General features: G+C 57.4%; 39 protein-coding genes across 39 annotated transcripts in view; 19 read left to right on the forward strand and 20 right to left on the reverse strand.

The window, feature by feature from the left end:
• Positions 1-12,242: 12,242 nt before the first annotated feature.
• Positions 12,243-14,265, reverse strand: VOLCADRAFT_80381 (uncharacterized protein; the record flags this gene model as incomplete). Its single annotated transcript, XM_002948821.1, has 2 exons — positions 12,243-12,824; positions 13,690-14,265. 2 exons carry the CDS (start codon positions 14,263-14,265, stop codon positions 12,675-12,677), a joined length of 726 nt encoding a protein of 241 aa, XP_002948867.1. The 3' UTR covers positions 12,243-12,674.
• A 5,468-nt stretch (positions 14,266-19,733) lies between these two features.
• Positions 19,734-29,510, forward strand: VOLCADRAFT_58732 (uncharacterized protein; the record flags this gene model as incomplete). The annotated part of the gene is made up of 16 exons (XM_002948687.1): positions 19,734-19,859; positions 22,051-22,209; positions 22,630-22,734; positions 23,185-23,451; positions 23,767-23,881; positions 24,290-24,351; positions 24,891-24,998; positions 25,416-25,573; positions 25,999-26,227; positions 26,583-26,651; positions 27,050-27,214; positions 27,397-27,489; positions 28,219-28,374; positions 28,750-28,855; positions 29,083-29,216; positions 29,445-29,510. Coding segments are annotated over 16 exons (2,118 nt in total), but the record flags the coding sequence as incomplete, so codon positions are not given.
• Positions 29,511-30,820: 1,310 nt separating this feature from the next.
• prpL12 (plastid/chloroplast ribosomal protein L7/L12) lies at positions 30,821-32,009 on the reverse strand. Its single transcript, XM_002948822.1, has one exon. It carries the CDS (start codon positions 31,946-31,948, stop codon positions 31,460-31,462), a length of 489 nt encoding a protein of 162 aa, XP_002948868.1. The 5' UTR covers positions 31,949-32,009; the 3' UTR covers positions 30,821-31,459.
• A 1,090-nt stretch (positions 32,010-33,099) lies between these two features.
• On the reverse strand, positions 33,100-36,754 carry asa4 (mitochondrial F1F0 ATP synthase associated protein). Its single transcript, XM_002948823.1, has 8 exons — positions 36,638-36,754; positions 36,199-36,543; positions 36,039-36,125; positions 35,064-35,288; positions 34,684-34,860; positions 34,362-34,430; positions 33,947-33,997; positions 33,100-33,703 (listed from the first exon to the last, which is right to left on the reverse strand). The coding sequence occupies exons 1-8, from the start codon at positions 36,662-36,664 to the stop codon at positions 33,461-33,463; spliced, it is 1,224 nt and encodes a 407-aa protein (XP_002948869.1). The 5' UTR covers positions 36,665-36,754; the 3' UTR covers positions 33,100-33,460.
• A 910-nt stretch (positions 36,755-37,664) lies between these two features.
• VOLCADRAFT_58584 (uncharacterized protein) lies at positions 37,665-40,669 on the reverse strand (the record flags this gene model as incomplete). The annotated part of the gene is made up of 7 exons (XM_002948824.1): positions 37,665-37,820; positions 38,505-38,588; positions 38,880-38,948; positions 39,449-39,648; positions 39,884-39,974; positions 40,326-40,398; positions 40,566-40,669. The coding sequence occupies 7 exons, from the start codon at positions 40,667-40,669 to the stop codon at positions 37,665-37,667; spliced, it is 777 nt and encodes a 258-aa protein (XP_002948870.1).
• A 565-nt stretch (positions 40,670-41,234) lies between these two features.
• On the forward strand, positions 41,235-50,739 carry VOLCADRAFT_89175 (uncharacterized protein; the record flags this gene model as incomplete). The annotated part of the gene is made up of 3 exons (XM_002948688.1): positions 41,235-41,245; positions 41,418-48,972; positions 49,213-50,739. The coding sequence occupies 3 exons, from the start codon at positions 41,235-41,237 to the stop codon at positions 50,737-50,739; spliced, it is 9,093 nt and encodes a 3,030-aa protein (XP_002948734.1).
• Positions 50,740-51,211: 472 nt separating this feature from the next.
• Positions 51,212-55,392, forward strand: rpn7 (26S proteasome regulatory complex). Its single transcript, XM_002948689.1, has 9 exons — positions 51,212-51,361; positions 51,426-51,510; positions 51,614-51,905; positions 52,159-52,264; positions 52,811-52,956; positions 53,211-53,340; positions 53,774-53,872; positions 54,194-54,348; positions 54,600-55,392. Exons 1-9 carry the CDS (start codon positions 51,317-51,319, stop codon positions 54,697-54,699), a joined length of 1,158 nt encoding a protein of 385 aa, XP_002948735.1. The 5' UTR covers positions 51,212-51,316; the 3' UTR covers positions 54,700-55,392.
• Positions 55,393-57,456: 2,064 nt separating this feature from the next.
• On the reverse strand, positions 57,457-63,896 carry VOLCADRAFT_89178 (uncharacterized protein; the record flags this gene model as incomplete). The annotated part of the gene is made up of 3 exons (XM_002948825.1): positions 57,457-62,540; positions 63,013-63,051; positions 63,383-63,896. 3 exons carry the CDS (start codon positions 63,894-63,896, stop codon positions 57,457-57,459), a joined length of 5,637 nt encoding a protein of 1,878 aa, XP_002948871.1.
• A 961-nt stretch (positions 63,897-64,857) lies between these two features.
• On the forward strand, positions 64,858-68,565 carry VOLCADRAFT_89179 (uncharacterized protein; the record flags this gene model as incomplete). Its single annotated transcript, XM_002948690.1, has 5 exons — positions 64,858-64,860; positions 65,335-66,355; positions 66,715-67,660; positions 67,883-68,124; positions 68,333-68,565. The coding sequence occupies 5 exons, from the start codon at positions 64,858-64,860 to the stop codon at positions 68,563-68,565; spliced, it is 2,445 nt and encodes an 814-aa protein (XP_002948736.1).
• Positions 68,566-69,733: 1,168 nt separating this feature from the next.
• On the reverse strand, positions 69,734-71,629 carry VOLCADRAFT_116960 (uncharacterized protein; the record flags this gene model as incomplete). Its single annotated transcript, XM_002948826.1, has 5 exons — positions 69,734-69,972; positions 70,349-70,511; positions 70,861-71,045; positions 71,286-71,343; positions 71,606-71,629. 5 exons carry the CDS (start codon positions 71,627-71,629, stop codon positions 69,734-69,736), a joined length of 669 nt encoding a protein of 222 aa, XP_002948872.1.
• Positions 71,630-72,087: 458 nt separating this feature from the next.
• VOLCADRAFT_116963 (uncharacterized protein) lies at positions 72,088-75,066 on the forward strand (the record flags this gene model as incomplete). Its single annotated transcript, XM_002948691.1, has 7 exons — positions 72,088-72,288; positions 72,570-72,698; positions 72,986-73,104; positions 73,365-73,518; positions 73,603-73,735; positions 74,104-74,309; positions 75,064-75,066. The coding sequence occupies 7 exons, from the start codon at positions 72,088-72,090 to the stop codon at positions 75,064-75,066; spliced, it is 945 nt and encodes a 314-aa protein (XP_002948737.1).
• Positions 75,067-77,022: 1,956 nt separating this feature from the next.
• On the reverse strand, positions 77,023-77,268 carry VOLCADRAFT_58539 (uncharacterized protein; the record flags this gene model as incomplete). The annotated part of the gene is made up of 1 exon (XM_002948827.1): positions 77,023-77,268. A coding segment is annotated over one exon (246 nt), but the record flags the coding sequence as incomplete, so codon positions are not given.
• Positions 77,269-81,123: 3,855 nt separating this feature from the next.
• Positions 81,124-85,615, reverse strand: VOLCADRAFT_58608 (uncharacterized protein; the record flags this gene model as incomplete). The annotated part of the gene is made up of 8 exons (XM_002948828.1): positions 81,124-81,330; positions 81,587-81,661; positions 82,627-82,853; positions 83,490-83,781; positions 84,181-84,225; positions 84,639-84,705; positions 85,017-85,159; positions 85,574-85,615. Coding segments are annotated over 8 exons (1,098 nt in total), but the record flags the coding sequence as incomplete, so codon positions are not given.
• Positions 85,616-86,408: 793 nt separating this feature from the next.
• On the forward strand, positions 86,409-90,598 carry VOLCADRAFT_104067 (uncharacterized protein; the record flags this gene model as incomplete). Its single annotated transcript, XM_002948692.1, has 8 exons — positions 86,409-86,445; positions 86,777-86,946; positions 87,196-87,660; positions 87,897-87,977; positions 88,493-88,557; positions 89,051-89,237; positions 89,452-89,523; positions 90,144-90,598. The coding sequence occupies 8 exons, from the start codon at positions 86,409-86,411 to the stop codon at positions 90,240-90,242; spliced, it is 1,176 nt and encodes a 391-aa protein (XP_002948738.1). The 3' UTR covers positions 90,243-90,598.
• Positions 90,599-90,718: 120 nt separating this feature from the next.
• Positions 90,719-94,524, forward strand: VOLCADRAFT_89185 (uncharacterized protein; the record flags this gene model as incomplete). Its single annotated transcript, XM_002948693.1, has 4 exons — positions 90,719-90,758; positions 91,365-91,574; positions 91,946-92,085; positions 92,518-94,524. 4 exons carry the CDS (start codon positions 90,719-90,721, stop codon positions 94,522-94,524), a joined length of 2,397 nt encoding a protein of 798 aa, XP_002948739.1.
• An 816-nt stretch (positions 94,525-95,340) lies between these two features.
• VOLCADRAFT_104068 (uncharacterized protein) lies at positions 95,341-97,958 on the reverse strand. The gene is made up of 6 exons (XM_002948829.1): positions 97,720-97,958; positions 97,574-97,640; positions 97,406-97,458; positions 96,825-96,919; positions 96,455-96,638; positions 95,341-96,187 (listed from the first exon to the last, which is right to left on the reverse strand). Exons 1-6 carry the CDS (start codon positions 97,885-97,887, stop codon positions 95,942-95,944), a joined length of 813 nt encoding a protein of 270 aa, XP_002948875.1. The 5' UTR covers positions 97,888-97,958; the 3' UTR covers positions 95,341-95,941.
• A 504-nt stretch (positions 97,959-98,462) lies between these two features.
• VOLCADRAFT_104069 (uncharacterized protein) lies at positions 98,463-102,025 on the reverse strand. Its single transcript, XM_002948830.1, has 6 exons — positions 101,918-102,025; positions 101,258-101,797; positions 100,543-100,734; positions 100,078-100,152; positions 99,452-99,748; positions 98,463-99,101 (listed from the first exon to the last, which is right to left on the reverse strand). Exons 2-6 carry the CDS (start codon positions 101,747-101,749, stop codon positions 98,874-98,876), a joined length of 1,284 nt encoding a protein of 427 aa, XP_002948876.1. The 5' UTR covers positions 101,750-101,797; positions 101,918-102,025; the 3' UTR covers positions 98,463-98,873.
• On the forward strand, positions 101,965-108,682 carry VOLCADRAFT_104070 (uncharacterized protein; the record flags this gene model as incomplete). Its single annotated transcript, XM_002948694.1, has 8 exons — positions 101,965-102,006; positions 103,283-104,285; positions 104,716-104,893; positions 105,324-105,484; positions 106,120-106,262; positions 106,584-106,724; positions 107,086-107,352; positions 108,115-108,682. The coding sequence occupies 8 exons, from the start codon at positions 101,965-101,967 to the stop codon at positions 108,229-108,231; spliced, it is 2,052 nt and encodes a 683-aa protein (XP_002948740.1). The 3' UTR covers positions 108,232-108,682.
• A 931-nt stretch (positions 108,683-109,613) lies between these two features.
• VOLCADRAFT_104071 (uncharacterized protein) lies at positions 109,614-114,632 on the reverse strand (the record flags this gene model as incomplete). Its single annotated transcript, XM_002948831.1, has 11 exons — positions 114,493-114,632; positions 114,358-114,409; positions 113,977-114,281; positions 113,207-113,297; positions 112,857-112,952; positions 112,354-112,448; positions 111,805-111,997; positions 111,156-111,571; positions 110,393-110,443; positions 110,075-110,226; positions 109,614-109,867 (listed from the first exon to the last, which is right to left on the reverse strand). The coding sequence occupies exons 1-11, from the start codon at positions 114,576-114,578 to the stop codon at positions 109,614-109,616; spliced, it is 1,791 nt and encodes a 596-aa protein (XP_002948877.1). The 5' UTR covers positions 114,579-114,632.
• Positions 114,633-114,778: 146 nt separating this feature from the next.
• VOLCADRAFT_80390 (uncharacterized protein) lies at positions 114,779-116,591 on the forward strand (the record flags this gene model as incomplete). The annotated part of the gene is made up of 4 exons (XM_002948695.1): positions 114,779-115,212; positions 115,494-115,580; positions 115,714-115,884; positions 116,187-116,591. Exons 1-4 carry the CDS (start codon positions 114,958-114,960, stop codon positions 116,589-116,591), a joined length of 918 nt encoding a protein of 305 aa, XP_002948741.1. The 5' UTR covers positions 114,779-114,957.
• A 947-nt stretch (positions 116,592-117,538) lies between these two features.
• On the forward strand, positions 117,539-123,038 carry VOLCADRAFT_89191 (uncharacterized protein; the record flags this gene model as incomplete). The annotated part of the gene is made up of 7 exons (XM_002948696.1): positions 117,539-117,697; positions 117,778-120,276; positions 120,556-120,703; positions 120,927-121,128; positions 121,317-121,723; positions 121,993-122,476; positions 122,759-123,038. 7 exons carry the CDS (start codon positions 117,539-117,541, stop codon positions 123,036-123,038), a joined length of 4,179 nt encoding a protein of 1,392 aa, XP_002948742.1.
• Positions 123,039-126,627: 3,589 nt separating this feature from the next.
• VOLCADRAFT_89192 (uncharacterized protein) lies at positions 126,628-130,208 on the forward strand (the record flags this gene model as incomplete). Its single annotated transcript, XM_002948697.1, has 8 exons — positions 126,628-126,639; positions 126,922-127,434; positions 127,630-127,822; positions 127,979-128,169; positions 128,547-128,613; positions 128,716-128,763; positions 129,047-129,647; positions 129,929-130,208. The coding sequence occupies 8 exons, from the start codon at positions 126,628-126,630 to the stop codon at positions 130,206-130,208; spliced, it is 1,905 nt and encodes a 634-aa protein (XP_002948743.1).
• A 2,490-nt stretch (positions 130,209-132,698) lies between these two features.
• On the reverse strand, positions 132,699-136,410 carry VOLCADRAFT_58628 (uncharacterized protein; the record flags this gene model as incomplete). The annotated part of the gene is made up of 8 exons (XM_002948832.1): positions 132,699-132,932; positions 133,077-133,276; positions 133,593-133,728; positions 134,002-134,150; positions 134,734-134,972; positions 135,269-135,469; positions 135,812-135,956; positions 136,236-136,410. 8 exons carry the CDS (start codon positions 136,408-136,410, stop codon positions 132,699-132,701), a joined length of 1,479 nt encoding a protein of 492 aa, XP_002948878.1.
• A 2,184-nt stretch (positions 136,411-138,594) lies between these two features.
• VOLCADRAFT_73960 (uncharacterized protein) lies at positions 138,595-143,693 on the forward strand. Its single transcript, XM_002948698.1, has 14 exons — positions 138,595-138,781; positions 138,877-138,969; positions 139,086-139,241; positions 139,694-139,773; positions 140,040-140,079; positions 140,314-140,455; positions 140,680-140,795; positions 141,072-141,152; positions 141,498-141,595; positions 141,701-141,817; positions 142,510-142,630; positions 142,701-143,334; positions 143,437-143,544; positions 143,624-143,693. The coding sequence occupies exons 1-12, from the start codon at positions 138,743-138,745 to the stop codon at positions 142,788-142,790; spliced, it is 1,173 nt and encodes a 390-aa protein (XP_002948744.1). The 5' UTR covers positions 138,595-138,742; the 3' UTR covers positions 142,791-143,334; positions 143,437-143,544; positions 143,624-143,693.
• Positions 143,694-144,686: 993 nt separating this feature from the next.
• Positions 144,687-147,890, reverse strand: VOLCADRAFT_73964 (uncharacterized protein). Its single transcript, XM_002948833.1, has 8 exons — positions 147,666-147,890; positions 147,456-147,549; positions 146,976-147,100; positions 146,443-146,544; positions 145,956-146,075; positions 145,583-145,707; positions 144,973-145,075; positions 144,687-144,903 (listed from the first exon to the last, which is right to left on the reverse strand). Exons 1-8 carry the CDS (start codon positions 147,753-147,755, stop codon positions 144,745-144,747), a joined length of 918 nt encoding a protein of 305 aa, XP_002948879.1. The 5' UTR covers positions 147,756-147,890; the 3' UTR covers positions 144,687-144,744.
• Positions 147,891-148,923: 1,033 nt separating this feature from the next.
• VOLCADRAFT_58517 (uncharacterized protein) lies at positions 148,924-154,299 on the forward strand (the record flags this gene model as incomplete). The annotated part of the gene is made up of 13 exons (XM_002948699.1): positions 148,924-149,100; positions 149,435-149,510; positions 150,076-150,161; positions 150,372-150,393; positions 150,896-150,999; positions 151,231-151,308; positions 151,598-151,759; positions 151,971-152,132; positions 152,467-152,657; positions 152,954-153,038; positions 153,764-153,832; positions 153,964-154,071; positions 154,135-154,299. 13 exons carry the CDS (start codon positions 148,924-148,926, stop codon positions 154,297-154,299), a joined length of 1,485 nt encoding a protein of 494 aa, XP_002948745.1.
• Positions 154,300-154,360: 61 nt separating this feature from the next.
• VOLCADRAFT_104076 (uncharacterized protein) lies at positions 154,361-155,875 on the reverse strand. The gene is made up of 5 exons (XM_002948834.1): positions 155,771-155,875; positions 155,522-155,576; positions 155,311-155,436; positions 155,059-155,164; positions 154,361-154,901 (listed from the first exon to the last, which is right to left on the reverse strand). The coding sequence occupies exons 2-5, from the start codon at positions 155,572-155,574 to the stop codon at positions 154,701-154,703; spliced, it is 486 nt and encodes a 161-aa protein (XP_002948880.1). The 5' UTR covers positions 155,575-155,576; positions 155,771-155,875; the 3' UTR covers positions 154,361-154,700.
• Positions 155,876-157,762: 1,887 nt separating this feature from the next.
• VOLCADRAFT_58521 (uncharacterized protein) lies at positions 157,763-166,706 on the forward strand (the record flags this gene model as incomplete). Its single annotated transcript, XM_002948700.1, has 14 exons — positions 157,763-157,878; positions 157,962-158,154; positions 158,340-158,449; positions 158,575-158,806; positions 159,647-159,774; positions 160,360-160,438; positions 160,975-161,184; positions 162,169-162,300; positions 163,075-163,151; positions 163,751-163,871; positions 164,380-164,507; positions 164,755-164,899; positions 165,658-165,804; positions 166,155-166,706. Coding segments are annotated over 14 exons (2,370 nt in total), but the record flags the coding sequence as incomplete, so codon positions are not given.
• Positions 166,707-167,669: 963 nt separating this feature from the next.
• Positions 167,670-171,975, reverse strand: VOLCADRAFT_89200 (uncharacterized protein; the record flags this gene model as incomplete). Its single annotated transcript, XM_002948835.1, has 9 exons — positions 167,670-168,049; positions 168,381-168,461; positions 169,035-169,113; positions 169,490-169,660; positions 170,028-170,086; positions 170,451-170,500; positions 170,735-170,814; positions 171,496-171,547; positions 171,923-171,975. 9 exons carry the CDS (start codon positions 171,973-171,975, stop codon positions 167,670-167,672), a joined length of 1,005 nt encoding a protein of 334 aa, XP_002948881.1.
• A 277-nt stretch (positions 171,976-172,252) lies between these two features.
• On the forward strand, positions 172,253-175,361 carry VOLCADRAFT_80399 (uncharacterized protein; the record flags this gene model as incomplete). Its single annotated transcript, XM_002948701.1, has 7 exons — positions 172,253-172,406; positions 172,489-172,562; positions 172,676-172,759; positions 172,862-173,053; positions 173,519-173,653; positions 174,006-174,236; positions 174,690-175,361. 7 exons carry the CDS (start codon positions 172,253-172,255, stop codon positions 174,996-174,998), a joined length of 1,179 nt encoding a protein of 392 aa, XP_002948747.1. The 3' UTR covers positions 174,999-175,361.
• Positions 175,362-175,882: 521 nt separating this feature from the next.
• VOLCADRAFT_104078 (uncharacterized protein) lies at positions 175,883-179,973 on the forward strand (the record flags this gene model as incomplete). Its single annotated transcript, XM_002948702.1, has 5 exons — positions 175,883-176,422; positions 176,523-176,599; positions 177,008-177,471; positions 177,892-179,061; positions 179,482-179,973. The coding sequence occupies exons 1-5, from the start codon at positions 176,244-176,246 to the stop codon at positions 179,971-179,973; spliced, it is 2,382 nt and encodes a 793-aa protein (XP_002948748.1). The 5' UTR covers positions 175,883-176,243.
• A 5,479-nt stretch (positions 179,974-185,452) lies between these two features.
• VOLCADRAFT_89203 (uncharacterized protein) lies at positions 185,453-196,972 on the reverse strand (the record flags this gene model as incomplete). The annotated part of the gene is made up of 19 exons (XM_002948836.1): positions 185,453-185,605; positions 185,950-186,137; positions 186,758-186,890; positions 187,468-187,576; positions 188,032-188,173; positions 188,544-188,704; positions 188,997-189,336; positions 189,707-189,904; positions 189,989-190,157; positions 190,693-190,794; positions 191,014-191,396; positions 191,757-192,015; positions 192,716-193,945; positions 194,148-194,921; positions 195,239-195,426; positions 195,808-195,877; positions 196,230-196,361; positions 196,725-196,824; positions 196,896-196,972. The coding sequence occupies 19 exons, from the start codon at positions 196,970-196,972 to the stop codon at positions 185,453-185,455; spliced, it is 4,908 nt and encodes a 1,635-aa protein (XP_002948882.1).
• A 1,050-nt stretch (positions 196,973-198,022) lies between these two features.
• On the reverse strand, positions 198,023-200,956 carry VOLCADRAFT_116969 (uncharacterized protein; the record flags this gene model as incomplete). Its single annotated transcript, XM_002948837.1, has 4 exons — positions 198,023-199,624; positions 199,817-199,919; positions 200,491-200,635; positions 200,893-200,956. 4 exons carry the CDS (start codon positions 200,954-200,956, stop codon positions 198,023-198,025), a joined length of 1,914 nt encoding a protein of 637 aa, XP_002948883.1.
• A 628-nt stretch (positions 200,957-201,584) lies between these two features.
• On the forward strand, positions 201,585-203,782 carry VOLCADRAFT_89205 (uncharacterized protein; the record flags this gene model as incomplete). Its single annotated transcript, XM_002948703.1, has 3 exons — positions 201,585-201,757; positions 202,211-202,869; positions 203,055-203,782. 3 exons carry the CDS (start codon positions 201,585-201,587, stop codon positions 203,780-203,782), a joined length of 1,560 nt encoding a protein of 519 aa, XP_002948749.1.
• Positions 203,783-206,408: 2,626 nt separating this feature from the next.
• VOLCADRAFT_89206 (uncharacterized protein) lies at positions 206,409-212,697 on the reverse strand (the record flags this gene model as incomplete). The annotated part of the gene is made up of 13 exons (XM_002948838.1): positions 206,409-206,585; positions 206,810-206,974; positions 207,305-207,421; positions 207,832-208,010; positions 208,187-208,388; positions 208,834-209,014; positions 209,309-209,458; positions 209,897-209,997; positions 210,481-210,606; positions 211,054-211,162; positions 211,494-211,612; positions 212,211-212,349; positions 212,534-212,697. The coding sequence occupies 13 exons, from the start codon at positions 212,695-212,697 to the stop codon at positions 206,409-206,411; spliced, it is 1,929 nt and encodes a 642-aa protein (XP_002948884.1).
• A 576-nt stretch (positions 212,698-213,273) lies between these two features.
• VOLCADRAFT_104079 (uncharacterized protein) lies at positions 213,274-215,921 on the forward strand (the record flags this gene model as incomplete). The annotated part of the gene is made up of 2 exons (XM_002948704.1): positions 213,274-213,439; positions 213,727-215,921. The coding sequence occupies 2 exons, from the start codon at positions 213,274-213,276 to the stop codon at positions 215,625-215,627; spliced, it is 2,067 nt and encodes a 688-aa protein (XP_002948750.1). The 3' UTR covers positions 215,628-215,921.
• A 114-nt stretch (positions 215,922-216,035) lies between these two features.
• On the reverse strand, positions 216,036-218,217 carry VOLCADRAFT_58621 (uncharacterized protein; the record flags this gene model as incomplete). The annotated part of the gene is made up of 6 exons (XM_002948839.1): positions 216,036-216,138; positions 216,361-216,449; positions 216,666-216,860; positions 217,405-217,670; positions 217,888-218,012; positions 218,099-218,217. 6 exons carry the CDS (start codon positions 218,215-218,217, stop codon positions 216,036-216,038), a joined length of 897 nt encoding a protein of 298 aa, XP_002948885.1.
• Positions 218,218-222,636: 4,419 nt separating this feature from the next.
• VOLCADRAFT_58694 (uncharacterized protein) lies at positions 222,637-225,570 on the reverse strand (the record flags this gene model as incomplete). The annotated part of the gene is made up of 5 exons (XM_002948840.1): positions 222,637-222,858; positions 223,142-223,355; positions 223,727-223,980; positions 224,748-224,853; positions 225,467-225,570. Coding segments are annotated over 5 exons (900 nt in total), but the record flags the coding sequence as incomplete, so codon positions are not given.
• Positions 225,571-227,297: 1,727 nt separating this feature from the next.
• VOLCADRAFT_89210 (uncharacterized protein) overlaps positions 227,298-230,599 on the forward strand; it is a gene marked incomplete at both ends in the record, with an annotated part of 12,437 nt that continues 9,135 nt past the window's right edge. The window contains 5 exons of the mRNA XM_002948705.1: positions 227,298-227,339; positions 228,431-228,675; positions 229,025-229,122; positions 229,297-229,659; positions 230,142-230,410. Of these exons, the coding sequence (XP_002948751.1) occupies positions 227,298-227,339; positions 228,431-228,675; positions 229,025-229,122; positions 229,297-229,659; positions 230,142-230,410 (1,017 nt within the window). The remainder of the gene's footprint in view (positions 227,340-228,430; positions 228,676-229,024; positions 229,123-229,296; positions 229,660-230,141; positions 230,411-230,599) is intronic.

A 230,599-nucleotide genomic window follows, 5' to 3' on the forward strand; every position in this document is an offset into this window, starting at 1 on the left:
CTCCTGTATGCTTCTGGGTGGTGCTCCAGTTACCCCTGAAACACAGTATGGCACTCCAGAAGGCATCTCACGCAGCACTGGCTGAGAAGTGCAGCCAGCAACACTCAGCGGCCCGGGGGCCTGCATGCTGAGTGCTGCAGTTTGAACGGTAGGCTGCGATAGGGCTGGAACCTGGGCAGCTGCTAGATGCTGCTGCTGAGGGGCTGGAGATGGCTGAGGCACCCCAGACAAGCCCTCCTTGGAGTGAGACGTATTCTCACAGGTCGCTTCATCGACCTCACTAATTGCCGTGATAACCCTTTTTAACACAGGCCCGTCTATGTTCAAACGGAGCACCAACTCACTGGGTTGGTGTGCTGCTGTTGCTGTTGACCCTTGAAGTGTTGCAGCAGCAGGGCGCGGCTTTGAAGACACCTTGGGTGGTGGGTAGACATTGTTGCTGATCTCCATGGGTTGGAAGGACACCGGAGTAGCTTGATGCGTGAGAGTGGCGTGCACGGATGCCGCCACCTCATTGATTGTCTCAGAGGCTATGCCCAGAGGCTGAGTGCTGCGGTTGAAGGACGCGTTGGCATTGCGCCGGTGCGGCACGTACACCTCCTCATCATCCTCGGTGTCCTCCTCATCATGGTGCACAGCACCGACAGCCACTGCTCGGTGCTGGCGTGGTGCAGCGCCATGCTCGCGATTCTGCTGTGCCTGCTCTTTGTTAGCTTGGAACAGCACCTGGAGTGCCTTAAGAGGCGGCTCCCAGCCGGGTGGCGCCAATTGTGGGTGGAGTACTCGGCAGTTTGGCTCATCATGGCCATACCGCCCACAATACTCGCAGGGCGGACCGTCATACATGCGGGGACGCCTATTGGAGGCACCTCCATTGTTGATATTGCCTCCGCCACCTCGGTTCTGCCGCCGTTGCTGATCGGCAGCATACTTCGTGGCTGGGGCCTGCTGCTCGGATGTAGAAACCATAGCAGCACGACTCGCGCCTAATGCAGACTGTACTGCTGCAGTGATCATCGCCGCCAACTCATCAGGCTGACGGGAACCCGTAGCTGCGGCGCTCTTGCCACCCCCTGTTGTACGACCATTTAGAACCCGGCAATTCTTGCTGTCGTGGGAGCTGTTGGCACCGTGGTGCTTACAATAGAACTTAGACTGGCCGGAGCCGCTATCTTTGCTTTTGCTTGGCTGCTTGCGCAGCTGTTTCTCCCTCTCACTCGTAATAGATTGCTTGGACCCGGAGGCATGGTCGCTGCTGGAATGTCGTTCCCGCTCGGCCTGGGCTTGCTGCAGGTTGATCCAGATTGTTTCAGCGTCCGTTGCAATGCTGTTGAGTTGAGCATACCATCCCTCACGTGGGGTGAGCTCGTACTTGGTTCTGATGCGCTCCCTTACTGCTGGATCCAGGCCTTCCACGTAGCGCTCCGCGATAACTGCACTGGAGTATGAGTCTCGAATGTACGGCTCGAGCTCCCGTATTTGCTGCAGGTACAGCTGTGGCGAGCCATTGTCCTGCCTAGTCCGCAAATACTCCAGAACCTTGGCTGTCTTACGCTGATGAGCAAAAGATTCGTCTAATTTTTCGAGATAATACTCGAGAAGGCTTTCACCATCCAATGCTGGCTCGATAGCATTGTGTGCTGCCGCTGACATGCCCTCTCCCTCTGCGCTAGCTGCCTGGGCAGCTGCAGTGCAGCGGCGGCTGAACCATGCACGAGCATCCTTAACTAACATATGTAGTTGCTGCTTATGCCAGATGTCGTACATAGTACCTGGTGTAGGAAAGGTGTTGATCAAGTCGAGAGCTTCATCAACGGGCACCTGTCCTTTGTTGAGTCGGAAGCGTGCGCGCAGCGTTTGCATTGCACGCAGCGCCCCGCGCTTGAAGGCAGGGAACTCCTCGTGACGAAAACGGAGCATCGTGGGCCCCGCCCACGAAGAGTCTGTATTCTCCATTTCAGTATCACTGTACCAAGGGCTGATGGAAGGTGAAGACTGTACGGATCCTCCTGAGGGTTTGCTGGGAAGCGGAAACTGCTGAGGTACCGAAGTTACTGCTGAGGAGGCTCGGCTGTGTAGCCGAAAGGTTGGTCCTAGCTCTGAATTAGGCGAGTGGCTGTGTTCACACTCTGCTACTTCGGCTGCGTCTGCTTGCTCCAAATCACCGCTGCTGCCTGTGTGCTCGACGCGTGCTTCTGACGCGAGGCCGTTGCTCAACCCTGATGCAGTACCGGAGTACTCAGGGTTCTCAAGCCACAGTACCTCCTGCTCCTGCTCGTGCTGCTCACTGACGGGTTTCAGTCCTGGGTGAGGCTGCTGCTGCTGCTGAGCAGGGAGGGGCGGACCCTTCTTGACTCCCTTTTGTTGCTTTGCGTGACCTTTGCTAGGGCGCGCTGGGGCAGTTGAATGCTCGATGGACCCTGGGGGCCGAGCTGAGCGGTGGGGATTGACACGACGTAGAGAGTCCGCCAGCGCTCAAAAGATGATGAGACTCTTACAAGGCTCTAGTGAGAGCGCAGTGTTCAGTGATGTCCGGGGACACTATCTCACTGATGAGTCTGTATGGCCGGAGCCTGTGTGCACGTACGATAGTCCTGGGACACACACCAACGCCGGAGCGCTTGGTGGCTGAGTACGGCAAGGATTGATAGTTCTCGGAAGCTCGACACTGAAAGGGGTGGTTCGGCTACGAATCTTGACTCACTGCTAGCCAGATCAACCACGCCAAAAGCTCACAAGCTGGATAATAACAGCAGCTTTGCGGCAAATCAAAAGAAAATAAGAACGCGACAATTAGGCAGTAATGCCACGGATGGCTGCCGCCGGAGGGTTGACGCGCCCGCGCTCCTCACACTGGTCGGAACCAGGCGAAGAAGTAACCTGAGGTCGATTAACACTGCGTATTCGATGTGCCTCGGAAGGCTAACGAGCTGTGTTGGCTTAGTGCGCGGACGCGAAAAGCCTAGCTCAATAGATGGGTGACACCACTTGGAGAATATACAGCGACGGATCGCTTTCAATAATAGCTGCACAATAAATTCGGGGTACTGGCACCCGATTCCTTACTTCTTACGGCCGCCTACTTCAGGACGACTCGCCGACCTTCTCGGTCGTTTGGCTGTGGGGTGAATGATGAATGATACAATACGATAGGAGCTCTCCTTAAAGCTCCGGCTTGACTTGGCTGGCTCACTCCAGCTTCGTTAACTTGATTTGCGCGATCGCAGTAGGCGAGGACGGGCTGGGAACGGATCCCTGTCGAGCCTAGAGGTAGGAGCACTAAGGGCGGACCTTATGGAATGCTGTGTGTACACTCTCTGTCTATCCTGCTCTGCTGCGCGTGTCGAGGTAGGGTAGGATTGTGGTCTTATTACACCAAACAGTCCTATCAACCCTCCTATAATTATATTATCTTCAATAATATAATGGTCTATACGCTCACGAAGAGTTGCTTCGAGAGCCAAACGACAAATGTTTGGCCTCTTCGCACTCGCATTTATGGCGAAGTACCGACTGATCCACGCCGGGCCTTATCACACCCGGCCCTACCCTGGATGCGTAACGCTCATCCGACTAACGACAGATGAACGACAACCTAACATCCTCAAATCACAACGGAAAGCGCCTTATACGCTAATCAGGCAACACTCAAAGTCTCAATTAAATCAATACGCGGTTCGCCTGACTACCTTCGGTTGGCTTAGCCACCTGCGGATAGCGACTAACTCGGTCGTGGCACGTAATCTGTGCGCTCCAGATGTTTTGGCGTGACAAGCACCCACCACCAGCATCCGTGGGAATCCGTGGTTATGCCATAAGTGGCGCCTTCAAGTACACCCCTATTTAGGTCACAGATCTCTACAGTCGGGTCCATCGCCGTTCATCGGCATAGGGCATCTGCAACCCTCGAATGATCATAACCTGCTCATTGTCAGGTTCGATCCTATAGCTGGGGATACATCGTCGTGCCTCTACATATTCGCCGTGTCTGGAGCCGTACTACAGTGTCACGACATTTTAGTACGCCGTACGCACGTGTTTTGTCGATGCTACAGTCGTATGACGCGACAACAGATCTGTCATATACCACATATATGTATGTCGTTACCTGAATCCAGTTCTGCGACCGTGTGCCCTCCCACTCGTGCTTCTCCCACTACCAACTCCTGTCGGGCCTTTGTTGAGCGCAACGCAGCAGTACCGGTTATTATCGACGAGGTGGATATGCCAACGCCCGCTGCTAAGAAGAATGTACGGCGCTGCCGTACGTACCTCTTGGAAAAGGTTCTAATGCCCCACGGCATCGTCCCAACACACACGCACGCACATTCGGGGCTTAGGGCATCGTTAGGGTGCCCCTGGGTCAGTTGTACAACCTAAAATTTCAACAACGGTTCTTGGGGGCTTATGGATTCGACGGAACAGTACGGCACAGCGCGGTACGGCACGGCAGGATCAGTGTTTTTTTAAAAGTAATATATTCCTTTTAAGGAATAAAGAGGCCATTTTGGCCTCTGGAAAAAAGGAATGAATTGAGGCCGATCCGTACATTTTCATTCCTCCAGCCAAAAACGTCAATTGCTGCCAGATTGCTCCGTAGTGTGCAGAACTTAGTATTATCGATCATAGAATAGATATGAGGGGCCGTAAGAAGGTCAAGCCCGTGAGTCAACGCGGCATAGCAGAATGTATGACCGGTCCTTACATAGCCAAACACGCAAAAGGCAACGACTTGAACGCCGAACAAACACCAAAACAGCAAGATAAGCCTGAAATTTTTCCTGATAAAGGCGTTTGGGACGGCGGTGCTGTTGTCGGTAATGCATCGGCAATGGTGTTGCTGCCAGCGGCGACCGATGACACGGGCGCCATTACCCCTGCCTTCCATGGCGGTTGTGATCAGCATAAGCGCAAGCTGTCACCCAATCAGCTCGACAACAACGAATGCGGCGAGGCGCCCAACCCGAGCGCTCGCAGTGCCAAGCGGGCTCAGACACAGCGCATCCGCAAGGGCATGGGTTTGCAGTGGCGGGTGACGGCCTTTGATTTGCTATGCGGTTGCTTGCTTTGGGCCTTTGCTTGGTCGGATTTACTTTTTGTTCACAAACAGTGCCAGAACTATCTATGCATGTGCATGAAGAGTGCGCACATGAACGAAAACGCGCCAACGCAGTGCGTGCCTCTTGGTCTATGAGGGGAGTTGTAACTTATCGGGGGGGGTCTGGGGGGGGGTGTAGCCCCCCCCAGCGCCCCACACTTAAGGAATACATTACGGCGACGCTAGCAACTTTGTTACTTAGGTCGGAATAAATTGAGACCCCCCCTAAATGAAAAAAAAAACACTCGGCAGGATGCGGCACGATACAGCACATAAGAGACGTGTAAAAAGAGCAGCGCGATGACCCCCAAGCTGAGCAGTATAGATACCCCAGCGGTACACTACAATCTGTGACACCGGTCAGTTGGTATGATGCCGGTGTAAAAACAGGCGTCAATGATAACCGCCACAACTTCTCCCTACAACAACTACTAATAACTACCGCAACTGCACCTGCCGTAACTACCAGATAGATAAGCGGTAACGCATCCTTCATGCCCAGCCTCCCTACCTCCCTACCTACTTACCTACCTATGCACACACCGCTACAAACCCCAATTACATGTCCACAGGCTCAGTCGCCGTCCCCGCTCCGCCCCCAGCCCTTTCGCGTTCTGCACTCGCGGTCTCCATCAACAAGCTGAGTGTTGTCTAGCACGCGATTGATAACATAACATGTTGCAACATACACAGCACCCACGACCAATAACAGCCGACTACTACAGGCAAAGCCATTTGCCGGCCCCGTACTGCAACCTTCCACCGTCTTCGTTCGCGACTCGCTGCCGCCCATCCGCCTACCCCCCCGCCCCTTACAGCCTCACACCTCAAATCTAGCCCAGGTCCGCACATCTGGTAACCCTAGAGGGGCAACCTCGTCACAACCTCAGTTCTAACACATCTAATCAGTCCAGTTCGGGTCCCGAACATCCCCCCGATGTTTGGCCCCTTCCACCGCACCGAGAACCATTTGCACACCAACTCGCGACGGCCGCATGCCTCATCCCCCTAGTCCCTTACGTCCCTTTCACGCGTCTCATTTTTCAATTCCGGGGCCCCCTAGATTTCCCTCGCTACTCCCTACTATCGTCCATCCGTCGCGCTTACACCGTCGCCGCGGCTCTCGGTCATACCCACGCTTTCTCGCCCACTGCTCGTGCCCCCCGTGCCCGTGCAACTGCCCGTGCATGATGCTGTGTGCGTGCGCGTGTGTGTATGTGTGTGCGCGTCCAGCCATCTCACCGCCTCCTCCAGTACGTCCCTCCAGCCATCCTCCTTGGTGAGTACGTGGTACATGTGGTCCACCGCCACCAGGGTCTTGTCGGGACTGCGACTGCGCTCGAACAGCGCCCGGCTGCCATCCGCGTCGGTCCACCTTTGAACCGTCAGTGAACCCCAGCGGGTGACCCCCACAGGTTGATATGGGTGGTGTATATGGGTGGTGTATATGGGTGGTGAGTGCATCAAAAGTAAGCGGGTGGGGGGAATGAAGACAAATGACGGCGAGTGACGACGGCGACTGACGGCGAGTGACGGCACGTGATGAGGACAACGACTAACAGCGATCAACCGCGAGAGGCTGGGGCTCAGCCATCCCCCCTCCGGCTCCAAATTGCATGTCGCCCGGTGCACTTGCGGTGAAGTCCCTACCCGCCCACCCACCCATCCAGTCACTCACACCTCCGCACGACCGCGGGGCCCCCTACCTCACACACACAACACCCCCCCCTTGCACCTCCTTCCCCGTCCCGCCCCCAGCAGCCAGCCCCATCCTCACGTACCTATCCCTGGAGCTGTGAAACACCAGGAAGGGGAAGTCCGTGAGGTGCAGCTCCGCACACAGCTGCTGGCAGGCCCGCAGATACTCCAGGGCGTTACGGACCCGGGTTCCTTGCTTGAAACAGGTAGGGTCTGCGTCCCACAACTGCCACCGGGATAGCCACCACCACCCCCGGGATCGGGATCGGGACCCAGGGCAGAGTGGGGCCGGACACAGTACAGGTTACAGGTCGACACGGCGGCCCCCGGCACGCCGGGCAGGGGCGAGCACGGCGCGGGTCGAGGTGGGGGGTTTCACCAACGGGGCTTCCGCAGGCCAATAACCTCAAGAGGGGATTATTGGGGGGGAGTTCCACAGAGGGGGCACGTAGAGACACGTTCCTCCCCACCATCAGGCCTTACTGCCGGTTACCACGCTCTCATGTACAATTTGGGCCACTCTCTCATGTACGCCAATACTATACAGATATACAGATATACATACACATATATACACGCACATGCTTTGTGCGAGGTGCCGGTCGCGCACCTGCTGTATGACCGGAAACACCTTGTTGGGTTCCCCACGCACCAGCGGCAGGTGCGGGTACAGCACATTGAGCGCTGCTGCCACCAGTCGTAGCAGTCGGTTGGGGCCCCGGCTGGCCATGCCCTGGGGGGCGAGATAGCAGAATTAGCAGTGTAAGGCAGTAAAGGGCAGCCGACGAAACGATGGAGTAGCATCATTAAAAAGGCAGTAACAATAGAGCAGTAGCACTATAGCAGTAGCACTATAGCAGCAGTAGCTCTGGGAGAGCATGGTGGTAAAACATGTTGTCACCGAAAGCCGCGCAACGGCCCCAAGACGTCCCCTCGCACCAACTCATACATACATACGTACATACAGGCAGCAGGCGGGCAGCCGCCGTCTGTCGGCCAACACAGGACCGAGACAGAACCGCTGTGTGAGCCAAAGGGCCCCTGTTGGACCCACTATCCCCCCCCCGCCCGCTGCCCCACCTGCAGGGAGATCATGGGGGACAGCAGTACTGCCCCGGCGAACAGGGAGGTGCCGGTGTGGTACATCACGTGAGCCGCGATACCCCCCCCCAGACTCAGGCCCAGAATGAACCTGACCAGGAGGGCGGATAGAGAGACATACATATATAGGGACATACAGCCGCACAGTAAAGCACATGTTGTAGGCACAATGAAATACATTGAAGCACACAGCGTGTTACTAAAGGCGTTATTACTCAGCATGTACGGCATGGCGTACAATGTTGAAAGTTTAAAAACACCAAACAGATCATACGTGGAAGAGACTCGCTCGTGAAGAAACACAGACTCACCAGGGGGAATACATAAAACACCAGAAGAGAATAAGTGCGCCCTTTTTCATTTGTTTACTAAAGCAGAGACGCAGCGTGTATGTGCACCACGAGATGCGCCAGGTTTGCGTGTGTGTGTGTGTGTGTGTGTGTGTGTGTGTGTGCGTGTGTGTGTGTGTGTGCGTGTGTGTGTGAGATTTTAAGATGACTTAATAAACCGAGTCGCGATATGGACACCTCAATGTGGTGCGCGCGGGATGAGGCTTGGTGAACACCCAAGCACACACGCCGGGGAGAAACGTACCTCGGCGCGACCCGCGGGTCAGAAGGAAAGCCGGGGACCACAGCGGCAGCACTACTGCCGCCGCCACGACACTCGCCGCCCTGGCCGCCGCCAAGGGCCCTTTCCTCCAGGGCCTTCACCGCGTTCCCTTCATCCCCCCCACCTTGGTGCTGCGACTCAGTGTCTGTGGGAGCTTGTGGCGATCCTGGAGTGGGGGCTGGCGCAGGTACCTCTGGCTGGGGCTGGGGCTGGGGCTGGGGCTGGGGCTGCTGGAGTTGCCGAGGGGGGGCCAGGGGAGGCTGCTCGGCGGTCCCGTGGTGCGGCAGTTCTCGCGACTGCGGTTCATGCTGGTGTTGGTGCTGGTGTTGGTGCTGCTGCAGCAGTACGGTGAAGTCGATAACGTCCTGAACGTAGTGCTCAAACCTTTCTATGTAGCACCTGGGGGAGCATGGCGATGAGGCGGAGGGGAAGGGGGCGGTGGGATGCCGGGGTTGCTTAGCGAGAGAGTACTAGGCGGGCATGGCGATGGCGATTACGATGCCAATGGCGAACATGGGAAGATGGGGTTCTCCATACTCTCCACACAGCTATTAAATAGTTCGCCTCAGCAGGGAAAAAGCCATGGTAGCTTGCTCGTCCTTTCTCGCTCCGGTTTCGGTCATTCCGTACCACCGTACAATCTCTCGCTGTACAAAACCCGCACACGCCAGCCCACACTTCAGCTCCCGACCTCGCCTATTCCTGCCCTTCCGTTCTCCCCCCAATCACCCTTGGGCGAGGTGTACGGGTACGTGTACGTCTCGCTCACCTGCGCCCCTCCGACCTGCCCGCCCCTTGTAGATCGATACCGCACACAGCGTAGCCCTGCGGAGGGGGTGGATGAGGAGGTGGAGGTAATGGACGAAGAGGTGGAAGGGGAAGGGGACGAAGAGGTGGTGTGTGTGTGTGTGGAGGAGGACATGGAGGAGGTGGGGGAGGTAGTGGAGGTGCTGTAGGCGGCGCCAGAAAAGAAAAGAGAATCTCCCCGATCAGGACTACGTTGACTGGAGGGCAATGGACAATGACAAAGAAAATGACAACGGCGACGATGGCGATGACGATGGCGATGACGATGACGATGGCCGTAACGATGGCCGCAACTTCACAGGGCGCACCGACAGTCAGTTCGGCCACCAATGCAGCCCCGACGACAGCCATCAGAAAAAGAATAAGTAGAGATGAAGCAACACCCGTTCATAAGAAGCAGCAGCAGCAGCTGTTCCAATGAACCCAACGGCCCCACCTGCGGGTGTCGAACCGGATCTCACAGCCCCCAGCCCCCAGCCCCCACCGCGGCGGCCTTCCGCATCCTCAGACGACGTCTAAGGGCAGCTTTTATCACGCCACAGCACAGCAAACCATACCATAGCACACCACAGCACACCACACCATTTCCCCCTTCCCCACCGGCCCTCAGAATACATTAAATTATACGCCAGGGTCCATACTGCGACCTGGCCTGCACTATATACCGTACTTTGCCGTACCTGGCGGTTGAGATGCTCCACCCATGATCCGTCGTACTGCGGAAGGGAGCCCGGACACTCGGTGCGCAGAAAGTCCCAGCACAGGTAGGCGCCTGCGTGAGTCGATTGGAGGCGGGAACGGCGAAGAACGGCAGCTGATGACGTTTTGTGCCATGCGGTGGTATATCCGGTAGTGCAAAAAACAATTTTATTGTTCAGGAGAACATTGCAAGGGAAAAGCATTTAGGCTCAAAACGCCACGGGTCCACCGACCCATTGGTCCCTCAGCAGGCCGAGCCCTCCCACCGTCGCAAACCACAAGAGCGGCATCCGCCTCACCGTGCCCATGGACGAGCACCACAATGCCCTTTGGCCGCTCCAACACTCGAACGGCTCCTCCGCCATTTCCATTGCCATGAGCAGCAGTAGCAGTAGCACTCGCAATAGCAGTAGCAGTAGCAGCAGCAGCAGCGCCGTTAGGACTGCAGCCAGCGCTACTGCTGCTTAGTGGCGGCGTCTCCACGGCGGCTGCATACTCAAAAGGAGACGTGGCGTTCCGTGACGCAAGATCACCCGTGCTCATGCCCACGCTAGAGCCGGCGTATGCGCGACTGCCATCATTGCCACCGTTCCCGCCTTGGTCCCCCCTAATGCGATCAGCCTTAGCAGGACGGCCCGCAATCGAGTCGCTTTCTTGGGTACTCGGGCTACTGCTGCTGCTGCGCTCAAGTCCAGCTGGGGCATTCTCCGGTCCTCTTACGCCTGCGTCAACTGAATCGGTTGGTGTACGGTATACGGCAGCTGCGACGGCTGCGTCACAGCTGCTGCCCTGCCCGGGTGGACTTAGAGTCCGCACATCTGGCTGCTGCTGCTGCTGGTATTGCTGCTGCTGGCACTGCTGCTGCTGGCACTGCTGCTGCTGTTGCTGGTGCATTGGAGGCAGCGGCCGCGGCGGCGGCGCGGCGGCTGCGGCGCCCGGCTGTGGTTGTTCGCCAGGAGCCGGTAAGCCCAGATCCAGCTCTAGTTGCGCATCCAGATCCAAATCTGGATCCAACGACAGCTGCGATGCCACGCTGAAGGCGTGACTGAGCAGGCACGCTGCCGCCACGCTGCGACTACGGTGCGTCAGTGCCGACAGCGCTGCACGGCTGCCGGTGCGGGACAGCCCGGTGCCAGCAGTGCCAGCAGTGCCCGCTTGTCCATCCGCCGTGTCCGGGACAGTTGTGAACTGGATCTCCGGGGTCCCTCGCTCGGCGCAGGCGGGGACCCCCGGAGGCGGCGAGGCGGCGGACGCGGCGGCGACGGTGGCTGCGAAAGGAGCCGAAGAAGCTGTCGGAACTGCAACACGGACTGTGTCACTATATGGCCCAGGTGCAGTAGTGGGCCGCGTTGCCGCGTTACCCGTAGGCGGGACAATGAGAGGCACGGCAGTGATTTCGCCTGCTGCTGCCACTGCGGCTGGTACCGCACACGGGTGCTCTTCCGTGGCGGCGTTCAAGTGGTTATCAACGGCGATGTTGACGGTAGCCGGCCAGAAATAGCAAGCGAGGCGGTAGTTGCGGCAGTTGCGCATGTGACCCAACCGACCCACGGGTCCAAGCACAGCCTGCAGGTCTGCATCGTCCACGTGTACTGAATGCATGACTAGCAAGGAGTCCAGGGAAGGAAACGGCGGCAGCCGCAGTGCAGTACGGCGGCGACCGCCGGTGCTGTTGCCCTTGCCATTTGGGCTAGCTGCTGCTGTGACATGCTGCCCAGATGCGGTGGCGTCCTCGGCCGCTTTACCTTTGTTTAATTCCGCTGCGATGTTTTCATGTGCCTGGCGTTCGTCTTGGCGGTTGTCGCCTAACTGAAAATTGACGTTTTTTTTTCCTGAGCGCTGATCCCTGGTCGCGGTGTCGTTGGGTCCTTGAGGAGCCAGGGTTCGCTGTGTTTCGTGTGGGAGGGCAGGGCAGCCGCTTGAATATGGCGCTGATGATGTTAACGAGCTATCGTCAATTGCTGAGTCGGAAGCTCCGGCGGCCCGCGGGTCAGAAACATCGGCTTGAGCAAAGCAAGAGGCTGGCCAAAGGGTAGGTGTTGTTGCGCTGGGATCGTTTACCGGGTCCATTTTGGAGCTTAGGTTGTGCAGTAAAAAAAGGGAACTATGACAAAAGTTCCTTATGACGCACGGAAACTCTGGGGTTGATTCTGCGACAAGGAGGACCTGACGAAGCAATCCTTGAATGAAAACCGTATTCGTGAAGTGATACAAACCTGGTTGTCTTAGTGCTCGTTGAAGTACAAAGGGTTCCAGAGTGCATACGAAACATTGCTGTACGACAAAGGCGTCTACGTTGCGTCATAGGTTCTTTCCCTAGGCATTCGGGCCCCTATATGCCTCCCACGTGTGCAAACCATAAAAGCTTATGAGGATTATCCAGCAAAAAATCCATCGGACGAATATGCACTGGCCTTCGGCACGGACCAACGTAACAGGTCCACCGGGGGGGCCAAACGTACACAACTACCCAAAAAAGGTTTGCGTTGCCCGCACCGTCTGAAGTATAAAAATTATACAGGCGTCAAGGATTGCGCGCCATATTTAAATCAACAGACTACAACAAATAGGTAACAACCACCACCCTTCAAACAGCATACATGACAAATCTGCGTGCTTTCAACAGGCGCACAAAACAGGTGGCTGCACCGTGAACCGGTCAAACTGTCACCAGGTATTTGGACACCGCCATTTTGACCTTCTCCATGAACTCTGCAGGCGCCGTCTGCTCCGCAGCTTTAGCAGCGTCAATGTTTTGCTGCAACAGGTCCACCAGCGCCTGATCAATCTCATTGGCAGCGACCATCTCCTGCGGGACAAAGCAAAGCGTTGTTGCTTAGCTGGAAAAATACTTTCTACCTGCTATACCTGGTTTGGGTCGTCAAACTTTAACGATGCCATGTTCATTCCGCCCACGTAGCCCTCGACATGTCGGCAGCATGTCTGAGGCAAGGCACTTTTCAAGTTTTTTTTGCGACTCGTAGCCGCCGCCAAGCCTGGCTGGGACCCCTCATATGGACCTAGATTGTAGCTCTCTAACACGCTGAGAGGCTGATCTTGCGACTGCTGTGAAAGCAAGCAACCGAGAAGTTCGCGTGCGCAGCATTGGGAGCTACCATCGTCAACACCGCCGCATGCCGGCACCAACGCCATCGGGCTCAGCCTGTACCGCAGTCCTCCAAGAACAGCTTCGCATGCCGACATAGCTTTCCCTGGTGTGCTCAACGGGTCATCCGAAGATGCCGCAACAATAAGCCCAAGCTTCAACCCAAATTGCCAAAACCCAAAACCCGGATGAAGCTTTAAACGCGACATGTTTGTAACTCGTCGCACGGGACACAGACACAAGCGACGACCGATCAGGTGCGCATCGCCCTCCTGCTGAACACCATCCCTTCCGACCCAGCACCCGCCGACGACGCAGCCCCTCTCCGGAGCACACCTGTGCTCATTGAGCGCTCCACTCGAACGCGGCCGAACACAAACGGCGTCCCTACTGATCCGCACCTCTATAGAGCGTACCCGTCATAGCCCTGGGACTACCGGTATAACCACCGCCGTACCCCGGAGCCCTCTACTTCCCGAGTGCGGTGTTTCTTCCCCCCTCCAACCCCCGAGCTCCGGTCCAAGGGGAAAAGGCACCGATCCCGTGTACCCCGAGCTCCCTGACGCACCAAGATGGTCTCCTTCTTATCTTTCGCCGTCAACAGCTTCTTCAACCGCTCCGCGGCGCTGGCCGTCTTAACAACCGCCTTATCTACCGCCTCCACTGCCTCCTCAAGGTACTGCCGCAGGGTTTCCAGCTCCGCGAGGCGCTCCTGGTCGGGCTTGGCTGCGAAACGCTCGGCGCCTATCACGGAGTCAAGCTGCTTGAAGAACGCTGGCGTCAGCTTGGGACGGCATCGCGCGACCTCAAATTCCATGTCCTCCGCCTCAGTGTTGAGCATGTATTCGACCAACTCCATGGGGTCCTCGGGAGGATTGCGTGCCTCACGACGCGTAAGGACTTGGCGGCGGATATCGTCCTTTGCGCGTTGCATTTGAGATGCAAAATCTTTGTTTTGCTCCATCATTTTATGCGTCATGCGCCGTGAAATGAGGCCTGTCTCAGGTGGCCGTTTGAAGAGCTGTTCGGGGTCATAATTCACTGCGTAGACACGGACACTGTTGCGTCGAGAGGACCGTATGCAAACAGGCGAACTGAGCCTCGAAGCACATGTGTAAGAGCAGGATGCGCCTGCGCCATTCATGCTACGTGCAAGGAGGCTGCTCATTGGGGCGCAGGCCTAATTGCTCTATGCTATCCGTGTCCTGTATAACGTTTGTTTGAACCTAAGCAATGCCCAACAATTCCGTGTACATCGCTTGCATCGAGATTGTTACTGAGGGCCAGAAGTACGGCAAAAAAAGATAAGAACGTTAAAGAAAGCACCCATATCGATTTGGTTAATGCTACGTAGTGGAGATTACGCTTTTTGCCGGAAGAGGCAAAACGGAGCCAGGAAGGGGTCGTGTAGAGTGATTATTCCGGATTAGGCTTTGAGTCCACCTCCTTGACAGGAAGCACTGGACTTCCTCCTTAGGCAACTTGATCTTCAGCGGGAACGAAGTGATCACTGAATACTTTCGATAGGTGAGGAAGCTGGCCATGACGCATAGTTGCGACAAGGGCTCCGCGACAGCGTCGCCTGCGACTGGATGGATCATATTATCGCAATCTTACTCTCGAGCCCTATAGACATTATGTTATACCCTCGCCTTATCAGCTCGTGTGACTTCCTGATATGGTCGCCGCGTGGATAAGCCGGTACTGCCGGATATCGTTTCCTTAAGCGCGCTGGGCTTTTGTCTGAACCTGCTGGAAAGCGAATCTTGGGCGGCGCCTAAGCGATTAGATAGTATGAAGCTGTGTTTTTCCTGGGAGGCTTGGTTTTCCTTTCCCGCCCATCCATCGGCCTGTCTTTTTGCTGCCGGAAAGGACAGAGGCTTTGTTTATCTTCTTTTCTGGAAACGGGCTGTATATCGTGCCGTTCTGTGACAAGATCTACCCGGCTGCCTTCCCCTTGGCAGGCTGCACCAGCAAATCCGTATCCATGCAGCAACCTAGGGCGCCCTCGGTCCCGAGGCCGCCCGCTGCGAAGATCTTCAGCGGCACCTCGCTGGCCGTTTCTTTGTCGGGGCAACCTCAGATGGTAGCAACATCCCGACCGCTGAGCAACTTTTTCCCTTCCGCGGCGACTGTTGGTATGTGCCGCGCCGCATCCCTCAGGTGCGGGAGCCTCTACCGATCTCTCCCTCAGGTCGACATTCCATTTGGCTTTGACCTTCCATCTATCTGCCGACGACACATGTTGGGTCACACTTCCCTAGAGACACTGCCTCTTGCGCCATTTTTGCATGTTCCGGTCAACCACTTTCACCCCCTTACAGCCCGTGCCGAAGTATTGTTCGTGCTGTTTGTCCTTGAAGAGATGGAACCCAGATACATCGGCAGACGATTTGCACACACGCCTTTACCTGACCCAGATCGATTTTTAAAGTTATCATGCCCGTGTTGCGTGTAATTTGGTTGTTGGATGTTGCGATACGGGACTTTAACCATGCTTGTGTGTAGCCAGTAGCCAGAATTGTCTGTCTTTCGATTTTTGTTTCTTAGTTGTCCAACTTCCCGCGTGTTGCAGGACGCATGCGGCACCACCCCGTAGCGGCCCGGGCAGCAGCGGCGCAGCTGCCACCACGGGTCGCCTCGGCGCGCAACAAGCATCCACGGGTACACCCCCTCCCGCCGCTAAAGGCGCCAGCGGCAGCGGCGGCGGCAGTAGCAGCAGCGTGGCCTCTCCCTCTGCTGCCACCACTGCCGCGGCGCCTGCAACAGTATTCCCAGCCGCCGCCAGCAGCAGTAGCAGCGCTGGTGGCAGCGGCGGCAGCACCGCCGCCGCCACTACGACCGCAAGGAAGCCAGCGCAGGCAAATGAAGGCAGCGGTGCGGCCGACACCGCTGCAGCTCGTGGTGCTTCAGGGAATGGTGCTTCTGCTTCTGCTCCTTCTGCTCCTGCCGCCGGGGGGGCTGGCAGCGCAGGCAGTGCACCTAGCACGACAGCACGAGGGCCAGCCAGTCCGGTACGTGCCGTACAGCGGGTCCGTACACTACGGTCCTTAGCTCCTGTGTGTGCGCATGATGGCCTGGTCCAAGGCCACTACATTTGCCATGCATAAGGCCCATTGTCGCGGTCCCGTCTGGAAAATGGGTGTGAATGGAGGGATGTGAAATCTCCCGGAGAGACAACCCCTTCAAAGCTCCCGGCCCTGGTGTCCCCTTCACTCTGCTCCCCCACCCTGCCCTCTCTCGTGGTTCGTCTTTTCCCCACCTTGCCCCAGCCCAGAGGACGTGAGACTGCGCATGTGGGTTCTATGACGTCCCTGTTCCATGACTCGTCCTGTCCGTCCGCGCTCAGCCGCCCCTACTGGCCCCTCTCCATTTTCGCTAGTATTGTTTTCACCTCCCCTTTTTGGTCCGGGAGTTTAGGGCGCCGTTGCGCCATTGCTTCTTTCGGGATCCAGCACCATTGCGGGTGCTCCGGACGCCGGACAAACAATTCTTCCTCCCATACTGTCTTGCATCGTTCCCACCCAACCCCCATCCATCCCAATCCATCGCTTCACACAGTCTTCCAGCACCTCCCCGCCTCAAACTCTCCTTCATCCCTTTTCCTCACCCCGTTCGAACATCTCACACCCTCCCCCGCTAGGTTTCCTTTGACAAGGCCATGGCCGCCAAGATCAACGCCGCTCGGGAGCTGGCTCGCCGTCTGGCCGAGGAGAAGCAGGCGGCTAAGGCGGCCTCGGACAAGGGGCTGGACAGCGAGGGGTGGGTAGCGGGGGAGGTGGCTTGTGGGTAGGGAGGGGCTGAGGGAGGGAGGGAGCCTGGGGCATGTCTTGATCTTGACGATTTACAAGTATTTGATTTTTGCTTCGCAAAAAACTGCAAGCTTGAAGTGAATTTACCTACCGTGATTCATCCAGAATATCCGTTTATGCGTGGTATTTCCTGGATAGCGGCTTTTGACAGCAGGCAAATCCCACACCATTCCAGTGGACTTATTCAGCACACTCCCCCTGGCCCATGGTCCTTTCCCTTGTCATCAAATCCACTGGCCACTCCTTACGATTGCGAATCAGGAAGCGCGCCGCGGAGTTGGCCAGTGCGGAGGCCGCCGCCCAGGCCGCCAAGGCGGATGCTCTGGTGCGGGCGCTCCGGCGCGCGGAGTCCAACCGCGACACCCTGCTGCGGCTGCGGGCCGAGAATGAGGCGCTGCGGGAGCTGCTGTTGGAGGTGGCGGTGGATAAGGAGACGGCGAGGGCTCGTATGGAGCAGGTGGCTTGGGTGGGGGATGGGGGTTGGGTTTGGGAAAAAGGCGACCGGAGAACACTGATGCGGATTGAATGCTGGGATGTGCTGGGTAAGAGAGGGAAGGCGGGGGAGGGGGAGGGTCGGCTTTGCGCGAGGTGGTGATGGTGTTGTATGGGGGAGGTGGGAGAAGAAGAGGAATATGGGATGGCAGGATCCTTTTGCTTGCTTTGGACGTCGGCAGGTAATCCTTTGATGGATCTTGCAACATAATGGAACGGTTTCTGCACCTCCTTTCCTCCTTCCCAGGTTATCTCCACTCTCAGCGATCAGGCGCTAATGGAGCGCACCCGGACGGATGTGGCCGCGGGTAAGGTGCCACCGCCCGTTGCCGCCGGCAGCTTGCTCAGCAGGTCAGGACCCACTGCGCCGCTCACAACGCCGATGGCCGAGGACGCCGCTAAAGCTGCCGCCGCTGCAGCCAAGGCGGCCGCGGCGGCTCCGGACTCCGCTGCTGCCGCCGCCGCCGCCGCGGATGCGGCAGCTGCGGCCTTGGAGGCGCAGTTGGTAGCGGCGAGTGCTCAGGTTGCCAAGAGCATCATCCCCAGCAAGGTATGTGTATGTGAATGTGTGTATTAGCGCGGAAGAGTAAAAGAGGTTGAGAGCTTGGGAAGGTGCTGATAAAGGGAGAGACACTGCGCCTGCCTGTTTGCCTGCCTGCCTGTCTGTCTGTCTGTCTGTCGGGTCGGTCGCGTATTACGGGCCGGCGTTGAGACGCCCCAAGGGCGACCTCGACCTTGGCGAAGTAGATTGACGTCGCATTCTGGTGAAGGTGCTGATGGTGCGCTCTGTCCCATGCGTCTGTCTTCTTAGCGGCTCTCCTCCGGTCCTAGGTCCTCGGGTCCCTCCTGTATTCTTATCCTGTATTCTTATCCTGTATAGGTTCAACCCTCGTGGGCCGCGAACCCGGGGGCCTTCTCCCCCCGACGTCAGTTGGTGCGTTGGACGTTGACGGTTGTCTTCGTCATGTTGCACCATCGCCATTAGCATCACATAATTCCCACCTCATGATTCCCATCTCTATGGCTCATGACAGGACCCTTGTACAAACGCGTGCTCGTTCCTCCCCCCCTTGCCCTGGCAGCAGCTTCACTCGTTTGTGCTTCGTCTTTCCCCCATCCCTCCCGCCCCTTTGTCCGCACCCAGGCTCCCTCCGCCGAGCCCGGCCCGCCGGAGGTGCAGGACGAACAGCTGGTGGCGCAGATGCGCTCCGTACTGCAACAAAAGGTGTGTAGACATGTGCGTTATGATAATCTGATAACCTGAGGCGCGGGCAGGAAACTGCGGACAGCGATTATATGTGTGTATGTATGTACGTGTGGAAATTGAGAAGGGGGGAAGGCGGGGAAGCGGGATGGGTACTACGCCGGTAGAGGGGGATAATGTATGCTGAATTATCTGGTCATTGGGCGTGTGAGCGGTGGGGCAGGTGGACAAGCTGCAACAGTCCGCCACCTCACCTCACATTACATCATCTCATCCGGCCAGCCAGCCAGGCATCTGAACTCGACATGTCAACGGGTTGTGTGATCGCCTGGTGGGGACTGTGAGAATTATTATCCTCAGCCAGGAGTGGTGTTGCAGCGGCCGGATGCCGCCGGGGGGAGGCTTTTGTGCGTTTATAATTCCTTTCCTTCAATCCGTTCACGTGGAATCCCACGGCCCCACGGCCCCACGGCTGCCTTCTCGCATGTTTTATTTCAGGCGCCGCTGGAAACCTCCGAGGACACCATCAAGCAGGTGGTGAAAAAGGCGGAACAGAGCAGCGCGGCGGCGGCACCCGAGGCCTCCGCCGCCGCCACCGCAGTCGTAGAGGAGCTCCACCACGCGATGGAGGGAGCGGCGGCCGCGGCCGCCGCAGTGGCGGCGCCGCCGCCTCCGGCAGCGGCAGCGCCGGCGGCCGCCGCCGCTGCGGCGCCTCCGGCGACAAAGGCGCCGGCGGCGCCACCGCCGCCGCCACCTCCACCAACTCCAGCCGTTGAGGTAGCAGCGCCACCGGCGGCGGCGGCTGCACCGCCGCCGACGGAGGCTCCGCCTGCGGCGCCGACGGAGGCTCAGCTCCAGTCCCTGGCGTACAAGGCGATTATTGCCAACCAGCTGATATTCACTTGGCCGGAGGGTAAGAGGGGTCCACGTACGTCTGTTGGCCACTCATGTGTGGGAAGTTATTAGGGGGGCTGCAGCAGGTTGAAACTTCCCTATGCCCTCCATTTCACTCACCCCCTGCACCCCTTCAGACGTGCTGCTCTTTCCTCCCCTCCTTTTTTTCCCCGATCGACTGCTGCAGAGGGCGGACCCGTGGGTCGGCCGGTCCGCATCTACTACAACCGTGCTCGCGGTCCGCTGCCCCCCACCCGCCGGCTCCAGGTCAAGGCAGGGTTTAATAAGTGGGAGGAGATTGTGCAATTCGACATGGAGCCAGGACAGGGCCTGCCGGTGAGTAGGAGAGGGGAGAGGAGAGGGGAAAAAGGAAAGGGGGAAAGTTTTACTCCAACGCCAAAAAGGAAACTCATTGCCGACGTCCAAGCATTAAAGGAAGGGAGAGGGAAACCGAGGCAGGAAGCTTTGCAATGCGGTACAGAAAGGGCAATCAAGCTGGCTATCCAGCATTATGTAAGCATAGGTAAGCAACAGGTGGTAACAGGCGGCGGTTGGGTAGGCCTGGATTATTGTTACTGGGTAGACTCGGAAAGCGACGAGAGGACGGGACGCAAGGGAGGAAGGCGATTCCTGGAAGCCGTGCTTACCTGCTAACCACACGCATACACCCATACGGCTACCACTGTACAGCACCTCTACCCAAATAACCCTTATCCCTTGTTTACCTGCGTGCGCCTCCCTCCCTCCCTCCCTCCCTCCCTCCCTCAATACTTTCCCTTCGTACCCCCAAACCCCCCCTGATACACATACACATTTCCCCCCTAGCCCGGTGGGGGCAACGAGTGGTGGGTTCTTTCCCTGGAGCTACCCACCGACCTGTTCCGGTTCGACTACGTCATCATGGATGCCGTATCCGGGTCGGTTGACAACAACGGCTGGCGGGACTACTCTCTAAAGCTGGTGGATGCCCCCACGGAGGATGAGGTGATGGCGGCCAGGGCGGAGGCCTATCGCCGGTTCGACGAGGACAGGTGCGGTGTGTCGGGTCGGTGTTAAGAGGCTGGGGGGGCGGGGTGGGGACGGCGGGGCTTGGAAGGGGGGGGGGAATGGATAGCAGGACCGGCGGCGTGAATGAGATCAGGGTAACCATACCCGCGGTAGTGCGGTGATGAATTGTCCTGGTAGTGGTGGCGACGGTGCTCGTCCCGGTCAGCGCGACCGTTCCATGTCGGTCTGTCAACGTTCATGTTTTGAAGGGCTCCCTTGTAAGGGCTCCCTCTTTTGTCCGAGCTGGAGGCCCCCAAATCCCCCACCGCGCGCAAACCTGCTGTACACCGCAAACGGCGGGTGCCTGGCGCGCTTATGTACCCTAGTAACAGTACAGTACACACCGCACAGCAAATAGCACTCTTTTTACAGTCACCACCTTTTTTACCTGGTCCCCCCGCGCGCACAAACACACACACGCGTCAGGCGCAAGCTCATGGAGGATGAGGAGAAGCGGTTATGGCGGGTGGTGGAGAGTAAGGCCCTGGACGCGGCGGCAGCTGCCCGAGTGGAGTTCCGCCGCCGCCGGGATTCGGAACTGCTGGAGGCGGCACGTCAGGTGGGGTGGGTTGCGGAGTGGTGGTGGGGGGGGGGAAAGGGGAGGGGGAGGGGGAAGACCGGCCGGGAGCGGAAAAGAACGTCAACGCTCCACTCTTATTTCCATTCCATTATTTCCATCTTCTCTCTCTTTCTCTCCACTATCGCCCTGTACCCCCTTCCATCCCCTCCCTCCACGCTGCAGGTGGTGGCAGATCGGCGAAAGGCCGACATTACTGCCGTACCCGCCGCCGACAGCGTGCCAGGTGTGTATGCGTGGTGCGGCGGACCCCCCCGACCCGGCCAGCGTGCCTTCTTGGCGTACAACAAGGTGCACGGAACCGCCGGAGGGGGCCTTATGCATGCCAACGGTATTCGGGTACATCTGGGGTACGACGGCTGGTGGAACAAGATCACTCAGGTACGTGTGTGTTTGTGTGTGTGTGTGTGTACGGCTCCCCCGGAGGGGGGAAGAGGATGTAAAAAGGACGGGTGCACGTGTTTTTCTTTGTATTTTTTTCCATCTTGTGTTTATTGCTTTGCTTGGACTCGTTGGGGATTTGGAGGGTTGATTGTTGTTGTTGTGTTTCCACTTCCCCCAACATACGTGTGTTCAGGTGGCCCAGAAGCCTCCCACTCTGTAACAATTCAATACATGTGTACATTTCGTACTGCAAATTTTGTTTCCCCCTCCCCTTTCGACACGGTAATTTATTAAATCACTCGCGCGGCCCCCTCCCCCCTCTTCCTCCTCCCCCTTTCCCCTGGTTAGTATGCTTTCTTTACATCCGCCGCATCAGTCTTTCCTTGGCATTACCTTCACTCGCTCGTGGTTCGTCTCCCCCCTTCCCCCCCCCCCACCGGTGTTCAGGTCATCGATCTGGCTCCGCTGACCGCCGAGCAGCTGTCGTCGTACAAGCTGTCAAGTACCGGCGGCATGCAGTGGTACGGCGCCTGGGTGGACGTGCCGTACAGCGCGGCCGTACTAAACTATGTGTTTTCCGACCGCGATCAGCGCAACTGGGACAACAACGGCACGCGGGACTACCACACATTGGTGGCGGGTGAGGAGAAAGGGAGACATGTGTTTTTAGCTCAGGGGGTTGCAGAGTGAGTGTGTGTGTGTCCGCGTGTGTGTATGTCCGTGTGTGTGTGTGTGTCCGCGTGTGTGTATGTCCGTGTGTGTATGTATGTATGCGCTGTTTTCAGCCTACCTCGCCGTGTTCGCATTCGCGGTCCACTGTCACGCCGGGGGCCCTCGTCCATCTGCACCTTGTAGACCCCCTACCCCCTACCCCCTACCCCCTACCCCCAGCCCCCCCATTCTGTCGGCACGGACACTGCCACTTGACGCTTTGCTATTTGCCATGCGCACAACCACCCATCCCTCCTCACCATCTTACATTTTGCCCAGGAAGGCCTGAAACCCTTCCCCTCCCACCCCCGACCAATACACACACGCACGCACTCTACCAACACTACCCCCTCCCCGCGGGCCCCAGGTGCCCATAGCGGTGACGAGCTGGTGGAGATGCTGCACGCGGCCATGAAGAGGGACTCCGCGGACAGCGACAAGGAGGTGGAGGACCGGGCGGCGCTGAGGGCGGTGCGGAAGGTGGAGGCAAAGGTGGGCGCTGGGTAGGCGGCAGGGAGATAGGGGCGGGAGAAGGGGCCGGGGGCGAAGCCGGAGGAAGGGGAAGGGGATCAAGGGGAGGGGAAAGATAGAGCCTAAGCGCAGGCTTGAATTTAGTGCTATTGCTAGTGGCACCGCAGCCGCGGAGGGACAGTCTAGGGGGGGATGTCTGTGTGGGCCCTAGGAAGGGCAGCCCCTGCGTACCTCATGGCTCGGGATCGACAGGCCTCCCCACCGCAACCAGCTCAAGCAGCAAATATATATTGAAACCGGTACTGCCGAATTTCAGCGAAATGATTTACACAATTTTTACCGATATAGATATTTACGTGAGATGACCAGAACTTGTAAAATCATACACGGCTGCCGCGCCCAGCATCCGTCCCGACACCCCTCCATTCCCCTCCCCTCCCCTCCTCTCCCCTCTCGGGTCGGGTCGTACAGGGTCTCACCATGCGCAAGCGGCGGGAGGTGCTCCACGAGTTCCTATACACCGTGCCGCTGTCCCCGCGCGCGGGTCAGACCGTGGATGTGTTTTACCGGCCCGAGGCGACCATGCTGCGGGGCCGCCCGGAGATCTGGCTGCGGGCTGCCTGGAACCGGCTGGGGGCGGCCGCGTGTAACGCCGCGGGCGGGCCGCTGCGGCCCCTGACGGCCCGGTTGGATCCGTGTCTGCCCGGGGGCTTGGGCTTCTATAAGGCCACCGTGCAGGTAGGGGGAGGGGGAGGGAGAGGGAGGGGGGGGGGAGGGGGAGGGAGAGGGAGGGGGGGGGGAGGGAAGGGGATCCTATGTTCTCGTGTCATCTGGGTTTCTTAGGGTTTTGATATTTTGTTCCCTGACCCCCACCTCCACCCCCCGCATTCCTGTATCTTGCACGACCATTGGGTTTCCGTCGTCATCCCCGAGCCTGCGCTTTAAATACTGTTCGCTGCAATATTGCGATTTCTATTTCCCCCTTGCCCCGTCCTTCCTCCCCGCAACCCCTTTCCCCGCAAACCCCCGATACCCCCCCACCTCCCCCCGCAGGTCCCCGCTGAGGCCTGGGGTATGGATCTGTCCTTCAGCGACACGGACTCCACCAGCGGGGGCTTCGTGGACGATAACGGGGGACTGGATTACCACGTCCCCGTGGAGGGCGCAGGTGGGGGTGCGGGACGGAGGGGGGGGGTACGGGGGGGGGGTAGGGGGGGTAATGATGGGGTTGGGGGGGGGGGTACAGGTGTCTTTGTTTGGGGGGGGAGAGGGGGGCAGAGGAGGGGAAGGGGCCGGCGGCCGAGTGTGGGATGTGTGTTACGAAGATGGGATGTGTTGTGCGTTTCGTTAAGTCGAGTACCTGTGTGTGTGTGAGACGGGAGGGGAGGGGGAGGGGGAGGGGAAGGATGACTGTGAGCATTCGTGCAAGTTCTTTCCCCACACCACCCCCATTCGAGATTCATTCGCTCGTGGTTCGTTTTTCCTCCCCCATTCCCTCCCTCCCCCGCCACCCCAGCAAACCGCACATTGCACATACACATGCTGTACCTCTTTCCCTCTTCTTCCACGCCCGCAGTTACTCCGCGTCGTTCCCTGAGTATCGTACACGTGGCTGTGGAGATGGCGCCCATTGCCAAGGTGCGGTGCGGGAGGGGGGAAGGGTATGGGCAGGGGTGCGGGAGGGACAGGACTTTGGGTTTGAGAGGTGCATGAAGGGGTTCGTGTGAGGCATCCAGGCTATGGACGGCTCGGCAATGAGGGGACAGGCAGCAGCCCTTACACGAGGGTGGGTGGGGGGAGTCCGGGTGGGGGGAGTCGGGGAGCCCAGCTGCGGGACCCCTCCTGCTCGCCCGTCTTGTTGTAATCCCTATTTAACACAATTACCGGTTTCTTCGTTGCTAAAGCAAGGTTTTCCTTTCCATTTCCCAATTTTCCTTCCATTCCCCTTGCCTTCCACTCCATTGGAAGTTTGGCAGTTTTGATTCTTTCCGTGCCAATTCTTTCCTCGTTTCCGCGTTGCGGTTTCCCCCAATTACACCCCCCACCCCCACCCCACGCCCACACACCCACATACATACCGCGCACATATACACACGCACACACTCACACATCTTCCTGTTCTTGAGGTTCAGTTCACTTTAAGCTCTGACATACGCACGGACCTTCTGAATCCCCAGGTTGGCGGTATGGGTGACGTGGTTACGGCACTTGGACGAGCAGTTCAGGAGCAGGGCCACGACGTGTCGGTCATCGTTCCAAAGTACGACTGCATCAACTACAACTTGGTGCGTGCTGGGGCCTGGGGAGGAATCATCATTGTTATGGTAGTAATTGGGTTCGTTTGTTGTATACGTACCGTTGTCGGTGTACGGAAAAGGTGATCTTCCCCCGGTTGATGGACCTGCAGGGGGCTGGGCCCTGGTGCATCTCCATTGGTTCAACTTGCGCATCCTCCCCTCCCCTCCCCTCCCCACCCCATGCTATCTCCCCCTTGGCACTCGCCCCCCTCCCCGCCACTCTTTATTTTATTTTATTTTCGTCTAGTTTATCCAAAGTTTATTCAATTTATCTAAATATTTTTTAATTTTAACTTTTAAATTTAATTTTCAAAGTAATGAATAAATTTTCGTCCCCCCGCTCCCGCCGCTCTTGATTTATTTGGATTCCGTCCTTTGTGTTCTGACTTCAATCACACGACGTAGGTGGACAACCTGGTTCAGGAGAGCGGCTTCAGCTGGGGGGGTACCTTCGTCCGCGTGTGGAAGGGCGCCGTGGAGGGTCTGACCACCACCTTCTTGGAGCCCGAGAACGGCATGTTCTGGGTGGGATGCATATACGGACGAAACAACGACGCACAAAGGTGAGGGATGCGAATGAAGTGCGGACTGTGAAGGGGAGGAGCGGGAGCAGGGGATGGCAGCCCCACCACACACACATACACACACACACGCACACGCACAAACACACATCAAGCTTCCTTAAGAACTGTCCAGCTACCTGTCCTCCACCACCACATTCCTGGACCACTACTGGACTACTTGTCTTCAGTCAAGTCCTGCATGTAACTTTTTGAACCCCTTCTCGAGGCGAAATCGATTGATTGAAACACACATAACCTTAAGTTTCCCACACCCAGAAATGCACACACACATATATATGGGTATATATATTATATATAGATATATATAGATAGGTACACATACACACGCGCGCGCGCGCAAACTCCCTGATAGCGGCGCAGACTTTTAAAACACGCGCACATGCTCTCTCTCTCCCCACTGGCAGGTTCGGGTTCTTCTGCGGCGCCGCGCTGCAGTACCTCAAGAACACGGGCCGCCAGTACGACATCCTGCACTGCCACGACTGGCAATCTGCGCCCATCGCCTGGGGCGACCGGGGCGCCGCGAAGGCCGTATTCACCATACACAACCTGTCGTACGGAGCTGACCTCATCGGCCGAGCTATGCAGGCCTGCAATGTGGCGACCACCGTATCACCCACGTACGCGCGAGAGGTGGGACTGTGTATGGCATGGTTGGGTGTATCCTGATTAGGAAAGGCGCCAGGAGCTTGTTTATGCTTTTATCGAGAGGCGCTTTCCCGTCGTTGCATTTCCACTGGGCCACTTGGGCCTGCAATGCTCCGAGGGCATTGCTCTCGGCTGTGTTAGCAGCCATCAGTCCCCATTGTCTGTTTGTTTCTTGGAGGTTATGAGGAAAGCGATATTGCAGCTATAGATACAGCAGCAGCACCGCTTACCTGCGTTTCATTCCCTCGCAACTCGTCTGCCCTCTCCTTCACCTCACTCATCTCACCTCTTTCATGTGCCCCGCGATGTGTGTGTGTGTGTGTTGTGGGGTGTTTGGCAGATTGCGGGCCACCCGTCCGTGGCTTCGCACCTGAACAAATTGTACGGCGTCCTAAACGGCATCGACCAGGTAAGCTTTTAAGTGGCGGTGGGGACGGTGGGGGCGGCGGCGACGTTGATCCGCTGCTCCCCTCGCCCTCGCCCTCGCCCTCTCACCAACCGGTATTGGCCGACCCGTGTGGAATGGTGGTGGAGGAGAGTGTTATACTGGTTATTGAGTTGTGTGAACTGTAGACCATCGGCCTCCTGACGCACCCTTTTTAAAGCCCGGACACGCCAACTGCCATCCTCATGCGCGAACTCCTCCGCTTTGAAGATTTGTCCCTTGTATTGCCAGTCTCCTCCCGCGTTTACCCCCCCCCCCTATTTCACAACCCTTTCCGAGCCCTTCCCCCTTTTTTGTTTCACTACCGCGCTCTGCGTCCCGATCCTGATCCGGATCCGGATCCTGATCCCGATCCTGATCAGGACATCTGGGACCCCTCCGAGGACCCCTGCCTGCCCATGCACTTCTCCGCTGAGAATGTGGCGGCCGGCAAGGAGGCGGCGAGGAGGCTGCTGAGGCAGCGACTCAACCTGGCCCAGGCGGATGTGCCCGTGGTGGGCTGCGTCACCCGACTGGTGGCGCAAAAGGTAGGGAGTCCTGTGCTTGCGTGTGTGCTTGCGTATGTCGAGGGGTTGGAGGGGAGTGGGGTGAGGGATGATGCGTGTCATTGCTGTGGGTTTTTGTTTTTGAAACTTATCCACAACACTTAACACCGTACTGCGAGAACCTGACCGCGGCCTAACCCAACTCCTCCCCTCCCCTTTTTCAGGGTATTCACCTGATCAAGCACGCCGCCTGGCGTACGTTGGAGCGTGGAGGGCAGTTTGTGTTGCTGGGGTCAGCACCGGACGGCCGCGTGCAGGTGAGCGGTTGGGGCGTGTGCGGTTTGTGCGGTGATGGGAGGGAAATAATATGCCGATGGTGCGACACGAATAACGCTTCGGAAACAAGCTCCTTAGTCACCAGTGACGTGTTAAGATTTCCTTTGTGTATGAGAGTACGGACTTTGCTGGAACGGGAGCGGGGGGGGCTAAAGAGGCGGTGGTAGGTGCAAGGGAACTTAGGGAAGGGAGGCGAGGGAGGAAAAGGCGCCCGCGGGAACGCGTAAAACAACGAATCCGTAAACATTCACGTCTGCCTCCTGTGAGTGGTTTCGCACCCAGGGTGAAGGCTGGCTGTGTCCGGGTGCTTGTATTGTTGTATTGTGCGGTTGACGTCGGTTGACGTCGGTTGGGATGCGGGATTGTTTGGTACCTCCCCTCTGGCGGCTTTATGTTTACACTCTGTATGCCTACCCCCGGCGGAGGGCCCCCCTCATCAGGATACACATTCGCACATTCACGTCTTTATTATCGCTGAACGTCCCCAACGCCGCCACATGAAAATCACCCCCGCCCGCCTGTGACCGCACGCGCCGCCCCGTCGGTTCTTCCCCTCGGCCTCGGCCCACAAGTACGGCAGCGCTCTCCAGGCGCGTCCTCGCACAAGACCAAACCCAACTAAACCAAAGCAAAGCAACACGCTCAAAGCCCCAACCAATCACCAACCAACCCTTAACCAATCACCAACCTACCACTAACCAACCTGTCAGGGTGAGTTCAACCAGCTCCGAGAGCAGCTGGCCCAAGCCTACCCCGACCGAGCTGCATTGGTGTTCACGTACGACGAGCCGCTGAGTCACCTCATCTACGCGGGATCCGATCTGTTCCTGGTGCCGTCCATGTTCGAGCCGTGCGGCCTCACGCAGGTGCGCCGCGATGAGGTGGCTTTGGATCGTACATGACTTTGATCGAACCTGGGTTTGGATTTGGGTGCATATTCGGTTGGGCTTGGTGGTGAGGATGGTTTCGGTGAAGCTTTTTTTGGGTGGGGAGGGGAGTGGCCTAACTTTCGAAGAATGCGCCGCGTATTTCCTTTTCGTTGTGACTTCACTCTTCTTGCGCCTGGTGTACCGCTGTGCTGCTCTATTGAAGGCACTCCGCGTTACAGAACTCGCATGTGGTGGGCCCCTTCCTCGCGTGTGTGTGTATGTGGGTTTTAGCTCCTAAATCTTTTCGTCTCCCTCCTCCTCTGCCGTGCACCATCGCCCCCTGGCCCCCTACACGTCCCATTTGTGGCGCAGATGATTGCCATGCGGTACGGCACCATCCCCGTTGTACGGAAGACAGGTGGCCTAGTGGATACTGTGTACGACATGGACCACGACGAGGACCGTGCCCGTGCCAAAGGTATCCGCGTGTGCGTGAGTATGTGTGTTCCCCCGCAGGTCCGCGGTATCGTTTTTGTGGACTGCTCTCTCTTCCCGGGTGTTGAGCAGGCACCAGCCAGTATTACGTCGGGTCCGCGGTGCTGTGTTATATCCCCCTAGGTGTTGGTTGTCCACATCCTATCCATTCAAGCCCCTGTGCCGGCCCGCCCCTTCCCTTTTGCGGCCTTGGCGGCCTGCCCCACCCAGGCATGGAGACCAACGGCTTCAGTTTCGAAGGCACCGACTTCGCGGGTATGGACTACGCACTGAACCGCGCTTTGTCCTGCTGGTACTCGGACAAGCCGCTGTGGCACAGCCTGCGCCGGCGGGCGATGCAGCAGGTTGAGGGGGGCGGGGGTTAAGGGCCCAGCTGGAGGGGGTTGGGGGATACGGTGTAGGTGGTGTGACGGAGGGGGGCCCGGAATCAGTACGCATAGAAATGATTTTGTCTCAGCACACCCCCTCATCGCCTAGTTTCTCTTTTGTAATGTTGTCTTCACATAGGCCTCGTGTGTGGGGTGTATGCGATCTGACGCCACCCCGGCCCGGGCCCCCTCTCTCGGACACAGGACTGGAGCTGGAATAGCCCCGCACTGGACTACCTAGAGCTGTACTACAAGGCGCTTAAGTCGTAAGATGCTGTACGTCTAGAATCTCTTACGGGCTCCTGGAGGGGACTGACCGCATGCTGCCACCGCAGCGGCAAAAGGGGCGGCTGCTTCGGGGCAGGCTTCGGGGGTTCGGCGTTGAGGAGGAGACGATCTGTACAAGGTTTGACAACGGAACTGTAGCTCGTGGAGGCTACTCCTACAGGACTAAGTTGCTATTGCCGTTTCTACTGTTGCTGTGTGCGATTTTCTGGTGCTAAATGAGGGGGCTAAAGGAGCTGCAGGGTGGATTGACATCGGAGACTGCATGGCGGGAGGGTGGGCCGTGCGTGTGCGTGCAGCATCTCAGCGCATCGGGGCACGAGGAAACAAAACCGGATCGGATAAACTAAATTCCATTTTCTTCATTCCTGGGCAAAGGTCGAATAAAGGAGTCCTGCGGGTCCTGTTTCGGTGCACGCGAAGCGGAAAACGTTCTTGCAGAGGGCCGAAGAAAAGGGGGCAGTCAAAGAGGATAAGCCCCCAGGTGAACAAGGGTTTTGGCAGGTCATGCGGGCGTCGTGAGAGATGTCGAGTGCACGTGGGTGCGGAGTGCGCGGCGAGGGACGGCAGGCATGGGCTTCGGCACGCGAAAGGGCTGCGACAAATGCAAGGTAGCGTGATGTCAACCAACGACTGCCATCGGGGACAGGAGTGCAGCATGAAGAACGGCATATGGCAGCAGGTGGTAAGACACGTGGTCACACTGAACAAGTGAAATAACGTTAAGCTCCTTGAAAGAAGAAGCGTGCTAATTTCAGAAGCCTCTAAAAATGAACGCCGCTACGCGTCGCGGCTTTTCCTTTTTTGGTTGTGCCGTTTTTGGTTGTGTGTTATGCCACGGGTTACAGGTTCCAGCTACATACGATGGGAAATGTTTAATACCCCTCCGCCAGACAGCGCTATTGTAGACGGTGCTGTGCTTGGGGGCTTGCTAGCTGGCCGTGCCGGCGAAATGTGTTGTGGTCGGGCGCAGGTCGAAGATATATTGCCCATTCGAGTTGCGTGCCATACAGCTTTCAGGGTTGATGTGGTTGGTTATGGGGATTTGATGTAAGCTGGGAGTTTTTCGAAGTCCTCACTCGAGGTGTGTATGCGTCGTGCGCGGCATTATTCTTTGGCAAGCTCTCAAAGGGCCTACTGCAAAGTGGAATGGTACGTGTTAGCGTAGAGCATGTTGATTAAATGCATCAATGATGTCATTTGTTCGCGTTGCGACACGGAGATGATCACTCGTGCATGTGCATGTAAAGATTTTACGGGTGTAGGTTTTTCTCAGGGATTGCGTAGGCACAAATCACACGCTTCCGATACTAAACCCTGATCTCACCTAGTAGGTGACTGTTCGGTCGAGTTATGTACACCGTTTGTAGGCTCTGCCTGCCACGATTACACTTGTCTCCTTTCCCGCCGGGTGTATATCTCATACTTCACTTGCCGTAAGAGAGAGCCAAAATGAATGGAAGAATAAGAGGTATGACGAATTAGGGAGCAAGCATAATCAGGCAGCCTCCACTTACACAACTCTTCCACCTTTGAAACACGCGTCAAAGTCAAGTCAACTTTGTCTTCATTGCTGGGCTCCATGATGAACGACCATAGTGCAAAAAGTGCACAGCGAAGTAACAGAGGTCCCATCAGCCCGCATCACCCCAGCGCTAACACAGGCCAATCGCAAAACACCTGTCAGGCCCTTACCCATAATCTAGACAGGCAACGTCTGTCTCCATCATGTAATATAATCCTGGGGACATTGCAGGACCTTGAGCCTTATCCTAGCCTCAACACTGAACTAGTGCGCGACCAGAGCCGACTCACCATTGTCCACCATTACACGACCTTTGGCTGCAGCCGACAACCTAGGAAAATTTGCCGCTGTCACCAAGCATATTTGCAAAATAGACTCACAGACGATCAAAGATCATGGCAAGGCGAGCTTACACCACCTTAGCCTTAGCGCCAGCCTCAAGCAGTTGAGTCTTGGCGGCCTCGGCGTCCTCCTTACTCAAGCCCTCCTTCAGAACCTTAGGCAGAGTGGCCGTGAACTCCTTGACCTGGTTGACGGCAATGTTGGCAATGTTGCGGACCACCTTGTAGATGCCGACCTTCTTGTCGGCTGGGATGTCCTCCAGCACCACATCGAAGGTAGTCTTCTCCTCAACAACTGGAGCAGCAGCAGCAGCAGCTGGCATGGCGGCGACAGCTACAGGAGCGGCAGCCGAGGCATCCACTCCGAAGGTCTTCTCGATCTCAGAGACCAGCTCAGAAGCCTCCAGCAGTGTCAAAGTCTTCAGCTTGTCCACAATCTCGGAAACAGCAGGGCTGGCACGGACAACCATGCGGCTGCCACGGAAAGGAACGCTACGAACAGCGCTGGTGCGGGGCCGGACGCCCGCAATCGACCTGGTCTGCATGCACAGGGCCATTGCTATTGATCTAGATGTAGTAAGAACGTGTTTCTCAACTATTGGCTTAGTGCAGCAGAGGCGCAAGTGAGATATTGTGGCGTGCCAGAGGTCCTAATTGAGGTCCCAGCGAGGCGGCCGTACGACGAATAAGGCCCTTCGTTCCCTGAAGCTCGTGGCTCTCAAAGACTGCCTTCTATCTATTAACGCTCTTTTAAATTGCACGAAAAAAAACAGCGTTGACAAGTATGTACCAAGTCACAAGAATGTGTTTTGTTAAGAAAGGTTGATGTTTAGAAAGGTTCTCTGAAGCTCGAGGCTCTCAATAATTGCCTGCTATCTATTACATGTATTTTGAACTGCACGAATAAGGCAGTATTGAGAAGTATGTACCAAATCATAAGAACGTGCTTTGATTAACGAGGTTGATGCATGCTTTTGTCTATTCATCTGGATTGTCAGCCTTATGATAATCATGCGGCAGCAGTTTTCGTGCAAAGTTGCCCTTAAGGTGGAATTCGTTGCACGAGCCTATTTTTACCAGGCTTTTCCTTACTGCGTTTCCCCTTATTTTCAAATTGAAGTTTTGGACATAAAATTAAGGCGCAGTTGTTTGAGTGTCGTGGAAAACTGAGCTGGGCCATTGGTCTCGTGAACGCAGATGCCTGGCTGGGGTATAGCCGCGAAGAGTGCCTAACCCAGATGTGAATGAAATGCGTGCTATAACTGCGAAGAGAGGCCCTTGGCCCTTTTCACCTTGGGTTGGCGTCTCCATAACTGCCTAGCCAAAACCTAGTTTCATTGCCTAACGCTGCTATGGTGTGAAGATATGGTCTAGTTGATGGACTAAGTTTCGCATGCTGATCGGTGGCGATGGCTGATCTGTCTCTTACGGATGTCGGGTGACTGGTCTAGTTGGCAGGACCCAAACCGCCGTCGATTGTACGGTGTAATCAACTTTCAATAAATAGTCCATGGCCTCAAGGCTTTGACGGAACCCCCGCACTCGTGCGGCACTTGTAACTTGTACCATTGCCTTTCCTGATTGTAGCATGGTACTCCTGTACGACACGATGGGAGAGATGCTGTTCTTGTACCTCAGGCGGGCTGCACGCGAAAGGGTTGGCCATCCGGAGTTGCACAAGTACAAGGCGCCTTGCTGAAGCCTGGAGCCAGAACCCCCTTCATGGAGTCATTACAATTTCCTTTCCATGTCTTACCCCTGTGTGTGTAAGTATACCACAGGGCAGTGCATAGCATAGTCGTGCCTATAACCCAATCCTTATAATCTGAGCGAGCGCGCCTATAACGTTGTCATAAACTCGCACGAGTAGCTTCTTGGACAATGGCCTCACCGTATGCGTCCCCAGCACGCAGCCGTTCATGCAACAAAGGACGTGCGCCAAGCCCCCCTATCGACACCCCTTATCGACAATGATGCCGCGTCGCGCCGTTATTTGAAATCTAACTTCCTTATCTGCTCCGCAGCCTGCTCCCGCAGGCCGGCTGCGAGGTCTTCATAACTTGCACCCGTCAGGCCGCTACCTTTGGTCCAACTGCCGGGTTTTCCGCGATACAGGCGTCAAACCACTCGACCCGCTTCACATCCTCCAGGAACTGAACCGCCCAAGGCGCGCCCTTGGCTGCCTCAGCCTTCTTAACAGCCGCCGCAAGCGCGGCGGCCTGCTCCCTGCGCACCTGCTCCGCGGATTTGCCGAGGTGCTTGTCCAGGAGAGTGGTGGCATCAGCCTTAAGGGCCTCCAGCTCAGCAATAGCCTGCACGCAGTCACGAGGACATTTTGAACTCCGAAAATAATGTAGAAAATGACGCCTTGGTTGAAACACCGACCTAAGGCCTAGCCCCTGCCAGCCCTAATAAGGGCTCAAGTGAAAAACATGTCTCTAGGTTGCGCAATATTAAGCATTACGGGCAGCGATGGCGTCAGAACTCAGACGAAAAACTTATGCCAGCCAAGCAAATCACCCCCATATCCGTCATCAACGAAAACAGCTACTCACGTCCTTGACAGCAGCGTGCTGCTGGTAGCGCGCGTACTCCTTGACGACGGCCTGCACATGTCAGACAGTTTTTTTCGCATTTTTAGTTGCAACGTCTGCAATGGGTGCAGCGAACAAGTGGGCTGATACATGTGCGAAAGGAGCACAGTCAATCCTTTTTCTATGGTTGCTACGCTCGCACCTAAAAGCTACCACCCATGCTTGAATGTTGCACACCACGTGTTTGGTAGGGCGTGCCTTGAATACGACTATCAAGGAAGTTACCACATACGCACGACACGAACATGGGTAAAGGGTTGTGACTGTGCGCCTCACAAACGCTGTAGGTGCGATTCCCTTACCATTACGGGCTTACATTAGGCCTGCTGAAATCCCGGAACCTAACCCACATTAACATTTCTATTCCACAACTTACGTCGTCTGTGACGCCCTTCTTCACGTCCACGAGCAGCTTTGCGGGGATGCCGTGTGCGGCGGCGATTGCCTGGACAATGCGGCGAGGAGAAAGAGCTCAGCTCATTTGTCACGGGCATGAGACCTTGGTAGACCCATTTTAAAGGGTTCGGCGAGAATTTTGCAGCGTGGCCAAACCCCCTAAAGCGACTTCTCCCCTCCAGAAGAGGACCACACCGAAAATATCCAACTTCAAGCAACTTCATTGTCTCGTACACAGTTCGGCCAACGGCATGCCTGACTCTCTACCTGCCTTCTACACCAAAAAGGGGTCAGCACCTCACCCAATTTGTCAGTTTACCGAACTGCACACCCTGCGCACTGCGCTGTAACTGTACTTCCGCCCATGCAAACTTACAAGGACTCCGACCCTCGTACATACTTGTATCCAACTCTTTTTGCCCATGTCCCTGCCAAACCAGCTTCGTTGTCCTGATACGCAGAGATCCTCCGGCGGACGTCTAAGGAGTCCCGTGACAGCATGCAACACTAACTCATGATGGACCTTTCTCCTGGTTTCCTGGTTTGCCCTTTCTTAGGGTTATACCAAGTCTCGCGCGTCCAGATCACTAGTGATGGCCATTGCCAACCCAACGCTTTCCCGGTCTTTAAGGTTTTTCCCTGCTCGTTCATTTGCGTTTTCTGTTCAAGAGCAGTGTCTTACCTCAACCTTCTTGGCAAACTCTTTGTAACCGGGCGATCCCCCATCCAGCGTCAGCGTCGAGTTGGTCGAGTTCTCAATCTGCTGCACTGCCTCCAGCAGGGCCGCGTACAGCTCCGGGCTCATGAGCGACTGGCTCTTTGTCAGCAGCTCCTTGACGCTGTCCGCAGTTGCCGCCGTGTCAGCTAGACGCTTGGAAACCTCGGTGGCAGGGTCCTCAAAACCAGCCTGGCGCCATAGGACATATGATGGATGCTTGTAGACAAAATGCCCCCAGGGACAATAAGGCTGTTGCCATGTAGGATAAGGCTCGTTCATTAAGGCAGAAAATTGAGAGAACTCGCTCCATCCATAAAACGCCGTGCTTGTGAATGAGAGACATACACGTTGGAAAGTGACCGACACTCATACAACAGTGATAGGACCGGTGGGGCCCCGGCGCTTTGCTAATTCTAAGATGTTATAAACCCCGATAGCGCTGGGCGCTGCGCCGGTTCGATTCCCACTGGCTCTTGTCCAGGGTTTGAAAAGCCGGGATGAGGCATTAGGGGACGCCCTGCGCGAGAGCGTGTCGCTCACGCGAGGGCGTTGGAAAGTGACCGACACTCATATACCATTGAATGGTGACAGTAGAAACATGACCCGAGGGATTCCGGCGCTTTGCAGATCCTAATAGATACAGGGAAACACACTGCCACAGATCGGGCGTGCTGCGCAAGGCAGCTCAGGCAGGAATGGGACAAGCGCGTGAACCCTTACCACTGTTTGTCCCTTTTCGCCCTGGTGCGCCTCGGAAGCGCCATGATTATAGAACCAATAGAGACGTGCTGTCCTGCTATGCACCTTGTCGCCCTCCCAAAACCCTATATGCACCTATCGTAGTAATAACCTCTGCTAGGAGTCACTTCACTATGCCCGATGACAATAGGCTGCTCCAAACACCCACACGCAAAACCCCCGGGAACTCAAACTCCATACCTTCTTCCCAAGAGTTCGCAGCTCAGCAGCATAACGCTTCACAGGCGCGATGTTCGAGCTACTGTATCCCAGCGGCACGCTGATGTTCTGCATACAGATAACCAGTCGGCGTTGATGGAGCGCAGCGTTCACCCGGTGCCTGACAACAGGCCATCCGCACCTGGAGACCGTACTCGACAATAGCGGCTGCCTTATACTTCTTCTCAATTTTGCTGGTTAGCTCAAGCGAGCCGTCGGCAGTGCTGGACTCCAGCTTTGCGCCCTTGTAAAGCGAAGTAAGATAAGCCTTAACCGAAGCCTCAGCATCCGGATCAGGATTGCTCAGATTGTAGAGCACGTCCTTCTTCGAGGGCGCAGCACCTGCAACAATCAAGTGCGCCATGCGTCCACGAATAAAGCTTAAAACAAGCACTCGGAGCTTCCGGAGGATAATACCTGCACCTGTTGCAAACGCCCGGGCAGCAACCTCTTGCAGACTGCCGGCGCAAGACCGCGACAGGACACCCTACAGCATATCGAGGACGTGGCACATAATGAGACCCTTTTCCAGCAAGATTAGGGAGCCTGACAACTATACTTCATAGGGAACTAAAACGTACCAGGCTACGCAGCACTAGACCGTTCATCGTGACGGCGGGTCCCAAACGATCAGGTCCGGTCCCGATGAGCGGGTTAGCCCCGGTAAATGCAGCTTCGAGCAAAACGCTATCTACTAACTGTGCAGTATCGTAAGATGGACCAGAGACCAAAAGGTACCAACACGAACTGTACGGGGTTCCGACACTAGGTTATGAATGCGCCCTTCATGCTTCAGCGGTGTCCAATCAGTGAAACATTTTAGGGTTGATACAGCGTGCAAGTCTTAACTTGTCAAGTTGGTAAGATTAGGTATACCTGCTGTGGGCATTTACTACTTTCCTCCTTCCGGGCCTGAGTGCATGCCCTAGTGTGCATCAACATGTACTCAAAGTCGGCAGTCTTAGCGCACTTTTGCTCCTCCTAGGCATCCTCTGTTCCCTGAAGCCCCTTCAAACCCTGCGCCAAAACCGTTCGCACAGCTCGTCTGGTAGAAACATACGTTCCTCCAATGTGCGAACCTTCATCGCAAGAACACATCTCCGCCACACAGTAAATCACAGGAGGGTGTTGCGGGTATTACATCTACGACCCAACACACACATGCCCAACCGTCCGGCGTGCTTCCCTCTCGGTCTCCTCCTCGCCAGCTGTACATCGCAACGCAACACCTGGCCGCGTAGCATCCGAACCGACAGCAAATCGCACGACCAGTCCTCCCGTTGCTATTCCTGCAGACCTTTCGCCCAACAGGTTCACAGCCCTGCCAGGTCGTGACACCCGCCAAAATACCAGCCGAAGCCCCGAGTAAAAGAGAACGCCCCATGGATAATCTGCGCGCCGCAGCCGCCTTCCCCACTGCATCTGTCTAAGCTCGGATCCTCCGTCATAAACTTTTTAGATTTTAGAAACATAAAGAACTTGAGCCGTGTGCGACGCGAGTTGCATGCACGGATCTTCAGGTGTTCACAGCCCTAAGCCACCACGATTTCGCAGGGCGCAGACCTCTGCACCCGTCTGCCCATCCGCACGCTTCTTCTGCCCGGGCACTCATGGCGCTAGCAGCTGGGGGTTGCCCTCCCAGAACTCGTCCCGAATGATGTCCACATAGAGCACTGTGGGAACGGATCGTTCCCGCAGCACGGGTGTGCCGTCCTCTTTTTGCTTCACCTCCACAAGCGCCTTCTGCCGAGTAACTACCGAGCCCTGGTGCCATAGCCACGGGCCAAGGGTTGGAATGCAAGGAAATACGAAGGAGTACTTGGTTAAGACGGGGAACGAGAGTTCAGACAGAAGGGAAATCGAGAGAGTTCAGGCACGTCAGGACGCGACTGAGGGTACAGGGACCGGGGCAAAAGCAGGCTCTGGCTGCGGCTGGGCAAAACAGTTACCTTGCAAGCATCGCCCGAATGTAGCCTTCAGAGAGCAGTGTCCGTTCGCCTTTGGAATATCCATAAAACAAAAGAGTTGTGGGACAGTGGACGACACAGTGCGCCGCGGCCGAGGCTCGGCCGTCGTGACCGAGGCAGTGACGTTGCTCGGCTGCGAGCGGCCCAGGATGAGGCCCCCACGCAACTCGAGGTGGGACACACACACACACACACACACACACACACACACACACACACACACACAATCACACACATACATACACATCAGACACACATCTCACACACACGCGCGCGCGCGTACACACTCACACTCACCGCTCACACACAACCGCTCACCGCTCACACACAGTCACTACTCAACCACACTCACCACTGCCTCCTCATAGCTCAGTTCAGTAAACACCACACAAAACACACAGATAGTCTCCTACTATAAACACAGAGAACTGAACACACTATTACTTGTCCCCCAGGCGGAATGGGAAGAGGGCACCCTCACCTTCTTGAACTGCTCCGGGAGGTGCGCGTAATTGATGCCGAACTCCCGGAAGAGCAGCTCATTCTTGAAGGCCGCCTGGGTGCCCTGGGGAAGGGGGAGAGGTGGGGGGCATGAAGCAACGCCAGCAAGCCAGCATCGGTCAGGTTGTGTGGGCACGAGCGTGTCCTCCTCGGGCAATGAGCACCGGCATCCCCTTCACTACAAAGCACTGTGCTGAAAAGCTGCCAAATGCCACCGCGGCTGACGGATCAATACCTACGGTGCCTCGCTGATGCTCCCTGACGCCCATGCGCAGCCAGAAGGGGAAAAAGGGCCTGCAGCGTTGCCTCCTATATACGCAACTTAGCGGATCAGTCCTTTGCGAAAGGCGCGCACCTTGAGCGTGTCCTGCGCCTCCGCTGGCGTCTTACCGCTCTTGACCAGCGCCCAGAAGCATGTATTATACTGCAGTACGGAATTGGGAGCTACATGCGGTTGGCTGATAAAGTAGGACAGCCCGTAAAGAGGTCAAAAATAAACTAAAGGCCGTCGTGCGGGGAGTTTGGGAAACCTGACAAGTCCAGGATGCTCGGGAATCGAGCTTACGCACGTGCTTAGGCAATAAAAAAAGCAGCGGCACAACGCACGGATGCCGTGTCGTCACAACTGACGCCGCACGGGGTGTCTGTGGGGATGGGAGGCATTGATGACTGACGCTGAGCCGCCACTGCCGCTGCTCAGTCCCGCCCCTTACCCCGCTCGGGTTCCCCTTGTTTTATAGTTTCTTCGTTCCTTGTCCGTAACGTGCCCTCGTGCGGCCCTTATACCAAACCCTAAGTTCTGTAGTTCTGGCAAAGTCAACAACATACCGTGCAGAGCATTTAGTTCCTGACATTATTTAGAGAGTGTTCCTGGCCTTGTTTAGAGAGTGTAGCGATGTGCTCAGTCTTACCATAATCTCGCACCTGGTTATTGATGTGCGTGTCTGCCTGTCGCCACGCTAGGTAGTCGCGCAGGTTCGAATCCAGCGGGTAGCAAACCGCACGTCCGTCGAACATCGGTGAGGCACGCAACGGTGTGTCAGGCAGGTGTGCGGGCCAGCGGGCCACATAGTTGGCCGTAAAGCAGCTCACGATCAGGGACACCAGCTTGGCGGCGCGGCGGCCTGGAGCACGACAACACGTTTGGGAGCCACCATGTGCAGAAGTTAAACGAGGCATCTGCCGAGCTCCAGATGGGTGGGATGAGAGACGTGGAAGTCTCCGCCGCCAATCCCTTCGAATGCATTGTGGTGAACAGATGGATACGTTAGATTGCAACAAGGTAAAATCGACATGTTTTTTTTAAGAGCCGCAGGAGGAGGCAGGAGGACTCTGGGAAGAGTTCTATTATTGGCTTACCGTACATGTCCGTATTGCGGGCCAGCACAAAACTGTACTCGTCGCTTTCGCCATACGCTAGTCGGATGTCGGGGAACTCGTTCATGACTTCCTGTACCGCAGCGGGACGAACGGAAAAGTGCGCATTTTCCACCCTCCTGACCCCCATCATAATGCAACACGTGGGCATCTCCCAGCTGTAGGCCCCACTCCCGGCCCTGCCCCAGTGGACGCTGCCCAAGCCCACCACCGCCCAGGGGCCGCTAAAAGATCTGGACACTCCGGGCAAGATTCACTGGCCGGGTCGATGCCGCTGCCCATCCGCCCTCCCCTCTAATCGGCACTATATTTCCCATGAACCGGCCCAAAATGATGGTCGTGGAATGGTGGCCACCTGGCCGCTGCTGCCGCAACGACATCACGCAGCACCACGCAATCAATCTTCCATGGCCCCTTAGCGCACCCGCGCACACTCGTCCATGAGGTCCAGAGCCCGCTTGTCATTGGGCTTTTCAAAGCCGTGGAGGTCACTGAACCTGGGCAGGACCGTGGGGTGGCGGCAACAAATGACTATGAGAATAACTATAGTAGGCTATAGTCCTAGCTTCATGTCAGCGGTGCCCGGCGGCGAAAGCGTTGTAGGGGCCCCTTCAACGGTTATGCCCTCACCCAAGCACATCCCCCAACCCGTCTGCGGTCTTACTTGGTGAAACCCCTGCCGTCGAGGCGGATAACTATCCAGCAGCCCGGCAGAAGTGTGTCGTCCAGCTCGTATTGCTTCACGTATTCGTACTTTGAACTGGCCATGCTACCCCGCCGCGCGCGCCGCGCACGGCTGCTGGCGGCGCCTACGGGTGCGGCCGGGTGGGTGAAGGTGGGTGCAGTTTCGGGAATATTGGGTTCAACGGGCGTAGGTTCTACGGCATGGGATGTGATGGATGGACGTTCGGTAGAGCGGCAGCAGCAGGAGCGGCTAGCTGAGGGGCAAGGCCAGCAGGAGCCCGCTCTAACAGGTAGCTGCGGCTGCCAAACACGAAATGGATTGTTTCCAAGTCGCAGCTTATTTGCTGGTCGCGTTAAATCAAAGAACTTGCAGCCCCTAGTATAGCTGCTGAGTTGCGTGGAAGCCACAGCACGGTATGCTATGCGACAGTTAACACCACCATGAGGACATAACCACATGCTGGCATCATGGATTGTAAAGGCTATATATGTTGATCACTTGAGAACCTAATGAGAGACTTGGGAGGTCGCGTGTTTCAGGGTTGTGGTTGCGGAGCCCGAAATGTAAATTTGGTCCCGAACGAGGAGGACCAGCGCCATTCTTTGATGGATTTCGTTATCGGTGTTGAGCTGTCAGGTTTTTGATATTATGATCATTCTGTAGGTTCTACCCTGCGATGCCGGCATGAGCAGCGCGGCCGGACAGCAGATCAGCTGCACGGCGAAGCCTATGGTAGAGTCAGTTCAGCACAATTGCGATGTTACAATTCATGTGTGGATGTACATGGGGAAGCGGAACGCCGAGCCATTTCCTGCCAATATCCGCCCACAGGCCAGCGAACATTCGGGTCAGCGGGTCGCATGGTGCTGACGCAACAACTTCTCGAACCCAAATTCAGGCGTTGAATGTTGTCGCGACCGCTTATCGTGCGGGTCGTTCGTCATTCCCAGCCGCCAGCCCTTGTCCTAGCCGTGATCAGGACCACAACAGCACCTCAGGCGTCGACCTAAATGATTTATATGCCCATCCAGCGACGCCACCTGCTCGAGACCCCATGGCGGTGGCGTCAGCCGAGCGCTACCCCCATCATTCCGACAGTCATTCGCGCCTGTCTGCTCGCCTCGTGCTGCTCGCCGCGGACAACGCTGCGTGTCTAACGTCATCGCAACTCTATGACATAGTTTACGCGATCCGACGCGCAGCCGACGAGCCTGATTGCGGGTTGCAGCTGCCGCCGGTTGCCGTCGAGCGACTTATCCGGGAGTTGCGACGCCGGCGACAGCTGGCAGCCTTACTGGATCTGCCGGACAGCGTGTTCCGCTTGCCGTATAAAGGACCTCTGAGCCATAAGCCCCCGGAGGCCTCTCGGCCGGTTTGCGCAGCTGCCACTGCCGCAGCCAGCACCGTTGCCAATGACGCCGTCGCTGCCACAGCGGAAGAAGCAGGTGATTCCACGGGGTCTGAATCAGCAACTCAGTCCGAGCTCCGACAGGTTCATGACACGGATTTGGCAGCGCCCTCCGAAGGCAGCGTTCCCTTAGCTCGTTCTGCGGCTTCATCTTGCACCGGCAACACTGGTGCCGCCAGCGCCGCTGGCGACTCTGGTCGCCGCCCCCGGGCCGCTGCCAGCGCAGACCCCACCGCCGCCGCCGCAACCGACATATCCACTTCTCCAGCTTCCGCCAGTCGCACTGCCCGCCGCACCATCTTGGGAAGACCTGCAGAGCCGGAGGCGGACCTGGCGGATGTGGTGACCAGGCAGCCGGCCGGTCCCCGGACCGCGGCTTTTGCTGTCGGCTTGCATGCTGGGCAGCAGGGCCAGGCGCAGCCTCAACGGCCGCCGTCTCTAGGAGCAGTGGAAGCACCAGCATCAAAAAAACTCCGCACCAGCGCAAGACAAGCCGCGATCACACCACTGCCGTCGCCAGCAGCGGAAGAGCAGCACGTGCATACCGCTCCCGGCAGCTTGCTCCGGCCCCAAACATCGAAGCGGCGGGTCCGACAACCAGGGCAATTAAAGCTGCGACAGCTTGGAGATGCGGTGGTGGCGGCAGGGAGCCCATCCGCAGCAGTGGCACTGCCGCTGGTGCAGGCAGGGCAGCAGGATACATGCCCTCCGCGTTCTCCTGGGGATGTAGACGGGGGCGCCAGGACGCACCTGCAGCGGCGGCCGATTCAGGACGTGCAGCAGCAGCAGCAGGAAGGGGATGATGCGGACCGGGACGCGGACCTCCAACGTTTCTTCGAGGAGCTGCACAACGTGGGGGCGGGGCTACCTGCACAGGAGGCCCTGGCCGCCTTGGAGACGTGCGCTGTGGCAGGTGCGTTACCGCCGCGGGCGACCTATGAGGCGTTGCTGCGTAGCGTACGGCGTGCGGCGGCGGCAGCTGCGGCAATGGCAAAATCTGTCAGGGCGGCAACGGCGGTGTCGCTACCACCAAAAGACCCCGATCGAACCGGTGCCGCTCGGAGCGGCGAACTAGCCGGGGTTCGCTATCCTGGTCCAAGCGGTGGCACCGGAAGCATAAGCACCTGCGCTTCAGTTGGCGTATTGCATGTGACGCATTCGTTGCCGTCAGCGCCGGCGCGGACACGGCCGCCACTTCTGTCCCCAACGCGTATCGTTGCGGTCTTGCATGGCCTCACGCGCTTGGGTCAGCGCCTTAGCCAACCGCTATGGCGAGATCTTCTATCGTACCTGCTGTCGTACCCTGATCCGCTGCCGCAACGCCGAGAGAAAGGTGGCAATTCCGCCGCCGCCGCCGCAGCAGCAGCAGCGTGGCGGCCGCACGTGGCGACACTGAACTCCTACGACTTGGTCGACCTGGCGACGGCCATGGCCACTGCGGGCTGTAACCCAAGTACGCAGTTTCTAGAAGCACACGCGGCGGCGGTAATGCGCTGGGCTCGGCAGCTGACGGGCCGCCAGGCGGCGCGCCTGCTCTGGTCGTATGCTTCCCTAAATTTCCGCCCGCCAGCAGCCGTGCAGGCCGCCCTCGCGGCGACGCTCCTCGCGGAGACGGATGTGGAGCCTGGGGAGCTGGCGCAGGGAGTTTCGGCGCTGGCGCTGCTTGCAGCGGCAGCGGCGTCGTCAGGAGGAAGCCTGGGTACGGCGGCGACGGCGGTTGCTCGCCGCAGCCGGGCCGTCTGGGCGGCTGGCGCCCCGTCCATTGGCGTAAGTCGTAACCACGGCCTGATGTCCCTTGTCCTCGACGCAGCGATGGCGTGTAAACAGCGGCACGACGCCTTGTACAAGGCTGCGCTCGAGCCTGGTACGGCATGCGATGGTTCCAGAGCGGCTGCCGCTGGGCAACCTTATCCACCGGGCGGTCCCTGGTCCTTGATGTCCTTCGGGAACGACCCGCTGATCAGCAGCGGCAGTAGCGCCGACGGCAGTGACGGCTCCGGCGGCAGTAGCCGAGCACGAGTGGTAGAGGTGGTGCCCGGTGCCGTAGCGGCGAAAGGATGCTCACGCAGGGACTGGGCGGCGGTCAGAGGACAGGGAGGCGGCGGCGGCGCCCTCGACGGAGCTGGCGCTGCGGCTGTAGCTGTTGCCCAGCTACCGCTGCTTGAGGAGCAACACGGTTTTATGTCGTGGCTGATGGAGGTGTTGTGTCCGCAGGGGCAAGCTGCCGCCGCGCACGGGGGAGCGCACGGTGGCAGCACGGTCCGCGGTGTCGCGATGATGGTATCAGCGACTACCGCCGGCGACAGCAAAACCGTTGGCGGCGTCGTCCGGTTACTGCCGCCGCTGCCAGGGCCGCTGAGTGCCGCCGGCCTCGCTGTCACTTGCCGACTGGTGCTCTTGCTACTGCACTGTAACTCGGGCACTGCGATTGCGGATGAGGCGTGGGCGCAGCACCTCCTGCGTCAAACCACGTCGCTGGCGCCGTCGCTGCGTCCCGCGGATCTGGTCCCCGTCATGCAGCTCGTTTGCCACTTGTACGGCATGTTTCCGGCGCTGCTCGCGGATGGCGACGCCGCAGAGGACGCCACGGTGCCGTGGCAGCCGGGGCCCAGAGGCAGCGCAGCCTTGCAGACGCTTGTCGTCAGTGCATGCTCGTCCATGGAGTGTTTGTCGTACGGTCAGGTGGTTGCGATGTACGGCAGCGTCTCTGCCCTGGCCGCTGAACCCCAGATTCTTGGGCGACTTGGCGATGGGCGCATGGTGGTGGGTCCCTCCGCCAAGCCTTCAGCCGCAAGCCCAATGAGCCCCGATGCCGTACTGCTTGCCCGTGCCGCTGCTCGCGGCCGCTCTGTAACCGCCACTGCTGGCATCAGCACCTCAGGTAGCAGTAGCGGCCCCGTAGTCGCCGTCAGCAACCCCAGCTGCAGCAGCACCAGTCGTACAGCATGTACGGCTGTAGTGGCGTGTTGTGATGACGGCTTGGAGGATCCCGCCCGCTGGCTGCTGTCACTGCTGCGGGATCCTGAGGGAGATCATCATCGGACCGCGGGCGGCGAGCTGGATGCGGCTGTGCCTCCGCCACGCGCGGCTGTGCGTAATGCGGATGTGGGCAGCAGCACGCGGGTGGCTGGTGAGCCAACGGCCGGCAGCTGTGGCGCCGCCATTGGCAGCAGCAACGCTGCTGCTATAGCCACTGCGGCCGTCGCTGCAGCACTGCCTACCTCCAAGCCGGCATCAGACTCAAAATCTGCTGTAATCCAACCACAGGAGGTAGCGGCAGTAGCAGCAGCGAAGGACCGGGAGTCTACGACGCCCGCCGCGGAAGCAGATGCGTCAGCTGTTGAGACTGCTGCTGCTGCTGCAGCAGCCGCCGCGCCGAGAAATGCGATGCCAACTGTTAGCGATTTCACGGCCGGCGCTGAGCCAGCGGCTGCCTCCAGCGGGCGGGTGACTGCTGCAGCCAGCCCTGCATCCATCAGCAATTCGGGACCTTCCGCAGGCAGCGCCGCTCCCGCACCGCGAGCAGGAGGCCTCACTTTCCCCTGGCCGATTCCTAGCCATCGGTCCCAGCGCATGCCTGAACTCCTGGCTCCGCCACGGCGGCGGCTTCAGGGCGCCGCCGACGCTGTCGCCGTACACAAGGCTGTCGCCGCCAGTGCTGGAGCAGCACCGGCCCAGTCAGGACCGCTCGAAGCTGCGCATGCAAACTCGCAAAGCCCGGCCTCTACCGCTGCTTTTTCCGACAGGGCAGCCGTGGCAGCTGCAGCCGCCAGTGCCAATGGCGCCCTGCAGGCCCTGATCGGTGTACTACGCAGTTGTGCTGAGGCCCGTGAGCCGTTGCCGGCATGGGCGCTCCTGGCGATGCAGACCGCCTGGCGGCAGCATCTGCAGCTACAGCCGCAGGCCCAGCTGCGTCCGCCAGAGGTCGACGGCTGCGCACCGCCGCCGCCGCCAAGCACTGCTGATGCACGTGTGGTGGCGGAGCTGCTGCTTGCCGTCGCGGCGGCGGTGCCGTGGCGAGCCGCGGCCCGCAGTGCGGCCCTCCTGGAGCTGGCGGCGGTGCTCGGGGCTGGCGGCCAAGGGGCCTTGCGCAAGCTATCCCCAGTGCAGCTAACTAGCTGCGTCCATGCTGTGGCGCTGGCGGCGAGCGGACGTGACGGTGACGCCAGTAGCGCCTGTGACGACGGCGGTGCTGATGCAGCTGCCGGTGCCAGGCGCGTGGGCCGAGCGGCGGCGGCGAAGCGGGCGGCAGCACTGATAGCGGCGATGGAGCCGTTGCTGGATGAGGTCCACCGCCGAATAGCGACATATAGCGACACGACCGCAGCAGAGGCTCTGCCGCCGCCATGTGTCGCGGTCGTTTGTCGCGCACTGTCATACTTGTCGTACACATCCGTATGGCCTTCGCGGCTCCGTCGCCGCGAAGCCGCCGTCGCTGCGGCCGCCCGTGCACGGCTGGCTGCGGCGCCACCAGGAAGCCCCTCCTCTCCATCCTCCGTATGCCTCCGCCGCGCCATTGCGTCTCACATGCCGCCACTGTCGGCGCAAGCGCCGCCGCCGCCGTCGGCGATTCAGTACGGCATCTGGGTCCTGCGCCACCTCGATCTACAGGTAGGGCCCACCTGGCTGGAGCGCCTTGCCGCTGGCTCGCCACGCTACCTACGCCGAATGCACCCGCGCGCAACGGTTGACTGGCTCGCTGCATGTGCGGCCCGCAGCCACGTTCCGCCTCGGCCCGCTTTGCGCATGGCCTGGCTGCATCTGCAACACACCTGGCGGTTTCTGGGTTGGCAGGAGTTGTACGAGGTAGTCTGGAATGCCGTCCAGCTGCGCCTTAGACCGCCAAGGTACCTGCTGGCGGCCGCTTGCGAGTCCGTAGCAGACGCCGCGGCGGCGACGGCGGCGGCGGTGTCATCGTCGGCGGTGGGCGGATCCAGTGCGCTGCACGGCAGTGTTCCTGACGAAGTATCGACGAGCGCTGTCGCCGCCGACGCCGCCGCAGCGGAGACTGGCAGCAAAACGGCTGGAAACGTTGGGATACGGGGACGGGGGGCGGCGGACACCAGGTGCGGCAGCAGCAGTCGGCACGGAGGGCGATCAGCGCGGCACACTGCGTCGGTTGCAGCGCGGCTGCTGTGGGCGGTCCAGTTCGACGAACGCTACACACCCACGCGGCGCGCCACGGCGGCGCTGTGCGCCGTGCTGGTACAGGCATGGGGCAGCCTGACGGCCGGTGAGCAGTCCGCGGCGCTGTGGGCGCTCGCACGCTTGCCGCCGCTCAGCGGCTCTGAGCGGGCGGTCCATGAGTCGGGACTTGGCGGCGTGGTTGTACGGCACTTTGTCAGGTACAGCACCGGGGCTTTGGAGCGAGCAGTGACCCGCGACTGCCCAGGGAAGATGAAGGCGGAGGCGGTGCAGGCGACCGGCAATACGATTGCGGCTCTCGGCCCTGCGGACGACGTCCGCGGCTGTGGCAGTGGTGACGATGCAGCGTCGGCAGCAGACCTGGCGCGCACGGTCTATGCGCTGGCCCGGCTTCGTCAGTCGCTGCCGCAGCCCCTGGCTGCACAGCTGTGCGGGCGCCTTGTGGCAATGACGGCGATGCCAAGGACGGTAGGGCCTGCTGCGGAAGGGACGCTAGAGGCCGTGCCCGCTGCTGCCGCCTATGGCCTCGCGGACGGCCTCACGGAGGCCTCGTTCGGCGGCGGTCTGCGCCCGAAGGAGGTTGTACAGGCGTTGTACGGTGCTTCCCGGCTGCTGCTAGGTCATTCGCCTGGCGCCACCGGCGACGCGAGCACCGCCGCCGTAGTGCGGCCGCTGCTGCGCGCCGCGCTCTCTACCGACCCCTCGGTCCTAGACGCCCGCAGCCTGGCTGACGCCCTGGGCACCCTCTCCCGCTTCCGCCGTGCGCTGGCGCGCCACCGCCCTCGCCCGCGCCTCCAGACCCTGTACCAATCACCACAGCAGGATCCAACTTCAAAGTCGAATCAGGGCCTGGATCCAGACCTCGGCCCAGATTGGAACCCCAGGCCAGAAGATGCTGGCACTGCGGCTGTTAGCGGCAGCGCAGGTGCTTGGAGCAATGATCCGTGGGTCATCAGCGCGCTGGCGTGCGCCGGCGAGCTCTTCGTGCGCTCCGCTTTGCGGGGCCTGGGGGACCGGCCTGTGCCTGCTTGGTGTGTGCTGGAGATCCTGCAGGCAGCTGGCTTTCTAGGCGCGCCCGTGGGGCCGCAGCTGGCGGCTGCTGCCGCGCGGCTGCTGTCCCTGCACCTGCCGAGCATGCCGCCTGCACGGCTTGCCGACGTGCTAACGTGCTGCGCCGCGCAGCCATCGCCACTGCCTGCGGATCTAGCCTGGGAGGCGCTGCAGCAGCTGGTGCGGGTGGAGACGCGGCTAGCGACTGCAGCCGCAGACGGCAGTGGCGAAATTGAGTCAGGCAACGGCCGCGGCGGCGGCGCCGCTGCCCCATGGCCGCCGTTACAGCCTGACGAGCTAGCTCGGGCTGTACTGGCAGCGGCGCAGGCGGTAGACTCGCTTGTTGCTTGGCGCCGCGTGGGGCATCCACGACCCGAAGGAGGGCTTGTTGGGCGGCGCGTGACACATGATGACTCGCGTGGGTGCTCACCCGGTGCGGAATCAGCGCCGGGTCTGGCGGCGAGCTGGACGGAGGTGAGGGAGGTGTGGCTGCCACCGCCATTGCAGCTGAGCCGGCTGCTGGCAGCGGCCGTGGCGGAGCTGGCCTGTCGACCAGCAGACCCACGGGTCGCAGCCATGTCGCCCGACCAGCTGTCCATGCTGGTACAAGGCGTGGTAGCAGCGGGCGCGGCGCCGGGGGCCGCCTGGCTGGAGTGGGTGTGCGAGCTGATGCGAGTGCGCCTGGAAGAAGCCAGCCAGCATGGGCTGTTGCGCATGTGCGGAGCGTTGGAGGTGGCGGAGATGTGGCCTGGCCAGGCGTGGGCACAGGCGTGCCTTGAGCAGGTGAAGGATGTTTAGGTTACGAAGGTCTCCCGGTCAACTGAAGACGGGTTTTGGAAGTACGGGAGTACGGATAAGTCTTCAGGAGCATAGCGTTCCGCCCCGTGGCGTTGCGTGATGAGATGCAAATGTACTGCAAAGCGCTGAGGGCTAGCTGTAGTAAAACTTCGATAAGCCCAGTACAAAAACTATACACATGTGCCGCACGGTTGCGACAGCTAACGATGTCGTATTGCTGTTCAGGCGTCCAAGCTCGTAAAGGCGCTCCGCATGCCCAAGACTTCCGAGCGACAAATCCAGGCGAAGCTGCTGCGGCTACGCGCGCTCGGCGCCGCCGCCGCCGCCGCCTCGCATCACATCCCCGACGCCACGCCACCACCTTTCGCGGCGGCCGTTGGCGCCGCCAACGGAGGACCCGCTGCGGACGTCCCTGTGCTGGGGCCTGGGCTGTCGCGGTCGTACAGGACTGCAGGCCCCAAGACCGGCGAGCGTGCAGCACGCCCGGCGGCCGTGGTGACTCCCTCGCCGTCGCCACATTACGAAAATAGCGGCGACACATTTAGTGGGGGGGGAGCGCAGGAAGGGCAGTCCGTCTCCGCCCCGTGGCTTCCTGAGCTGATAGACACGGAGGCGCGGCGGGCGCTACAGCTTGTGTACGGCATGCATGGCGCGTTTACCGCCGCCACACGAGCCGCTCTGCGGATCGGCGGAGCGGATGAAGAGGGACATGCGGCAATTGGCGGCCTCGAAGGCGCGGCTGAGCACGCGATTTGGGTTCCGGATGAGGAGCTACGGCAGAATCAGGCACTGCAGCAGCTACGACTTGCGGATGCGCCATGGGACATGGCACCCCACGTCGATATTGTGCCGCCATCTGCAGCCGATAGGCGTCACGCCGCTCACTTTCGGGCTGTGGAAGGCAATTTGGACGCGGATGTGGGCGCGTGCGCGAGAGCGGATGGGTTGAAGTCGTTGGCTTCATCTGGCACAGAAGGTCAGCAGCAGCAGCAGCGCCAGCGTCAGGCGCCGGACGCGTTCTCACGGCTGCTGCTTGTCTACAGATTGACGGAAACCCGGGTGGACCGAGTCATGGGGCTGACGCGGAAAGTGGCGGCCTTGCAGTCCGCCAACGCACTACATGCCCTTCGGACCAACAAGCCGCTATCGCTGCCGCCGCAACAGCAACAGCAGCAGCAGCATTTGCTGCTGCAGTCCGAGCTGGGGCTTGGGTCATTGGCAGTGCCGGGGCAGGCGCGGCGTATGGATGGGATGGTCGGGACGGAGTCTGGTTGGCGTGATGACGGCGGCGACGTGGTGGATGAGAAGTTGGCTTTAGTGCGTGCTCAGGCCACGGAGAGCACGGCGTTAACGTGCTGGAACATGGGGAATGTGGGAAAAGGTGGTTTGGGGAACGGGATGTCACGGCTGCTGGTGCCGAGCCGCAGTGGCGCGCCGGTACGGGTGTCGGCCGAGATGCTTTCGCCACTCGCGGCATACCTCCAACAACAACAGCAGCAGCAGCAGTACCAGACGCAACGGGGGACAATGCCCCTAGGGCTGGGGTGCTTTTCGGAAGGGGAGCCGCGGCACGGGCGTGCACGGGTGCACGCTGGTGCACGAGGGGAGGAGCAAGGTCACCAGCGGCATAGCGGTGATGGCGGCGTGGGAGAATGGCGCCGGGGCGACGCCAGTCCAGATTGGAGTGGCTTGCTTGCCTGCTTGGTGCACGTCAAGTACTGCGGCTTGTTGCACACTTTCAACAAGATGTAGGAACAGATTTGTAATGAAGAGGTGGTTGTCGGAGGTTAAGCAGGAGGCAGGCTAGTGACTGTGGTTCTTCGGACCAACCCAGAGGTTTGTCGCGTCCGTGTCGTGCGCATCTAAAGACGTGTTTTGTGTTTTACCGACACCGTTGTACCAGTACTATGTTCATGGGCTAAATTGCCTCAGATGCCAGCGGCATTTCGTGCTAGTTAAGACGCAAGAACTTTGTATACCATGGAGATTGCGGGCGCACCCTCGGGCGTAAGTGCGCATATGCAATTGCATCTTAGTTTTTGAGGTATGCGGAGCAGTTGGAATGGCACATAATTCAGTTGTAATGGGAAGTGCGCTGCAAAGTGCACGGATTGGTTGCGTTGGATTCAGTTGCTTCATGTAAGCCCACCGGAAAAGTTGTCGTGGGTAATTGCACGTTGATATGTGTGCAGCAAACCGCAGTAAATGATATCAAACGTTTCTTACGGAATTTTAAATACCGCTATTCCTTTCGCGTCACAGGACCTGAGTCTTGCATGCCTAGTTTACATAATTAGGTCGCATAACTGGGCAAACTAGCAAAGGTCAGATGGAGGAAGTAAAGCAGGATTTTCGCCTAGAACTAGCTCACAAGGTGCGATTATACGTTGAGGTGTTTCCCTCGGGATGCTTTTCGTAAAGTGGCTCCCGTCACATAGGTTTTCCTGATCAAGACTCCCGACATTCCAGTTGACAATAGAGAGGTGCTGAAGAAGGAGGTCCTAGCAGTGATCTACGAAGGAAGTAAGTGATGAGATCTACGCGCGCCTGAGGCCAGACGGGATGGCTTGGCTAACTATGGGCCTGATATCGGCTCGTGAGTTGATACACCTTACAATGGGCGCAGACCTTGCACCGCTATATCAATACCTCTGCTCGGAGCTGGGATGGACCCTGGACAGCGAGAAACTGGGTTTGATGCAAGCGGCCAATGCCGCGAAACTGGCAGAGTTCGATGAAAAGCAAAAGGACGCGGAGGAGAACCTTGGCGAGACGGAAGTACGCGATGTTATGCTGGCCAGAGCAGAGTACTTGGGCAGCATAAGCGATCGTGAAGCCGCATCCCAAGCATTTGACGCTGTGGAAAAGAAGACGGCAAGCGGGGGAAACAAGGTAGACCTCCTTTTCAGCCAGATCAGGTACGAGGAACCTTTCAACGGTTACGGGAAATGGGTTGGGGTGGGTGGGGTGGGGTGGGTTTGGGGACCTTGGCCATGGCATGGCAGCCGCCGCATAGTCACTTGCGCTTCTAGGTCTTCGCTTTAGGATTTGTGATGCTCTGGCTGCTGCGCACGAGTTGGCCCCGCGCGTCGCTGGCTGCGAGCCGCGGGATTCTTTTTCGTAGGGCCACAACGGAACATGCTTAAGCGATGAACCCCTATGTTTTGCCAGGCTTTTCATCTTGTATGGTGACTGGCGGCGGGTGAAGACACTCATCGCGCGGGCGCAGTCGCTATGCGAAGAGGGTGGCGACTGGGAGCGTAAGAACAAGCTCAAGGTAATTGTGCATGGAGTTAAGGACGTTACCATCCGTTTGGTCTCGTTTCGCGCAGGCGACGATGAGCTGTTGGCGGCTACCCTGAAATCGGGCACTCCAGGTTCGACCCAGCGATTCAGACTTGCGGATCCGACAAATAGTATGCGAGGCACACTCTAGGCCTTTTGAGGGGCCACTACGACCTTCTAAGATGCGTAATGCTACCTTGGCAGCCTCCCCATACCGTGTTTAGTAGAGCTCTTCGCACAGGCCGTGGAGTATGGCGCTCCTTGCCTGGTCCCAGTGGTGGAGCCGCTCAGCTATGCACTTGACCTAATGCCGGCTTATTGCACTTAGCGTAATTGCCCCCACCTCTCGTAAGACCCTGGCTCATGTGCAGCACCGTGCCGCCACACGGCTTCACTAACCTGTTTGTGCTGCAGAAAGGAATAGCAGTTCCAGGTGCTGAGGGTTGCGGATAGTTCTTTCCTGGTTTATGCTGCAGGACCACGACGAGGAAACCGCACGCCTTATGGTGTTGTCCGCTAATTCCTGCGTGACCTGCAGGTGTACCAGGGCGTCTTGGCCATGTACACACGCCAATTTGCGGCGGCAGCGGACCTGCTGCTGGACTCCACCGCCACGTTTACGGCGTCCGAGCTTTTCCCATATTCGTGGCTCATCTTCTATGCGGTAGTAGTGGCGCTACCGACGTGAGTGGCGATGTGGCGGGCGGGGTTTCCGCAAAGGTGCACGGAAAAGAGGGCATCGTGTAGGGCTGTTGGCACCGCCATTCGCCTCTATGATGTGCTGTAGTTTAATTTAACTCCCTAGGTTGTGGCCCTGTTCATATGTTCTTCTTCCATCCTAGCCACGGGGTCCTGACCCGCCTTTTCGCGGCTCGCTCATCTCTTCATTTCTTCTCTATCCCCTGTTTTCAATCCCACAACAATCTATCGTGCTGTAGCCTGTCCCGATCGGAGCTGAAAAAGCGGGTGGTGGACTCGCCTGAGGTGCTGTCCGTCATCCATAGCCTGCCTGGTGTGCAGCAGCTGCTCGAGGCGCTCTACCACTGCAAGTACCGGCAATTCTTCTCGGTACGTGTGTCAGTTGATCCCCGCAGTTCCAATAGCTCCTTGTGCGGTAGTTGAGAGCTCATGTTTTATGTCAAGGCGCGAACCGTGCTCAATGTTCGCTGGGACGCGGGTGGGATAGATGCTGGTGTCACTTTGGTTAGCCGTGTAGTGCAGATGCGAATAGTTTTCGGACCGGCTTAGGTTGAGCTCCCCCGTTTGCACCTGCGCAACGTGTACGTTTCCTTGGCACAAGCCAAGCAGATGTACCACCACTGGCCTTGGTTTTCACTCGCCGTCGAACAGACGTATGCATGGGAGCCGTCCCATGCACGTTTTACATGGGACGGCACGCGCGCGTGCTTTTAGGATTCGCCCTCCGCTTCGTAGGCCCTTCAATGCGCCTTCACATGTACATTCAAATGGACGTTGCTGTATGACCCCTGACATGCTGCAGTCGTTCCTGGAGGTTATCGAGGAGATGCGGCGTGACATGTACCTGCACCACCACGTGCGGCACTACAGCCGGGAGCTGCGCGCTGTGGCGTACACACAGGTGCGGGGCTGTCTCCACTAGGACGCTGCGGCCCGAGTAGGGGTTCGAGAGGTTAGCTTAGTGCCAAAGCATCCGTGTCTTTGCCGGAGTTAAGTCAGGACGTCTGTCTTAGTTTCAGAACGTGGTGATATCTGGGACGAGAAAGTAAGTAAGGAACGGAGCGCAGGCTCTGGGAACGAGGGACGGGAGGCACTTCAAGTGTTTCCACATCACGGGGAAAACCTCAGCGCGTCCATCGAGTGAACAGGAATAGCATATGCTTGCTGATCAGAAAACATGTCTTAGGTTTTGTTCGTGCGCTTGCTTTATTTTGTTGTGCAGTTTCTGGAGAGCTACAAGAGCGTCACACTGGAGTCCATGGCGAGTGCCTTCGACGTCTCATCAAGCTTTCTGGACGCGGAGCTGGTAGACTTCATTTGCTCAGGCCGCCTGCACGCCAAGATTGACAAAGTGGCGGGCGTTATCGAGACGAACAGGTGCGGACTGGCGGTGTGCAGTCAGCGCTCTGGGGTACCAAGGTTGATCGGCACTGCCAGAAAGGGGGTTGCCTCATCCGTACACAAACTTTTTGCGTCGATTACCGTTGCGATGTATATTAGCATTGCTTGCCATGGCCCCGCGCTGGGTCCGTCCCATTCGCGTGTCACACTGCGTTTGGCTGAGCGTTGGAAACCCTCTGATGCGGACGCCCTCCGCGCGTCCTTGTGTACCCCAACTTGACGTGCAGGCCCGATGCAAAGAACGCACTGTATGCCGACACTTTGAAGAAGGGCGACCTTCTGCTGAATAGGGTGCAGAAGCTCTCGCGCGTCATAGACATGGAATGATGGACCGAATAGTCGGCAGCCCTGGTGCTTAAACGAAAGGAGCGGCTGCCGGACGTCCCTCTATATATTTTTGAGGCATGGGTGCCCTGCAGGTTCCGGCCTGCAGGCGCTGTAAACCGTTTCCTTCCAGTACGTTCTTCTGGCGAAGTCCCTGCAGTTGATGTTTATGACCGCGGAAGAAGAGGAAAAAGGGATTGTTCAAAATGGTGAACCGTATCTGTGTGTCACCTATCTGTCGTACATGCCGAAAGCTTGGGCAGCTGGTGAATGGCTTTTTCTCTTTGGATGGTGTAAACGCGTGGAGGTTCTTTAAGCTCTGCAATGCTCGTGTGCACGGCCTCTTTATACGTCCTATGCATGAGCGTGCAGAGCGGGGTTGACTGAGGTGATGGGCAATAGGAGGAAATGGACTGAACGGATGCAGTCCACGGCTTCATACCAAAATGTTTGACCTGATAGGCCCGGCAGACCTTTCGGGGGCTCAGCTGTTGACAAATCGCCAAGCCTGCAGGTCAGATTTTGCCTGGATTGCTTACCGTCTACCATTTTAGCTGGCAGGATTTGCGTTGTCCACCCTACCGTACCTTTCTTGTCGATATCCGCCGTACACGTAGACTTGCAGCCACCAGATGGTTGTATGGTCGAAAGCCACGTGACATTGTTCAAATTGCCTTGTAACGCCGGAGAAATATCAGAAATGGGGCCCATACAATCCTTGCGATGTAAGACGCAAACAGCCGACTAAAAGGCGTCTCTACCACTACGCAGGACCGGCTGTGTGATGAAAGGCTGATGACTGTCTATGGCGCGTATGCCGTACAGGAAACGAACATCAGGAGGTTCGGGGTCATGGACATATATACAAAGATGGGCCTGTACGGGCAGACTCTGCCGTGATAAGTGGGGAGATAACGATTCCAATATGAGGCATTGACGCAAAAGGATTCCGACCTGCCTGGATCGAACAGGCGACCTAAGGATATCTTTTGAAGACATTACAGTCCTTCGCTCTTCCAGCTGAGCTAAGGTCGGACATGTTAAATTGAACAAAAATTTACTATATATAGGAAATTTACAACTAGGACGTGAGCTAAACCGTTCCCGCGGTTGAACACACGCAGTTTCATCCAGTCGTTTTGTAAGCCACATATTTTTGGAAACCATGTTCCTTTGCCATTTGCCACCTATCGCGTAGGTTAGCCCGCTCGAGCTGTCGGGCCGGGTAGAGGCGGGTAAAGACTGTTGTGCCGGGTAGAGGCGATGGAGGAGGATGAAACTCATTGCTATCCTTCACCAATTATACGATAACTCAGGACCGTTTTAATGCATATTGCCGCTTTTTTATTCCGGTTTGATTGGCACATTGGGGCGATGCCGTATCGCCATAAGTATGCTAAAACGGTACGTATGATACTGTATGCTGATTGCTGTGTGCCTGAGTCTCTATGTGGTATTACACAAAGGTCGACAGGCGTGTGGACGCGTACCAACGTGCACATCAACGCGTGCGTATATGTATTTCTGCATATTTGTGTCTCTATAGGTTGTGCATCGTACATGTACATGGGCGCGCCTGCACATCTCCACTCATCTCTGCATGTGACTTCCTTTAACTCCACATGAAGAAATGGCTATAACAGTTTTGGAGTACCGTGTTCCTTGTGACGGAGACCTGCACAAAAGGCTAAAGACATTGAATTCGTATAATAACTGACACTGACAGTATTGTACTTCAATCCACGACGTGACGTGAGTTGGGGGCAAACCCTAAGAGGAATGTTCCAACGTTGCCACAGCTCATCTTCCAAAGTCCCGACGCAATGTTTTGAGACAGCTTAAGCCTCCCTCCACTTCAACATCCACCTAGAGTCAGCCACAGCCACGACACGTGAAAACCTTTCTATTTACCCGGAGATGAAAGGTAGCTTGCCAGGCACCACCTTTTCCCCCAAAGGCAGTCAGCAGGTGCCGAACTTCCCAGTTGAATGAAATTCTAAGATAATGCACGAGTTACGGAATGCATGCGGCTATGTTTTGCACTGCTGTTCGGGCCCCCAAGCTACAGTAAGGAGTCCTAAAACACCTTAAGTCTCATCCATGGCTAATAAGTGTCTCGGAATAAGAAAAATTCTATCGCACGTCGGGTACGACGACGATGAGCGCCCCCGTTCGTACGGTGATTGCTTTTACGACACAGACCATAGCCCGCAATCCACATTGAGTTACTTGCTATTCGGCGTTGGCCAGGCGTTCCATAACGTTTGGCCTATGGCCACCACCGAACTAGCCAAAGTACGAGTGTAACTAAGATGAACCCCAGGGGACTTGAGGGTACATGGGAAAGTAAGGAACATGATCCTGTCAACCTTTGCACATGCGATCACGCGTACAGGAAGCCGCAAAACCAACAACTATAATCAGTCAAGAGATGCGAGCACCGCGCAGGACGCGGGCAGGATTTTTCTAAGCCCGTTCAAATGGCTCGTGCATGGGGCAACAGTTTGCACATCTTCCTCGCCTGCCCAACTGAAGTTTGGTTTGACAAACACCCTCCGCGAGTGTAAGCTATCCAGTCTCAACTTTTCCGCTAAGCAGCATCAAAGATACGCGCATTCATGTTTTATAATTATATACTAGTAATGCAGCTTGACAAGTGCGATCAAAAACAACTTTCCAATGGGGTTGCTCATCCAAATTCACCTTGCCTGCAATGTACCCTACTTCTGAGGATGTCCAAGTTCCCCCTGGCGCGTTGGCTCACATGTAAACATCGCTCTCTTCTGACAGCTCTTCATCGGTGCTCTCGTCGTCGCTAAACCGCACCGGAAAGGAGGTCACACGTGACACTACATCAGCTGCTTCCTCAGCTTCCTCAACACCATCTCCGCCAAGCGAATGCAGCGGAAAGCATCGTACCGGGAATGGCCGGCACACTGGCCTATTCTCACCACTACCCTGCATGCGGACAACCTTTCCCCCGGCACCATTAACACCTGATCCACCCAAGCCGCATCCGGATCCCTCCGCGACACACTCGGAAGACTTGGCCGACGCGGCTGCTGCAATCGCCGCCATGGTTGTCCCAAGGGCCGTTGCGTAGAGTGACAGCTGCTGCTTCTGGAGCTGCAGGAAGCCCAGCATGCACCAAGCCTGTCCAGCCGCAACGGTGTCCGCGAGGTCTGACGTGCTAACTGCTGCATCCACCCCCCCTGCTTGCACGCCCTCATCTGCCAGCGCCCACCACGTGCCCTCCCCACTTGAGGCTGCCTGCATCGCGACCACAGCGCTGGTTGCCTCGTTGACAATGTTCCGGGTTACCAGGGTCTGAGGCTGATCGTGTACCTTATTCCCCGTTTCAGGAGCACCCGCAGACAACTGGACACTTGGGACCACCGCATCCTTGTCATCAGCTAGCCTGCGCTGACGCCAGAACGCAAACTGCTCCAGTGCCTCCTCTTCCGCAGCAATGGCCGCAGCGGCAGCAGCGGCAGTGGCGGCAGCCACACCTGCGTAGGCAGCTTTGCAGCGGAGGCGCCGGCGGTAGAGAGCTTTGAGTGCCGCCGACTCTGCAACGCACGCTCGCAGAGCAGTGGCTGCATCCATCGCTTCCACCGCAAAACAGACGCCAACAAGCACGGTGCGTGCCCTAACCAGCCTCGCCAGTGCTGCTTCTTCTTGGGTTTCCGCCAGGACCCTCACGGCGCTATCGGCGGCCGCCGCCTCAGAAACCACGTGCAGCTTCAGTGCCCGATCCCGGAGGAGCTCCTGCACAGCTGCCGCCGCTGCCGCGCTGCCTTCCGCCTCCTCCGCTGCGTGGCAGGCCGCTGCCAGTGAAACACGCGAGAGGAGCTCCTGCCTGTCGGTGGCATATGTTGTCATCGCAGCCTCTTCGTAAGTTGGACAGCAGACGGGCACGTCTGCGCCCGTCGCCTCCTCATACGCGATGCAGCCTAGCAACTGCTGCGGCTGCGACCAATGTGCAGGCATGGCGCGAGCACACGCCGAGTCAACGCGCGCCGCGAGTGTGACATTGCTGGCGATGACCTGCGCAACCTCCTGCAGCTGCTGCTCCCTTCTCGCTCCAAGCACCTTCATTGCGTCCTCCTCACCAGCCTCAGCAAGCTGTGCCGCTGCGGCGCTTGCCATCTCAATGGCCAAACGCTCGGGAGCACGGCGCGCTTCCCATAGCTCCTGGTATGCTATGTCTTCAGCGCTCGAGGCGTGCACAGATATTTCAGACTCCTCAGCCAGCGCCGTCGCGTAAATTGCAAGGGCCTCCTCGCGGTGAATCGCCAGTGCCTCTAACGCCGCCGTCTCAGCGGCGGCCGCGAGGGCCGATATAGAGGAGCAAGTCGACGCGGCGAGCGCGAACGCAGCGTGCCCAGTGCGGCAAAGCTGCGCCAGCGCCTCAAGCGCCGAGCTGCTTTCCGTCGCGAACACGCATGCCTTGTCAGCTGAAGAAGCAGTAGCAGAGCTGGAACCAGAATCAGATAGGGAGGTATCTCCAGACAAAATGCAGTGTGTATCTGCAAGCTTAGAAAGTGCGCCCTCTCCGCTGATGGACTTGCGGACGGCGACCAGGGCGACGGCGGCGGCCTCAGCGGCGGCGGCTGCGAGCCCTGCGCCACAATGGCGCACAGCCGAGGGCAATTTGACGCTCGACGCTCCGGCGTCTGCTGATGCTTTGGACATCAGCATCAGGAGCTTCTCCTGTGCCGATAAGGCTGCCTCAACGCTGGCCCTGGCAGCGCGACTGGTCGACTTCACTCCAAAGACAACGCCCAAGGGGTTAACTTCTGGGCACTGCTGCGGCACAGAGCAATCAGAAAGCGCCATTACAGAGTCTGATGACGCAGCCTCCGGATGGAGACCCAGCTGGCCATCCGCCTCAGTCACCGACGCATGATGCTCACTGATTGAGAGGCAGGAGGCCCCTGCCACAGGGCTCGGCCCCATTTCGACGGCTGCTGTTGAGCAAGGCGCCAGGGCTGGCTGTCCCGCCACACGGCATTGCGCTGCAGGGACCACCGCTGCTGCTGCACATTCAGACGCCTCGGGAATGGTAGGAGTTGCTGGCCACGGTGCAGCAGGCCGCCGCGGCCGACTAAGGCGCCGGCAGACGAGTTCCTGCACTGCTGACCAGTCTGCGGACGTTGGGTCGACGACCTCAGGTTGCCCATTTCCCGTCGCAGCCATCTGCATGCCAGCATACACGCCACATGCCTTTGCAAGGCGGCGCATTGCAGCACGGTCCGAGCCAGCCACACGCATGGCAGAAAGGGCTATCGAGCATGTGTCAACCGCTTCCGCAGCGATCCTAAGCAGGGCTCTCCTGTTCTCCTCAGTCCTTGGGCGCGCAGCCGCCAAGAGGGAGCTAGCATCCGGCGAAGGCAACCCCACTGTAACATCCGCCGGGCTGGCCACATGACTGTTCGCTACAGAGCGGCTACCACGCTTTCCGTCAGCAGCATCCTTTCCATCCCTGCTAATACGGAGTACGAGGTCGCCGCTTCTGCCGGGCGAGTCCGGACATTGCCCCATTGACTGGACCTCCAAGCTAGCAGTGGCACTGGCGGATGAGCTCAGTCGCAGGGTCTGCGGCAACGCACCCACGGCGATGCTTGCGCCCAAGCCACAGTTGCCCAGTCCGCCTACGGAAAGCTGCGCCGCAACAAGAGATCGCCTGCCCTTCCGGCGGCGTCCTCTGCGCAAGAGGGCCTTTGAAGCAAGTAGAACCGCCGCCGCTACACCGGCCACTGCAAACAGGGGCGTGCGCGCAAGGGTTTTCGCTGTCGCCGCCACCGCCATGGCACCTGCTGCGCACACCGCCGCGCCCAAAGTGTGGCCCAAGGCAGCTTTGTCCGCTATGGCAGCGACCGATGTTTGGGGGTTGCACAAGGCACGGCTGGCTCTGGGACTGTTGAAGACGGATTTGGCCGCCGCCAGCGCAGCGATAACATGGGGCAGCTCAACGATCTTTGGGGCGCTTGTGTCTTCGTTGCGCCACACATCCTTCATGGCAATGCTTCCCAGCAGGCACGCTGCCTCGCCGGTATCCTTGATTACAACGCCCGCCGCAGTCAGGCGTGGTGATGCTACGGCGTCCTGACCAGGGTGACAATGGAGTTCGAAGCTACTTTTGGATGCTGAGTCGGAGCATGAATCCTTCGTTGGGCCGGCAGGCACCTCGACTACGAGTGGCGCTACAATGTTGTCAGCCAGCTGGTATTGCGCTGTGGCAGGTGTCGGGGCGGCCAATGCGACCGCGTGACCGCCCTCATCTGATTCCCTCATTTTCAGTTCCGCCAACCCATGTTCCGTGCAAGATATGCCCAGGCTCTCAAACACGAGGGCGTCGATGTGCGTGCCACTGAAGGGTAATAAGCGCGCCCCAGGCGACGTAAGGATTCCGGCGTCCTGCTCCCAGCCGCCCGCACCGTCGTGCACCGGTAGAGGCGCTGAGGGCTCATCGCTGTCCGACGAATGGGCTGACGATGCCGCAGCACCAACTGCGTAATCACTGGCTACCGGAGTGAAAGTCATGGTACTTTTGGGGCTGTATCGGCCACGTGCTGCATGGAGGGACAGCAACACCGCGGTATGACCTTCATCTACATCCACGTCCTCGCCAGGCGAGGTGGGCCTGCACTGATAGCGTAGGCAATTGGAAGGCTCCCCGGGCACGGCGGTCGCAGCGGCAAGGCGCATGCCGGCGGCAGCTGGAAGGAGCTGCGCAGCTGGTGTAGCTGCACTTTGGCCGCGCCAGCGATGGGGCGTCCCTGACAAGCGGCGCAGCGGCACTAGGGAGGGGTCATCCTGCGCGTAGCCCTGCAGCTGGGACTGCCTCCCTGCCTCCGATGCAGGCTGCGGCAGTTGTTCGTGCTGGCCATTTGCCTCCGTGTTCTGGGACATCAGCACTGCCACGCTGCGCCACGCCCAGGCAGGCAGGCCGAACTCGTCCTCGGCGTCACTGGCGCCGCTAGCATCGCCGCCCATGCCACGCTGCGACTTAACGGCCGTCAGAGCGCGGCGTCGGGTGGGTATTTCGCCCGCATGCATCGCTCCCGCGCTCAAAAGCTGCGAAGACTCAGCCATAGGGGACAGAAAGCTCTCCTCCAACCGCAGCCGCCGCCGCCGCTCCCTGGCTCCGAGAACCGCCACCCCTGAGTCGGCCGGGGCGAGGCTGGCGCGTGAGCGGTCGATAGCCGACGGAATCGGGGATGCCATGGGCATTACGTCATCCATTCCACAGAGTGGCAGCGGTTGAGGCAGTGGCTTTAACGGGCTGAACAAGGCGCCAGGCGAGGGAAGACAGGGGCTGCGTAGAAGCGGCAGTGTGTCGGCCGGGCTGTACAGGACGGGCGGTGTTATTGGCGTCCGCGGCAATTGCTTGAAGAGAGAGCGTTGCTCAGACCGGCGGGGCGGCGATGTATCAGGCTGCTCCCTCAGGAGTTGCGAAGTGCTGATTGGGCGGGTGCTTGGAATAATATCGCTGCAAACCGAGTCAATGCTGTAGCGGCAGACAGGGCGGCGAAGCTGGCCCCGCATTTTGCCAAACGGGGCCGCAGCACCGGAAGCTGCAGCGGCGGCGCGGGCCAAGGCGGATGAGTTGACTATCTTTTTGCCCCTCGGGGAGTGCTGACTCGTGACGGCAGAGATGTTGGTCGGTTGGCACACAAACTTGCTGTTGCGGTTGCTGCTGCTGGGTCCCAGCCGGTATGGGCCAGAAGACGGCGCCATGCTGGACGCGTTGTTGGCTCGGGTTGCAGTGGTCGGCGGTTGGACATGGAGGCGCCGGCCAGATTGCGGGGTTCCCCCCGTTGTCGACGCAGGGGTACTTGCTGTGGGCGTGGTGACGGCCGGCGCAGATTGTTGCCCCGCGACGCGCGGCAACCGTGTACTAGGTCTCCTTCCCGCATGAGACGAACCTGCGGACACAAGTTCGTGTGGATAAGACAGCGACTACGTCAACGAAGGAACCAAATATCTCCAATGGTACCTGTAGTGAAAGTTAACATAAGTCTAACACATAATTAATTGTGCCGCACGCCACGACACGCTGTGCAACAATTGTAACTGACAGGGCACTGGGTTTACAGTTTCTACTTGCCTGCCGTATAGTCGGCATCGGCACGAGATGCCAAGCCAGCCCCGCCATGCGAGCCGGAAAGCACGGAGGAAACAGAAGTCACCCTGCTGGAGGACTTCCCATACAGATTGAAGGGAGGTCGGACCAGTGCCGGCGACAAAATCGCGGTAGTGGCGCTGCTGCGTTTCGCTTGTTGGCCAGTGTTTTGATACGACCCGGCTGACCGCGTGTGTGGTCGGGCTGTAGTGGAGACTGGGAAGGAGCTGTGGGAGGTGGTGCGTTTGGCGGCGCCGGTGCACGCAGGACTCTTAGCGCCGTCAGCCAATGGGGGAACACCTGGCAGCGCCCGCGCAGCCCCGTTGTCCGTTTCACTCGTGCCACAATCTGCAGCTGCGGCTGTAGAAGCTGTCGTAGTAGCTGACACACAGCCGTGCCCCTCTTTCGTAAACATAAGCGCCCTTTTCGACTCTGCCGTGCTGCTGCAGCCGCCGAGCCGCGGGTGCGTATGCGTAGCATTTGCAAGCTTGCGGGTGTTGCCGTGCAGCGCAGGGGAGTGATCCTGCGGAAGGGGCACAGTTGCTCCAACCGAGATACTTGTGCAAAAGCTGACGCTGGATCCGTCAGACAACCTTGTGGCATCGTCAAATAGCGCTACCATGGCACCGACGCGGCCTATACGCTCCAGCTCCTGCTGTGGACTTAGCCCTTCTCCCAGCGCGGAAGCACCTGGCTCAAAGTCACTGCCATCTACCGTTGGCAGAGCGACAGGGTCTTGCGTACGACCGGCAACGGTCTTCTTGCTCCAACACTCCCGTAGAGATGCGACGTGAGCAGACAGCGGTGACAGCGGAGACTGGAAACTGCCCGCTGAGCCGGCGTACGCAAGGGAAGGAGATGCTGGTGTAAGGATTGTGGAAACTGATGGCGGCGTCTTCGGGTCGGCTGGGGTAGGAGGAAGACCTGGAGTAGGGGGAAGGTCTTCCCAGTCCATGCCAGGCGCAACGTCGTCCAGCTGCTCAGCAACAGCTCCCAGACTAATTTTACGGGGAAGGCCAGCATGCTTAAGCACGGCAGTGGCACTCGGAGGGAGGCGGCGTTTGGTGCACATGCCCCCGTTCGATGTGGGCTGACCTCCGCCAGAGCAACCTTCACTGTTATAGCAGCTTCCCCCATGGGAATGGCCTCCGGTACCCCCCTGTGAGTATGCAAAACCGTGAACCGAACTGCCCCCGAAGGAGAAGCCTACGCCGCCGCTTGTGCTGCTCCCGTCGACGCTTGTCCTATTGCTGAGCAGGCCAATGCTGCAGAGGTCATCGGCGCATGACTGCGACGCCATGCCCCATGAAGTCGGACAGTCATCGCAATATGAGCTGACCTCGGAGACCCGCGGGCAACCCAAGGGAAGCACAGGGGGCGATCCGTGTACAGGCTGCACCGTCATCTGGACCAACGTTGAATTGCCTTTTGGGCTCCTGGATTCAGCTAATGACCCATCGCCAAGCCTTGGCGAGTTACGTCCGCTACTGGCGTTGCAATGAAGTCCGATCGGCATATTCAATCCCTAGCACCCAAATCCCAAATACTGTCGTCCAAAGCTTTCGCCGTCACCACTAGAAGCTAGGCCCCAAACCTTGAAGCGAGTCAACCGCAATAGGTTGTTTGTGGGTCAAATTCCCCCTGCACATCATTTGGAACGCGCAGGCAATAGTCAGGAGTTCCACACAAGTTCTCATACTAAGCTCGCCTACTTCACACGTATGGATATGTTGAGCTGTTTAATCCAACGGGCAAAGATACCTCACACACTGCTACTGCAGCTTGCGTTCCTTCCCCGGCAGACATACCGTTCCGCCATTTCATCTTGGCGATAATGGTGTGCTTCAAGACGAATTAGGGGCCGCGGGGAATTATCTGCCAGCTGTAGATAGCTGCGTCGACGAACTCTTTCGGATCCAAATTTTTAGTAGATTGCAGACATGAATTATATTATACTGATATCTATATAGCACCGCGTTGTGTTTCGCGTAAACCTTAAGTACTTTTGAGCAATTTGAGGGACTTTCAAAATTATGGTACGGCTTGGCTTCGTACCACACCCTAGTTTCCTGAGAATGCAAGATTGTTCCTCGGTATGGTCTCTGTGGATGCTTTGATAAAGCGCATGCGTCCTCTTTAGCAGCAACTACTTCATATGGCTCTCATTTCTTCAAGCTTCTTCCATGCACTGTATGGGGTTGCGGAATAGTACCTGGAGAAAGGTGTAGTCATTACCACGCCAAAGCCAATCAGTTTCTCTTGGCACTGTTTTGCCAGGAAGCGGTGTCACTGCCATTACGTCTGTGAACGAGAGCTTAGGTATAGACTTAGTAACTACGAAACCAGTCACAAGAAGTGAGGATAGAAACGACATTGCAACAGTTAACTAGCTCACAATGTCAAGTGGGAATGCTCTCCTAGCAGGCTCAGCAGCCAGAGTCCAGGAAGTATTAAATAGCCGCGGACATTCATTCAGCGCCGACCTGCTGGGTGATTTGACTTTGCCGCAGACGACGTCACCCGTCGCAGCTGTTGCCTCTGGCAGCGCCATGGACTTGCTGGGTGACGAGATTAGCGAGGTGCCTACCGTAGTCGATTGCAAACCTGAGTATTCATTACCGGCGGACGCAACAGTGGATGCCCAGGGCAAACGGAGCCTGTTAAGCACAGCGAAGCACAGCGGTCACACGGACGACCTACTAAGTGAACCTCAGCCCGGCACAGCGTCATTACGGCAGCCGGGCGCTGTCGCATTGCGCAATAGTGAAGATGGATCACCGCAGCAGCAGCAGACACAGGCGGCACCAATTGAACCCTCCGGCACCGCCTACAGGAACGATCAACAGCAAAAGGAACAACAGGCCGGTAAGGGTATTCGGGCTGAAAAGACGCTGCTCGCAGACGGCCAGTCACGAGGGGTCATGGTCACGGCAGCCCAGGAAAAAGAACTGCCTCCAGTGCACACTGATGAGGGATCCCAGGGGGCCAAGCCCAAAAACAACGACGGGCCCCAGTCCCTGCCCAGCGAAGCCGCCCATGCCAGGCAGTCCGCGGATTGCGGCCCGTCGGATAATGTAAGTGAGGGCCCCAGCAGTCAGGGCAGCGAGTGTGAAGAACGGATGGTGGACTCCGACAGGGAGGTGGTTGAGGAGGAGGACGCCTTTGGCGACTTCGCTGACTTCACCTCCGCCTCGCACTTCTTGCCCGGGGGCGCTGGCACTGGCTTGGGTGCTGCTGCCCTCGGTGGACCTCCGCCCGCATTCGCTCCCGCGGTGACAGCGGCACGCGCCATGGGCACCGGCTTGTCGAGTGTGTCATCGCCATCTGCGCACCGCCACGCACATCTTGGTGGCCTGGCCCGGCCTTTGCACAACATGCTGGGCGTTGGTGGTGGAGCAGCTAGTCACCACGGGTTGGCTGGGGGATTGGCCTCTATCAGCGGCGCAGTGTCAGAGCTCGGCAGCCTGGCCGGCGAGTTCAGTGACTTCAGCCATCAGTCACCGCCGCCAAGCGTTGCACCATCACGCGGAGGTAGGCCGCTGCGCGTGAATGAGCATAGGCTGTCCTGGGTTTCCTATCTGAGGATAGGGACGTAGCAAGTCCTCTTCTCGCAGTCCACTTCATTTAAAAACATGGCCTCGCGTGTCACAGTTGTTAATTGTCACCGAATAAGAATTTGGGCACATGCATAGCCATGGCTCTGCCGCGAGGCGACGTCACGCTGTGCCGTCCGCGGTGGTCACTGCTCTGTCCACGCTTCATGCTCGACATCTTTTCTCCATCTTTTATCATCTTTTTCGCTTTTGAAGTAACTCCTAGGACGCAGTACATCCATTTGTGAACTGTTCATCGTGTGTCCTGTCTGTCTTGCCAATCCGCAATCCCGGCAGGTGGCGGTCGCAAGTCTGTTGCGTCCATCGCCTCTGTTGGCAGCCGTGCCGGTGGCGATGATGACTTGGGTGATTACAACTCGGTCGTGGGGAGCAGCGTCTGGCGTGCACCGTCGCAAATGGCTACCTCCTCATATGCGGCAGCGGCAGGAGCCGACGACGATTTTGGAGACTTCACCTCCGACATCACGTCAACATCCGATTTTGCGCCGTCCACACAGCCGCCCTCAGCTGTCGCGGTAAGCGGTCCCGGCTCTGTGCACCCGGACGATGATTTTGGCAGCTTTGCGAGTCACCGCAGTACGGCCGATGACGACGAGGACGATTTCGGGAACTTTAACGCTGCACCAGCGGCGGCGGCTGCGAGCGCTGTGGCTGGAACGGGTGCAGGGCCGTCCGGGAGCGGAGCTGCGGCGGCCGCCGGCGGGGGTACCGCTGGTTATAGCGGGCCGGCGGCAGCCGTCACTAGCGGCGCTGGTACGGCATCTGGTGGCGCGGCTGCAGCCTTCAGCCCTCGAGACCTTGCCGCCGCAGCCACGGCAACGTCTGGCGCCCATCCGTATCATTCCACTCAGTCCGTTGGCCCCTTGCCAGGCAGCAGCGTTTCCACGACGGAGGCTGCCGCCGCCACCGATGCCGGTCTGCTGCAGCTGCCGCCGTCGGAGCTTCGTCAGGCTGTCGCTCGCGCGCTGCAGCCGCTGCTGCCGCCGGCCACGCCGGTTGTGGGTATGCCGCATATCCCGGACGAGCAGACCGTGTCCGCGGCCTGGGCACAGCTGCGGCGACACATGCAAGGCAACGCGACAGAGCCGAGCGGTGTTAATGGAAGCATCGTTGCGCACAACGGTGTGCCGCTGCCATCGCTAGGGACTGCTGTGCCGCCTACGGAGGCGGCCAGCGGACAGGACGGCAGCGCCGGCCGGAACGGATTTGTACCTGCAGTCAAGTGAGCTCCATGCGCGGGCTTCGTGTAGTGTAGTGCACTAAAGCCTTGCCTCGCAGATATGCGGGACGTTTAGTCCTGGGCCCGTCTAGATCGCCATACGGAAAAAGTAGATTCTTACCTAGATTTGCGACATTGATTGCCTGTTCCTGTGAACACGCTTGTGCAATGGGCCCTTCCAAGGATTGACGGGAGCCTTGGTCTATGTCTCTCCCTGCCTTGTAGGTTCACACGGACCCTGCGCTGGAAGGGCTCAGACTCAGAGCGGCGCTTGCTCTCTGGCCTGGGCCTTAGCGAGTTGGCGGTGCAGGCGCGCATGGGAGACGTGGCAGAGGGGCCCCGGCCGGCGGGTCGCGCCCGACTGGACCCAGCCACTGGCTCAGGTGGCGCGGTTCGCCAGGGTGGGCCGCTGGCTAGCTTTGGTGATGCGCAGCGCAAAATGCGGATGGACCCAAGCTCCCTCTCAGGTGGGGACGTGCTAACGTGATTTAGGAGGGCTTGGCAGGGCCTGACTTCCAGGGCAAGGCGGCGGAAATCTGGGGGGGATGCTGGCGGCTGTTGATGGGCCGTGCGGGCCCGGCGGTTTCTAGGTCTCAGTAGCTTGGTTGCTGCCGTTGCCATGTAAGATGTGATGCTTGCCGTTCTTGACTCGTTGTCTACTGTTTGCCGCCGCAGCTGGTCTTTATCGGGACACCGAATGTGACGGCGCTCCGTTGGGCAGCGGCAACGCTGCAGGCAGCGGCAGCAGTCGTTCACGCGGTCTTGACCAGAACGGAGAGGCCTATGGGTACCTGCCGGTGCACGGAGGGGGCCCCCCCTCCGGCGGCACACCGCGGGCCGCTAGCGGAGCCAACGGCTCAGCTGGAGGGCAGCAGCAGCAGCCACTGGGATGCCGTTTCGAAAAATGATATCTGTGCTACGAATATGGCGGCTTTGGTTTTCGTGTTTACCAGATACTTGTGGCACGTGTGTACTTGCCTTGCGAAATGTCGAAACAAATCACGAGCAGCCGCTGCTACCCATGCTTTTTGCTACTGCCAGAACGGAGGATCTTTCGCGGCCTTGCCTCAGCCACCTGTTACGAGATAAGGGTTCTTTGCACGACTGCTTTCCCTTTCCTGGCCTGCGATGCTGTATGCCTGGGTTCGGGACCGGAGGAATGAGGCTGGGGCGTGGTGCACCGCACAGCCCACGTGCTACCTTCTCAAAGGTTGCGATGTCGAAACGTACATTGGCGTACAAAGGGTCCTTTGGTGTATTGCCCAAAAGTGCAGGCTGGCTTAAAGGCTATGGTGCAGAGATGTATGTATCAACACCTGCAATGCCAAGTGGGAAGGAAGCCTTTACGCGGGCACCGGAGTACAACCCCCCCATTCGCTTTGGTTGTCATGGAGTTTAGGTGCGGCAGAGACGCCGTAGTTCTCTGCCACGTGTAAAATGAGGCTCCTCAAGAGGCCTTGGGGGACAGGGAGGGTGGAATTTCCGTGGGCCTGCTACTGCTGTAGGTCAACTCTTTAGCAGGGAGTATCCGGGTTTGTGCAGTCTTTTTACTTAACAGGTGTAATGCGGTCAGGCATCTTGCGCGAAGTGAAATAGCACGGCGGTGTTGCCACCGGCTGTAGCATGGCGCGCATGGGAGATGTCTATGCAGGTTAGTACTGCATAGGTGATGGCGCTTGTGGTGTTCGTGTGGGTGTGGCAGTGGAGTCCGTGCTGCTTGACTGGGTGGTCGCACCGACGTGAAGTGCACTGTATGGTTAGCGTGTGTGATTTTTAAGCGAATGACTACCAAAAGGTCATTCATAGCTACTTGGTGTATCCAAAGCAGCAGTGATCTGCATGAAAGTCCGGCAGGCCGAATGGCGTGTCGTGCTGTACACCTGTCATCGCTGCTATGTACGGTGCTTACACATCTTGGAAGAGCATGCTCATTCGGGAACTTGCTTATAAGCGGTACCCTCACTAAATCAGCAACCTCGGCGCTTCAGCAGGCTATTCCCCGAGGTGGCCACCATGTCTATAGATGATATTTAACCCCTAGCCCTCATGCGCCAGCTCAGCTCAACGTCTCATTTTTCATAATCGTCCTCCAGCGGCACTTCCCCCGCGCCTTTCTCGTGCCTCTGCGGAGCCCTGTTGATCCTGTTGTTGCTTGCTTCGCCGCCGCGGCCGCCACAGCTCGGGGTGTTGGGGAACACACAAACCGTCGAGCCAACTGTCAATGCTGCAAAAATGATAAGAATGGAGCTTCCATCGCTGGGACTTGAACCGATAGCTGTCGTACTGCATAACCCATTTATAACGTTCCCGGGATCCTGGAGCAGCCGAATGGTAGGCAACATAGAAAGGTGGGCAAACAAGCAGTAGCAACAAGAACTACACAACCGCAAGTGCCAGCTCAATGGCCTTGTGGACCCTATTTCCACTTCCATCGCATTGGCTCCCGCCCTTCCGTGGGAGATGCAGAGAGGAACAAGCCGGAGGAAAACCGTCTGTCCCGGATCTCCTTTCTTGGGATACGAGCCCTACACAACAGGGCAACATCCATCGTCCCATGGCCCCGCGGCGGAGCTTCAATCGAGAAAGCTAGAGGACTTTGAAGGAGACGACGATTAACCACAACAGGTTGCACCGTCGCGTTCCACATGTTGCGCGTGTAACCGGGGCCCAGCTATGTAGCGTGCAACGTACCTATGGTAGCTTCGCCGCTGTGGCCGCCCACAAAAATCTCCACATGTGTCATGTCGAATGCGTGCCGCCGTGATCCGGGGTCGTAGTACGTGCCGCTGTAAAAGACCAGGTCGCCTGGCTTAAGCTGCGCGGCGTTTGCCAGGCGGATGGGAAGGGTGTCGTACTGCAGAAGGGCACCACAAGGCGGAACGGCCTCGCGCTTACCCCACATCAGGCTGACCGACGGCACCTGTTCATCATCTCATCAATACCCGTACGTAATGGCATTCTGTCCTAGGGCCAGACCAAAACCTTCCAGACCGAACTATGAACCTCCGGCTCTCCGACGCTGGTCAAAAAGCCCAACAACAAGTACCCAACACCCAACATGCGTCCAAAGCTTAATAAAGTTCAGTCCTATACCCACCGGGTGTGTACTGCATTCCCGCATCGACCTGGCTGTATTCCTAATTCATTCGGCATCTCAGAGAGCCTCAGAGCCTCACAGCGTCTCCGCCCACCCACAAGCGCACCTGATAGGCCTGGTTACCTGGCCCCAGCCGGAATCCCAGCTCGGGATGCAGCGCCCGCGCCACCCGGCGTACCAGGCCGCAGCAGTCGAGGAACATGGGCGAGTGGTAGAGCTGGCGGCCGGAGGTGGAGCAACCCTCGCAGGTGCAGTGGTGCTGGTCGTGATGCTTGCGAGCGTAGGGCACGCCTGACAGGTGGGAAGGGTAGGAGTTGAGGGAAAGCCGCGGGGGAGGCGGAGCGGTGGTCAGGAGACGCCAATACACACAACCCAAAGGACAGCGTGCTGCCATGTTTCTTGGATATCAGGTACAGCTGCCGACCAGTGGAATTGACCTCAGAACGAAGGCACGTGTTCATAGCGCAAGCGTCATGGTTACGTTCGCTACGCAGGAGAGTCTCTTGGCATGGGTCAAACCAGCATACTCACCGATAAAACCCTTAGCGGTCTCCACAAACAAGGCCCGGAGCCGTGCTCGCCGTTCTTCCTGATCCAGTGTTGGCGGCGAGGAAGGTTTGGAGGGTTGCGGCCGAGATAGGGACGCCCCAGTCGCCACACGAGCTGCATTTTTCTGGGGTTGGCCATTCCCGACAACAAGAAAAACGTAATCTCGCATCGCATGGTGGGCCCATGAGGAATTGCAGTGTAATAATTATTTCTGTGCAAATGAGTAGGATGGCTTGACTTTGTGTGGCACGACCCTGCACGATCCTGCCAATTCTCGTAACAACCCGGGTTAAAAGATACACCTCCCACGCGTTATTATCGGGCATTGTACTCCTGGACATAGTGCAGTATTCATTTAAAGAGAAGCTTTACATGGGGAATTTAATCGGACAGCTCGCCTGTTGCTTCGATTTAACGAACGCTGTAAAGGCATCCTGGAGGCTTGGGCCCCTCGCCGTAACTTCCAACGTTTCGCAGTTCCCATGCTCTCCAGAAGTAGTCACAGGAGTGCGCATCGCTCACCGCTACCTTATACGCCGAAACCAGGCAAGCAAATGGGTAAGTAGTTTTCTTATAAATAAGCGCACGGAAAATGCATCTGAGAGTAATTCTGAGCACATCAAGCTCGTGACCTCGCCAGGCCAAACGATCCAAAGCCGTTGAATATTTGTCGTACCGGGTACAGTTTGTTTGTTCTAGTAATGCAATGCACAGCAGCAACTAAACTACTGTTTATAAACATGGGTAATCAATCCATTCGTCATTGACGCTGCTCTCTTCCGGAATGTTTCAACAAGCGTCACTCGGCCGACACTGTACAGCGCCGAGGTCAGCATCGCGGCAATGCCAAGCTTTACGCACACACAGCGTCATAGTTGTTGCATCAGCGGTGGATACGGGTCCATCCACGTCGGCGCCGCGAGAGTACATTATCCGACGGGCCACGCAAGCAGACTCTCGCAGTATAGCCGCCGTCTGCGGGGAGGTAGGCAACATGGTTACATTTTCTCCCGTCCCAAGCATGCTCCCATTGCCCATGAGGGTTACTTCTGCGCGCACACAGGCCGAGTGTCGACTGCCGAACGATAGGCACGCATAGCTGTATGCTCCCATGCATGCACACAATAGGAAAAGCGATGGAAATTGCGATAACATTAGGCCGGTCACATTGTGGCCTGCAAAGCCGCGATCCAGCGAGACATCCATACCCGTCAGTATCACCCCTGCCTGGCATGACGTGCAACCACTCTACCAACTTCCCCCTAGTCATTCGGACGGGGTAACTTCCCGGAACTGGACGTCGAGGCACTGCACCGGTTAGAGGAGCGATACGCTGCCGTAATCGAGGAGGACATGCAGGCCAAGCTGGTGAACGCATTGGAAGCCAAAGCGCAGGTGCGCGCTGTGCTGTGTTGCACTAACCTGTGCTGCAAGAAACTACATGTCCCCGCGGAAAAAATACGTCATCAAAGCGGCCAGCGAGCTGGCCTAGCTCATAGATCACGCACCCCACTTCAATCTAGGTTAGGCATGGTGCTAAGAATTTCCAGACATCCCTTGAGTTGCACGGCGGTCCTCGGCGCGGGCGCCGTGCGCTTCAGAAGCAGCAGCTGTGCTTGAATTCCGCTTTACCTACCTTATCCGTCTGCTCCACTGCGCGGCTCCGCGCGTGCCGCCCGCAGGCTCAACGCGAGCATCGGGAGTTCCGGCTGCGGCAATACATGCAGCAATTGAGAGCGGAGCTGGCGGCGCTTCGAGGGGAGCCCGCGCGGTTCGTAACGCAGCTTTCGCCGCAAGACGCGTGAGTAACTCGCGAGTCTTAGGATGCATTGACTGACCGCACACGGGAAGTTAGCCACGCCAGGGTTAATGGGCTTCTGGCATCGGCACCCGCCATACAGTATCTGTGGCACCGCATCTGCAGCGAGTTGCGGACCATATGTCGGTTGGCCCCATGACACCTGGCTCGCTGCTGGCTCAGACCTGCCAGGAACACCAATGTTGTCCGTTGTGGACCTCCCGGAAGACTGCTTTTATTTTTGTGGTTCTTCATGCCCGCAGTCGTATGGTCCAGCGATGGCGACGCAGCCGGCAGTTCCTGATACTCGTTGCAGTTGAAAGGAACCCTCAACCATCACCCACGGCGTCGATGGTGATGGCTTCGACAGCAGCGACGAGGGGGACTACCTGTGGCGGCGGCGTGGCGGTGGAGGTGGTGAGCGGTGCGGCGAGCAGTGGCAGCAATGGCGGCGGCGGCGGCGGGGGCGTGGTGGCGGGCGCGACGCTGTCACTGATGCAGCCAGAGGCTCTGCTGCCGCCGCCATTTCCTAGCAGCAAGCCCTTCCGCCTGTATGTCTCCAATATGTCGGTCCTGCCGTCACACCGCCGCCGGGGCCTGGCCAGGCGGCTGCTGCAGCAATGCGAGCGCGTAGGTGGGTGAGCAGTGAATGGGACGCGAAAAGCTGCAGCTGCGGGTGGCGGCGGCCGGTTACACACACACGGTGATGTCCAACCTGGGCGGCCCCGCACGCAAGCTGCGGACCGGCGACAGGAGTTTTAGGGGCTTGAGTTGTCCTTGATGGCGATTAGTGACCTTAGGGTTGCCGGGCAATGACAGCAACGTAAGAGGGTTAGAAGGTTGAGCTAGGGTAGGGAAGCATAAATATGGCTTTCATGATATGGGTTTGCCACCGCGAAATTGTTGCTTTCCTCGGTTCCGACATCCTGCCCCGTCCTGTCCCTGCCGCTAATCTTTACTTGGCGGTTTCCCTTGGTCCCATGTTACGCGTGTCCTTTGCAGCGCGGCTGTGGGGACACTCCTCCCTGTGGTTGCACGTCAAGCAGAATAACTTCGGGGCGGAAGCGCTGTACCAGAGCATGGGCTACCGGCGCGTCGAAGAAGGCGGACTGCGGCTACTCCCGGGGCCACTAGCGCACGTGCTCATGTGCAAGGAGCTTCCACCATTGCGACATCGGTGCTCCGTTGCCCTCGGTCAGTCAGCAGCGGTGGGTGGACGGGGCAAGGAAGGTGGCATGGAGCCTGGCGTGCGGGATGTGGTCACGGGCGTGAAGGGAGGCAGCCGGACAAGCGACGGTGTGTTCGTGTGGAATGCATTGGTGGGCGATGGGACGGATAGCAGTGAACCCGGCTAGCAGGTGATGTTGTCTTGGCATGGGAAGGAGCTTTTGATTTCGATAACAAGCCGCTGGCCAGTTTTGAGGGCCCACGGTACACTGTGACTTGTCACGTGCCATTGCATACCTGCGTGAGATAGAGGCGGTGAGTGTTCAGGTGGGACGGAGTGCTCGTGCAGACGCTGTGCGAGCATATGGCGTTTGGAATGTATTGTGTGTATGTGTGTGTGTATGTGTGTGTGTTACACCCCGATCTGCATTCTATCAAGCCCACCATAGCCGAATACCGCAGAGCCGACCGAGGCTAGGCATTCTGCCCTTGGCTCTAGCAGACCCCATAAACATCATTATCTTCTGTCTTCATCCGCCATGACACCTATTCCAATGCAATTACACCTAGCGCGAAACTGGATGGATGTTGAGGCGTTGCACCAAATGCCAGCTTCCAAAGACGATGCACCGTCTTCGGAACTTCTGAGGTGGCCCTGAGCCCTCAATACCTCTTCACTTTTAGCAAAACCGTGGAATGAAAGCAAGCGCCTTCAGGCTTCATTACCTCAGAAGAAAAAAGCGTGACGATCCTGCAATACGCACGCACACATGCGGCACTCGCACACGCATGCAGTAAACCCTATTAAATAACAATACAGGCACGAAAACAATGGGTTCGCCCACCACCAGTCCACACAATCGTATACACACATGATTATACCACAGGCTACACAGCTCATTTAATAGCCCCGCTGGGTTCTACTCAAGCAACTACGAAAGTTTACGCGCAGGTGCAGACGCCATGGACTGCCAGGAACCGACGCCACTTCACTCCGACCTACGCAAGCCAAAAATCCGAATTACCATGCACACCAACGGCAGCAGATGGGCACAGCCAATCAACCCCAATTGCGCTCCTCGAGTGCTACCCAATCGCACAGCATGAAGGACGGACCCGAACGGGACTACCTCGCCATGGTACGCAAAAACATTATTGAGGCTAGCAGCAGTCCGCCTCGTGTACCTCACCCAATTCCAAGCCCCCGTCGTCCTGATAACAATGCAGGTAAACTAAGGGACTCTCACTCAAAGAGCAATGCCAGCGCCTACACTTACACCTACCTACATAAAGCGACAAAAGAGATCACACATGTTTCGAAAGCTACATCTGCAGCAAGTACGGGCAAAAGCACCAGCAAAGCACGCTAAACCCAGACATGCCTGGTCGATGCGGCCGCTAGACATGTAGCGGAAATGAGAGACCTCCTGATGAAAAGGCTAACCCGCGCTGCAGGCACGACTGCCAAGCCGAGCATGGTGCGGCCCGCGACCAGGCTCCCACGAGCGACATGCCTTGCGCTGAGGGCAACGCAGTGCTGAGATCGGCCAGTTACAGAGCCCGCCGCACTGCTAGGGGGCCGCGCAAGCATGTGCATGCGTGGGGATGACGCCATGTCTGCAGAACCGAACAAGGTCGGTATAATGTGATCGTCATCAAGCAGATCCCCCAGCAGCTCATCCTCGATGCGGTATCATCGACGAGGAATGTGCCATGATTCGGTGCCTGCATGGGGGCCCCCTATCGGTGTAAGCTTACACCTAGTCCTCTGTTTCCAGTTAAGAGATTCCGATATGCATGCAAGCCAATTTCCATTAGGATGGAGGCTATCCATCAACTTCTGTATTATATTCAGAGACCGCCAAAAACATGGTTGCACGTTAAAAGCCCAGACAGCATAGCAACCCACCTTCCACCTTGCGAGCCTTATCATTCTTGCTGTTTGGAGTCGCCACTATTGCCGCATGGCATACAGGACAGCTGCTAATTGCTGCGCGGCAGCTCTGGCAACCAAAGTGACCGCAGCCCAAATCAACAGGCACATTGCTGCAGTCATCGAATTCCCGCCAGCAGACTACGCACATGCTCAGGGAGGCTGGGGCATTAGCTGGATGGACAATAGTACGACTGTATGACACCATCACATCCTTGGTGTATGATGTGATGCATGCAATACGACAGCCGCCGATTATAAGTACCGTGCACCCGTTAGCTGGTGTATGCTGGGGTAGGACACGTCAAAGGGAAGGGTTACAGGGCATCCTGCACTCTACGAGAATCGTGAACACGGTAGCAGCTCCCTGCACGGAAGCCTTCCCACAGCTTGCAATTCATGGGGTTGGAGGACTGCAAACCCGAAAGCGCCGTGACTCTTTCGTAAAGGTGGTAGCGTATCACCACCGGGGACACCTGCATCCTAAGCTTTTGGAGCACCTAGTGACGCAGCACAGAGGCATGGCACACCCCAGCGACCTACACCTAAACCTGTACCGACATAGCATCCTCCACTCTTGCACCTCTAACCTCAAGCCCAGGACAAAGACCAAATCGTACCCCGCAATTCCGACTACACACTATGCCAACACCGCACAAAGCCGCAGGGGGCGGTAGACAGCCAGGATGGGTCCAGCCAGCCCACCACCGCTCTGCTTGCATCAGAGCGGAAGACAACAGGATGACACCATCAGGCAGCCAACTTTCTCTCTTTCCCCTTCCTTTCCTTCCTTCCCTGCAATAAACCCTCGTCCTCATGCATCAGATATACGCAAACTCGTTGTGCGACAGAGCATTAGCCGCCCCCGCCCTCTCCCTGGCCTCCGCCGCCTCCCGCTCCTTGCGTGCCTCATAGTGCGGGTCGTCCGTGGGCAGCTCCTGGCGGCAGATGGGGCACGAGTTGTTCTGCTCCAGCCAAGGCGCCAAGCAAGTCGCATGGTAGCTGTGCTTGCAGGGCAACAGCTGCACCTCGTCGCCCACTTGCAGCACCTCCGTGCAGACCGGACACACCGCATCCCTGCACAACAGCCAGGGCCGGGCAAGCAGGTCGCTCAATCAGACGGAACACACCAAGGCAGGTAAAGGAGAACTGTGTTGTCAGGAATGCAGACACATGCAGGGTCCAAGCAGTAGGGGTTGAGCTACGTAGATTTACAGAGCTGCAGCCCTTCAAGATTGCCAGTCCAGCCAGCAGGAATGGCGGAGGGTAAAGAAGGAAAAAAACAGCCCAGGCAAAACCGGGGACCACATGGAGCGCGCATGCGAGGCAACTGGATACATCTACGCCCTGCACCGCTGTCACCACTATCAACCCTCATATTACCCGTGCCGTCACAAGTCCGGCTGCCTCAAGAGACTCACCGCCCAATCTGCTCCTCCAGTACAACCTCGTCAACGATGATGCGTGGCAGCGCTGCCACCGCCTTACGTGACGCAGGTGGGCGGGAGGGCTGCTGCTGCCCAGCGCGGGCCTGGAGCGCCTCCAGCACGGCGTCCAGCTCCCGCTCTATGACCTCAGTTCCCCTTGCGATGGCTGACATGCCCCTGTACACGGCCTGTGTGGGTGACAGCCACCAAAAAAAGGAGCCGAAGCCCATGAACAGTGTTGAATTCGGTGGAAAAACGTTTTTCCACGTTCTCTGTGGTCGCATCACGAGGGCTGTCAAGGGTGAGGTTTGATGACCCACGTATGACCGGCATCGTTGGGAAAGCTGGCATGTGGCAGTGAGGCCCTAAGCTCAAGCAAGACCACGGTTCCGTGTCACACGCTCGGCGGGCATGTCGCATCGATAGTGTAAGGAGTGGCACAAGGTATTGTTTGTGTAGATTTTCAAGCTGAGATAGAATTCCGCGTCCGGGCCATTTCTCGGGAGTTCAGCTAGGAAAACGGTGCATAAGAGAAGGGAAGAGCGGGCAGCAGAGGCGCGGCCTCTCCCTCTTGGCGCCAACAGAACTCCGCGCACCTGGATGCCCTCCAAAATTGCCGCCTGCAGGTTTGCTCGCTGCTGCATTCGACTCGTGTCACGTCCAGGTTCAGCACTCCCCTCACTGCTAGCATCGTTGGTTTGTTGCAAACTTGCCGCGTCAGCCGCTGCGGGAGCCGAGGTGCTGGCGCCATTGCCACCTTCGATCCTCTGACGCCGGGCTTGGTCGTCCAGTATTGGTCCCGTGTCGTCATAATGCGCCTCGATGCCCTGCAGGACAGACCAGGCGGGACAGACCAGGCGGGACAGACCAGACGGGACAGACCAGGCGGGACAGACCAGGCGGGACAGACCAGGCATACTCTGTTTGAAACTGTGCCGTGGCTGCATGTAACAGGCAAGAAATCAGGACTGCTCCACCCAAATGTTATCAACAAGAACGCTGCTACGTCAACGGTTGGAGTAATCGCATCCGTTGCAAGGAGTTGTGTTGCCAGCGTTCCTTGCTCGGCAGAGCGAGCCGGCGAGCTAAGCCAGTCGGTGACAGCTGCGAGAGGCCATACAATACTGAAGGTGGCAAGCAGGCGAACACGCACTGACGGCCGTACCCTTTGTGATTGACCTAAACCAAGAAGCAGGTCCTCCATTGGCACGTCTGCCAGCGCTGCCGCTGCGGCAGCTTCCACCGAGGCCGCAACGGCAGCTGCCGGGAGCTCTACGTCGTGCTCTGTGAGAAACTTTTCCACCTCCCCAAGACACTGTTTAATGCGAGCTTGCTGATCCACGCGCACGCAGCGTCGCTCGCAGACACGGAGGGTCTCCGCTGCAGACTTCCACTGTGTTGGGTTGGTGTAACGTGTACGAAGCAGGACCATCGTCCTCGGCAGCAGCTCTAGAAGAACAGTAACCTTTTCATCGTTGTTAGGAGACGTAGACTCGATAGCTGCTGCGAGCTCCTTGAGTCCCTGGTTAAATGTCGCTTTTTTTTCTAGGAGCGCAGCAATCGATTTCCGTTGTTCATCCATCGCAGGTAAATGTCTTACTCACAACACGCTGAAACCGTATTTGCAATAATTCACCGAGACGGAAAGAAGCTTTGCACCGAACGTCTGAAGCAAGTATGGAAAATAATTGGTTAGTTATGATAGATAAGTTGCAAGGCATATAATAAAGTAAAGACGCATAATGATGTGGCGCATAACCTGAGTCGGTTTATATCACGAGAGGCATTCGATACAAAAAAACTACAAAACACGAGAGCTGGCAACTCAGGGTTACAGAAACTTAGCTGACTGGGAATCCTATGAAGTGAAACGATCATTCCAAATATCTGTTCCGTATCATAGTAAACAACAGGTCCACACAGGTCACAGCGGCCGTACGACATGGATCAGGGTCATGACACAGCACCATGGGGCCCGGATATAAGCTTGGGTGGTCAGCTTCTCCGAGCTGAAAAATGCGCGGCCCCGGTGCAGCCAGTTACTCCGCAGTATTCCGCAGGGGAGGCTGTACGGCACTGGGCTGTAAGTTCAGGAACCGTGTCGTGCTTGGACTAAACGCTCATTATCATAGATAGCTGCGATGGCCGGGTGCGGCTGCCGGCGGCGTTAGAGTGGTGTATGAATCTGGTGTATATACTTGCTAAAGTGCCAATGCAAATCCATAGACAGTGCATTGCGCGCCGCCTCCATCTCAACAAGAACGGATGAACATCTAGCCTCGTGGTGGTGCACGAACCCAGCCCATTGCCAGTCGAACTGGGAAGTAAGACATGTATGAGATGTCCGTGAAACGGAGCAGAAGGCAAGGAGGGAAGTTCTGGTGCAGTTACCATGGATGGGCTGGAGTTGCGGAGTGTGGCGATGAGCTGAGCTATACCTAATCCAAGGAAAGAGCGAGAAAACCGCGCGGCCGCACAGCAATAAAAGCAGCATGAGCAGAAGCAGCGTGTGCACACACACACACACACACACACACACACACACACACACACACACACACACACACACACACCGCACCCCCTGTGTCATAAAAGGGTCGATACCCGACCGATTAGTTATAATCCAAATGGATAACCACATCTACCGACCCGATAACCGACCGGTAAGGTTACCGATCAAGGTTCTCTAGCGTATTTTCCATAAACAGCAAGTTGCAACCACAAAATTGTACAGTTTTTTTAACGTTATATAGCTCTTCATTAAGACTGCTTCTAGGTAGGCCGAGTCGCGTATGAATACCTAAGAGATGCTCGTCGTTTCACTTTGGGGTGAAATGACGAGCAATGGATCCAAAAACAGCTTGGTTTTTTTGTGTGTGTGAAATTGGTCCAAGTCTTGAAATATACCTCTGTACAGCGTATCATAAAATCTATACGTGGGCAGTCTTGTTACTGGAACAGTTGGCACGGATGGGCGGGGTGTGGCAGAGCTGAGAGGCGTATATTTCATGATTGCTGATGGTTGTGGTTGGGGACGCCTGGGAATCGGCCGCGGAAAGCCAATAGTCCGCACAGATATATGTTAATTCTTCGGTAATCGACGGAGAATTGTATGCAATTCTCAGTTAAGCGGTGCGAGGCTACGAGGGGGGGGAAGTCGCCTGCGGGAAGCTATCTTCGCGCACAAATGTATGTGAATGAATTCCTTCGGTGAATCGATGGAGAATTGTTAAATGCAATTCTCGGTTCAGCGTGGCATGCGAGTTCATCACGAGACGCGACGCTGACTGACTGACAAACTGACAGACTGACTGACAGCAGTGAATCCCGGGGGCCTCGGGCCCCTGAAAGGCACGAAGCGGGCAGCGGCCCAAAAGGAGCTAAAGAATAAGGGACATAACCTTCCCTCAAAGCTCAGTTGATGTCGAGGCCCCCTTTTCAGCATTACTCGCTCTCACAAGCTTGTTTCCTGAGTTCTGTGAGCCCTTCGCGTGCTCACAGCTCATCCCGAACATTCGAAGCCTCAGTATCTGCTGCAGCTGCTGATTCCTGCACCTCTGGCCCAGTCAGCATGGGCCCCGCCACACGGCCCCAAAGGTATGCTGCCAACGCCGCGGTGCTTGCAGTGACGTCCTCCGGCTCCACGTGCTCTAGAGGCGAATGGCTGACCCCGCCGCGGCACCTCACGAACATCATGCCCATCTGTAAGGGTAGTAGAAACCCCACCAGCAACATGCAATCCAATATTAGAAGTGAGTCAGCTCGGACTCCATTTCGCGACACGGCACACGGAGGCGCACCCATCATCTCAAGCACCTCCGTGCACCCAGAATGCGCGGGCGCGTGAAAGACACATGTTGCGGAACAAGCTACATCAGCCAATACACCGTCAACTCCTGAACACTTTTCGACTGCTACTAGGCACTTTCGCAGCTACCCCTGCAGTGCCCTGCCATACCTTCGGGATCGCTTCTGCAATGGCCATGGCATCGTGCCCCGCTCCGCTGACCAGCACGGGCACCGACTCCAGGCCCTGGAGAAGTCCTCCATAGCGCTGCACCTCATCCGGCGTCAGTGCCGCCAGAAGCAGGGGCTGCGCACGGAGCCAGACAACCAATACCCGCACGCGTAATATAGCACGTGCCGAAGGGCGAGGATGCTTTCATTACCCGTGGCTAGCCGTGTTATGGATATGTTGGGCTCCATAGCCCACAAGGCTTACAAGCCAATGTCCGGTTTACGACGGAATCAGATCTGATATGGGCTTTCCACGCTTCGAACATATGAAGGACGCTATGAAGTGGGAACCTGAACGCCTGGCAAGAATGCTGGAACGTATATGGTCTCACCGCAACTCTATCGTTCCCTTTGGTCGTTAGTATACTTCATTACTTGTTTCGTTGGAAGTGCGAGGTAGGATGGTGCTTATAGGCGATTTGGCAGCCCTCGAGCCCTCGGCTCGTACTAGGGTGGTTTGCAGGTACGGGGAACGCACCCACGACCATGTAACAACAACAACAACAACAACAACAACAAGCCAATTACGTTGAGCGGTCAACCCTCTCGTCCAGGAACCCCCCAAGCGACCTTCCCCACACGGAACAAAACAACGCACCCGACAGTACCTTTCAGATAACCATGGTTATACTAAGTTTTAGCGTGCCCGTGAACCTCTGATGCCTCAAAAGACCTTATCATAATACATCACCGAGGCGCACAGGATGCCCCAAGGGAGCCGAAGTGAAGGGCCTCCGTACACCTGAGAGTCCTGCCAAATACCCGACAAGACCGGTGCCCTCCTATGCCTCTCGTCGTTCCCCATTCCGCGTTCCCGCATGCGGCCCCACACACCTTTGACCAGGCACGTATGCCAGACCATACACGTGCCTCACCTGCGCCCTGCGCCACGCGCATGACTACACTACCTCCCCCCCTTTGTGCTACGTAGCCCCGGCACACCTTGGCCCTCTTGACCGCGGTACTCATGTTTTCGATGACCTCGGGGTCGCTGAGCACCGCCGCGGCGTCGTGCTTCCGGTTCACCTTGCACGCCACGTCGCGCCGCTTGCAGGTCGTCTCCACGGCCTGGAGCAGCCGCGCCACCGCGAGGTTGCGCATCTGGTCTGTCTTGCTGCGGATGTCGACACTGAAGCCCGTGTGGCCGGAAATCACATTGGAGGCACCAGGCCACACCTGGACCTCCCCCACAGTGCACACCAGGTTCTCTTCCTGCACATGCTCAAGTGGGCCGTGTGGAGGAACATGATGAGGCAAAGACGCACCGTAGGGCCGCACCGTGCAGTGTAGCTTGACGTAAGTAATTCCCGATATGTTCCCAGGTAATGGACAAGTACCAGCCGAGCAGGGTAAGAGTGTGCAGGCCAGAGGGCCAAAGGGGCGTGAAGGACATGATATCCAGCTCTGCCGGCCTCGTCTCAAGCTGCTTGACGGATCCGTTAGGCCTTGACGACCGGGAGCGGAGATAAGGGGATGGTTCGCGAGGCCGACCGCAGAAAGAACAGAAAGTAGCACCGCCTTGGCACGATAGCGTCACCGTAAGGAAGGCGCCTTTGGGGGAAGTGGAAGTCAGCCTGCAAGGCCGATAGCTCCTGTCTGGCTCCACACATGGCTGGCCAGCCAGAAGGGCTATGCGCTGTGTGTAGAATCGGCATGTTCAAGCAGCTCAAGAAGGGGTGATGCACCTGACGGTGATGCTGCTCTGCGAACCTCGCAGGTTAGAAGGTTGCGAAGGTTAGCATCAAAGCCTTAGGTTGTTGCAGCCCCACCCTCTCACTGAAGAGCTCCATTCTCGTCACCGCCCGGCCCTACCCTCCGCACTTTCCGCACCTCCGGGGCGCCACCCTCGCTCTCCGGCGCGATGCACAGTTCCTCAACCGCCACAATCAGCTCCGCTGCAGCCGCCAAGGCGTCCCGTCGGCCCCGCATAGGCACCGTGCCTGCATGGCCTTGCGTGCCGTTGACATGCACCCACAGCCGCGTCTGTCCAGCGATGCCCGCCACAACGCCCAGCGGCAGCCCCCGTGCTTCCAGCACGGGGCCTTGCTCGATGTGCACCTCGATGTACTCGGAGATGGAGGCGGGATCCAGCGCCAGTGCTGCCACAGCGGCCTGTGGGTCGGCCACCCCGCCCTCCTGCCGCAGGGCTTCCTCCAGGGAGGTCCCTGAGCGGTCCTTGGAGGCCAGCATGCTGTACTTCAGCAGCGTGCCGGCCTGCCCAAAAGGGTGTTCGAGTGGATTGGAGGAAGCCGCAGAGGGTGAGGGTGGAGGTGAAGTTTGGACGCCAGCCGCCAATGTCGCAGGCGGGCTACGGTCGGCAAAGCCGTGGCAGATTTACGTACGCTCGCAGCTCCGTCGTATCCTGAGCGCGGCAAGCAATGTGCAAATGCCGCTCCATCCAACCAAAATCATGCCTACACGCCTGCCGCGGTTCACATCAACTGCCGTGCAACATCCCCCCCACTCACACGCTCAATTCAGCTGCTGAGGAAGTTGGCATTCCTCCCTGGCCCCCTACCCTCAACCAGAACATACCACTGCGCGGCTGCCCAGGAAGGTCGACTGGAAGCGGACTCCCTCCTCGTCCGTGAAGGCCACCAGGTGGATGGACCCGTGGGTCAGTAGCGACGACGCCAAAGTGGGCGGGATGACGATATCGCCTTCCTGCACCGGTCCAGAAGCATGGGGTTGTTATGCGGATACGGTAGCAGTGAAAGCCACGGCCGATGGGCTATGATGATGATGATGTGAATTCCTGCACCATCGCCACACAACCTGCAGGGTGCCCTCGCCAGCGCCCTCACCAGGACATGTTCTCGCTAGCTGTGCTGCTGTGGGAGGTGCTGGCGTGCAAAAGGTCCCGGCCTGGACTGAACCCCGTGCAATTGGCCTGATAGTGGGTGCAGACTCCGGTTCATGATAATGGTGATGACAGCACTGACCTCCTCATCCGCCGTCTGCAGTGGGAGCCTGTGTTGCCAGCCACGCTGCACCATCTCCGTCAACAGCATGCTTTTAACTGCCGCTAGACCCACGATGATGCCCAGCGCGCCGTCGTACCTGCACCGTTGCGGGAAATGTGGGTGTTGCAAGGAAAGGAGGTGGGTCTGACGTGTGAGCCTAGAAAACACGTTTCGTGCGCTATACCGTACAATCGCATACGCATAACCCATGCTCACAAGAACCGGCGCCGCAGGTACCTTGCATGCGTGCGCCTCAAGGACCGTCACCACCGCGCGGTGCTGCAGCGCCGTCGAGTTCCGTTGGAACGTGCCTCTATAATCACCGGCGCAACAAGCCCCGTCGGCTTGCTTTGTATACCCTGGTTAATCACAGACGGACATCATAGTACCCTCAAGTGCCGTACTCACGCGCCTCCGTCCAGAACGGTGTCGTAGTGGGAGCCCAGCAACACCGCCTGAGTGCCGTCGCGGCTGGCCTTGATGCGGCCGTGAACGTTCCCCACGACATCTATCCATGACTCCATGCCACAATCCTGCATCCATGCCTTGATCTGCCGCGCCAAATCAACAAACCAGTCCAGGGTCAAGGCAGCCAGTCGCCGGCACAGTTGCAGTAAGGACCGGAGAAGCAGGGGCTGAATGACGTGAATTGGGGTTTCGGAGCTGCTGCTGTTGTGAGTTGGTGCAGCAATGCAAGGGCCTGAAGGTCAGGAGCCTTCCGGTCACCAGGAAAAAGAACGAGGTCAGGGTGGTAGGAAGAAGAGGTGACGCAGGAAGTTAGGGCTGAGAAATGATGGGAAAGGCCTGCGTGGTTTCCGCCGGTGGAACCACTGAAACGAATTAGAGACAGCCACTCTGTCGATCGGTGAGCGAGACGCGCAGCAAGGGCAGGTCGTACTTGTCGATACGTGACCCAGTGGATAGGGAGGAGGACCAGGGCTGACGTGGCGCCTAAAGGGCCTTACTTGCTCCGCCGCGCGGCGATGTGCAGGCGAGAAGAAGGTGCGGGCTAGGGATCCCTCCGTATCGCTAATCTGCAGAGGCGGCCAAGTTAAGTTACCCAGGGTGCGGGTGGAGACGGGAGTAGCGGACTGAGGCAAGGCAGCAGCAGGGACACGGTAGCAAGGTGCGTTCACATGTAAATGTGGCCCTTATTGCTACGTGACCAGGTACACTGTCTCGGGACGCAGGTCTGTCTGGTCCTTGTCCAGGTAAGGAGCGATAATTCATGGATACTATCACTGCCACTGTATGACTTTTGCGAGGCGCGGGGCAGCTTTTGGAGAGGCAGGCGGAACGGCTTCTGGTAAAGCGTGGCGGTGGCGTAGCTCGCAAGAGGCAGTTACTCACCGCCGCCAACTGCTGTAAGTGCTTGTTGGGTTCAATATGCAACGCTCGACGCAGTATGGGATCTGGCCCATCCGATTCACCTGTATTAGGCATGGCAGCGTTGAGGTAAAGATCAGCGGCGTGAGCACGTGTCCAGCAGCTTGCGATACCTACTAGCGGAGAGCTGGATAGACGCCCAGCACGCTGCTAAAGCGAGTAGCAACCGCCAATTGGCCATTTCTTGTAATCTTCTGATTAGCTATCTTGTCGAAAACGAGTGTGTCAAGCAGCCAACTGACAGAAACGCAGCAAGGACAGGACACCTTCCACTCCCGACATTGATGACAATGTAATTAGAATTGAATGCGCTAGGCAAATCCAGTAACACCCACTGTACCACGCTTGCGGCATGAAGGACTCCACACAGCTAACGGAATCAACGATTACTTGAAAGTACTATTATACTTTACTATGCTCTACCCCGCAACCAATATAACAATTGTCCAGAGTACGCAAGTGTTACGGGGCGCTTATACATCCAGTTTAGCAGACTTGTATCCGCAGATTATGTCGAAGGCTAGGCCGATCGAAAACCTGTCCTAACTTCTTGCAGCTGGGCTGTTGGTAGAGAAATCACCTTACTTTGGTAATGGTTATAATGTTCCAACCACTTTGACTACTTATCCAAGCGTCGGGCAAGGAGCGCCAGCAGCTCTCCGAAACAGTGAAAGCCGTACCAGGCGCATTTGGCAAATAGAAGCGTGAAGTAAGGAAACGCTCATCCTTTTTGGGATTGGCTGGGCGTATGCAGCGCCCTTCGTTACACCCCCACGGGCCAGAGGGGGACCTCTCTCCGGGGTTCCCCACCAGCGCGCCCTACCACACAAAGGACACCCTCAGCCCCACGGCTGCCCCCTGGGCATCTTCGGTGCCCCATGACCGTACCCCCGCAACACTCAGCCCAACCAAAAGCATCCCTTCCCATACAACCGAGGAAACCAGCCCCGGCGTGAGCCACCAAGCACTCCCGCGCCCTATTGGCGGCGGCGGCTTTGCTGGTCCCGGCTATGCCGACGCTAGCTCTACATTCTCTCTTTCCGCTATGGGCGGCGCCGGTGGTTGCTTCCCGCCACCGGGCGCTGCTGCTGCCGCCGTGGCGGCATCACACGCTGCCGCCGCGCCACGCCAGGCACCGGAACCCGTCATTCAAACCGCGCCACGGATGCCCTCCGCCATAGCGTTGTCGCGTCCGGTGCAGCCTGCTCGTAAGCGCATCGGCTCTGCGGAGGACCTGAAGCACTTTTTGAATGGCCAGACAGTTAAGGACTTCATGGCCTTTATCCTCTCCATCAATGAGGCCGTAAAGGGCAAGAAATGCAACGACCCGTCGTACACCCCGTCACCGGCGGTGCAGCGCATGTGCGCGCTATTGACACAGCTCGAGACGCTCGTGGACGAGGTGCCGCCGGAGCAGCAAAGCCTGCGGTACGGCAATCCAGCATTCCGTACTTGGATGGCACGACTGGCTGAGCGCGCTCATGCGCTGCTGGAGTCCATGCTGACGGAGGAGATGCGGCCGGCGGTGGTGGAGTTGCTGCCGTACTTCCTGGACAGCTTTGGCAATGCGACGCGCATTGACTACGGCACCGGTCACGAGACGCAGTTCTGCGCGCTGCTGTACTGCCTGGCCAAGATCGGCGTGTTCGGGGAAGATGACCGGCAAGTGAGTTTGGAAAGCTATGCAAGATTATGAAAGTAACCATTGAAGAAAATTTAACGTTGACTACCGAACAGTCAAGCAGCCAGAGGTGTGGCAGTGGTGGCAGGCAAACCTCCCGAGAGGAAGAACGTAAGGATAGAGCGCGATGTGTGTGTGTGTGCCTGTGTTTGTGTGCCTGTGTGTGTGCCTGTGTATGTGCCTGTGTATGTGCCTGTGTATGTGCCTGTGTGTGTGTCCAGTTGGCCGTGGCCGCAAGCGTGGGGCAGGGCTACGGAAGCCAGATTGGAGAGGGAGCTGGGCGGTTTCTCTCCATGGGGTTGGTGGGCGCGCCCTCCTGTCTGAAGGCAACGAAATGGGCTGCAGCAGGAGTGGCTTGAACAGGGGGACAGGGGGGTGAACAACAGGCGAAGTGGGCCCTGGCAGGACGTAGATGCGTACAGTATGGAAATGGTGGGACGCGAGGAGGCGGGGCCGAATGCAGCTCTGTGTTGGGTCGGGTCTCTATAACTGGCGCAAGTCCTACATGGCAAGAAGGCTGTGGAGCGTAGTGGGATGGAGCCTCGAGGGGCGGAAGTGGCTTGGTGACCCTGGGCGCTACAGGTGGTAGGGGAAAGCCTTTAGGGGGGTACACTGGGCGACATGGGTTGAAAGTTACGACGCGACGTTGCATGAACAGTGCTCCCTATGTCGATGTGTGGCTAGGAACGGCTGCACGTGGGTTCGTTGGTTGAGCAGGTGGATGGGGATGCTGCAGGGCCAATAGCCGGGTACACGCTTTGCTGATGTCCCTTGCTCCTCTTTCCATGCTCTATTCCTGGCGTTGCGCTTCCGGCAGGGCCTGGGCCTCGTGATATTCAAGCAGTACCTGGAGCTAATGCATAAAATCCAGACAACCTACTGGTACGCGACGTCAGCCTGGTCAAATATGCGCCAGCTCCTTGCACACATGCAGACATGATGTTCGTTTGTTCACACACACAGGCACGGTACTAGCCTTGACGAACATACCTATGGACACACATGCATGGCGTCGCCTCGACATAGCACATACAGAGGGGGCAGACTTAGGTCAATGTCACTAGGGGCGCTAACTGTTGTACAGCGTTGAGCAATGGAGGAGACGCAAGAGGATCGGCAGCGGGTTTGGCACTCGAGGTGGTGCGACTGAGAGGAGCCGCCCTCTGCGACAGGAAACCCCTGGAGACCCTGGCTGAGTGACCAGCAGGCCAGGGCACACCGTTCATGGTCAATCCTTCATGTCCGCTGCCTCGCAACAATAGCGGTCAACCTGACCTAAACGACGTATGCCCAGCATCTCTGGCCTCCAGCAGCCGCTCCTTAACACCAGCACCGCCCTTACATACCCACCCCAACAAACTGGCGGGAAACGCAGGCTGGAGCCCGCCGGCTCTCACGGTGTTTGGGGGCTTGACGACTACCAGTTCCTGCCCTTCATCTGGGGCTCTGCGCAGCTGATCGCACATCCCATGATTAAGCCCAAGTCCATACACAATCCTGACATCTTGGAGGCCTACGCCAGTACTTACCTATACCTGAACTGCGTTAAGTTCGTGAAGCAGGTGGGCAGAGGGAGTTATGGAGTGGCGTTTGCTGGGCTTAGAAAGACGATTGGATGGATTTGGTGGCCGTAGACGGCGTGGACCTCTGCACGTACGGTGCTGGCTGGTTGATGAGTAGCATTGTCAGGTCTGTGTCCGATGGCGCGGTGATGTCCTGCGCTGGCGCTTCCGGAATCTCAAATCCAGAGTCCTCATCTTCACCTGCGGCGTGCAGGTGAAGAAGGGTCCTCTTGGCGAGACGTCCCCTATGCTCAACGACATCAGCTGTGTGCCCACTTGGGCCAAGGTAGGATCGCGTTGTTGTAGGGAACTAAGCATGAGGTGCAATCCGGCCGGGAAGAATTTCACTTGGGTCGAATTTGGATCGAATTGCTTGCGCTGTGCGGTTTGGGAAGCCATACCTATGAATCGCCCTAGCTCACGCTGACCGACAGCTGCTGGAAACGCCGCAATGGCAGTCATGTCATAAACCCGACCCTGCCAGTAGGGCGGCCGAACATGGTCCCGCCCAAGAGCACCGAAAGAGCAGTGAATGCGGCGTGCCGCAGTGGCATGAACGACCGGCCGTGCTGGACCAGGTGCACACGGCGACCAGAGACTGCCAAACGGGACGGTGCAGCAGCGGCAGCAGCAGCACCCGTTTCTGATGCCCCCGTTGCTAATCAGTCTCTTATCTCGCACGTAATTCCTGCGTTGCCGTCGCCCTTCCATTCACCACATGGGGCCACGTGTCGGAAAGGTCGACCAGGGTTACCCGGACTGTCGGCTAGGGTTATCCGCGGCAATTGAGTTTTGAGCTGTGGTGCGTCGAGTCCTGGAAAGGTTTTGTGTGACTCCCTCTGCTCGATGGGTATCATGGGGCTTTGGCAGGGCCCACAGATTCCGCCCTCGCCCTTCCCTGGACAGGTGAACAGCGGTATGATCAAGATGTACCAGGTAGAGGTGTTGTCCAAGTTTCCCATCATGCAGCACTTCATGTTTGGGACCCTCCTGCCGTTTGAGTAGCGCTGGGAAAGGAGTGGGAATTGGAGGCTAGCCGCATGTTGAAGGCGGCGTGGTTCTGGCTGGCCTGTTGTACGGGGACGGTTTTGCACTTGTGCCGTTGTGTATAGGAAACTCAGCTGCAGGAAGTGAACACGGAGTACGCGCGGCAGAGGCGGAATGCTCCTGAGAGGAAACGAGCGCCAGAGCTGCTCTTGGCGGTATGGCAGCTTTTTTGCAACGACTGAGATGCCAACTATGTTGTAACCATGGTGGCGAAGGGCTCGCATGATAGGGTGGGAAAGGCGCGTCTGCGTGAGATTGCAGCTTGTTTAGGCACGGAAAGGACTGCAGCGGTGAATGTAACAGTGAAAAGGTATAAATAACGCTGCACGCTTAATTCTTAGGAGCTCTAAACGATGAAGCGGCTCATATATATACTTGCTAACAGTCGGAAACGCAAATCGAAAGGGCGACAGCAGGTCACATAGGCAGAAAGTATGACTTGTCCCTTGTCATGGGTGGGCGGGTTAAGGGTGGGTAGGCACGTGTAGCCGGTGTGTCACTCGGTGTCTCCTCATAAAGCGACCTGCCCAGAACCTAACCAAGGACATTTACCGGGTATCTTTCACAATAATGCAGATGAGATGGCACGGACAAGGAAGGCATTATTTATTTGACGATTGCAAATTGACCAACGCGACATTTCGTGGAAGTCCAAAACTTTTATAATGACCCGTCCCAATAAATCATCAACAATTATATATGCACTGCACATGATTTTCCGTCGGGATTTCGTTAACAGAAAAGTATTTTGCCGTGCTCCGGCACTTTGTCGAACAAAAGGTCACCGTGCGTCATAGGCGCGTTGTACACAGTTCTGTCCCATACAAACGATCGATATACAAAGTTGTTTATTTTGCATATCCCTCTGGCGCCGGAATTCCTGTGTCGACATCCCGCCTTTTTTCCTCTGGTCGACGCGAGTTCAGCTCCTCCGTGCCCGTTTCCTCTGCGGGGCCGCACTGAAACGTGACAAGTGATTTTACCTATGTCATTAAAGACCCGGCCAGCGAGCTTAGGTGGTGCATATGTTGCGCAGCCCTGGTACCTATTGTGACGCCCTTCATTCAACCGCGTACACAGCACGCCTGTTTCCAGATGTTGTCCTTAAGGCCTTTGGAAAGGCTTATCCTGCACATAGAGTTATCCTAGCGTCGCAGAGTGCTTACTTTGCAACGCTGTGGTCGTGGGTTTCTTGGCAACCAGCCTCTGGGCGAGGCTGTTACGCAGAGGAGGAATGGTCAAGCCTACCTTCCCATGACCTAGTGCTGGGCGAGGATGTAACGCAGAAAGGTGCGTGCGTGCGCTGAGCCTGGAGCCCGCTTGGCCGTGCGGACACGGGATATGCCACTAGCCTAAACACGCGCGCACGACCTGTCAGGCGCCATCATCACTGGGGAGCAGAAACCTCATTGTAATGTACTTCGCCTGATCCCTGAGTCAGGGGGGCCAAGTGGTTACGTCGCTCCGGCCTTGGCGCCCCTGACCAGAAGAAGGGGGTTACAGAACAATCTATCCTGGGTGGTGTCAACACTGTGCAAAGCGCCCCTGGGTTTTGGATGCAGTGCTCATCACCAATTACCAACCAAGCGCCACCACCACCAGCCGTGGTGCTACACAGACAGCCAACTGGGTTAACCTGTGACGCCTCCATGTGAACGCAGGATTCGAGTGGATCCTCGAGTATTTTTACGCATCGCCAACCGTGATCATCACCAGCGAGAATGCCTTTGACGTGCTCGCAGCGGCACACTACCTGGGAGTTATCGCCGTACAGACGGCTTGCGTGGAATTCGTGGCCCAGGTGCGCGCCAGGCATCCTGGCTGACGGAGGTTCCCTTCTGCAAGGCGCCAACTCACTGACGAAAGTTGATTAGTGACGAGGGCGTTGCATCACATCTTTCTGCTGAACAGACGAAAAAGTTCGATTTGGGCTCACGATATGAGCTCACGCAGACCGCCGCCAGGCAGCGCGCAAGCTTCCTGGTGTTGCCCTCATACCTTTCCGAGGTTCTGACTTGTCCTTCATCCTCACCGATCTTCCCGGCGCACCGCCAAAGCTTAAAATTGTTTCTCAAAGCTTGCATTCCGCTGAGCGCGGGTCCCGCACCCCTATCCACGCGCTTGCTGGCATAGGTCTTAACCTATCCACGGCATCTTCATCTTCATCATGTCCACATTAACAAATGTGTTATGCTTTCCCGCATCACCGTTCTCCTTACGTTCGTCGGTACAGCACCTTGACCCCCACAACTTGGCAGCGTGCTTGCTATGGGCAACACGTGCCGACCACGGCGAGGCATCCGACATGCTGGCGTCCTCATGCCGACGCCTCCTGGCGCTGCGCCTGCCACAGAATCTATCAGCCTGGGCGCCCGCGCTCGCCCGCATTGAGCCCAGAATCTTGCTGGACATTATGTCGTCCGACCACCTTGCCGTACCGACGGAGTACGACAGGTACGAGTTAGTGAAAGAGGTGGCTAAAATCTGCGCCGCTGCAGCGGCTGCAGCTCCTTCGGGCGCGCTGGCGGCGGCGGCAGCAACTACAGCAGCGGAAGAGACGGCAGGAGGCGGAGCTGAGGGCGGTGCAGACGGAGCTATCGGAGCGGGTGGGGATGGCCACAGCGGCGGCGGTGCCTCAGGAACGCTGGAGGTCCAGCGCATGCTTACCTCGGCATTGCGGCTCTCTGATGAGGGCTTGGCAGGGCATTTGGAGTTAGCCCGTTCCTGCTCGTCTGCCGGGTTGCCCTGCCCTGGGCTTCCACCTACCGTTGCAGCAGCAAAGGAGCCCGCCACTGCCGCTGCTAGCGCCAGTGCCGCAGTGGACTGCACGTTGCCCCGTCGGTGCCTTTCCTCCTCTGCAAGCCTGGGTTCAGTGGCCGGTGATGCTGACAGCGACGCTAGCTTGGTCGGTAGCGCAAGTCCGGCGGCAAGTGCCTTGGGGACGTCCTCGTCAGAGTGCACGAGTGTGGACGTTGCCAGTGTGCTAACGAGCAGCCAGGCGTCTAGCCGGAGCACGCTGCGGCTATGCGAGCTCGCCGTTCCAACGACTCCGGAGGAGCACCGGATTGAGGATGCGGTCACAGACACGGCTGGTAAGGCGCCTTGCAAGAATGCAACGGTAGTGGTTGCGACGGCTGCAGTGTCGTCGCCGCCACTGCGTTCTCATAAAACCCAAGGCAGTAACGACAGCTCGGACGTCGTGGACGTGCCGCAGAGGGCGATTTCGATGGTAACCGCGGGGTCTTCTGTCGCAGCGACAACAGCAGCGGCGGCCGTAGCTGCGTGCGCACGGATGCTGCTTCATGAAGCCGTACGGTATGAGCACCTTACTGTGCCGCAGTTGATGGCAGTTATGGGGGAAGGGCTGGTACCTGCGAACGTGCTGCACACAGCTTTGTGGGAACGTACGCGGCTTGACGTCGAAGTCCATGCTCGATCGAGCCAGGCTGCCGCCGCAACAGGCGAGCGAGCCGGCACCCACTCCATTGCTGGAGGTGCGGGAGGTGGTAGCAGGAGCGGACGAGTGGACGCTGCAGAGGCTGTACCGGTCGGTGCTCTGGTGCGACCGCTTCGTTTTCGAGCGTTTCGCATGTGTTGGCGCCTGCCATGCGGGGCGCTGCGGAAGCTGCAGCCCAAGGACGTGTTGCAGTCCGATTTGCACCAGCACGCGGGGTCGCTGTGGCACCTACGTGTCTGCTGCAGCGACCGCTCGCGCGACCATCTGGGGCTGTTCGTGGGGCGCCACCTGGCAGGTGCTGCTGTGGGAAATGCGACCGGCTTGTTGCGGCTGTGGCAGGGCGCGCGCCTTTCGCCAGCGAGGCAGATGGAGCCCGCAGGGCGAGAAGCTGGAGGACAGCAACCGCACCGGCTTCGGCCCGGTCGGCGCGGCCGTCTCCAACCTCCGCAGGAGCATCCGTTGATTGACCCGGTGCCGCCCCCGCCAATGCAGCAGTGGCAGCAACGGCAGCATGCCGCGTTGTCCAGGCCGTTCTTCGCCTACACAGACCAAAACGCGTCGTTGCGGGGCCGGTGCCGGCTTTCCGTGTTTCAGTCCGATAACACAGCGTTGCAGGGCCGACTGTGTCTGGGGGACACAGGCGATTTCACGGCTGACTTCGCGGCGGGTGGCTACTTTGGGCAGGGCCAGCTGATTGCCCGGGCTGACCTGGCGCGGCTGCCGGACGAGCAGGAGATGCTGGTGTTCATGTCGCTGCAGGTCCCCGTCGATACGGCGGAGTAGGCGGGTCAGGCGTGCTTGTTAAAGGACGCCAGCAGAAGATGTACAGTGTGCGAAGATGTCACAGCTCGCCAGGGCGCCGACTCCATTTTGTGGCGCGCTATGTGCGGGTGCAGCGCTTACGGTAACACGTGAAGAGCTTGCATCGTTCATTGGTTCATTCCGTTATTTAGAGCAAACGCTAGAGCAGATGGTGCCTGAGGGACTATTCATGTGCAATACGTTCAGTGGTCCGAAGGGGGAGGGTCATGCCACGGTCTCCGGCGACGGTCATGACCCCTCGCGATGCGCATGAAGTTGTAAGGGAGTTTCATGGAGCGCATTGTGCGCCGTTGCGTTCATTTGTTTTTTTACTTCTAGATCCGCACGGTGCATTTGCATGCGGACAGGTGCTTTACATATTAAGATGGCGAGATCTGTTGTAGTACGGAGGTGTGGTGAAGGTAAAGAAGATTGTTCGTGCGATTTGTTGGCCGATGTCGTTGTCGATTGGCGAAGCCATGGCCGATTTGTGTACCCTGGGAAAGCTGTTGTACCATATTATGCTGAGAGATGTGAGTTTGCGGGGGTCTTAGACGAGTTTCATGTTCACCGCTGGAGAAATTGTCAAGTGGTCGTCCATGCTACCCGCCACACGAAAACGATAGATTAGGCAGGAGGGAAGGAAAGCCCTGTCGCCGCCAAGGACGTGTGGATCCGTCTGGCTGTTCTGTCTTTGTCGGAGAGATGGGAGGAAGAGTGCAGACAGGTTTTGATGCTGTTTTCTAATTAATCCTAGGCGTGAATGGCCTGTGAACATTGGGAATAGCGCGAGAAGCTATCGTTTACGTTGCAGGGCGTCGCCCGCACTAGATGGGTAGTCTGTTGGTCGTAGCAGCAGTGCAAATCGATGGATCCATTTTCACTGGAAGCAAACTCCACGCCTCATTGTGCGTGCATTTTTGAACCCTAATAACCATTGCCGTACTAGCAGTACAAACCACCGTACTGTACCACACTCGGATATGAAAGCCCGCTGCCGACGACCGTGGATAGGATGAAAACTGTTGCCAGATTCGCATAGGTCCCTCGTCGAGAAATTGAAAGTCTCATCCTCATGTCCTCAGTTTCGTGAATGTGCACATGCATAGATATCGTTTATTATGGTCGTGTGGTTTGTATGGCCTTGGTTTGTATGGCCTTCCGGTAGGCGCCCAGGATAGCCTTGTGGTCTGCATGCCAAGAGGGATGCGGCCAACGAACGCGCTGGGCAAGCCGTGACAAACGAGGCGATGTAAACATAATGACGATGCGCAACATGCATATGCCTACTGCGTTCGTTTAGCTAAACATACACGCGGTCTGGCCTAGCACACGACAACGTTAATATACACTGCGGCACAGTGCGTGTCCAGTGCCGATGCATGTACAATAGGTGAAATCATGAAGCTGGGGAACTTGTAAAGTCTCCCCACTCGTTTGTGTCATCTGAGTCAGCCGTGCCGCTGGCGGGGACTGCCGCCTGGCCCGCTGTTGAGGCGGCGGACCGGCCAGCTACCCTGCCATTTGTCGCTTTGGAAACCGCTGGTGGCGGCGCCAGCTTCAATGCCCCGACTCCTTGCACCACGACCTCCGCAGCTTTGCTCCCGCTTAGGCCTGCACCAGTGCCTTCACCTTCGTGGCGTTTCTGTGACAAGAACAGAGCGCAGAGAGTGTCACAGTAGGTTAGGAAGATAGATTAGAGGTTGGCAGAAGCAAGACAGGATATAAGCCCTAAAGGTAAGCTTACAAGAAAAGGTATTGCGCAAGGACATGCAGGGTTAACCCATCGCAGCTCATGGGCCACGCATGCGGCAGCTGTTGTCCACAGCCGGACCCTCACAAACACGCGAACGCAACCTCGTGACAATCCAACTGTAGCACACTGCCTGCGGCTCACGTCTTGAAGGCCTACCGTACTTCCTATCTTCAGCGGGATGACTATATTCTCCTTGAGGCTGTAATCACGATGTTGGCCACCTTCACCGCTCTCCTGCCTCTCGAAATCCGCCTTCATGGCCTCCGCCTCCTGCTTGCGTCGCAGGTACTTGCGGTACTCATCCAGCCCCGTGGTGAAGCCCGACGCGTCATTGCGCTCCCTGTCAGGCCAAGGTTAGTATGCGGGTTGCAAGTGAAGGGACGTCCCATCATGTGTATGTCCGGTTCGACAGCTCCCCCACCGTGTGTCTCAGTGCTGCTCCCTTTCGGCGAGTCGATGACCCATGCTAATGTGCAACGCCCTGCTAACAAATAGGCATCTCCGGACCCTGCACCGGCGACCGGACCTAAATCCAAGGCCGATGAACGCATGTTTTCCTGTCTCCTTGTCCACCACACGCAATACGAAGTAGCGACTACTGTCTACGACGGGCTCCACCGCCTGCAAGTTACAGGAGGTATCAATATTATTAGGAGGGGCAGATTGGTCTCGAACGGCGGCCCGAGGCGATAAAGTACATTTGATGCGGGTCACGCCATGAAAATGAGTAGTGCTTGGCTCATGTTATCACATGACAAGGCAACAGCACAAACCAGAATGCCGTACATCTGGGCCAAACTGGACCGCTGTTGGCAGACGCATCTACGACCAAGCTTTAGTGCTACGTACATCGTACAAGAGTAATGGATGACGCTTTGCCATGTGCTAGTAGGGTGTGTGCCAAGAATCCTGAGCCTTGCGCTCTTGACCATGCACACCCTTTGGCGTTCCATCCAACACAACCCAGCACTTTGGATATGGTATTATGCCGCGACTTGAACGGACATGCATTATCATATCCGATTCCGCAAACCACTACGTGCAATCAGGGACCAGCACGACAGCATCAACACGTAGAAGAAACGTTAAAAAATGTAACTAGCTTACCGTTGTTAGAGGTGTTCCGTCGCTTGGCAAGGGGCACTCGGCGAACAACTCCCCTGCGATGCATTTGCCAGCCAAGGGTTTGGGAGAGGGTGCGGGAGCGGGAGGGAACAGCAGTGACGCACAACACCCATCCCGATAACAATCCATCAATCAACAATTCGTCCATACCTGTTTCCTGATCATTTAATCGCACCGTCATGTTGTCACCGGACGCCACCAGCTCCACCTTGAGGGCCTGCACCGTGACATGGCAGCTTGCCGGAACTGTACCTTGACACTTGATTGCCTCATACAATCACATTTGAGAATTATACCTTGAACCATTTATCCACATCCCATTTATCTGCCCGGTGTCCTGCTGAGCCAGCTGGTGGTATCGGCACATAAACATAGCCTTCCCTACAGCTCCATTGGACTAGCTCCGCAGCAGGCTCAGCGTCAGTTGGCAAGGACACCTTCGCAAGCCGCGACTTGGAAGCCATTCGAAAGTCCAGCTGGCAACCACCTTTAACCTAGCGAATCCTGGGCCCTTTCATCAAGATAGGACAACAAAATTTTTGGACGAAACGACGCAAAAAACAATATGGGCTCTGGAATAAACGACTGGACAGTACGGCTTCTGTTTGGGATGCATGCAATCCAAGCGAGGCTGCTTCTTTGCACCAAAATATACGTAGCATGCGTCATCTGATGTTCCATTTGACAGTTCCGGGATCCCTGTAACCCTTGCGGTTGGCGAGCGTAACGCATTTGTGCGCCTACGGCTGCAACAGCGCTCAGCTGTGGCGTTTTGTTATCGTTACCTATAAATGTAAGCTTTCCCTGCAATAATATGTATCAACGTGGCATGTTACACTCGATTTTATGCTTATCGCGCAACGTTGTCGCAGTATCTTGCCCTTTTCTGAGCTAGCGGCACTTCATTCGACAGAGTTCGCCCCGAAGCGTTGTCGTATTCTGTACCTGGCTAGAACTTATAGATAGATTAGGAAAACGTGGTTCGAAGGTCTCTGCAGGATTTGAATGCGCCCCGCTTTTCGGTATGTTTTACACGATATCCCTTAAATTAACGTAATTATTCCTCAGTAGCAGTCGTGCGACGACCACCATATCGACCTGCACCATCCAACCATCAACGTACATGCGCCCCTGCAAATGCCCCCTGAGCGTCCCGTGCCGCTGCCCACGCGCCACTCGCACTGCCCGCACGCCACACAAGCACCCGTCTCGGTGTCTATGAAAAAAAGCTCTTCAGGCAAACCTCCCTTTAAGCGCAATCCTGAGGCCCAGCACTATGGCAGCAATCTTCCTTTGGCTGCCAATTGAAAAAACCTGGTAATTGCTTTCCAAGGGGACCCTTTCACACCTGCATACGACGTTTCCTGCCGTGCTCTTGCCGGCTGACAGCCATCCCCTAGCTCAATTTCGCCCAAGTAGAGTGCCAGATATCGTCCGACCCACACCCGCCTCAAGACTCCACGTGTAGCTTCCGGTTGAGGTCAATCAGCCTCGATATCATCTCCTCGCTGACCGGCCCGTACCGTGCCACGTGTGCTCGCCGTAGCGTTTCCCTGGCCAATCCCGCCAGCCCGCTGCCGTCGCCATGCTCCTTCACTGTGCAATCGTAGTGCCGCACAGCAAGCAGCACGTGTAAATCTGACCCGGCGGACACCGCTTCGATGGCCTTGAGGCTCGCCTGCAGACAGCCGCACGGAAAGGGTTGCATGGATTACATTGTAGCGGGTAGGGGCTGCAAACAGTGCTGGAACAGGAGGATGCAACAATCACGCAAGCAGCAGGACGATTATGCATGCATGTTTCGCCTCGCCAGCCCGATTAAAGAAAGCATGGGCTATCCGGCCGTTTTCACTTGAACATTTTGTCAGGTGCGGGCGTACGGCGTAGGTTGAGATCCAACTGCCGTTAAGATCGAAAGGTGGCCCAATGTTAGAGGGCTACACAGCACGGCCTTGCTTTCCACGAGTGCTCGCAAAAGATTGGTAGCCGACAACCTACCGCTACACTCCGCTAGCTCGCCATCCGCACCTGCAAACTGCTTGCGTCTTCACCCTGTCCGAGCGCCGCTGCGCAGGAAAACAACAGGTCGTATGCGTCGTACATGCTCGCGATGATATACTGTCGTACGTCAGGTGCTAGCAGGGTCTTGCGGAAGAGCCCGTAGAGCCGGCGCAACCACGACTGTACCTCCCGCTGCACGTCCCCAACGGCCTCCATGTCGCCTACTGCCCGCCCCTCCAGGAAAGCAGGCCCCAACTTGTCGTTCACCGCCTCGAAGAGCTCCATGTACACGTCCTCCACCTTCTCGTAGTGCGCTTGCTCTGCCTGTGGGAAGGGGCTCCATGTCAGTCGTCAAGGAAGGGTGAAAAAGTTAATAGAAGACCGATTTGCCCCATCACGGCCATAGCGTTATGGTACATCACTGCGCCGCCCCGCGTTCAGGACAGGTCGAGAGGAGAAATGACAGGTCGAGAGGAGAATATATATATAGAAGACGCGCAGCCGCTAAGGGCGGTGGGAACGTGGGTGTGAGGAGGGCCCAGTTTTGTGAAGAGGATGCATATGCGTGGTGAGGTCCGGCAATGCGCTTCGCAGGACAGCGCGTTATTAGGCACGCAGACGGGTCCCAAATCCGGACCCAACTGGCAGCTCACCCGACACCGTTCACAGCTGCACTCGAAGCCGTAGTCCTCTGACAGGATGCCGATCCGGCGGTTGAAGGGCAGCAGCTGGGGGCGGCCCAAGTAGCAAATGGTCACCTGCGATACAGCATCGCAACTCTAGTCGACAGCGGCTGCATGAGGCACGGTGCATGAGGCATCCGTGCGCCCTTCACGACCAGAAGCATCACCCATGGCCCAGAAGCCTCCCACTCTGTAACAATTCAAGAAGCACCACCAATCTGCTGTCGTTAAGGGTGCGACAGTGCCGAGCAGACTCCTTCCCATCGACCTCCGCACATAACACCACAAACGCCATGCGGTACCTTGAGAGGCGCAAAGCAATCCAGGCTTTGACCGACCACCAGTCCCGCCGCCGCCTGCAAATCCCTCCCCCGGCATGGAAATCTGGTCTCACAATCATCTCGTGCGTTGCCCATCTCTTTGCCTGCAGCTTACCTCCTCCCCTGCCTTAATTCTCCGACACGCTCGCACGACCATGGAGCCGCCGATGACGAAGTTTGTGGTGTTGGGCGCACAAGAGTGGTTGAGCAGCGCAAACTCGGGCCACAGCCCGATGTGGCCGCGGGGCTGCTCGCCACGGCACTCACATGCCGCCAGGTCCTCTGCATCATCCCCAAAGCAGTTAAACTGGGACCGCCAAAGTACCCGGGAGGCGGGAGCGCGGACAAACAAGCAAGATAGCAAAAGACAGCAAGGAGTCACTGCTAAGGTGCTAAGGCAGAAGGCCAACCGAGAGCAAACAAAACGGATACGTCATCAAGCTGCCGCATCTTTATCGTGGGAAAACGACATTCTGGCAGAAGCATGCTTGTGGTGGTGCAGTCAGGATCGGGAGCAAGGCAGGCCGACGAAATACAAGTACATCAAGTACATCAACCACGCGCCAGATGCACATGCGTTGCTTTTGCTCCTAGCCCTTGCTCCTAGCCCTTGCTCCTAGCTGCCCGGGGAAAGTGTGCCCAGCACGAAGCGACAATTTGCACAAGCTTGGGCCTCCCCTCGGCACCGTACTCAACGCGGTCCCGGTGCATGCTCTTTGGCGGCGTCACGGGCCTCGAATGGCTCCTCAGGTGTCGCCACATGGCACGACAGGAAGTCGGGCACAAGCATGTGGTGTACAGTGGGCACCGACACGGCGCTCAAAACTCACCTTGACAACCTTTGCTAGGCGAGTTTGTTCGCGCCTGTCTGGCATGGGAAGCGCCTCGGCGGCTGCGGCCCCTGAGTCGCCTGCTGCCGCCGCCGCCACCGCGGCAGCAGCACTTGCCTGGGAGCTCTTGCCCCGCCGCGCAGTTGGGCTACGGCTCGCCAGGAAACCCTTCTTCTTGGCTGGGGGGACGGCTGCGGCTGGCCCTGCCTTGGTAAGGGAGAGTGTCGAGGCCAGGACTGGCTCTGGCGGCTGCTCGGCCCGTGGCGCATCCGTTCCTTCGGATCCTGGTGCAGTGGCATTACTGAAGATGGATGTTGAATCACAGGGAGCCAACTGGAACTGGGCATTACAAGAGCGGCTGCTCCCGTCGTATAGCACCGAGAACCATTTGCTGGCGTATAGCTTGCGCTCCAGGATTTCATCAACAACGAGCTCTCCCGAGGGGCGCTGTCGCTGCGACGAGGTCACCAGGGCGAGCGGTGGCGTGGCCATCACCACCTCCCCTAACGCAATGTCCCGGGTGGCGACAAGGCCGCGCCCCTTTCCTTGGTGGTAAGCGTGGATGGAGCGATAATAACGGAATTCGGTGAAGCAGGTTTGGATAGGTGGGATTTTATGGGCGTGGAATGGAGTCTTGATGCATGGCTCAAATACGCGTACCTTCAAGCATGGCAACCTTCACGCAATCAACTTGACGGGGGATTATCATGGTTGAGGTGTACCAGCTGTCGGCTAGCACGCCATGCCCGGTGAGTCCATTCGTTATAGACGCTCGAGGAGCCTCAACAATCGGGAGTTTTTCTGGATCAGAGGAATGCACAAATCGTCCGCTGGGCACATGCAGGTGTTGCACCAATGAGCCTTTTCCATGGGCAGCAAAACGCCGGCAAGCGCCGTTCCCTGGAACTGGAAGCATGGCATGCATTTTCGATACAGGGACTAGTTTTGAGCATTGCTTCGCAATTCTGGTAAGAGGTAGACAACGGACGGCAGGTACGGCAAATACAGCTGTGAAAGTAGCCCTTTCTTCCATTATGCAGGTTTATTAGCGTCAACTTTCTTAGCCTGGAAGAAGTCCTCATTAGTCTTCGCACTAGCTAGCTCACTGGGTGTCGGAGATGGCCGACCCTAGGACTGAGCTCAGCGTGGTTAATGACAGCGGGAGTGGTTTATGTAGTAGCTGTGGATATTGCGGGGGTGCAGACACCTCGGTGTCGCATGGAATGCCCACCCGGAAACTGACAGTATATGCGTACCAAGGTAACGAGCATGAGACGTCCTTCTTCCCATAAACCCCTCGCTCACACAGCAGTGCGTTGCACGCAGACCTGATTGATCAAGGCTGGCGCCGTTCAGGATGCTATCTTTATAAGGTTTGTTTTCGGTTTTCGAACTGACTGCACGTCAGGACAGTGGCAGTTACCCCCACACAACATACTTTACCTATCATGGCTTATATGTTTTAAATTTCCACACCCAGGACGATTTAGCAGCTTACTAACCTCCATAATCCAACTCCATGGTAACTGGTATTCCCCGTGCAGCCGGACCTCGCGAACTCATGCTGCAAAGCCTACACAATACGATTGGATGTGGAGCAGTTCACCCCAGACAAGGGACAGCGGCGCTTGATCCGCAAATGGCGCCGCTATCTCGAAGGTCCGATCCTCACCCGCATTCAGGTTGCTTCATGTCCTTAAATGCATTCGCGTGGGCGCCCGCGCCAGTATGGCACGACCCAAATCGGGAACAAGGCCTATCAAGTAATGGGTTTCAATTGAAGGGATGTAGCGGGCAGGTCCGCGCATTAAACATAGTGGTGACACTACAGGAAATGTAATTGGTGATGCTTTAAGGAGGCTCCACCACGGCACTTTTGCTCACAGGAGGACTCTTATCGCCAATAACTTTGCTGCAGGGAAGACACCAGAATTAACCGGGGAAAAGGATACTGGCGGCCGCGGCGATGCTGCAGCTGGCACGGGCACAGCACCTGTCAGCGCTTGTGATCTGCCGACCCTGCAGGTCCCCGCGGGCGGCAAGACGGATGTATCTGGAGCCCAACCCGGCCCAGGGCGGCGGCGTAGTGCCGCGGATTGCAGCCGCCAGGGGCCCCTGCAGCCGGCGCACTGTGATGTCCCCGCAGAGACGGTGGCGCGCAGGAAAGAGGCAGGTCCGTTGACGGTGATGGAAAAGCGGGCGCTGGAGCAAGGATCTGCTCCAGCGTTGGATCTGCTGGAGCAGATCCTTGTCGCGGCAGTGCAGGCAGCGGTGGCAGCGGGTGACCTGCCGACCGCCGCCGGCAACGCCCCTTACCCAAATCCAGCTGTACGCTGCTGCACCGATAAGCAACGCCAGTCGCTGCCAGCCGACGTCCGCTTTACATCATCGGCGGCGTTCCAGATGGCAGCGGCCATCGCGCGCAGGGGCAGCTCTGCCGCCGCGACGACAGGTGGGAGGTCCCAGGATGGCGGCTGCAGCAGTGGCGGTGGTGGTGCAGCACACCTCTCTGGTCAGCCGGACATGTCAAAGCTGCCTAAGCAGCTGGGCAAGGCGTTCCAGCCGCCGGAGGGCGCGCTTTCAGCGCAGAAGGTGGCGGAGGTGCTCGCTAGGCATTTTAACGCCCTCATCTCCTCTGGTGGCACTGAGGATGGGACTGCCGCAGAGGGGGGGGCCCAGGTAGCGCGGCTTAGTGGCCCGGGGCTGAGCGGAAGCTTGGCGGCGTGGGAGTGGCATACAGTGGGCAAGCCTGAGGCGTACGCTGCGAACGGCCATTTAAATATCCGCTTGCGGCTACCACTATCCAGCGGCGACGGCATCGATGCAAGCAACAACAGTAATGGACCTGCTACTGCAGCTGTGGCTGGTGGCAGTGAAGTGGCAGCGGCTGCGGACGAGGTCAATGGTGCACAGTCCCAGGGCCCGGCCACAGCGTCGCACGTGTGCAGCGGTCGCAGCTTGAGCTCCGGCCCTAACCCTAGGCCTAGCTTGCGGACCAATGCCGTTCCGCGGAACCAGCCTTGCACAGGTAACTTCTTCACGCTCGCGGGGTGCCGGGCTGCGGCGGCCTGCCAGGCCAGATGGATGCGTTTCCACGTGCGCATGTGCGTGTTTGTGTGTGTGGGGGGGGGCCGCAGGGGACCAGCCGCTCATACACGATGACTTCACCCACGAGAGCTGTGAAAGATTTGAATCCGGCAACTGCGCACAATCATAATGCGATCCATAGTGTGCGCTTATAGTGCGTGAACATGTTCGTTGTTGAGAATGCAGACGTTGTTACCCGTACTAGTGCTTAATATATGTTTTATGTGCTTATATTTATATATATTTTTATTAGTTCCGTCCTCTGGCAGATGAGTGTCGTGTTAGCGGTGTGTTTTCCAGTATATAGTTTACTTTTATCAAACTAAACGCGCGGTCCCTGGCCTCTGCTGCGCAACCGGCACCCTCCACAGCGGCCCCGCCGACGCCGGGGAGTACGGCCCAGACCAAGTCGCGACACACGACGGCGCTGGCTGGCACTCCAGCTGCCAGCAGCCCGGACCCTGACTCGTTGGCAATGCCCAGCGGGCGACTGCAGATCCGGATGGTGCCCAGCCGATTCCTTGATGAGGAGTTTGAGCTGTATAAGAAGTAAGGTTGTCAGCAGTAGGGCGTTCCCTGGCATGGGATGGCCGTTACCTGACTGGCCGTTAGCTGTTAAGATGCAGCCCTTGCTTTCCTTCCTGAGCTGCTTGCGTGGATGGTCCTGCACAGCGATTAGGGCAAGACTGGAGCTACAGTAGTTGCTAGCGAACCGGGGGCACTCCCGCGGGTAAGGTTGGTAGGACGAATCCTCCGTGGATACTCCAGGGCTCCAGAGGCGGGTATAGTTGTTTGACCGCGGCGAGCATCCAGCTAGGCGGGAAACCTTCCCCTATAACTACTTTCTCTACACACACACATACCAGCGGTGCAGAGGACGACGGTTGCCGTTGCGGCTCCCGCGGGGCAGTCTCGGACCCGTCTAATAATATGATCGTCCATGTAAATGCCCGTGTACATGCGGACCCTCTGCGTGCAGGTACCAGATGGCACAGCATGGGGACGAGCCATATCAGCTGAGTCGCGCGTCGTACACGCGCTTCCTGGTGGACTCCCCGCTGCCCCATGTGGGTCGCGATAGGGACCGCTCAGCGCCCGAGTGCGGCTACGGCTCCTTCCACCAGCAGTACTGGCTGGACGGTGAGCCGTGGGGTTACCGCTAGTCAGGAGGTCGCGAGAAGACAATCACAATGGAGTAGCTCGACCTCCGGAAATGAATTCTACGCCATGATCACCGCCTGATCTTAATTTCTTCTAAAAGGGTTCAACCATGCAAGAAAGAAGGAAGTATGCAATGAAAATTAATTTTGCAGTCGCTGTTTATGGTAACAAAGAAACCAACTGTCACTGACGGAGTAATACAAGAAGTCGCAGCCCCAAAAAGAAAAAACTATAAAAAAAAACAGCGCCTTAAAAAACCCCATAAAAATCCCATATTTCCATCATAACTCTATGAATTTTCATGCTGAGACGTCTAATAATGGATTCAGAATGACTTCCATGCTGTCATGCGGCCATCACTGCAGCATCCATGAATGGCCTCGCAGAGCGTACTGCATAGGGCATGCAAGTCCCTGGAAAAAGGAAAACCATCTGGGCCTTTAAATGAACGTTGCGGGAGAAGTGGCCAATCAGGGCCAATCGCGCAAATCCGGACGTGCGAATTCAAAGGCACGTGCCATCACGTGTGGCTGGTCTGCATCTGTCGAGGGCCCTGGGGCCCATCACCTGATCCTACCACTCGTCGCCAAGTGCTGTGTGTTCGTACCCCGCAGGAAAGCTGATCGCTGTGGGCGTCGTGGATGTGCTGCCCCGCTGCCTGTCCTCCGTGTACTTCTTTTGGGATACCTCCCTGGCATCACTGGCACTGGGTAGATTCTCCGCTCTGCAGGCGAGTGAAGCGGAGGGCAGCCGAGGGGTTCGACAGGAGTGAAGCGGAGGGCAGCCGAGGGGTTCGACAGGCCACCACGCGAAGTCCTCATTCAGCGAGTTGGCCAGAACGGTCACTCCGCGTTGCGAGGATGCTTCGTTCCGTGTCCGAATGACTAGGGCGGCTTACGTCTTTGTGGTGTTAAGGGGTGCGGCCGTGCCGGTATGGCAGGAGCAGCAGCTTCAGGGATAGAACTTCCAAGGCGATGCAACTGCTTGGTAACTTGGTTTGCTACGGAACGGTCCAAATCTTTCATGCGCGCTGATTCGCCTTTGGCCCCGTTGTGCGCGGTGGCTACGTACGGCGCAGGAAATCTTGTGGGTGCAACGGCAGATTCCGACTTCGCCTGATCTGCACTACTACTACATGGGCTTCTATATCCACACCTGTCCCAAGATGCGTTACAAGGCCGAGTACCGAACATCTGACCTCTTGTGTCCCGTGCGCAAGGTCAGGTAACAGGGGTCTGGCTGTGCGTGCCAACAGGTGACGACGCGGTCCGAGGTTGTGTAGCAAACCACCCACGTGTTTGGATAGGTTCCATCGCACGGCAGCGCGGGCTACTTGTCCTAGGGTGTTGGAAGCTCATTACGCGTCGCCGTCTTTCGTGCCGTAATATTTCCCAGGTCAGAGCAGTCAACGGAAGATGTTGTCGGTCGTTGCTTGCTGCTTAAGGTCGGCATGCTTTGGCCCGGACGCCACGATTTGGTATGGCTGCTGATCTAAGAGGTGGTCATGTCACGTCGTACGTGAAGCTATTTGCGTCTGATTTAGGTGAAAGAATTTCGTGCTCTTATGTATATTGCCGCAGGTGTGGGTGCGCATCACACCCCAATTGCTTGCAGCGATTGAGCGGAGCCCCTACGTGGCACTCTCTGCCCAGGACGGGGCGCTCTGCCAGGCCAATTTGGCGGCGCGGCCCACACCTAGTACGGCACCCGCAGCTACGACGGATGTACACAGTGTAAACACGCCTGGCGGTAAAGAAGACTGCAATCCTATGGACGAGACCGCAATGGATGAGACGCTCGTCCTCCTACCTGGGAAAGACGCGGCAGCGGGTCCAATATCTTTGAAGGTAATGATTGTGCAGGGTAGATAGTAGACTCGGAAAATAGTACATTCCGTAATCGGTAGTAGATGGGTATGACATGCTTATAGGGTAATTGGTTTACGATGAGGATGAGTGACTATACTCTTCGAGTTTCACCAGCATGACTAGCGAGACCTGGTTTCAATCCAGGGACCTCGGGGTTATGAGCCCCGCACGCTTCCGCTGCGCCATCTCGCTCATTTTTCAAGTTCTATACTAAGGAAACTATCACATTAAGCATAAAGACATGAGGACATGACCCTAACGCATCCGGGCGTTGGGCGTTGACTCGGTGCACCCAAGTTCACGCACACTACACTTCATGCCGCACTCCTGGCCTCCACCTAGATAGAATTGCGTAAATGGATGATTTAATGGAAAATTAACTGGAGCTAAGTCACCTGATATCCAAATGAAACTATGTATGGACCACCAACAGAGGCCCGAAAGAGTTACAACAGCGCGTCCCCGTAACACGGCTCGGAAAGCCCCAAAACAGCTAGATTCATTCTCTGCTCAGCACCTCCTCTAAAGAGAAGATTCTAGACACGGCCTGCGATTGGGGATCAGGATAAAGGCCAGATACGGGCACCCCTACCAGTCACCTACACCAAGACCCCGCCTGTGGACGGTTTAAGGTCGTCAAAGCCTGGGCTGAGCACAGGGGCCTCATACATCACCTTGAGAAGGTCGGCTGCTTACTCGACTGCTCACTGCGGAAACCCTTCTGCAACGGTTGCGATGCAGGTTCTGCGCCGGTGCAACTTCTTCTCACAGCGCGTGCTGCAGATGATCGAGAATGCCATCCGCGAATGGCGCAGCGCAGTGGGCTGGGCGGCACCGTCTCTCGTGTACCAATTATGAAGGTCCAAGTCAGATTGCGTCCCCAGTTTGGCAGGCTTGAAACGATCAGCGAAGATTGGATTACGGCGTTTGATTTGCAGGCAAGGCAGGCTGGTAGCGAGCGTAGGCGTTGTGTATGCGCAAGTGAACCTGATTTTCGAGACTCAAGCGGGTTGGATGGAATACTTCAACGGATGTCGAGAACTGTCCAAGTTCATATTGCGCATACAGGATCTCAACTATGAACACAGGCATGTGACACTGGTATGGGCTTTGTGGGCCGTCCCTGGCGGATTTTGGCGGCCAGGAAGAACCTCGGGACGAACAGCGTACGTTGCTAGGGATTTGCGTCATGCGCCGGACAGGATGCAGAACGCAAGGATGCGAGCAATAGATGCACTAGAACATAACCCTTGAAGACTTTAACAGAGCGTTTCGTTGGAAAAGTAAATGTTTTTAAGCAGCCCCTCGCACAAATGTGTCCGGTCGTACTTCGCGAATAAAAGGTCCGTACATCACGCCCCAAAAGCCAGGAGCGAATTTCACCGCGCGGGTGCGCGCGTGCGATTCACAAATTGCGCGTGTACAAGTGTATATATTCCTGGCCACATTCTCTTCCTCGCAAACGTACTTGGGCACCTTACAATCCAACACCATACGTGCTTTAGAAACGCGGGCAGCTGCTTCACAAGGACCCCCCTATTTATAAATTGGGCCGGAGAAGTGCGTATCTATGTGCGTACGTTATGTGGTCGAGGATGCGTGGATTCCGTTGTACACGCCGGGTGGTCGAGGGCTTTACATGTTAGCATGCGTAATTCCAACCCTGTTTTGCTCTGGGCATATATCCTTCGGGTAGTGCCAGAGGACACGCAAGTCGAAGCTTTGTTGCTCCATCTAGCGAATGAGTTGGCCGGTTGGGGTGGGTTGGCGTTATCCCAATGTGCTAAGCCCCAAGTCTTCCGTATGAATGCGCTCGCCGCTGTAAATGGACGATGCACTCCGTTTCAATTATTAACTGGACAGTGTTGCAAGGTAAACCCGAAAGGATTAGACAGTGCAGACCGGTCTAGGGATCGGGTGGCTTAATTACATGCCGGGTCATGGCTCCGCTGTACAGCGTATCAGATGGCTTGGCACACGCCACGGTGCTGCCTCTGGATCCGCGTGTGACTTGTCAAGGAGGGTTCCCCAGTCCAGGCATACATCTCCAGCACTGGTAGACGCCCAAACGTCACACGCCTATGCTATCATCGTTTCCTTGAATCACTGTACGTGGCAACTACAACGTGGGGAGGTAGAACGTGAGGCGCCCATCCTCTAATCTAAGGAAAACAAAGTTAAGCCGCCTCATGGCTGCCAGCAACACGAGAAGCAATTTTTAAGTGTCCCAAGTCCTCTAATTACCCCAACTCGGCCTTTAGAAAGCCTTTGCCCAGCCGTGCACCTGCGCCCTGACCGCGTATGGGGGTCAAGTCAGCGATGCGTCGCAGCTCTGCCGCCACCAGCCGGGCTACAACGGGTTGGGAGTACCGCTCTATCACGCGCTGCCGGGCCGCCTCGCCACGAGCCTTGGCATCCCCGCGGCCGCTGCAGCTCGCAACGGTGCGCATGAGCTGCCTCAAGTGAATTACCGACGGCTCCGCCCACTGGCTGCCTGCAGCCAGTCACGACATACAACATATTTCACAAGCCACTCATCCATTACTCGTGCTGACCAACACAGTCGTCCGTTGTAATACATTCCCGGTTGTTGCTAACATGCCAGCGATTACATCCCGTTCGCCAGCCCTTTCATCAGACCTTGAAGCTGTGGGCGGGACAATTTGAAGCGTTAATTTGGATGCCGAAATTCCCGACGTACCCTGGTACCAGTACGGTTCACTCGAAGGCACGGCCTCCAACCTATACGACAGCGGGTAGCCCACTTCCTCGTCCAAATAGGCGGAAGGCCCAGACCAGTTGGTTGCAATGACGGTTAGGCCCAACGACATGGCCTCCGTAATGGGGAGGCCCCTGTAAATGGCAAAACGCAGGGAGCAATCTGCGTGTATGATGGCCTTACTGGCGGCATTCCCCAGTACATGCAGCATATGCCGCAATACTATAACCAAGCACCCATCAGAGCTTACTGGCTGGCAAGCCTTGCGTTCGCGCATAAGATTTGCATACTACAACACACCTCACACGGGCACCTGCAAGTGCTCTACGAAAAGAAGCGATTTGCCGAAATCTGGAGATTGGCGTGTGGAACGCCACGCATGAAGCAAGAATCCAGTACTTACCAGCCCTCGCCACGGGTGGGCAGCACAAAGGCGTCCGCCGCAGCCAGCATCGCCACGTAGTCGCTCCGCGGCATGTGACCATTCACGACGTACAAACGGGGCCCTCGAAGTGGATCCAGATCCAGCTGGCGGCCCAGGACGTCCGTAACCCAGCTCCGCATGCGCTCTGGAAAGTTGGTGATGCGAAGGAGGGAGTTTGCGGCAGTTAAGGGAAAGGTCGTAAGGCCGGATAGATGTGACCGACCCTCATATACCAGTGAATGATGACAGCAGTAATAGACCCGAGGGGTTCTGGTGCTTTGCTATTGTTAACAAGAGGATCGTGGAGAACCTAGTTTGGTTGTCGGCAGGTGCAAGGATCTCCTTAATTTGGACCGTTACAGGCAGGGTGAGGGTTCCCTCTGTTCACTAATCCAATGCACCATGCAGACGCCACCGCATCAACGCATGCTTTGGCGTCCCCTGCTGTGAACCCGCCGGCGCACCCCTTGATGTTGCCTGTTGTGCCAGAATTCTGCGTTAGCGTTTTTCCTCTAGTGTGAGGTCTTTTGATTAATGCGTCCGGCACAGCAGAGCACATGCTTAGCATACTTGGCTAGCTCGAGGGAACCCAATTCGACACCTCCATTCCTGCTCGCAATCCCCGACTCGAGACCCCACCTACCATGCCCGCCCAACCTTTGGTAGCAACTGCCTGTCACTACCATGACACCCCGCATACCTTCAAGGCCCGGTCCTGGTTCCCCAGGCAGGAAGGGCTTGGTCAAAATGTACAGTGCCACGTCCGGATCTTCACAATCACCGGTCGCCGCGGCCGTCTTCGTGAGCGCCTGTACACCAGTGGGGCGCAGCGCGCTGCCACTGGGCTGATGTGACCGGTGCTTGGCCTTGGCAGTGCCACTAAAATCGCTGTCCTCCTCGCGGAAACGTTCAGGCGCCGAAACCTGATGTCGCGATGCAGCACCAAATTCCTCCAGGAAGGCCCGCAGCAGCACATCATAGCCCTTGCGCAGCTCCCATTTGAAGACTGAGATGAAGGCGAAGGAGGGCTTGCGTCCACTGAGCGGACCGAACACCTTGCAGCGCATGAGCAGAGCCCGTCAAGTGTGGGTGCGCGTGCCTGGAGGGAGAACTCTAGGGGTGTCTGCTAAAGCAGGAACATTGGAGTCCTCCATACAACTTTGTGCACATTGCTTATTGAAGCGCGTCAACAAGTGCAGGTGCCCGCGTCACAGTCACAGAGAAATACCAACACGGTACCAAAAATGTCTCGTCGTTTTTGAATTGGATGGGTACCTGCACTGTATACCTGCACAGCGTTGGGCGGTGGCAGTGCCGTCGGTCGCACGCGGGTCCTGTCGAGCTCCTGGGTGTCGATGCCCAGCGGCACCACATGCAGGGACCGCACTACACCCGAGTTGCTCAGTGCGATGCGAGACGCCTCCGTGGGAACCCATATCTCGTCCATTGAGTTGAGAGCGGCCACAAAATCAGCAGGTATCCTGTGCGGTGACGGCGACCGATGGCTTGGACAAGGCTGTGGCCAGCGTATTCGCATGCTTGGCTTGGGCGATGGAAACATCCGCAGCGGACGCAACCTAAGTGGCAGTACTGCGCCTGCCACAACCGAAATCAAAAGCGTTGTCTTTTGTGCGGACAGGCTTTACGCATGTCAACTTTGGGAAATGGGTTGGTTTTTGCACCATCCACAGGGATGGTCTATGTTCGTGCTGGCCGCACCTGCGGGGGCAGCCTGGATTACCCTTTCTTCTCCTGATTGCAGACATGCAACAACTTTCGATCACTCCCTCGTTTACTCCACCTGCTGGTTTCTGCCATCGCGCGTGCGACGGCGTACCGAACCAGCTCTCGTAAACCAGGTGGGGGGCAGGGCTCACAGCTGCGCCAACGAGGCGTCGGCCGCCCCAGGAATGGCGGTAGGTTATGGCAAACCTGTGGCGGCGTATGCATGTGGAAGACTTGAAGGACGCATGCGCTTCCTAGGCATCTGCCAATATAGCCCTATGAAAGCCCAAGCAATCACAACGGAAGATGTCTGTGACCAGGGGTCCCGACCGGACCTCGAGCCTGGACGGGCTCCAAGAGGAGAATCGTTTTAGCGTATCTCTTTCGGGCCACTTTCTTTCTTAAAAACTATAGACTTTGGTTTGGACCGGACGAATGCTGCCACTGGTGGTCTTACTAGCGCGCTGCAACGCACGAAGTGTTGTTTCCGCCTTCCCAAAAACACAAAAGGGAAGATGTCCCGGGTGGAAATCTCGAGTACTGTCCATGGCACTAGACGGAGCCAGACTAACCAGCCCGCCCCAAAACCCCGGGCCCCCGGCTCCAGCGCCCCACCACAATTGCTGGCTCAGACGGAGATCCGTGCAGCTCCAGCAGCTGCGTGTGATCACGTTCCTCCATCAGGCCCCCCTGCTGGTCCACACAATCGTTCTGCACATCATGGCAGCCGGGGCGCGGAAGCAAGTGCACTTGCGCGTGGCAATGGGCGTTCGTTGAGACCATATGCGCCAGGATGCCGTATCTGTGTGCACCTTACATGAGATTGAGTTCACGAGAGCCAGGAACACAGAGGCATTCCTCGCCCTGTACGGCGTGACCCAACCGTAGGCGCCGTATCCAAATTGCGTGCAAATTGACAGAGCTAGGCTCACGAGAGGGCACTGTGGTGCAGCACCTCGCCACACCTGCAGAAGGCCCACGTGTAGCCTGCGACTCGGCAACAGCTGTTCTCGGAGCAGGGAACGGACATAACCCGTAGCCTCAACTCCAAAGCTGCTGTGATCCAAGAAAGGAGCGAACCACCAAACGTCGGCGTCGACTATAGGACCGGCTTCAGGCTTCAAATTGATGTCAGCTGTGTTTAGAGCAAGGGTGGAACTTGGTTCCGTCACAGCCTGAGGTATCGTTGACGATAGTGCTGGGCCGCGCTGATGGTCCCGAGTAGTGTGAAAGCCATACAAAAGCAGACATGCTGTGGCAACCACGAAGGCAGTTCCATAAAAACTGTGGGCGCGACACCGGAAAAAAGCTGAAGTACGCGAAGGCATCGGCGGGTAGTGCTACTTCAAAATAATTTCGACCCGTGGGACGTAATTCCCTTACACATGAAGTTACAATGCATCCCGAAGCAGTACTCCATGAGAATAAGGGGAGCCTGTACGGTGCTGGACTAGATATGAGCTAGTTTTGGCTCTGCTGTACGAATCGCTGGACTAGATATGAGCCCTGTGAAAGCCGTCAGCTGCACATCAAAGCCACCGTGCGCCTCCATGCGCGCGGATCATCAATCTCAAAGAAAAAGTAATATAAACCCTTGTCCAAATTAATAGATAGCTCTCCCCTCTCCACACCACACCTCACAAACACCGCATTGCAGCAGATTGGTGCGGCCGACTGCTGTGGCCAAGGCTAGGAGAATATCGCAAAAGAAATCAAGGTGCAGGCGATGGATAACCAGGTCATCAGCCGAACGCAGTAGACTGCCTCCGCAAAGTTCATGAACAAGCCGCTATCGTAGAACAGGATGACGAGGCTGTTAAGCGATGTAATGGCGGAATTTTGCGGGATAATGGTCAATATTGATAGCGCCGCAAAAATGTACGGGTTCTTGAAGAGGAAGAGCAACCCGTATGCCCCGACGATGGCCGCGTAAGCGACGTTAAACTGAAAGCCCGAGGCTGCCTTGCCGCCTCCGCGAGGATCCATCGATCGACAGACATGAGATGGTACTAATATTTCCTCATAATCGAATTTCGGCTTCTGCACAAGGTTGCACGGGGCATAAGGGTCAGCCTTATCGCTTGCAAGCCCGTGCCTAACAGATCGCCCTTCCTACCGAAACGGCTCGTGTTACTAAGGCGCTCCCGCAGAAGGGCTGTGCACAGAACCTGTACAAAGAGGGCGAGGCCAAAGTCGGGCAGCACTCATTGGGCTCTTGTCGCAATTAATATTGCGACCTTGATATCCTGACCTTGGTAAGGAACATAGCGCATTATTGGTGGATATTTTCGCCAAAGCGCAACTGGAACTGCAAGTAGACCTCAACGCGGCATTCATCCTGAACAACAGCTGGTACAACACCGCCTGCTTACTTAAGCTCTTGCTTCGGTTTGCCCGTAGCAATTTTTTAACTTTCGACTGCTTTACTGGGTCTAGTGGTTAGGGAGATTATACGGCGACGGTTGAAGTTGGTTGCACCTATGCAATTCACATTATTCTGCCACTAAAGAAGAGCATTCAAAATTTTCTCATCGCGACAAAAGGAGTGCGGCATCAAAAACCTGCTCAGACACTTCAACTTCTCAACTGGGACCTGACGAATTGGAGTGTGTGGCCTCCAAGCCTTTTTGCGATTCTCCTGCCTACGGGTCTTTCCACACATCTTTTAACACTCTCTAGTTAGTTAAGAATCTCAATACAAATAATTAAGCAACCCATGATGGCTCTTGCCGGTGAAGGACCTACAAGCAGCCAAGCTGAGGCTGTGGGCCTCAGCAGCGTGAGCTACTCTTACCCGGGATGTGTACCATTCATCAAGGGGTGCAACTTGGACCTGCATCGTGGGAGTCGCTGCCTGCTTATCGGTGCAAACGGTGCGGGCAAGACCACCCTATTGCAGATTGTGGCGGGGAAATACATGGTGGCGCAGGACTCCGTCCGAGTGCTCGGGCGTTCGCCGTTTCATGACCTGGTAATTGCGGGAACAACTACGATTGGGGTGGGGTTTGAGGATGTGCGTAATCCAATGGTGGCAACAATGTTACCTAGCAGAAAATGTGTGGTTTACGTTCTCGTGCTGGTTGGGGCATTGCAATCACAAGGCGGGCGCGCCTACCCCGGTATCCCCCGGTGGGCTTTAATGTTTGCTGTTTGACCTTCTTTTGTGTTCTTTGTGGTACCTTTAAACTGGGATGGAGGCGCGAATCCTAGCGACAGTACCACGCTGCCTCGGACCTCTTGCCCGCTTTGCAGAAATTGACTTGTTCCGGCCAACTAAGCTATTTGGGAACTTCCTGGCGCAAGGACGTGGCATTCGCTGGATACGGAGTTCCCTTGCAGGTGAGGTGCTAAGGGCGCCCATTTATAGCTTGCTCGGGAAAAAGTGGCTACGCTGCGGCAGGACTTGGGAGTTGTGACTGTGCATGAAGACCACCTGTTTAGCGTGATTTCTAAACCCCATGGGCAAGTGCAGGGTGACATTAGCGCGGGGAAGATGATCTTTGGCGTCGAAGGTGTGGACCCGGCACGCCGCGCACGTTTGGTGGAGATGCTGGATATCGACTTGTACCAGCGTATCACGACTATGAGTGATGGGCAAAAACGTCGCGTTCAGATCTGCATGGGACTTTTGAAGCCATACGAGGTGGGTTGTTGGGAGCTGCCGCGTAATGTGGAAGAGGCTGCAGTTGCCTGATTTTGCACGCAGGCAATTTGATTCCGGCGAAGTTCAGCAAGGCTGTGGGTGCATGCACGCAAGGAACTAGATATACGGTCATTTGGTTTGCAAGCAAGCGGTTGTTGAAATGTTATGTACTGATATGTGCATTGTATAACATTGCGACTGCTAAGACCTGAAGGATTTTCGCAATGCATGTGCAATGCATGGTTGTGGTGGCTCTGGCTATCGCATCTCCCTTTCCATGCACACTGGGTATTCCCCCGAAGGTTCTACTGCTCGACGAGATCACCGTAGACCTGGACGTGATTGGACGCCTCCGCCTACTGGAGTTCTTCAAGCTGGAGAGTGAAGAGCGGGGGGCGACAATATTATACGCGACCCACATCTTCGACGGCCTTGAGGACTGGGTGACGCATGTGGCATACATGGAAGAGGGCAGCATCGTGAAAGGAGGCCCAATCACGCAAGTCCAGGATGCGGCGGCAGCAGCGGCAGGCACTGGCATGAAGCTCCTGCACGTTGTGGAAAACTGGCTTCGCGCTGAGCGGGATGCACGGATGGCACGTGCTGCAGCGGGCGCTGCAGAGGGGCAGACTGCCAGTGCGGAAACGGCCGTGCGGCCGCAGCGCACCCCATACATGCCTAGCAAGCACCTGGCCTTTTTTAGATAGCTTTAAATGTGTACATGCTTAGGAGCCAGTTGACGCATCAAGTTCGGGCCCGCTGGCCAAGGTTGGCGAGTCAGTGGTGCTCGGCCAGGTTGGTTTAACCAATACGGCGCACTTGTAGAGCTGACAAAGACAGGTTGTATGCTTCCTTGTGCAATGGGTCTTGCGCAACTCTGCGCCTGGAACAGTTGGGCGGCTGAAGGTCCTGACTGTGAAGCTGGAGGGGTCCTCAGCAGTAAGGATTTGGCCGGTGGGTTATGTAAAGTGCTGTTGGTCCTTCATGATGGCAAGGAAGGCACAACACGCCCTTGTCACATTGTTTCATCCTATGCAATGAAGGTTGGGAAGCAGGCGCTTGGTATCGAACAGCCGTGCGGGAGGCTCGGGCCCGAGCCACACTATTCTGTAACCGGGAGCACGGGCACACGGTTACAGAATAGTGTATAAATGCAAAGCGGGCACACTGTACGCACGAGCGTTGCTTCCTTGGGGGCTTTGGAGCGATCGATTGGGATATTGTCGTCTTCTGTGCAAAATTGGGCCCCCATCGCAGCCACTGTTCAAAATTGGGCCCGCATCGCAGCCATTACGACCCAGCCAGTCAGCTTGACCAGGATCCGCATCCTACATAACATCCGTTGACCATGTCATATATTTGTTTGTTCTCGACGAAAATTTTTGTCCGTTGCAGAAAAGGGAATGTGCAAATTGGGAATCCTTGTTTCCTTCTTGTATCTGCACGACAAGGAATTTTAAAGACAGTTGACAGCTCCCATGCTTGCCCCGCAACAACATCCCCAGAGATAATTGTGTGGAGTATGTTACCTTAGTGCTAGGCTCTTTGTACTGGATTATACTAGAGAAGCGTTGACATCGATAGGCAGCGGCCATGCCTGGCTTGTAAAAAACCTTACTACCTAATGATGGCGACCTTAAGGAAGAATGCTTTAATGCGCGTCATAGCCATTAATGCGAGGGAGCAAGAAGATCGGCGCTGCCTTGAGGAGCTGACCAACGCTACCCTACATGACGCAGACAACTTAGTTGCCCAGGCCAGGCGGCGTGTTTACCAACTACGTAATCGCCAGATAGTTGTCAAGACGCCTGATGTGAGCAGCCTCATGACTGTTTCGCCTTGCCTCGCACGTTATAAAGCCAGACTGCAAATGTAATCGCTCTTCAACCGCAGGGAGGTCGGCGTAAGAATGTTCCTAGAACTCTTGATACCGAAACTCAAGCAGGCTCGGCGCATCCAGGTGGTGTGCGAAAGGAACAGAAAGAGAACGACGCAACGGGCCGCTTTAGCCATGCTCCAGGCAGCGGGCCTGGGCAACCACAAGGGGTGGAGCATGAGCACGTTAGCGATGAGGTTTTACAGCGGGCGGAGCCTGCTGCTGCAAAGCCCAGCCCTGTGCATGCGGGCCAGAAGCGTGGCCTGCAATCTGCAGCGTCACAAGCAAAGCCTAAACGACCGAAGGCGCAGGCGGGGGCGTCGGCCCCTGTGGAGGCGTTGGATGCCACAGGTGGCTCATGTCACGGGCCGAGTCCGCAGCCCTCGGAAGGAAGGCCAGCTACGGTCGGCAAGCCTATCGACGTTGGCACTCTTGTAACCGCAACACCAGTACAGAGCCAACCCATTGGCGAGACGCCGGTTGGCCAGACGCTCGAGAAATCGGCCGACAACGGGTCTAGGCGAGGGCGTGCTAGGCCGAAGAAGCAGCCCACCACTCAGCCAGCAGGGGACGTGCAGACAGACATGGCGCAGCCGGCCGAGCCTGCCATCGCGAGAGGACAGTCAGCGGTAGTTGGATATTCGCCGCGGGTCACACGCTCGCGGCGCGCGCAACCTCCAGCGGCCACATCCCCTTCGGCAGCAGCAACAAAGCAGGTTCGCAGCAGAAGCACTCGGCAGAAGCGCGACATGAAGGAGGCGCAGCTCGGTTCGCCGGGCATGCATCCCAAATCCAAGGCTGCAACGGAACGCGGTGCCATAGTCCCGCCTGCTCCCTTGGTGACGAGTGAAAAGGTGGGCACTGCCGTGACGACGATCCAGCCCAGCACCAGCGGGGGTGCAAGTGAACAACATGTTGGCAAGTTGCAAGCGACCGCAGCCATGGAAGAGCTCAACGCTTGCTCAAGCGGACGTGAGGTGGACGCCGGGCAGCACCTAGCGGGCGCTCATACAGACGGGCCAGGCGAGGAGTTGTGCATGCACGAGCAGGACGATATGCCACTGCCACTAGCAGAGGGGGACGGACAGCCCAATGGCCCAGTAAGTGAACCTACGTTGGACGACGTCGCCGGGCCAGCAGCGGCAATGTCAGGACAGCTGAACACTGGGCCAAAAGTATGCGGCCGTGATGGTGAAGAACAGCAACCGGCGTCTTTCCAGCCCAATGAGCATGCTCCTGCACCGCAGCGAGGCTTGGAAAAGCCTTCAGCAGCAGCAACTGCCAACGTGAAGCGGATGCCGGCCAATGTTGCGGCAGCCTTGGCTGTGTTTGGAGCAATCTCTGCTAAAGCAGGTGTTAATTCTTCTGCTAAGGCTACCTTGGCGTCGCCGTGTGCAACGACTCGTCAGGATGGGCGCAGTAGCGCACGCAGGATCGATCCGCCAGGGCCAGGATTGGCGCCCGGTACAGAGGCGGTGCGCCCTGCTGAAGAGCTCTTCTCTTTTGGCACAAAGCCAAAGGAGCAATCCTCGCCCACAATGCCGCATTTCGGCTCTGCGGCTGAGCAAGTAGCTGCTGCCGGTAATGCTGCGTCAGACTCGCTTCTCTTCGAGCAGGAGCGTGACGGGACGCAGCACTCGCCGGTGGAGGCGGCTGTCCTCGTAGCGCCTGCAGAAGACATGGCAGCTGTCGCGTGCACACCAGGTGCAGGGCCATCGAGTGTCGCGGACCAGACCGAAGAACCCGAAGTGCTGGAGGAAGTGCAGGGCGCTGGTGATTGTGAGAATGCCAATGACCCCGACGCAATCGACGGGCAAGCTCCTACGTACGGTGAGGATGGCGCGGGGATAGGTGCGGAGGCCAATGACCGTGTGGAGTTTCGCCACCGGTCGCTGTCACTCACCCTGGCGGTGCAGTCGCCCATAACCCGGGCATCTGGTGCAGAGCTAAATACTCAACAGGCTTTGAGCGACGCCATTGCAGACAACGTCGGGTCCGGGATGATGGTGGAGGACAACGCAGTCCAGGAGCATGTGCAGGAGGCGACCCAGAGCACAGCGGTTGACTGTGTTGGTGAAGTGGTTGAAATTGTGGTCGACGATGCTGTCAAGGCCGGGCCCTTGGACCCGGAGCAAAGCTTGTACGACGGCCCAGTGCCGCATGGACAGGAAAGCTTCGTGGACGTCACTGCAGCAGATGAGCCTGAGGACACGCAAACTGAGTGTGTCGCAACAGTGGGTGCTGGTAAAGCTGAGGCCATGGAACGGGACAATCTGGATGGGGCAACGGGCTGTGACGCAGGTACTGGCGGCAGTAGCGCACCAGCTCCAAGCGCTCAGATGGATGTGCAGTCTACAGGTGCTCAAGCCGACCAAGAAGGCCACGGTGCAGATACAGAGGCGACAGTGCCGCCTAGCAAACCCAAGGGTAGCAACCTGGTGTCCGCTATTCGTAGCTTCCTGCCGCAGCGCACTGCACCATCACCACCGCCGGCGGCTGGGAAGAAGCCTGTGAAGGTACGGCGTCAGTCAATGGCCTTCAGTGATCCCTGCTGAGGGCACCTGCAAACATCCCACCGTGTTAATTGTGCTCATGGATGATTCAGGTACCTACGAGCTACCTGATATGTGTGATGTCAATTGTTTACCTCTTGTGAATTCACCATCGGCGTTATTGGTGTGGTATAGCTGCCTTAGGTACCTTATGGTGCCTGAGGATGTAGACCCCCTGAGGCCATCGCATTGATGCACAGTAACATGCAGCCTCACAACGATATGCTTTTTCTTTGTGCACAGGTGAAGGCCCTTGAGGCCGCTCAGGCTGCCAAGCAAAAGGAGGCTGCACGCCAAGCCGAGCGTGCGCTTGCGCGTGCTGCTGCAGCGGACCGCCAACGCCAGGTGCAGGTTGATGCCGGGCCCAGCAATGCAGGCGGCAAGTCAGGAGGTCCGGCGCCATGCTCGGTGCGGGTAACGCCAACGAAGTCGGCTGTACAGCATGGTGCCGATACTGCCGAAGCGCGCACGACGGCAGCTGGCGTCGTGTCAACTGCTGTGGCAGACGAAAAACGGAGTGGTAGGGTACCCATTAAACACACCAATGTGCCTTATACACCAGCGACGTGCATAATTTTGCCTCATTAGTTGTCCCATATTTCCACGTGCTGCAGATTGCATTGCGATTGGTGCCGCAGTTGGCACGCTTGAAGGTGTCAAGGCAAAGGCAGCCTTCTACCAGCAGCGGGAGGAACAGGCCAAGAAAGCTGCAGCGGCGCAGGCTGCCATTCGGAAGCTGGCAGTCCCCACGACCGCTGGAGCTCCGTTGGGCGCTCAGCCACTTGCGCCGGGCGACAAGGCGGGTGCGAACGCGAGGTGAGCATTGGGCTCCTGTATTCGACACATGCTCTAGTTGTAAGGGTACATACATTTTTCATTAGAGAAATGGTGGTTTGCGGCCCCTGAAAGATGCAATGCGCGGGATTTGTGGCAATATCCGGACCGATTTGGAAACTCTGCACTGTAGATTCCATGCTCTTTAGTACTTTTGTCCCTCCGGACAGGGCGGCGGTGGCGGCCGGTGACAGCGAAGCGGCGTTGGTGGCTTCTGCAGCAGCGGCACCGGCAGCGATGGCTCCTCCCAGTGCCGTGAAGCCCAGCGTTGTGGGTCTGACTGGTGTCCGCGGTGTCAATCCGGCACCATCAGCCGCATCCGCCGAGACTGTTGCCGATAAACAGAGGCGCGTGGAGGCAAAGCGCCGTGAGGAGGAGGAGCGGCGGCGCGCGGAGCTTGAGGCGCGCACGAAGGCAAAGGATGACAAGCTACGAAACATTGAGGCTGCCAAGCAGCAACAGAGGTTGGGGGGAGGGGGAGGTGCACCTCGGCCACCCCCACCGCTCATACCAAACCCTGTAGCTGTACAGGCAAGCGGCAGGCGGCCATTGTTGAACGGTGCTGGCGCCGGCGCAGGTTAGTGATGTATCGAATGATATGGACGGGGGTCAAACTGAAATCGCAGGGAAATAGCTGTAGAAGAGGTACTTCATGGCAACAGCGGGTGCTGTACCCGTGACTTGTACAGCAGGCGGGCGTGGTGACATGTTGCATGTTCAGTGCTAGCGGGACTCCATAGACGGAAATTGCCAATCCAACTCCTCAAAGGATTGGATGTGTCTGCTTGTCTGCACATGGCACAGCTGCACAACCGACTCAGCATTACGGCTTCCTTTTTTGCACAGGTCAAGCTGCGGCCGTCTATGTCAAGCCTGAGCCTGAAAATGGGAACATGGGCTTTGTCTCTCTAAACGCTGCCAAGACCCCTGGACCGAAGACTGGCACTGCCAAGACCCCCGGACCGAAGACTGGCCCAGTGGCCAACAACATGGTCTCCCCCGCTGTGCAGATGCAGATTAAGCTCCTGCCCGCCGTCCACGCCCAGTCTGCCGCTGCGGGTCCCGAGGGCACCAAAGCTGCTGGCGCTGCACCAGGCTTGCCCAGGCCGAAGCCAGTGGGCGTGGTGCAGGCAAAGCAGGCGCCAGTCGCGGCTGCTGGTTCCCAGAGGGAGGGTGGTGTAACGCCCGGAGCTGCAGACCTTACGGAGGAGGACCGGCGGAATGTGCTCGCAATTCAGACGTCGCCCTATGTCATGCAGGTCAAGCCGCGGACGCCCGCCGTGATGACAGCTACTAAACCCCTTTTCAACTATGAGATCTCACCATACAGGTACTGTGGATTGTGCACAAGTCGTCCTTGTCGCATTCCTGCATGCGGCTCTTCACCGATTACCTGTCTGCATGCGTCTCCAGGTTTATAGCTTGATCGCACTGATCTGCAATTGTTCCCGAGCATGGCCGCCAGCTTGTGATTGCGCCACAATGCAACGCAACAGTTGATGCAAGCCCGCCTCATTTGCGAAGGACGGAGCTCAAAGCCGAAATGTGATTTGTGGAGGTTGAAACCATTAGCATCGTATCTTAAGACTGTACTGCCTTCCCCATTCGTTAGGTCCGACTCGGATTCCGACACCTATGACGACGAGGATGGCCCTGGTCGCCGGTGCAAGCCGGTGCCTGCATGGGCAGCGGAGGACAAGGTCTTGCTCGCGGTGGATGCCCAAGCCGGCATGAACGCTGACGCCATCTTCGGCAGTTACCCCAGGACAATCGACGTCGTCAAAGTCTTTTCCAACATGCCCCCGCCGGGCGACAAGGATCCTCGTGGCCGGCCACGGCGTGATTACCGGCGGCGAGGAAGCAGCGGCAACTGGGAACTTGACATGTTTTGAGGAACGTCCCGGTGCGTGGTGGTTTAGTTGAGAGCTGACATGTGTTGTGTTTGAACACTCTCCTTTTTATTGAGTGGTATGCTTGCGTAAATATAACCAACGGCGGAAAGGATTGTGCGTTTGTGTGGCGGACAGTGGACGGTGGCTTAGCTTCCCTGTTATAATGCCAGGGGCGGATACAATTTCCAGGCTAACCGCTGGAGGCAGCCTCCATGAGTGTGGCTCTTTTTCGAACGTAGTGGTCGACACGTGAACAGCACTAATAAACACTATTTCAGCTGGTGCAATTTGTCCAGCATCATAACTTGTGTGTGCATCGCCGTGACTTGTGGAAGCCTGTGGCGTTGCTCTGTGAGGTTTGCACCTGCTTACGTATTACAGGCGCCCGCTGCCTTCGCAGTATGAGAAGGGCCAACCAGCACGTACACCGGCCGACGATGCTATTATAGTCGTACCGGTAGTAGGTGCATTAAAAAGCAGTGGAGACAGCGCAAAGCTAACCACCAAGGTCTCCCTGTACAGCCTCACTCCTCGAGGGCCAAACCCGCCCAGCCCAAGATTACTAAGCGCCGCAACACTACCCGAACCTATCCAAGCGTCCAGCACGGTGCGGAACCCCATGAAGTCTGGGGCATGGAAGGGCTTCGGTGACAGCTCCCGGCCTTCAGCTGATCCCGTCGGCACGAAAGTGTGTCGTAAGACAGGCGCCAATCTGACACTTAAATCCATGTAAAACCACTAGTGGTGTGTGAAAACACCACTGAGGCATCATCGACTGCCTACCTTGCCAGGTTATTAAAATCCTATGGTCTGCTGCCGCACCCCGACGGACACTGTACAACGGTTTCGGCGCAGCATACAGCGAGATCATCTCAAGCCTAGCATTGCACATCAGAATAAGATGCTTTGCGGCTTGGGAGCACCGTAGAAGCGCTTAAAGTCACGTTCGTTACGTTTCACTGCTTCCTCTCGCGAGATGGTGCCATCGGCCACCCTGCTGAGGCAAAGCGGTAGTCGCAAATTAACTCATCAGCGTCATCGTGAAATAGAACTAATGTTACTCACCGTGTCCCTTTGGTTTCTCCAGCCGAATCAACCAAGCTGCCGTTGCGCACGACGAAAACTCCAGGTCCAATTTCGCCAGGTTGTTTAGGCGTAATGATTCGCAGATATCCTATTTTTGACGTTAGCTCCTTGAGATGCTTGAGCTGATCTTCTGGATTAGACACGGACTTCCGGGAACGCGTGCTGAGGCGAGCTTCACGAATTGCCTCTAGTTTCTTGTCAGGCGCAAGGCGAGATATCAAACGTAGGAGTTCACGGTACTTGGAAAGGACAATGGCTTTTTGTGTTGCGCTCATGGAGGGCTGGGTTTTCAGGTAACAGTGCAAGCTTCTGAGTGCCCGCGTTGATATGTCGCATGGCGTACAGGCTTTAGCATCCATATGATAGATAGGATTAGACACCATCAAGAGCTTTCGAAAACATCACAGCATTGTCGTACAGTAAGGGCCTGTGGCACTGTTGCATTGACAAGCGTAGCATTTCACCTTCTGTACGCTTGCTCACTGCTTCCAATTGCTAAAGACCACTCAAATGGTGATACATGCAACGTAGCAATTGCACACTAACACCAGCGGACAGCATCACCGCGCTTGAATGCGCCACGGCGCTGCCGTACAGGAAGGGCAATCCAGTCAAGGGGACAGCTCGCTTCTTCTGGAGAAGGCCGGCGGTCCCCAAGTTGCAGCCACATTTCTATGATGCCATTTCCGAGTTTAACTTCAATCTGCTTTGATGACTCTTGCCTTGTGCTGCCATGGGCGTGGGTTTGCAATCCGTTGCGCATGCACGCAAAACTTCGAGACCTTGAATCTGGAGTCCAGACCGGGGCTTGAAAAACACGTTCTATGAGTGCGAAGATATTCATGAATTTCAGGGTTGACCGTAAAGAACGGAGTAGGTGGGTGAGCTCGAAGTCCAGCGACCTCTTCCTTCGCCCTTTGAAGCTTTTCCTGAGCCGCCATGCCGCCAAACGAAAAGCGCTACTACAGTGCTTCTGTGACAAACATTGTTTTGGACATTGTGGAGAAGTACAGTTAGCGACAGTGCCATCTTCGCCAGAGGAACTTAGCATATCCAACATCCGCAGGATGGCCTTGGATGGTCCTTACCACCCTACCAGGTGATCTATGCGAAATAGTGATGATTTCGGGGCCTACGATACCTCCGACTCCGCGGTGGCTGGTACACACGAAGGGAAAACCCTTTGCAGGTCTCAGCACCCAAGGGTGGCGGCATGAACCCCCTGCATCCTATGCGGTGGGTGCGCCGTGCTATGGGATCTGCCGCTGGGGGGGAGGTGGGACGTACTGGCATCTGCAGAAACGTACAGGCTAAAACAGAGGTGCTGATGGCGAGGGACGGGATAGACGCGATACATTAAGGACCTGAACTCCATAAAATACGCAATCACGTCTTCAGCACGTGCTAGGACGAGTGTATGTAGCAAGCGCGGAATTCAGGGGTGTCTACCAAGAAGCTTAGGACAGGCACGTGCAGGTAACGGGTGGGCAAGCTGGAGCTATGAAGTCATGTAGGATGCTAACTAGCTATCATAAGTACTTCAAGGAGCCGAACGGTTTACGGTGCTGCATGCACGTATGGCACACATCGTACTGTTTGCAAGTACGGAAGAGGTTTGGGTGGGTGGTCCTGACTTCAGAGAATATTTCTTTACATCCCCCGTCCAGCGCCAGTGTCCTGCCTTGCTTGATGTACTCTAATCTTGCCACTCTGGGGAATATGGGCATCAGCAACAGGAGATGCCGCCATTCCCCAGCGTGGCAAGGTTAGGGTTGCTGCATTGTGGTTGCTGCAATACCATACGGTATGCATTTTCTGATCGTCCTTGCGGTTCCCTTTTTGCATGGGTGACGGCCATGGCCTAGGCTGTATCCTGCTACAGCAACAGTACGAGAACAGAAGGCCTTTACTAGCTGCTGCATACCGACTATAGCCACAGGACTTGAACCACGCCGGGCACGCCGCTGTCGACAATTGCTTCCCGTTCAGCGAGAGCCAACATAGTTTTGTATAATCGAAGTCAATCACTTTCGACACCTATTTCACGCTCTCTTAATATAGCTGAGGAGGACTGTGTAGGGACGTGTTGTAGTGTCTCTAGCATGTATGCGTCGCTTGTTGCAGATTCTGGGACATTGCTCATGGCTTGCATTTTACCAAGGGCCTACCGACCTCAACGTAATGAGTGCAAGCGCACAACTTTTGGGGACCACCCCTCAAGCCGGAGCATTTCCTATTGTATATTTTATTAAGTATATATCCGTATATATCGGTAGTATAATATCTTATCATTCTCCCCTTGGCGAGCGACAAGCCCGTCCATCCGCGTAGGGCCCTCGCTGTCTCTGCAGCAGGGACAAGCGAAGCGGCATTGACGCAAGATTACTTCACCTTTAAAGCGCAAACACCAACCAGCTGTTACAGGCCCTTGTTAATGCGGCCGGTTGGGATCTTTCAAAGGGCGATTTTAATCGACAGCTGGAACCTGGAAGTTTATCCAGCAATGTTAACAAAGGTCCGTGCAGCCTTATTAGTTTTGGGTGCGTTTCACCTGCTACAGACTGATAGTACTCCAAGCGTGTTTGATTGTAATTTCCACGGCAAGGAGGAAAGATGTTCCCCAACCCTGAACGTATTGTTGCGCAGACAACCCTGGTATTATTACTGAAGCGGTTGTGACAACAAAGCTGCATTGGTGGCCCCTGCAACAGTGGCACCACCAGCGATGTCCGTTCCGCACGCTGTGCAAACCAGTGTGCCGCGGGGAACCTGCCTCCGCGGGTCCAATCCTGCTCAGATCGCAGCATCTGTGGAGACGGTAGCCGAGAAGCAGCAGCGCGTGAAGGCAAGGCGTCTGGAGGAGGACGAGCGACGACGTGCGAAGCTCCATGCCGACCTTCAAGCCAAGGAGGATAAGCGGCGCAATATCGAGGCAGCAAAACTGCAGCAGCGATTGGGAGGAGGCCACGGTGCACCTGGACGTAATCGTAAATCTTCGGCTGCACAACCATTTGGTCGGCCGCTCGTGGCGCCCAGCACGGCCCGCGCGGGACAGAAGCGTGGAAGGTGTTCCCCTGAATTTACACCAGCAAAACCCAAGCGACCTAAAGTCGAGGCGGGGTGGAGGGGCCCAGTGGAGGAGTTGGGTGCCATACCCGCCTTGGGTCGCAAGGCAGGCCCACAGACCTCAGGAGGGAGTTTAGCCGAGCCCATCAGTGTGGGTGCGGCTGCAGCTGCAGCAGCACCACCACCACAACTACGAAAACAGCCTACTGTTGAAGTGCAGATTGCCAGGGTGGCTGGTAAGCCGGTGGGCGGCGGGGCCCATGGTGCGTACACTAGCCGGAGCAAGCTTCCACACATGCAGACATTACGGGATGTGCGAACGGACACTTTGACGGAGTCGCGCAAGCGTGCCGCAGTGAGAGTGGCTTCAAGGGCAGTTGCTCTTTCTCCCCGAGCTCCGAGCTCACGACGCGTGCTACATCCAGCTGCCAATCCGCAGGCGTCCCCTTCGGCAACAGCAGCAACACAGGCTCGCGGGAGAGGCACGCGGCAGATGCGTGACTTGGAGGCTCAGTTCGGCTCGCTGGTCATGCATCCCAAAGCGAAAGCTGCCACGGAGCACGGTGCCATAATCCTACAGCGCAAAACACCAGCCGCAGCTGCCATGGCGCTGAGACGGTCTATTGCCGCACGTGCAGCCAACCCGCCAATAGTTCTCCAGCAGGAGCTGCCCAAGCTCGCGACCACGAGGGGAGCTCACGAGGCAGTTCGTTGTTCGTCACGGGTTGCACGCTTGCGGTGCATGCAGCCACCAGCTGCCAATGCAAGTGCGTCACCTTTGACGGCAGCAGCAAAGAAGCGGGGCGTGAAGGAGCCACAGCGTGGCTCCAAGGCTGCATCAGAGAGTGTGGTGACCATCGCGCCTGCACTCACCACTGGTATCGCGCCCGTAGCAGAAACGCCCGCGGAGATGGGGCAGCCTCGCCCATCTCAGCGTCAGCAGCCCGTTGCAGGCGAGGTGGTTGTTGACCCTTTGCATGTGAGCACATCTTTGAAGCAGCCAAACCGCTTAAGCTGGCAGCAGGGGGACGCCAAGCAGCCGCCAACGGGATCTTCTATGGACGGGCACTCTAGCAAGGAACCGAGCGCACACGAGCCGAAGAGTACTTCAGCTGGGGCGAGTGCTAGCTTTTCTGTCGCCCATGCCTCGTCCTCGCTAAAAGCAACAATAGAATCGCAGGATGGAGTTGACCCAACAGGCAAGGGTGATGTGCCAGGAGCGGCTCCAGCATCTGGCTTGGAGGGAGCGGGCCCTGCCGAAAAAATATTCCCTTTTAGCGCCGACCTTAATGAGCAAACGTCGCCGATGATGAGGCATTTCGTGCCAGCGGCTGGGCATTCCGCAGCTGCCTGTAGGGCTACAGTCGAGGCGGCACCCCCGGAGCCGGCGCGCGACAGGAAGCCACAGAGGTCGCCATTGCAGGTGCGGCTCCTATTCACGGATAACGCAATTCTTTCCGTGTCCAAAGCCCGCCAGATGACACGGCCCATCTCGTGTCACCGCTCATTTCTCCTTCATGTGCAGGCGAAGGCCCTTGGGGCCGCTCTGGCTGCAGCCGAACGCCAACGCCAGGTGCAGGTTGATGCCGGGCCCAGCAATGCAGGCGGCAAGTCAGGAGGTCCGGCGCCATGCTCGGTGCGGGTAACACCAACGAAGTCGGCTGTACAGCATGGTGCCACATGCAAGACAACTGTCGGTGTCATCCTTCCGGTGGCCGCGTTGACTTCCGCACGAGACAAGCGAAATGGTAGGATTGCCATGCACCCCGCATGCTTGCCTTTGCATTTATGTGACTATGGGCTGCACAGACATTATCGATTGTTACACTCATACCTCTGCTCCACCTGCTGTGCAGATTGTGCTGCTGGAACCGTGGAAGCTGTGCTGCACGGAAACGTCAAGGCAAAGGCAGCCTTCTATGAACAGAAGAACGAGCAGGCTAAGAAAGCGGCAACGGAACATACTCCCCTTCGAAAACAGGCAGTTGGCGCGACTGCAAACCCCGCATCGGGTTACAGAGCAGGATTTATGGGTCTCAGTCTGGTCAAGACCCCTGGACCGAAGACTGGCACTGCCAAGACCCCCGGACCGAAGACTGGCCCAGTGGCCAACAACATGGTCTCCCCCGCTGTGCAGATGCAGATTAAGCTCCTGCCCGCCGTCCACGCCCAGTCTGCCGCTGCGGGTCCCGAGGGCTCCAAAGCTGCTGGCGCTGCACCAGGCTTGCCCAGGCCGAAGCCAGTGGGCGTGGTGCAGGCAAAGCAGGCGCCAGTCGCGGCTGCTGGTTCCCAGAGGGAGGGTGGTGTAACGCCCGGAGCTGCAGACCTTACGGAGGAGGACCGGCGGAATGTGCTCGCAATTCAGACGTCGCCCTATGTCATGCAGATCAAGCCGCGGACGCCCGCCGTGACGACCGCTACTAAACCCCTTTTTAACTATAAGATCTCAACATACAGGTGCTGTGGGTTGTGCACAAGTCGTCCTTGTCGCATTCCTGCATGCGGCTCTTCACCGGTTACCTGTCTGCATGCGTCTCCAGGTTTATAGCTTGATCGCACTGATCTGCAATTGTTCCCGAGCATGGCCGCCAGCTTGTGATTGCGCCACAATGCAACGCAACAGTTGATGAAAGCCCGCCTCATTTGCGAAGGACGGGGCTCAAATCCGAAATGTGATTTGTGGAGGTTGAAACCATTAGCATCGTATCTTAGACTGTACTGCCTTCCCCATTCGTTAGGTCCGACTCGGATTCCGACTCCTGTGACGACGAGGATGGCCCTGGTCGCCGGTGCAAGCCGGTGCCTGCATGGGCAGCGGAGGACAAGGTCTTGCTCGCGGTGGATGCCCAAGCCGGCATGAATGCTGACGCCATCTTCGGCAGTTACCCCAGGACAATCGACGTCGTCAAAGTCTTTTCCAACATGCCCCCGCCGGGCGACAAGGATCCTCGTGGCCGGCCACGGCGTGATTACCGGCGGCGAGGAAGCAGCGGCAACTGGGAACTTGACATGTTTTGAGGAACGTCCCGGTGCGTGGTGGTTTAGTTGAGAGCTGACATGTGTTGCGTTTCCTTTCTTTGGCTGAGCGGTTTATGAGCTATGTATGGACATTGCGCTTCCCAACTGAAATTCATGCTCCTGACTGGTTCGTTCATGGCCTCGTTCCGGCTGCGAAGAGATCTGTGTCACATGTTGCAGGCAAGGGGCAGGGGGCGAACATGGCGGATAGTGGCAAGGCGGGTACGATAATCGCAGGGGGAAATACCATGATTCCAGCGCCTAACAAAGCACCAAATTTGCGAGGTTGGCGAACCGGCGTCGACACGCGTACTGTCCGGGTTGGATGCAGCTTGCATTTTAAGGACTGCTGCTTGTCCCTACGACACCTTGCCGGTGGGCGCGTTACATGTCTTGCAACTGTGTGTGGCCTTCCTAACAGGCGAGTAGCGTTTTTCACTATCATCCTACGACCTGTGTCGAGTTAAACTCCCATATGGGCCCCATTGTCACGAAGCTGTGTAGATGCATTTGTTTTGCATGGTGGTCGCTCGTTTGCTTTTGCAAGGTAACATTTTGTAATCTGTCTGTGGGTTTCAGCACTGCAAAATGTGTTGCAAGGTTGTAATTTAGTAGCAAAAATATTTTTGTTCGGCGTAACGGTTCAATGGGCGACCATTTCGCCACAGATAGTATTGTTCAAGCTGCGACGGTTTTGATTTTGGGCGAACATATGTTGACGTGCCACATGTACCGTGCCACATGTACTGATGCCGTCTCAAGGTATGGCATCAATAACCACATTTCGTTATTCGTCATTGTCGTGCGTTGGGCCTGTCATGCTTGAGCATTTCGGAGGAACTCACAAAGCTGTGCCAAGCCCTCACGTGTGACAGTTTGGGTCAGGGGAGAAGAGGTTTGGTCACGGCACAAATGAACTTCAAGTTGCCGCGCAAGGCAAGAACCGAATTCTGCCGCGCAAGTCCGAGTCTATTGTGGAATTGAAACGCTATAGAGACACCAAGATTCAGGTTTTATCATTAAGCCATTTAGGTTGTGTTTCCAGTGCGGATTAACGTCGCGGATTTACCCTCTGTCCTCCATCGATACTTGCTCAAACGGCTAAGTTGTTGGCAAACTTACCTTGCCTTTTCGGCCTTTGGTTCCCTTATGGAACGAAACTATGCGGTAAGCTCGTACAAAGGACTTCCGTGCCCTAATCCCTGGCCTTAACCCGCACTGGAAATACACCCTTATAGATTGACCGACAACTTTGAAGATAGCTATGATGTCTCTAGGATGTTACCAGCTAGGACACCCCTGTTCCTCAGGGTCATGAGCATTTTGACTCGCTGTGTTAACCGACTATCAAACCCTGATGCTGGCCATGTTGCCCGGTCATTACGGACGTTACAGTGAACCCGACCAGACCACCGGTGCTGCCCGGCCTTGTTTACTGTATAGGCAAGGAAAGGCCCGGAAAGGTACCACCAAGGCGAGCCAATTACCGGACAGGATTTGGCCAGAGACAGGCACCACCATCAGGCATCGACCACCGATGTCCCCACCCCACAGACGACATAAGCTTCACTTGGAACGGAAGCTCAGAGCAGACCAGTCGGTTACAGAGGTAACCGTCAAAAACCAATATAAGCCAGGATAAAATGGGACGTTAGTTACCCAAGTAACCTTATCACGCCTAACCATTAATGGGATCAGACAAAACCAACCAGGCACGTATAAATTTACCACTTACAGCCCGGGGCACTGGGTGGCCATGCCGACCTAGTTCATGTCGGAGCAGCCCCAGTATCGAGAAGGCATAAAGCCGTCGCCAAATCCGACCACCTGACGCATCGCTCGCTACGCCACCGCCTTCCAGGAACGAGTCTCTCTCATGTGTGCCGCCATAAACCTGCGCACCGTGTCCGCGGCTCATCGCGCACGAAATGCAAGGCGCAATACGAAATACAACGGAGTTCGCCGTACTCGTGAAATGCCAAATCCTGGTTGCCAGGAAAGGCCTCCAATGTGCATAAAATGCAGGTAGCCATATGACATAAGGTAGAGAAGGATTGGGAGTGCGGCAGCTGCCGCCCACACCAGCCATTTCCTCTGTTTCAGTTCTCCCAAAGTACATAACAGGCAATTTGCAGCTGTAAGCGAGGTCTCCAGCGTTTGTTTCCAAGCGCAGTAGCTCGCGCCACAATTGCTGTTCCCAAGGTCCGAACCAGCATTTCTTAACCACCATCCGAGGGGTATGGCACATTTACGCCCTCGGCTTGCCCAATTTGCTAGGCCGAGGAAAGATATAGTACGTGTACTAGGAACCACTCTCCCTGCCAAACTGAAACAACAATTTACTCTAGGCCGACAACCGGCAACGGAAATACTCACTATGTCGTCGTCACACCGCTCTTCCATGTCTGCCATAAAAAATGCCAAGATAAATTGAGGGAACGGGTCTTATGCATATGCAAGAGGAGGTGACGTTCGCCTTCACACGCATAGTCAGTCCTTAGTGCCAGTTCTCTCCCCCGGGTGGTGTGATGGGCCGCGACCTGGCGAAATACGACCCAAACCCGCCCCGCCTCGGCGCGGCGGGTCGCCTAGGCCGGTTTCCGTCACGGGCAAGGCGTGCGTCTCGTCCAGAGTTAGGCCGTTCAGGTGCGACTGGCACACCATGCACGCCACTAGCATTCCCACGCACACGCCGAACATGACGGAAAGCGGGAAGTGACTGACCTGAAGTTTGGGCATACAGGGATCCCGAGGTTAGTGCAACAGGGATTTTTTGTAAGCTTGCTACGTAAGGGTGCAGCTTGAGTCGCAGGGACCTGTGGGACAGGTCATGCATCCGAACTAGCAGGTCCGCACTTTGGGACCTACTTTGTACAAAACCAGGCACACAAATAGGTTCAGCGGTATTCGGAAGATGTTGATAATGGTGGACCGAAGCTCTTCCGGTACGTATCGTGCACGGAGCGCCATCATGGAAGGCCAGAAAACTCCAATGCAAGCCTCGAAGCCACAGAAAGCGAGTAACTGCAGCTTCCCCGATACTGATATGCCACCAGCACCATTATCCACTAACGATGAACCTCCTGCAAAGTTTGCGGCGCGGCGAAGGCAAAACACTAAGCTCCAAGGTGTACCGTACAGCAGCACGCAGCAAAAGGAGCCGTAAAGGAAGGTCGTCAGGTCAATAACAGCAAACTCGTCCATACACCAAGCCGCAGGCTTACCAAGGGGCAACGCCATGGGCAGTTTCCATCACTGTGCCAACACAACAGCTCCTAGGGCGCCACAGGGTTAGGAACCTCTGAAGCGCGCACTATATGCCAGCCGAAATTTCTCCAGGCGCGACTACAAGAGCTCCCACAACCTTCCAGGAACATAACCCACCGGAGCCCGGCTCTCTCCGTTCCATGTGGAAAGCAAGCGGCACCGCTAGGCTCAGCGCACCGAGGCCATACACGAGCCCCATGTAGTGTTGGGGGCTGTAGTGTCGAATCAGGATGCTTGTTGCAGCACTCCCCGCCTACGAACCAGGGCCGACAAAGAGACCTTTTTGAGACGATTTTGTTTTCCGGGAGGCCACACCTTCGTTGCATTTCCTGTCTTTGCAAGCCCCGGGGACCCCGAGTGACACCGTGAGGCAAGTCTCAGACAAACGTGCGCATCTGGCCTTTAGGGAAAGAGTTAGGCATGGTGCCCATAGTTGTTCATATTGTCGTCGCCAAGGCGGCAATCGGGTAGGTGTCACCCACGCAGCCAAAGCGGTCAAAAACCGCACAACGTGCCGTCGATTCACCATGCAGGCCGTCATGAAGCAGGAAAAGACCAAGCCATGTGGAACCTTCTCGCCGTTAGGACTGAGCGCGGGCGTCCACAGGAAGACAAACGTGTACAGGGACGCCTCGAACATGGACTGCATCGCGCCGAGCAGCGCGACGCGCGGGTCTGCAGGGCAGCAGATTCAGTACAAGCCCGGAACACGACCGCACAGAAATCATCAAGCAATGGCATTTTATAGCAGTTTGGAAGAACCCATGCACCAGGGCCAGCCAAACAGCCTTTTCAAGTGCCCATGCGAAGATTCTTGGAGCCCTGGGAATTTTAGCACTGGGATTTTACTCCAATGTGCACAATGAGTACTTGGATGGCAAGTAATCGCGATGATCGAGGGTTGGGATTCCCGCCAGCGTCCCAGCGTGGCTCCGATTCTTGCAGATCTTGGCGACTCGTGTTGCTGCGCGCCTACGTGCATTAAGCCATCCTATAAAGGTCCTTACCCACGTTTTCCTTGTGAATTACTTCGGACAGCCCTAGGCTGCTGGCAATTGGGGGCTCCTATGGGTCCGTTGCACCCTTGGAGGGTGACGCAACTCCAGGAGGTGTAACATACACACACACACACACACGCAGACACTACCCATGTCATCAAGCTAAACATTTACCCCAAGCATATAGCACACCAGTCTGCCACAACCAAGAAATCAGATGAGGACATCTGAACACAGCAGCCGGGGGGTGCGCAGCTTACCCGTCCATATGGCGGTCCAGCCGAGTGCCAACTGCGCAATCAACGAGCGGCGGTTGTTGGGGTTGCCATAGTTCTCGTCCCACGTTGCCAGCACCAGGGCCCCGCCTGCCAGCATGATTACGATGGCCGCATCGAAGGGTGCCACTGGCCCAAGCTGTAGGTCCTCCACCAGCACATTGCCCGCGAGACCAGACAGAATGGCCACCAGCCCAGCCCCCAAGAATACCGCCTTGGAAAACCTATCGGGTGAGACAGGTTGAGCGCAGGTCATAGGGATCAGAGCCCACGGGTAGTGATGCCGTCAAGCGCATACAGGATGCTGACATGGACATGGAGCTGGTTCGTGTGACCTCTGAAACGACGTGATGTTGCTGATGATGATTTTGTGTGGGTGCGGCCCGGGCCTCCAAAGATGTCGGCACGGCCACAGCTGCCGCGCCTGGGTTCCCAGGCTTCCCACCACCTCTCTTCAGTGAACTCAGTTCCCAGCTACAAACCCCGTCCGTGTCGCCTGGCCCCCTTCAGTGCCGCTCACGTGTCCGCCAGCAGCGCCTCTGGAAAGCCCCTCCGGTTGTGCTCCGCCACAAGCCAGCTCTCAAACACGGAGAAAAGCAGGCTGGTAGATATGCCGCCCAGCATCCTTCCTGACATCAGCACCCAGTATCGAGGGCTGTGCTTGGTGGCACATGAGAGGCAGTATGTGACCACGTACACCAGCGACGCACTCCGCCGCCCGCTGGGGAGCGTTTTGAGGGGGGGGGAGGGAAAGGGAGTCAGCCGGAACGGGAGGAGCTCCCGGAATGAGTACATGTTCAGAATCCCGTTACGATAAAAATTGCGCAATCAGCTGTGCAGGCAAACGGATATCATTGCGTGCTGTCTGCCTACCTCCCCGCCAGGAAGCGTGAGAAAGTTGGACTAAAAAGCGGCCCGACAAGGATAGTAATAGCGCTTATATATACTACTGGTGCCGTGGTGCGGCTGATAGTATTGCTGCTGCATCAGACCCCTGCTTTGCGGGGCTAGGTGTATTGCGCCCAAGGGCAGGAATTCCGCTGCGCCCGGCCATATGCCTCACATTATGTCGGCCAATGCGCCGACTACAGTGCCGAATACCAGCGAGCTTCCAAATCCCATTATAAAGAAGTGGCCAATGTCGCCGACCGTGTAGCCGTAATGTTCGTACAAGGCATAGATGTAGGGTCCCTGCAGCCAGTCACCCGCTGCACACAGGAATAAGTTCTACTGCATTTGCACTTCAAAATGTACTGTGCACGACTGAATGCCCAGTAACCGTTGAGGCCAGGTAGGCAAACAAGTAACGGCGCCGAGCCTACTGAAATTTTACATGTACCGATGTTGACTAAAAGAACAGTTGTGGCGCGCTTAGTAATAACTAACTTGAGAACCTACCAGAAAGGGTTGAAGCAAAGCCCAATTGCGACAGCGGAAAAGAAACAACGGGCACCACTTTGCGTGAAATCCAATCAGCTATCACTCACCCATCATAAGGCAAAAGACCAAAAGATAATTGGATCGAAAAACCCTGAAACGCTTCTGCTCGTCAACATTTTGCAAGGTCGCGGTTGGGCTGAGCTCCTCAGTGCCCGACCTAAAATTTAACAGCACGGTGACCAGCACTAGGCCAACGAAAAGAAAGACGTAGAACCAATCCATTTCATAGAGGCAAGAAGCAGGCTACAGTGATCAGTATAGCGCTCAAGCCCAACAAACGCCGCATCGCAGCAGATCTGCTTGTGCTATCGTAGACGATTTGGCTAATGCATTTATCCGGAAGATAGGCAGCTTGAGACGCAAGCAACAGGTGAGTGTGACGCACACCATATTTGCTAAATGCAGGGAAAGTTATGTTGCATGATGTGTAATGCAAGATGTGACATATGGCTGAAAGGTTGTAGCAGCAGCGAACTCTCAGCTTGGGTGCGGGTTCACCCGCTTACAAACGGGTACGGAATGCCCAGCTCCCCAACGGAATGCACGAAGGGAAATTGCGCGGCAAGATTGAATGAAGAATGTATTCGAGACGATACGATATGTGCAACCATGCGTTTCTTGTGTTAAGCAGCTTGAGCGCGCTTGCCGTGCCAAATAGTCCCAAGTAGCTCTATATGCACTCCGTACTACGTGTATATACCGTCCAATTACAGCCCCTTGACGCCTTCCTTAAACGCCGGGAATCAAGCGAAGCAGCGCCCCAATTGTGACAGAACGACGATGTAGGTGCAAGCTACTTGTGTTGCAGTACACTTCCTAACCGTAGCTGGCATCCTTCGCCTGATTAAGCAACAACACCGTGGTGGCTCCTCAGGTGCGCCACCTGACCAGCGTACATGTCAGCATTGCGCTCGGTCCATACAACTGTTTCTGGTTACTGGCAAGCGACCAACTTCCATCAAAGTTGTTGCGGAGCCTCACTGTCATCTGCGCAGCTGTACTGGGATCTTGGTTGGCCGCTTGATTACAACGATTATTCCAACAAAGAACATCCATGCCAACCAGTAGGAGGTTGCACGCAAAAGCATCTCTCTGTATCCACTCACATAACAAACGTCTTTGCTCGTCTAGACAGGGTGGCTCCCGCTCCAGACCACATCCAAGCGTTACAGGTAGTGTTGAGCGCTCTGTGCATGTACCCCATTAGCCTATAGGGAGCCATACAAGTTGCGTAAGAGGCTGCACGACTTCTGTACGGCATCACAAGGCGATCGAGACGTCCCTTCATTATCCCACGTGCCCCATTCCAACGCTCCAACCGCCTCCCTCCGCGACTGTTAATCTTCCGCAACCTGTGGGCAGCGTTGAACACCATCCCGATGATCGGCTTGGCAAAACCCATATAGCCCAAATCCTTAATCCCCGTCGGATTATCAATTCCAATCTCCCGCGAGTCACACACCTATAAAAGGGCTTCGCTGACAGCGGTGTCGAAGGAATTTGAGTTGAGAAATGCTCCATGCATTGTTCGAGGAGAAAGGTTTGGTTAATAACGGAAAGGTTTATTCCAAACTGCAAATGCCACACCCAAGACCATCAACGCTTTTCCGGCGGTGGGCTGCATATGCTTCACTGCACACAACTCCTGAAGAGCACACAACTCCTGGGAGTTACACACTGACAAAGCTCACGCGTACCTTGTCGTCAAGCATCCCGTTATGTACACACTACAGAAATCGTGCGAGCCGGCACCGCCTCAGCTGAGAAGCAGTTTCAGCCACCCACGTACGCCTCATATCTCATAGTTCGTCCAACACCAGCCCCACGTTTGCCTCATATCCCATTGTTCGTCCAACACCAGCCCCACGAAAAAATAACTAGGCTCTCTTCCCTCTCCTTTTCAATCTCTTGTGCTGTGCAGCTCTCTACTAAGTGGCACGCAGTGTAAAGTCCTTGAGCCCTCGGCTCGTACTGTGCAGGTTTTCACCAAACCTGTAATGTAATACTAACACATCAGCCCCGCAGTGTCGGAAGAGCCTGTCCCTTGCGAGGAGATAGAAACCATGGGATTTGTGCCTCTATGTACCTGAACATTGCGATGACCATAGCGTCCCAGCGCGCGGTCTATTTCATGTACGAAGCAGCCCGAAAGGTAAAGTTTCTGTTTAGGGATAACCACTGCCGTGGAAAGTCCACTGCTTTGTGGTGTGAAATTGAAATATGATAACGGGATTCTAAGCGGTAACGTGACCTAGCAGTTGGTTTAGGCTGGCCTCCGTCTCTCGGTATTCCGCTTGGCTGTACAGGCAACCGTGGCCAACTGTGCGTACGGAAACTCAGAAACTTCTCCGTCGGAGGACTGTCTATATAGTTGGAATTTGCTGCGATGCATTTATCATGATGCACCACGAAACGGATTGTGCAGTAATGGGCAAAACTGATGGCCATATCAGACGAGTAGTTCCCCTAATTTGTTAGGCGCAACTTCATGGCCGTTAATTGGGGTGCTTCTGATACTGTTTAATCTTTACAAGGAGGTCGCTATTCGACAAAGATGGAGACCGCAGCACGCCACAAGCGGCTCTGGATGGAGGTGAGGCAGTTTACCAATGGTTGCAGTGATGTACGCGATACCTGCACAACGTTAATGTGAAGAGCTTTACTTGACAATTCGGAAACTGCACGCAGGTTTGTACGCAGGCAATCGCCATCGGAGCCATGATATGGGGGTTAAAGATTTGCCTTGCGTACATTGATCCATATCGGGAGCAGCGAGAACAGGTGGGGTGGATAGTCATGTCGTCTGGAGCGCTAAGTTGGCTGTCGGCGTGCTGAGTGGCTCCGACCGCTCGCCTCCAAGCTAGAACTTTCATACCCGCAAACTGATTTTATGACAGGCAAAGAAGCGAGCTGCATTCCTCAAGCAGCAGCTAGGCAGGGCCCTCGAGCTTAATGAGTTCGAGCAGTTGTTGGCCGCTCAAGTTATTAATCCTGAACATATCGAAGTGGAGATGCAGGACGTGTCAGGCCTTGAAAGCATCGTTGCTGATCTGGTGAGTATGTGAAGGCCTGGTTGAATGTTACCCTGAGCGACCCATGGGCTGATCCACCGCTGTGCCGTGTGTGGTTGTTACAGCGGTGCCGTGTTATAGCCTGTCTTGACCACAAACAGGGAATTTCTTGCCGCAGGAACTGTAGTATGGCTACAGTGAACACATTCCAGAACCTTTAATGCCCCTTCAGGTCTAGTGGGCTAGCCTGTCTGTAACCGCTCTTAACGTCCTGTTACAGAGCATTCTGTTACGTAACATGCGCACATCTCGTGTGCTGATACAAACATATCGCGCTATGGCACACTTCGCGTAATGACCTCTACACACACGTTTGTGACCCACGCACGAACCAGTTGATGTGCAAATTAGCAAGCTGCACCTGCGCCGGTTGTGTTGCAGACAATGCTGACGCTGCGCCCGTTCTTGCACCGTGTCTCCTACCATGACCTCAGGAGATGAAGCTGCTGTACCCGCTCATGCATCCTCACCTCTATCGCACGACGCTGTGGAAGCAGACCAAGGGCGTTTTGCTGTAAGCCAGGTTGCCGGTCGTGGATGCGGTGTGGCGGATAAGCAATACGGCCCAGCACGGGCCATGGGTAGTTCCTGGGCAACCAACCGGACGATTGGCCGTTTCGTTGATATGCTGAGTGGGGGAATCTGCGCTCTTGGAGAGGTTGCGACTCGGAACCACGCTATGGAGAAGGCAGGCACGCGCATATTGTGCACACAGTAAATGCCCTTATCTCTGCTATTTTCGCGGATGAGTTGATAACACCTGGTGAACCGTTGTTGCAGGTACGGGCCGCCAGGCACGGGGAAGACCATGTTGGCCAAGGTAAGGAAGGGGGATGGGACTTTAGCCACCTTACCAGCTTATTAATTGCCTAGTGGACATGGTTTCTTAGAGCTGTGCTACAGGTGATGCCGCCATCCTGCGCACCGGTTCCTTCTCCCCATCCCTTGCTCTAAACCTCCCTATCAGATTGCTGCCCCGCCCAAGTGCAAGCGCAGTCCGCGTAGTATATCGGACCATCACTATGTTGTATCTGGCGCGCATTTTGTTGTGTAGGCCCTGGCTAAGCAGTCCAAGTGTTTTTTCCTGAACATCACGGCGTCGTCCATCATGAGCAAGTGGCTCGGAGACGCCAACCGCCTGGTTCGCGCCGTCTTCAGCTTGGCGTCGAAGCTGGAACCCTGCATCATCTTTATTGGTACGTCAGGAGCTTACAGCAGCACTTCAAGCAACCCCGCAGAAGCAATACTCGTGGCCGCCACGTGGTTTAAATCCTGCTTATCCTGCGAAGGCTTTACTAATATAAAAATTATTTTAATTGTGGAGTAATGTTAGGCGCTCCACCAATGGTTCCTGGTCGGAATATTCCTGGCGCCCTTTGGCGACAGTGATTAGAACTGTCCTCTCCGACCCCGCTCACAGATGAGGTCGACGCGATGCTGGGCAAGCGCGGCAACAGCAGCGAGCACGAGGCGATGCTGCAGGTCAAGACGGAATTCATGCAGCTCTGGGACGGCATGGAATCAAGCCGAGGCCAGGTGCGTGTGGGTCATCACGCCTGCTGGACACGGGACGTTTACGACACTGATTGGCCGGTGTTCAGGTTTTAGGTGTTGAATGTCTTCCCAGGTACGACTCGTTTACGCGAAGCCTTCGTCAGCTTTTTCGCTCCTGTAACCTCACACCGGACCGCACCGTGTGCATTCGAGCAGGGCTTAGGGTTTTTTAAACAGTACATAGTCAAAGTTTGCTGGTTCGTGCGTGCTGCGGAGCTCAAATCGTATGCCCCTGTTAACCCCTTATTGTGCTGACAGCGCGTCGTGGTCATGGGGGCCACTAATCGCCCGTGGATGGTGGACGAGGCGGTTCTGCGGCGGTTTACCCTGATGTACGAGGTGAGCCGCTCTTTCCAACCACGTCTTCCCCATAGCCTCACGCGGCATCGAAGCTCCCGGCCGTTTCGATTGTCTTGGATATCCTTCATGACAGCGAATCGCACCCCGCACTGAAAAACATCATGGCTTGTTAGATTCACAGTCGGCATGCCAGGTTTACCCTTCGCATTCTAAGTGACCCTTCCATTATACAGTTACCCTAAGTATTGTCATGGTCGAGGTTAAGTCCCGGGCAACTGTTTCTTAAGCTCCGTGGGGCTCGTTGCGCACAAGAGTTTGTCGCTGCATTTGGTGGAATTGTGGGGGGCTCGCCCAGTCACTTGGCCGCACCCGGCCCCGGCGCAGATCGGCCTACCGAACAAGGCTCAGCGCAAGGCAATCCTTCTGGGCTACCTGCGGAAGCACAACCAGGAGGTGCCCAACAGCGTTGCGGAGGAACTGATGTCGGCAGGGCCGGCACGCACGGCCGCTAGTAGCAGCAGCGGCGGCAACAGCACAGCCCAGGCGGTATCCGCGGCTCAGAACGGCGGCACTGCTCACGGACCCAGCGCACTTGACCGCATCGCGGATATGGCGGAGGGCTTCAGTGGGAGCGATCTGCTGGAGCTCTGCTCGCAGGCGGCGCAGGGGGTCCTTGCGGAGCACCTCCAACAGCAGCAAAGCGCGTGAGTACAAAGAGGAGGTCGAGGAGGTTAGAACACATTCCCACGTTCCTGACATGGCGTGAAACCATTTCAGTTAGCCTTGGATGTTGGCGGGTCATCCCGAGAGGGATGTTAACGTATGTGCGCATATGGCTTCTCCCGTTATCGTTGGCGGCGAGGTATTTTGAGTGTCATATGTGATACTACATCTCCAATCAGATCCGTCTGCCAAATACACTGCTTTTCTGACTGCCGCTGGGTATCGTCCTTTTTATGCCCAAGATGCATAGGTACTTCTTTTCGTCTTGTTACAGATTAGGAGGCTTCTGGGCCAAAAGAACTCATTTGGATGGTCATGTCTAGGATTAAAGACCATACAGCACCATCCACCGTTACCACACTGTACTACGCCATAGTGTGGTAATCTGCGGTTGATCTGTCTTTTAGCATCCCCCCTCATTATGTCACCCGAACAACCGTAGAGAGAGGGTTCAGCAATCACCATTCCAGCATGCGAATCTGTTCATCAACCGTGACCTATACTCCACATCTCAGCAGCTAGCCATAATCTCACGTTCCCGACAATGTCGGTGGTCTACCCAGAATCGAATTCAGGATCTTAACCGCAAATTCAGTAGTGTGTTCACACCGGACCATAGGTACAATAAGCTAACTCAAAAGTACTAATATGCCAACTGTTATCCCGACTGCAGAGATCCACTTCCGTCCTCGGGCAGACAGTCTCTGAGCATGAGGCCGTTGTGCATGGCTGACTTAGAGGGGGCTTTACAGCATGTACGGCCATCATTGCACCGGGCGGACGAATACAACAAGGTGAATTCATTAAGGGCTGCAATGTAACTGTCGCTATCTCACATATCTTTTCTTGGACTGCTGCGCTCAGGTGATGGCATCCGGTGGTGGTAGTGGAGGGCCACTGTCGACAGACATGGCATCTATGCTGGCCTTTTTAATGCAGCAGATGCGTGGCTAAAACAACATTGGAAATGCTGTGTTGATATAGGAACGGCAAAAGATTGCATATAGGTTATTTCATCTGTTACATAGTCTTATTTGATCCGTGTCGGTACCAAAGATCTGGCCAGCTTGGGGCCAATGCAAACACGCACATCGAAAATTGTAACGAGTCAGAACGGGCAAGTACGTTGCCGGATCACAATGCTATGACATGTCGAAATCATCACCGAGTCGTATGCCCCGTCGCATACGTATATATACTGTCAAAAAGATATGTACTTTGTTCGTTTAAAATTAAAAACAATATAATTGCATTGTTGCGCGATATCATATGTGTACAATCCGAATTTACACGGCAGCAGTAGCCTTCTCAGCAACCGGCGCTGCGGTGCTGCACTCCTCTGGTACCATGCCCAGCGCGACAATGAGCATGGCGTTAACCGTCGCTGTCATAATAGAGCCAGCAATCATGGTGCGCACACGGTGCTTGACCTGGCCGTCTGCTGCGTCAGCGGTCAGAGAGTCCATTGTCAAGAAAGCGTCCGACGTTTGGATGTACAGAAGAGTGGCCTGCAATAGGAACATACAAACTTCAGTATCGTACGATACCGTAGCGAATTATGGACGGAGATAGAAAATGACGACGGTTCCGAGATCACTTACAACAGCGAAGAGACCGAGCCAGGAGAGGCGGGTCTTGGCGTAGGCACCAGTAACAAGCGCAATGCCAAGACCGAAGATGAGAACAGCTTCAAGGCAAATGATAAACCTGCGATGACACGACAGCATCGGGTATCTCCGTAAGCGCCGCGTATACCAAGTCCATTAAGAATACGAAAGAATTTACCAGTAGTAACGGAAATAGCTCATGCAAGGAAGGCCGGTCGAGAAGCCATTGATGCCGGCGAGCGCTATATCCCAGCCGCTTGTGCACTTGTCCTGAACCGACGCAATGCCGGCAAGGGAGACCGACCTGGAAGCACGAAAGACATTGGTACCACGTCAGCAAAATGTCGCACAAAGACCCTGATACGCCACTAACTTGTCACTGCCGTTCAACCAGAACTTACCAGGTGCAGAAGACAAGGGCCGTCAGGCCCATGACAATTGAGTTTGAGGCCATCCTGAAGGAAACAGTTAATGGAGCGCCGTCAGGCTAGGAGTGGCATTCGCTGTCCAGCTTCCGGAAGCGCATGGAAGAACATAAACAGGACGGCAACCGGCTATACCATCTTCCAAATTTGCAGGACAGACAAATGATATGAATGATATATACCCCATTAGAACTAAGTAAGTTCGGTCTGCACCAAACTCACCTGCAAAACTTGTTTGACCAGGAAGTCGGTGCCGACTGCTTCGATGCTCTCTGCTTTGAGGAGGGCTTGCTGTAAGTAATGGCAGGCAGAACTTTTTGTGTAGATAACAATGAAACTTAGCCCAATGCAGGGCACGCGGCATTTTTATATCTCCTCGTCAGCCTATCCTGTCGTACTTTTGTGCCGGTGCCAGCTGGCATTAGCAAATCAAATTTTAAGCTCCACACTTTCCGTTAAAACTTCGCATGCCATATGAACATTTTCTGAATTTATCGGACAGCGCCTTTCAGTAGTTCCTTGCCGTTCAGTATGAAGATGGAAATTATGTAATTGCTGACAGCGGCAAGTGTCAGTAAAATCAAGCGATTATGCCTGCCTACGCAACACTTTTTAATGAAAGACTATAACATTCTAAGGGATGTGCACGTCTAGTGATATCGCTCTCGTAATGTATTCAGTCAACCAACTGACGAGGACATTCTAGAAGGAGGTACAATCCTCTCCAACGCTGGTTTTAGCAAAAAAATGAAGAATGCAAATTACATTATGGTCCATTTACGCCGTCCTCTTAACACGAACATGGTTACCTGCCTGCTGCTACTCAGCTTTACAGCACCAACAGTTTCATTAAAAATCGTCGCACTACTTTCAGAGTCATATGCCTTGCCCATGCCCGCTGAGCAGCTTTGCCAGGATAGGCTCCACGAAGGGTAACTTGTCCGGTGCATGCTGTTTGTAAATTCGTAGCAATGCTTGCGAAGTGACCTCTGGCAGCTCAATTTGCGCGCGACTACGTGCATCCTGAAGCGCGACCTGCACCATGAATGTGGACATATTAAAGCAGAAGTTGTATAGTGCATGGCTTTGCGAGGCTCGTCGTACCTTGTCGGTTATGTGGGCGGAGCACGCTAACACGCCAAACAGAGCCCGTAAACTTCCGCCCGCCGTCAGCTCGATTGCCTTAGCGTAATAAGAGCGCGCCGTCCTACACGTCGGATTCAGCGCGCGTTAACAGACGGCATAGCTTGGACTGGTGATAACACTCACCTGGGCGCTGAGAGCCAAATACAGCAGCGTGCAGCGCAACATGCACACACCGTCACACATCGTATTGTGTTGCTCGGGTTATAGCATTTCCCAGCTTCCGCAGTAACCATAAGGGCAACATGGCGGACAGAAAATATGCTTGACCACGTGACCACACGTTAGAAGCTGCAACCGAAATTTTCTCGTGCTTTCGTGAACAAATGTTCCACCTCTTTCGCGTGTATTGTCCCACCTCTGGGCGGGGTCTCAACAAGCGGTTTTAGTCACAGGTAGGCGGTTAGAAAGGCCTTCAATCTCGCATGGCCACGTTTTTCTGGCACTGGCACACGCATCCCCGCTGTGCAACATGCAGCCTGACATGGTTAACATTTGTCAGGTCCACGCCGTGGCGATACACCCTTTCAAGCTGTGCTGAACTGAGCCCCATCGCCAATGCGGAACTCACTTGTAATTAGTGGGGCCGCCGGTGGTGTACAAGATGTCAGCGTATCGCACGTAGTAGCTGCTGTTGCCCGGCACGTGCATCAGTAACTCCTCGTAGCAGAAGGCCGCTTGACGGTAGTTCTGGACCTGCGGTGATATGCCATCAGCATAACTTGGACCGCAAATCGAATGAGATTACCGTGTATGGCTATCTTTAGCAGGGTTTGCGTGCCTGCGTGGCCCGGGCAGGAATGCCTGCACCCAGGGGAAGCATGATCCCGGAGGAACATGATGCGCTTGCACCCTGTAGCTCCTGACATTATGTAACTCCAGGGCTTCAATGTGAGAGCCGTCCGCAATGCCTTGGCGCAAGACAACCGCCCCCAAGTTCGCACCTCCAAGTACAATTCTGCAAGCTCCTCCCAGCCCTCCTTGTCGTTCGCGAACGTGTCCAGGTACTTGCGCAGTGCCTCTATCGCAGCGTTCACGTTGCCCCGACTTCGCTCCAGAGCCACCTGAAATCATTTAGATTATTATGAGGCACGGTGAAGGGTTCCTCCAAGGGTTTCAAAACTGACAGCCGAGAAAGGATGGGACGGAGAGCACGAGAAATAATTGATGCTTCACAGGGCCGGCATTTGTATCCTGCTTATGAGCCATGACGTGATTATTCATTATTATCCGAAGAGAGCTCCTAATCCTCAAGTGGCTGTTATCGGGGAGTGCGTGGCCCAACTGGTAGAGATCACCTTCACTTCGGGGCCATAGGAAGCAAATCCGGCTGCTACAGGGGCTTGTATGGCCCACAGTTCGCGTGGCTCATTGCGGGTCGCCATGGTGGATAGCAGACTGCGAATGTTGCCGTTTGTGCTGCCAACCTACCATGCGCTTCAAAATCATTTCGTTCGCTGGGTCCTGGCCCAGCAGATCGCGGTAAATTCCCTCAGCGTGAGTGTAGTCGCCAACAGCCTCGTAGTACATGCCCTGCGCCGTCGTCATGCAATTAGTTTAAACGAGCAGGATGGACCGTGTGGCGTCCGGTAAACGTCACAGCACTTTGGCTCCGTGCCAGTTGCCCACAGGTAAGGCAGAACATGTCAGGTCGTGACCGGCATCACTGAATCCCGTAAGTTCTCAACGCCTAACAGCTTATAATCTCTTAACCCAGCAAGCTCTCGAACTGCACGGAGTGAAACAACCGCCTCCGTACAAGGCAATCTGATACGGACCCCATGACTTGGCTTAAAACAACATTAGTATGCCGGAATACATCATCATCGAGGCGTTCTTGGCCGCACTACCAATCGAGAGCCCTGCCTTGGCCACGACTGCCCCTTGATGGATATGGTCAAGCCACTGGCCCCAGTTAGGAGTTTGGCCGCGGCCGTCCCGTTGTCCCGTGCCTGCCACCTTGCCTGAAGCCGCTTGGCTCGGACGCTCTCCGGGAAGCGGCGATTGATGGCCTGAATGACGGAGGCCGCAAACTGCAGAGCATGGCTATCCAGGGCCGCGAAGGCAACCTGCTCGTGGACCGTCCACACTGCGGTCGGGTAACAACAGCAAAGTGTTTGGTGATCCGGTCGCATCCACTGTAACCACGTGGTCCGTCCGTGAAAGGAGCGCAGGGACAGCTTCATCAAAGCCGTCGGAGCGAGTGACACATGGCTAGATCGGTACGCGGGGGAATGCGGCAGGCAGTGCATATGCTGCCATTATGGTACGATGAGGTATGGAACCGGCATGCAAACATCCCAGACAGTAAGTTATTTTCAGAGCTTGATAGGTCTTTGCCACGGATGCTTTCCCGCTGGCTAATGCATAACGCGAGGATCCTCCCTTTCGCAAAGTGATACAACAGTTAATAGTGCATACTGCCGTGCACCTCCGTGACTTACGTTCCTCCTCCGACAGGTGGCTCTTGAAGTGCCGCAAAAGTATATTGCCGTAACGTGCGACCGTTGGTGAGTCGCGTATGCGGAGATCGCGCATCTGCACCCAAGGGGGAAGTGGTTGCGGAGGTGTGGCTGCGCACCGCCCCTGCAGGACTTCACTCCCACAGTCCCCGAAAGCACTCCTCCATGGGATTAGGATGGGCATAATCTCACCAGCCGCAGGTACTTGATGAGCTTATCTGCGCTGGGAACCCCTTTGGCGCCCCGCAGCTGCCGCTCGATCTCCTCCAGCTCAATCTCCATTTGGTCTATTCTATGTTACCTTAAACGCAACTTGGCATTTTAGTGCAGCTGGCTTAGAGAAGCAATACAAGCAAGGCGTCGAGACCCTTAGCCAATGCACTGTGTAATTGGAAAAATCGTTGTGGTAGGGATTCGCTACAAGCACAGAGCTTACGAGCACACAAGTTCCAATCAATACAAACTAGATAAGGCATGGAACTTGTCACCGCAAGTAACTGCCTGGGCACGCTGTGGAGTATCGTACGACGTGCCCATTTTCACCTTCGCGAAATTATTAAATGTTTTATCCTGATTGTCGTGTGACCGGACTATTCATAAATTCTGGTGCATGTATGTGTCAATTTTGTTTGTTAGATCGACAAGCAAACTGACTCGGTTCCATGCCGCCACGCAAGAAACCTAAGAAGGAAGTTACCTCAGCCGGGGGGAAGGTATGTTATGATGGGGGTAGCCGATTTGGGCTGCAGCACCTGATGGCGTCGTTCTGGGCATGGACTACCATGTGACTGCACGCCGGCGCCACTCCAACAATCTGATAGTATTCACACCTAAATCAAATGGGTACCCATGAATTGTCGTGGTCAACAGCAGAGACGGCGCTAGCATTCGTGTTTTGTTGTTGCCTTTGCGTGAAACAGCCATGCCTGCTGCGATCACTCCGGTTTTTGGAAAACGACTGTCTCGCAATTCGGCAGGTGACGGCGCATTCCGAGTCACCGACATCGGCTAGTGTTGAGGAGGACGCCCGCCTAGTGTCGCCGAGGACGAGGAGCAGAAGTCAAAAGACCGAACCGACTGCCGCAGACAATGAGGCGCAGGGCAACGCAACAGACTCGAAGCGCAGAAACTCCCGCCGCAAATACGGGGGTGGCGGTACAACGTCGGCTGATATAGACATGGATGCCGCCACGGGTGTGCAACCATCAGGTATCCCAGCCAAAGGTCGTGGCCGCGGACCCAAATCCAGCGCAACGGATAGTGACATGATTATGGAGGCTGTTGTTAAGGTACGACACCTGCCCACGCACCTGGCAAGGACCGCTGCACCTGCCTGCTAGCCGACGGGCCCCACAACCGACCTGCTCTATTTCAGTTAAAGAACGAAACATGGAAGCCCATGCTTTGGCTTAGTATTTCTACGGATTCTCTCCGACCTGTGGCCACATGTATGCTTTCTGACGTGGCATGTCCGGCGCGGTGCTGCCAGGTCTTCTGCGTGCACACGGAGCCTAACTACTCACTGCCTTGGCAGCGGAAACGGCAGTACAGCAGCTCGTCCAGCGGCTTCTTGCTGCCGGGGCGTCGCATCCTCACCAACGCGCACTGCGTCGACCACTACACGCAGGTAAGGTGGTCGAGGCTTGGGAACTGGGTTCAGCATCCAAGCTCCCATGCTGCACCCTTGCCTGCGGGAGAGCTACGCACCCGCAGCGACCTCTCTCCTCCACAGGTTACTTTGCAGTGGCGGGCGAACAGCTGGTGCCTGCAGCTTGCCAGGGTGCTAGGCTTTACAGCTTTCGCAGGGATGCCAAAAGTGTTACCTGCGACACAACCTCTCACAACCTGGGGACGCGATGGCACGAATCGGCTGCCAGTGCAGTTATTCCATTTCAGCAACCCATTGGGATTGCTGCTTAACAAGTTATTCCTGTTGCTCTGTTGCACGCCGGGGATCCCAGGTGAAGGTAAAGCGGCGAGGCTCGGACGTGAAGCACGTTGCTTCGGTGCTGTCTGTGGGCACGGAGTGCGATATCGGTGAGTTTCTAAAGCCGGCGGGGAGGGGAAGGCAATGCCGCCTAGGTACCACGGCAAGGGACGGCAGGTTCTCGCGGGTATCCTGCTCAAAGCAGGCGCCAAGGTGCCTTTGCCGAACGGATGCGGATAGCGTTTATGCGATAGGCCATACGGCACCTGGGCTGATCGCCAGGCTTTCAGATGCAGTAGTTTGAACCACGACATAGGTTCGGTGCGACTCGCATCCGGCTGCTTGTGGAGGATGCGGAGGCCCGGGCATGCACTTGCGCTAGCGCATCGCTGCGCGCGGTACCGCCTAGATGCCCGGGCCGGTGGTGGCCACGTTGGTGACCAGGTTGCGGCGAGTACCCTCGGCGACTCCTCTAGGATGTGAATGGCGCGTGGGTTTTGCCTGTTATCTTCATCAGGTGTTTTCCTCCTTGACCTCCCTGAGTGCTCAATCCATCCACCGGTGTCTGTCCCTGGGGCCGGCCCACTCGCACGCACGCACACGGTTTCTTTGTTGTCACCCGAGGCCCCTTACTGCGGTATTCGTCCCAACGCCTACGGCGGTTCCTCCCCGCAGCCCTGCTCACCGTTGAGGACGACTCTTTCTGGGAGGGTGTGGAGCCGGTCGTCTTTGGGCAGCTGCCCCAGCTGCAGGACGCCGTGGTAGGTCCGCACACGATGAATTGGCTGTTAGGATTGCCCCAAATGTGTTGTATCTATCACATGATTCAGTAGCTGCACGCTTCCACGTCTTGTTCGTCGTGCTGTAAAGTCCATTTTGCCTGTTTTGTAGTTGTGCCAGGATTAATAGCGCTCCGGGGAATGTTGGCCTGCGTACTGCAACTTTATGCATCCGTGTCCTTATCCCCGCAGACCGTCGTTGGCTATCCCATCGGTGCGTCTGGTGCTGAGTCGAGCAGGGTAACGTTTCTTCTATGATGTGTGGGAAAGGGGGGCATATCTTCACCCGTGGCCGCTACTCGGCGAAACCCTGCCTTCCCCTATATTTTGGGCACCCTCATCTAGTCACACTAGTCAACTTCTCAGTGGATTCCTTAGGTTCCGCACCCACCATCAGCATCGGAATCTGCCGGATCGACGGCGGCCCAACTCCATTCCTGGTCGGCTCACAAGTCAACTTTATCCCAGGTCACCAACGTCCATCGTCTAGGGGCACTTTACCCTCCACCATCGCATGGACTTTCGACCCTGACAGGTCTCGATCCGGGATCTCCCGGGGGCAATGGGGCAACGGTCCCGGGTGTTGCAACTTACAAGATACCAGTACGGGTGTTGCATCAGGGTTTGAAGTGCCGTAGGTTGTTATGCGTAGTGTTACCTATCGAGCTAGGGACACACAACTCGGTGATCGTCCAACTCGGCGGGTGCTGTTGCAGGCGGAGACACGATGTCCGTCACCTCGGGCGTCGTGAGTCGCATTGAAGTGACGGCATACATGCACGGTTCATCCGAACTGCTGGGCATCCAGATTGATGCGGCGGTAGGTGGGCTTTTTCATATTCCTAGATTTGAACGTTAAATGGACCAGCTGTTTTTCTCGCAAGTCTGGTCCGTCTATCGTTCTGTCTGTTGCTTCTGTTGCCCTACTGCTTTCGCTATCCCGGGGGCAGACGTGTCATGGTCGTGCAATCCGTACCTGTGGGCCGACAGGCCGAACTTTCAGGCCCGCTTCCATTCTGAGATTTTCTACGGCTGTGTGTGTTTTCTGCAGATCAACTCCGGGAACAGCGGTGGGCCGGCTTTCAATGAGGCTGGCGAGTGTGTGGGCATAGCCTTCCAGTCCCTGAAGGTGAGCAGAGCGCGCGCCGGCCGGCCAGGTGCTACACCCTACCTACCTAGCTGTTTCCCTTCAGGCACACAGTTACCAGCACACATTGGACAATCACGTTTGCACATGGTCTTGGAAATATCCCGACGGGACGCATTACAGGTTTACCTGCGTACCACGCGCGTTTACTTTCGGAGTTTGTGCACCGGCACGTGTTGAGGACGTACGGGGCGTCTCCCATATTTGATGGCGTGGCCTGGTTGAACTGAGGCTGAACCGCGCTCGCTCATTCCGTGCAAATTCCCGCCAGCACGAGGACGCGGAAAATATTGGCTACATCATTCCAACACCAGTGATCGAGCACTTCCTCACGGATTATGCGCGCCACGGCCACTATACGGGCTTCCCTTGCCTTGGCGTGGAATGGCAGAAGCTAGAGAACCCCGACCTCCGCGCAGCACTCAAAATGCAGGTGCGCCTTTAAAAATGCGTGTTCCTGCAAGGTGTAGGAACCATCGATCGCTTTAGGGGTTTTTCTGCGGAAATGTTACATGACCAGTTTGACAGGGGGCGCTGGGCGTCCTTGATTGGCGTCTTAGGATACAAAAGTTAATTGTTGCCTCCGCACCTGGTTGTCATTGTCCCTGTGCCGGGACACTCTCCGCACCCTCTTCGCTGCGCAGCCGGGGCAGAAGGGCGTGCTCATCCGCCGTGTGGAGCCAACCTCCGCCGTGTCGGAAGTCCTGCACCAAAACGATGTCCTCATGTCCTTCGACGGCGTTAGCATCGCCAATGACGGCACCGTGCCGTTTCGGTCGGGCGAGCGGATCTCGTTCTCCTACCTGGTAGGGTAGGCGGGGTAGCTAATCAGACGCAAGCTCCTCTATCGGCATACGTGTGGCCCGCGATTTGTTATGCAGAAAGCAGCCGCGCATGCATACAGTGTAGACTTCCGCAGCCGTATACCTAACCTGTGAGCACGTCGATCTGTCGTTTGTCGCCAGGAAAGCGTCCCATGCACTGAAAAGGAAACAGCCTTTTGATTGTACACATGGATTGTCATGACGCGGGAAACAGCCCGCCTTCTACGTAGCCTGGGCTTCCTTTTCTTGCGTCATTCGTGCGATTCTTCCACCGCATGAGGGCAAGTGTGCATGCGGGTATTGGCGGGGTCCGCAGGTGAGCAACAAGTACACGGACGAGGAGGCGGAGCTGGTGGTGTTGCACGACGGCCAGCAGCGGACGGTCCGTGTCAACCTGCGTGCGCCCGTGCGGCTGGTGCCCTTTCACACGCGCGGCGCGCCGCCGTCGTACTTCATCGTGGCGGGTCTCGTCTTCACAACCGTCACGGTGCCGTATCTGCGCAGCGAGTGAGTCAGAGGAGGCTGTGAGCAAAGAATATGGACAGGCGCAGGGGAGTCGTGCCGGTGCTAGATTGGGAAGTTGCGCTGCTAGCAAACAGAACTGATCGCATAAGCTTTCTTTGTCCAATCCTCTCGCCACAGCAGTGTGTGGTGGCCCGCGCAAGTTTGAGAAACGTATTCGCCGTCTTTCTTTTCTATGCAAGTTTGCTGTCCCATTATCTGAGAGTACGCTGGGGCTCTTCCTCGCAGCTCGAATACGGCGGCTGACCATAGGTTACGATTAATACGCAATGTACGCGCAGGTACGGGAAAGAGTACGATTTTGACGCACCTGTCAAGCTCCTTGATAAGATGATGCACGGTATGGCGTCGCATATGGACGAGCAGGTGGGTTACTTGCACATGCTAAGGTTTTCATTCCTCGTTTAGCACTTCGTAAGCTAATGCAGTTTTGTTTATGTTGCTGGGCTCTGGAGGCAAACAGAGCACGAAGGGGCAAGTACTATGTCCCCAGGGGGCAGCGGTTTTGCCGCTGTTGTGATACTAATAGCCGAATCAAGGATGAAAAACACGTGTTATTGGAATGCCCAGCCTATAATGATATTCGTGCTGTAGAGGGATTCGATAATCAACAGCATGTTGGAGGCTATTAAATGGGAACCAGTACGTCTGGCGAGGATGTTGGAACGTATGTGGGCTCACCGAAACTCAGTTACCCCCTTTGGACGCTAGTCTGGGCTGATGTGCGGTGTTTCCTGTTCTCCGTGGCTTTTAGGTGTAAAGATATTGCCCTTGGGCCTTCGGCTCGTATGGGTAGTCTTACAGGTATGGGGTCACGAACCCCCCAACCATGTAACACGCACACACACACATATGCTTAACATCTACAAGGCGGCATTTGCATCCCCGCTCAAACCTTGTTCAATGCACTTCCTTAGACCGCACTGAAGCGGTAACGGCTGCATTTACGGCAGCCGGGACAACACCACGGGTCGTTATCCTGGCGTTGTGTATTGCAGCTGACAGATGCATATCAGTCAGCGTTGCAGCAAAGGTTATTTAAGTGTTGAAGCCCTGTCAGGTTAATAGGTGCCGTGGTGTTTGTGCTTCAGGTGGTCGTCCTCAGCCAAGTGCTGGCGTCGGAGATCAACACGGGCTATGATGACATCACGAACACCCAGGTAGGTTAGTTCGGGATCACGTTCTCAAGCAACTTGGCGTCGGTACGCATCAGTCCAGACCGCTTTAAATTCGTGGTGACCCACGTGGTGCGTCCCTTGAAACTTCCTTCCCTGCCCTGGCCCCTGTACAGGTTTTGGCGCTCAACAATAAGCGCATCAAGAACCTCGCTGACCTTGTGGCACGAGTGGATGAGTGCACGGAACCATACCTGTGCTTGGACCTCGAGTACAACCAGAAGGTAGGAAAGCTGTAAGGCAACTGATTCGGCGTGATACACGACAACACCCCTCTATCTGCGCAGGTGGTGTTGGAGATGGCGAAGGCTAAGGCGGCTACACCGGAGATACTGTCGGTGCACTGCATCAGCCAAGACAGGTCACCAGACCTCATGAAACCCCGACTACCTACTTGCTGTGAACCGGGCAAACCATCCAAGGGTAAAGCTACGAAATCGGGAAAGCGGTGACGTACTTGTCCCATTCAATATGGCATAACAAACGATGATTATGACGATACTGAAAGAGATGGGTCGTCTATGCAGTTGCAATTACAGTTACGGAGCGTGTACACCAACGTTCGTTTATCGAGTGTCTACTTTGACGGATCAGAACGTCGGTGATTGCTATGGAGCAAGATCGCGTAGAAAGCGGTAATGACGCAACGATGTGATCAACTAGAGCTTGGCATATCTGCGCGTGGCTACTGTGGAGGAAACAGAGTCTCATCGCACTAGATCAACATCAATGCAACCCACATGACTCTAGGATGACCTGCAATTGACAGGCTACTATACTATCATCATTCTGTTATGTACAGCGTTATGTACATAGCTCCTATATGGCACCTAGTTAATCGTTCAAATTAGGCTTAGATCTTGGTAGCGGCGGCAGCCTCCTCGGAAGCGGGGGAGGTGCCCAGGGCAACGATCAGGATAGCGTTCACGGTGGCGGTCATGATGGAGCCAGCAACCATGGTGCGTACGCGGTGCTTGATGGAGCCAGATGCGTCGTCAGTGATGGACTCCAGAGTCAGGAAGGTGTCCGTGGTCTGGATGTACAGCAGGGTGGCCTGTGGGTGGAAATATGGCAAGTAGGCGGTAAGGCACGACAGGTTAGGCGTGTGTCATTGCGCTACAGAATTGCGTTTGCATTATGGGATAACATGAACTACACTAGGAAGGCTGCCTGATAGGAGAGGCTGTGTCATGAATATCACAAGCACTTACGACTGCGAACAGGCCCAGCCAAGACAGGCGAGTCTTCGCAAGGGCGTTGCTAGCCAGGGAGGCGCCCAAGCCAACGATGAGGACGAACTCGAGGCAGATAATGAACCTGTCCGGATAGGCGCGTTCGCAAGCAGGTCGAAGTTCCACAGGGATAGTATCAGATAAGCGTCCTGGAGGTAGTCCTTCTAGAGTTAAGATGTGCAAGATAGACAGCAATGAGGACGAGATGTATCCATCTTGGGCGAAACTTACCAGTAGTAGCGGAAGAGCTTCATGCATGATAGCCCAGCAGACAGACCGTTGACGCCGCTCAGTATACCGGACCATCCAACAGCGCATTGTTGCTGAACAGATGCAATGCCAGCAAGGCTGACAGCCCTGTTCACATTTGACAACAAAATGACCTGTCAATCCCTGCGTATCACTTAGTCGACCACGCTAGAGCCATGGACAGCGCTCTCACCAAGTGCAGAACACAAGAGCCGTAAGGCCGAGGATAACGGAGTTTGCGGCCATTCCTGTTCATGATAAGCGGCAAAGGGTTGGGAATAAGCTCATTGTCAACCTTGCGTTCAGATTGTCCGTCCATGGTAAAAGGCAAAGGCGCGGAAACTGCAACCTTGAAGCAATGCGTAACATTTATTAAACATGAATTTCTGAAACAAATGTTGCAATTCTAAATCACGTCTTAGCAGTCCATGAGGCTTCCCACCTGGTGCTTGGTTGTTGTTGACCGGGGTCAAAGGTAGGTCGTTTTCCCTGTCAATAAGTCCCAGTCGTCAAGAATAGGAAAGACTGTATATCAGACACAACTTTTAGGAACGTTTTATACTGCTGGAAGGAAGCGGAGCAAGCTGAACTGCTAAGTTGAATTTTGGCCGTACAGATTTCGGAACCTGTTGAGAGCACAAAAACTACCGTACCTTGAAGAATACATGTAGCTATTTCCTAAGCGTGCCTGCATATAGCGGAAGTTAGAGGGGCAAAAGTTTTGGATGCGTGAGTCGCGTAATCACTAGACGACGTTGACGGCTTGTAGAGCATATGTGATCAAGTCAGCTATAGAGACCCTTCTAAGTCGGTTTAGCCGTAACAGTAGCGAATGATAGGTCTGAATGTGGACCTCCTCACAAATTGTTCTATGTTGTCGTCCCCATGCTGTCCCGTTATTTCAGAACTTGCAGCGCCACTGCATCTTTACCGGTGTGTTGTGTGCATTTGCATGGTAGCATCATGCCTCCTCTATCCTTACAACAGACGGCACAAGGCTAGGAGGACGTGCGCGTTCCGAGAGCTTCCAAATGCAGCACGCGACGTGTCATGGGTACAGCTGGAAAGTAGGATGGCAACGATGGCTGTGCACGGAAACGTTCTGTCCATCCAACTTGCGCACTTGCAGTGCCCATCCCCTTGGGCGGCTACGCAAATATTGCCCCAGGTAGCATGTGCTTGAATATGATATATTGCGTCTTTGGACGCCGCCGGCTTGCTATTATGCGAAGTTGTAATCTCCACGAACCAGCATGTCCTCCTCCTTCCCCTATTACTTCTGTCCACACCCTGTCATTGTTCTGGACTTTCCAAGCTGAAGCCGTGGAGCGCGGCATGGTACCGTATCTTGCCGAAAAAGTGATGGTCGATACCATATCCTTCTCCCCATCTTCTCGTCTCGTCCGGAAATGGACTTCTTATGAGAATTTTGTTTCCGCCGACTGACATTGATGCCAACCTTGGAGTTCCCGCACGTCGTGGCCACCCAGGGGACAAGTAATTGAGACATAGCGCCGCGCAAGCTGAAACAAGGAACAGAGTGTGAACAGGGTTCGCAGACTGGGACAGCCCCCCGGGGTGCTCACGACATGCAGGGCGCCGTAAAGGTGCCCCCGTGAAGTTAAGGAAAGCGCTTCCCTGAAAGACTGAAACCTCGCCGTACTTGCTCCGTCCTGACGGACGACACAGTACCAATCAGCATTAGCCGTACTCTTGTGGAGGGCAAGGACTCATCCTGAAGATGCAAGCTCTGCACTTTGTGACCAAGATCCTCGCCGCCTATCGCGAAAGCGGCTGGCTAGACGTTCTTGATGCGACCCTTGGGTTGTCACGGAGACAGTAGAGGAGCAGCTAAACGTTGCGCGTATGCCAACCCTCTGCATACCACTCCTGGAGGAAATGGCCTAGGATTAAACACGGCAGCAGTGCCTACCAGGAATTAGACATAGGAGGTGCACGGTGTGCATTTCATGAAGTAGAATGGGCAAGTGCGTTCCGAACTTAAGAGTGCTCATTTCCTTCCAAAAGACTGGAGGCACGCTTTTACTCAAAATGAGTGGCATAGGATACCAGTACCGCAAATGGCTTAACGCCAGATGAGTAAGCAGTAGCTGAGGAATGCTTAAACACCCTAGCGACACCTGGGTGCCAAGGCCGAAGTTACTACGAACTATGACCGTCAATTGAGCACACAGATTACGTTTCGTTCGTGCATATTGAGTATCCCCGGCCGGCGGCATGGCGCCTGGCAAGGGTGTCAAATCAAAGGGTACGTAACGATATCATTCATGAAATAGGTTATAGCATCGTAATCGCGCCGTTCATTGCAGGGAAAGGAGGTTTCTCCGTCCAAATTCTCCTGACAGCAATATTGGTAGCCTTTGCTGCGTCATACTTCGCGTACAGAGGGCGTGATCACTTTAAGCCTCAGGTTCTTTCACCATTGAAGGCGCCAAAGCTTACGGAACTCCGGGAGTTCGATGCATCCTACAAAGATCGATTGTTGTGGGGTAGCTACAGATCAGGACTGTATTTCGGGATGCGCACAAGGTAGGAGCCGCTTGCCAGTAATCTACTGATCACGACCAGCATCGTGCTGGCGGACGCGATGATGCCAGCTGAACCCCGTGCAGAACACCAAAGGCGCTTCTTTCCGGGCTGTTGTGGTTTGATCCTGACGACCCCAACACGCTAAACCAAATGCGCGCACGGCACGAAGCGAGCCAGGGAGACGGACTGACCACGTACGGTTGGAAGCGGCATGACGGCCGGCTGTACGGCACTCAGGAGCTTATTGACGGGGAATATAACATTACTTTATCTATGGTGAGCCGCACCAGTCATTGGCAGGCCTTGCCACGCTCCTGGGGTGTCTCTAGGTCATTCACTACACTCGGGAGGCAACGGCAAGGCCGGCGCTGGCACCCTCACAGCCGCCCAACTGGACCCGGCCTCTCGTAATGCAGGCCTGTGTAAGACCCCCCCCTCCCGTGCCATCCCCTGCCCTGTAGTTGAAATCCTTTAGTCCAGAGTCCGGTCCCGGAGGTGACTGGTCCGTACGTCTGCAGCTAGCACGTACCGCGGGTACGCCTCCACGGCGACGCCGCATCAGCATTGTTATGTACCTAGGCGACGAAGACACCCCACGGGAGCCATGGCAGGTGGGTTTCGCCTTCCGTACATCACGCATGTATGACAAATCCGCAAGAGTCTCGGGTGTCCCCGCACCCAGGGGAATCTCGTGAGGGTGCGGACGGCGGGAGTTGCATGTGCATCGCCCTTTGGCGGTTCGTGCTCCTCCCCTTCACATTTCCCCCATTCCCCCTGCCTCCCGCAGGTCCTCCCTGATGGTGAGGTGGCGGACCTGCGCAGCGGTCCCGCCACTCTGTTGACCGGGGCCAGTAGTGCGCTCGGGCGGAGCGGCGCTAGATTGGCCCTGCATGCCATGGAGACCACCGATGGTGAGGAACGTCCGCGGGTAGGGGGAATTGATGACACCGTGGTCAGTACCACTGACCACCGCGGTAAGCTGGAACCGGATCGTAAGCTGGAAAGGGGTGTTGGGGACGGGAAGGGGAAAGCAGCTGGCTCCTTGGGGAGGGAGGAGGATATCTGTTTGCGATAGATTAGCGTGTCTACCTTTTCATAACATGCTTGCTTCTCCTCCGGCTGCAGCCGCGGTCTCCAACAGCCGCAGCCGTGGCTGTCGTCTGGATTACCTCAGCCTGGGGATGGAGCACAAGAACTACTTGTTGCGCATTAAGGAGCTCATGCTGTCAACGATGTATGAGCGACTGGAGAGGTGGGCATGCAGGGGGGGGCCCGGGGATGCAAGGAGGAGGCGGAGGAGTTGGAGGAGTGTTTCTGGTGGGTTTGGAGGACAGGGCGGAGTCAGCGAGGGCGGAACGGAGGTAGTGGGTAGGGTGTAGCCACGGGGCAAGGGACGGACGGCTTCTATGGTAAGGTAGTGAGCACGAGCAGGGCCTATGCTAAGGTTAACGGGTCGGTTGCACACATGTGGAAGTGGGGCGAAGGGCGCTTGGCTGGCGGGGGGTTGAGCCATCTTCACAACCAGATGCATTCACCCGCACTAACGAAAGAGAACGGCCCCGGCGATGTCGATGGCACCGGGCGGTTGCCATCCTCGAGGTGAGGGTGAGGGATGCGGGTCCTATGCTTCCTGCTGATGACACGTGCACTATGCCTTCCCTCATAACGAGTTCTGTGCCACATCTTTCGCCGCGGGCCATGTGGTGGGTTGCACGAAGTCGCCGACATCATCCCATCGCATCGCCGACGACGGCGCCACCGCAGGCAGCCCAGCAGCAACCGGTTCCGGCTGTACCTTCCCAACGGCGCCACCACCTCTGCGGACCTGGCCTTGTTCCAGGTGACCTGCGTCCTGCCGTCCGCAGTGGACTTCGCCTTCACGAGCAGCGCAGGCGGGTGCCGGGCTGACAGGGGCTGGGGGCCAGGGAGGGTTGGGGCCGGAAAACGATGCCCCGTGACTTAGGTGTCTGCTCGGGAAGGAGAGGAGTTGGGTAATGTGGGCCCCCAGTCGCCTGGTCGCGGCAGGGGCGCGGAAGGGAGGCTAGGAGGCTCAAAAAGGCCTCTGTTGCTCTGAAGTCACGTGCACTCTGTGTGCTGCTCGCGCGACGATCCACTGCGCCCATCTTCCTCCCTTCGGGGTCCCCCCAGCAGTGGCCTTGACCTCGCCAGTCGCCGCGCGGCCGCCATATGACCGCTCCGTGTTCCATGGCTTGGGCCCCTCTTGGGCTGCCCTGGCGACCGGTCTCCTCTTTCCACTTTCCAGCCCTCCGCACATCCCCATCCCCACCCCCACTTCCATTTCCATCCGCATCGCCATATCCTTGAGACTCACGTGCGGCATGCTGCCTCCTTTTGATTTTTCCAACCCTGAAAACCCCTACCTACCTACCTACCTACCTACCTACCCACCCTCTGGGCGGTCAGCCGGTTCTGTTTGCCTCTTTACCTCTTTCCCACCCCAGGCGGGTCGGATGACTGGAGTGATCGCTTGGGACCACTGCTTGGCTCCGGTCTGAGTGAAGCCCTGGCGGCCAAGCAGGCGGAGTTCGACCAGAGGCGAGTGCTGCTGGCTGCTCCGGGGCTGTGCTGCTGCTGCTGCTGTGGGGGGAAAGAAGGGAAAGGGGCCGCCAAGGGGTTTGCCTGTGTGTGTGCAAGGGAGGCGGAAGGGAGGGGGGGTTCATAAGCATGCATAGGACGCGGATGCGGAGGTCCACGCCAGCACCTACGCCGCGGTAATCCCGTGTGTGCCGTGCAGCTGCGCTGCGTGTGTGACCTCGCACGCATGCATGATCCCAATGCAACGAAGCCGTGAGCGCCGCTGAAGGATACACGTCAAAACTGCCAAAGTGCAACATAGCCTTACACACATACACACACACACACAAGCGCGCGAGAGCGCGCGTCCATCGCCCAGCTTGGCTACGTGGCTGTTGAGTGTCCCGCAAGCCGGCTGGGACCCCCCTGTCTGGTCCACACACACACACAGCACGCCATGGAGACCATCGGGAAAACAAGAGGCCATCGGGGGCCATCTGACCACACGAATCGAGACGGCCGCAGACGCATCACCCTGGGCCCCTGCGGTGTAGGTTTGAGCGCGTCTTCGGGTCCGGTTTGCGCGCGCCCCTGTCCGGCGGTCGGACCGTGACCTCGGAGGGCGGCGAGGGCTCCCTGCCGGATGGCGCTCTAGAGGTGTCCCGCGCCGCCCTGTCCAACCTGCTGGGCAGTGTGGGGTACTTCTACGGCAGCTCGCTGGTGGGTGGGTGGGTGGTGTTAGCAATAGCAAAGCGCCGGATGGGTGGGTGGGTTGATTTCGGCCGGTTTCTCGTTTGGAACGGGGGAGTCCCAATAGGACGCAGCGCGCGGCGGATGGACGTGCTGTTGGCTGTGCTTGTATGCTTGTGTGTGTGTGTGTTTTAATATTCTGAGGCGTGATGAGGGTAATGCCGATGGCGGTACACGAATAACGTTTTTCACCGAATAAAGCTCCGTTATCCAACGACGTGTTAATATTTCTAATGAAGCTGTAGACGCAGCTTGACTTTTGTAGATGTTGATTAGACGAGTGATGTCAAGAGCCTGTAGAAGTAAGCGGAGGCGCTGCAGTGGCGGAGGGCGACTAGGTGGTGGGTAGCTAGAACTGACCACACAGAAAGCAAGGGCACCTAAAGTCCCCACTAGACAGGAAGAACCTATAGACCTATTTTCCTATACTCCCTAAACTACAAAGTGACAAAAGGGTTACGCTACCACAGCGCGTGCGATCCGACAACAAGCTGTGTGTATGTGTGTTTAGTGGAGGTGGGAGGGGCGCATGGGGAGGTGATACAGGGGGGTTTGAATCTGCAGCACAAAGCTGGCTGATGGACGGACGGATGGACGGACTAGGCGGGCGGTAATCATGAAACCGAATCTGCAGAATGGCCGGAGTGCGCGGAGGGTGGGGTTGACATGGGTGGGGGTGGCTGGATGTCTTCCCAGGTGGGCTACCAGCTCCGTAAGTGTTGGGATATCGCTGGCTAGCCCTCTGTACTTCGAGGCCAACATCCAGCACTCAGATGCTGCACATGCACATGCAGGTGGGGGAACTCACAGTGGTGCGAATGCGGCAAATCAACTAATCAGCAACGGACCTTGCTGCACAGCCCTCTCGTTCCCTCTTTTCCTTCTTCCCTCAACTTTCCTCGGCACTCGTAACCCCACCACCTTCCTTTTTGGAAGCCTTGATTACCGCGTCGCCCTGGTGGTGGTGGTGGTGGTGGTGGTGGTTCTGCTTCCCCACGTTTGCAGGTGCGCACTGATCCCCCCGGCTCCGAGCCCCGGCAGTACTGGCCCGCCCCACTCTTCACGGCTGTACCCAGTCGCAGCTTCTTCCCGCGGGGTTTCCTTTGGGACGAGGGCTTCCATCAGCTGCTGGTGCAGGTGGGTGCGGGGGGAGGGAGGGTGCATGTGCGTGTCCTGAGGGAAAGGATTCGGGGCTGGAGGGCTAGAGGGGCTGAGGAAGGCGGACAGACAGACCCCGATGGACGAGTGCGAGGAGGGTTCACCTCACGAGTGTGTGTGTGTGTGTGTTCGCGGGGGTTTCTGTGTGTGTGTTCGTGTTCGTGGGGGCTTGGGAAAGGCCGCGGGGGACTACCGGTGGCTGCCCGGGATGATCACACACAAGGGTGGCCCGGCTGGGTGGTGGCTCCGAGAGCCACATCTGCAGCGCAGATGGGCCGTGTGTGACGAGGCTTTCCTTGCTTGGAGAGAAAGGGATGGGGTCAACTCCGTTTAGAGCTCCCGCGCCCCCTGTGCGTCCCCACCCGCTCCTCCGTCCCCGTTCCCCTCCCCCTCCGCCTGTCAATTCATTTGTATGTGTATGTGTATGTGTATGTGTATGTGTATGTGTGTGTGTAGAAATAAACTGAGGAGGGAGAAGTGCGTGCGTGTTCCTGCGCACGCGTGTGTTTGTTTCTCTGTGTGTGTCTGTATGTGTGTGTGTGCGTATGTGTGTGAAGATTAATAAGTATCCGGCCGGGCCTGACACTGGCCAGGGGCTGCTGCCCAGGCCCAACGGAAAGACCGCCTAAGCTCTCTCCCTCGGACGGGAGAGGGGCGCGAGGGGCCTCTGCCCCCTCCTAAGCAGTTGTCCCCCAGACGCCGGTAGTTCATTCCTGATTTACCCGCATACGATCCCCCTCCCCCCTTTTGCAGAGGTGGGATCCGCAGCTCTGTCGGGACATGATAGCGCACTGGCTGGACCTCATGAACGCCCACGGCTGGATACCCCGGTGGGGCCGGTAGTGGGTGGCAAGAAGACCGGAACTTAAGGGAATGACTCCCCCCCTTGGGGGAGTACTTCGCTGTGACTTGTGGGCCATTGGGGACATGACCTTTAGGGGTATAGCGCTTTTTGTGGACTGGCGGTTGGTGAGGGCGGATGCGGCCTGTTGGGGGGAAAGCCCGGGTGCGCGGGAAGGGGGAAAGGGAGGGGGGAGGGGGGAAAGAGCCAGTAGGAGTGGAAGACTTTCGTACAGCTGGGTCCTTTCTCTTTTCCGGTTGGTGCCCTGCACGCAAGCTGACACGGACTCGCTCTACACGCCGCCGTGTGTGTACCCCGGCGGGGGTTGCCGCGACATACTCCCCTCCCCTCCCCTCCCCCTTGCCAGCCCTCTAGCTGGTACTGGGCCCTCCCGCCCCACTTCCCAATTCACCATGGACTTCCGCCTCAGTTGTCTCCATCCTGCCATCGGTGTATGTGTATGTATGTATGTATGTATGTATGTATGTATGTATGTATGTATGTGTGTGTGCACCTAGTTGGTGTCCCAGCTGATGCATTTCCCCACTTTCCCGCACCTGCCTGCCCCACGTGCCCCTGTGTGTGCAGGGAGCAGATCCTCGGGGAGGAAGCGCGCACGCGGGTGCCCGCCGAGTTCGTGGTGCAGAACCCCAACCACGCCAATCCGCCGTCGCTGTTTCTGCCCATCGCCAAGATGGCCTCGCAGCTGGTGCAGGCCGCAGGTGAGCGAGAGGTTGGGACTGGCGGTTGGGGCTTGGGCTGCTGCACTGGACTGCGGCCAATGGGAGTGGACTGCGAGTGGGACTGGGATGTCTGGGTGCCCTGTACCCTGTGGAGGTGAGGTGGGGTAAGGGGATGGGACAGGAAAGCCACTCAGCGGCCCAGAAGTAGAGGGTGTGATGGTGCCCGTTGGAAGGAGACGTGTGCGGCGTGTGGGGCGTCCACAACGCGAAAGAGGAAAGGGACGAAAATAGGAGCAGCTGCAGCTAGGAGCTGCATGTGGCGCTACTGCTGTGGCGATGACGCGAGCCAGGGTGCCACCACCACATGCTGTCATGGAGGCAGGAAGAGGGTGGGTTGTGTTCTTGGGGACAGAAGAGGCCCACACGCTGCCAGGAGCACGGCTAACTTTACTCCTCGGTGTGACACCACTCCCAACTCTCCTCCAATGTAAAGGTCGCGCTCCGCGGGTTGATGGTGCGGTGGTGGACGTGAAGGAGGAGCAGGAGGAGGAGGAGGAGCTGCAGCGCGTGTCGGCCTTCCTGCGCCGTGCCTGGCCGCGTCTGGAGGCCTGGTACCGGTGGTTCAATGTAACGCAAGCGGGGCCGCTGCCCACCAGCTACCGGTGCGAGTGCGAGTGCGAGGAATATAACTATCACATCACCACCCCATCGTCACAGCAACCACCTCTGTGTCCTGCCCTGCCTCGCGCTCCCCCACCCCACCCCACCCCGGTGTGTTTGCGACCTCAACTCTTCCCGCTGGCCCGTGTGCGCCCAACCCTGGCTTGGTTCCGCCACCATCACCCACCACCACCACCACCGTCACGCCACCATCACCACCACACATCATCGCTGCTGCCACGTGACCAGGTGGCATGGTCGTGACCCCCTGGCTGCGGGCGAGCTCAACCCCAAGACCCTGACCAGCGGTCTGGATGACTACCCGCGCGCCAGCCACCCAGACGACTCGGAGCGCCACCTGGACCTGAGGTGCTGGATGGCGCTGGCCTCACAGGTACGTGTGTTTTGCCTGTGTATGTGTAGATACGCGTGCCCATATATGTATGTCTGTACATGTCCGGGTCCGTGTGTGTATCTGTGCGTGGTGCGCGTGTGTGTGTGTGTATTCGGGGGTGGCGAAGGGTGGAGGAAGAGATTGGAGTGCCCTTCGCCGCGCCGCTAGGGATACGTGTTCGTCTGCTCTAGTGCGTTGCTGTTGGACTTAAGGAAAGCTAGGACGGGGCGGTAGCTGTTTGGGATAGGCTAGACAGTAGACCCCCCCCGGGGCCGGGAGAGGCAGATGCTTCCTTCTTGTCCTTGGGGATGGCGGAGTGTTGCGCCGTAGGACATAGGCCCTCCTGGTGCCCGGTAGCTGTGTGGCTGCGTGGCGACGCCTTGCGCCATCCACATCCAGATCCACATCCAGATCCACATCCACGCATTGACACACATGTTGAAAGCTGCAGACCCGGAAGGCCACCCACATGCGTCACTTCCGTAATCACATATACCCACACCGCAGCTGGTGAGAACTCGCTCTCGCTCCGCACCCCCAAGTACCTCCCTGTTATGGCGCCGGACGAGGGGCGGGCTTACCGGGTCACATGTTCAGGTGGTCCAACCACGCACGCTCCGCACCTCGCATAAGCTAGTATCCTTTAGCGCACACGCGCATACCTTTTTGCCTGCTTTCCGTCTTGGTTGGCCTGCCTGTCGATACAGGCCATGTACGACATTGGCTCCTCGTTGGGCCTCCCAGGCCGTATCGTAGAGCGTTACCGTGCCGCCGCCGCGTCACTATCCGACCGGGGCGAGCTGCAGCGGTTGCATTTTGATTCGACGCTCGGTCGCTTCGCGGACTGGGGCATGCACACCGAGGACGTGCACCTGGGCCGGAGGGTAAGGGAGCGGATCCTGTCTGTTCGTCAGTGAGAGGGAGGGAGGCAAGGGCAGGGAAGTAGGGAACTGAAGACACGGCGGGTCGGCTTGCGCATGCTGAGCTGGGGCTCTGGGGCTGCCAGTGGACGATTAGAGCCGTTTGCTCGAGATGGCTGCGTCGAAACCATCGCTGCTGTTGCTGTTTCTCTCCCTCCGCACGTGTGATTTTCACCGCTGTCTGTCCCTTTCCAGCCCTCCCCCGCCCCAGCCCGAACCCCTCCCGTCCCCCGCCCCAGCCCGCCCTACCCGAACCCCCAACCCGACCCCCTTCCCGCCGCGCCCCGCTGTAGGTCATCACAGTGCCGGGCGCCAACGGTCAGCCGCCGCAGCAGCAGAGCGTCTCGCAGCGCGTCACCAGCACCCCCCCGACCCCCCAGTTCGTGCCCCAGTTCGGCTACGTCTCCCTGTTCCCTCTCATCATGAAGCTCCTCCCCACGGGCACCAGTACAAGCGCTGATGATAACGACCCGGCGGCCGCTGAACTGACCCTCCAGCAGCTGCAACTGCTGCAGGACCCTGCATTACTATGGAGCCCTCACGGACTGCGTTCGCTGGCGACCACCGCGTCGTTGTACAAGAAGCGCAATACAGCGGACGACCCGCCGTACTGGCGCGGCCAGATCTGGGTCAACATGAATTACCTGGTGCTGCGCTCCCTGTCGTACTACGCGAAAACAGCTGGCAGCGGCAGCGAGGTGGGCCGAGTCGCGGCTGCCGCACATGACGAGCTGAGATTGCGGTTACTAAAGACTTTGGTAGAGAACTACAAGCGTAACGGCTACCTGTACGAGCAGTACGACGACGAGACGGGACGCGGGATCAGCAGCCACCCTTTTACGGGTTGGACAGCTCTGGTGACGCTGATTATGGCACAGGATTACTAGCCTTTGGGATGTATGTGCGTGTGGAAGGGTTGCCTCGATACCTTCGCTAGTTATGTGGATCGCGTGTGCTCGTAGGCAGGTGGAGGTTGTAATAAGGATTGCGGCAGCTTTTTCACCCGTATGCTGGCTATGTTTGCGCCGGATTTGGCGGGTGGCATCCTGGCTGCTAAGATTTAGTGTGATGAGCTGGCGTATTACTGGCTAGGTGCTAAGCGCATCGAGATGCGCTTGGAGAGGAGGCTGCGTTGGGTCTATATATGTGCATACGGGGTAGGTTGCAGCTGCTGGTGCGACCTTCCGAGTAATTGTATGCTGGGGGCCCTGCAGCTGGGTGTTGCTTTGTGGCTGGTGCGTTTGAGGAGCGGGTGTATCCCCTTATTTGCACAAAGGTCGGGTGTACCTGCCATAGCAGTACACCAAACCTGACCTCCCAATTTATGGTAGGAAGCTTACATGGCAACCGAGCGAATAAACGTACGAAAATGATCGATTGGTGGTTCGGGGGAGGCTCCGGTTGAACTCGCAGCGGCATTGCATCAATCTATTGTCATAGATACCAGTCTGGCACCCCTCTCTTGATCCATGCAGAATGAATTGTTCTCGGGTACAACGTAATCCTAATCCATTACCTAATCGCCTGGCACGGCATCCACATATGCAACCTAGTCGGTTGCCGCTGTGGCCCCTCCGAACCAGGGCTCCGACCGCCTTAATCAATACAGCCCATTTCACCCCTCCATTTCAGATGCACGTGTCTCACGACCCGCAAACAGACAGACAGACAGGCAGACAGACAGACAGACAGGCAGACAGACAGACAGACAGACAGACAGACAGACAATGCTACACCTTCATAACGCAAATCACGGCACCAGACCCCAGTAAGGCCATTGCCGCCAGCCCCCAACGCCCCCAACTCCTCCCGTGTGCCTTGGCGAGGCATCCTGCCATGCAGACCCGTCACTACAAAACCCGGGGGACCTGGGCAGTACCCCCTGTATCCTCGCATTCATCGTCTTCGAGCACCACCAGCGTCCCCCGCCACGTCCGGGCGCTCTGTGGGCCCTGGCTCGCAGCTGCGCACTCACCAGCAACCTTCTGTTCCTCTCCTTCCTCTTCTTCCGCTCCATCCCGCAAGCAGCTGGCCAAGGGGCCCAACCTTGACCCAGGCTCCGAAACCGCTGAAGCCGCCAAACCCGCCGAACTCGTGGCGGTGCCGTCCGCGACTTGCGGCCCCAGCCTGCATGCGGCGGCTCCATCCTCACTGCCCGCCTTCGCGATGATGACCGGCACCCCAAGTCGGGCCACTCGTGCGGCCTCCTCCACCTTGAGCGCGATACCGCCTGCGGTGCGGCTCTCCAGGAAAAGTGCGGCGCGCAAGCAGGGGTGGCATCCACAGCATTACGGAGGGCTGCGACCGGCAGCAGGAGATGGACAGCCCGGGCAATAGAACCTGTGCCACAGGGAGCCCTGCTTGCAGTCATCTGGCTGGATGTGCACCTACGAAAGGAAGTTGGGCCCCACGTTGGCGGACTCCCTCCCCAGCAAACTGCCGCGTGCAGTAGTAGCCTAAGACACACCCCCCAACATGAAGAGGCAGAAGAAGAGGCCGCTGAAAATCCACACGGTCTCCCGGAAACACCCCACGCCTGTCCCCGTAAAACCCAAACCCACCTGTCACGTCGTGTGCATCCGCAGTCATCCGGACGTCCACTTCACCGCCGCCATCCGCCTCCGCAACCCGCCAAGAACCATCTGAGAGGCGGTTCAGGCAGCACGGGACAATATGGACCCGTGAGCGGACCAGTGGCACACACGGCAGGCTCTCACATGCAGCGCATTCAGGGACGTTTCAAATATGCACCGGTTCGCAGCAGCTGCTTTCTAATCCATGGCCGTAAAATCCAGGAGGCGGTTCTGCGCACTGCGCACTGTGTGGTCCAGTTCCTGCATCGCTGCTAACTAGCTACCAAGCGCAGCACAACTGCGAATGCTCGCCTACACCTCCCCGCCGTCAGCAGACCCGGCGAGAGGTAAAACGGGCTCGTAGGGGAAGAGGCGGAGAGTATACTTGCGTTGTACGCGACGCAAGTTCGGTCCTGTTACGCGAACGGCAACGGGACGTACTCAGCCGCTATCAGGCGACCTGGACAACAGTCTACAGGACACCGGTTCGCACCAGTGCGGCGACCACGAGGGAGCCTGAGAGCGGGGCACGCAAAGGGGTGGGTACTACTGGGCTTGTGGTGAGCTCAACACCGCCCAGGCCAGGCCGCAACAGCATCCTGGGCTTATTCCCTCCACCATATACGTATGTCGGTACTGTACCTTTCCGTACGACTATGCGGCGCAGCAGGCGCGCGCCCTCCTCCTCCGGCGGCCTGTCGTACACACCCGTGACATTAGTCTGCGTTTGCAAACATGAGGGGACAGCTGTGGAATTATCATCATCATCATTATCATCATCATTACCATCATTACCATCATCATCATCAGCAGCAGCAGCAGCAGCAGCAGGGTCACCCCCCGTTACCGGGGGTGCCCGGTATAACTACTGCGGGGATTGCCGCATGTGGGAGATGTGTCGCCCACCCACCTAGCAACGGCACGAACGAGCCCCGGCCCCCAAAGTCGGGGCAAACCCGACAGCAAGGAAGCTCCTAATGAGCCCCTTGGCGCGCGGAGCCCATTCCAAAAGAGCAGGCGGTTGTCCAGTCCACCTGCATTGATATCCCCTGTCCTGAGTGCACGTGTGCGGGCCTTCCAATGCTTCTCAACCTCACCAGGAAGACGACGTACTGCGGTCTCAGCCGTTCTGCCAGGTCCCGAACAAGCGTATCGCCGCTGAGAATGGTGCAACCCAGCTGCTCGTCCAGTACGGCGTCCCCGTGGAGTACGGGCACCAGCCCTGCCCGCAAGCAATCTGCCACAGCAGCGGCTCCCGAATTGTGCACCTGCAAGTTGCCGTTTTCACCGGTGGCGGCGGCCATAGCAGCGGCGGCGGAAAGGGTAATGCTGGTGTGGCAAGACCAGAGGTTGACAACCTCCCTGCCGGATAGGGAACCAACTTTTCAACACGGGTGGGACACTCCAACGGCCTGTGTGATCGGATCGACCCGGAACGGCGACCAAGACTATCCCCGCCTGTGACACTGTGCTCCTGTTCTGTGTGTGGCGAGTTCCTGTCAGCATGACTCGAAACACGGACACGAACACAAACACGGACACGCGTGCGGTGGTCTTAGGGGCAGCGAGTGAGCAAACGGAGGTGCGCCGAACGCCCAAAACGCGGACCAGACGTGTTCCACACCTCTCCTCTACCTGACGGCCACAGGTGGTGTAGAGACCCAGAGGCGATAAGCCCACTGCCGTAATACCAGCTTCAGGGGGCGGAGAGGGCGGAGTGACGCGGGGGGAGACCCGTTAGTTCCAGCAAGCGGATCAACAACCCGGCGCAGTGAACGGGAATGGGTGCAGGATGGGGGAGGTGTTTCGGAGCAAGCTATACACGCAAGCTAAATACAATCAATCATTCAGGGGTTAAGGGAGACCCGAGAAACTGGACCGGCGGGAAAAGCTCCAAATGGGGCAAGCATCATCTAGCCCGTCATCCAGCCACCAACCAGCCAGCGGCTGCCCGCACAGGAGCCACAGCTAAGAGGATGATGAGGGCCCCTGCCCGCTGCCCTGCACAGACACACACACACACACACATACACACCTCCTTCCCGCCTCCCGCCTTACCCGCCACAAGCTCCCCCGTGACCAGGCCGTTCAGCCGAGTTACAGAGGACCTGCACCACGCAGGATGACTCGCCCCAGTTGGTGGGTTGATGCCAGCCACCGTCCGTCCCCAGGCAGGAAGGCCGCCGTTGGGGTGTGGGGTGGCGGAACGAGGTGTGGAAGAAATGAAAAGGATTGAGGCACCACATAGACAAGTAGGGCGGGGCGCACAGGGACAGACAGGCACCCCACGGCCCAGACGGGCCAGGGGTGGCGTTCAAGCAAGCGTCCTCCGGGCTGCAGACCTGGTTAGTGTGAAGCCCAGTCGCACGCGTGGGTCGCTCAGGTTACCGCGGGCCACGCCGTACTCGGACGCTGGGTGGTGCTGTGCGGGGAGGTGTCACCGGGGGAAAACGGGGGGTGGGCGTTGCGTGTCGTGATTGGTGCCTGACCAGCTTTTCCGTACCTAGTAAGGCTGCTGACGTGAGGTGCGGTACCCTTTTGAAGGGTACCGCCCGCAGCGCTGTGAGTGCTATTATTGCGGACGGGTGAAAGGGCGGCATGACGCGGAATGCATGGTTGAGAGGGCAGCGGGAGCCATACGTTGCGGCTCCCAGATTTCCTCTTTTCCTCCTCTTGAGAGCCACCTCGCCTAGCGCCGCTGTGGAACGCGAAAGCCAGCCAGCGGACGTCCCACATGTACTGCACCGCCGGATATGGCGTGGCGCTGCTGTGGCACGGCGCGGCGTGTGGCGCTGGGCAAAGAACACCGCGACCGACCTCGCCACATCCCAGTGGCCAGCAGTTGCGGCTGAGTGAGTGCGAGCTCGAATCCGAGCTGGGCTCTCAACGAAACGGGAGAGCCCGCACAAAGCCAAAGTAAGATAAGTTTTTTTCAGGGTTTACCCTCAACGGAAGCTTCCGTTGGCGTTTAAGATAACGTGAAATAGCGTGAGCGAGGTCATTTAAGTGGGAGAGAGAAGCGCATTGGCCTCAAACGAGACGGGCAAGCGGTCATGCAGGCGGTCAGACGGGCTTTAGCAGTGCATTGCAGATTTCCACGCACCCCGAAGGATCCCGCGCCGTGAACCAGCACAGTGCCGCCGTCACTGCCGCCGCTGGAGGAGGAGGGGGAGGAGGAGGAGGACGGGGAGGCGGAGGAGGAGGAGGAGTGGCCTTCATTTGCGAGTGATACACATACGCGACGCAGCACATCTTGCTGCAGCGTTTCCAGCTGGGACTTGTGTGTGATTGCTGCACCGCCCAGCTTGATGATTCGCCGTACAGGTGCTGGCGCGGGAGGGTCGTGGACACTATAGGCGTGTTGGGGTATAGTGTGATGAAGGGGGGAAGGGGGGCGTTATGTAGGGCATGACGTCTCCAGGTGTGGCAGTGCAGTCGGATGAGACGCAGTGCTATGTAAGATGCGACTTGCTTCGTTATGCGGTTTTCAGTCAACGCCCCGTGAGTTATGCATTCGTGTACGTGCTTACTTGAAGCTCCGTGTTGAGCGTGCAAGGGCGCAGGGTTGTGTGGCAGGACTCATTTTAGAGCCGAAATTCAGGCCATCGGATACAAGTGAGCTTATAGCAGTGCATTCATGTATTCTAGGGCACCGAAATCGTAAGCATTCAGAAGAATGTCAACAACGCCGTACACGGTTGAACGGGAAAATAACGGATAGCCCGAATGCTCCAAGTGTATGGCAATCCAGGCAGTAGTTAGTCTAACGCTACCGTAGGTTGTGCGCTTATGCTTGACGGCAGTACAGCAAGGCTTGTTTAGCAGTCTCTGTGCGTAGCTTGGCCCCCACACGGACAAGAATGAGCAACTCGGGTGGGGGCTTCCTCTCAAAATTGAAAGCACTAGATGCATATCCCAAAATCAATGAGGACTTCTTTACGAAGACGATGTCGGGCGGCATCATCACGATCGTGGCCTCAGTTGTGATGGTTTTGCTATTCCTATCCGAGCTACGTAGGTGTAAAGCTTACCTAGACGTTTTTCAGTAGTAACGCGCTTCAAGCTGCTATGTAGCCAACGGGGTTGCCTTGAACAGGACTGTACATGACGACGCAATCAGTGCATGAGCTTTCAGTGGATGTGGGAAGGGGAGAGAAGATCCAGATACATGTGAGTATGCGTGTGCGTCGGCTGTGGCTTTTGCATGATGTCACCTTGTAACCGGTGAACTGCAACGCAAGCTGCCTTATTTCAGCTGATGTTTCCTATGTGTTCTTCCACAGTTCGACCTAACGTTTCCAAAGGTCCCTTGCTCATGGCTGAGCCTGGACGCGATGGACATTAGCGGCGAGCTCCACCTTGATCTGGTAGTTGAGACTTGACCCGTGTTGCGTGAACTTGTGTGCACGGAAGTTGGTGTGAGTGATGTTATGCAGAGCGGTTGACACGTTAACGGTTGGACTCGACAGGACCACGACGTGTATAAGCAGCGGTTGAGCGCGAACGGGTCGCCCGTCAAGGAGGTAGAAAAGCACAACGTGGAAGCTACGAAGAAAGTGGTGCCTGTGAACGGGACTGAGAACTCAACAGCAACCCCCGTATGCGGGAGTTGCTACGGGGCGGAGGACAGGCAGGGGGACTGCTGTAACACTTGCGACGAGGTAAGAAGGAAGCGCAAGGAGCTTGGCGAGAGGGTGATGAAGGGTGGGGAGCGCCACTTCCTGGCGGGCGTAATCAAGTCGTAGTTTTGGGGGCTCCAGAGTGCATTTGTGCCCCGCGGGGAACCCAGTGGAGGCTGGAAGTTGACATGCCCTTGCGGGGTAATGCATCCCAGATTGGTTGCAAGGCGAGACTGCCAATTATATCGCCAATTACTCCGCAACACGTGTCGTACGGTCAATTGACGTGACTTATGGAGCACTACTCCAGGCACCGGTTGCGTTCAGCCACCATTGGTTCCATGATTGCTAGGGCGATAGACAGTTTTTAGTAGACTCCCTCTGTCTATGAAATTCAGCAGCTGCGGCGGCAGCAATCCGAGTTAGGAGATCATCGACGTCATGCGGCGCCCTGGTACCCACACACACCTGGGGGCATGGTCGCGCTTTGGTCCCTGCGTGGTGCAGGTCCGTGCTGCGTACCGGCGCAAGGGCTGGGCACTGGCAAACGTGGACCACATTGAGCAATGCGCACATGACCTGTACACGGAGAGCATCAAGGAGCAGACTGGGGAGGGCTGCCACATGTGGGGCATGCTTGAGGTAATGCCGCCTGCCAGGAGCGCATACACCACTAGCATGTAAAAGGTCATCATAATAGCGGATTTCGAATGGCACAGCTGCTAGGCGGTAGCACGGGTTCCTGGTGTGTTGGAGTATCGCAGCCGGCGAGGACCAGGGAGTTGTGTGCCCTTGCGTTGTTATCGGCGCTGTCCCGGGTAGGGTTGTTGAGATTGGCGCATGGAGGGTGTTGACAGGGCCGGTAAGGGACTGATGAACTTGAGCCAGAGGCGGAGTAGGAGTGGGTCGATGAAATTACTGTCATGCTTTCTCGAAACCCTCTACAACTGTAGCTTACCGTGCGGAATCGGATTCCTGGTTTGTTCATTTGCAGGTGAACAAGGTTGCCGGCAACTTCCATTTTGCCCCGGGGAGATCATACCAGCAGGGCAGCATGCATGTGCACGACATTGCCCCTTTCGGTGACGCCGTCATTGATTTCCGTCATACAGTAAATAAGCTCAGCTTTGGGGCGCCCTATCCGGGAATGAAGAACCCGTTGGATAACGCCAAGGCGGGCTACAAGTCCGCGGCTGCGACGGGCATGTACCAGTACTTCCTAAAGGTGCGTGGGATGCGGCCGTGCAGTAGGTCTGACAGTTCGAGCTCTGGTGTCGTAGGCTGGCTGTCGCATCACTGCAGCTGAAGATCGATCTCAGATCATCCTTGTGAAGATCAAAAGTGAAGGGCCAAGCCTGGAACAGGTGCAACAGCTCAGCGCTGGTTCCTCGCTGACGCTGTGTGGGTGCATACCAGGTTTATCGACCTGCGGGTACACACATTACCTGGATAGTACTCATATTACGCGGTATTTGGCGTATGCGGTGCTCCTTCCTTCCTACACAAAACCCGAACCCTTGAGACCTCCGGATTCTGAGGGATGTGCACCATCCTAGCCAGTACGCCAGTAGCCGGGATGTGCAGCTTAGCATTACATTATGCATTGTGGTGGAAATCTTGGGGCTACCATTGCTTTGGTGTTTCAGGAGTATGGTCCCTGTGTTCGCGACGCCTACAGGTGGTGCCCACTTCCTACACGGGCATCGACAACAAGACGCTTGCCACCAATCAGTTTTCGGTCACGGAGAACTTCCGGGAGTCGTCGCAGGGCGGTGCCGGTAAAACCCTACCAGGAGTGTTTTTCTTTTACGATCTGTCGCCGATCAAGGTCCGCATCGTGGAGCACAGTTCGTCCTTTTTGTCGTTCCTGACCAGCGTCTGCGCTATTGTTGGAGGCGTTTTCACGGTTTCCGGCATTGTAGACGCGTTCATATATACGAGCACACGCTTGATACGCAAGAAAATGGAGCTGGGGAAATTCAGCTGATCGGATCTTTTGATCGTTTGCAAACGGCTTTGACGGGTTGGGAAGTGAGTTGGCGCTGGGGATGAGCGTACTGACGATTTGGCAGTACAGCTGAAGTCGCGGGCCAAAACGTTGGTGTGCATTGCCAATGGCCGCAGACACGGCAAGACGACGGCTATGATGTGGCAGGCGTTATGGATTGGTTTCAAATGTCATTAGCACAGGTGCATGGATGAAATGTGGACCCCCTAAAAGAGGTGCTTTTTGTGTGGGTTTTTACGGACTTGGGACCCCCTAAAAGAGGTGCTTTTGTGTGGATTTTTACGAACAAATGCCGATTCGCTCGTAGCATGCATCGGGCCACTGTAACAGAGTTTGTCCTTTAATCTGCGGGCAGTACATTTTTGCGGCAAAGGGCGTGGTAGCGTGGTACAAAGAATAGGAATGCTACATTTGAACAGCAATTATGTTAAATGCACTGTAATGAAAAGCATGCAAAAACCTTGCAGGGGGCCAACGCCGTACTCAATGACAAATGTTGCGAGGCTGAAAGATTGGAGCCCCACGCGCGCCCTAGCAAAGTGCGACGGTGCTACTACTGAGGTGCATATGGTTTGGAGCTTGCGTTGCTGGTGGGAGTCTTTTCAGAACTTGTAAATCCGTGTGCTCTCCTGTTCCATATTGCTATATCTTTGCTGCTTGCCATTTACCATTACAAAAATACAGAAAGGAAATGGTTATGACTTATGACTTATACGACATGGCATGAAGATTTGGTGCAGAATATCTAGGCTTGGGATTTCTAAAAGTATCTGTACGGCGCCAGAACCCGTTTCCGGCATGCCGCTCTGTACCGCGGATTAAGCTGGCTGCTGCGAATGATAATTCTGTAGGTTCTACGATTAGTTTCGAAACATTATTTTTCAGCGTTGACTACTTGGAAGTAGTGCAGTATCCTTGCCTGCTAGGTGCCGCCGACGCTGCGGGGCGGTGTTGCTTCCACTAGTACTTCTTTGCAGAGTCACTGTGTGCTGTCGTATTACAATTCTTCCAGCGTGATAGCGTATCGAGCTTTAGCGGCGAGCGTGGGTTAGCAAGTGTGTGGCGGGTAGTACTCGAAATTTATCGGCAGAAGTGCTAAAGGTGCTAAAGGTTGTTTTTTCCATTCTATGTTAATGATTTCTCGTGGCGGCTTAGGCTATCAGTGACCTCCGACTTGACTACATAACCACGGACGCAAAGCTCGGGGCAGCGGACACGGAACAAATGCAAGCCACGAAACAGTTTTCTCCTGGCGACAAACAGAAAGAATGCTTGGAAAGTACAACCAAACTTGGGCGGGTCGACTGCGTTTCGGTGTGCGAGTGCCCGCCGCTGAGACTTTCGGAAAGCTCCGCAAACCTACTGTCGCCGACATGTAGCCAACTGGAGCTTGCGGATTACAGGTCGGTAATTTTTTTGTTACTTTTGTTTTGAGTTCGTTTGTGTGCATACGACCAGTTCTAGCGTCATTGTGGACTGACTTGCTTCTCACGTACAACGCAGGGCTGGCATATGCAGCCCTGAAATTGGGTGTCAGGAAAATGAGCTGGAGCTTGTGGGCTTCCAAGTTGTTGGACAGGGTAGGTTCTGGGGAAAGCATGTTTCCCCCTCACAACCTTACCTAGGCTGCTGGCGATTGCACTTGGCTCTCTCGGGCGCTACGGCAACTACAAAGCGTGACGGGAGGTTTAGATGACGTCCGCAACCCAGACAGGAATACCAAGCGGGACGTGGCAAGCGGCCATGTGTGTGTGGTTATGGGGTTGCTACAGTGGGCTCCAGAGTCGTAAGGAGTGGCTATGTGTCCGGAAACGCGCGCGCGCTAATCCTACCACATACCACCACGGACCGCATAATCGCAGCAGGGCCTGTTTGCATGCTGCTTTTTGCTAGCAGTCAACTAGGGGCGCAAGACAACCTTTGGAATCACAACTGGCCTGCGTCCTGCTTCTTCAAAATACGCATTAAACGCCCCCTCGTGTTCGTAGGTATGCGGCCCACGTCATCTGCCTCGCTGACCTGCAACAGCTATGTGTCCCCCTCCTCCGGGGACTCCACCCCAACTTCCTTCGCGGCCGACACGGAAGCGGACAGCGCCACCGACTACAGCGCCACCGCCGCCCACACTGCTGACTACAGCGCCTCCTCGGTGCTCACACTAAAGCCGTCCGCATGTGTTGTTAATAAAGACGCCCTACCAGGGCTGTCTTGCGGCGGCGGCAGTGACAGCGACGGCACACACGGCGGCAACAGCCCCGCGGTGGAAGGCATGGCGTCCGGCGAGGTTTCGTACGCCAGTGATGAGGACGACGGCAGCCCCTACCTGCCGCGAGAGATACATCCTTTTGATGTGCAGCTGGCGCGCATGCTCTCGGCCGTGTCACAGGCCGCCGGCGCCAGTCCCGCTCAGCTGCTGCAGCCGCTGCTGAATTTCGCGGCGGAGGACTACCAGGTGCGGTGCGGTGCGGTGCGGCGGGGGGGGGGTCTGCGCGTGCCGACGTGGAGGAGTGGAGGAGTGGTCTAGCCGTTTGGCAAAAATAGAGGACGCCCGCCCTCGTGCGACATGCGAACAAAGCCGGCCAATCTAAGAAATATTGACACGCCAATTGCCCGTTGCCGGTCAAGGGTAACCTGTCGTTGCCATGCTGCTAAGATATTCTTATCAGGAAATGGCTTGGAGGTGTGTTGTGTTGCGCAGCGCGAAAACCTATATGTATGTGTTTTGTGATTTGTTCCCGCCGTGGACATGGCACGTCTCCGCTGCGTCCATTCTCTTCGATCGATCCTCTCGGTGCCAAATATGTCAGTGGCCTAACTCCACCAACAAACACATTTGTGCCCGGACGGCCACACTGAATGTCACCACAAGCAGGACTTGGTGAACGCGCTTGTGGAGAGCGGCTGCGGTTGCGTGCACCTGCTGGCCTGCCACCTGCACAACCTGCGCACAATGGCGGAAGAGGCTATAGATAACTCGTCGCCAGCTGCAATCACAGCGGCCGCTGCCACAGCCCGTGCCGACGCGGCCGCAGCTAATACATCTACAGCTACAGCTACAGCTACATCCGCAAAGGCCGCGCAGGCCGGCAAGGGCGCATCCGAGCGAGGCATCGGCGGCAGGAAGGGCAGGGCCAGCACCCAGGCAGCGAGTGCATCCTCCCCGGATGCGGGGCCCGAGGATAAAGCCGCTCAGGAGTCCCTCCGTGCTTCCATTATGGACCAGTACCGTCGTGTCGTGTATCGTCTGGTGGACACAGCGCTCGGGCTGCTCAACAAGGACGCGGGGCATCTGCCGCCGACCGTACAGCCTCCGCCGCCACCGCCACCGCCGCCGCCATCGATTGGTCGTGGCTGCGGCGGGGCAGGTGCTACTAGCAGCGGCCGGGCCCAAGCAGAGCAGCAGTTGGGCCGGTCGAGGTCTGTTCCAGTTTCTGGCTCCGCGGCTGCCGTCGCGGGAATACCCACACAGGCAGTCGGTGCTGTTGCTTCAGCATCGCTGCTGCGCAGCGGGCAAGGCCAGAAGGTCATGATGCCAGGCGCTCCGACGTGCATTAATTCCGTCTTATCATCGAACAGCACAATGATTTCAAGGGCAGCTGGAGAGACAGCAGGGATTGGTGCAGCGCCGCGAAACACCGGCGTTCCTGCCTCTGTTTTCGCTGCATTGGCAAATGCCGCAGACGCCGCGCCGCCGCGAAACGGCTTCGTTGACGCCGTTGACGTCATGCAAGCCATGAGGATGCAGCAGTTGGCGCCGAGCACCGCCCCAGATGTCGTGGAGGCGCTGTCCATACAGCACCTCAGCGGCGGCGCCGCCGGCCCTTTGACGACAGCAGCAGCGGCGGCGGCTGCGGCGGCGGCAGGACCATTGTTTACGGGCCCCACATCCAGCCTGGCAGCCCGTGGGCGTAGCTTGTCGCAGTCGTCCGCGTTGACTGGCTCTGGCGTGATGCCTGCGGCTTCTGCCACAGCAGCGGCCAGGGGCCGTGCAGCGACCGCGGAGTCGTACACAGGTGTCGGGGCGGGGCTAGGGCCCCAGCTGGTGGGACTCGGCATCGCGCCGGCGGCCGCGGCGGCGGTGGCGTTGCGTTCCATGGCAGGCGCCAATCCCCGGGGCGGCGCCGTTGCAAGCCTGGCGCAGGGCCTGCAGCGACTGCAGCCCGGTGATACCACCACGGCCCTGCTGCTGCAACAGCAGCAGCGACTACACATACAGCAGCAGCAGCAGCGGCTGCAACAGCAACTGCAACGGCAAAAGCTTCAACAGCAACAACAGCACCTGCAGCAGCACCTGCAGCAGCAGCGGCTGCAACAGCAACAGCGGCTGCAACAGCAACACTTGCAGCAACAGCTGCTGCAGCAGCAACAGCTGCAACTTTTGGAGTTGCTAGCCGCGGCGGATACCGCTGAGGGAACAGACACGACGCACGGCGATGTGCCCTTTGGCGCCATAACCGCACAGGGCCTGGGTCTGCCCCGGGGTTTACAGGTCCTTTCGCCATCGGATCTGGCGCCGCCGTCAGCCCTGACGGCGTCCTCGTCGGCGAATATGCTTAACGCCGCCGCCGCCGCCACAGCGGCGCAGCTGATGCAGGCGTATGACAATGCCGCTACGTTGGCCGAGCAGGGCGTCTGGCGGCCAGAGGATTCCCTTGCTGCGCTGCAGTGGCAGTTGCCGACAGCGGCTGCGGTGGCGGCTCCGTTCGGGGGCCCCGTCGGCGGCCTCGTCGGACCCCTATCATCTGCTGGATGCGAACATCCGCAGCCTGACCATCAGCAGCAGCAGCTTATGATGATGATGCAAAGTGGCCTTCTGCCAGCAGCTGGCGCTGGGACAGTGGGTGGCAACGTCGCAGCTGTTGCGGCGGCGGCTGCTGCTGCTGCTGCTGCTCTGCCGTACGGCACAGCGACCTCCTTCCCTGGCGTCCAGCTTCCTGGTGGCTGGATTGTGTAGAAATCTTTTTCCGACCTGCCTGGAAAAAATGTAATACAAGGACCATATGGAGCTGGTTGAAATGCGGGGTATTGTATATTGTGTTTTTTCGTCCAGCTGAGCACTCCCTTAGCAGCTACTGTTCGTTGGTATAGTGGGCGGCCTTTGTTGTTCTGGCTTTGGTGCATCTGCCACATGTTTGTTAGGTACGTGTCGTTTCTCGGTTGGGTTTTGCAAAGTGGCGCATGTGCTCAAATGCCCCTCAGCCGTATATCAGTGTCGAATGAGGCCGCCTGCACGTGCCTTGTCGACAAACCTTCGAAGCTATGGTTTCGCACGTCTGCTTCTTTATGTATGCGCTTTCCCTGAAGTATTGGAGTTCTTTGCATGGGCTATCTTCTATCCCCTCCCGAAGTGGGGCGCCGAGAAGTCCGGTGTAGGATTGCGGTCCACCGGGGGGGGCGGCTCCCACATCGGGTGGCCGCGCTGGAAACCTGAAGGCCTGTGCTTCTTCCTGCTCGTGGTGGTGGCAGCTGCTGCCCTGCGTGGTCCTGCCTTGGCGCGATGTGCGTGACCACTAGCCAGCAGCAGTGGTGTCACGAAACTTGGGCTGGGGCAGCATATTATAAGAATTGACCCCTCTCCCGCTTCATCTCTCACACCTTCGGAGGTGGGGTTGCTGGTGGCCCTACCAGCTTTGTGTGCCTCTTGGGAGCTCAACACGCACTTTCTTCGCTGACATCATCCCTCAAAACTGCATAACATTAGTGGTTTGATGGTCATGGTTTGTTTGTTTGTTCGTATGTTTGCATGTTTGTTGTTGATGATTTTATTTAAAGTTGAGGAAATGAAATGAGCAATAAGGTGTGTTTGCGGGCGAAAGGACCATATTATGCACTCAAGCCTTTCTGCCATTGTGTCGCCATTGTTTGTGTTTGCAAAATCGAGAACTCTGGGGAAAAGGGCGGCAGAGCGGTGTGGTGAGAATTGTCGGCCGTTGTGTTCTCCCCTAGGGCCTCGCCGCCGCCGCCACCGCCGCGTACCGCTTCCATTCACTCCGAACGATACCTGTTTATCAATATCATCCGTACTTTGTTAGCTAGCTGCTGCTGAAAGATTTCATCGGCACATGCGGCGGTGAGGAGGCGGTGCGGTGCCCGATGTGCCGTACGGTCATCAACTTTTGTCGAAGTCACCTCCGCTGCCGGGCCGCTTGTTTGCCGTACTCTTTGTGGAATTTTTGTCGTGGGGATTGCGACGACGTGTGATGATGGTGATATGCGGTTTTTATTCCGGTTTCTTTTCAAATTCAGTTTCAGGTTTAAGTTTTAAATTGGTCAGTGTAGGGTTGGGCCGCGTTGGGCAACGCGATGGATACCAGCGGGAGCCCACCAGCCGTATGTTCTAAGTCGAATCCTGAGCTTGTGCGTGCGTATGGACTTGGCAAGACTGGCTTGACGTGTTCCGCGGCTGTTTACAGGCTGACGTGTCACCACAGTTTCGTGCTATGTACATTGGCATTAATGAAGACTTGGTGGTGGTAATGGTGTTGGTGGTGAGTTTTGGCTAAGGCGTTGTGCGTTGTATGCGGTTTCGTGCCGGGTCTTCCCTCCTCCCGCCTGTTCCCCTTTCAGTCGATCGCTCACTCTTGAGCCTGAAGAGCTCGTAGCTACGGAAGATGCAGCAGAAGGTCGCAGAAGCTTTCGTTAGTAGGTGAAGTAAAGCATACACATGGCGTGTCTGCTCGCTGCAAGCTGTCTTATATGTTTTGAATTTTACGGCCTCCGATTCGTTTCGGGCCGATTCGTTTTTGGATGAGGCCCGTTTTCAGCTCTATCCGGTGGGGGTTGTTGGCACGGGGTCTGCAAGACGCCCTGTGGTGGTGCTGTCGGAGGGCAAGCCTGGAAGACCTGTGCACGGCCATATGCTGACCGGACAACACTTAACTGTCACCATGCCATCGTAGTTTCTGCGCTGACGCTATTAGAGGAGGAAGATTGGCCCGCGGACTGCCTATTATAACAGCGTAGTACACACATATATACATATATATTTTTATAAGACGGGTTTACCCAAGAGCTTTTAAACCCACTTGAGTTTGGCAAGTGGGGAGGCCTTTGCAAACGTCGCTGCGGCCACTGTTGGTGAAAGTTTTGCCGTTTTTTATGTGGTCCAAGTTGTGTCGGTCAATACGTCGCTTGTCGTGCGGCGGCGCACTCCTGCCATCAGTGAGCATGTTGATTTGCAAAAACGTGTATTCTGTGTTTGGTATACGGCAAGTAGGCAGTTTGGAATGAAGGCTCGTTTGATATTTGTTATGGTCTGTTTGTGCTCTGCTAGTGTTGGTGAGGATAGCTCTCGCGCGTATATGCTTTTGGCCAAATCTTCGGCAGGAAACGGTGGGTGTGAGTGGTTCAGTAGGGGTGATGTGAGCGCCTCGAGGCCACCGCTGTCCCTGTGCCCAGGTGTCCGATGCTGACGGCGCATTGCACTGCAAGGCAAGTAGGTCTCGTCCCTGGTAACCCGGCTGGGCCCAAAGGGGATAGGATAGGGGGGCTGCCGGTGTTGTGCGCCGTGTGTTTTTTCATGCTGACGTCAGCGTGCAGCGGCGGAAAGATCTTCCCGGCTCCCCGCGAACGTCGTGGTTGAGTGTGCTCGGGTGTGTAATGCTTTTTTAGTTATTTAGATGTATGTGTTGACATTCTTTCCGTTCGACGGCTTCCATTACATGGTTCGTTGGGGTTCGTTCCCCCGTCGGTCCACGGTCATATGCCAGGACACAGCTGGTTTGGACCCTGTTTAGTTTTTAGTGCGGTCGCGTTCCTTAGGACGAGTAGGTGATTATTACCTTCGGGCTCCTGGGCACTGCTTGTGACGGCCAAGTCGACTTTAGGGTTGATATTATAATTTTGCACGCGGCAATCTGCATCTACTTTGACGCAGTTTGCTCGGGCGGCCCGTTTCGGTGTGTGTCGTTGTGTTGCTTTTGACTGATGTGCTGCGACCGTTCAATGCGTTTGCGCAGGGCCCATCAGTTCGGGGCTCCGCTACTGACCGGCTCTGTTTCGGGCGCTTCCAATATATGTTATTAAATCACGCTACTTGCCACGCTTGTGAAGTATTAAGGCTGGCATGCAGCGAGGCTGGGCCGTACAGGCAATGTGTTGCGCATGTATGCTTTTTCTGGCGGAGGAATGGAGTAGTCGCTGTCATCATGCGGATGATTGCTGGTCCTGAGTTTTTGGGCGCTTTCGGAGGCAAATATTTTCGCTAAATTTTGTGTTTTTGTTACTACCCTCATATGCACATTTCGTGGGGTTGTGGTTCACCCGGATATCCTGATTGGGGATATGGTGAGGCTGCCCACTATCACCGCCATCGCTATTATCACCGCCGGCTGAACAATGTTCCTTGAAAAGTCAGCTCTGGTGGTTGTATCATTATTGTGTGCTTGTCAAGTCAAGGTTTGTGGTGGACGATTGGATTTACAAATAAACACGGGTGGATTCCTAATTATACCTTGATCCTAATCTGTCAGTTTAAAGCCTCGCAACACTGACTGCCTCTGCCTCACAGCACCGTCGGCCGGAGGGTGCTGGCACCGATTGCGAGATAGCTCAGCCCGTCATAAGGAACCCATCACTGCTTACGCGGGCGCATGGACTGGCGGCAGGGTGATGCTTCCGAACCTGTGGATTAAATCTGCGGCGGGTGCCTCTTGCACCCAACCGTTTCCATCCGCAGCTACGGCAGTTTCAGCTCCTCTCGCAACAGCTCAGTTGCGTGCGCGATGCGGCCCTCGTCTCATGAGTCGCGCTTGTCTAAGCAGCCCGAACACATGCCTGCGTGCCCGCCTTTCCCTAGGGGGGAGCACTACCTACCCCAGAGACTTCCTGTCGTGCTCATGTGTGTCGTGTGTCGTGCTCAACAACTCACTTAACCCGTGCGCTGAAGCTGTCTTTCCGCCCCCCGGTCATTGGGACACTTCGACTCGCTGCGCCAGGGACTGACCTGGCACAGCACAGCGCCCATTACGCAACCAAAAGCGGAAAGCACAAACAACGCGACCGATCGTGGCTCCGCTCTCCAGCACCAGGTTATTGCTATCTAGGTCGTGTATCGAGACAACTGTAGGCTTTCTTCCTCCTACATATAAGAGTAGTGTTGCCTTTCTCCTTTCGCCAGACTTCAGCACCCTTGCGGGCACGCAGCGGCAGATCTCGACAACGGCACCGACTGGAGCTGTCCCCGAACGAACGAACGAACGAAGGCGGCTGCAATGCGGCAACCAGCGCACCACAAACTCAATCAGCTACAAGCAATATCGGATATACGTCGCGCGCCGAGCAGTTCCTATTAAGCAACAAGCAAGCATAGAACAAACACCCGCAGCAGCAGCTTTGTAGAGGATTAACCCACAAGGGACGGATGCTGCATCACACCAGCAGCACCACCAGCGATCAACACGTCCATCGGCCCGCGCGCCCCTTCCCTCTTCCGGCCCCGCGCCTACCGTCCCCTTTGCCCCACCGTGGTGTGACAAACCTCGTCCCCAACCTTTCCCCCACGCGGTGCGGTGCGGTGCGGTGCGGACGGGACCTCACCTCACCGCGTCCCCCCCCCTCGTGTACCCGATATACCCGCACATTACCGCACTCGACAAGGGCAAAAGGGCAGTCGAACAGGAAATGCTCTTTCCTGAAGGGGCACAAGCACTGAACACACAGCGCACAAACAATTCAGGAAGCAATTATTCTGACCCATAGCTGCACGTCCATTCACAAAGGCCCCAAGGCCCGCACAAGCTATATCTTATACTCACCGCGAAAGGAAACCTGCAATAAAATAGTTATGTATACTATTACACAATAACTTATAAGCCATGTCGACCACGCGGAAAAGGCCCCGTATGGGCCGTTTGGCAGTCCATAAAATCCAACGCAGGACCTCAACAGAAGCAAACGCGATCCTAAAGCAGCTCTGGGGCCCTTGCTGGCGTAGTAGCGTTCATCCAAGCGAGGGCCCCGCGGCCAGGGTGGTCAACTACACTTCGCCTCCCTCTAGCAGACGGGTGAGTGGGTGGGCACACAACACATGGGGGTGAAGAGGATGTGGGGCGAGGGAGTTTTCATTTAGCATAGACAAGGTCAGGAAACAGCGTCGCTGGTCGTCAAGGTGGGTAGATGTACCCCGAGGAACAGGGGCTACACTGTTTTCCGGTAGCGACTCATGCACGCAGCAACAACGGCAAACAACATTCGTTCGGTTGCGTCATCCTTTCACTATGCACAACAGCATAACTGCACAACCAACCCCTCTCCTTCCACCTCTTCAAGACTCAGCTTCCCCAGCCCACCCCAAGGAAACTCCCACCTCTCCACCTAACCACGCACGATGACTGCCCCCCTCCGCCGCTCTCCCCCCCTCCCAACCTCACTCAGCCGCAGCACTCACCTGATGCGGTGCAGCTGCGTGGAAGGGCCTCGGCGTCTGTCCGTCTTCAAATGACGTATTTAGGGATGCCGTATTGTTCCCAGACCTTGCCACTCTCCGGGTACCAGCCCACGGATCCCTCCCGCAATGCGGGGGGCAGGTACACGGACGAGTCGACGGACGCGGGGGGCGCTGCCATAGCCAAAGAGAGGGGCGGGTGCTGCAGCAGGGCAGGACAGGGCAGGACAGGGCAGGACAGGGCAGGACAGGGCAGGACAGGGCAGGACAGGGCAGGACAGGGCAGGACAGGGCAGGACAGGGCAGGACAGGGCAGGACAGGGCAGAGCATAGCAGGTCAGGGCAGGACAGGGCAGAGCATAGCAGGTCAGGGCAGCATCCGCATCAGGGGTTGCAACTGCGGGATTGCATGAGCGGCAATAACGGTTAACCGCCTCGGCAACGGCAAAAGCAACAGCAGCAGCAGCAATGAGATGCGGATTCACTTCCGTACCGAGCTTGCCACCCCCATCCCACCCCACCCCATCCCGCAGCCTGTCCCCTCACCTCCAGCGGCCGCAAGTACCTCTTCACACACAGGCGGTGGAAAGCCACAATGGCTGGTGTGAGGGAGCACCACAGCAGCGCCGCCTGCATCCAGCCCCCGTTGGTGAGAAGCACCGCTCCCGTGAACAGCTCGCCGACCAGCAGGTAGCCGGTCATGTGGGAGAACACCACGGGGAACATCTGACCGCCTGAGGAGGTGCAGGAGGAGGTGCAGGAGGAGGTGCAGGAGGAGGGCAGGAGGAGGAGGGCAGGAGGAGGAGGAGGGGTTGGGGTGGTCATGGGGATACGGGTGAGGAACTATACGTCACGTGATGGTGGTGGTGCAAAAGTCAGACCACCACCAACTGCTGACGTCCTCGGACAGCAAAGGGGTAATGGGGGGTTACGGCGGGTTTAGGGGGTTTAGGAGGGAGGGAAGGCGGGGTCGGGGGGGAAAAACAGGGTCAGGGGGACGGCCAAAGGGACTGGGGATGACTGCGGAGGTCTCTCCCCATCAATGGACAAGGCAACTCCAGGGGGGCCGTAAGCGGGTGGGTTGACCCGGGAGTGGAGCGGGAGCGGGAGTGCAGGCTAGCAAGGGCGAGGGGGAAAGCAGTACCATGGGGACAAAAATGTGGCGATAATGGAGCAGCAGTGCAGCAGCGCTAAGAACGACGTCACCAGTACCTTCACCTCCCCCCCATGTCCTGACGGAAACCCTGCTTCCTGACCTCCAGCTCCTTCCCCCCTCTCCCCTTTCCCTCCCTCCCTCCCTCCCTCCCTCCCTCCCTCCCTCCCTCCCTTCCTCCCCCCACACCTCAGGCCTCACCCGACTCGTACTGTCGTTCGAAGATGTAGACAATGGCGTACCTCCAGGTGATGTACGCCGTTATGAAGAACAGCAGGGCGATGGGCGCTATGAGGGGGGCGGTTACCACGTAGGCCAGACCCACCATCAGAGTCTGGAGGTGGAGGAGAGTCAGTACGTGAGGGGCCGACAGCGGCGCCCCCGGGTGGGGGAAAGGGGGGGGGGAGGGGACCAAGGGGATGAAAGGAGGCGCCCAGGGAAAGGAACGCCGGGCTGCAGGCGGAGGAGACTGGAACGTTCGAGACCGGGATAGGGCCAAGGACAGGAATGCGAACAGAGGACGGGAATGTAGGGACGAATATAGGGGCGTGAGAAGTCAGGAAAGATGTGGTCGGAGGCCACGGTGGCCGGGGCAGGAGGACGGCAGGTTTTCCCAAAGCGAGTCTTGCGTTGCGTGAATAAAATTGGGGTTAGAGCTGGTGGCCGATTGGTGCTGGTTGCTCCTTTCTCGTGGTGGCTAGGAAAGGGCTCCGGAACCAGGAGTCCTGTTGCGTGTCCCTTAGTGGGATTTAGCAGTGGGGGGTTTACTATGACGACGATGGGTGGATGGAGTTGGTTTTGATCCGGCCGGGGCGGTTGGAGATTCATATCTTTTTTTACACCGTACGGCGGTCCTGTGGCGCTGTCGCTGTCGCTGCTGGTACTGGTGCTGCTATTATTACCGCCCTTACGTGTCGACTCCCCCTGTATTGCGCGCCTGTTACCTGGAAGACTCCGTTGTAGAAGGAGCTGAAGCGGTAGCCGGGAGGGGTGTGTATGAGGAACACGTCCTGCCATGAGCTGGGGATTAGGTGCGGCGGGTGGGGTCAGGGCGGGTGGGGTCAGGGCGGGTGGGGTCAGGGCGGGTGGGGTCAGGGCGGGTGGGGGAAAGACGAACCACGAACGCGGGGGGACGGAGACCGCAGGGGCTGGTCAGGGGGAAAAAGCTGGTCAGGACGCAACAAATGGCTCCGCGCCTCCTTACGAATGTCCGGGAGGGGGGAAAAGAAATCGTTCCTGCTCCGGAAAAAAATCATGAAATCTTGAGCCAATAGCTTGTTATTCGTAGAAGGAAATTTGTTGTAAAAATTTATCTATCGGTTCTTCTTTTGATCAGGATTTTCAATTTCGTGCAGATGTGTACAGGGACGCATCCCCCATTCCTGCAGAGACCCACATCATCCCCTCCCCTCCCCTCCCCTCCCGTCCCCTCCCCGGGTCCCCTCCCCCCCCTCCCCGCCCTCCTCCTCGCGCACCTGGGCAGCGCGGCCCCCGCCCCGCCCCTCATGATGGCCCCCGCCATGGAGCCCAAGTGGGGCCAGGCCACCCGCAACCAGTTGGAGTAGAGCCCCTTGGTCAGCGTGTAGTGCATGAAGAAGTTGGAGGCGGTTGGGAGGGCTGCGGGCGGGAGGAGAGGGGGAGAGGGGGAGAGGGAAAAGTTAGGGACACGGTGCAGGACTGGCTGCACAGAACCGACGAGGTGCGGGTGCGTTGGAAGGGAGGAAGGACGGTTGGCGCATTGCCCCGCGCAAGGGGTTGGTAGGGAAGGTACCGTGTGCGCGGCGTGTAATGTCGTGTTGTGTCATGTCGTGTACTGTCCGTACCCTTATGAGCCTGCGCTGTGAGGAGGAGGAGGAGGTGCGCTGCTGAGGGTCTGCTGTTCACGAGGAGCTGCTGTTCCCCAGCCCCCCGTCCCTCTACGCGAGTAGGGACCCCCCCCTCTGCGCCCTCCCGCACTGCCAGGCCCGTGTACCACGCACCCACCCACCCGTGCCGATCCGCAGTAGCAGCTTCCCCGGGTCCTGCAGGTAGGCCCCCAGCTGCTGGAACATGCCGCCCCCCACCACCGCCCCCAGGAACATGTTGAGCAAACTCCACCAGAAGAACCACCGACTCATCTGTCGGTCCATGGCGGGGAGGGACACACACCTGCGCCAGGGAAAGGGGGAGCGGGCGGGCGGGAAAGGGAGGGGAGGCAGCAGCGGGAGGGAGTACTGTGTACGCGTCAAGGCCTCATGGCTGCTCATCTCCATACCCTGGCCCTCTGTCTCTCTCTCTCTCCCCCGGCCTCGATTCCTCCCACCCGTGCTTCTCATTTCTTCCCATCCAACAGACGCCTACATACGCACACACACATACACATACACAGATACAGACACAATACAGGCACAATACACAGGCACAATACACAGACAGACAGACAGACAGACATCCTTCTAACCTGCTCTGAATGGCGGACAGCAGGTACAGCACCATGGGCAGCACCCAGGCGTTCCAACCCAAGGAGATCAGCGCCGGCAGCAGCCCCGTCAGCAGGCTCCTAGCCAGCCGGGCGTACAGACTGTGGGAGTCCCGGCGGTTGCAGAACCACGGCCAGTACAGCGCGTTGAGCTGGGGCGTGCCGCCACACACGGCCACTGGCAAGTTGGCCAGGGCGCCAGTGAGCACGCCTATGGGGAAGACCAGCACCGCCAGCAGAGGCAGGGAGGCCAGCAGGCGGGCGGCACGGCCGGTGGGCAGCGTCCACAGCGCAGGCCAGTACACTGAGTCGGGTGGCGGGGCTGTGGGGAGGAGGCGGGTGGAGGGGGGAGGAGGCGGGTGGAGGGGGGAGGAGGCGGGTGGAGGGGGGAGGAGGCGGGTGGAAGGGGGAGGGGATTACATGATCTAGAAGTCCTAAGGCAAAGAAACGACTGCCGGCGCCCAAAACGCCAAGGCGGTTAGGCGGACGGCGGGCGAAAAGGAGAGGGGTTTCGGAGTGAAGTGAGAAACAGGGAGTGCGTGCGGGGTGTTGAGGGATGGACATACATATCTAGACGCATGGTAAAACGTGGTTATGACAGGAAGTGCTGTGTAGAATTGCGGGAATGCGAAATCGTGGAGATGGAAGCTTGCGCAGGAACGGAAGTGTGCCCGCCTCATACCTCTATTTACCTGCACATGCCCGGAAGTGCAGCGGCTGCGCCCGACTGGGGGGCGCCAGCGGGCTGCATTGCGCCGCCACCGCAGCGTCACGCTGTGAGGAAAACAGCGCAATGTAGGCCCGCCGGGTGGGGCTGCGCAGCGCTCGGGCTCGCTCCAATAGGATGCGGTCCTGCAGCCGCCGTACCGCCGCCGCAGCCCGGCGGATCGCTGCCGTGTGGGTGCTGCCCGGCGGCGGCAGGTCCGGCGGCGCCGGCAGCGGCTGAAACCCCCCTGCCGCCGCCGCTGACGCACCGGCGGTTGCGCACGCCGCGGCAGCGGTGGAGGACGATCCGGCGGTTCCTGATGGCAAGGAAGAGGACGAGTCGGCGGCCGTGGAGCGTACGGCGACGTGCGCCGCCAGCAGCGCCCCCGCCAGGTTGCCCATGGCGGCAGTCCACTGGAACAGCAGCTCGTCGACGGCCTGAAGATATCATACACCACATTGCCGTAGGACAGAGAACACAGAAAAGAACGGAGTCCATTACAGCAGACATGCCAAACAGCCGCCTTGGCCTTGGCTTCATTATGGGCGCCGATCTGATCTGATAAAACATCAAAGTGGCGTGTTGATTGCCTTAGGTTTTTGACTTATTTCGGCACCGGCTTCGGCATGGACATTGATGTTGCGGGTTCTGCTGTTTTCCTGTGTTCCAATCCTCCACCAATCCTCCTAAAGCCTTTCGGGAGTTTAGAAAGTAAGCGGGGGGTTTCCTGCGTGCGCGTGCATCATGTCAAAACACCTGGTGGGGTATCCAGCGCCATTCCTTGTCTAAACCGGGTCCCAACTTCTACCGGTTGGTGGCCCGCCAGATAGCCACTTAGCCAGCAGCAGCGGTGGTGGTGGTGGTGGTGGTGGTGGTGGTGGCTACCTGGAAGAGGGAAGGTGCCGCTGGCGGCGCGCACCCAGCACCCAGCACTAGCCGAACCAGCGAGTCCTGGGCCCCCACATTCCTCACCCTGTGGCTGCACACAGGCACCAGTCGCTGAAAGCTATCCGGGAACAGCTGTGTGTAGTACGCCGCCACCGCGGCGGCCTCCTCGCTATCGTCCCATGGCACCTCCATCAGGGGCGGCGGTGCGGGCGCAGCACCGCTGCACGACCCACGCGCCGGAACGCCAATGGTTGTCCCAGCATCCGCCGCGGCGGGCCCAGACCCCAACCCCCGCACCCCGCCTCCTCCTCCTCCTCCTCCTCCGGCTGCTGCTGCTGGTGAAGCCGCAGGTGATGGTGAAGCTACTTCTTGGTCCACCAGGTGACTGGGGGAGCGGAAACCCACCAAGGCGTCTGGAGGTCCCGGCAATGGCGCCTTGTCCTCGCTCTGGCGCACGTCCCCATCCCCAGTACCTTCCCCCTGTTCCACACTACGCCGCGTAAAGGCAGTGGACAGCTCCACTGACTTTGCGTTGTACGGCACCTCCGTCATGTGGTCCACAGTGCCAGCAGCTGAGGCAGCAGCAGCTACACCGCCACCATCCAACCCAGGCGTCCGCACTGACTTCCGCTGCCGGTCATGATGATCGTTGTGTTTTGAAGGGTTTCGGAGCTCCCGTACCATGAGGACGGCACGATCCCGCAAGGGCAGGTCGCTTGGGGGCTGCAGCAGCGGCCGGTGGCGCCGCGGCCTAGGCAAGCCGCCATGGCCACTGCCGCCACCGTCACCTGCATCGACCGCCAACAGCGGGTTGTGCTCACCATCACTCCCCCCGCTGTCGCCATCGCCTTGACTGCCTCCATCGGAGCCCTCCGCCTCCTCAGCAGCGCACTTGGACCCGGAGCAGCCTCGCCCCGCTTCCCCTCTCCACCTATCTCCTCCCCTCCCTTGGCCTTTCCCTTGACTGCCGCCCCCCTCATCCCCACTGCCGCCGCTGATGCTGCCGTTACAGCTACTCCTCCAGCTTGTTCCTTGGGCGCTGCGCCGCTGGCCGCCCAGGCGCCGAGAGTCACCGCCGGGAGGCGGGTGTTGCTTCTGCTCCTGCTGCCGGGGAAGAGGACCCGCGGGGTACGCAACCCCAAGCCCACCTGCCGCTTCTTCCCTCGTTTCGCGAGCACAAGCGCCGTCGCCGTCGCCCCATTCGATGTCGCCCCGTACATATCGTCGTGGTGCCCTGTCCCCACCGTAGTGCTCTCCTCCTCCTCCTCCTGCTCCTCCCTCCGTGGAGGACCGCAGCACCGGCATGCCGATCAAGTTGAACCGCTCCACGGGTCGGAGCACTACGTCGCGGATCAGCACCGCGTAGTGGTGGCAGTTGACCAGATGGCTGCGGCCGCCGTGACGAACCTGACGGGCGACAGACCAACATCATCAGTAACTCATCGTCATCATCGCCATCGCTACCGTGGGCGCATGGAGGGGCACGAGGGGGGATTATGCGCGATCCAAAACTCAGAAACAAAGAGAAGGTGAGGATGTGTGGGTGGGTGGATTCATTGATGGATGAGGGGTCGGCCGCGGTCGGCAATGTGTAAGGCCAGAGAATGGCCTTACATAAGGAAGTGTCTTACGAAGGGAAAAGCACCTGCAGAGTACGCGGCGCTGCGATAGTGGTGCATATATTACATGTATTATACGTATATTACACGGCCGGCATGTGAGGACGACAAGGAGGGCGTGATCCTTGGCTGCAGAATTGAAGGCTGTCTTCCCAGCAGCAACCTGATCTGGAAAGGGAAAGATCGAACACGAGCAACAACACAGCGTGGAAAATGTGAGCAAGGACCGGAACGGCCATCATCAGGTTTTCAGGACGTGCCGGGTCTGTACCCTCTGCCGGGTCTGTACCCTCTGCCGGGTCTGTACCCTCTGCCGGGTCTGTACCCTCTGCCGGGTCTGTACCCTCTGCCGGGTCTGTACCAAGCCATGCCGTCTCCACAGCTTTCCTGCCAGTCTTTGCCCCCAGGTCCGTGTCCCCAGGTCACGAGGCTGCCGTTACCCATCTGCACACGTCTTCTCATGCGCGCGTGTGTGCGTACGTGCGTACCTTCATGAGCTGCCGCAGTCGCGCATTGCAGCGCCCCACCGCCAGGGGCTGCTGTTGCCACCCCGTCCATGGACGATCGCCATCCCCACCCTCGCCATCCTCCTCCTCCTCCTCCTCCCCATTCCCTTGCCCAGCCAGCTCATCGCAGCTGCCTCCATCATCGCCCGGGCGCATGCGGTGACGTCCGGGCCCCGGCGTAGTGGCACAGCTCCCAGGCTCCGCTGCAGCGTTGCCGCCACCACCACCGCTGCCACCGCCGGCTGCGCCACCACGGCTGCCTTTGGATACGCCGCCAGCATCGTCCTGCGCCCTGGAAGCAACACGAGCGACACCGTACGGCCGGCCCAGACCAACGCAACCACCACCACCACCGCTGGCATCAGCGCTGCCGCCCGTGCTGTCCACCGCTAGCGCATCGAAAACGGGGTTGGTCATGGATTCGAAGCCCAGCGGAGTGCGCGGGCCCTGCTGCCAGGGCGCCTGGCGGCGCTGCCGCCGCCGCAGGTCCCTGCAGAAGCACCGCTGCTCCGCTGACGGTGCCCAGTACCGGTACACCGGCGGGGACTGGCGGCTCTTGCTGGTATTGCCAGCGGCTCCAGCTCCACTACCCGCACCCACGCCGGGGCATTTCCGTGCCGTGGGTGCAGAATCATCACCCGCGGCCTTCCCTCGTGCTATTTGACAGGCCTGGCTGCCACCAGACGATCCCGCACCCGCCGAAGCCGCAAGCCCGCCTGCAGCCTGCTTGGCCCCCCCCTCAGTCTCTAACCCAGATGCCGATGCCGACTCTCCTTGGATGCTCTCGCCACCACAGGCAGATCCTCCGGACTCGCTTATGCCGCACCCGCCGCCGCGACTCCCCCCGCCACTAACGCCACCGCGGCGGTGGGAGCAGCCTGGCGCCGCCGTCGTCGCTTTGGCCTTCGCATCCCCGCCGCCTCCCGGCCCCAGCCAGATGCCCAGGCTTTTAGCCAGCTCGCGCACGCTCTCGCTCCAGTCGACGTGCGCCCTATGGCCGCCGGAGCGCCGCCAACGTGATTCCGGTTCCATGACATCCTCCGCACGACCCGTCAGCGCCATCAACATGTCCTCTGACGCCACCAGCAAGCCGCCGTACACTGCCGTGTCCGCCGGCGGGCGGCCCGACGCCACGGGCGGCAACGACGGGTCTGGGTCGACGTCGGCCGCCAGCTGCTGGCGAGCCCAGTCTTCCCGGTCCTTGGCCAACATCTGAAACGGACATAGATGCGGGTACTGATATACATGCGGGAAAGAGAGCCCATGTGGATGAGGGTTTTGGCCGGTGCATAGGAAAAAGGAAAAATAGGTTCAGGAACGTGTCACAGGTGTCATTTGTGAGGTGTACATCGCCTGCCCCATGCCATACCCTGCCCAGCCTCAGCCTCAGCCACAGTCTCAGGCAGCTGCTCACCCTAAGGGGATTCACCCAGGCCAGAAGGTTATCCGCCGCCTTGCTCCGTTCCGCCCGCTCCACAGCACTGATCACCACGTGTCGCAGCCAGGGCGCCACCAGCCGCAACCGCACACGCAGCGGCATTGAACCAGGAGCGTACGGCGCCCGCGGCGCCACCTCCGCTGCCACAGCTTCCGCCGCCGCGGGTCCCACGGCGGCAGGATCGTACGACATACGTGCGAGCCCAGCTGCGCGCTGAGCTGCGGGGCCCACAGATACGGTCACTGGCAGGCCAGCGGCTGCGGCCTGGAGGCTGCTGCTGCTCAGGTTCGGCCGCAAGCACTCCGCAGCGGGACCGTGCGGGTCGTGCCTGTGCAGCCCTGTGACGTGTGTGCTGTGGCTATGGCTATGGCTATGGCTGTGGCTGCGGGTGTGTATGGGCGGTAAGGCTACCATTCCATCACTGCCGCGGCTCCACGTCATGCTGAAGGAGCCGGGCCGCGGCGGCGCCTGACCCACCAGCCCCGCCGCCTCTGTCCCCAGCAGGTGCTGTAGAGAGGCGGAGCTGCCAAAAGTGCTGCATGGCATGGAAACGGCCGCGGCGGCCGCGGGCTCATCCCGCTTTTGGCAGCCTTCAAGCGTGTGCGCTCCCCGGGGTCCGCCGCCGCCTCCACCGCCGCTGCTGTGGGGTGTCCTTTGTCGGCGAGGGGGCTTGCGGTCCGGCTGCTGGTAATGTTGGGCGCCCGCCGCGTCTAGACACAACATGTACGCCATCCGTAGCTCCGCGTAGCTCTGTGACGACGGCAGGCGGGCAAACATGCGAAGGAGAGAAACCGCGCCGGCCCATATGGCCCGGTGGGGCCCCCCGCCCGCCCACCGAGAAAGTAAGAAAAAGAGCACCACCGCATCCCTCCGCACCGCACGAACCGCGCGCACAGAGACGAGACCCAGATGTGCGTATAGGGCAAACACACCGTCCTTTCCCCGTGTCCGGTCTTCGCGGTGGACCCATGATGGAGCTCTTCCTTCCTTCCCTAGCCGGCCCCGGCCCCCCTTCCCCCCGGCCCCCCTTCCCCCCGGGCCCCCCTCCCCCCTAGGGCCCCCCCGACCTGGCAGTGCACCAGCAGCACCCAGCAGCAGTAGGCGATCACCAGGTAGGTGGCCGCCGCGGGCAGCCACAGGATGGCGTGGCCGGGGGGCAAGTTGGAGATGGTGGTGCGGGACAGCTCAGCCACATTGGTGCCCCGGTGCAGCCGGTGGGTCACCACGTCGTCGAACGAGTAGTACGTGGGTAGCACTGCGGAACGAGTGCAGGCAGGACACCGGGGAGAAAAGGGGGGAAACGCGGGGGAACGCGCGCGCGCACAAAGGAATGAGGGCACCCGGGCATCACGGCGGGAAAGAGGAAGTCCGTGAGGTTCCTCCTGGGAAGCGGCACCAGCGCCACTCGTGCCTTTCCTTTCTCTCCTTCCTCTTAAAACCTTTTAAAACCCGGAGATGCGAGCACGGGGGTATTAAGCGGCGAGAAGTATCAAGTTACTGTAACAGCGACATTGAAGCGACGACCGCGGCCCCGTTCGCTCGCACTCATCGGAACCATGCCGCGCTGGCCTGTGAGTGCATAGCACACTACCGGGCGTGCCCTGGGGGCGCGCGAACCCGCCTAGACCCCACTTACGTATTCCCAGTGCTAGCACGGTCAGCACGGAGAATATTTGCAGACCCATTAGGATTGTCCGGTTGAGAAGCTGCGGCGGAAGGGAAGAGCGGTTTGTTGCCGGTTGGTCAGGAGGCCGCAGGTAAAGATGGGTAGAAGGGTGCGGCAAAGCTAAGCAAGCTGGCTTGCTGGAGCGCTGCAGCGCCCGACGCTGCATTGACAGTTCGTGAGCCGGGGTTGGGCTATAGCTGCGGCTGCTGCTAGGCAGCAACATAGCAGCTGATCGATTGCCTATCTCAAATCCGCTGCTCGGATAGCTCTTCCGTTCCGTGATCAAGTACAAAAAATACATGCCCATTTTCCCTCGAGGTGCCCTTTCGCTCCTCCGGTGTGAGCGGGCAGGGGCAGGTTTTGGATCTGGGTCGGGGGCGGCCGCAGCTCACCAGCGCGTCAAATCCCGCCGTACGCACGATGTCTGTGTCCGACATGCACATGACCGAAGTGGCCCATGACCAGGCCTGCCGCAGGCCCCCAAGCAGCAGCTGGGGAGGCTGCAAGAACAGGTCAGTGAGCTCCTGGGGCACGGGGCAGGTGAGTGCGCAAGGTGAACGGAAGTGAGTCGCGGGGACGGGACCGATAGGGGATTTTGGAAAGGGCCACGTAGCCTGTGGGGAAGGGGTAAGCAGTCACCGTGCGTAGGGGAACACCCCGGCATGGCGGCGGAGGAAGCCCAGGTAGTAGCAGCAGCAGCAGCAGCCGGCATGTGGAAGGACGGAATGTAAGACACTCGGCAGGGGGGCTTTTTGTTTAGGCGTGATGATCAGGCTTAATATTATACGGGCTACGGTGGGCTTTGCAGTTCATAATGCACGCAGCAGACAAAGAATAGTGCCGGTAACGCTACCAAACCCCGCCCCGAACTCGTTACCAGAACTCACCCGCCGGCGCTGGTAAACTCCCCCCACGCTCCTTAGGGTACCACGCATGGATATAAAGGCGAGCAGCGAGACTGCGCCTAGGATGAAGTTTAGGATGGCGCTGCGCAAAGGGGCGTGTCGGTACCGTGTCGGCACCGTGCTCGCGAGTATGCTACCAACTGAGGCACGCACCTTGCTTTGAGCTGGGTGTCAGAGACGACATACGGAAACTCGAATGCCGTGTGCCCATTGCTCACGTTCATGGTCATCTTTGCGGAGTTGCCTAGCTTAACCAGGTCAGCATGTCGTTATGCAGAGGAAAAATAGTGTATCAGAGCTTTGGATTTGCTTCAATACGAAATAAACGTGCTCAGCTGTCTGTCACTCAAGATTATGGAGTTGCTGCCATTTGTGGCAGGGCGAAATAAAGGAACAACTGCATAACCATATACGCGTAATCATTCTTATCTAGATTTAAATCGGAAAGCAGGTCACGCCCCGTGTTTGACCCTATGTCACGCTTCAACGCCCACATTATAGATTTCTGCGCTTAATCTCTAATTTCAGCGGACGCGCCTTGATCACCATGGAAAGCTGAAGGTGGCCTTCCAGAGCTGTGCAGTCTTCGGGATACCGTGCCGTGCTGTACATGTACAGCATGCGTGCTGTGCGTTGAACAAGAACAACAGGAAGTGTGCTCCGCCCATTTTAAAGGTAAGACTTGACACTGTTACATGCCTCCTTACAATCTTCCTGTTTCCAGACGAGCAACCGGCAGGATGCGCCCTCCAGTTCCCAGTGAAGCAAAACGATAGGTCTTCCTAGGGCTGAGGCAGCCACCTCTCTGCCTGGACAAGGCTAGCCGGAGACATTGCTGCGCAGCCCAAGCAAGGCCCTCCCTCAAGACAACGAGTTCCATCCTGTTCAACCTGATTTACGAAGACCTAAATGGACCCCTTCTCCCCCCGTACAATTTTCACGTTTTCTCATTGCTCCCAAACCCTGCTGTGATGTATAATTTAGCTTTCCTAGCATTGTGCATTCCTCAGTTTCTGCCCTACCTTCAAATTTGAACTGTATAAATTAAGGACTCTGCAAAGGCTCTGCACTCACGCCTGCTAGCCTATTACCCGTCTCAGCCGCTTCGCACTTTGTCTGCCCTTACTTAGCTGTCACATCTCCCAACTGCTTCGGTCACGTCTTTTCAGACTTTTCACTCCACGCTTTAGCCCTAATCTCCTTAATAGGCACATTTTCATGTGCCGCGCACGCCAAACCTCCTCCCCACGCCACTCCCCCCTCTCCCCTTATTCCACAAGTTACGTATACCTCGGGGCGCCGACTCCCCCCTGCCCCTGCTCCTTCTGCGCAGGAACCCGCTGGCCAAAGCCTCGCCCTCCGCCTCTCCCACCAAGCCCAGCACCCATCAAGCCAGCATCCGAACCGCCAGCAGCCCGTCCAGAACCCGCAGCTGCTTCCCCACCACCACCACCACCACCGCCGCCGCCACCGTTCCCGCTGCTGCTGCGACCGCCGCCGCCCCTCCCGCCGCCACCCCCCCGGCCCCGGCCCCCGCCGCCGCCCCTTCCGCAGACACCCTGAAGCGCCGATGCTACAACCGCCGCTGCAGCAGCAACGTCCGAGGAGCACGACTCTCTGGGCTGTTGTTGCTGCTGCTGCTGCTGCCGTTGCATATGCCGCGGTCGCTGCGGCTGCAGCGGCAATGACACAGCTTCCCCACGCCCTGACGCATCCGCTCGTCCCGGGGCACCTGCCGCCGCCACGTCCGCCACCACAACAGGCCCCGCCGTTTCCTGGACTGACCCTGATCCGGACCTTGACCCCGAACCATGCCTGCGGCTTCCGTCCTCCTCTTGCTGTCGCTGCTGCTGTTGGTGCTGGTGTCGGCGTTGCTGGGGGCCTCCTCGAAGTCGCTGGTGCTCGCCGGGTGTCACCACCGCACCATCACTACCCCCACCTTCCCCTGGCTGCGTTCCTTCCTCAGCTGCTGGTGCTGCTGCCACCCGCAGTGGCGCCGCCGGCCGGACGTCTCCATTCCGCTGCTGCTGCTGAGGTTCCTCCGGCTCAGGTTGGCGGTGCGACCTCGGCCCCGGCTTAGAGTGCCGGTGATATCGCTGCTCCCCTTGCTGTTGCCCCTGTTGCTGTCCTCGCTGGTGTGGCTGCTGCTGCCGCGGGCGGCAGTGGCCACTGCCACGAAGGTGATGGTGACGGCCCTTCCATCGGGTTGCGTCACTTGCCTCCGGTGCCATCCCCAGCTGCTGCCCCTCGCCCTGCTCCTGCTCCCGCTCTCCCACCTGCTCCCCTTGCCCCTGCCCCTGACTCTGACCCTGCGCCGACTCCGACCCTGGCATCCACCCCGCAATGGAGTAGCAAGCTGACTCGATGAGGCCCCCCGCCGCCCGCTGCCTCGCCAGCAGCGCCGCATGCCGAGTCTGCACCTCCCGGTAGCTCTCCAGCTCAGCGGCACTCAGCCTGTGCTGAGGACGGTGCTGCTGCTGCTGCTGCTGGTCCTGGTGGTTCTCCTGGGAGACCTCCAAGCCGCGGACGCCGCTGCTGCCCCGTCCGCCGGGGGGCCCGTCCGCCGGGCCCTCCCTGTCCTCTTCATCCCCCGACCACACACCTCCTGGCGGTCGGTGCTGCCCATTCAGCTCCGGTCCGGGGCACTGGGCCGTGCGCCGTGGGCCGCCACCACCTCGTTGATGGTGGCGGTGATGTCCCGAGTACCGGCTGGCACTGCCACCGCCGCCACTGCATGCGGTGGCGGTGGCGGCAGCGGCGGCCGTGCTCAGGAGTTGGTTTCGGAGCTGAGGTCCCAGGCTGTCCAGGTGTGCGGGTGCCCGGCAGACGGGGCAGCTGGTTTGGTAAACTCCATACTCGTCACGTTGCGGCAGGTCTTGCTCCTGTGTGTGTATGTGCATGCGTATGTAGGTTTTGGGGGGGTCCGGGTGTTCAAGAACCCTACGCTCCATGTCTCCCCCATTGCGCCACTTCGCTGCTTCGGCCCCCTACCCATCAGCCACCCGGACCATCACCCGCTAGCCGCCAGCCGCGCGTCAGCAGGGTCCCCCCTTCCCCCCTCCCGCCACACTCACCTTGAGAACGGACGCCGCTGAAGCCCCCGTGTGGTTCACCAGCTCCCGCTCCTGACGCTCCAGGGAGCGCTGCCGCCAGACCCACCAGGAGGTGTAGCAGCTCCTGCTAGGTCAGGGCGGCGCGGGGGACAGAGGCGGAACGACGAAGCACGGACGATTGGCGGAAAGAAAACACCAAAAAGACGGATATTCCAAGGTTAGATCAATAACTTAGGACAATATGCCGAGGGGTTACTACGAGGGTAGAAGGACGTAGAAGCCGCGGACCTGGACGTGGATTCACACGTTTGGGGTCGTTGATGAATCGATATGTGTGAAATGAAAGGTACCCCTAGGGGGAAAAGGCATGAGGTGAGGTGAGGTGAGGTGCGGTAAGGTGCGCGGCAAAACAGGCGCAGGCACGACGAGCACGTAAGGGGGCCTGGAGGGGAGCAGGCACAAGCAGCTAGTCAGGGGCAGTCGGTAACATCACTCAGGTCGGTGGGTGCCAGGTACACGCGGACGACGGGGTGCAAGGTAGCTGGTGGGCAGTGGTGATAGGTGCTGTAGGGACTGTCCAAGGCCCCCCCAAAACCCCCATTACTCTACCCCCACTGCCACTGCCATCCCACGGCATCCCACTACATCAAGTATGCCGTACAAGATTTGGTCCCCATGTAATTGCCGTACCCTACCTGTGAAATGCGTGATAGCACGGTAAGCGCACCAGCAGAGAGGGGGCTGAGGCCTGCTGGTCCGTAGGGTTGTGCGCCTCGCCTGTGTCCTGATTAGGATACGGTCCGGGGGGCTCCAAGGTGCACAGACAGAAGGCACACAGGCCTGCAGGGTGCAGGGTGCGGGTTTTCGGGGAGGGAAGGGGAGGGGGAGGGGGAAGTAACATGGCGGATGGCGGTACGGGAGGAGTGGGGGACAGGCGGGATAAGAGGTATGCGGTATGGATATAGTTGGAATCTGTGGGAGTGGGAGGTTGGAATGGGGTGTGGGCGCAGAGGAGTGGTGGGAAGCAAGTTGGTGCTAGGCGGGGATTATGGTGTTGGTGAGAAGCTGTAATTTACCAGACGCTAAGCTAATCTTACCTTCTGGGCGATTCTGCTCGGTCACCCAGTCAAGTGCGTGCTCGCACAGCACTCCCAGCGCCATCTCTCCCGCCAACGTGGATGCCTCCTCACATAACCGCTGGCTTAGAAGTGCAATCCTTTGGTCACCTATTCCCTTAGCATCTGTCAACTTAACTTGCGGACTAACGTCGGGATAACCCTGCGGAACCCAGATTCGCAAGACACCCGAGACGTAAGCATCGTGCGGTTCAACGCCGCGCGGTGCCAATTGAAAGGATATTGTAACAGAGATTTTATCATCCTCTTTTGGCTTTTCTATTGTGAGTTCATTGGCATAGATGGCTGCAAGAGCCTCAAGCTCAACCTCCAAAGCGCCATCCATCCGGGGTGCAGCTTCTTCCAAGCGATCTGTAAGAATTAGATTGTTGTAAAGGTACTGCATAAACCGTAATCATAATAATCCTCATGTAGACCGTTTTCCACGTACGGCACAACCGCTCACATTGAACCGCTCGTCGTCACGTCGTATGTAATCTGGACACGATGCAGAGCATAAGGCACTGATACCGAATGGCGCCATACTCAGAAGTCGACCTCAGGGCTCCCTCATGCTAGTGTACGATCTTGGAACTTTGGACTGTGCTACCAACACGATTTTCGACCTGTTTCGCATGTCCAAACCACAGCCGCCCTAGTATAGCAGCGCTGCAATGGATTCAGTTGCGAAAATGGTGGAATCCATGCTGGAAGGCGAGGACGAGGCGGAGGAGGTAGACAAGGGACTCGTGCCGTACGTCCAGGTCCTGCAACGATGGAAAGTTTGGCGGGACAACGTCCCGATCTTCTATTCGACATGCGTGCTGTTCACAACCCCATGGCCAAGGTAAACACAGACCCCGGAAACAGCTTTAATGCAAGCACGAGAGCTGCAGAACGTCCCTTTTTGCGTCATCTCGGCAAGCGCTTGGCGCAACCACAAGCTACGGCCTCAAGGTTTTCAATCCTACGCCATGCAGACATACAGACTAACTCATACCTTTCTGTATGCTCTGCCCTTCCATTTAAAGCTAATCGCCCATTGCATCCCGCCTTCCGTCTTCACCGTGAACCCCAACGCATCGACCCTCCACACTTGCCGTGGGCGTCCTCGGTACGTGCCAGCGCCTCGACAACCCTCCCCCGACACACGCACACACACATACACATACACACATACACACATACACACATACACACATACACACATACACACACACACACACACCCCGGCCCCCCCTTCCCCGCCACGATCTCACATTCCCCTGGCTTTACTCCCGTGACTCCCGTCGTCGTGCAGCCACACGGTGCAGCTATACCCGCACGTCCGCCGGGAGCGCGACGCGGACGGCCTGCTGCGGCATGCCGTACTGTACGGCAACCGTCGGGACTCCGACGACATGCCGGTTGTGGTACTGGCAACGGTCTTGGTGGACGATAATCCGGGTCATCTTAAGCAGCCCTTGAGCCTGCCGACGATGATGCCGTACACTGAGCCTGTTGAAGAAATTTGCAGTTTTCCCCATCCCCCTGGCCACGTCGACCGGGTGAGATGCAGTCCCCCCGCGAGACCGAACCTGGTGGCGGTCAAATGCGACGGAACCGCGCTGAGCTTGTACGACATAGGGCCCGCGCTGGCGCGGATTCGTGCCGGTGACGTGGAGGGAGCCGCGGCGGGCGATGATGGTGACGATGATGTGGATGGAGAGGGAGGAGGAGGGGAAGACGGCGGCGATGGGGGATGCGGGGGGAGAGGCAACGGGGCGCGGCGGACCGGAGAGCGCGGGAGGGTTGGAATAGAGGGGAGTGGCGGCGACGGCGATGACGGCGGCGACGGTGACGGCCTGGTCAGCGTACTGGACTCGGAGGTACAGGAGGGCGTGTCCCTCACATGGGCGGACTCCGGAGCTGGCGGCGGCGGCGGCGGCGGCGGTCTGAGGCTCTTCAGCGGCTTGCGGGGTGGCGGAATCGGCGAGTACGCCGTACTGGAGGACGGAGCCTGGCGGAGGTGACTGTACGGCGCGGCGGTCATGATGGTGATGCAACAGTGGTGGATCTAGCATGGGGTGGCTGTTGCGTTGGCCAAGACCAGTCGGAGACTGGGCCCGGCGCCGCCGCCGCCGCCGCCGCCGCCGCTGAAGCAGAGGCTGTGGCGGCGCCAGCTATGCTGGCATCGGCTGGTACCGATGGTCGTACACTGCTTTGGGATCCACGTCAGCGCCAGCCCGCGCTGCAGGCGCCTAGATGCCGACGGGACGTCAACGCCGTCGCCTTCGCACCCGCCGCCGCTGCAGCAGCGGGCGCAGGCCCGCTGCTCGCCAACGCCGGGGACGAAGGCATCATCCGAGTGTACGATATCCGTATGCTCGGCGGCGGCGGCGGCGGCGGTAGCGCCGCCGGGCCTACGGCGGTGCCAGCGCCGTTGCATCGCCTCACTGGCCACAACTGCCAAGTACAGCAACTGTCGTTCAGCCCTCACCTCGCGCAGCTGCTGGCGGCGGCAGACGAGCAAGGCCGGGTGTTGCTGTGGGAGCTGGGCCGGGTCGCCCATTCTGAAGAGGGGCTCGCCACGCGGCCAGAGCTGCTTTTCGCGCACGCCGGGCACGCGCTGCCGGTCGATGACATCAGCTGGAGTACGGAACTGTACGGCACGCTGGCCTCAGTGTCGGGTTTCATTGACCCGGCGGTGGTGGCGGCGGCGCGGTCGTATCCGGGCGCGGAGTCCGATTTGCCGCAGCCGCCGGCGGGTGTACAGGTCTGGCGGCCAGCTGGAGATGTACTGCCTCCGCCGCCGTCGAAGACGCCGACGGCGGCGAAGGCGAAGGCGGTACGGCCGAAGGCACCGGCCGTCCCCAACCGTAACGGCCCCTAACGGGGCTGACGGCAGAGGCGGTGAAATGATAAGTTGGAATCTGGGGACGCAGCACAAAAATACACAAACCCAAGCCGCGTTCTTGAAGTACGACCAGGAGTACGAACGTACGGAGTACGGCGCTTAGCCGTGAAGACTTTTCCTTTATGGAGACCATATTAAACCTGTATGAACGCGGGATATACGTGTGTGTGTGGGGTGGGGGGTGGGGGGGGAGAGGGGTTCCGGGTCCTGAGGGTCCCGGAGCTCTCCGGGTGGAGTGCGAAACGAAACGGGAACGGGGACGGGGGGCTGCTCACCGTTGGTAGCTATTTCAAAACTTTTCCGGTAGGAGGTCGTACGGCAACCTCGTCATCATGAGGCCACTATTACCACCGTCACCTGGGTGTATCGTGGGCCAGAGGCGATTGCTGTTGAAGCTGTCAGACGATTGCGATTCTCTGTTGCCTATGATCTGCTGCTGGTGGTGATGGTGGTCTTGTTGGCGGAGAAAAGGGAAGGGAGGAGGACGAGGGCGTCAGCAGCGGTGTTCGATAGGGTGACGATGATGACGAGGAGGAGGAACATGAACGGACTGCATCTGTTATACATTTTCTCCTGTCCAATATCCCCATGCCTCACGTGGTAATAGTTCGACGATTGGTCTACTTGAACGCCTCAGGCCGTCGCGCCCTTTTCGCAAGCAGCGCCTTGTGAAAAACGAATACACATTCGTACTGTCGTAACAGTACAACAAGTCTATTTACATCCGTATAACAGAACGGTTCCATCCGGACAGTATACAACGCCGTACGGCACGACGCATTACGAAAGCCGTACATAAAACACCACGGATTTGAAAATTATTCACGAGCACCGGGGCCAGCTGGCCATATCCATACTCCACCACCACGACCCGTCCGGAGGGACTCAAAAGAAGCAACAGTAGCCCACCACATTCCCAGGGCCTTGCGACGGGAGGGACATTTTTAGGATGCTGATAGCCTGGTAGGCCCGCGCGTACATTGCGAAGGAGGACGACCAGCCAAGCCAACACAGCACCCGATGCGGCGGCCGAATTTTTTGGCAACAGAACAGCCAAAAGCAAAATGAACTTCACTCTCTTCTTCACCCTCCCCCCCAAATTAAATAAAGCGCAATGATGTTAATTGAAGTCCAGTTGGGTAGACACTCAGACAGGGGACAGACGCTCCGAAACCTGGACAGCGACATATATACATACATACATACAAACGGATCTCTAATCCTGGCCAAGGACGAGATGATTGGTCGAATGTGCAGATAGATATGTCTAAAATGACGCCATCATAACATAACAATTATTACTTTATCGTTGCGCTGCCTCACCTCCGACGGACCCTTAACTCCTAGCAGCTGCACCAGGCAGCAGAGCATATGATTAACAGCACGGAGATGACAGGACAGGGCCGGACCGCAGCCGCCGCCGCCACACCGCCGCCACAGCCGCAAAGCGACGGTCCAACACCATCATCTCCCCAAAGACGCGGCTCACATGGAGCTCGTACAAACCTCGTACAGGGGGTCGCAGCGAATGCCTGCGTGCTTGTCTTCCTTGCATACACACATATACATACACACACTTATACACAGACATACATCACACACATGGACGCCCCAACAGAGGACAGCCAATATACACACACACACACAAACGCACCCTCAAGTATCCGACATGGATTGTGCAGCGCCAACCCTTAACCACCGCTCCCCACAACCAACTACCAGCAGACTAACGACCAACCAACCACCATACGCAACAATAAATACAAAAGTTGTGCTCCAGGGCGAGAGCAGCTCCGCCCCCTCCCGCCCGCCCAAAAGGAAACCCTCTCCGACGTCGGTCGGTCCGCAACTGCCGAAACATGTCATCATATTATTATCATCATCTTAACATCATCATCGCCGTTATCCTCAACGACAGCAGCATCAAAGGGGGAAGCCCCGCAGGCAACCCAGGGCAACAGGTGACAAATACAGCAGCAGCAGCAGTAGCAGCAGCTGCAGCCCATACCTGAATGCCGTACAAACCCAAACCCAAGGTTCGCACATCAACGCAATGTTCAATATTATCACTCACTTTCACTCGCCTACAACACCGGGCCCCTCTCCGCGCACGCACCCTATCACCCGTCCTCATGTGACTGCCCACACAACAGCCCCCTCTCTCGGCCCCCCGTCCACTACGAGGATCTCCCCCGCCCCTACCTCCCCGTCTCTGTCTGTCTGTCTGTGTATGTGTGTCTCTCCCTCTCCCCCTCACCCTCACTCACCCGCCAACCGGTATCCCCTTGTCGTCCAGAAACAGAACCTCCCTCGCATGCACTGTGGCGGGGAGGAGGGCAACTCTAGGGTTTTGCCTCTTATTGACAATCCAACCTCCCTACTACTCTTCGCAGTCTACCCCACTCCCACATTTCTTCGCCCCTCTGTCCGTACTTCCCTTCCGTACAGCACCTCTCCCTCTTCCCACTCTGAAACCTTCTCGCCACTTACTTCCTCCAAATTCTGCTGCACGTCTCTTTTCCTGCGCCATCCCGCAGCTCACACAAACATAGATATACACACGCGCGCACTGCTCTACTCAGGAACTGAAGCAGGACGGCGATTATGACACCAGCACTCTGTCCGCCCAGCTGAGCAGCAGCTGCCGGCCAATGGCGGGAGCGTCCCGAACCACCTCTCCGACCAGCTTCTGCGGGTTGATGTCGTTCTGCACCAGCCGAAGCAGGTTGAGCACCTCGTCCAGGTGCAGCTTGTTGTCCTCCGTGAGCGCCAACATCAACTGCGAACGCGACAGAGAGAAGGTTCGTTGCTTTCATAGCTTTTAAAGGGTGAAAGAGAAGACGGAAAGAAAATAGAAAAACAAGGTACAGGTATTCGCCATGATAAAAGCCGGTCCGTAAAAGTTTTAAGATCACTTGAATTTGAATTTAGAACCGATATAAACCAAACAGCTATCAACACGATAGCTTAAAGTAAATTGGAATCGATATCTCTCTGTCTCACCTGCGTGCGGAGTTTCTCGTCGAGTAGCAGCACCCGCAATGCATCCTTGGCCGTATCGCTCAGGTCCAGACCGCCATCGCTGCTGCGGCTACTGCTGCCCTCCTTGGCCAGCTGTAGCAAGTTCTCCAGACGCTTCCACTGAAATTTGCCATCTTGGAACAGCACCTGCACGCAAACACACACATATACACGCACATGTATGCGTCGCGTGCGCGTGTGGGTGTACACGTGTATATGCGTATGTATGTGCGTTTGCGACAAGTGTTCAGGTACGCAATGAAAGCCGGTGGCAAGCTAGCGACCACATGTCGCAAGTCGCAAAGCAAACGCCAAGTGGCGGCACCCCCATCATCAATGATATTTTTGCAGCCTCCACACCAAAACACCCTTCCCCCCCTTAACAGGCCTTTTTCTCCCCTCCCCCCAGGGAAGGGAAGGGGTAAACAGCACCTCCGCATCCGCTCCCCTACCCACCCACCCCACCCCACCCCCCACCTGGAACAGCCTCTCCCGCAGCGCGGGGTCCTCGTCCGTAAGCAGTCTCCGCGCCACGTAGGGGTAGGCCACCTCCAAAAAGTGAAACTCGGGCTTCAGAGTCATACAAATACCCTCCTGCAGAGCAGAGGGGAAAGAGAGGAGGGGTTGGGGGGTTTAGGGCGGATAATAGATTGCGGGTAGGAGGATGTTGTGTGGGCTGTGTGGGTGGGACATTGACGAGTGTGGAAGTGAAAGGGTTGGGGGTGGGTGGTGGGGTGGTGGGGTGCTGGGGTGGAGGAGTAACGTTGAAGCTTTATACCAATACCCGGCGCCATCATCACAGGACACGCAACGCGACGCACGGCACGGCAACACGATACAACACAATACCACTGCGGGTTGCCCTCCCCCATCTCGTTGTGCGCTTCAAACACCTCTCCCCTCCCCGTCCCCCGTCCCCCAACCCCCCGCCCCCCTCCTTCCTCCGTCCCCTTCCCCCCCTTTCCCTACCGCCCCCCATCTACACACAAGTAGACAGCTCCTACCTGCGTCAGGAGCGACCTGATGACGAGCGAGTACCTCTCCGGGATGCGGATGGGGTACTGGTACACCAGCTCGTTGAACTTGGAGGTCACTGTACGGAAATTGAAATCCGCCAGGGACTGGCCCTTCGAGTCAGCCCAGATCTTCTCCAAGGCCGGGACTATGGGCTTGATGTCCGTACCTGTGAGCGTGGCGCGACGGCGGTGTGGATGGGGAATGTAAGCGGGGTGTGGAGGCGCGGGGGCAAAGGGGGAGGGGTGAAGGGGGGGGATGGGATTTTTATTTAGGGGTTTTCACATTCGTGTTGGGTGCGCCATGTCTTGTGACATACATACAGTCATGTGTTGTGTCTCCTACCGGGCGCTAGGAACCCCAGCTTGATGAAGTCCTCCGCCATGGCCGTGTAGTCCTCGTTGACTGCATGCACCACCGCGTCAATGAGCACCGCCTTGTTGCGTGCGGAGAGCTGGGCCACGTTGCCGAAGTCCACGTAGGCGATCCGGCCGTCCCGCAGGCAAAAGATGTTGCCGGGGTGCGGGTCGCCGTGGAACAGACCAAACTGCGTGTGTGCATGTGTATGTGTGGGGGCGGGGGTGGGGGGGGTGGGGGGTGGGGGTTTAAATGATCGGAGTGTACGAGTGTGTACGGGTGCAACGGTGCATGGGTGTACGGGGTTGAGTGGACGTGTCGGTGCAGGGCGATGTTGAGGGGTTCCAACATTCAGAAAACACACACGTCGGCAACACACACCCACCACGGGCGGAGGGAGGTCTCCCCCGGGGCCCTACCCCTCTCTTAACAGAAGGCCCAGGGGAAGCCCACCCCACCTTGACTGTCATCCCCTCCCCTCCCCTCCCCTCCCCTCCCTGCCGCATGTGGCCATTGCATCCCATGTTCAGGACATACATACAGATACACACACATACATACATACATACGCGCACAACATACAGACACACACGACGTCCACCCATATCCGCGTTACCCCCTTCCCCCGCACCGACCTCCAGCAGCTGTCGGAGTCCGCTGACCACCCCGCACTTTATGAAGTCGTCCACCCGCACACCCGAGCCGCGAATCGCGTCAGGTGCCGTACAGCGGATGCCGTCGATCCACTCCATCACCAGCATCTTGGTGCCGCACAGGTCGGGGCGGACCCAGGGGATTTTCACGGAGGGGTCCGACCTGAAAGCACACGCACACACACACACACACACACACACACAGAAACGTACGGGATACACACACGTACGAGGCAAACCGAGCACACAGCAAGGTGGGCAAGGTATGTCAAGAAGCAGTGTCAGGAGGGGAGGTGGGGAACACAGAACGGGCGGGGGCTGTCAACTGGGGGAGGTGGGAAAGGAGGTATTGGATATTCCTCTTCCTTCCCCCCTTTCCCCCCTCTCCCCCCGTTTCCTTCAAACCCCCAAACACAACACACATACACACAACACACATATATACATACACACACACCTGAAGTTCCTCTCAAACTCCTGTATGTTCCGGGCCTCCTGCGTGTAGTCCAGCTCCTCCAGAAGCTTCTCTCCGAACTCGTCCACAATCAGCCGGGTGTCGCAACCCAGTCGCCGCCGGGACAGGGCATTGAACAACCCGCCCACGAGCCTGAGGGGAAGAAGGGGGGGAGGGGGGGAAAAGACGAACCACACACGAGTGAAGCAGCTGCCAAGGGGGAGGGGGGAGGCAGTAATCACACACAGGGGCCGCCACATAAACCCCCCTTTTTACAGTCGCCACAAAGTACAGTCTGTAGCACATGTCTGTACGGATTACGATCCCCGTGTCGGAAGGCGGCAGGGGGAGAGCTGCATTGGCTCCTCCCCAACAGGGTTGCGGGTGCGCAGGTGCGGGTACGTCACCCCGCCATGTCGCTTCCAACCCCCCACAACATATCGCCCCCTCGCTCCGCACAATCTTTACACGGGCCGTACGAATGGGCCAGGGTCCTTCAAATGATGATTCAGGGCCCGGGGGGGGTGCCTCCATCTTCCCCTCCCGGAAGCAGCAGCAGCAGCAACTAGAGGGGGTTCCAGCCGCACTCACCGGAATATGTAGAGGTCTCGGAGGATGGTGGGTTCAACTCCCGGTCGCTGCACCTTGATGGCCACCTCCTCGCCCGTGTCGCGGAGGACGGCCTTGTAAACCTGAGAGGGAGAGAGAGAGAGGAACGGAGCGGAGAGGGACATGTGCGTTTGCATGCGCTTATGTCACAGACGTGTGTGTGTGTGTGGTTGTGTGTGTCTGGATGAGTTGCCTGTGTGTGTGTGGTGGTGTGTGGTGGTGTGTGGTGGTGTAGTTCTATGTACATGTAAGCTGCATTGTCGTGTAGTTCATTAGCATCTGCAACCCCTCAACCCCCCCGGGGGATCACGAGTCACTACCCGGGCTTTGACACACACACATGTGCGCGTGTTACTCAGGCACCCAGGTACGGCAGGGAAGCACGGCCCAATAACCCCCCCGCCCCGCACTTCCCCGCCTTCTACCTCCGGCTCCCCCCCTCCTCAGTGTTACCCGGTGTTTCTAGACACCTCCAACTCTCTCACACCCTTCCTCTTAAATGCCCTCCCCCCTCTCCCCCCTTCTCCCTCAACCCCATCCCTCTCCCTTTCTCCCTTCCCCCCCACCTGCCCCAGGCTAGCCGCCGCCACGGGTTTCTCGCTGATGGACGAGAACACCTCCTCCAGCCGCCGCCCCAGCTGCTGCTCCATGATGGAGAACGCGACCGAGTCAGGGAAGGGGGGAACGTCGTCCTGAACGGGGGGGTGGGGTGTCGTACGGGTTGGGAGGGGGGTAAATAACGTCGTCGGGAGCATGATTGAACTCCGCTACAGCCTGTGGGGTCGTACGGCATCGTACGGCATCTGGATTCTATTTCAATTGATCAGCAACACCTTCCTTACATCCAGCGCCTCCCTCCCCTCGTCTTCCCCTCCCCTCCTTTCTCTTCCCACCCCCCGCCCCTCTCTCCCCTCCAACCACCTCCACAATCCGAAACACACACGCAGAGCCAAGTAGATGGACTCGACCGCCCCCCTGCCCGCAGCTCGTCAGCACTAGGTGCACCAAACCGTAAACCCGGGGCCTTACCCCACCCCCCCCACCCCTTTGATACTCTCTTGCCCTGGCAGCAGCTTCAATCGTGTGTGGTTCGTCTCCCCCCCCCCCCACTCCTCCCCGCGCCCCTTTCCGGTCCGCACCTGCAGTACACACAGCTCATTCATGTAGTCCTCCCGTACAATATCGGGGCGGTTGGCTAGCACCTGCCCCGCCTTGATGAACGAGGGACCGAGAGCCGTTAGCATCTCCCTGGATACCAAAAAGGGGGAGCGGGGTTGTTTTTGTTGTTGTTGTTAGGGAAATGGGAAGGAGAGGGATCGGGGGCAGGGGGAAAGAGGTGGTTAGGCGAAAGGAAACCCCCCTAATCGACACGACCCGGCACAGATGGGGAAGGGGAGGGGGAGGGGGAGGACGAGCGAGCGCAAGGGCCCACAAGACGTCAAGTTGGGAGGGGAAGTGCTTACTGCGTTTGTTTGTCCCTCCCCCCTTTCTGCCACATGGTCCCACCTCAACCCTGAAACTCCCCTCCTCTCCCCCCTCCTAGCAACCCCCTCCTAGCAACCCCCCTCCCAAACCCCACCGCAGCTCCGCCGCCCGCAGCTTGACTCTGTCGGGGGTGTCTTCGTGGCCCAGGAGCCGGTCCGCGTACAGCATACCCACAAACCACCCCACACGGGCCGTGATCTCGCCGATACGTAGCTGGAGAGGGACAAGGGGGAGGTGGGAAGAGGGTATTTGGAGGTTGGGGGGGAGGGGAGGACGAAACACGGACGCGAGCAGCTGATGCCAAGGAGGATAGGCCCGAAGTGAGGAAGCAATGACCACCCAGGAAGGGGGAGGAAGGCAGGCGATATGGAGGGAAAGGGCGATATGGAGGGAAGGGCGGGGAAGCATCTTGTGAAGGTGGGAGTGCCGGGGGCCGGGGGGAGCCTGGTGCCTGCGTTGACTGCACCTGCCCTTGTGGTTTTTACTTGGGCGGGAATCCTTGGAATGTTTCCCGCAGCCTTTCCACTTCCCCACAACCCACCCACATATACACATACAGACAGACAGACACCGTGTAGTTGCCATGTGAAACCCGGAACCCCCGCCTGCCGTGGTGAGTTCTTAGCGCACACTTGATCCGAACGGTTTAATAGTAAGATGGAAAACGACCGGGGCGAGACGCGTTCTTCAGTGGTTATGTGGTTTCACCTCATCCGTATCCATACCAGTATGACATTACTCTCTGCAAGGCAATGACCCTGGCCGCAAGCCTTGCAGCATGCCCTCGTAAAAACCGTCGTAACTCTCGTACCATGCACATGACAGCATCGGCGGGCCCGCGCAACACCCTGCTCTTGACGTACTCGGGCGAATACTTGCTGATGATGTTGCAAATATCGCGTTCCATATCCAGAGGATTGTCGTCAACTCGGCCAAGAGGTCGTAGCCGGCTGCAGATGCACAGTGCACGGATTTAGGTTTTCGCGAGCGGGTGAGGTTTAATGGTTGCTGAAAGTAACATAATAAAAGCGACAAACTTGTGATAAGTCATTCCTGTGGTGCTCCACGGCGGAAGCTTGTGCGATGACATTAGCTTGCACAGGCGTCAGCCAGGTCAGCAGCGGATGGGTGTACCTGGGTGCTAGCGCTGTTGCCGCTCGTGCGGGTGCAATTGTGGTGACTGCTGCATGGCAGCGCAGACGTCCCTCACGTCCTCGAGCTTGGCCCCGAACGGCAGTCCTCGGTTGCCAAAGGTCCAGCCGAGCCTCGGGAACAGCTTGTCGTTGATACAAATGCATTATATTTATTACAAAGCACACAGGCTTGGGAAACCCAGAATGGAATACAGGTCAATGCCTACAGCCACGATGCCTCCTACACGTCTCAGCTTTCAAGATGTTGCCATGCACAGCTGGTATAGATTTCGCTTAAGCCCTTGAAGGAACAACATCTAACAGCCGTTTGCCAAAGCTGTCCAGTAGTGGGTGCACAAAAGTGAGTGGCTCTAAACAAGGGTCTGTCGTGGTACGACAAGAAGCGCAAGGAACCGCTATACTTAATGCCTGCGCGTGACGAAAACTTAATTTTAGGTTGCTTCACTGCACTTGATCGTTGTCGCTATGCAGCAAGCTCTGGCTAGCGGCGGGCAGGCAACGTGCCCCTCAGTGCGTGAACGCATCCTCTCCTCTTTTGTTAACTTGCAAAGCACTTCGGGTCGATGCTGCTATACCACCTCTGCGCCGCCATTCGCTCAGCCACGCCGCCATCGAAATTGCCTACCATGCCCGGCGGCTAAGGGCGGCAAGGTTGCAAGCAACCAAGGCTTCAAAGGCTTTGGTGAACCACCCAAAACGTCAAAGAAAGCTGAGCGTACAATGGCCTTCGATCCTGAAGACGAGTCCGAGCAAGCCGCCGCCAGTGCCCAACAGGATTTGGAGAACGAGCAAGAAATTGCGCTCATGCCTTGCTACCAAATGTACACAGACGCCGGTTACAAAGCCCAGCGCTTTGTAGGCTCGTTAAAGATCGACCAGCCTCAAGGTAAGGTTGTCTTTGACCAGTACTAGGTAGCGTTGGCTTTGGTGGTTACAGCAGGCGCACCCCGCTTCCTCTACCGGGGAGGGCCTCTAGACCCACCATAAATCACCTTCCGGGTAACCCGATACGGGCCGGCAGCTTTTTCCTGCCAGGACTTGTAACTGACTTATCCGGGGACATGCCTAATTGATAAGCCCTGGCCACATCTTCCTCTTGTTAAAAATCTCCTTATCCTGACTTCCACACACCCGCCTGCAATTGTTGTTGATTGCGTTACAATCTCTTCGTAGGCGAGCCGTTGCCAGTTCTGTGCACCACACGAGCCATGCTACCCGGCGAGCTAGCACTCGTGCTGCCGGCAGTTGCCATGGCTGAGGGTGGCTTCCAGCAAGTTCCGGAGCTGGAGGATTTGCATGCCATTCTCCTGGAAGATGGACCCAGTCCTCCACAGCGCCGCGTCTTGTCATTACTGGAGTCTCTCCGTCCAGGACCCACATCACCATGTCCATCTACACCATCCCCTTCCTCCTCCGCTACCTCTGGCCCTTCGTCCACTCCAAACAATCCGGAGGACCCTCCTGCGTCCCCGACAGCCGCCGCGACCGAAGCCAAGGCATCGACTGCTTCACCACAGCCACCTCAAACACTCCCTCACCTGTCAACACTGGACGTCAAGTTCTGGTCGAGTCGTGGGCGCGACACCGCAGCAGCAGGTATAGATTCCAGGCGGCTGTTGCGGTTGCTTAGCCGCACTGCCATTGCCGACGACTCCCAGGACCCGGCGGCTATGCAGGCGCGCCACCAGAAGCCCATGGGCTATGTGGGCCTGTGGCCGGAGGCGGCGCTAATGGGTCATAGCTGCGTTCCAAATACGTCACAGCTGGTGGTGGCTGATCGTATGTTTGTCCACCTAGCGGAAGAGCTGCCGCCGGGGGCCTCGCTGACGAGGAACCTCATTGGCGCAGCCGTGACGGCACCGCTGGATGTACGGCAGAACGCAGTGGCGGAGGCGATGGCGGAGCAGGGTGTCGCGGTGGGGGCGGCTGTTGCGGAGTTGCCGTCGTCATCGTTGTCACCACTCCTCCACGCGTGCCATTGCGCGCGATGTCAGCTGGAGGCGTCGGTTTCGGAGCAGCTTCGGGACACGTTGGCGGAGGCGCATGCCTGGTACGTGAACGAGGCCAGCGAGGCGTGGAACCGCGCCAACGAATCCGAGGATTTGGCGCTACTACGTGGGCTACTGGAGGAGTGTGAGACGATTGTGGCCGAGGTGGAGGAGGCGGTGCAAGCGGAGCCCGGTTTGGACGATGAACAGCAGGATTGGCTACGCGCATCTGCATACGACGTGTACGATATGCTTGTCACGTTGGACGAGCTGGTTAACCAGGACTCTGCTGACCCGGATATTCTGCGGACGTGTCTGGAACTTATTCGCGTTCATTCCCCAGGCTCTGGAAGTCACTTGATGGTGGCACTGAAGCACGAGGCACTAAGGCGGCATCGTTTGGAAGTGTTTAGCGATATCCTCAAACGGGACCGCGGCGCGGCGCGCAAGGCTATTTCCAAGGGCGACAAGCGCAAGCTCGTGGCGCTTAAGACCGCGGCGGATGTTGCGACGGAGTTTCGTATCGAGGCAGCGGTGCTGAGGTACGGTCTCGTGACGGAGGACATCTTGGCGCAGCTGACAGAGGGCTTGGAGACGTATGTGGAAGGGTTGGAGCAGCTGAGTGTCATGCAGGCGCAGGGCATGACGGAGTTGACCCGGGAGATGGAGGTGGACGGAATAAAGGTGCAGATTGTGGACCGGTTGGAGGTTTCGGAGGCGGCTCGGGCGGGGCCGGGGGCTAAGGTGGTGAGCAGTAAGGATGGCGTGCAGCTGATGGTTGTTGAGGATGCAGGAGCAGCAATGGAGATGTCGGGTTTGGGAGGGGGGATGGTGGAGTCCTGGCAGGCGGAAGACGAGGTGGAGGAGGAGGGGGCAGCGGAGTTGATGGATGGGGAGGAAGAAGAGGGGGAAATAATCGATCTGGAGGTTGATCCCGATTTGGATTTCGATGTGGATTCAGCGGTGCAGGCGGCAGTGGATGCGGCGCTGGCAGGAGGGTTGGTGGAGAACGAGTCGGAGGATGTGGAGGGAAAGGATGGTTTGCAGGGTCGGCCTGGGACTGTTGTGGTGACGCCAAGTCGGTAGTAAGTAGCGTTATTAATGATGGTGCGCAGGGATGTGCTTTTACTACTTCAATTATGCAGTGGGTAGTTGAATAGGCCAGACCATTGTCAATGCATTACGTTATTAGGTATATTGGATTGTTTTGGCACAGTGTATTCTTTTGGCTGATGAACAATGTCATGTCGGTAAGAATTGTGCACACACTGCTGCCTAGTATGCTGTACTAAATTACGACATGCAAGTATTCTATCCACACATATATAACATGCAATGGGAAAATCCACATCTTTCTCAATTGTAACAAACCATTCTCAGAACACAATCACTACATGAAAAATCCCACAAAAACAATATATTATCCTTTAACAGCATGGAGCTAGCCTATGTTATTCCTTCTTCCCAATCATCTCCTAGACTCATTCCCAGCCATCAGCTGCATTCTCCGCTCCTCAACGCCGCCACCAGCTGCAAATAGCCCTTCTGCTCCGGAGTGATGTACCCGTGACGGACGAGGAAATCGATAATTACCAAACTGTGGCCAGGTAGGAGAGATGGGAGACAGATAGTTAGACGCTCATCCGCCTATCAACGCTTACCCTTCCTCTGCTGATCTCCAGTAGGGGAAGGGACCCCAATCGGCGGGTTGTCACTTACGGCAGATTGTCCGCCGACGCGGCGCCGCATGTACTGGATTCATCTTCACCCCAGTCCCGGATTCCCCCCTCCCTACTTCCCTTTTCTATTCCCACCTCACCAGCAATTGGTTTTGAACTCCGTGGTGGTGGCCACTATCTCCGCCACCTCCTCGATGGATTTCAAACTGAACTCTGACACCTCCCCGTCCTGAGAGAAAACCGTCAGTCAGGGAAATCGGTATCAGCGCGAAATGTGCCCGGGACCATATGTGGAAACATGTGGGCAGGAGGAAAACAACACCCGGAAATTCAACGCGGGTAGGAAATCAATGCAGTTCTAGGACGGCAGGTAGGATCCTCCACTATATAAAGCGTTCCCAACCACCACCAACTAAACCCAACTACTTCCTACCACCCGGCCCACCTGAGGCATGGGCACGAAGTCTGGGGGCAGCTCTAGGTCATAGCAAAACAGCACGTCGGGTTTGTAGCCGTTAGCGGCGATGGTGAGGTACGACACCGCCCCCACGGGTCGGGCTGTAGCCGCCAGCTCGGCGGGTATCCCAGCCTCCTCCGCACACTCCTTGAGGACGTTCTCCCGGCAACTCAGACCGTGGGGCTGATCCGCGAGAGAGGGACGAGGCAAGCGAGGCTCATCGTCACGACAGACCACCAAGGAGCTCGCGAACAGCATGGCCAGGTGTGTGTGTGTGTATTTGTGTGTGTTACATGGTCGTGGGGCTGCGTACCCCGTACTGCAAATCACCCAATACGAGCCGAGGGCTCAAGGGCTGCCAGATCGCCTATAAGCACCATCCTACCTCGCACTTCAGACAAAGCAAGTGATAAATTATACTAACGACCAGAGGGAACAATAGAGTGTCTAGAGTGAACCATATACATTCCAGCATCTTCGCCAGACGTTCAGGTTCCCACTTCATAGCGTCCTTCATATGCTCAAGGGTTTTGGGTGTGGCATGGATGATGTGCGTGGGAGGTAGGAATAAGGAAACGATCATCAAGGGGTTGGATGGGTAGAGGATGTGTGAGGGTGCAATTACAAGGCTCCTTCCAACCGCAACCTGTTCCACCCTCTGGCAACCAGCCGCCGCCAGGTCCAGGTCCACTCCCTCTCCCACCCCAACCCCAACCCCAACCCTCACCTGGCCTCCCGCCACAATATGGTCCAACTTCCCGGGCCAGTTGGGTTTTGTCATGGACCTGCGTGCCACCCACAGTTTAATAGCCCCTGTGTGGGGCTCTCGTACGAAACCGTTGACGTGTACGCCGTACGCCTTGATGCCCAGGTGGGTGGCGGCTGCCCTCTCCACCAGCAGCAGTGGGGTGTCGTCGAATGAAGCAACCACTGGGTACAGCTCGTCACGCCAGCCAGTGATAAAACTCTCCTTTCGGAGAACGTCCAAGACATCTGTAGGGGTGATGGGGCGAAGGGGAGGAGATACGGAGAAGAAGCGAGGGCGGATTGGATGCAGGGAGGCGAAAAACACTGACGAGGTTAAAGAAGAACGAGTAGGTGGAAAGAGAGGTTGAAGGGGAGTGCCCTCGCCAGTATCACAGACGATGGCCTCAAGGCGATAAGAGTTGAGAAGCTAGAGATGTGTCATCAGAGGCGCTGTCTGACCCACCCGCTATTTTGGCCGACCGCTTGTCGCAGGAGTCCAAGTCAGCATCCAGGCTGACCCGGCCTGATGGACCAGGAGTGCCTTCAACGACGAAGACCTCAGGAAAACGTCGCGTTTGTTCCACAAATCTGTAGTAAAGTGGCACGGCTGTTCGCTGACTTGTTTGACGGATGCGGATATCCGTCCTTGAAGGGCAATTGGAGGCTTTGCGCACCTGGGCTTTAGCTTTCCAACTTCTTTGCCATCAACGACAAAGGGTGTCAAAGTATGCAACTCTTCTAGACCAGTATTACATTCACGCACGCGCTGTATGAAACCATTAAGACTGCGCATTTCTGATGCAAGGTTACGCGGGGCTGAAGGCGTAGTTACATGACTTGTCAGCGAGCATTGTACTTTAAAAGTTCCGCGAGACCGCCGTGCGACGTAAAGGCCGGAGGTACTCCTAACCGTTTGTCGGCATACACGACGCATTTCCCTTCTCGACCTCAAGGACAAGGCATATCACCTTCCATACATTCTGCGACTTGACGTTTCAAGCGCCAAACGATTTGTCATGCGTGAATAAGTATCTCTCATGCCGAACAATGCTCGATTCCTCGATACTCGGCGTCGTACCGGTACTGCACAAACAAAACTGTCATTTGATCGCCTTGACCAGAGACCCTAAACCCAAGCATGAAGAGCGTGCTTCAACCAAAAACAGTTCTCTATGCAAATCTCTCATATGCGCGCCGTGTAAGCCGCGCTTCGAAGGAGAATGGTCGGCCAATTCCGCCACATTCCTAACTCTCACCTGCACCAAACAGCCATCACTTTGGGTTCTTCCAGCTACCACCATATCCGTCTTACGAACTCACCCCCGTCTACGCCTACCCTTAAAAATCACAAGGCATTAACAAACTGCCTGATGCCCCTCCTTGCGTCCCAAGGGCCGCTGAACGCCTGCATAATCCGCGCCTCCCTCCTGCTCGCCTACCGATTTTTTTTCCACCGCACGTCGCTCACACCTGCGGCGTCCCCAAACATGCCAGCGGCTGCATCTGCCCCAGCTCCGACGTCTCCCACATCACGGGCTGCACCAGCAGCGTCACCGACCTTGCCCAGCCAGGTACCTCCAGCTCCACCAGCCGATACCGCGCCACGAAGGCCTCACCCACCCACACCGACCCGCTCCAGTCGGGGTGAAGAAGCTGCCATAAAGGAAAACACGGCGTGATGACAGCAGGGTGTGTGTGGGAAAGTGTGCGAGTGCGTGGAAAAAACGGGCTCTACAATACTTGGTTTTGAAGGGTAATACAGAGCGGGTGATGACATGCGTGTAAGGTGTCACTAGGAGCCTGTTTTTCCTTTACGTGTACTTTTTTGAGTTCATCCTTCCTCCATCATCCGGGGTAGATGTGCAACTGCAGACGGGGACGGCAGGGGCACAGGAGGGGGGTCGGGGACCGGGATGGGGCGGCCAGGTATACACGCAGATGCTGGACCCGACACCCCCTTTCCCTCGGGCCCCGCCCAAACACACATGCACAGCCGCCTCCTCCTCCTCGTCCTCCTCCTCCTCCTCGTCCTCCTCTGCCTCACCTCCCAGGCGCCTTCGCGTTCATCTCCGCCACAACAACCGCCGCCACCGCCGCCGCCACCACCGTTGCGCAGCGTGACCAGACCAGGGGACGACGTAGCTGCCGGCGAAGGCGACGTCGCCGCCGCCGCTGCCGTCGGTCGAGCAGCACCTTCTCCCGCCGCAGGCGCCACCGCCGCGCTGAAATGCGCCCAGATATGGTACGAACGATGACGCGGCGTGCCGTGCACCTCAAACTGCGGCTCCCAACTCAACTCACACGTCAGCAGCCGTGCATCATCTGCATCATCGCCGCCGCCGCCGACACCGCCGACGCCGAGTGTTAAGTCGCCTTCGCTATCACCCCCGAGCGCCGGCGCCACGACCTTTACCGGTGAGCCGCCAGTGGCTGCGGTGCCGCCGCCGCTACTCGAGCGCTCCCAGTCCTCGTCCTCATCGTCGTCAACGTCCTCGCCGCCGTCGGCTGAGTCCACGAGCTCCCCGCTGTCCCGCGGGCCCTCACCCCCCACAGCCACCGCCTTGCTGCCGGGCCCCATAGTCAGCTGGGAAGTGAAAGAAGACGAACCTTTCAATGATCTCGTCCGGCTACAGCCAGGTCGGCCCCACCGTACTCGGAAGCAACAGCCGCCGGACAGCGGTGGCACTGCCACTGCCACCAGCGGCGGTGCCGCTGCCGCCAGCGGCAGGCCCAGCGCTGCGGCGGCTGCTGCTGCCGCCGCCGAGGCGGCGGCAGCGGCGGCAGTAATTGCCGAGGGCTCTGTGGCGGTGGCTGCGGCTGTGGTGGTGTTGGCTGTAGCTGGTGCCGTCTCTCCTCCCCCTGTTGTTAGCTCCAGGGTGGGAGCTGGGGGGACGTCGCTTGGGTGGTGCTCGCGAAGGACCAAATGGCCTGATGAGGAAGGGGCAGGAGGAAGAAGGGGGAAAAGGGGGGGACGCGGTTGTCACGGACGGGGCGGAAGGGTGTTACTATCCTTCGATGCTGTACCGGACGCCCACACGAGCCATGATGGGCCCTAAGCCCCTATCGAAAGCTCTTTTGTCCGCGGTAACAGATACAATGGACAGCTGCTTTCCTACTTCCCGAATATATTACGCCAAACTAGTCCTTCTGTAGGAAATGTGGCCCTTGCCTCACAGAGGAGGAAAGACGGAAAGAGAGAGAGGACGGAATGCAGCATGCGGCTCAGGTCCCCGTGCTTGTTTCCCCCCACCCCATAGCGTCCCTTCAATATACACATACACACAAACACACATATAAGACACACAGGGAGAGCCTCCACGCCCCCACGTGGCCTGGTGTTCCGTCCGTTCATTCAGCTCCCCCATATTTACCCACTACACCGGTTCCAGATCAGACCAGGCCTGGTTCGGGGCCCGACCTACCGAGATATCCTAGGTAAGCCCCTCCCTCGCCGCCGCCGCTGTCCGACGATACAGCTGCTACTGCTACTGCTCCACTAGCAGGCGCCGAACCTGCTACCGCGCTACTGCCCACATGGCCCGTCGTACTGCCACGCGCTGATGTACGACCACTGCCGCCGGCACTGGCGGAAATGGCGGCGCCTGCCGTCCTGTAGCATGCAATGCCGACGGCGGTAACGACGGCACCGCCACCGCCACTGCCGCCAGGCGGCCCGGCGACTAGGCTGTACGGCAGGTGTGCGGAGCAGGTAACCCACGGCAAGCCGGCGGCGGCGGATGTGGAAGTCGCCGCTGCTGTGGCGGCGGTGGCCGCGGGGTTGACTGCGGTAGCGGCTGGTGTGGCCCCGAGCTGTGCCAGAGGACACGTCATGGTGCCGGTGGGGACTGCCGTACAGGCTATACACGTGTACCCTGCAACCTCAGAATACACGAACCGCAAGAGGCACACGTACACTCACTCACAGAGGGCAATAGCCTTCAGAGAACCCGCTGCGCCGATACTGGCGGTACATCGACATACATACATGCATACATACATACATAGGTACTATGGCCACAGGAGGAATCTAAGCACCAGCTCGATGAAAGAGGCCAATCCCCGGCCCGTCCTCCTTCCCTCCCTCCCGGTCCCACTCATTCACCCACCTGCTGTCCGCAGCGCCTCCACCACTCCCCGGTCGCCAGCTCCCCAACACCCCACTACAACACCAACCCGGGGAACATCACCACCACCACCACCACCAGCCCCCGTCGACTGCGGCAGCAGCGGTGCCGTACGCAGCACCACCGCCACGCGGCTGCTTCCCGAACAGGCCACGGTGTACGACAAATCTAGGCCGGCGGCGGGTACGGGCAGATGTGCTGAGTACAGCTGGTGTAGCCAACAGGGCCCTATGCGGGTGTTGCTAGAGTGTACGTGGGAAAAGGCCGGGGTCTTGGCCGTTGTCGGCTCCGTCTCCTCAGCCTCGCCCTCCTCCCCCTCCTCCTCCTCCCCCGGCGAAGCCAGGGTTAGTGTCAGACACGAGCCTCCGTGAAAAGCAAGCTGCTGGGTGTTTTGCACCCGTAGGGGGTACGAGGCCCTGCTTCTGCCTGCACCTGCCTGGTCGCGGCGGAGGCTGCTGTAGCAGCAACTGGTGGTGGTGGTGGTGGTGGTGGTCTCCGCCACCACATCCTGCGCTGCCAGGTTGTACCAGGGCGCGCTGCTCACCCGGCGGCCCCCCAGCCAAACAGCCCGACCCGCACCCAGCCCGAAGCAGCTCGCCAAGGGCAGGCGCTGAAGCAGAGCAGGCCGGGGAGGCCACACGGCACGGATCTGCCGGTGCGGGTGGCATTGGTTGGTTGGTTGGTTGGTTGGTTGGTTGGGTGGGTGGGTTAGCCAGGGTGTGTCGAGTATATGTCGAGCAAAGGGGTGTGGAAGGGTGGGATCATTGGCATGGTGGCACGGACTGCACGGAGCCCGTCCCATACACTTCCCCTTCGGGGACTTGAAGGGGAATGGCAATACGCCCAAAGGAAGGACGTCAAAGTGAGTGAGACGTGCCAGAGGTGTGTAGAGGCGGGAAGAGGGGAGAGGGGGAAGATGGAGGAGGGTGATAAAGGGTGTAACTGACTGACAGCACATCCAGCTGGGGAAATCCCATGCCTCACCCGCTCCTTCCCCCCATTTTTCCCAGCTCACATCAGCTTCACTCGCACGTGGTTCGTCTTTCCCCCATTTCCCCCTTCCAACATCACCCCTTTCCCCCCTCCCCCTACCACCTGCACCTGCACCAGCACCTCCACCAGCACCTCCACCAGAACCTCCATCCCACCCCAGCCCTGCCGACACACAAACGACTCACCCGGCCCCAGAACTCCTCCTGACGCCGCGGGAACGTGTCCCGGGGGAACTCCTCATACACCCAGCCCGGGGCGAACAGCGCCACGGACACCCCGGCAGACCGGGCAGCGGACAGGGCCACCGAGCAGTTGTCCTTCGGATGTGCGTGTGTGTGTATGTGTGTGTGTGCATATATGTAAAGACGGAGGGGAGGAGGGGTGGAGAGCGTGGGGTGTTGGTTTTGCACGAACGTGCAGCAAGAAAGAGGAGGGGGGGAAGAACAAGAAGCTGAAAAACGCTCGCACTCAAAGGGGTGGTGAGTGGTGAAAGCCACGAGGCAATCGGGCAATCTGTGGGGGAAGTAAGCTGCCTGTGCGTTTTCCTCTTACCCTACCATACTTTGGACATACGTGTCGTACGTGCCGTACCACACCTACCTTGCCGCCGCCGTAAGAGCCCCGCCCAAAGACGTCCACACCCATGAACACGTCCGCCGCGCGGCCCCCCGCCGCCGCCGCCGCCTGCTCCGGCGCCCCCTCCCTCCACGTGTAGTTGACAAACAGCGCATCCGCCACGTCCAGGAAGGGCGCGTTGAGGCGGGTGAGGCCGTTCTGCCAGGCTAGCCGCCCCTCCGTCGTCACGGCGTCGTACCTGCAAAAGATGACGTACGACAAGCCGGTGTACGAGAGGACAGTGTACGACATGACGTACTCCAAAGGCGACATGGGGGGAAAAGCCCCTTAGGAGAAAACTCTCCCAGCTGGTGGTGGTGGTGGTGGTGGTGGTGCTCCTCCTGTTCCTGCCATCTCTTCCACAGTGCAGATGAACCAGCCCCCCTCCAACGCTTTAAGCTAACCCAGCCGTACTCATTAAAGCACGGCAGCCAGCGCCAAATTCCAAATACAGTCGTAGCTTTTCTTCCTGATCCCCATTTTCTCCCCCGTCACCTCTCATCCCCCTCCCCTCCCTCCGTAGAACAAAACACCCACACCCACACCCACACCCGCACCCGCACCTACCACACCACCAGTGCATGCGGCCCCACCACCTCCACCATCCTCGCCCTCAGGTGGCCCACAAAGGTGACCATGTACGGCACTGTCTGCCACCGTACACCGTTCTCTATGTTGACCAGCCAGCCGTCAAAGCCGTGGAATGCCGCCAGCGCCACCAGCCGCTCCGCCGTGTCGCGGGCCGCTGCGGGGCTGCTGCCGATCAGGGCCTCGCAGCGGGACCGACCGTCCTCCCAGGCCTCCGTGATGAAGGTACCCAGGACCTGGGAAGGGAAGAGGTGTGTGTGTGTGGGGGGGGGAGAAAGACGAACCACGTGAACGAGTGAAGCTGCTGTGCCAAGGGAAAGAGTGTACAAGAAGCAGAACAAGATGTGTGTGTGTGGGGGGGGATGGAAATGGGAATCATATGCGAGAGGAAGTGGATGGAAGTGAGAGCTGCCGGTGTCCTAGGTGATATGGGGGGGGAGAGGGGAGAGGGGAGAGGGGGAGAAGGGGCGGGGACGGAGAGGGGGATTAGACTCTCGCGTAAAATACAGAAAACCCAGGTCGACTAGTTATTTGCCAACGGCACGACGACGACGTCCAAAGCTGACGCTTGTTACTGGGGGCGGCGCCCAGCGCGGTGAGATATAACGAACTGCCCATGGTGGGTTCCGGAGCCTCAGTGGCCACAGCCACAAACAAAACAAAACTCCCAACATTGTCATGTATTGTATTAATTGTGTTTTCGCTTTTCCTACCAAACGCTGAGGTTACTTCAATGCCTTCCGGCACACGGGGAGATGGGGAGGGGGGAGGGGAAAGGACGAACCACGAACGAGTGAAGGTGCTGCCAAGGGGGAGGGGACATGGAATACGCCCTAACCCTATATCTATTCTGTTGTGTCACGGCATTACAAAAGAAAATGCACCGATCGGCGGATGTCAGAGTCCCGTGATACACACCCTCCAGGATACAACACATTCCCACCCGCCCGGCCCCCAAAACCCTCACCCCCAAAGACGCAGCCCCACCCTCACCCCCACCCACCCTCACTCCGTTTCTGTGGGCCGCAGTGATCCACCCGGGGGGCGGCAATGTGATCAGATGGTGGGAGAAGTAGATGAAGATGTCGATTTGGTCCCAATGCCACAACCTGGGTTTGGGGTTTGGGGGGGGGGTTGGGGGGTGTTTGGAAAGGATAGGGAGGGGAAAGACGAACCACGAACGAGTGAAGCTGCTGCCAGGGAAAGAGTGTACAATAGGGGGGAGGTATATGCAAAGGAGACCGGGGGGTGAAGGACGAACGGGATTCTGGGGTGGGTAGAGGATTCACAGCAGGAAACTAACAACTGACAGCCTTTCAAAACCTGTGTACGACAGTGCACCAACACTTACCTTCCGCATCTACCATAACTAACTTCCATGAAATCTATTAGAACCAATTATTTCATTAACTAATATATTAGTAAATACGAATATTTATTGTAGTCTCAAGAGGCTCCGACCAGATTCCCAGGAGTCGCTAACACAACAGCACCCGAGGACGGAACATGCGAAGTGGGGGTTACATTAGTACTTGTGTTCTGTCAACTTTCTGTGCTATACCCGGTTCTCCCAAACCGCAAAGGCCCGCTTTCTCCCATCCATCCTGTTTCCCTCCCCCCCAACCACCACCACCACCACCACCACCCCACTCCAATCTGCTTCAATCGTCTGCTTGGTTCGTCTTACCCCCACCCCCCACACCACCCCACCACCCCTCCCACCTGAAGAACCCCGGGTCCGCCGCCCCCTGCACCAGCCTGTCCGCCAGGTAGCCACCCATCATGTCATGGCAGACCAGCAGGCGGGGACGACCGGCGGGGGGAAACCCATCACCGACACGACAACTGCCATCATCAGCGCCATGATCACCACTGCTGCCACCGCAACCGTGTCGTACTCCTGCGCCTTCGTCGTCGTGTTGTTGCCCACTCGCGGAGGCGAAGGGGGTCGCTATTGAACCAGCTGCCGGTCGCGGCGTTGCTGTTGTTGCCTGGGTTGCCTGAGGCGCTGGTGGTGGTAGCGGAGGCAGAGATGATGGCGGTGATGGCGGTGGCGGTTGGGTAGCGGAGGTTGGGCTGATGGGCGCTGATGTGGCGATGAGTGCGTGGGGTGCGGGGGTGGGCAGCCTGAGGGGCGCGTTGTACGTTTGGCAGAAGGGCGCATCTGGGTCGAGGGAGGCGGCCAGGAGTGGGGTCCAAGAGAGGAGCTGCTCCAGGGAGGACAGGGGCCGGGCCTCGGGGGCGCCCAGGCCTGGGGGAAGGGGACCCAGTACGGAGGTGGGGGGTGAGGAGAATGGAGGGCCAGCGAGTGCGAGAATGCATGGGGCGCGTGCGGAGACGGTGGGCGTGTGTCGTTGCACGGCTGAACCAGGGTGGGTTTGTGGTACAATTGGGTGCATGATAAGGTTCATGAAAGCAAGGGGGAGGAGAGAGGTGCTGGTGGACGTGATGACGAGGTTGGCGGATAGTGAGTAGTGAGATGGCAGAAAAGATAGAGCTGCTTAGGCAACCCGCAAGCACCTCCTTAAGGTTTGGTAAGGAGAGGGCTAACATAAGGATAACAGACATAGGGCACGTGCGTCGTTCTTTTGCGATATCCGTGTGGCTTGGGACGGTAGAGCATGCCGGGAAAACGTGCATGGCGTTACAGTTGCTGTGCTTGCCCGCCGGCAAGCATAGTTGGAAGACATATAGGTGAGTTTTTCTACCTGTAATAACTAGCTTTGCCTTGACTCCGCATTTCTTGGACTCTCGCTGCGCGGGGCGAACTGCTTGCGTAAAATTGCGTTGGAACTAGTCACAGCACGTGGTAGGGTCGGCCTCACAGGACTGCGCACCTGTTGTCGTAGCGTCTTCCTAACGAAATCACGCATGTAATCGCTTGCCGCAAGGATGGCCCTCTTGCAGTCCCGCGCATGGCGCCGATTCCTCCACAGGTATAGTGCAACAGCACCGCATCCAACAAGCATCAAACTGAACAGGGACCGACCTCGCCTTCCCATGGCTTGGGCAAAAAGACAACGGCTGGGGAGGATGTAAGGCCAGTTCTTGCCGGGGTGTCGTTAACTACGGGTTGTCGGAAAGCCCTGCGCGAATCCCGTTGCGCAAGTGCTTGCGAATTAGCCTAGATCATTTTCCCTTGTAAAACTATCTAACTTCGACGTCAAGTTGTTCGAACTACATGCAGTCCACGAAAACGCCAGACCCTAGCCTTATGTCATCATGCCGTATCCACGTTTGACCTAGCACGAAGCAATCAGCAGTCCAATTAAAAGTGCAGGTACCTTACAGCTGCACTTTTTTCCTCTTCCAAACAAGCCCGAAGGACTAGACGCAAGAGGCCCGTGGTTCGTCGTGGTTCAGCACTGTTCAGCCAACAGCTCGCCACGCCTTAAACACCACCGAATTCGCTCAGAGATGTAAACACAAAACTGCACCTCGAAACTGCGTACCCCTTCCGATCATAAAGTTGCATTTACGCTCTCTAAAGTCCGGATCGCCGGAAATCAGGCGACGGCGGTGCGCCAAAGAGCGCCCAACAACAAACGCCTCCATGACCGCGCCCATCTTCCATTTGGGCTCCCCCACAGGATGGGTGGGTACACACACACACGCACGCACACGCACACATACTCCTTCCCCCTCCCTCTTCCCTTCAAGAAAACCTCGTTAGCGGTTGTGGTGATTGTGGTTGCCGCAGGTCAATGACCCCAACGGTCCCCTCCTCCATAACGGCCGATATCACCTGTGAGTATATGTGGGGGAGGGAGGGAGGGAGGGAGGGTGAGAAGAGAGCTGCGGGCCCACGTCCTAACCTTTGACAATTTCTGTCGTCCCTTGACGCATCACCTCTTAGCATGGCGCATCCCTGGAAGCGGGGGGCCCGGGCGGGCAGGAGATATTGCCATGAAGGAGTTTGTTTCGTTGTAAGCCATTTCTCTTCTTCCCTTCACCTAAGCCCCCATCCCCCCGGGGATTAGGGCGTATGAAGCACACGACAACCACATAATAATCTGCATTTAAAAAGCCCAATCCAATCCAATCAAAAAAATCCAAGGAAAAAAATAATCCGAGAAATCCAAGAAATAATCCAAGAAAAATCCAAAATTTTTGGATTTGAGGTTGAAACAAACTCCCGCGTCTCCGCTTTCCCCAGCGCCGCCCTTTAGCGCCTCTCCCGAGGCATCGCCCCGTCAAGATCTCCCCCCCTTCCATCTCCCCTCACACCCCCCACTAAACCTCCAGTTCATCACTGGCCATTACCTTACAAATAAAATATTCCTGATGCAGTATCAGTGTTTAATCCTGTGAGGAGTATATCCGTCTATGGCTGCTGTATCAGCTTCATTCGCTCGTGGTTCGTCTTAGCTCTCCCCATATCGCGATGACTGCTTCTTCACAACCGCCGATTGGTTAGTTATGCTTTCTTCACATCCGCCGCAGCAGTCTTTCCTCCTTGGCATCAGCTTCACTCGCTCGTGGTTCGTCCTTCCCCCCTAACCCACCGCCCCGCATCCGTGGCTTCTTGCATGAGATTGCCCCCCACTACCTCTGCCTTCCTGCTTCTCTCCCCCCCTCGCGATTGCCCCTCCCCCCCTCAGCTTCTACCAGTTCCTCCCCAACCGAACCCAGTGGACCTGGGGGCTGGCCTGGGGCCACGTGGTGAGCACCGACTTAGTGCGGTAGAGGCGACTGCCGCCGGCGCTGCTGCCGGGCAGAACCGGTCTGGATCCAGATCCAGATCGGGACACGACTTCGGATACGAATATGGATTCCGGTGATGAAGATCGGCACAATAAAAGTCGCCGGCGGGCCGCGGCGGCTACCGCTACTGCCATCGAGCAATGGGATTTGGATTCCGCGGGTTGCTTTAGCGGCTGTAGCCTTGTGGACGAGCAGGGAGTGCCCACCATTTTGTATACGGGGGTCAGGTGAGAGGTGAAGAGGGAAGGGGGGGTAGGAAATGGGGGGTTTCGCAGCAGCTGACGAGGGGGATAGAAGGATGGGGAGAGAGACGGGGGGGGTCCCAGTCGAGTTGTGCAGGAAGAAGAACCCCGTGTCAACAGGCCGACACGTCCAACGAACCAACTACCGCAGGAGGTTCCCCCAACCACCGGGGGAAAGAGGGGGAAAAGGGGACACGTGTTCAGACAGGGGGAAGGGGAACCCTAAGACCTGGATTCAAACCCGCACGGCCACCCACCCCCCGGGGCCCCGCCCCCGGACCCCACGACGGTAATGTCCATGTGGGATTGTAACCCGGGGGGACAAAACACACAGGCTACGACCCGGGGTGCCGCCTGACGTGCCCGGTATGTACGGCACCGTTAGTCAGTTGGCGGAGGAGCGGCAGTTACTGGCCAGGGCAGCGGACCCAGGTGTGTTTGTGAACGTATGTACGTACGTATGTGTGTACGTATGTATGTGTGTATGTGTGTGTTGGGGATGTGTGGGGTGAGGGAAGAGAGGGGGTGAGGGACTCCCCCCCCTCCTCACCCCACCCGCCGATTCCCCCCCTCCCCAACTGTCATGTTCCCCGCGAGACGCCGTAGATGATCCCGACCTGATCACGTGGGTTAAGGAACCCCGGCCTTGGATGGACGCGCCGCCACCCGGCATGCCGTACAACTGCTTCCGGGATCCGTTCCTGCTGTCACGGCCGCTCCGGAACCAACCCGCGGGTCATCACCCGGCGCTCGAAAAGGGTGTTGGGGGTCAGGTTGTGGGGGGGGTTAGTGTCGTTGATGACGACTTCAGCGCCGGCTGTGGTGGCGGCAACGCGGGTGGCGGCGGCGGCGGCGGCGGCGGCTGTGATCGGTGGGTGGTTATGGTCGGATCCGGCCGAGGTGACTACCGGGCCGCCGCCTCCCGTGGCTGTGTATTGACGTACAGCACACAGCGGCTCAGCAGCAGAGGTGGGCAGTGCGTGTGGGGGTGGTTGGGTGGTTGGTGTTCCCACCGGGGTGGTTGGGTGGTTGGAGGGGAGACGGAGGGTGGAAATGCTATGATGCCAGGAAATCAGGTAAATGACCCATGACGGTGCTGCCGGAGGGCGTCCTCAAAGTCCGGAAATCCCCCAGGTGCGTGAGTGAGTCCTAAGCGATGATGACGTCACCGACCCGCGTTGCCGCCTTTTCTATTGATTAAGTCATCATCATCGGGTCTCTGAGATTGTCCTTGAGGTCCTTGACATCCAACTTTAGTAGTGCGGACGAGCTGCAGCTATTGAAGGATGTACTACTACTACCACTACTACTGGTAGTAGTAGTAGTAGTAGTAGTAGAAGAAGAAGGAGAAGAAGAAGACGTCCGGGGGCCACCTCAACCGGGACGAACTGACCCACGGAGCCACCTGCATGTGCCTGTGCGCCTGTATGTATGTCTCTTTGCCGCCCCAGATTGGCGGTTCGAGGGTGTGCTGGCGGAGAGTCCCTCCGCCCAGGCGGGGGCGGTGTGGGAGTGCCCCGTGCTGGCCTGGCTGCCTAGGCGGGGGAGGAACAGGAGCAGTAGCGGGAGGCGCGGTGGAGGCAGCAGCAGTGACAGCAGTAGCAGGGGGAGTAGCAGCAGCTGCAGGGACAGTGCGGTTGGGCTGCTGGAGAGGACCGCAACTAACGGCCGCCGGGGCAATCAGGAGGAGGAGGGGGAGGACGGGGAGGGCCGATTCCCGGTGCTCACTGGAGCGCCTCCACCACCACCTTCACCACCAGGAGCAGTAGCAGTAGCAGCACTGCCACCGCCACGTCAACAGCAGCAGCAGCAACAACAGCAACAACAGCAACAACAGCAACAACAGCAGCAGCAGCAGCAGCAACCCAACTATGCCAATGTCGGGCTGCTGGCGGCGGCAGCGGCCCCG

Source organism: Volvox carteri, assembly GCF_000143455.1.
Source record: "Volvox carteri f. nagariensis unplaced genomic scaffold VOLCAscaffold_11, whole genome shotgun sequence".
Taxonomy (NCBI): Eukaryota; Viridiplantae; Chlorophyta; class Chlorophyceae; order Chlamydomonadales; family Volvocaceae; genus Volvox; species Volvox carteri.

Bases quoted from the DNA above. Each gene is read 5' to 3' on its own strand.
- rpn7 (XM_002948689.1), top strand. From the start codon at position 51,317: ATGGAGGAAGTAAAGCAGGATTTTCGCCTAGAACTAGCTCACAAG. The intron at 51,511-51,613 runs GTAAGTGATGAG...CAATGGGCGCAG, and splicing joins AGCAGTGATCTACGAAGGAA to ACCTTGCACCGCTATATCAA. The intron at 53,341-53,773 runs GTACGTGTGTCA...GACATGCTGCAG, and splicing joins AGTACCGGCAATTCTTCTCG to TCGTTCCTGGAGGTTATCGA.
- VOLCADRAFT_73964 (XM_002948833.1), bottom strand. From the start codon at position 147,755: ATGGAGATTGAGCTGGAGGAGATCGAGCGGCAGCTGCGGGGCGCCAAA. The intron at 147,550-147,665 runs GTGAGATTATGC...CCTTGGGTGCAG, and splicing joins TCATCAAGTACCTGCGGCTG to ATGCGCGATCTCCGCATACG. The intron at 144,904-144,972 runs GTACGACGAGCC...TTCATGGTGCAG, and splicing joins CCGCCCACATAACCGACAAG to GTCGCGCTTCAGGATGCACG.
- VOLCADRAFT_73960 (XM_002948698.1), top strand. From the start codon at position 138,743: ATGGAGACCGCAGCACGCCACAAGCGGCTCTGGATGGAG. The intron at 140,080-140,313 runs GTAAGGAAGGGG...TTTGTTGTGTAG, and splicing joins GGAAGACCATGTTGGCCAAG to GCCCTGGCTAAGCAGTCCAA. The intron at 140,456-140,679 runs GTACGTCAGGAG...CCCCGCTCACAG, and splicing joins ACCCTGCATCATCTTTATTG to ATGAGGTCGACGCGATGCTG.
- VOLCADRAFT_104069 (XM_002948830.1), bottom strand. From the start codon at position 101,749: ATGGCCACGCCACCGCTCGCCCTGGTGACCTCGTCGCAGCGACAGCGC. The intron at 100,735-101,257 runs GTGAGTTTTGAG...TGGCGGTCCCAG, and splicing joins GCCTAGCAAAGGTTGTCAAG to TTTAACTGCTTTGGGGATGA. The intron at 99,102-99,451 runs GTGCGGATGGCG...GGCTGTCTGCAG, and splicing joins AAGACGCAAGCAGTTTGCAG to GCGAGCCTCAAGGCCATCGA.
- VOLCADRAFT_104068 (XM_002948829.1), bottom strand. From the start codon at position 97,887: ATGGCTTCCAAGTCGCGGCTTGCGAAGGTGTCCTTGCCAACTGACGCT. The intron at 97,641-97,719 runs GTATAATTCTCA...GTCACGGTGCAG, and splicing joins ATGTGGATAAATGGTTCAAG to GCCCTCAAGGTGGAGCTGGT. The intron at 97,459-97,573 runs GTATGGACGAAT...AATGCATCGCAG, and splicing joins ATTAAATGATCAGGAAACAG to GGGAGTTGTTCGCCGAGTGC.
- prpL12 (XM_002948822.1), bottom strand. From the start codon at position 31,948: ATGGCCCTGTGCATGCAGACCAGGTCGATTGCGGGCGTCCGGCCCCGC.
- asa4 (XM_002948823.1), bottom strand. From the start codon at position 36,664: ATGAACGGTCTAGTGCTGCGTAGCCTG. The intron at 36,544-36,637 runs GTACGTTTTAGT...GATATGCTGTAG, and splicing joins GTCTAGTGCTGCGTAGCCTG to GGTGTCCTGTCGCGGTCTTG. The intron at 35,289-36,038 runs GTATGGAGTTTG...CTATGGCGCCAG, and splicing joins TGCGAACTCTTGGGAAGAAG to GCTGGTTTTGAGGACCCTGC.
- VOLCADRAFT_104076 (XM_002948834.1), bottom strand. From the start codon at position 155,574: ATGGCCGCAAACTCCGTTATCCTCGGCCTTACGGCTCTTGTGTTCTGC. The intron at 155,437-155,521 runs GTGAGAGCGCTG...AAATGTGAACAG, and splicing joins GCTCTTGTGTTCTGCACTTG to GGCTGTCAGCCTTGCTGGCA. The intron at 154,902-155,058 runs GTAAGTGCTTGT...TTCCACCCACAG, and splicing joins GGCTGGGCCTGTTCGCAGTC to GCCACCCTGCTGTACATCCA.